This window comes from Leucoraja erinacea, chromosome 9, assembly GCF_028641065.1.
Source record: "Leucoraja erinacea ecotype New England chromosome 9, Leri_hhj_1, whole genome shotgun sequence".
NCBI classification, from domain to species: Eukaryota; Metazoa; Chordata; class Chondrichthyes; order Rajiformes; family Rajidae; genus Leucoraja; species Leucoraja erinaceus.
Window position 1 is genome coordinate 39,649,367 of NC_073385.1, and position 288,358 is coordinate 39,937,724.

Below are 288,358 nucleotides of genomic sequence, written 5' to 3' on the forward strand. Positions count from 1 at the left end.
TTGCAAATGTGTCAGAATTAATGTGGGAATGGCCTTTCGCTTTAAAATTTATACCGCGCAGGATAAAAGTATTACTTTTGTAACTTTTTAAAGAGATTTCATACAATTCTTAATCTATTTGACAATCTCTGACCTAGGAAATAATAAATGATTGGTCTGATTCACAACATTTGGGAATCTTGTGTCAGGTTAGTACCAGCATTAACTTCATTGCTGAGTTACTGGGATCTGTCATTGAAGGCAGATATTTGGCGACTGGGTCTCTGCCAGCTCCCAGAGGGAACAATCAAAATGCCCGTCTACGAACATTGGCCCATTAACCTATCAGTTTGTGTTTGGGGCGACGGTAGGAGGAACTTGTAGCATTTGGAGGAAATCGTGCAGTTATGATGCAAATATAAAGAAAGCCCATCAATGACTCTACTTCTTGATTAGAGTCAGCTGTGTCCACGGATATTCTCTTGAATTTCTACAGTATATGCTGGAGCATACTGACAGGTTGCATCATGACCTGGTTCAGTTAACTCGAAAGCCCAGGAAAGAAGGAGATTACAAAAAGTGGTGGACACCATCTGGTCCTTCATGGGTACTGACCTCACCAGCATAGAAGAGATCTATAGGCAAGAAGGCAGCCAGCATCATCAAAGACCACACCACACTGGTCACGCTCTCATTTCACTCCTGCCATCGGGAAGAATATATTGATCTGAAAACCACTAGGTTCAAGGATAGCTTCTTCCCAACAACCATCAGTTCTTGAACACTGCACAACACTAATCGATGCATAACACAGTTTGCTTAACCTTTCCTACTCAACAAACCCATACTATAATTTTTGCTATACTTCCTCTATTGCTCTATTGTACATATCCAACGTTTTGGCCGGAGACCAGACCTACAAACAATGTTTCTAAAATCAAGAGCATCCTTTATAATTGGACCAGGATATCTCTACTTTTAAGTTATTTTCAAATAAAGGTCATCTTGCTATATCAGAATGTTAATATACAAGGACACCCAGCTCCCTGTAATCATCCCTGTAAAGCTTCCTGAAAAACTATAAAACAGGCTACTGAACCGTCCTCTCAGCAGCTATAGTGTGCGATCCTGACCTCCTATCTACTTCATTAGAGACCTTTGAAGTATATTTAATTCCGTTAAAAAGAAAAACTTGAGAGAGTACAAATGGGCTTTATGATTAAACTCCAGAAGCAATTTAAAAAAAAATCCCACTGATAGAAATTTCATGATCTAAAAATGTTTCTAGTTTAGTTTAGTTTATTCTCACATGTACCGAGATACAGTGAATAGATTTTTTGTTGCATGTTAACCAGTCAGTGGAATGCCTTCGCATGTTTACAATAAAGCTGTCCACAGTGTACAGACTTGGGATAAAGGGAATAATGTTTAGTGCAAGCGTCTGAATAAAGATAGTCTGAGAGTCTCCAATGAAGTAGATTATCTGGGCAGAGTCCATAATTCTCTGCAATTTCTTGCAGCCTTGGATGGAGCTGTTTCCAAACCATGCTGTGATGCATCCCAATAAAATGCTTTCTACGGCGTATCTGTAGAAATTGGTGAGAGTTGTTTGGGATATGCCGAACTTCCTAGGGCTTCTAAGGATGTAGAGGCATTGGTGAGCTTTCTTGACTATTGCTTCGATATGACTGTTCCAGCACAAATTTCTGGTGATGTTTACTCCGAAGAACCTGAAGCTACAAAGGATGAAATTGTAAGAGCATAATACTGAATGTGTCTCTGGCTTCTTACGTAAAATATAATGTATTCATTTTAAGGAAAAAGAAGAGTTTATACACTTGCGTTTGAAAGCAAAGGGATTGGGGTTAAGAGATGAAGAAGGTGAGCAAATTATTTTAATTGAATTCTGATTTCAATTCTTTTTCTTTTTTTCTTTTTTGTATGGCTTTGTAAATATTTGATTAATGTTCAAATGTAAATAATTTGGTGTACGTATATAGTGGTACATATGGTGTACATATAGCTGCTAAATTTGTATAAGATCATTACAAGCAGTGAATAAGGGGTGGGAATTAATAAGCTTTGGCTTCTTCCTGCTCCTTTTCAGACACATATGATTTCATTTATTTATAGATATTGTTTATGACACTTTATAAATATTTTTGTTTTGTTTTTTTGTATGCTGTTTCACACTTGCTTTTTATTCTTTTATTCTGTTTGAAATAAATAATAAAATAAAATAAATAAAAATAAATAAAAGACCTAATTGTAAAATACATTTTGTAGATTAACAAGGCTGTGTAAATATCTCTTTGGAATTTCATGGATATTTTTGATAATTGATAACTTGGGAAAACATGCAGACTTCTACAGAGGCACTATGGAATTTGTGCCTCTGCCCAAGACAGCATAAATTGCAGAGTTGTAAATGTAGCCCAGTCCATCACACAGACCAGACTCCCCACCATTGACTCCATCTACGCTTCACACTAACTTGCAAAAGTAGCCAACATAATCAAAGATTTGTCAAACCACATTCATTTCTTCCCTTTGCTCCTGTCGGGCAAAAGGTACAGAAGATTAGAAACGTGCACCACCACCAGACTCGGGAAAAGCTTATTCCCCTCATTTTTCAAGCTTCTGAACAGTCCTTCCATTCCTCCACTTCGCTTTTGGAATGTTAGCATATCATATCATGAACGTCCAAATCTTATAACCCCGTGATTTATCACTTTTAAATTTGTACATGCCATTCTTTTTCTGGTGTGGTTTAAGACTTTACTGTTGAGACTACCGTTTGAATTTTCAATAATAATATGGAAAATCCATATTCAAATCTAATTTACCTTCAGAGTATAGATAGACACAAAGTTCTGGAGTAACTCAGAGGGTGAGGCAGCATCTCTGGAGAAAAAGAATGGTTGACTTTTTGAGTTGGGATGGTTCTTAAGTCCCCACCCAAAACATCACCTATCCTTTTTCTCCAGAGATTCTCCCCGACCCGCTGAGTTACTCCAGCTCTGTGTCTATCTTTGATATAAACCATTATCTTTTTTCAGCACTTAAGAGCACTTTGCTACCCGGAGCAAGAAAAACATGGTTGCATATTTCAACACAAGAACATTATCTGGTCCATCACATCTAAGGCAGTTGGCAAATAGTGCAAATGGTGCAACGTGATCCTATTTCTCCACATATCTATGTATTCTTCATAAAATGATTTAAGTTTATTCTAACAATCTTTGCAGAAATCATTCCTTTTTAATTTTTTGTGTTTACTTTTCATCGACAATCCCAGTTCTATAATATGTTCACAGTTTTCTAATAGATGTGATCTTGATGCATTTTTGAGGTATTATACTACTTTTTCCCAAGAGAGAAAATTAAACTGAGAAGAGTTAGCCAAGCCACATCACATCTAATTTGAAATAAGACATCTAAAATGTTGAGAAATTTGAAAACAATTTCTACGAACTCTATAAATTATATTTTACAAGAATCTAAATATAACTAAAACTCCTTTGTGCTATAATGAGATGCAAGCATATTATAGAATACTGTTACTTTAGGAGTAAAATCTCAATAATAGCAATGTGAAAAAAAAATGGGCTCTAAAGCATTCTGATTTGTATTCCAGTTAATGGTATGCTTTTTAATGAATTCATTCCTTAGAAAACCAGTGATATTTTGTCTTTTTGAGGTATTTCACTGTCCTAATACCTAAAATCTTACGTGCTAATTGAATGCATTTTTAAAAAATTGTACATTTTGATACCACCAGGTGGCACTCGCAATGGCCGCCTCGCCGGCAGTCTGTCTTGTCCCTTCTTTGATTTTATTATTTTAAATATGTCTTGAATGTTTGTTTTAATGCCTCTTGGGGGGGGGGGGGGGGGGGGGGGGGGGGGATTGGGGGACTTTTTTTTCCGGTCACTTACCTCGACGGAGATGCGATTTTTTTCCATGTCGCATCTCCGTCCTCCCCTGCGGCCTACAACGTTGAGTGGTGCGGCCTTTCCTGGAGACCGGCCCGGAGCTTCAAGCCACGCGTGCGGCGCGGACTTACCATCGCGGAGCCTGGGGTCTTTTGCCGAGGATCGCCAGGCCTGGACTTTTAACACCGTGAAGCAGCGGCCTCCAGTAAGAAGCGGCCGACTCGGGAGCTCCATGCTCCGATCCGTCCCAACGACGGAGTTTCGATCATCCCGATGAGCGGACCGTCGGCAACGGCCCCGTTCAATGGCCCCGAGCACGGGTGAACAAAGGAGGAAGATGACTGAACTTTATTGCCTTCTATCACAGTGAGGAATGTTGATTCCACTGTGGTGGATGATTATGTTAAACTTTATTTTATGTGCTGTGTGTATTTTTGCTTTTTTACTTAGTATGGCTGTATGGTAACTCAAATTTCACTGTACTTTAATTGGTACATGTGATAATTAAATTTAATCTTGAATCTTGATAATGTGCTTACAAAAAAAGTTTGCTTGGACCAAAATTCTGAAAGGAAGTTAGTTATGGTTTTAAGATTTACTGGGTGATCTTTTGTCGAGGCAATGTTACTTAATATCTGAAATTCAAATATGGTTTCTTACACAATACAAGCACCTTGCGTTTACGCGGGACTTATGTGCTTGAAAAACGGCGCGTAATTAAAAAACACGTAATTTAAACATATACGCGACTATGCTGTCAGCAGTAAATTTTAGTGCCTTATTCTGAAAATTCGAGTGTTTAATCAAGCTCGGGTATTAAAGGAATAGCGCATTATTTCAAAACACATAAATCGAACGCGTGTAAAACTCTACTCCTGTACTCTAATTAATTTTATCACATTACATTTACAGGGAGGAAAAACATTTTGACAGCAGAAGAAATGGCTGAATTTTATAAGAAGTTTCTTAATACAAATTATAAAAAACATGTGAACTACAACAAGTGAGTAAATCAATTTTTCAATTATTAATTTGTACAAACAATGTCTAAGAAATTTTGAAAGGAATGAAGATAAATTAACGATAACTAATGAGGTCAAATTTATTTCAGGACATAATGAACAAGGTCACAGTAATTCTTCAGTCATTATAATTGTGCATTTCAAAGGAAGTAAATAAAAGATTACCTGTATTTTTCCTTCTTCACTGCATCTCAGGCAGTCTATTGTTGAGACCTTCCTTAATTTTGCCAGTCTTCAGTAAATTATTTGGATGGCATGTTTCTGTAATATTGTGATATTTCCCCAAGTAAAGATCGGGTCAAGCCAAGTTGCGTTTATTGTCTTTGGCACAGTTACAATGAAAATCTTGCATGTAGCAGCATCACTAGCCCCTAGGCCCAGACAATGCACAAAAACAGAGCTTACGTGTAAATTACACAAATTCTTCAAGACTGAAATGAAAAAGGCTGTGCTAAACAAAAATATATTGATGCAAAAACACAATTACAAGCAAGTGATGGCCCGCAAGTGGTGGTTCCGTTGCCGAGGATGGATTAGTGTTATGCAGGTTGGTTCAAGAACCTAATGGTGTGGGACTGCAGGCTTCTGCATTTCCTGTTTGAGGGCAGCAGCGAGAAATTGGCACGGCCGAAATCGTGAGGATTTTGGAATCAATGAACAGCAGCCTGATGTGTGTGTTCCTGTTATCCAGATGTTCAGAGCAGAGTGCAGAGCATCTATTGTGTAGGAAAGAACTGCAGATGCTGGTTTAAAGTGAAGGTAGACACTAAATGCTGGAGTAACTGAGTGGCACAGGCAGCATCTCTGGAGAGAAGGAATGGGTGACATTTCGGGTCAAGAGCCTTCATCAGGCAGAGAGAATCTATCGTTAACCTGTTGTTGCCATAGACAAGTTGAAGCAGACCTAGGTCACTTCTGAGGCGGGAATTAATTTGTGCCAAAACCAACCTCTCAAAATACTTTATTACGGTGAATGTAAGTACTATCGGACAATAGTCATTGAGGCAGGTCACCAGTAGGATAGTTTAAGAAAGAACTGCACATGCTGGAAAAATCGAAGGTAGACAAAAATGCTGGAGAAATTCAGCAGGTGAGGCAGCATCTATGGAGTGAAGGAATAGGTGACGTTTCAGGTCGAGACCCTTCTTCAGACTGGTACGATAGTTGTCCTTTTGAAGCAGGTAGGAACCTCAGACAAAAGTAGCGAGAGGTTGAAGATGTCCTTGAATACTCCAGCAGTTGGTCTGCACAGAGTTAAACAAATCAAGGAATGTAATAACACCCTTGTCCTTCTGTGCAGGGGCCCCACCTAAATTCCAAATAGGTGAACAATAAGCATTTAAAAATTAATACCGATTAAGGAAAGTAGACTTAAAATTAGAACATATTCTAAATTCTTCACTTGAACCCCTGAAACTGTAACATCCAGATTCAGGAACGGCTAATTCCCAACTTCCTTCAGGCTATTGAACACTACGAACTCCAACTAAACTTCTCACTATGAACGGCATTGGGTGCACGATGGACCTCCGGCTTTGTTTTATTTAGCACTCTATTGGGTTTTTAATCTATTGAACTTCCTTTCTTGTCTGTTGAATACAGTGTTTACAAACTAGTTGTACTGCTGCAAGTAAGAATGTCATTGTTCTGTTTTGGTACATATGAAAATAAAACACTCTTGATTCTTGACTATGAGTAAAAATATTTAGAAATTGAAAAACAAGTAAATTAATCAACAACTGTAATGTTATTTTGCTCCAAAGTATGCAGCTTAAATTATGTGTAATTTAACTTTGAAATATGGTGAAGAATGTTGGATTTAAAAGAAGGTGGACAAAAATGCTGGAGAAACTAAGCGGGTGAAAAAGTCACTTTTTTTTCTGTCTTCCTTCAATTAGGGAATGGTACAGACGTAATTTTACTATTACGTGGTTAATGGGTCGTACAGTATTGCAAAATGCTTGGAGAAGACTGAGACAGAGGAAGGAAATCAAACAATGAAGATCTCATCCTGGAAGTTTAATCTTTTTATTCAGTATTCAGTATTTCTTTAATATCATTTTCACTGAGTACTCGCATACACAGAGGAAATGAAAAAACGTTGCTCGATCAGTTTTAGAATTGGAATTTAATAGTGCTGTGAAAGTATTTAAGTATTGGTGATACTCTGTCACTTTGTGAATATGCTGTTGTGTTGTGATCAAAATGTTCTGTAACTTGCATTAGATAAACACAATGCTTTGTTCAGAGTGCAATTTACGTGTTTTCTTATATTTTACCACCATACAATAGCTGATTGCATAGACGCAGCAACTGAAAACTTTTAAACTAATTAAACAGCAATTAGAAATTACTCTAATGAAAAATTGAGCAAATCTACCACAACCTACAACCAGCAAATGAAGTTGCAGAAATCCTTTGGGTTTTTGAAAATTTAACTTCCAAGTTCCCATTTTTTTGCCACATGCACCAAATAAGGTATAGTGGAATTTGACTTGCCAAGCAGCCATACAACGGACGGAGTGACACTCCGCAGCTTGGAGGTCCCGAATCAGCCGCTTCCTACCGGAGACCGGGGCTTCAAGATGTTATAGGCCGCAGGCCGGTGGTCAGAGCTCTTAAAGTCCACACCGCGCCCGCGGCTAGAAGCTCCGCAGACCGCGGCTTCAGTATTTTATAGGCCGTTGGCCGGCGGTCGGAGCACTTCTTCAAACAACCCCCGGCAAGGGCTCGCCCACTCCGCGATGGAAAGTCCACGCTTCGCCAGCGGCTAGAAGCTCCGCAGATCGCGGCTTCAAGATGTCATAGTCCACAGGCCAGCGATCGGAGCACTAAGATCAAGTAAGATCTCAGTAAAATCAAGAAGCAGGAAAGGGTATTCACAAAATCTATCATTAATCAAAGATTATATTGCATTTATGTAGTCTTTCTAACATTTCTGCATGACCCAAAACACGTAAAGCTCACAGTCGCCGAAAAGTTTTGAACATTTCAAAATCCAGCGGCGACCAGAAAAACGTTACGACTCTTTAGGCGACTTGAGGAGACTACTCACAGGCGTCATACAGGCGTCACTCCTGCGACCATGTGAAAACAGCCTAGTAGTCTGTAATCGCCGAAAAAATCGCCTGTGGGACAGTGGCTTTAGTGTTTTTGTTGTTTGAAGTATGAATGGTGACATGAATACCATGAGAACTTCCATGTTTCAATTCAATAAATGATACAGAATTTCAATAGTACAATAATTGTCACGTGCACCAAGTACAGTGAATTTGTCTTTGCATACAGTTCTGTGACAATCCGACATACTAAGTGTAAATGTGTAAGACAGTATACAAGAGTCGTCACGTTTTAGGCACTATTCTGTAGCCTTGAAATTTAAGTAATAATGTTAGAGTCTTAATTTGGGCATGAAGGCCTGTTGTCCTGCGGCAGTACTTACAGGGGCCGGCCTGGCCAGGCGCTGTGTCGATGTCCTCCACCGCCACTCCGTGTCGCTGCAGGCCATGTCCAATCTGTTCATTCGGCCACTGGAGCGCCGCCCGATGTAATGGAGGTACGTGTGACAGAGGTTTGATAAAATAGTATAATTTCAATTCTGTCCCAATGTAGAGCTTGTTGGAAGCTGGAGGTTACCTCTCTTACAATGCCTGGTAAAAAATAATTAATTGATATATCTTGCAACTCACAACATATTTTAAAAAAAATGGTTGGTTTTATAAATCAACCATTTTTATATATTAGCTACAACATGCATCAGTCTATATTTTCATTATAACAATCTCACCCAATATATTTGAATTGCATATCAAAACGATTAGTTACCTTTTAATGTAAAATCGCAACCAACATCAATATCACAAAATTGTAGATTCATTCTTCATACTGCTGGTATATTGGTTCACATTTCAGTGGTTGGAAATCTTGACTTCAATCCCAATTGCGGGGGGGGGGGGGGGGGGGGGTTGGGATCAATAACATTATTAGATGACTTAATTGTTAAATTCAAAATACATATTTAGCACCAAAAGAAAACCCCATCAGCTAAGATTGATCTTTTAAAAATTAAAATCAAGTGAAAATTGCTGTGTGAAAATGCTTGCGATATAAAGCTACACTGGTGATGAAGTGTTTAGAAAATTAATTACTGATGATGTCTTTACCAGTTACTTAGGACTCATTACTTCATATAGTTCCTCGTGTACATATTAAGACTGAACAGTTGGGCCGGGCACAGTGGGGCAGCGGTAGAGTTGCCTCAGCGCCGGAGTTCTGAGTTCCATCATGACCTCGGGTACTGTCTGTACAGAGTTTGTACGTTCTTTCAGTAACCGTGTGGGTTTCCTCCGTATGCTCCAGTGTCCTCCCACATTCCAAAGATGAGCAGATTTGTAGGTTAATTTGCTTCTGTAAATTGTCCCTAGTTTGTAGGATAAAGCAATGAATGATCGCTGGTCGGCACAGACTCAGTGGGCTGAAGGGCCTATTTCCACGCTGTATCTCTAAACTAAATTGTCTCTTGGAGACACAAGGAACTGCAGATGCTGAAGCAAAATAGTCCCGACCTGAAACGTCAGCTATCCATGTTTTCTCGGGATGTTGCCTGACCTGCTGCATTACTTCAGCACTTTGTTTTCTTTGCAGATGCTGCAATCTTGATCTTGGCTTGCCAGATAGAATACTTCCCTTGCTAATGATGAAATAGGAAGAAAAACATGGAAAATATAGAAAACATAGAAAAATAGGTGCAGAAGAGGCCATTCGGCCCTTCGAGCCAGTACTGCCTTCAATATGGTCATGGCTGATCATCCAAAATCAGTACCCTGTTCCTGCTTTTTCCCCATATCCCTTGATTCTTTTAGCCCTAAGAGCTAAATTTAACTCTCTCTTCAAAGCATTGGCCTCCACTGCCTTCTGTGGCAGAGAATTCCACAGATTCACAATTTTGGGTGAAAGGCTTTCCCCTCATCTCAGCCCTAAATGGCCTACCCCTTATTTCATAAATAACTTGAGAAATAATGCATGACATTTTTAGATAAGGCGATTTTTGACATCATGGCGTAAATCTCTATCGGAATATGTAAATATTTCACCGTTAGCGCATCGTGTTTACGAGGAGATGTGAAACGCACACGAACATCACACACACGTACACACACATCCAAGATCAGAGTTTTATGTTTAGAGTTGAACTGATTATTACATAAGTTTTAAAGGAGACTAAATGTTTAAACATGGACAAATCATGTAAACCAACAAAATGGTTCAATGTTTTTTTATTATTGCATGTGCCAAGGTACAGTGAAATTCTTTTTTTTCATACAGATCATTAAAATCTGTAACAAGAAACTGCAGATGTTGGAATCTTCAGCAAAAGACAAACTACTCAACGAACTTGGCAGGTCAGGCAGAATCTGTCGAGGAAATGGACGGATAACAATTTGGGTCACGATTGATGGAATAGGGATGAGAAAGCTCAAAAGGAGAGTTGGATATGAGGCAAAACCTAACAAGTGATGTCGAACTCGGGTTGAGCCTGAATAAAGGGTCCCAAACCTGTAATGTCGCCTGTTAATTCCCTCAACAGTTTCCCCCAGCCCCTCTCCAGCACTTTGTGTTTTGTGCAGGTGATAGATGAATATAGATTGGTGGGGAGCGTGTGGTTATTGATGGAGGTGAAAGGAGATAAAAGGGTGCACGATAAGGAATGAAGAGTCGGAAGTGTGAAATGCAAAGCTGGAGGGAGGCATATGGGTGGAATGGGACATGGGAAGGAGGACGAGGAGCTAAAAAGGAATTACAAGACTTGGATTTCAGTTTAGTTTATTGTCACGTGTACCGAGGTACCGTAAAAAGCTTTTGTTGAGTGCTGTCCGGTCAGCAGAAAAACAATATGTGATTACAATCGAGCCATTTACAGTGTAAAGATACATGTTAGGGGAATAATGTTTAGTGCAAGGTAAGAGCAGCAAAGTCTGATCAAGGGTCACCAAAGAGGTAGATAATAGTTAAGCACTGCTCTCTGGTTGTGGTAGGATTATCCAGTTGCTTGATAATAGCTGGGAAAAAACTGTCCCTGAATCTGGAGGTGTGCGTTTTCACACTTCTGTATCTTTTGCCTGATGGGAAAGGGGAGAAGAGGGAGTGGCCAGAGTGCGACTCATCCTTGATTATGCTGCTGGCCTTGCCGAGGCAGCGTGAGGTATAAATGGAGTCAATAGAAGGAAGGTTAGATTGTGCGATGGTCAAGACTGCGTCCACAATTCACAGCAATTTCTTGCAGTCTTAGATGGAGCTGTTCGTAAACCAAGTTGAGATACATCCTGATAAAATGCTTTCTGTGGTGCATCTGTACTTGGTGAGAGTTGTATGGGTCATGCCGAACTTCCTAAGCCTTCTAAGAAAGTAAAGGCGTTTGTGTGCTTTTTTTAGTTGTTGCTTCAATATGGGTGGCCCAGGAGTTGTTGATATTGAATCCTAGAAATTTGCTTTTTTCAACTATCTCCACTTCGGCACTGTCAAGGCAAATTGGGTTATATGTACCGCTTCACTTCCTGAAGTCGATCACCATCTCCTTTGTCTTACTGACATTGAGAGAATGGTTGTTGTCTCTACACCAGGACACGAGGTTCTGGATCTCCTTCATGTACTCCTTCACATCGTTATTTGATATCTGGCCGACAATGGAGGTGTCGTCTGCAAATTTGAAAATTGAACTAGATTTGTACATGCTGCACAGTTGTCAGTGTACAAGGAGTAAAGAAAGGGGCTGAGAACGCATTCTTGCAGAGCAACAGTGTTGAGAATTATCATGGATGATCCCCTATTTTCTGTTGGTCAGAAAGTTAAGATCCAATTGCAGAGATGAGACACCAAGTCCCGCGAGTTTAGTGATAAGCTGAATAATGGTATTAAAGGCAGAGCTGTGGTCTATGAATTGGTCTGACGCAGGTGTCTCTCTTAGCAGGAGTTCCAGGGATGAGTGTAGGGATAAGGTGATGGCATAGTCCGTGGACATGTTGTGGCGGTAGGTGAACTGTCAGGTTCAAGGCCACTGGGAGTTGAGCATATGGAGGAGGGAAAAAGAACAGGGAGATTAGGGTGGTGTAAGATGGTGGGAGAACCAAGGTTGGGGTGAGGGCAGTGGAAAGAGAGGTAATGGAGGGATTGGGGTGTATTATTTGAAAATTATTTGAATTCAATAGAAGCTACTCACAACCCAATGATATGAACATTGACTCTCCAAGTTCAAGTAATACCCAATCACATATTTAACCTATCACCTAATCACCCTGCTTCTTTCCCCTCTTCTGTTTGCACAACTCCCACTATCAAATTCTTATTTCCCTTATCCCCTCCCTGTCCCACTCCATCCATAACCCTCCCTCCAGCTTTACATTTCACAGCTCCTGTTGTTTCCTTATCTGACACCCTTTTGTCTCCTTTACATTTGGGTTAGGAGATCTTCCAATAATCTAGAATTTAAATTGATTTTTCTGTTTTGTCACTTGACTGGACATTATTCCCTTTGAGCAGTCTTAGCCAAATTGAAAGACAAGACAGGCCAAGCATGATTATTGATGTTGGTACTGAATCCATGACATATATTTGATGAAACTGCACGTCTCCAAGTTCTACATTAAGAACCATTGCATTTTTCACATTTTGTTTTATTAGTACAACTATATATAGTTATAGTATAAAATATCATTTACAACCAATATACATTATTTAGAAGCACAAAAGTACAACAAGGAAAGTGCTCCAACGATCGAAACACAAGGAACTGCAGGTGCTGGAATCTTGAGCAAAACATAAAGTTCTGGAGGAACTAGCGAGTCAGGCAGCATTTCTGGAGGAAAGGGACAGGCATTGTTTCAGGTTGGAACCTTTCTTCATACTTGGTTGGTGCAGGCTTTGTGTAGGATAGAAATAGTATACTGGTGATCGCTGATGAAAGTGGACTTGGTGGGCCAAAGGGTCTTTTTCATCTCTCGCTTTACCTTTATCTCTCTTTTTTTCTTTTTCGCTATCATAGAGCACTTTGAAAGTGTGGACAATGTGATTAGTGGGAGGCTCTTACCATTAGTGGTGACGTTGAGGACCAGAGGTCATAGATATAAAGAGCAAGAAAATAATGAACAACATGAAGAAAATCTTTTTATGTAGTGCTGGCTTGTCAAGAATGCACGACTTGAGGGTGTGGTGGAGATAGGTTATGTTGTGGCATTTAAAAGAGAATTATATAAATAGACTACAGAGAAAGGGTGGAGAATGCACATCTGGTTCTAAGCCAGCTCATAGTGTCATCATGTAGTCATTATATGATTCTATGAAGGTTTACACTTTCCATGACAATGAATTTCACTCAAATGTCTGCCGTCTTAAGTTAAAGTAATTGACCTGTAATAATTTGCTTTATCCCTGCTACTATTTTAAATGATGATACAGTGTTAGCACATTTCTTGATATCATTGCCATTGACAAAGAGGATTCAAAAGTTTAGGCTGAAGACTTGTTCATTTGTGAAACCTGCCAAGTTCATACTCCTGTGCTCGATAAATTTGAAATTATGGAAGAACAAGGAACTACAGAAACAAAGAATTACAGATAGACAAAAGTGCTAGAGAAACTCAGCGGGTGCAGCAGCATCTATGGAGCAAAGGAAATAGGCAATGTTTCGGGCCGAAACCCTTCTTCAGACTGATGTAGGGTGGGGAGGGAGGGGGGGGGGGGGGAGAAGAAAGGAAAAAGGAAGAGGAGGAGCCCAAGGGCTGAGGGAGAACTGAAAAGGGGAGGAGACAGCAATGACTACCAGAAATTTTATGTTTATGCCGCTAGGGTGTAGACTGCCCAAGCGGAATATGAGGTGCTGCTCCTCCAGTTTCCAGTGGTGCTCACTCTGGCCATTGAGGAGGCCCAGGACAGAGAGGTCAGATTCAGAATGGGAGGGGGAGTTCAAGTGCTGAGCCTCTGGGAGATCAGGTTGGTTAATGCGGACCGAGCGGAGGTGTTCGGCGAAACGATCGCCAAGCCTACGCTTGGTCTCAACGATGTAGATCAGCTGACATCTAGATTCAAGATACATTTAATTGTCACATGTGCCAGATGGCACAGTGAAATTAAATTCCCATACAGCCATACAATAAAAATAAAGAACACAACACACTATAGAATTTTACATAAAACATCCCCACACAGCAGAATCAAAGTTTCCCACTGTGTGGGAAGGCACCAAAGTCAGTCTCTTCCCTCCACTGTTCCCCGTGGTCAGGGCCTCCCCAAGCCCTCCGCAGTTGCAGCTGCGGGTGGCCCGATGTCCAGGACCGCTCGCCGGGGTGATACAAGTCCGACGTCGGGGCTGCGGGACGTCCTCAGCGGCGTGGACACAGAGTTGGCCCCCTCCTACCGGAGTTAGCGGCTTCCAAAGTCCGCTGGCCGCGCCGGGTGGAGACTGCTGCTGTAGGCCCTCTGCAAGGCGCCCCAGGACTCCACGATGTTGTTTAGCGCCGCCCGCGTTGGAAGGTCTCCACACCAGAGCTCCACGATGTTGGAGCAACGGCCCAGCGCTCCGGAGCTCCAAACGGCGACCCAGGTAGGCATCGCCCGCTCCGCGGTGACTCCAGCGCTGCGCCGCCGCTGTAGCAGCCCCGGTTCCCGGTCCCCGGCAGGAAAGGCCGCTCCGATCCAGCTGGTAGGCCGTGAGGTGGGGGGCGAGGACGCGACTCGGAGAAATAGTTGCGTCCCCGCCCGGAAGAGACTGGGAGACGGTTTCCCCCTTAACCTGCCCCCCTCCCCCACATAGAAAAGTAAAAGTTTTCCCCCCCCCAAAACAGACTTTGGACTAACTGAAAATTTAAAAAAAGATAGAAATGACAGACAGGCTGTAGGCTGAGGCTGCTGTCAGTGCAGCGCCCCTGGTGAGGCGCGGATGCAATAGATGAGGTTGGAGGAGATGCAGGTGAACCTCTGTCGCACCTGGAACGACTGCTTGGGTCCTTGAATGGAGTCGAGGGGGGAGGTAAAGCGACAAGTGTAGCATCTCTTGCGGTTGCAAGGGAAAGTGCCCGGGGAGGGGGTGGTGCGGAAGGGAAGAATTGACCAGGGAGTTACGGAGGGAGTGGTCTTTGCGGAAAGCAGACAGGGGGAGATGGGAAGATGTGGCGAGTGGTGGGGTCACCTTGGAGGTGGCAAAAATGACGGACTATTTGTATGTTACGGCTAGTGGGGTGAAAGGTGAGGACTAGGGGGACTCTGCCCTTGTTACGAGTGGGGGGGATGGGTAGAGAGAGCAGTGTTACGGGATATGGAAGAGACCCTGGTGAGAGCCTCGTCTATAGTAGGGGAGGGGAACCCCCGTTCCCTGAAGAATTGAAGATGCTGATTAATACATAAAAGGACACAAAGTGCTGGAATAACTCAGTGAGTCAGGTAGCATCTTTGGAGAACGTAGATAGATAGCTGCAGGAGTAGGCCATTCGGCCCTTCGAGCCAGCATCGCTATTCAAGTTCGTTCAAATTTATTGTCACATGCACCAATTAAGGTACAAGGATATTTGAGTTACCATACAGCCATACTAAGTGAAAAGCAACAATACACACAGCCACATAAAATAAAATTTAACATAAACATCCATCACAGCAGAATCCACATTCCTCAATGTGATGGAAGGTAATAAAGTTCAATCATCCTCCTCGTTTGTTCACCTGTGGTCGGGCCTGTTGAACCCTCCGCAGTCGCCACTGCCGATGGTCCCGTGTCCGAAGCCCTCGCATCGGGATAACCGAAACTACAGTGTCGGGACGGATTGGAACATGGAGTTCCCGAGTGTTAAAACCCACAGGTCCCGTGGCTGGAGTTCTTTCGCAGGCGATCCTCGGCAAAGGATCGCAGCCTCCATGATGGTAATCCGTGCGGCGCCCGGACTCAATATGATCATGGCTGATCAGCTAAAATCAGTACCCAGTTCCTGCTCTATCTATCTATCTATCTATCTATCTATCTATCTATCTATCTATCTATCTATCTTTAAAACTCTGGCCCCATCCGACCGACTGCCGACCGGCGCCCTTCCTGCCTTTCGATTCGTGCCCGATACTCGCAGATGTCCAATCGGAATGGCCGATGCTCGCAGATGTCCAATCGGAATGGATTCATTTGCATGTACGGCTGCCGGCTGCATTTCTTCCTTTGATTTATTGCCACGCCCAATCCAGACGCTCAATCTCCGAGATATTTTCCATTTCGGTAGAGATTTTGCTTTTCTTTCTAAGTATCCGCTCCTCATTTCATTTTGTCGTGTTGAAGTACACGTTTTTAATCAAATCCTTCTCCCCCACCCCCAAGTATTTCAAAAATAAACAGGCTTCTCCATTTACATGTCAGCTTCCAACACACTTCGAAACAAAGTTGCAAGACAGGAACACTAAACTTTTCACTGCTGCAGCAGGCAGGGGAGGTGCCATTGGATTTGTTTTTAAAAGAGGCAGGGCAGTGCTGGAATCTTACTTTTGAGAACGGCTTCAGTTCCATTGGAGGAGACGGGTGCATGGTGGAATATTGGGTTGGGGGATCACACCATTGGGGGAGCAGACCCAACGGGTCTGCACTTGGTCTAGTTAATATATAAAACTCAAACCCATCCGTCCGCCTGCAGTACGGATCCCTTCCTGCCTTTTGATTCGTTGACGGCTGCTCCTTCCTATCAGCTTCCAACACACTTCGAAACAAAGTTGCAAGACAGGAACACTGAACTTTTCACTGCTGCAGCAGGCAGGGGAGGTGCAATTGAGGGAGGCAGGGGAGTGCTGGAAACTTACATTTGGCAACGGCTTCAGTTCCATTGGAGGAGACGGGTGCATGGTGGAATATTGGGTTGGGGGAATCACACCATTGGGGGAGCAGACCCAACGGGTCTGCACTTGGTCTAGTCTATCTTCTATATATATTTAAAACTCTGGCCCCATCCGACCGGCGCCCTTCCTGCCTTTCCATTCGTGCCCGATACTCGCAGATTTCCATTCGTGCCCGATACTCGCAGATGTCCAATCGGAATGGCCGATGCTCGCAGATGTCCAATCGGAACGGATTCATTTGCATGTACGGCTGCTGGCTGCATTTCTTCCTTTGATTCATTGCCACGCCCAATCCAGACGCTCAATCTCCGAGATATTTTCCATTTCGGTAGAGATTTCGCTTTTCTTTCTAAGTATCTGCTCCTCATTTCATTTCGTCGTGTTGAAGTACACGTTTTTAATCAAATCCTTCTCCATTTACATGTCTGCTTCCAACACACTTCCCCAGGAACCCCCCCTGCCCAGGGGAGGTGCCATTGGATTTATTTTTTAAAGAGGCAGGGCCCTTTTGAGAACGGCTTCAGTTCATAGGAGGAGAAGGGGGTGCAGGTTTGGAATATTGGGTGCAGGGGATGTCTGCACTTGCGGTATAGTATTTGATTGGGGCTCCCATTTCGATCCAGACTGTCCAAGCCCTTCAGTATTTCATGTTGGAATATTGGGTTGGGGGAAAATAAACAGTTCCATAGGAGGTCTGGCTTCTCCATTTAAATGTCAGCTTCCAACACTTTCCTTCGCCCGAACAAAGTTGCAAGACAGGAACATTGAACTTTTCACTGCTGCAGCAGGTAGGGGAGGTGCCATTGGATTTTTTTTTAAAGAGGCAGGGCAGTGCTGGAATCTTACTTTTGAGAACGGCTTCAGTTCCATTGGAGGAGACGGGTGCATGGTGGAATATTGGGTTGGGGGATCACACCATTGGGGGAGCAGACCCAACGGGTCTGCACTTGGTACCATCTAGTATCCCTTAAATCCTTTAGCCCTAAGAGCTAAATCTAATTCTCTTGGAAACATCCAGTGAATTGGCCTCCACTGCCTTCTGTGGGACTGACTTGGACTGAAGTTGACATGGATCGCAGAACTTGGGAGGCTGGGGGGGGCTGTAGCCCCCCCCCCCCCCCCCACTTTTTTGGCTAGACATGTTTCAATGTCTCCGGCTTTGGATGAGGCGCTGCTGTACTCTGAGCAACCTGGTCGTGGGTGTTGGATTGCCAGGGCGGAGGGAGGGATTGAATCAGAGGCAGCGGCGGAGGCAGATGCGGACGGTCAGCTGGGGCCGGCGAGTGTTAGCCGGGCTGGCGAGTCGCTCGCTGCAGCTCCGGCCATGGAGCAGCCTCAGTGCAAGTCCTGGGCCGTCGGAGGCATGGGAAGCATTGCGCCGCTGCCGTGGGAGTCTCTGCACCAAATTTGCCCTGGTGAACGGCATGGACCAGGCTGTGGCTCGGTGCATCCTGGAGGACAACCAGTGGCTGGCTGCTGGAAATAGGTACCAAGCACTGGGTAGAACGGATGGAAGATAGTGGCCTTCAAATGGGGGTGGTTGGAGAAAGTATCCTGCTTGCCTGCTAGATTTTCACTTACTGTAACTGCAGGAAAAATGTTTGCGATGTTGGGGGAGTCCACAACCAGGTGTCACAGTTTAAGAATATGGGGTAGGCTATTTCGGACTGAGATGGGGACAAACTTTTTTCACCCAGAGAGTTGTGAATATGTGGTATTCTCTGCCACAGAAGGCAGTGGAGGCCAATTCACTGGATGTTTTCAAGAGAGAGTTACAGTTAGCTCTTGGGGCTAGCAAAATCAAGGGATATGGGGAAAAAACAGGAAAGGGGTACCGATTTTAGATGAACAGCCAGGATCAAATTGAATGGCAGTGCTGGCTCGAAGGGCCGAATGGCCTATTCCTGCACCTATTTTCTATGTTTCCATGCTTGAGTATATGGCAATAAAACTCGACCTCTATTTTGAAGCATTCATGCATGGTGGAGATATAATGTAGTCATAGAGTGATACAGTGTGAGGACAGGCCCTTCTGCCCAACTTACCCACACCCGCCAACATGTCCCAGTTACACTACCTGCTTTTGGTCCATATCCCTCCAAAACTGTCCTATCCATGTATCAGTCTAACTGTTTCTTAAATGTTGGGATAGTCCCTGCCTCAACTACGTCCTCTGGCAGCTTGTTCCATACACCCACCACCCTTTGTGTGGAAAAAGTTACCCCTCAGATTCCTATGAAATCTTTTCCCTTTCACCTTAAATCTATCCTCTGGTTCTCGATTCACCTACTCTTGGCAAGAGATTCAGTGTATTGAAATATATATTCCTAATGCATTTTAGATTTCTAGAAAGTCTTACTTTTAAAAAAAAGTGACGTTTCCACAAACATATACCCCCTTTATTAATGTCATGGTTTGATGATTCTAAATTCAAATCAAAATGAAATATACGTCAAAAGGAGAACGCATAACTTTCAAAATAGTCAGGTTTTTTTCCCCTAGCAAAACATAATTTGTATGACTTTGCAAAATCAGGAAATGGTATGATTATTTCTTGTCCCTTTTTCAACTACAAACCAAAAAAAAAAATACACTTGAAATTATAACACATTTAAAAGTTTTTTTGTCAAATTTTCTGTACTATGCAAGGTACTGCCGTCGATATAGGGATGGGGGGGGGTGGATGGGGAATATATTCCCCCACTTTTTGAGGTGGAGGATGGCCTGTATTATTATCCTGTTTTTGGAGGTCGAGCAATAACAAAAATAATAATCACCTGCTCCTATCTCTCATGTAGGCCCTACATTATCTTAAAAATACTTCAAACAAAAAACATTGAAATCATACTTCTACAATGCACTAAAACATGATTTTAATACATCAAAAAAATCCCTACCGTGGGAGGGGGGCACATCCAACCCTCCCCCCACTTCTGGGTACCCCCAAAAATCATCAGCCGCCCCCTTTCAAAACCACGCACGCCCCCTGGTTGAGATTGGACTCTGAAGCTTCTAAACCCCAAATGTCACCAATCCAAGGAGCTGTGGAGTGTTGGTTTACAAAAAAAGACAAAAGGTGCAGTAGTAAAACTGCAGGTCAGGCAGCATCTCTGGAGAAGATGGATAGGTGACGTTTTGGGTCAGGATCCATCTTCAGCAAGTTCAGGCATGAGCTGATGGTGAATATGAGTTGCTTAAACACTTTTGTTCTTGATTTGAAAGTATGATTTAATTGCACACCAAGTACAGGCTGTCCCCAAGTCAAGTGACTCTCTGTGTGCTGGTCCCAGCAGTGGATCTGCAATCATTCATTACCATCGCTCCACTCTTTTAAACCTCTACTCCAACAGCTGTATTTCTTACTACCCTGTATCTGTACGCTGCGGACAGCTTGATTGGAATCATGTACTTTCTGCTGACAAAAAAACTTTTCACTGTACCTTGGTACATGTGACAATAAACTAAACTAAACCAAGGTGTAAGAGGTGTGGTATGTTTGGGTTGAGCAAAGTTGAAGTATGCTGATTCCAAATATGCTATGCCAGGAAAACAAGACTGTGCATTCCGTGCCTTGACCTGTTAAAGGTCTGTGCCTGCTGGGTGAGTGGGGCTGGGCTGAGGTGAGATTAATGAGGCTGAGGTGGGTTGAGGTGAAATGGAAAAGACACAAAGTGCTGGAGTAACTCTGGGTCGCGCAACATCTCTGGAGAACATGGATAGGTGATGTTTTGGGCCAGGACCCTTCTTCAGACAGGTAAGCTGGGAGAGGGACTAGGTGGTGGGGCTGAGCTAGTGAGGGTGGGGCAGGGCTGTGCTGATGGGGGCGGGGCAGAGGTGGGGCTGATGCTGCTAGAGGACAGGGCTTGAGAGATACTGGGCCGGGCCCTGGTGGGTGTGAGCTGCCGGGCTCGGGTGGGTGTGAGCTGCCGGGACTGGGCCGGCCGGCCAGCCAGCCAGTACTCTGACGGGTGGGGCTGAGCCGGAGGGGCAGCGCTGTTGTGGGCGGGACTGATGGATGGGGCGGGTGATGTCAGCGCCGTCGGGCTGAGCACTGTGGGAAGGGAGGAGGCGCCATCTTATGCCGTGTGATTGAAGCCGCAGGAGTCGGCGCTTGTGGAGGCGGGCGGGCATTCGGGCATCGTCGGAACAATCTGGAACATTGGCTTGTACAGTTTTATATTTTTGCACGCCTGCGAAAACAACGGCATCCATCCCCGATCCAGAGTGTCGCCAACTTGGTTGCTCTCCCGGCACCGATTGCCTGTGCTGTAACCGGCTCCGGCCCGTTAGTGACAGGATTTGCTGTGGTGCGGAAAATCAAGGCGGCATCACTGCTCTTGTCTCCTCCAGTTGACAGGAAAGGACCGTGAGTGTGAAGCAAACGGTGGCCGGTTTTACAATCTGACGGGCGGACGGAGGTGAGGGGACGGGGTGCTAATCCCGAGTCAAGCGGCTGCCGGTCGCTGTCTAAACAAATCTCTGCAAAGCCCACGCCGAGGTTTTGCATTCGTTGCTTTCCTTGTTCAGTGATTTGATGAGCAACATGCGCAGCTGCAGGTTTGCTTGAGGCTGCGGCCGCTTCTAGAAACGTCCCTAGATGTTCCATCGTTTGACAGATCACTATTAATCATATTTGTGCTTTGAATCTTCTCTCCGAGTTAATTCACGTTGGTAGCGCTATGCTTTAAATGGTAGGGTTGAGCTTGTCACTATATTTTGCGGCCTGGCTGAGAGGTTGGCGGTTATGTAGCTGTGACTCATTTCCTTGTAAAATGAGAACACTTCAATGTTGTTATATCGACCAGTGACATTTGCTTTGCAGAGTGGTGGCCTTGCCTGTGTAGCATGCGGCGTGTTTAGCAAATCTCCCAGGGATGCTGCCTGACCCGATGAGTTACTCCAGCATTTTGTGTCAATCCAACAGATGGCTAGCAGATATGGTTTGAAATTGTCGTCTTGATCAGTTCGTGCTTGATATGTTTAAATTACGGCGGAATAGAGCCGAATGAGAGGAATAGATAGGATGAATGCTACAGAGAGGATGTTGTTATGCTGGAAAGAGTGCAATGAGGACTTACGAAGATGTTCCCAAGTCTCGAGAGCCTGAGCTCTAGGGGGAGGTTGAGCAGGCTAGGACTTTACTCCTTGGAGCACAGGAAGACGAGGGATAATCTTACAGAGGTGTACAAAATGATGATGGGAATAAAGTAATTGCACATAGTCTTTAAATCAGAGTAGGGTAATCAACAACCAGAGGACGTAGGTTTAAGGCGCGGGGGAAAGATTTAATAGAAATCCGAGAGGCAACTTTTTTTACAGAAAAGGGTGGTGGGTATATGGATCGAGCTGCCGGAGGAAGTGGTTTAGGTAGATACTATTACGATGTTTATACAACAATTGACAGGTACATGGGTAGGATAGGTTTAGAGGAATATGGGCCAAATGCAGATAGGTGGGACTAGCATAGATGAGGCATGTTGGTTGGCGTGAGTAAGTTGGGCCAAAGCACCTGTTTCCATGCTGTATGATTGACTATAATAGAAAGTAAACAGCTCTGAATATTTGACAAGACAGGTTCAAGTTTGATTGCTACAAGTAGCAGTATCTATGGAACAAGAAACGGGCAATATTTATAATCAGCTTTACATTGGACGTATTGTGGACGTTAGCCGTAATTATTTGCAATTTAAAAAATGAGACACGAGGATACAAATGTACCATTCATTTATTCGACTTTCAAATATTTCTGAATTCCAAAATATTTGAATATTAAACGTTTTCAAAAATCTTGTTTATTAGGGGCCACACCATATCACATTAAATTTTTAGAGCAGTAAGATCTGGTACACAAATCAATCACATTTCCAGCTTCAGATAGTGACAATGTAGAATGTCTCAAGAGCTTTGATTGCAGGCTAGTGTGCTCCTCTTGTGTGTGCACATGTATCAGCATAATGTCTTTATTTTAGCAACAGTTCATATTGAAACTGAGGGAAGGGATGAGCCGAGAAAAAACGTACAAGCTATTTTTTCGTCTTGTGAAGGTTGGTACTACAGAAGCCTATACCACTAAGGATGAATCCATAAAAAAATAGATGGAGCCTGTAAGCTGATAAGGATGAATTCCCGCTCCCAATCTACCTCGTTTTGCATCTTGCACGTTTTTATCCAGACTTTCTCATCAGCTATGACACAATATTTTGCACCAAGTTTCTATTTTCTTTTGCACTACTTGTTGCACCTGGAGGTTAGTCTATATCTGGTGAACTGCCAGAGGAAAGCTACAGAAGTAGATAACAGTTACGATTTTCAAAAGATATTTGGACAGATATGGAGAGGAATGGATTAGAGAGCAATAAGCCAATTGCAGATATGGATCTATTTCTGCACTGTTTAGCTCTGCGATTCCATGATCATTAACCTGCACATGCTTATTCTGTGGATAAACACAAAGTGCTGGAGTTATACGAGTTGCTTCATTTAACCCCTATCATTACAATCCCTCCATCTGTCGACCTCTTCTTCTGGTTCCATCCCCTGCCAAGGAGGAAACCTCACTGCAAGAATATTGGTGCACTGCAAGCCATTGACAGAACATTGGTCAATCTTTTTAGAGTTGTTTAGCATTAGTTATAACATAATGGCTGCTCTGTTGCTAGTAAAGTATCAGTAACTGTACTTAAATGATCGATCCTGTTACAAGGGGCCCATTGGTTTGTCTTAAGAATGTTTGAGATATTATAAATATAATTAGCCTTTCGCAGTGGACTGTTGTTCTGCCTAAATATGCGGAATACTACAGATTAGAAATCCCAACCCCAAATTAAAACCAACAAAAACTGGTAATCAACAGTAAATTATATTCATTGACAGGGGAAACTTGCCTTGAATAATGATGGAATTTCTGATTTCAATATGTAATTAACCTAATGTAATGAACGGTGATTATTAACTCCATTGGATCCAGAATCTGTATTTGATATGTTTTTGTGTTTTATTCTTTTTTTCCTAGAATCTGATTTAATTATGACATGGTGATAGTAGTTGTGGCTGGAGGGATTGACTTTGTTTCACCAAAATCATAGGAGCTATATTTCACCATTTACAAATTTAAAAAATAACTTTTAATTCCCAGTTTGGAATAAAAGTAGGAGATCTGTAAAAATGTAGCTGCTTTTATGGACTGCACTAAGAATCCGTGGGAAAGTTGAGTGGTAATAATTTTATGCAAAGTGGTCAATCTTATAGAAGATGGGTCTGAAGAAGGATCTCGACCCGAAACGTTGTCTATTTCCTTCACTCCATAGATACTGCCTCACCCGCTGAGTTTCTCCAACATTTTTGTCTACCTACGATTTTCCAGCATCTGTAGTTCCTTCTTAAACAAAATGTTATAGAACCTGTACTTTATGATAGCCATAAATGATACAAATAAAGATTTTAGTAAATAGAGAAGATAATTGTGAGCCTGTATACTTAATCTTTAGACATTAGAGATACAGCATAGAAACATGTCCTTCGGCCCACCGAGTCCGCGCCAGCCAGCGATCATCCCGTACACTAGCACTATCCTTTAAACTAGGGACAACTCCGGAGAAATCCCATGCAGTCACAGAGAAAATGTAGAAACTCCATACAGACGCACTCATAGGCAGGATTGAACCCGGTCTCTGGCACTCTGAGGCAGCAACTCTACCACTGTGCTGTGTATTTATGTACTTTTAGCATGAGAAAATAATCTGGCTGCCTTGGTTACATGATACACAACACTAAATTTCAATTTTTACAGCAATGAATATGTAATCTGCAAGTTTGTACCAATACAACACATGTTTGGCATTAACCTATGCAGAGCTATTGCATTTTAAACATTTACTGTGTCCAATAATTACAAATGCAGATTGTGCAGGTATATCTGAACAAAATTCAGAATTTAATCCCATGTAAATATTCACATTGCCCACGAACTGTTTTAATTTGTTTGGAGCAAATTCTAATAGTTATTTGTAATAGGCTAGGTCCTTAAATTTCATCTCTAAATGTTTGCTCACTTTTCGACAGCCCTTAAAACACACTTCGATCATGGCTGATCTATTTTTACCTCCCAACCCCATTCTCCTGCCTTCTCCCCATAACCTTTGATGCCCGTACTAATTAAGAACCTATCAATCTCCACTTTAAAAATATCCAATGTCTTGACCATCACAGCAGTCTGATTCTATGAATTAGACAGATTCATCACCCTTTGCTAAAAAATCCCATCTTCATCTCCATTCTAAAAGTACTTTATTTTGTTCTGAGGATGTGCCCTCTAGTCTAAACTCCCATTTATTATAACTTGATGATTGATCAGAACCTATGCAGTTGGTTAACTCAAACCTTGATTGCTAATCTTTCAAAAGTTTATGTTCATAAATGATAGCAGAATTAGGCCAATTGGCTCATTAAGTCGACTCCCCCATTCAATCTTGTCTCATCTATCTTTCCTTCTCAACCCCACTCTCCTGCCTTCTCCCCATAACCCCTGACACCTGTACCAATTAAGAATCTATCAATCTCTGATTTTCTTTTTAAATCCATTGACTTCAAGTTCAAGTGAGTTTATTGTCATGTGTCCTTGATAGGTCAATGAAGTTCTTGCTTTGCTTCAGCACACAGAACATAGTAGGCATTTACTACAAAACAGATCAGTGTGTCCATATACCATTATATAAATATATACACACATGAATAAATAAACTGATAAAGTGCAAATAACAGATACTGGGTTATTAATGATCAGAGTTTTGTCCGAGCCAGGTTTAATAGCCTGATGGCTGTGGGGAAGTAGCTATTCCTGAACCTGGTCATTGCAGTCTTCAAGCTCCTGTACCTTCTACCTGAAGGTAGCAGGGAGACGAGTGTGTGGCCAGGATGGTGTGGGTCTTTGATCATACTGCCAGCCTTTTTGAGGCAGCGACTGTGATAAATCCCCTCAATGGAAGGAAGGTCAGAGTCGATGATGGACTGGGCAGTGTTTACTACTTTTTGTAGTCTTTTCCTCTCCAGGGCGTTCAAGTTGCCGAACCAAGCCATGATGCAACCGGTCAGCATGCTTTCTACTGTGCACCTGTAGAAGTTAGAGAGAGTCCTCGACAAACCGACTCTCCGTAATCTTCTCAGGAAGTAGAGGCGCTGATGTGCTTTCTTGATAATTGCATTCGTTTTCTCGGACCAGGAAAGATCCTCAGAGATGTGCACGCCCAGGAATTTGAAGCTCTTGACCCTTTCAACCATCGACCCGTTGATATAAACAGGACTGTGGGTCCCCAACCTACTCCTTCCAAAGTCCACAATCAGTTCCTTCGTTTTGCTGATGTTGAGGCCCAGGTTATTGTGCTGGCACCATATGGACAGTTGCTCGATTTCTCTTCTATACTCTAACTCATCCCCATCGGTGATACGTCCCACAACAGTGGTGTCGTCAGCGAACTTGATGATGGAGTTCGCACTGTGACCGGCTACGCAGTCATGAGTATAGAGTTGAGTACAGCAGGGAGCAGAGCACGCAGCCTTGAGGTGCTCCCGTGCTGATTGTTATCAAGGCTGACACATTTCCACCAATCTGAACAGACTGTGGTCTGTGAATGAGGAAGTCGAGGATCCAATTGCAGAGGGATGCGCAGAGAACTTGTGTTAAATGCCAAGCTGTAATCAATGAATAACAGCCTGACATATGAGTTTTTGTTGACCAAGTGGTCTCCACAGCCTTCATTGGAAATGAATTCCACAGATTTACCATCCTCTGACTAAATAAATTCTTCCTCATCTCCTTCCGAAAGGTACGTTCTTTTATTCTGAGGCTACGGCCTCTGATCCTAGACTCTCCAACTAGTGAAAACATCCTCTCCATAACCACTCTATCCAGGCCTTTCACGATATTACTAATATGGTAATAACGTGATTGTTATTGCCTGTTGCTGCAGTGCAAAATCATGGTGCTTTAGTACAGTGTAATCTGAAATATACCGTTGCAAGGAATTGGGAAAATAAAATCAGTCCATCAGTGTAGCAATCGTCCATGGAGTAGTAACTACATAATAGTTAATTTTTCTATTTTATAAGTGGGAAAGGAACAAATGCTTAAAATTGGAGGTTGATTCTTAAACATTTTGAAACTAGAAGTTGTACACGTATTCCTATTTGGCCCTGCTTTTGCTTTCTCAACTCTTAGTTTTTAAGCATCCATTGATGTTTACAAGACCTGGTGAAAACACTGAGTTGGCGAAATTAAATTATTGGTGGTTTCAGTTTTCTTGTCAAGGAAAATGAAACTGAGTTGAGTAGTGGATCTGCAGTTCATTTTTATGTTGGTGTTCTTCATATTAAATAACATGATTTTGAAGTGTAAAATACTCTGAACTGTATTTATTTTCATATTTTGACCTATAAATTTTTATTAAATTAAATTAGCTATTTTGGCCAATTTTTCAAAACAACTTGGGGCACCATATGCCTCAGATCTGAATGTTCACAATGTTATAATAGGATACAGTGCTTGAAATCTATGCAACATAATTTGTTTACATTCTTGCACAAAATCAATTGGAAATCTTAAATTCAATCATGATGAAACTTATAAGGCTCTGTAAATGAACATGGGCAATAGTACTTTCCAAAAAGGTGAAATAAACCAACTTCTAATTTTGCTCATAAGGTTACAATTGTATTGAAGCCAAACCCTTTAACACTCTTAACATTATTGAGCCATTTATATCACTTCATGTAATTTTTAAAGGACTTCATGCCTATTGTGAATGAAACAATTGTCAAGATTTTCATGTGATGCTGTCTTTTGACTCAATGCATACTATGTTCTGACACAACAAAATGATGTAACCAGCACTTACAGACCTGCAGATGGAAAATAAAATGGCAAGCTCACAACTAGCACAGTGCTTACTGATTGATAATTTATGGTACCAACAATTGAGGTCATTCTTGAAAACTGCTGCTCAGTTTATATTTTTTACAATTTGTTAATCCATTTTTTCAGGATGTATGACACCATGTCTACAATGGTGTATTTAAAGGAAGATAAATTTGAAAAACTCTCCCAGGAGGAGATAATTGGAAAAACAAAGCAGGTGATTCAAGGGATTGAGGCATTAAAAAATGAACACAACTCCATTTTGCATAGCCTGCTGGAAACCCTGAAGTGCCTGAAAAAAGACGATGAGATGAATTTGGTTGAAGAAAAATCCAACATGATTCGAAAGTCCCTCGAAATGTTGGAACTTGGTCTCAGTGAGGCACAGGTAAAAAATTTCTTACTTGTTCAAGATTTTTATTTTAGATTATAGTTTTAGCATGTTCTGTGTCTAAAATTATTCAGCCTTAAAAATGTTTTACCACTCTTTGATAGTGAGGCAGGCAACAATACTTTTATGTTTGAATATTTTGTCATTTTGCTGCTTAAGTATTGGTAGAAAATTCCAGGTACACCAGGCTAATTGGGTGCCCCATATGGAGATAATTTTTTTTTTTAACATTTCAGGTCAAAGAATTGTTAGTGTTACACATGGTAATAGTTCTGAGAAATTCCTCCTTGCTGAGGCTTAAATTTTAGACTGCAGATTGGATTTATGCTGTTACTTTTGAGTGGAAAAAATAAAATGTTAATAATGTTATTTAAGTGAATTAATTTTCAGCTTTTTTCAGTGACCAAAGCACCTTATTAAGACTGTGAAAGCTGCTGCTCTCAGCTTATTGGACAAATGCAATGATGGTCATTGTTCTGATTGATGCAGATCACAAATGACTGGTTGCAAAATTAGATTATCTCTTCGTGATCCAGGGAACTTGTCAGTCATGTCATACAAGAAAAGAAATTGAGAAATATTATTAATGGAAAAATAGTATTTTTGCAGGCACCATAGCATTTAAGACATTTGGCAAGTAAATTGCATGTTTAGAACAGGGGTTCCCAACCTTTTTCGTCCTGTTTACCCCTGGCAACTTTAATAGCATTTAACAATGTTATTTCACTTATTTATGAACAACTATTGAACACAGTCAGTCAATGAAAAACAATATGTACAAATCCAGAATCAACAAATTTACCCTCCTGGGTATAAATTTACCCTGGGTTGGGAACCCTTGGTTTAGAGGGAGATGGGCCACATACCAGCAGGTGGCATTTAGTGTAGATTGGCATGGACAAGTTGGACCAATGGGCCTGTTTCCATGTTGTATGAACTCTATGACTCTATCTATGACTTTTCAGATAGTTTATCAGCAGGTTGATGTTGTAAGTGAAATGGTGGATATGGATTTTGTTTCTCTTGCTCTTTCATTCAGTGTGGTAACCTACTTATTTTGAAATAGACATACTAATTGGCTTTGTGTTGCATGCAATGTATTATGATATAGCACAAAATCGAACCTGCAAAAATTAGTAAATCAATGTCATGAAATTTTATACAAAACAAGTGGGACCCGTTGGGGCCCCGTTCCCCCACCGCGATATTCCACCGCTCACCCATAGCCCTCAACTGCGCAGGCGCGGCTGACATTTTTAAAGTTTTTAAAAATGGCAGTAACTTGTAAAACATAAGATCAATGTGAATGCATCTAACTCTCCCTCTTCAGCCCCTATTCCCCTCTTCCATTATCCTCCCTCTCCCCACCCTCCACCAACCCTCCTCTGCTTCCTCCCCTCCCTCCCCTCTTCTCTCTTCCACTCCCCTCCTTCATCCCTCTCCCTACACCTATCCTCCTCCGTTCCCCCTCATCGCCAGCACTCCCTCCCCCCCCTTCACCCTCCCTCTCCTTTTATCTCTCCTCCCTCCCTTCACCCTCCCTCTTCTTTTCTCTCTCCTCCTCCCCTCCCCCTCCCTCCCTCCCTCCCTCTCCTTTCCCCTACCATCAGTCACTCCATCCCTCCCTCACACCCCGACTCTTCACCTCACCCCTATCCCACTCCCCCCCGCCCACTTTTCCTCTACACCTCCCCCACTGCCCTTCTCTCCCTCTAACCCCCACGCCCTACCTTCCCCACTCCTCCCCCACTCTCTTCACCTGTCCCACTTCCCTCCTCACCTCCCCGGGATCTCAATGTAAACCACCGCTGGCCCCGTTTTCTCCACCACGTCGGTAATGAAGTTGTACTTGAGTTGGGGGGTGGTGGGGGAATGGGCCGAGCGGCCTGGGGAGGGAGAGGCCAAGGCTGCGGCCTAGTCCTTGCCCCGGGTCCCCTTCCTCTCCCTCCCTATGGGCCTGGAGCAGCAGCGCCGCCAGCCCCAGCGCCCAGGCTAGGTCCCGCTCCTCTCCCTCCCTGTGGGCCCAGAGCAGCAGCGCCGCCAGCCCCAGCCCCAGCACCCAGACCCCAGGTCGGAGGCGTGGCTTTTCCCGGACACACCGCAGCGTGGATAATGGGCCCACTGCGCACACGCGTTGCTGACGTGCCTCCCCCAACTGCGCAGACGGTGCCGGCAAGTGGGGGCGCTGTTTCAAGTTAATTTAAGTTTTAAATGTCAATAACTTGAAAAATATTACATCAATCGGAATAAAACGTTTCATTTACATCACAGGACAATGGTGAGTAAGGTAGGTCAAAAATTGTAGCGCTATCGTGCACCAGTTTTGCTCAAATATAGGTACAATTTACAATGGTACAAACAAAACCGATAGATAGATAGATAGATAGATAGATAGATAGATAGATAGATGACACAATAATCCGAGTCTAATAGCACATTAGTGCTGGCTGTCATTGCTGCATTTTGGAGCCTGCTTAAGGCATGGTAATAGCAGTATAATTTATTTAATAGTCATTCTTTTTATGCATTTAATTCTTCACATTTATGCTATTTAAAAAAAAAAAAAATTTGTAGTGCATATTTAGTAAAAGCTGGAGAAAATTCTAACATATCAGTGTTTTTGTAAAAAACATTTTATTGGTTCCTATTATAAAATCACTGAAACTTGAAAGACGTACTTAAAATGTTTTTTTTTACAAAATTGGTGTGTGAAACTAAATTGCAATGTTATTGTTTTTGCCTGCCTGACAAAAATATTATTTAATTCTGACAGGCTTTGTTTTAAAATTGAATTAAATTATGTAATATGTAAAACCTATATTATGCAGGATTTTTATCATTTTATGGTATTTAAGATTTGATTTTGATGTTAATTTTGATTTGTATTAAGGTTATGATGGCATTATCTAATCACTTAAGTGCAGTGGAATCGGAAAAACAGAAACTGCGGGCTCAGGTGCGTCGGTTATGCCAGGAGAACCAATGGCTACGAGATGAGCTGGCAAACACACAACAGAAATTGCAGAAAAGTGAACAGAGTGTAGCTCAACTGGAAGAGGAAAAGAAACATTTAGAATTTATGAATCAACTAAAAAAATTTGATGAAGATCTTTCACCACTGGTGAGTCAGTAACAGATGTTGTATACATAAGATAATTGCACACATCTCCATAATTTACTCATTTAAATGCCTTTTCAGAAATTAATGCTGTAAAATTATAATGCAACTTTGCAGATGCAACAGTTGTATTTTTTTTGTTCTAAATATATTGGATCTCACTACATACAGGCCGAGATTGTAGTTAGTGTGGATATGGCTGAAGGGCCTATGATTGTACTGTATGACTTGCAACTTGAAGGTGCAATGTACTCCCTTGTGAGAACCCAGTGTGTGTGTGTGTGTTACCATTAATACATTATCTCGACTGAGGGAACACGTGTCTGGCATTGCTGAAACAGAATCATCTTGGAGAATCGCCATCTTACCGATTCATGGAAAACATATTGATCTAAGGTTATTTCTAATTTACATAACATAAAATTGAAATGGCAAGGTGACACAATAAAGAACTTGAGTTTCCAGTATCCATCCAAGGAAGGCTGTGTTATAGTTGTATCAAATTGATTCTTTATGCCCTGATTTCTGAAGTTGAACTTTGTCATCCCTTGGATAAGGAAGAACTATTTTTAAATTAGGACAGGCATTAGATTTGATTTTTTACTAATAATGGGTTATGACTCCATTATTTTTACTGCCATTTTATTAAATTGGGCCCAGTTGTGAACTTTGGACTGGATGTGCTGATGTGTTGCTTGCCACTTGTTTTCTTTCCAGAAATAATTACAGTTCATGCCATTTGATGAACTCTGCTGACCTTGCCAAATAATTGAAGGAGTTTCGCGGATATTCTTGGTGCCGAATGCTGTACAATGCTGATGTCATTTACATGGGGGGGGGGAGGCACAATGACCTGTCCACAGACATTCCAGTGATGATATTCATAAAGATGGAGGAACGCTGGTCGGCACAGACCTAGTGGTCCGAAGGGCCTGTTTCGGCGCTGTATCTCTAAACTCTCTCTTCTTTCCTCCACCTCGTCTCCAATCCCTAAATTCCCACTCGCAGTTTAACTCGCTTTCTGTTGCCACCGTCTAACTTCCAGCTTGGTTCTGTTGATGGTGAATTTTATAAATAGTTCAGGTTGGAACCACAATTCAACACATGCACTATCAATTATATTTGTTAACCAGCTTTTTCCAGTAATGCATTTGCTGTCTCTAAAATATCGATAGAGGGAATGCAGCAAAGATTGACCAGGTTGAGTCCTGAAATTATGACTTTGAGGAAAGATATAGCCAAAAGGGACTCTTAAGGCTGGAAAGAAAAATGAGAAGCGATATCATTGAAATTTACAGAATTCCTACAAGACATGACGGAGGATGTAGGATTGATGTTTCTTTTGTCTGGAATGCCCTGAGCTACAGTCTCAGGATAAGGAGTCTGGATATGAGAAGAAACATTTTCACACAGAGTGGAATTCATTGCTCAAGAGGTTGTGGTGGCTCAGGCACTGGTGTATACTCACAACAGTTTGATTTTAGAGGTTAAGAAAATCAAGGCGTTAGTGTAAATTAGTGACTGATGAAGAGAATCAACTGTGATCTTAATAAATGGCAGAGCAGGCATGAGGGCCTGACTGGCTTACTGCGGGTCTTGTTTCTTATATTTATCATTGAGATTCTGAAGAGATAAAGCACTGCTATATTGTCGTCAATACTATGATGCACTGGCTTACCAATCATTTCAGATCATAAAGGGCACTTTCTGAGAAAACGATTTTTAACAATATATATTCTTATACATACTCCAAAGCACTTAAAGATAGTAATTAATAAGCGAGTTCGGTATTCCCAAAAACGCAAGGAATCATGGGGTTTGTCAAAGGTCACTCGCGATAAACATTCTCGGCAACCATGCCACCGCATGCGTACAGACCTGCGCCTCATCCGCAGCCAGGATCGAACCCGGGTCTCCGGCGCCGCAAGCACTGCCGAACCACCACAGGACCGTCCCCTCCCGAGTGTCCCACCCCTGTCCGGAGGCGGCCAGATACGTCCAGGCCGATCCCAGACCGACGGGAGCGGCGACCCAGGCCCACTGCCAGAGCGGAGAAGAAGCACCAACCCCAGCTCAACTCTGCCTATCCCGTTGGGTTAACCTACAGCCCTGGACTGACGGGAGTCAGATGGGAGTAGCGACCCAGGCTTACAGCCAGCGCGGAGAAGAAGCGTTAACTCCACTGCTCCGGGCTGGTGTCCCGTCAGTCCAGGGCTGTTGGTTTAACCCGGTGGGATAGGCAGAGTTTGGAGTTAGCGCTTCTTCTCCGTGTTGGCTGTAAGCTTGGGCCGCCACTCCTATCTGACTCCCGTCAGTCCAGGGCTGTAGGATAACCCGGCGGGACATGCAGAGTTGAGCTGGAGTTAGCCCTTCTTCTCCGCGCTGGCTATAAAGTCTGGGCCGCCACTCCCGTCAGTCTAGGTCTGTCGGTTAACCCGGTGGGATAGGCAGAGTTCAGCTGGGGTTGGCTCTTCTTCTCCGCGCTGGCTGTGGGCCTGGGCCGCTGCTCTTGTCGGTGCGGGGTCGCCCCGGAAGTCTCCGGCCGCCCCCAGATGTGGGTGGGGCACACGGGAAGGGTTGTGGGTGGTCCAGTGGCGGTTCGGCAGCTCTTGCGGCGCTGGAGACCCGGTTTCGATCCTGGCTGCGGATGAGGTGCAGGCCTGTGTGCATGCGGCAGTATGGTTGCCGAGAGTGTTTATCGCGTGTGACCTGGGCATGCGCAGTCGGAATACCAAACTCGCTTATTGCTTTGACCTAATTAGGGACAAATGGTTTCTGTTGCGGCAGTTGGAGGCAGTCACCACACTAATTCCAAGCAAGAAAAGTTGAACAGGTTGGGTTTGTATTTTTTTGAAATTCGGAAGAATTAAAAAATGATTGTATTGAAGTGTGTAAAATCCTGGGGGGCATGCCAGGGTAGACATGGAGATATTTCCAGTGGTGCAAGGTTCTGAGAAGAGTGAAAGTATGTTTCTTCATTGCGCAGATCCAGTGTGGACTCGAGAAAGGGTTTGCCATTTAAAAATAAGATGAAGAAATATGTTGGTATTAAGTTGGTATTGCTCTCAGGTAGTGTCCACATTGTATTTTATATATTTTCTGTCTGCGTTCGTTTTGAATGTGTGGGATTGTTGGTTGGGGGCTTCTGGACATCTGAATTTCCCTGATGGGATCAATAAAGTATTTATTATTATTATTATTATTAAAAAATTATTATTAAAAGTGTTCTATAACTTTTCTGTACCCAGCGAACTGTAGATGCAGTTTTTTGGGGAGTACATTCCAGTCTATGATTGATGGATATCTGGGGGAAATCTGGTGGACCCGTGCTTTGGGATTAGGCTCCAGTTTACTGATGCAGAGCGGGGTCGAAGAGCCTCAAGACCTGCTGATATTATGTTTTTAATCAGTACTTGGGCTCAATCGAATATTTGCAGAATTGCCAAATACAACTAAATACTTGCATGCTATTGCGAATACTTACAGAAGACATTCGTAATCTGTAGCTAATATGTATTTATTGTGCAGGAAGACAAGGACACAGATTCATCCAAAGAACCCCTTGATGATCTTTTCCCAAATGAAGATGATGAACCTGGGCAGGGAAGTAAGTGTTCAGAATGATCTAACATTTTATTAATAATGAATATGAATATTTTTGCCATGATATTGGATGTTTTTTTATTAAGTTGCAGATTTAACTCCTTGCAGTTACATTATAGTAATTGAATAATGCTACATCCATTTTGTTAGAATAGGTATATTTTATTTGTAGTGGGCAAAATAATTAACAGAAATAAGTTTTCAATAATTTTCTGTTTTTTGTCTATAAATGTTTTGGAATGTACTCTGTTGGGGGGGGAAGCTTCCATGGTGGATGTATTAGGAAAATTATAGATTATTTTGAATGATTCCAATGTTATCTGTGGAACATATCGCAGTCATAAAGCCCGTATTGGAATTAGCTTGACAATATTGGAATTTTTTTTTTCCAATATCTTGAAACCTATATTGACTTGCATTTTTGTTTTGTTGGTTGAATATCCAATATGCATGATTAGCCATAAGAGTCCACGTGTTGAATAATAGGCAACAAAACAGAATGCTGGAAGAATTTGGTTAGTCAAGCAGCATCTGTGGAGATTCGAGGTGTATTATAGTTTCAGGTTGAGACCTTGCATCATGTTTTCTGCAAAGTCTTCTCCTAAAATGTTAACATACACTTTTTGCTGCTTGATCTACTGAGTTAAATTGAATTGAAAGATACAGCTGAAGTACTTGATTAGTTAAATGCATTCTGGTCATAATAGGGGAGAGGGTGCGGCGGGGGATGATAGCTAGTCTCTTTGGTTTATGCTAGTTAGAGGGATAAAGACGATAATTAAATATTAAAAATGAAACAGGTTTCAGGGGAAAAAAATGTATTGTGCAATTTCTAGGGTATGATTAATATTTCTAGGATTGTTGTATGCATATTGTTATATACAGATAATGTTCTATTAATTTACAGTTCAGCAACAACATAGCAGTGCAGCTGCTGCAGCACAGCAAGGTGGTTATGAAATTCCAGCCAGACTAAGGACTCTACATAACTTAGTCATACAGTATGCTTCACAAGGCAGGTATGAAGTCGCTGTACCTCTTTGTAAACAGGCTCTTGAAGATTTGGAGAAAACATCGGGGCACGACCATCCTGATGTTGCCACGATGCTAAATATTCTTGCTTTGGTGTACAGGTTAGTGTGGTTTAAAACTTATATAAATTTGTAGAAAAGTATAAATATTTAAAAATGGCATTGTACCTAGACATTGATATTTAAGTTTTTTTGATTACGCTAACAGAATAAATTCGTAAGCAGATAGATGTGGCAAAAGTAGACATATTTAATTTATGATATCGAGGGAACAAGAATTAAGTACGTCTCAGATGGAAAATCTCTCACTGCAGTTTAGAAATCCTTATGTAATGAATTTGTTCTTTAAAAACCTCTTTTGAAGAGATTACAAAATGATTATTGGGAGAATCAGGTATATGGCGGGTATGGAGGTCACTCGAGACAATAAAATAAAGTTTGCAAATGGAAATTATCCGATTTAGGATGTAGGGAAATGCAAAACAGACAATGGAATTTGGAATGCTTGTGCATAAGAGTCGTCAAAACGGAACAATGACATTTTTACTTGCAGCAGCACAACAGATATGTAAACATAGTAGGGAGAATGTACAGACTCCCACACAGACAGCACCTGTAGTTTGAATCGAACCCGGGTCTCTGGCACTGTGAGGCAGCAGCTCTACCTGTGCTGCCAATTGTAAATTATTTTTGATAACTACAATTGCAACCCATTTTATTATGAAAGCCACTATGTTTGAGTATCTGAACACATCATTATAGGGTCTGGTATTTAATGTTGGTACAGCAAATGACTTAGTGGCACATATTTAGGATGTCTAAGAGCAAACAATCTATAAGGAGGATGTAATTGCACTGGGGAAAGAAGCAGAAGGGATTTACCAGGATGTTGCCAAGAAACATTTCCCCAAAGATGTCTGAGATGGGAGGGCATAGGTTTATGGATTAAGATGTTTAGTAGGGATCTGGAACAAAATTGTTCACTTTGGGGTGGTTGAAATCTGGAACATGCTGCCCGAGAACATTATGGACATAAGTCATACATTTAAGAAACATTTTGGCAAGCTCATGAATTGTCGTCAGGTATTGCTTCATACGATCAGTACAGACGAGCACTTGAAGGTGGGCATGGATATGGTGGACCAAAGGGCCTCTTTCTGTGCTGTATGTCTATAAATCTGCAACTGAAAGCCTTTACATTCTTGAGCTCAGTAAAATGTTGTAGTGTACCATTGATGTTTGTTTTTTAACTCTTGCTTAGGGACCAGAATAAATACAAAGAGGCTGCAAACCTGTTGCATGATGCTTTGGCTATTCGGGAGAAGACTTTGGGTAAAGACCATCCAGCGGTTCGTATTATTATTTCAGATTAACTTTGTGGTTATGCATGTTATTTGCATGGAAATGAGAATAATGTTTAAATATTTCTTGATGTTAAACCAACAGGGTGAGATTAACATCTACCATTCCTTAATGATGACCAGGTAGGGAGGTTAAATTGTGAATGCCTCTCATGGATCAGATAAAAAATCATTATGTGCACATCCTTGATCCCCTGATTAAATTAAAAACCATATTTGCCTACAAATAGAATTATCCAAAGACCTTACATGATTTTATTTTTTCTATGGCAATATGTCTGACAAATAATGAAGCTGCTTTACAAAACACAGATATGATATCCACTTTTAAAAATCTTGTTTGATATTTCTAACATTGATTTTTTGATTGCATTGTACATTTCAAATATGGCTGCCTCAATGTAAGAATTATCCTTGTAATATTCTAATCGGACTCTTTGCAGGTTGCAGCCACATTAAATAATCTTGCAGTACTTCATGGAAAAAGAGGAAAATACAGAGAGGCTGAGCCCATGTGTAAAAGGGCATTGGAGATCCGTGAGAAGGTTAGTAAGTAAAGTGATGCTGCTTTAGGTTCAGCCTATCAACTTTTTGTAGGAAATATCTTAAGTTATGGTGGAGGTGATGATCCTTTTAGTAATATATCACTGTTGAAGTTATCAACGTGGGATTTTTTTTGTTTTGATGCTCCGAGCTATCTTTTTTTTACCATGGATATCCAATCCCTCTATACCTTCATCCACACCAGGACAATTTGTGGACTCTTTTCTCCTTCCTTTGCTCCAGAGAATCGATATGGCTCTCAGCTATGTCCATCTCTTTGCATATGTGAAATATTCTAATTATCGTATTTCCCAGCGATGAAGACACTATTTTTAACCCAGAAATAAGGCAGTAACGATGTTGCTGTACTGAGGGATAGCCAAATCTATCCCTCATTGCTGGCAGCTGATGGGAAGCGGCTGTAAAAGGACAGCACCGCTGGGGGTGGAGAGTTCCTTTCACAGCGTGTGGGGAGTCTGGCCCGGATCAGCACGGGCAGGAGCGTTGAGAAGGGAGAGGGGGGGGTCGGGGATCATGTCAGCAACTCGCTCACCGCTGCCATGACACTCCTGGCGCGGAGCCACTGCATTGTGGCCGGGAAGGGAAGTAGCTCGGGTGGCTGCGAGCGGCCACCGGGACTGGACAGTGGAACAGGCTGCCACCTCAGCGCCTTCTGCCAGCCCGCTCACCTCTGGCTGTGCTCTCCGTTTGAACACCTCTCTCCTTCCGCTCTCCAGCCTCGATCATGTCAGCCGCTTCCCGCAAATCCTTAAATTCCGACTGTGGCCGGGAGCAAGACATGGCCTCACTTGCTGCGCTGAGTGACATTGCATGGCATTCACTGCCCGGTCCGTGTCTTTCAAGAGCAAAGATCATAAAGCGGATCGGGACAGTGGGCGATGGATAACAGGACAGCGGGCGGTGGAGCTTACTACTGTGTCAGTGCGAGTAACCTCAATTGGTCCCTTGACTGCGCCGACACAGGAGTAAGCTCCACCGCCCGCTGTCCTGTTATCCATCGCCCGCTGACCCGCTCCGCTCTGACCTTTGCTCTTGAAAGACACAGATCACAACTGATTCATGCACTGTGTCGCCGGCCATGCTCGGCCGAATTTTTTGCCCAGGGGCCATCTCTCCACCTGCGAGCGCCCCCCTCCACCCCCCAGTTTCAGGTCCGGTCCCGGCGGCCGCTTCAGCCTCCCTGGCCCCGCGGATCGCCGCCGATCTGTGAAGATCCCCGTCCCCTCCTTCTCAACGCTCCTGCCCGTGCTGACCCGGGCCAGACTCCCCACATGCTGTGAAAGCATTCCCCCCCCCCCCTCAATCATTCTTGGAGGAGATCTTATGTGGGCAAATTGAACTGTCACTCTCTTCTTATGTACTTATTTCTTTATTTATTTGAAAGCGAGACATTCTATGTCCCGCCAGCCTTCAAAATTTTGCGACTCAAAATGGGGGTGCGTCTTCATTGTCGGGAAATACGGTAAGTCCTCCTCAGGTTCCCTCCCTCCTTTAATTGACATTGATGGTTGCTCAATTTGAATGTGGGTATTCAGCTCCTATGGAATTTAAATCTGTCTGGTTGTTCACGTTTATTGTTACATTTTTTAGTTTTGTACTTTCATGGAGTATTTGCTAACCTGTGAATGTAATTGTGGTTACCTGAGCATTTGCTGAGTAACCCTTTTCATTGGGAAATAATATTGGTGAATGTTTCAGAAATGGTGTAGGTTTATCAGTGCCATTTCTGTTTCTTCAGGTGCTGGGCAGAGATCATCCTGATGTGGCCAAACAACTAAATAATTTAGCACTATTGTGCCAGAACCAAGGGAAGTATGAAGAAGTAGAGTATTACTATGAGCGAGCATTGGAGATTTACCAAACCAAACTTGGGCCTGACGATCCCAATGTGGCAAAGACAAAAAATAATTTGGTAAGACTGCATGCGCATCATAAACTGTTCTACTGAAAGTGGAGATGAGTTGTAATGACAACATGTCACCATGTTTTTATGTGATTGTTGATCAACTGAACTGACGTAATTTCTGGGACATTGGTCAACAATCTTTTCAACTCCTGTTTTTGTAACATCCCATCTCAGCTGCTTGTTATCGTTCTTGTTTCTGTCTTCCTCTTGAGCTCCATACACAAACAAACCCAATTCTCCTTCCCCACTGCATCTCTCAACCTCTCAACAGCTAGCATTTAAATGATGATTTTCACAATCTTGTGTTTCAGAAATTAACGGTTGTGGTCCTGACATATATGCTGTAATATACAGAATCTACAAAGTATACTACGATAAATAGTCAAATAAACTGTTGTCATAATGTGAGCTGAAGGGCAAGTGGTTAGCCAGAATGGCTGAAAAGGTTTTTCCATGAGACTTTTCCTGTGGCTCTGGTACACAGATGGTTTTCACATCTCACCTGAAAAATGCCATCTTCAACAATGCAGCATTTTCAGTACTACACTGAGATTGTGCTTCAGGCTCTATTGCTTTGTATTTGAATATGTGACCATCGGACTGACTTATTTGTGAACAAAAAAAATGGCACCAAGGTCGACAACTGGGAGGTTAGAGAGAGGATGCTATTAACAGCAGTAATCACGAGTCATGAGAGGAACTAACTAGAACAAAGAATGTGGGGAAATCTTAACAAAAACATTCATTGCAATGAAGAATCTTTTGAGATAAACTGATGAAAAACACTTTCATCATTTGCTGAATTTGACCATAAGATATTGGAGCAGAATTAGTTTGCTCCGCCATTCGATCATGGTTTATCTATATTTCCCTCTCAACCTCATTATGCTGCCTTTTCCCAGTAACCTTTGATGCCCTTACTAATCAAGAGCCTAACAATCTCTCCACAGTGCTCTGTGACAATTAATTCCACAGATTCGCCTCCCTCTGGTTAAAGAAATTCATCCTCAATTGATAATTATTAATTATATGATAATTGATAATCATGATCATTAATTCCTCCTGAATTGATATTTGTTATTATCATCAATGATAAAATGGAGAAGGTAGAATAATTTTTAATATAGATATTGAAAGGCTCTGGTTTGACCCACCTGAAAAAATTGGTCGAAGCTAAGTTCACATCTTTTGAAAGGGTAGTATGTGTATATCTGCATGGGTTGTGGTGAATTGCTATTTGTTAAGATTGGGCACATGTATAAACTAAATAGTTATATTGTCAGTATTGTCATTTTTTTATTTTTTAAGTTTGTGAATGTCTGAGATTGTAAAAGATTTCAATACTCAAAAATACTATTTTATTTAAATGATTACAAAATGTAGATGAATAAAATTATTTTATCTAAAATCATACCTAAAAAGATGAAGACATTTGAGCAAACACGAATAATTAAACAAAGATTGCTTATTCTTGCCATCCGCGTAGGCATGTAATCTTAATTCAAATGAGGATCTCTTAACAGACTACCCAAGGTAAATGCTGGGGATTTTCAGAAAGTTTGTGCTCCACTAGAATGCCATTTGGAACATAGTGACTTATTCCCCACTGTGAATCGTCAGCAAGTATGGGAAATTTAAATATTTGCACTGTCTGCAAGTTGCATGCTAATTTTACTTTCCCATCCAAAAAGGGAGATGGAAGCAGATTTTATAACTATGGAAAAGTTAATTTGATGACTGTGATAGGACATGGATCTTTAGTCAAAATCTTTAGATTATGTTGGCTGCTTTCCAAGGGAGCATGAAGCTCTAATGGAAACATCTAAAAGGCAAACGTATACTGAAAATAATCAAACTGCATTACAAACAGAAGGGTATGCTTATCCAGCCATAATTGAATTCTTTAATGGGGGAAGAAATGGACAAACAAAATGCAATGGATTCAATACATTATAGGCTTCCAAAACTCCTTCAATAGGTTCCCACGTGGTGAGCACAAGTGTTAATTTTCTCATTATTCCCGATCACTTCCTCTTGGTTTTTCTGTTCTCCAATTGCATCGGGACTAATTTAACATGCTGACCAGCCCGTTTGTGATGTGGAAGGAAAGTGGAGCTCCCATAGGAACCTCACACAATCGTAAGAAGAAAATGCAGCCGAGTGAAAATGTTATAAACTAGCAGTTTGACCTGTTGACTTTTAATCTTGGTGACCTGACCAATGAAGATGAGCGTACCATACTCCTTCTTTACTGTTCTATTTACTTGTGTTGCTGTTTTCAGTAAGCTATGGATGTGAATCCCAAGATCTATTGGTACATTGCCACTGTTAAGGGTCCTGCCGTTAAATGAATACTTTCCCCTTGCATTTGATCTCCCAAAATACAACACCTCACTTTTGCTCGGATTAAACTCCATCTGCCATTTCCTCATCCATATCATTACCTGATCTATATCCTGCTGTGTCCTTTGACAAACTTCCTCACTGTTTGCAATTCCACCAATTTTATTGTCATCTGCAAATTTACTGGCAAATCCATCAACATTTTTATCCACATCATACATATTACAAATAATAGGTCTCAGCACTGATGCCTGCGGGCCATCACTGATCATACACCTCCAGCCAAAATGATGCTCCTCCATCACTACTCTTTGTTTTCTTTGCTGTGATCTAACCTTCCAAACTAGCCTACCATGCTGGACATCATCCACATGCTAAAGCCCACATAGGCCATGTTACCACTGTGCCCATCAATTCTCTTGGTCACCCCTTCAAAAAACATAATCAAATCTGTGAGACACAACTTCCTACACACAAAGTCATGTTGCCTATTCCCAATCAGTCCTTGCCTTTCCAATTGTTGGTGAATCTTGCCCCTCAGATTCCTCGTCGATAACTTTCACACGACCGAGTTTCAACTTTGCAGCTTTCTTAAAGCACAATGTTAGCTACGTTCAGTCTTCCGTTGCTTCACCAATGGTAATGATGATGTATGTACCCTGTAATTTCTCCCCTGGGTACCCACAGTGTCCTAGAACACACTTGATCAGGCTCTGGCCAGGTATACACCTTTATATGCCTTATGACCTCCATCACCTGTTATGTAATGTTAATATATTCCAATACATCATTATTCATTTCTTTTAATCCCTTTTCCATGACCACCTTTATAGTACCCCCTGTGCATCCTTCTGCAATTGGATCCTCGACTTCCTCATACACAGACCACAGTCTGTTTGAATTGGAGGAACCACTTCATCCTCAGTAACAATTAGTACGGGAGCACCTCAAGGTTGTGTGCTTTACTCACTCTATACCATGACTGCGTAGCCGGTCATAGTGCGAACTCCATCATCAAGTTCGCCGATGACACCACTGTGGTTGGACGAATCACAAAATCACCAAGGACCCACACCATCCTGGCCATACACTTATCTCACCACTGCCATCAGGAAGAAGGTACAGGAGCCTGAAGACTAACATCCAGGTTCAGGAACAGATTCTTCCCCACAGCCATCAGGCTATTAAACACAACGAATAAGCTATGAGCTCTGAACTGCAAAAGACTATTATTATTTGTTATTTGCACTATATTTGTTATTTATTGAACTTTTTCTTTTTTTCCCCCCCATTATATACAATGTTCACATATTCAGATATTCTGGTGTGCTGCAGCAAGTAAGAATGTCATTGTCCCGTCTTGGACATATGACAATAAAGCACTCTTAACTCTTGACTAGTAAATGGACCACCTTCATGGCAAATGCAGATGATAAATATTAATGTAACACCGTGCCCATCTCATTTGGTTCCACACATAGACCACCACATTGGTCCTCAAGGGGCCAAAGCAATACCCTGTATTCTTTTTGCCCTGCTCATTTCCTTCTCACAACTTTTTCACACATAGAGTTGTAAGTGTGGAATTCTCTGCCTCACAGACTCACAACTCTATGTGTGAAAAAGTGTTTTTACGAGTAGCCATCCACGCCAGCTTGATTTGGACCATGGATTAATTTTGTGAATGGTAAATTTTAATAGATTAGCACAAAGTGATGCATTTTGACAGGAGAAACAATTGTTACAGGGATATGTGTTAAAAGGTAAAAGTTGAAATGCTGTAGCAGTAAAAAGGAACAAATTCACAAATGATTGAAAAGATGCACACAGTTTAATAAAGGTATACATTTGATGGGAATTTATTGACGTGATGTATTGCAACTTTAAATCCTACATTCCGAGCTAATAATAGGTTTCTGCTCTTCTAGGCATCTTGCTACCTAAAGCAAGGAAAGTTCAAGCAAGCAGAAACATTGTACAAGGAGATTCTCACTCGTGCTCACGAGAGGGAATTTGGCTGTGTGGATGGTGAGTGGATGGTTATGGTGATTTTTTTTTCCCCCAGTTAATTTCAATGAGCAGAATGTTACTATGTATAAATGTTGCTTGTTTATTTTCCATTGTTTTGTGCCAGTGACAAAACTAATAAGCAGGCTTTTGAGGCTCATGGGCAATAATGAACAAACAATATGCTATAAAATGGATATTGCCTTCTGCTGTCTGAATTGTTACTCTTTTTACATTGCATTGCACATCCTTTTCGTGCTGTCTCAAATCAAATTAATATTTTAATTTTGAAATATTTCTAAGGATTGTGAAAGGTTAAATTATTCAAATGTCAAAAACCACAATTTGTGATGCTTTTATATCTTAAAAAAACAAACAAATTTCTCTTCCAAGATGAAAATAAACCTATATGGATGCATGCCGAGGAAAGAGAGGAACAGTGCAAGGTAATGGTAAAACATTGTCATTGTTTTTTGGGGTTTGTATGAAATATTTAAATCTGATTCAAATTAATAAAATGTATTAAAAATTATCTTGGATATGCGTTGGACAAATACTAGAGGGCATAGTTTAAAGGAGATGTGTAGAGCAAATCTTTTTACACAGAGTTGTGGCGGTCTGAAATGTGCTACTAGAGATGGTGGTGGAAGCAGATGGAATGGTAGTGTTCAAGAGGCTTTTAGATAGGCACATGGATATGCAGGTAATGGAGGAATATGAAGCACATGCAGATAGTAGGGGTTTAGTTTAAGTAGGCAGTGATGTATTCTTGTGCTGTATTCTATATGAAAGATGTGTGTGACTAACATTTCCATATTGATAAATAATTTTAAATATTTTCCTGTCAGGAACAAAATCTGTAATTTAGAAAATGGATTTGCAAAGTACTTATTGGACTGGGTTGACAAGGGCAAGGCTGTAGATGTCGTCTACGAGGACTTCAACAAAACCCTTGATTGGGTTCCATATGATAGGCTGCTCGGGACGGTTAGTTCGTATGGCATCCAGGGAGAGCTAGCTTCATGGAAGGAAACAGAGGGTGATGGTGGAAGATTGTTTTTCAGACTGGAAGTTTGTGACTAATGGTGTGCCTCAGAGATGATACAGGGTTGATTGCTGTTTGTGGTTTATATCAACAATTAAGATGAAAATGTACAAGGCATTTTTGGTAAGTTTGTTGATAACACTAAAGTAGATGGTAGATGTAGACAGTGAAGGTGGTTTTCAAAAATTACAGCAGGATCTTGAACAGTTGGGCAAGTGGGTTGAGGAACGGTTAATGGAGATTAATGGAGATGTGTGAGGTGCTGCATTTTGGGAAGTCAAACCAAGGCCAGACCTTCAGTGTATGGTAGGGCTCTCAGGAGTGTTGTAGAGCAGGGGGATTGAGGCTTACGGGTACATAGTTCCTTGAAAGTGGTGTCAGGTAGATAGGGTGGCCAAGAAGGCTTTCGGTACATTGGCCTTCATTAGTCAGGGTATTGAGTATAGAAGTTGTTATGTTACAGTTGTACAAGTCCTTGGTGTGGCCAAATTTGGAGCATTGTATTCAGTTTTGGTCATCCTGCTCTGAAAAGATGTTGTTAAGCTGGGAAAAATGCAGAGAAGATTTACGAGAATGCTGCCAGGATTCGAGGGCCTGAGCTATAGGGAGAGATTGGACAAGCTAGGAATTTATTCCTTGGAGTGCAGGATGCTGAGAGTTTATCTTATAGAAGTATATTAGATCATTCGGGTAATTAATTGGTAAATGCACAGTGCCTTTTATCAAGATCCAGAGGTCATAGGTTTAAGGTGAGAGGGGTAAGATTTAATAGGAACATGAGGAACAACCTTTTCACAGAGTGTGGTAGGTATGTGGAAAGAGCGACCAGATTAGGTCGTTGTGGCAGGTATAATAACAATATTCAAAAGGTACTTGGACAGGTATATAGATAGGAAAGATTTAAAGGGATATGGGCCAAATGTGGGCAAATGGGACTAGCTTAAATAGGGCATCTTGGTTGGCATTGACGAGTTGGGATGAAGGGCCTGTATCCATGCTCTATGACTCTCCAAGCTTTATTCTTTTGTAGTCTGCTCTAAAGTAGTTAATGTAATCTAAATCAACCAATGTGTATTAGGTAAGATCTCGCTGTCATTCAGATTAACTATGCATTGCCCTGTACTAGTCCAGTTATAGGGGTTCTATCTTACTGAGTTTCTACGCAAGTTGGGCAGTGACCATGCCTCAGGTAGTGAAGTGCTGACTGCTATTATCTGGAACAAAAGATAATAGGTGCAGGATTAGGCCATTCGGCCCTTCGAGCCAGCACTGCCATTCACTGTGATCATCGCTGATCATCCACATTACCATATATAACCATATAACCATATAACAATTACAGCACGGAAACAGGCCATCCCGGCCCTTCTAGTCCATGCCGAACACGTATTCTCCCCTAGTCCCATCTACCTGCACTCAGACCATAACCCTCCATTCCTTTCCCGTCCATATAACTATCCAATTTATTTTTAAATGATAAAATCGAACCTGCCTCCACCACCTCCACTGGAAGCTCATTCCACACAGCTACCACTCTCTGAGTAAAGAAGTTCCCCCTCATGTTACCCCTAAACCTCTGTCCCTTAATTCTCAAGTCATGTCTTCTTGTTTGAATCTTCCCTACTCTCAGTGGGAAAAGCTTATCCACGTCAACTCTGTCTATCCCTCTCATCATTTTAAAGACCTCTATCAAGTCCCCCGTTAACCTTCTGCGCTCCAAAGAATAAAGACCTGACTTGTTCAACCTATCTCTGTAACTTAGTTGTTGAAACCCAGGCAACATTCTAGTAAATCTCCTCTGTACTCTCTCTATTTTGTTGACATCCTTCCTATAATTGGGCGACCAAAATTGTACACCATACTCCAGATTTGGCCTTGTACAATTTTAACATTACATCCCAACTTCTATACTCAATGCTCTGATGATTTATAAAGGCCAGCACACCAAAAGCTTTCTTTACCACCCTATCTACATGAGATTCTGCGGGATTGGGAACTGCGCACAGTTATTCCTAGATCCCTCTGTTCAACTGCATTCCTCAATTCCCTACCATTTACCATGTACGTCCTATTTTGATTTTTCCTGCCAAGATGTAGCACCTCACACTTATCAGCATTAAACTCCATCTGCCATCTTTCAGCCCACTCTTCCAACTGACCTAAATCTCTCTGTAGACTTTGAAAATCTGCTTCATTATCCACAACACCACCTATTTTAGTAAAATCTGCATACTTACTAATCCAATTTACCACACCATCATCCAGATCATTGATGTACATGACAAACAACAGTGGACCCAACACGGATCCCTGTGGCACCCCACTAGTCGCTGGCCTCCAACCTGACAAACAACCATCCACCGTTACTCTCTGACATCTCCCATTCAGCCACTGTTGAATCCATCTTGCTACTCCACCATTAATACCCAACAATTGAACCTTCTTAACCAACCTTCCATGAGGAACCTTGTCAAAGGCCTTACTGAAGTCCATATATACAACATCCACTGCTTTACCCTCATCAATTTCCCGAGTAACCTCTTCAAAAAATTCAAGAAGATTAGTCAAACATGACCTTCCAGGCACAAATCCATGTTGACTGTTTCTAATCAGACCCTGTTTATCCAGATGCTTATATATATTATCTCTAAGTATCCTTTCCATTAATTTGCCCACCACTGACGGCAAACTAACAGGTCTATAATTGCTAGGTTTACTGTTAGAACCCTTTTTAAACAATGGAACAACATGCGCAGTAGGCCAATCCTCCGGCACTATTCCCGTTTCTAATGACATTTGAAATATTTCTGTCATGGCCCCTGCTATTTCTACACTAACTTCCCTCAATGTCCTCGGGAATATCCTGTCCGGACCTGGAGACATCCACTTTTATATTTTTCAAAAGTGTCAGTACTTCCTCTTCTTTGAATCTCATCGTTTCCATAGCTACTCTACTTGTTTCCCTTACCTCACATAATTCAATATCCTTCTCCTTGGTGAATACCGAAGAAAAGAAATTGTTCAATATCTCCCCCATCTCTTTTGGCTCTGCAGATAGCTGTCCACTCTGACTCTCTAATGGACCAATTTTATCCCTCGTTATCCTTTTGCTATTAATATAGCTGTAGAAACCCTTTGGATTTACTTTCATCTTACTTGCCAAAGCAACCTCGTATCTTCTTTTAGCTTTTCTAATTTCTTTCTTAAGATTCTTTTTACATTCTTTATACTCCTCAAGCACCTCATTTACTCCAAGCTGCCTCTCTTTTTCCGAAACAAGTGTCCAATTTCCCTTGAAAACCATGGCTCTTTCCAATTTTTACTATTTCCTTTCAACCGAACAGGGACGTAAAGATTCTGTGCTCTTAAAATGTCACCTTTAAATGTCCTCCATGTCCTCTTCCACATCTTTCCCATAAAACAAAATGTCCCAATTCACTCCTTTTAAATCCTTTTGCATCTCCTCAAAGTTAGCCTTTCTCCAATCAAAAATCTCAACCCTAGGTCCACTTCTGACCCTCTCCATAATTATATTGAAACTAATGGTATTGTGATCACTGGACCCGAACTGTTCCCCAACACATACCTCTGCCACCTGACCTGTCTCATTTCCTAACAGGAGGTCCAGCACCGCCTCTTCTCTAGTAGGTACTTCTATGTATTGCTGCAAAAAACTATCCTGCACACATTTTACAAACTCCAAACCATCCAGCCCATTATAGAATGTGTTTCCCAGTCTATGTGTGGAAAATTGAAAGGAACATTCAGTACCCTGTTCCTGCCTTCTCGCCATATCCCCTGACTCTCTATTGAAAGCATCAGAGAATTGGCCTCCACTGCCTTCTGAGGCAGAGAATTCCACAGATTCACAACTAGCTGGGTAATAAAGTTTTTCTTCATCTCCGATCTAAATGGCCTACCTCTTATTCTTAAACTGTGACCTCTGGTTCTGGACTCCCTCAACATCGGGAAGATGTTTCCTGACTCTAGTGTGTCCAATCCTTTAATAATCTTATATGTTTCAATAAGATCCATTCTAATCCTTCTAAATTCCAGAGTATACAAGCCCAGCCACTCCATTCTATCAACATATAACAGTCCCGCCATCCCGAGAATTAACCTCGTGAACCTACGCTGCACTCCCTAAATAGCAAGAATGTCCTTCCTCAAATTTGGATACCAAAATTGCACACAGTACTCCAGGTGTGGTCTCACTAGGGCCCTGTACAACTACAGAAGGACCTCTTTGCTCCTATACTCAACTCCTTGTAATGAAGGCCAACATGCCATTCGATTTCTTCACTGCCTGCTGTACCTGTGTGCTTACTTTCAGTGAGTGATGAACAAGGACCCCCAGATCTCTTTGTACTTCCTCTTTTCCAAACTTGACACCATTCAGATAATAATCTGCCTTCTGTTTTTGCCACCAAAGTGGATAACCTCACATTTATCCACATTAAACTGCATGTGCCATGCATCCGCCCACTCACCCAACCTCATAGTATCCTCCTCACAGTTCACACTGCCTCCTAGCTTTGTGTCATCTGCAAATTTGCTGATGTTACTTTGAATCTCTTCAACTAAATCATTGATGTATATTGTAAATAGCTGCGGTCTCAGCACCGAGCCTTGCGGTACCCTACTGGTCACTTCCTGCCATTCTGAAAGGGACCTGTTAATCCCTACTCTTTGTTTCCTGTCTGCCAACCAATTTTCTAGCCATGTCAATAGCCTACCCACAATACCATGTGCTCTAATTTTGCCCACTAATCTCCTAAGTGGGACCTTATCAAATGCTTTCTGAAAGTCCAGGTACACTGCATCCACTGGCTCTCCCTTGTCCATTTTCCTGGTTACATCCTCAAAAAAATCCAGAAGATTGGTCAAGCGTGATTTCCCTTTGTAAATCCATGCTGACTCGGACCAATCCTGTTACTGCATTCCACTTGTGCCGCTATTTCATCTTTTATAATTGACTGCAGCATCTTCCCCACCACCGATGTCAGGCTAACTGGTCTATAATTCTCTGTTTTCTCTCTCCTGCCTTTCTTAAAAAGTGGGATAACATTAGCTACCCTCAAATCCACAGGAACTGATCCTGAATCTATAGATCATTGGAAAATAAGCACCAATGCGCCCACGATATCTAGAGCCACTTCCTTAAGTACCCTGGGATGCAGACCATCAGGCCCTGGGGATTTATCAGCCTTCAGTCCCATCATCAGTCTACCCAACACTATTTCCTGCCTAATGTGAATTTCCTTCGGTTCCTCCATCAACTTTGGTCTTAACTAATTTTATCCTCTTCACTTACCTAAAGAAGCTTTTACTATCCTCCTTTATATTCTTGGCTAGCTTACCTCCGTACCTCATCTTTTCTCCCCGTATTGCCTTTTTAGTTATCTTTTGTTGCTCTTTAAAAGTTACCCAATCCTCTGGCTTCCCACTCATCTTTGCCATTTTATACTTCTCTTTTATTTTTATACAGTCCTTCACTTCTTTTGTCAGCCATGGTCACCCCTTACTCCCCTTGGAATCTTTCTTCCTCTTTGGAATGAACTGATCCTACACCTTCTGTATTATTCCCGGAAATACCTGCCATTGTTGTTCTACTGTCATCCCTGTTAGCGTATCTTTCCAGTCAACATTGGCCAGCTCCTCCCTCATGGCTCCATTGTCCCCTTTGTTCAACTGTAATATTGACACTTCCGATTTTCCCCTCTACCTCTCAAATTGTAGATTAAAACTTATCATATTATGGTCACAACCGCCTCATGGCTCCTTTACTTCGAGTTTCCTCAAGTAGGTTAATTACACAACACTAAATCCAGAATTGCCTTCTCCCTGGTTGGTTCCAGTACAAGCTGCTCTAAGAATCTATCACGGAGGTACTCCAAAAAATCCCTTTCTTCCCAACCTGATTTTCCCAGTCTACCTGCATGTTGAAATCTCCCATAACAACCGTAGCATTACCTTTGTGACGTGCCAATTTTAGCTCAACTTGCATCCTATATCCAGGCTACTGTTTGGGGGCATGTAGATAACACCCATTAGGGTCTTTTTACCCGTACAATTTCTCAGTTCTATCCATACTGACTCTACATCTCCTGATTCTATGTCACCCCTTGCAAGGGACTGAAGTACATTCCTCACCAACAAAGCTACCCCACCACCTCTGCCCTCTTGTCTGCCTTTTCGATAGGACATATACCCTTGAATATTCGGTTCCCAGCTCTGGTCCTCTTGCAGCCATGTCTCTGTAATTCCCACAACATCATACTTGTCAATTTCTATCCGAGCCTCATCCACTTTATTTCTTATATTTCGTGCATTCATATATAATACTTTTAATCCATTACTCCCCTCACCCTTCACATCAATTCCTATTTCACTTGGCCATAGTCTCCTATCCCTTCCTGAGCTTTCTGCCCTGTTCATTCTGGTGTCTTTCTTACTTTTCTTATATTCTCTTTCCCTTTAACTCCATCCTTACATCTCCAGTTTGTCTCCTCCCCCCCCCCCCCCCACACACTATTTAGTTTAAACACACCCATGTAGCAGTGGCAAACCTGCTTGCCAGAATGCTGATCCCCCTCCTGTTAAGGTGCAACCCATCCTTTTTGTACAATTTACCCTTCCCCCAAAACAGATCCCAGTGGTCTAAGAATCTAAACCCCTGTCTCCCACATCAGCTCCTCAGCCACATATTCAGATTCCCTATCTTCCCTTTCCTGCCCTCAAACTAGCACGATGAACTGGAAACAAACCGGAGATAACCAGTTTTCAGCCGCCTTCCGAGTTCTCTGAAGTCACGCTGCAGAATGTCTTTCCTCTTCTTCCCAACGTCATTTGTGCCGACATGAACTACCACTTCCAGCTGCTCCCCTTCACCCTTGAGGATGCTCTGCAACCGGTCCCTGACGTCCTAGATCCTGGCACCAGGGAGGCAAACCCACCATCCTTGACTCCCGCCCTTTGCCGCAGAAACCTCTGTCTGCACCTCTCACGATGGAGTCCCAGACTACCACGGCTCTGCCTGACGTCTGTCTCTTCGGTTTTTTCCTCAGCGTCACCTTTGATTTGCAGACCTGTCCCCCATTTATAATGGCAGTATCTTCTGTCTCAACAGCTTCCAAGAGGGTGAACCTGTTTTCAAGGGATACATCCCCCGGGGTCTCCTGTACTCCAAGCTTCCTTCCCTTCCCCATCGTCACCCACTTTCTCTCTTCGGATAAACGATCTTACTGTTGGTCCTGTCCAGGAAACTCTTGTTTTCCCAGATGATCCTGAGATCATCAAGTTGCTTCTCCAGTGCTCCAACACGGTCATTCAGGAACTGAACCTGGACACACTTTCCACAGATGTAGCAGCCAGAGGCACCATCAGTGTCCCTGATCTCCTACCTACCACATCCTGCAAGCCTCGCACTGAATCAGCTTACCCGTCATATCTTCACCGTGTCCCATCCTCTCCAACTTTTGGCGTAGTCTCCTTTCTTCAGCCTCCTCGCCGAAGACTCTTGAGCCAAAGGCTCGCACTTTTCTCACAAGGCATTTCCCTCGCCAAGGCTGCTCAAGAATCAAGAACATTTTTGACAGAGGTCGGAGATTAAGCTTCTGTCAAAGCTCAGGTATTTAAAGCACCAGAACATAAGTTTGAGAAATGTCATTCGTGCCATCTCTCATAATTTGTCTTGTTTTAAATTGCTACTGTTGAGACTTAATTTTCTCTACTTTGCTTTTTTTTAAATCATTTTGTGTATGAGAGCCACGTGTTTTGCACGGACTAAACTATTGTATTCTGTTTAGGGGAAATCCAAAGATGGCACCACATTTGGCGAGTATGGAGGCTGGTACAAGGCATGCAAAGTCGACAGGTATATTTTCACATTTTTATCATAAGGAATAGGAGTAGAATTGGGTAATTCGGCCCATCAAGTCTACTCCGCCATTCAATCATAGCTGATCTATCTCTCCCTCCTAACCCCATTTCCTGCCTTATCCCCATAACGTCTGATACCCGTATTCAAGTATCAAGTAGCTATTTGCAACAGAATAGTGCAATTTCTTTACAACCGTGAAGCTGTATACTCTCCTGCTTAATCTGGAGTTCCGAATATTTAAAATAAATAAAGAACAGCAATAGCTTTAAGTTCTGTGTAAACAAAATGTACTCATTTGTACTTGGACCTTAAGACATAGGAACATACTTGGTCTGCTCTGCCATTTGATCATGGCAAATCTGTTTTTGCCTCTCAACCCCATTCACCTGCCTTCTCCCTGTAACCTGTGATGCCCTTACTAATCAAGAATCAGTCTCTGCTTTAAAAATACTCAATGACGACCTCTACAGCTGTCTGTGACAATGAATTCCACAGATTCACCACCCTCTGGCTAAATAAATTCCTCCTTGTCTCCATTCTAAAGGTGCACCTTTATATTCTGGGGCTGTGCCCTCTTATTCTGGACTCTCCCAATACAGGAAATATCCCCTCCACTTCCACTCCATCAAAGCCTTTCATTATTCAGTGCATATTAGTAGCATGATATTTTGGCAGCTGATATTCTGTCAAAAAGGGACAACATTTTAACACATTGATTTGGAGGAATTAATACTTCTGCAGTGTGAACTATACACTTCTATTCCAAGATAACACAGGTAGCTCATTTTCGGAAAACGTTAAAAAAAAATCAAAACATTATGTAAATTAGCTACTATAGTTAACCTACAATTAATATGTAGTTTGACAGTATCTACCATGACATGATAAAGATGACTCTTGTGTAATGTGCTAAGAGGGTTTTGACAGCAAATGATACAGATACACTATTGATATGCACTTTTAAGATTTAAACTTATGCAGACCCGCCAAATAATTTTGCAGTGATTTTAGTTGTAATCCAGCATGGATCCGTACTCTGCCTTTATGATCAAGAAGCAGGCTATTCGGTCAATCAATTTGGCCAATTCCCACCACTCATTTGTATGCTTATTTACCCTTAATCCATTCTCTCTCATGTATCCACCAACTAACTGTGATCCTCCCGTTACCTAAATGCACAGGGACGCTATTCAGTAACCTATCGATGCCTCCAGTGCTGACTTTTTCCAGAAATTTCTGAATTCACTGGAAGGATAAGCAAACCAATGTCCAAGTCCCCTTCTATGCCAATGAGTCCCACGCTGAGGCTCTTGGTTGGTTGGTTAGATTGGGTTGGCCTAACACCAGATTTCTGAAACACTCCATTCCATGCTCTGTTGTGCAAGCAGATTGTGGCACACAGGGAAAGATTCAAGGATGTGCTCCAAACCTATGGGAACCTACGGTGGCGCAATGGTAGAGTTGTTGCCTTGCAACACTAGATACCCTGGTTCAATCTGGGTGCTTGCTGTATGGAGTTGTACATTCTCCCTGTGACAATGTGGGCTTTCTACTGGCGCTCCGGTTTCCTCCCACACTCCAAAGAGGTTATTGGTAAAAGTGTAAATTGTCCCTAGTGTGTAGGATACTGCTAGTGTACGAAGTGACCACTGGTCGGCGCAAACTCGATGAGGCGAAGAGCCTGTGTCTGCACTGTATGTCTAAAGTCTAAACCTCTAGCCCATGTCCATCAAAGTGGAAAAGTATTCATAGTCGTATTGAGAATCCCCAGGCCATAATATCTGGAGGTAACGGGTGTAGATCTTTGCGGTACTCCCAAATTAAAGGAGTTTTGTTTCAAAAGCTTAATATGTTTTTTACTGAAGAGAGCTCAGGATGTGCACGTCCCCGTTCAAGTGAAAGGCAAAGCAGGCAAACGTAAGGAAGCTTGGCTGACGATGGAAATTGTTTTAGTCAAAAATAAGAAGAATGCATGGGACAGGTATAGGCAGCTGGAATCAAGTGCATCTCTGGAGGTGTTTCGGGAACTAAGGAGCAAATTTTAAAAAGGAGATCAGAAGGACGAAAAGGGCCCAGGAGATAGCTCTGACGGTAGCATAAAAGACAATACCAAAAGATTTTATAAATACATTAGGGGGGAAAAAGGTGACTAGAGAGAGAGTGGGACCTCTGATGAATAAAAGCAATCAACTCTGTGTGGAGCCACAGGAGATGGGCAAGGTCCTCAATGAGTATTTCTCCTCTGTATTTACCGAGGAGAAAGACAGTAGGATGGAGGAAATTGGAGCAGTCACTGGAAGTGTTGTGAGAGCTGTCAGGGTAACAGTCGAGGAAGTACTGAAGGTACTGTCCTGTTTGTAGGTAGACAAATCTCCGGGGCCTGATCAGATATATCCGAGGACTGCAGGGAAACTAGAGAGGAAATTGCGGGAGCCCTGGTTGAAATTTATGAGTCGTCCTTAAATGCAGGAGAGGTGCCAGAGGATTGGAGGGTGGCAAATCTTGTGCCTCTTTTCAAGAAAGGCTGCAGGGAAAATACTGGGAACTATAGGCCGGCGAGCTTAACATCTGTAGTTGGTAAGTTACTGGAAAGTATTCTGAGGGAAAGGATATACAGGCATTTGGATGGGCAAGAGCTGATTAGAGACAATCAGAATGGTTTTGCGCGTGGGAGGTCGTGTCTCACAAATCTGATTGATTTTTTTTGAAGATGTGAGCAAAAAGGTTGATGAAGGCAGAGCTGTAGATGGTGTGTACATGGACTTTAGTAAGGCGTTCAACAAGATGCTGCATGGTAGGTTGCTCTGGAAGGTTAGATCTCATGGGATCCAAGGAGAGATAGCTGAATGGATAGCAAATTAACTCCATGAAGCAGAGGGGGATGGTGGAAGGTTGCTTCTCAGAATGGAGGCCTGTGACCAGTGGTGTGCCACAGGGTATGGTGCTGGGCCCGTTACTTTTTGTCATCTACATCAATGATTTGGATGAGAACATGTAGGGCAAGATTAGCAAGTTTGCTGATGATACAAAAGTTAGTGGTTTTGCAGAAAGTGAAGATGGTTGTGAACGATTGCAGCAGGATCTGGATCGATTGGCCAGGTGGGCGGAGGAATGGTTGATGGAATTTAATACAGAGAAGTGTGAGGTGTTGCATTTTGGGATGTCGAAGAGAGCAGAAGGATCCATGCAGGGAGATAAGGTGGTCAAAAAGGCTTTTGGCACTTTGGCCTTCAACAGTCAGAGTATTGAGTACAGAAGTTGGGAGGTCATGTTGCAGTTGTATAAGACATTGACATTTAAAATATTGTGTTCAGTTCTGAGCACCATGTTATTGGAAAGATATTGTCAAGCTTGAAAGGGTTCAGAAAAGATTTACGAGGATGTTGCCAGGACTCGAGGGTGTGAGCTATGGAGAGAGGTTGAGTAGGCTGGGTTTCTATTCCATGGAGCATAGAAGGATACAGGGAGATCCTATAGAGGTATACAAAATCATGAGAGGAATAGATCTGGTAGATTAACAGTATTTTACCCAGAATTTGGGGAATCGGGGACCAGAGGACATAGGTTCAAGGTGAAGGGGAAAAGATTTAATCGGAATCTGAGGAATAACTTTTTCACCAGGGTGGTGGGTGTATGGAACAAGCTGCCAGAGGAGGTAGTTAAGGCTGGGACTATCCCATTGTTTAAGAAACAGTTGGACAGGTACATGGCTAGGACAGGGTTAGAGGGTTATGGACCAAGCGCAGGCAAGTGGGACTAGGGTAGCCAGGATATTGTTGGCTGGTGTGGGTGAGTTAGGCTGAAGGGCCTGTTTCCACACTATTACTCTGTTACAAAACATTAATATGTTTATTTCAAAACCTTAATGTGTTTTTCAAAACCTTAATGTGTTTTTCAAAACCTTAATGTGTTTTTCAAAACCTTAATGTGTTTGTTTCAAAACAATAATGTATTTGTTTCAAAACCTTAATGTGTTCATTTCTCTTTTTCCAAACAGCCCAACAGTGACAACAACATTGAAGAATCTTGGGGCTCTTTATAAACGTCAGGGCAAGTTTGAAGCAGCAGAAACACTGGAAGAAGCAGCTTTGAGATCTCGTAAACAAGTACGGTTTTAACCACCTATTCAACCATGTAGAGAGTGTATTTCTTGCTACAGGTGCACAACCTTTTATCCGATGGCCTTGGGACCATACACTTTTCGTAATTCAGAATTTTTCGGCTTTCGGAATGGAAGATTTTTAGCGTAGATTTTAACGGCTGGCTCAGTGGTAGAGTGCTCGGCTCATATCCGCAAGGTCGCGAGTTTGCGCCTCGATCCCGGCAGTTACTCGATCGCGAGTTTGAGTCTTCAATGTAGTTTTTTCTTGCAGAATAGGAGAGAATAGGGAGGGTTAGGCTGGGATCATTCTCTGCGAGATAATCTTAGTGCGGGAGACAAGTGTAGGAGAGGTGTACTGACTGTGTGGGCAGAACTTTGGAAGTGATTGCCCACCATTCTCAAAAGCCGCTGTGTCTCCCTGTCCCTCCAACTCCAGAGGAATCCGCTGCCCGATGCGCCGCTACGGCGACAAGTGGCAGTTCGCCCACAGCCCGAGCTGCGGCCCCTCATCCGCAACCCGGGTTCCTCTGGAGTTGGAGCGGGGCTGGGCTAGAGTTGTTGCTGGCTGTGAGTCTCTGGGATCTCCGTGCTTGCAGTGGGCCTGGGGGTCGGTGTCCCGATGAGGGGGCGCAGCTCGGGCTGTGGGCGAACTGCCACTTGTCGCTGTAGCGGCGCATCGGGGAGCGGCTTCTGGTGGTCCTGACGTCTCTCAGCTCCTGTCCAGGGGGATGGCCGGAGACGTCAGGACCAACAGGAACCCGCTCCCCGATGCGCCGCTACAGCGACAAGTGGCAGTTCGCCCACAGCCTGAGCTGCGCCCCCTCATCCGCAACCCGGGTTCCTCCGGAGTTGGAGCGGGGCTGGGCTAGAGTTGCTGCTGGCTGTGAGCCTCCTGCATCTCCGTGCTTGCCGTCGGTGTCCCGTTGGTCCTGACGTCTCCGGTCACCTCCCTGGAATGGAGCTGAGACTGGGAACTGTACCACGCTTGCCCCCTCCCTCTGCAACTGCAAACAACCCCACAGTTCCCAGTCTCAGCTCCTGTACAGGGGGTGGCCGGAGACGTCACAGCCCGAGCTGCGCCCCCTCATCCGCAACCTCAAGACCAAGACGCACCTTGCACACCATCAGCTTCTGTCCCTACGGGGAGTGTGTTCCTCTGGAGTTGGAACGGGGCTGGGCTGCTGCTGGCTGTGGGTCTCTGGGTTCTCCGTGCTTGTAGTGGGCCTGGGGGCCGGTGTCCCGTTGGTCCTGACGTCTCCGGTGATTGGCACTGGCTCCGACGTGAAGACAGTGCAAACCCCCTCGCGCCGGTGCAATGGGCGGGGAGCTGGAGAGGGGAGGGGAGGGGGTCACACACATGGCCGGGAAGCAGAGGGGTGTAGGTGGGGTGAAACTGAAGGGAGCGACAATTTGCTGCTGCCTGCCCGCTGAGTTAAAAAGTTCTCATGCAAGACTCACGATACACTGTGTATCGTGAGTCTACCGTGGGAACCTTTTAACTCAGCGGGCAGGCAGCAGCAGATTGTCAATTATTAACCCTCCCGCGCAATATACCCTCACCTTCTCTTTTATGAATGGGGATTTAGTTCCCCTTTCTTCGAGGACCGACCGGAGGTTCCGCTGTCACCTCTGCGGGCCGCCCTCGGTGAACGTTTTCAAGGACCTTTCTTCAAGGACTGAAAAAATGTCGCTATTCGGAGGTTTTCGTTATTTGGATCGTCGGATAAAAGGTTGTGCACCTGTATTTGCTTTCATTGTAGAACTGGATCAATATGTGGGGAATTTCACATGTGAATTACATGTTTGTGCATCATTTTAAGAGGAACAATGTTATTTGAATCAACGAGTCATGGAAAAAATCCCTTCAGCCCATCACATCAGTTGCCTTCTTTCATGTCTTGGCAATTTAGATGCACGTCCAGATACATAAATATCGTAAAACATGAGCCGAAGGACCTATTTTTGTGCTGTGTGATTCAGTGAATGTACTGCTTCCACCACACACTCAAGCAAATTCTTCTAACAATCACATTATGCAGTCATAATTTTGTATTCCCCTTTCAGCCTCCTCTGCTCCAAGGAAAACAAATTCAGCCCATCCGGTTTCTCCTCAAAACTGAAACGCTCCATCCAGACAATATCCTGAAGAATTTCCTCACCATTCTCTCCGGTGCAGTCGTGTTCTTCTCAAAGACACATACAGACTCCAGCTGTGCCTTAATCAGCTGGGTTCTCAAGATACAAGACTCATTTATTTGTCACATGTGCCAGTTAGCACAGTGAAATGTGATCACCATACAGCCATACAATAAAATAAAGAACACAACACTCGATGATAGAGTTGACACTTCTCAAACAAAATGCTATGAATTCAAGACATGTTGTGCCAAATGTAGGCCTATTCATATGTCCATCTTTAAAATGACTGATTTCAAATAGTCTTTAATTAGGTGCTTGTAAGGACATGTGGAACTATTTTGAACAATTGCAGGGAATTTTCACCTGAACTGTGGATGTTTTATAGTCTCCATCACTAAAACTGATTATATAGACATTGTCAGACTGGTGTCACCTGGGTTTCCTCAGACCGTATATATGCATGAAAGACACAAAGTGCTGGAGTAACTCAGTGTGTCAGGCAGTAAAGGATCTATCCTTTTCCTGCAGAGATGCTGTCTGACCAGCTGAGTTACTCCAGCACTTTGTCTACCTTTTGGTATAAACCTGCATCTGCAGATCTTGTTTCCATATTTATGCATGGACTTGTACTTTGCTCACAAAGCATTTTGAGTTTCAATTGCAGACGTAATATAAATGCAAAGGTTTATTTTTTTATAGCTACACAGCATTCAATTCTGTGTAATTCTGTAGTCTATTTACATAAAGCTTTATTCATATGGATGCTGGTTTCTTAAAAGAATGTTGGTTATTTGCAATTTAACACAATTTTGTTATAGAAACAATTCAAATAAAATTCATACCTTTGTTCACCAGGGTCTTGATAATATCCACAAACAAAAAGTAGCTGAAGTACTTAATGATCCTGAAAGTATAGAGAAAAGAAGAAGCCGTGAAAGTCTGAATGTGGATGTGGTAAAATATGAGAGTGGTCCTGATGGTGGTGAGGAAGTGAGTATGGGCGTGGAGTGGAATGGGGTAAGTACAGTACACAGTCCACAAATACAGACAGAATATTGCAACATTAGTAAACGGTGTTAATAAATGTCTTTAACACCATCGGATTTTAGGGCATTAAATTGGCAATATCCATGATTGCATTCATATTTTGTGTGAGTTTTGAGTCTTTGGAATCCGCTTCCTTAGTGGATAATGGAAGCATGAGTCGGAACGCTTGTCTACTGGTTCCTTGAAAAGTCCTCATTAAGCAAGGAGTTGAAAGGTTACTAGAGGTAGATGGGAACATAGAATTGGTTATAATAGCCTGATCTCCAGCGTTTGATTTGAATAACATAGCAGAAAAAACTGTGTTGCCAATACAGGTTCACAATCTTTTATCCGAAATTCCGAAAACCGAAAAGCTCCGAAAACCGAACATTTTTATCTGCCGGGGATCGAGGCGCAAACTCGCAATCGTGCGGCCACTACACTACATCTAGTGTAAATCTACACTAAAAATCTTCCATTCCGAAAACTGAAAAATTCCGAAATCCGAAAAGTGTCTGATCCCAAGGTTTTCGGATAAGAGATTGTGAATCTGTATATGCATATAAATTTATTTCACATAGGGTTCAGGACATGGCAGAAACTATAGTTGTAAATTAGGCCTAACCAAAGTCCTATAAAGCTGCAACATGAATTTTTGACTTAGCTCAATGCCCTGACCTCTTAAGGCCAGCATACCATTAACCACTCTATTTGCGTTGCCACTTTTAATGTTCTAACAGAACCTCCATGTTTTTGTAGTTTTGTCTCGTCCAATAAAGGCAAGTATTTATTATACTGCCTCAATCATCTTTTCTACTGTCCAACAATCTTCATCATTACTTCCTAGTATCTAACCATTAATCATCACTCTTTGGCTTGTTGAATCATTTGCAAATGCTTTCAAACTAATTTTAAAGTTTAAAAAAAGGACAATATTCTATATAAATAAGCACTCGTAATTGCAGAACCACATACAGTATATTACTAAATATTGTGCTTTGGATTTCTCTAACAATATTTTGATGAATAACTGTTCACAATTATATGTAAAATTTTGTAAGCAGGATAAGTTACTTGCAAGAAAATTAAATTAAATACTAAACTAAGGTAGTGTACACCCAAATAAATGCAGTTGATACCTGCACATATTTTGCTTGGGAAACTACTTGATTTATCATATTTCTTTCTATAAAACAGATTATAAAAAGAACCTTGCCTAACAAAATTGGTGAATGTAATTTTGTATTAGAGGAAGGAGTAAATCAATTTGAAGCATTTAAGTAGTTGATGCAGAAAATAAGTGTATTCTTTTGTGCATAACATTTATCACTTCTGTTTGTTAATTAATGTCTGATAGTTAATATATCTTAGCCTTGTGTTGACAAAGAAACGGATATCTAAGTAGCATGTGAAATGGCCAGAATATCTTTTGACTAACTTGTCTTTTTCCTTTTGAATTTCCAGAAGAAATCCAGAGACTAGAGGTTTATCTTTTGTAAATTTGTATTTTTGTTGGTACTGTGTACTGTACAATTCTTTATTTATCTTGTATTTGGCTTGCTCACTTTTTCAGTATATATTCACCTTGCTGTAAATTTTATGTAAATATGAGTTTTTAAGTATTTTTTTCCATGTGGATTTTTGTATTTTCAAGTATACATTATAGTTAACACTATTTCTGGGTCATTTCTTCCTTTCACTGCCGTTTCGGTTGTTAGAAATGCCTTTCAAATTACAAACAAATTAACTATGACATTTCTAATTGACCATTGCTGCTCATAGTACTGGCTATTTAAGTTATTTTCCCTTAAGGTCTGCTTTTCTTAAACATCTGTTAAGTTTGCATGTCTTAAATGTAAGAAAATTAAAAAATTGTCTGAAGTGTAACTGGACCAATTTATCAACTACTGATTTTCATTTTAATAGTCATTATGATAACTTTTTAAAAACAATAATCTAATCAGTCAAAATTGTTATTAGTGCAAAGGTTTTTTTTATATGAATACACATTATAGCTAATTTATTTGTTATCTTCACCTTAAGAATTAATGAAAATTATTATTTTAATTCTATGATTCTATGATTTCTTGCATATGCCACCACAAACTAAGGGATTTATTTCAAAAATACTTTTAGTGAAATTTTATAGTCAGCAGCAATCATACTTGATACTTTATTTTTAAAACAATTATGTACTAAGTTCTGGCATGAAGTTTACTCTTGCTTGCTGTCTGGTGTCCTAACACCCAGAAACAATGGTATTGACAAGATGAGTCAGCAGCCAATTTCATGCTGAAGGATTCTCGCCCAGAAATAAAGTAGGGTAATAAAAAATATATTTTTTTTATTGTCCGGCATTTTACAGAGCACAAATCAAAAGAAAGTACTAACTTGTAGTAAGGCAAATTAGAACAATAGGCAGGAACTAGGGAGTTGGGGGCAACTGTTATTGGCCAAGTCCACTTCCCACATCTGGGAGTCATTTAAAGACCAGCTGACCAGAGTTCAGGACTGGATGTTCTAGTAAGCAGGAGGAACAAGGGTGGCAAGGTAAGGGATTCTTGGATATGAGGGAGATTATAAATTTGGTCAAAAAGAAAAAGGAAGCATATGTAAGCTTGGGGATGAAATCAGATAATGCCTCTGAGGAATATAAAGAAAGCAGGAAAGAATTCAAGCAAGGAATTAGGAGGACCAGAAGGGGCCATGAAATGGCATTGCAGGTCAGATTCAAGAAAATCATTAAAAATAAAGGGGTGACTATGGAGAGGGTAGAACCACTCAAGGATAAAGGAAGGACCTGATGCTTGAGTCGGAGAATGTACCCCAAGGCAAGGTACTAAACAAGAACTTTGCATCATATTCACCAAGGAGAAGTACCTGCAGGGTAGTGAAGGTAGACAAAAATGCTGGAGAAACTCAGCGGGTGAGGCGGCATCTATGGAGCGAAGGAAATAGGCGACTTTTTGGGTCAAGACCCTTCTTCAGATTGATGTGGGGGGGGAAGAAGAAAGGAAGGCGGAGACAGTGGGCTGTGGGAGAGCTGGGGAGGGGAAAGAAGGAGAAAGCAGGGACTACCTAAAATTGGAGGTCAATGTTCATACCGCTGGGATGTAAACTGCCCAAGCGAAATATGAGGTACTGCTCCTCCAATTTATGGTGGGCCTCACTCTGGCCATGGAGGAGGCCCAGGACAGAATGGGAGTGCTGAACCACTGGGAGATCAGGTTGTTTATTGCGAACTGAGCAGAGGTGTTGGGCGAAGTGATCGCCAAGCCTTCACTTGGTCTCACCGATGTAGAGCAGCTGACACTTAGAGCGGCGAATGCAATAGATGAGGTTGGAGGAGGTGCAGGTGAACCTCTGCCACACCTGGAAAGACTGCTTGGGTCCTTGGATGGAGTCAAGGGGGAGGTAAAGCGGCGGGGTAGTGAGATCAGTGTGGGGTATAAACATTTGCCGGGGGATTTCTAGATCAAGGACGAGGTGGTGTTGGATTCTTCTGAGGTAGACAAGTCCTCGGGGTCTGATTTGATTTGTGCCAGGTTATTGAAAGAGGCAAGAAAGAAGATTGCTGGGGGCTTTACAAAGATCCTCTCAGTCACCTAGACAAAGTCTGGAGAATAGGATTTACTATTTGAAAGAGAATGGCCTAAGTAGGGTAGGTTATGTCTGTAAATTTGATTGTGTTTTTTGAAGCGGTGATGAAGATGATTGATGAGGGTAGGCAATGGATCTTCTTCTTCTTCTTGCTTATGGCGTGCATAGCCTAAAGTTGTAGGACAACTTGTTCTATTTGATCTTATTTGATTGTGCACGTCGGGTTGATTGCATTTGTCGAAACAGGGCGGACCACGTGAAGGTTGCAATCTTCCACCCCAGGCAATGGATGATATCTGTAATGGCTTTAGTAAGGACCATCATGGTAGTATAATCCAGTAGATTAATATGCACAAGATTCATGGTGCTTCCCTCCTTTTTGTCTGATAAGCATAGATGTTATTTGTGATATTAATTTGGTCCCCAACTTGAGTGGCTTAGTTTAGTTTATTTTAGTTTATAGTTTATTATTGTCACGTGTACTGAGATACAGTGAAAAGCTTTTGTTTGCGTGCTATCCAGTCAAGCCATCTAATACACAGTAAAAGGATAAAGAGTATAACATTTAGTGCAAGACAGTCTGAATAAAGACTGATTTAGTGCACAGGTCTCCAATGAGATAGATAGGAGGTCAGGGTCATACCCTAGCTGATGAGAGGACCGTTCAGTTGCCTGATAACAGCTGGGAAGAAACCGACCCTGAATCTGGAGCCATTTGGACTTTTAACAACTCCCTGCACTACTGCAAAATATAATACTGTCTAAGTTACACCTTGTTTACAAAGAATTTTTCCAAGGCTGTTGTAATTTTGCAGAGTAGCTTATTGTATTATTGTTACTATTTCCCACCTGAAATTCAGTTCATTACCACATTTGACATGGGTGCTGGAGGCAGCCCTAAAGCAGTCGTCGATGTAACGAGTTGGGGAACAGTGCCTTGGTATGTTTGGAACATATTGTTCGACATACCTAATATAAAGACAGGCATAGCTGGGGCCCATCCGAGTGCCCATAGCTAAACCACTGTACCACAGAAAGTGAGACGAGTCAAAAGAGAAGTTGTGAAGGGTGAGGACAAGTTCTGCCACGCAGAGGAAAGTTTAAATAGAGAGGAGCTTGGGTAGCTTACAGTTCAAAGGTATGAATGTTGAATTCTACAACTCCAAGTAATACTCCCCCTCCCGAGTACTCCCATTTCTCCCACCATCTGCCAACACCCCCCAATTACCATGCTCTTTTCCCCCTCTTTCTCTGTGTCACATTCACAAGTTATAGGAATGGAATTAGGCCATTTGGCCCATCGAATCGACTCTGCCATTCGATCAGGGCTGATCTCTGCCCCCAATCCCACTTTCCTGCCTTCTCCCCATAACCCTTGACACCTGTTCTAATCAAGAATTTGTCTATCTCTGCCTTAAAAATATCCTCCGACTTTCTCTCCACAGGTCTCTGTGGCAATGAGTTCCACAGATTGACTACCCTCTGACTAAAGGATTTCCTCCTCACTTCCTTTCTAAAAGAGCGCCCTTTAACTTTGAGTTTATGACCTCTGGTCATACATCCACACCTGCTCTATCTATGCCTTTCATTATTCTGTAAGTTTCGATGAGGCCCCCCCTCAACCTTCTAAACCCCAGCGAGTAGAGGCCCAGTGCTTTCAAACGCTCATCATATGCTAACCCACTCATTCCTGGAAGGAATCATTCTTGTAGACCTCTTCTGGACCCTCTTCAGAGCCAGCACATCCTTCCTCAGATATTGGGCCCAAATCTGCTCACGGTAGTCCAAATGTGGCCTGACCAACACCTCATAGAGCCTCAGCATTACATTTCGGCGTCTTTCTCTGTCTCTCGCACTCCCTCTCTCTTTCCCACCCACCCCCATGTTGGCTCCTGATTGCATCCCACCCCTCTTCCCAAGTACTATCCATTTTCTTTCCCTCTGTTTGCTTTGCTCTTTCAATGCTGCATATATAAGCAATAGGTATGTTTTGTAATTTAAGCAAAGATGCTGGATTTTCTAAGTGGTGAGCAGAAAGTGTGACCTGGAAATACTGTTCATGTATTTACCTTAAACAATTGAAACTGTTGAAGATTCTGCCACAGTTTTGACTTTTTTTCCCTCCATTTTTGTCTGACAGGCATAGATACCTTTTGTGATACTAATTCTGTTTCCGACTTGAATGGCATACACCATCTTCAGGCTTTTAACAACTCTCTGCTTACTGCAATATGTAACATTGTCTTAGCTGCACTTTGTTTACAGAGAACATTTCAAGGTTGTTGTAATTCTGCAGAGTAGCTTATTGTATTTTTGTTACTTCTTCCCCTCTGAAATTCAATTCATTACCACAATTGACTGAATCAACCATTTATACCAATGTCAGCAGTCTACCTATCATAGAGGACATAAACTCTACCATGAGAATACATGTCTAATACTAAGTTAATTAACTGCACAGTCACCTGTTTATTGGTTATCAGGCTTGTGTTGCATTCAATTGAGTCTCCATTTGGTAACTCATGTAACTACAAGACAGATTTATTGATTTGCCTTGTAAAATTACTGCTTTAGAATGAGAAAAATATTAAAATGCATGATTGTGTACAGCTAGAATTTCCCTAAAATCTAGGCATGTTCTTTATGTACTCATTTAAACTCTTGTGGTCTACTCTATGAAACTATTATTGTTGATAAGTGCTTTTTTTATTCTGGGTGAACTGTGTATTCTCTTTGGAGAATTTAACTACTTTCTAATGGATTCTTAATTGTCTGGAGGTGTGTGTAAATGTCTCCTTTCTAACTCTCAATAAACTAGCTCAGTATCTTAACTAATTTGTCTTTTGTCTCTGTGATCTGCTTTGTAATGCTTCCCTTTCTCCTGCACTCTCTAAAATGAAATTCGAGAACACCAAGGCTTGCTATATGTACATTTGCAGTCACATAATTGTAAATTACTGTAGACACAAAGTGCAGGAGTAAATCTGCAGGTTAGGCAGCATATCTGAAGAAAAAGGATGGGTGACGTTTTGGGTCGGGACCCTTCTTCAGACATAAATATGTCTAAAGAAGGGTTCTGACCTGAAACATCATCCATCCTTTTTCTCCAGAGATGCTGCCAGTCCTACTGGGTTACTCTAGAACTTTGTGTCTATCTTCGGTATAAACCAGCATCTGCAGTTCCACTCTATTAGATGTGGCCCTTGTGGCTAAGGGGATCAGGGGATATGGAGAGAAGGCAGGTACGGGATAGTAAGTTGGATGATCAGCCATGATCATATTGAATGGCGGTGCAGTCTCGAAGGGCCGAATGGCCTACTCCTGCACCTATTTTCTATGTTTCTATACGTAATTGTAAGATATGCTTCTCTATAATGTAGACTGTAACATAGGCGTCAGAATTAAGGACATGTTAGTGCAATTACTAACGATCAACATTGATTTGTTCTGGCCCATAGATTATGCATTTTAATGAAGCTCTTTAATTATGCACCTTGTAGTTTTGAAGTATCCCTGGAGGAAAGAATGCCTTCGATATTATATTTAATTTCATGTAATATATAGCTTATCTAAAATGTTGAAAATTTATCATGATTTTTAAATTGGAAAGGGAGGATTTAATCTCTCATGGAAAGTTGTATGTCTTCTTGCAAACAGTATTGGCAAATATTACATAACATCTGCAGTATCGAAACGGATATTTAGCATTTCTGCTCCACACAAGCTTCTTCCCACGTCTTAACTGTCAATATTTTCCTGCATTTTATTCTGTTTTAAAATTCATACGTTATTCACCTAAATTACTCTGTGAAAGAAGTTCCACATTCCAGTTGCTCACCAGATGAAAATATTTCTTATGAATTCATACTGTTATTTTATAGCTCATGACCTGTAATTTAGTACACTCAAGTGGAAATTTATTTGCAACGATCCTTTTGAATCCATTTTCTCCAAGAAAAGGGCCTTAGTCATTATTTTCTGATGGAACCTTGTGCATTTATTGATCAAACCTTGTGTTCTTCCTGTTCGTGCAGATGATTTTTGAGCTTTCCAGAAAGTTTCCATACTTTGGAGACCAGAAATGTACATGGCATTCAAAATAACCTTATGATGAAAGTAATTTGGCAGAGCCAAATAAAACTTCGACAATATTGTTCAAGAAATCTTGATATGTTAATAAATGTGCATTATTGCACATGATCATGTTTTTTTTTTAAAAACAACCAAATTCTGTAGTTTTTACCGTGAAGATCAGGTGCATAAAGTTTGTGCATTTTATCAACAAGGTGACCAATATGATTTATTTTAAAACATTTAACACCTGTTTAACATCTAGTTGTGTCTCTGAGCATTCCTACATTCAGCTGGAAAATATACCAATTGTGCTTAATTCTTGAACTGCAATAATATTTCTACCTCAGCCGTTGCACTCCAATAGGCTCTTTACAATTGATTCAGCCATTGAGAGCCAATTAAGTGAAACGTGTTCACGAGAAACACTAATTTGTGCTTCAGCTAAAGCCAATCTCAGTTGGAATCCGGTTTATTTTATGTAAAAGGTTGTAAGGTTGTGTTATTGTTCTGGGTGTTGGCTCATTCATTTCAATTAGAATTTATAATGTGTACTCCCAAGCATAAATGTGTTCTAATGGAGAGCACAGAACTATATTAAGAAAGTAAATTATTTCTGTAAGAAAATGCAACATGTGAATTTGATTTTTTTTGTTTATAGTTTTTTCAAATCAATGCAAAGCTATTTGATCTAAATGCGGCACCATTTTATTTATATGTGGAATGATAAATGTCAGAATTTCTATTCACAATATAAACATGCTGATAAAATGCTTTTTTTTTTAGCCTTTCATGGGAGAAAGTGCATGAAAAATGCAATATATATTGACCATTAGAACTTAGTAACGTAGAACTGCTGATCTTGTTGAAAAAGACCAGAACTGTGTACACAATGTGTAATCCAATATAGAGACCAGATTTCTAACAGCTGTTGTCAGCAGTCGTTTTTCAAATAATTGGCATCTTCTATAGACAAATGTTATTTAAATGCATAATTGATGTGTTTCTTATAAAACAGAATAATGAAGTTACAAATAAGCATTTGCATATAATAACTTGTATATTCATGCAAAAAATTAACATCAGCACTTGTAATGTTGGCAGCGATTCATCTAAAACACATCGGTAATGTTATGGAAAGATATGTTGTAGTGTTTCTCTTAACAGTTTCTTGCACAGGATCTGTTAATGTTCACACTTAAAGTTACATTGATCCTGTTAAGGTAGACTTGGCATTTACATCCTCTATTATTTGGCTTACAGGATGGAACTGGATCTCTGAAACGTAGTGGTTCCTTCAGCAAGCTTCGTGCTTCTATTAGACGCAGTAGTGAAAAGCTAGTTAGGAAACTGAAAGGTGGCAGTCCGCGAGAAAATGAGCCCAAGAATTCTGGGTAATTATTAATTTCCTGATTTCTGCTTTATTTTGAAGTTTACATTTTACACAATGTGAATAGGTTATTATGAAATATTTTGTTTAGTAACGATTGCACGCACAACTTGTCTGTCATTGAAGAGGAAACATAGAAAATAGGTGCAGGAGTAGGCCATTCGGCCCTTCGAGCCTGCACCGCCATTCAATAGGATCATGGCTGATCATCCAACTCAGTATCCCATCCCTGCCATCTCTCCATACCCCCTGATTCCTTTAGCCACAAGGGCCACATCTAACTCCCTCTTAAATATAGCCAATGAACTGGCCTCAACTACCTGTTAAGGCCAAGATGCTGGAAGATTTGCATTTATGTGGTGCCTTTGTTTCGTGACCTCCTATTTCCCAAAGCACAACTATTTATCTATTAAATATTTTTTTTGAAAATGCATTCCAGGTAAGGAAGAAAAACATGGTCTGAGAATTTGTGGCTGATTAGATAGTCCTAAATAAGTGAACAGTTGGATTCAGCTAAAAATGTCGTCGATAAGAGATGTTAGTTAATTTCTTAGAAACTTAGAAAATAGGTGCAGGAGGAGGCCACTCAGCCCTTTGAGCCGGCACCGCCATTAATTCTGATCATGGCTGATCGTCCCCTATCAATAACCCGTGCCTGCCTTCTCCCCATATCCCTTGACTCCACAAGCCCCTAGAGCTCTATCTAACTCTCTCTTAAATCCACCCAGTGATTTGGCCTCCACTGCCCTTTGTGGCAGGGAATTCCATAAATTCACAACTCTCTGGGTGAAAAAGTTTTTTCTCACCTCAGTCTTAAATGACCTCCCCTTTATTCTAAGACTATGGCCCCTAGTTCTGGACGAGCCCAAATTTGGGAACATTTTTCCTGCATCTAGCTGTCCAGTCCTTTTATAATTGTATATGTTTCTATAAGATCACCCCCTCATCCTTCTAAACTCCAGTGAATACAAGCCTAGTCTTTTCAATCTTTCCTCATATGACAGTCTTCTTGGTTTTTTGGTACTCCAAAATATTCCAAATGGAATTTAAACTGGAGGTGGTGGAGGGAGGATTTAAGCCAGAAAGGGTTATTGGGAAGAAAGAGCTACCTTAAATTTAGTTGCATCTGGTTGGGTAACTATAGTAGGGTGGAGATTATTGGATAGGCATATGGATGAGAAGGGAATGGAGGGTTATGGTATGAGTGCAGGCAGGTGGTACTAAGGGAAAAAAGTTGTTCGGCGCGGACTTGTAGGGCCGAGATGGCCTGTTTCCGTGCTGTAATTGTTATATGGTTATATGGGTATTATTCCATGCTTTAATTGTGTGGGGGAAGAACAAATTACTGTACACATCTGTCTTGGTAGCTGGAATCACAAATTGGATTGAATGCCCCGCCATCCCAGGGATCAATCTCGTGAAACAAAGCTGCACTGCCTCAATCACAAGGATGTCCTTCCTCAAATTAGGAGACCAAAACTGTACACAATACTCCAGATGTGGTCTCACCAGAGCCCTATACAACTGCAGAAGAACCTCTCTACTCCTATACTGAAATCCTCTTGTTATGAAGGCCAACATTCCATTAGCTTTCTTCACTGCCTGCTGTACCTGCACACCAACTTTCAGTGCCGGTGTACAAGGACACCCAGGTCTCGCTTTACCTCCCCCTTACCTAACCTAACCCCGTTGAGATAATAATCTGCCCCCTTGTTTTTGCCGCCAAAATGGATAGCCTCACATTTATTTATATTATACTGCATCTGCCACCCATCTGCCCACTCACTCAACCTGTCCAGTCACCCTGCAACCTCCTAACATCCTCTTCACAGTTCACACTGCCACCCAGCTTTGTGTCATCCGCAAACTTGCTAGTGTTGCTCCTAATTCCCTCTTCCAAATCATTAATATATATGGTAAACAGTTGTGGCCCCAAGACCGAGCCTTGCGACACTCCACTCTTATAATCTAAAAAATTCTCTTGGACTGTTACAAGATATTATCTAATTTCTGTAAAGCTTGCTTGATACACACATGGGCATAGCCCCCTGAAAGTTTAATTTATCTGACTAACATGGGTAGAAAAAAGTGATACAAGGCAGAGAGATTAGCGTTGAATATAGTGTTGTGGTTCACTGGAGCGTGTTAAGTGTGTGAGAGTTGGCATTTGGCTTCTGTAAGGTATAGGTCAGTTCGTCAAACTGCAACAGCAACGTCCGTGTCAGCAGGTATGAATATATTGAGTTTAGTAAACTGACTGCTGTTAGTTCAAAATGGGTGGCACAGCGATAGAGTTGCTGCCTTGCAGCGCAGAGACCAGGGTTTGATCCTGACTACAGGTGCTGTCTGTACGGAATTTGTACGTTCTCCCTGTGAGCACGCTGGTTTTCTTTGGGTGCTCCTATTTCCTCCCACGCACGAAAGACGTGCAGATCTGTACGTTAATTGGCTTTTGTAAATTGTCGCTAGTGTGTAGGATAGTGCCAGTGCCATGAGCCAGGTGGACCACGAGTAAAGGCATTGTGACGTCATCAGCTGGCCAGCGGTTAGATTTGGAAAAAAAAGTCAGAATTGTGAATGACTTAGTGAAAAACTTGGGAAATAATTAACCAAATTTACAGATAAAGGGGATTTTTGAAATCATGAGGTAAATCTCAACCGGAATTTCACTGTTTTGTCGTCGGAGGAGATGTGAATCATAGGTGAAATCTCTCACACATATATACACACACACACGCACACACACATACACACCACACATTTAATAAGCATATTTTTGCTCCCATTTTCGGAATAGCGCGCTCAAATTTCTGCCCGGCAGCGTAGTCGTATGTGCTACCTAGCATATGTTTGATTTACGCGCTTTTTGATTGATGCATTGCTTTTCAAGTCCGTAGCCCACTTGTAATTTTTAAGTCGGTCTTTCAACACTTTTAATCAATATTATCCAGATGCACCAAGGTGAAAATATTGAAATAATCAGTACTTTAAACAATATTTACTTCCCTTCCACTCCTGAAATTGATGAATGGAGGAGAATGGTTCACATTTTTAGCTGGGCTGCCCTTGCTTTACCCACGTAGCCTAATAATGTTAGTAATAATGCAGAATATTCAGCAGTTAAAGGTCACAAGACTGAGACCAATACTGTCCTTGTCTGATATCCATACACAAACCTATGAGGAAAAGTTCCTGCAAAGTGACAAGGAGCAAATTCTTTGAATTTGTCCCTCCACTTTTCCAACACTGACAAAAATCACAGAATTCTTGTTTGATTCTGTCCTTTTTTGCTTAATTACCATTTAATTTTTTTGTCGTGTAGAACAATGTTAAAAGTAAATTTCAATGAATAGAACTACAATGAAAAGAACTACAAGTAAAATCCAAAGGGATCTGAAATTTGTTATCCTAGAGCTTGTGTATTGTTAACTGAATTCATCTATGTTTCAGTGATTTAGAAGGTTTGCACTCCTGGTGTGGTAGTTTCAATATGTGCATATTGGAGGTTTCTTAAGTAAAAAAAAAAAAGAGCATGAATGTTACTATCAGTATATGGTCTTTGATTTATTTTACCAAATTGTGGAGAGAAATGGAAATATTATGACTATTCCATTGAGACTATCAGTTTAACCAGCATTTTTGCAATAAGTCAATACAATAAGTAAAAAAGAAAAGCGTTTAATTATGTTCTTCCTTGCGCTTGGATTTATACTTTGTCCTTTATTTGCGATCTAAGCCTTTTTTTTAGCTGAGCCACTTTTATCATTTTCAGCAACGTTTTGTAAATTAGATTTTTATATTTTAGATGTATTTACATAGGTATTCCTACAACAAAACTTCATTCTGTTGTAGAGTACCCTCAGCTATCCATTTCCCTTATAATGCATTCAGAAAAGAGCCTTAAGGTGAAGTTCCTTGTGCACAGCTAGATGGATAATACTGCCACTGAACTGAACAATGCTGCATTTAGCCTGCCTGCTTCTCCCTGTTTTAAAGATAATTGCATACTGGACCCAGAAAAATAATCTGGTATCTTCATCTCTTTATAATCTGTTATTTAACATTATTTGTTGTATTTGTTCTAGATTTTTAGTAAAAAGGGCTTGTACTTTTTTATGTCCAGTCTGGCTTTGCACATTAATTGTATGAGATTATTAGTAGCAATTCTAAGTTACAGAATTAGTTTGTGTTATTTACACCAATTAAAGTATATTAGTTGAAAATATATTAAGGAATTGGACATTAAGGAACCAAAATGAAAAGCAAAAAAAAACTGGAGGAAATCTGAAATAATAACTGAAGATACTGAAAAGTAAGATAATATCTGCGAAAAGAGAATCAAAGTTAACATTTCAGGTTAAAGACCTTGCGTCAGAATGAGTTTTAAGATGCAGAAAGTGGGAGAGGGAGAGGAAAGCAGGGAATATTTCTGAAATAATGGGAGCAGGATTGACATGAGTAGAGGTTCTAGATGAGGTCATCCAGAGTGGATTAATGGAGCCAGTTAGAAAGTGGGAACACGAACAAAAGCAATGAAACAAAGGCAGTTAGAGAATGAGATCACAGATGCCAAAGTTTGGAAGTGCAGAGTCAACTGTGCTAATGCAACAGGGAAAACAGAGCCAGGACCACAGATGGACACCGCACAGCAGAATTCATAATTTCAAAATCTGGCAGAGAAAGAGAATAACCTTAAGTTCAGAAGGCCGCAGTGTGCCCTGAGCAAAGATGAGGTGCTTCTCCTCTAGTATGCGTAGGGCCTTGTTGGAGCACTGCAGGAGGTCACAAACAGAAAGGTCAGAGTGAGAGAGAGAATAAAAGTAGGCAACAAGAAGCAGCTCAAAGTTGCTTCTTCAGACTGAACACGTACCATGTTGTGAGTTCTGAAAGAGGTGCACTATCTTAACAGCACCTGCCTGAACAAATTGCAGCCTTCCAGACCCTCTTCATTCTACAACCTCAGCTAACTTATTTTCTCAATCAGTATGGTCAGTTCTGCTGCTCCCCATCCATGTACAAGATGATCTCAGCTCCTCCCGTTAGCACAGTCTGACTCGTGTTCTACAGTTTCGCATTTCCCAATTTTTCTTTTCCTTTGTGTTCTCTGTCTAACTGCCCTGATTTTCAGATTTTGTTCCTAGTCCGGTTGCACAGAAACAGGCTCTTCAGCCCACCATGTCCTTGCCAACCATCAATTCTATGTTAATCCCATTTATCAGCACTTGATCTAGTGTACATTTGGATACCTCACAAATATCATGTGTAAATCTTTGTATGTGCCTGCACCACCTCAGGCAGTTTATTTCAGATTCCAATCCACAACGTCTGGGTGGAATATATTATTTATTTGATCCCCTCCAAAGCTCTTACCGTAAAACTGTGCCCTCCAGGTACCTTTTTGATACCACACTTGTAGGGAAAGATTTCCTACCCGCTGCCCTATTTTATGCACCTATTGATTTTGCGTACCTTTATTAGGTCCCCCGTCAGACGTCTCCGTTCTAAGGCTATCCAGTCTCTCCCCATAACAGAAATCAAGAATCTCTTCTGCACTCTTTAACTGCTCCCAATAACTCCTCAACTGAATGCTCTTGTTGATAGCTTATCCCCATGTCATACCTTGCCTCGCCCTATCCTTTTGTCCTATGCATCCCTCTCTTACCCTTTCCACAACTTAAAACCGCCTAGATTTTTTTCCATTCCATTTGCACAACTTTTTTTTTCCCACAGACCCTGCCTGATGTGCTAAGTGTTTCCCACAGCTTCTGTTTTATTATTAGTAAAGAAGCAAAATAGTGCCTAGTTGCATCACTGTGAAATTTGTGATATTGTGAAACAATCTCCAGTGTAAATGAAGCGAGTCATTTGAAAGTGGTCAGAGTAATAACACACTAAGCAGACTTATGACAGTGTGAAAGCAATAGAGGACGTTTTGTCAAACCTTTTTCACCGATCAACAGTCATACCTAGTGAATAAATAATCACTTCAGTATTTAATTACACATTTAAACAGCCATAATATAAAAATCTTCCTTCATATTCCATACGGTTTTATTCCCCCACTGTAATATTCTCTTAATAATTCTTGTGATGGAGCTGCAGGACCAACAAAGGAATTGGATTTTAGCATTTTACTCAAAATGTAGCAGTGCTTAGATATAGCATAGGAGTAATATCAAGGAACTCGCTAAAGACATGAACAATTAAATTTGTGCCCTAAACCTTGTTGAATTGATAGGTTTTTGTATAGTATATATTATTTAAAATACCACTGAGATGTATAAAACACTTTATATTAGTCTTTCATTAAATTAGGCAGAACCACAGATTGTAGTTTGATATCTTTCTTGTGCTGCGAATCTCATCCGATCTAATCTAATCCCCCCCCCTCACAATCTCTGTTTAATGCGCATGTGAAAAAGACATGGTCATTTCCACTTTCACCGTGGAGCATTGGATTAATTATCAGAATTGGATTGTTGGTGAAATGTCAGTGTCCTGTTTATTTTAAATGATTGATCCAATAAACAACTTCAATGCTTTAAGTAGTCTTCCCCCTATGAGAAAGATTTAATATAGAATGCCTTTTCTTGCCTTTAGGAATACTCATAACCAGGTGCCAGTTCTCTTAGCAAAGGACGATATTTTGTGCTGTATGCAATTACACACACTCGACTAATTCTCCATTGCTTTACCTCATTTTGAATATGTAGAGTGCTTATGTATGGAAACCAATGCATACGTAATCAGTCATTGGGAAGCAATGAGAATAAAATCAAGTCCAACTCTATTTTTCCTCTTCCTCCACAGTTAAGACGAATTAATAGGAAGAAAAATAGAAAATTTGTCAGTGTTCATTATGTAACAGCAGAGTGTAATTTCTGTATAATCTTCCCAAGATATTCAGAGGGGCAGCTGCAGGGGCAATTTATATTTTAATTTTCCCTCTGAAAAATGTACTTATTTTGATGTGCGTTTTTAAAACATATTTGACCCACATTACATGGTGCTCATATATTTAGTGAAAGGCTGACTGCAACTGTTTGAATAAGAGCAATTTACTTAAAATGTTGTTGACATGGAAAATGTCTTTCATCAAATTGATGTATTAAGTTGTGTGGGATGTTCACTCTGAAATGGTTAAGCCGTAATGCAACATTTATATATTTTATGGAGGTGCCTTTGTTTTAGAGAGTTGTAGTGCCACTAAATTGTTCACTACATTTTAGTTTTTAACTATTAAATACTGGTTAGCTAATTGTGAACATCAATGCTTCAGTTTTTCATTATTAAACTCAAGTTTAGTACAGATTCTATTTTTTAACAACCATTGAAGTATCTACCTATTTTGTAGTTTGAGTACTGATATTACAGTGAATGGTATTACATTGAATAACATTACAATAGCATTTAAAAAGTCATACAAAAAAGATTACAGGTTGGTTGAATGGGACCAGAATTTGCTTTTGTATTTCTGTGACGGGAAGTGACCCCTAAAACACTCTACGTGCCAGCAGTCGTGTAATTTCTGAGGCGATATGGGGGTGGGGGGGGGGGGGGGGATTCAGATCAAAGAGAAATTCTAAACAAATTTGGGGGAAAGGAAAAGAATTGGAAATACCATGACCTACTTAGTTCCAATTAAGAATGAGTTCTATAGTTTAGCTATGATCCTCTGATACATTCAACCCATATCCTACCAATCTTTTTATACCGTGATATTAGACTTCTCCAAGTACTTGTCCACTTTGAACATTTATGGCAAAAATTCTTCCTCTACATGTGTCAGTCATTGTTTGACCAATGAGGATGTTGTACGGTTTCGTCCCTTCCCCTCCACCCAAGTGTTTAAATCTGAGACTTATCATTTCTTGATTGATGGCAGAAAAATTGCATATTGTTACAATGAGCAAGGGAGAATGTTTCTGGCATCTTACGTCGTGTCCAAATGCTTTCTGTTATTGAGGTAAAACGTGTAAATTAACTCTAAATTATGTAATTTTGCTAACATTTACTGAAGGATTACTGTTCCTTTAAGTAAATAGCTGCTTTGAATACCCAAGGTATTGAATTATTGAAGAAGGAACAATTTGAATTAAGAACATTCTGGGCAAGTGTGTGCAGTATTAAAAATGAAACTGGACTAATGTATAACAAGTGAAATTGAATTAATCATTTGTCGCGCACACACATACTTCTAACATGGTTTAATTTTTGAATTTAAATTGTTAGAGTCCAGCAAAAAAACATTTGACTACGCGTGTTCATCAAATTTCCATTTGGCATTTGTGATAACTTACCTGAAGCGTTAACAATGTTTGTGTGTCCTGTGGTTGACTTTCGCAAGCTTCAAGCCCATAGTAGTCTTCCAACCAAAGTGGTTTGTCTTAGTTGGATGAGCCTGTTAAGTTGTCAGATGGCTCGGTGCATTAAGTAGAACAAAGGTGTTTGCTGGGATGCAAGGAGGAAAAATAATTATTATTTTGTTTGAAGAACCTTTCCAGTCTTCTAGATCATGGAATGTGTAATGGTCTTTGGCCCTGACTCTAATGCTGTCTCAGGGAAATCTTGAAATATTTTGAAGCGAAGAAATATTGCTGAGGTATGTACACATGCCTGATCAAGGCTTGGCATAATAAGTTTTGATGCTAAGAGAGATCACATAATTTCAAATCAGTATTTTCAATAGTACTATGACGTACAGAGGAAGAATATGCAGAATTCTTCAAATGTATTGAGGGTACTAAAAATAACATTAATTTTGAACGCTTGTCTTCTGTGAAATGTTTGGATAAAGTTTCCAGCATTGTATTTGTGCTTGATTGCCACAGCGCTGCTTGAGCACGTCTTTCTAACACTTATGAGCTTGAGCTTTTGCTTTTGCAATTTCTTTTATTGATATTGGCTGCAAAATATATTTAGATTATAGTTAAGAGACAACGGTAAATGATTTGACTAAAGTAAGAACAATATAAACTGCTCAACTATGTAATTTCAAGCAAATAATCTTTAAACAAGATGATTCTAAAAATATGATGCAAAACCAAATCATTTTGGAATAAAGTTTAAAAGTGACTTGTTCCTTATGGGAAGAAAATGTCTGAGACTTCTAATTCTGCCGGGAGAAGCATTTTATTAATTGGGGATGGAATATGATACTATGCTTTAATATATGTGTGCTTTCTCTTTGAGCTGTAGTTTGCAGTAATTCTGATTGGTTTATCCTTGCATGTCACTATCATGGTTGCAGCATGAAGCGTGCCAACTCTTTGAATGTACTTAACACAGGGGGCAAGGCTACTGAAGATCTTTTCCAAGTAAGCCTTATGTGTTTTTTCACCACTTAAGTGGCAGAGACTGAGCTAAAGAATTTTATAAAATGTTTCTCTTTTTTTAACTAGTCTTTTATTGATGCCAACTAATTGCATTTGTATCTATGCTTTTGGGAGAATTTTTGTTTTTCACCATTTTTATGGAATAATTACACGAGAATTAAATTGTCTTTATGTCGCATTTAATTTCTGCTGGCATAATATAAGACACTGCTACTCCCACCAAAGTTTTCCACTTGTTTAGTATCTTAATGCCCCTGTCCCACTTAGGAAACCTGAACGGAAACCTCTGGAGAATTTGCACTCCACCCAAGGTTTCCGTGCGGTTCCCGGAGGTTTTTGTAAGTCACCCTAATGGTCGAATGTGGTTTCCGCTTCTTCTATGTTCTATGGAAGAAGAAGAAGCGGAAACCATTTTCTACCATTAGGGAGACTGACAAAAACCTCCGGGAACCGCACGGAAACCTTGGGTGGGGCGCAAAGTCTCCAGAGGTTTCCGTTCAGGTTTCCTAAGTGGGACAGGGGCATAACTCTATTACATGTTCTATAGAATGCTGAAGTGATATAGAGCACCATGTAAACTAATGGTGCATTAGTATTAACATATCTGTAATTCTCTCCAATGAAGAAATGTTTCAAACTTTAGCGACCACTAAATTTAACAGCATGGCATGGATTTAAGCCTGAATGCTCTCAGTCTAGACCAACTTCAGCATTCTGCATTATACAACTTTTTAAACTAACAACTGATAAAGTAGCCTTGATTAAGTGTTAAAATGTATACATTTTACTAATTGCTAGTTTACCTGTGGGATAATTTTAAAAAGTAAAGCTTTTATTAGCCAGAATATTTTACCTTTGCTTGTGGTTTACTGCACGGATGCATACTGGTCCTCTCTAATCTTTGTGTATTAACATATGCATTATAATGGGCATGCATAGCAATTTCCAGCTTCCTACTAACTACTACTTGCTTTAGGGGTCTATTGCATCTCACCGGCATTACTTAAAAAGCTTACGCAACTCGAGACAAAAAAAGCACTGTATCATGTAATAATTGCTAAGGGATTTTGAGAAACACAAATTATATGCACAGTTTTGTCAACAAAGTTAAGTATCCTGGAAGTAGCCCATTTTAAAAGAAAATGGATCATTGTGGAGAATTAATTGATTGAAACAAAGGATCTAATCAATACATTGGCTAGTTCGTGCTAGTCCAAAAAAAAAGATTAGATGTAAAAACAAAAAACTGCAGATGCTGGTTTATAACAGAGATAGACACAAAGTGCTAGAGGAACTCACTGGATCAGGTAGCACCTTTGGAGAAAAACAATGGGTGACATTTTGTGTTGGGACCCTACCTCAGACTCTGAAGAAGATTCTTCAGTCTGAAGAAGGGTCCCGGCCAGAAAACCCACCCATCCTTTTTCTCCAGAGATGATGCCTGACCCGCTGAGTTACTTTGTGTCTAAAATAGATATTGGGAATTGAACAATAAGATTATAGTTAGACTTCTCCGAGTTACCCATCGCCCCAACCGCAATGGAACTTTTCAAGAATCCTAGCTTTTTAAGTGATATATAAGCAAATTAGCTGAAAGCCAGGCCTTTATTTTGAAGACCTTTTGGCTTTAAAAAAATTGTTCAAAATATGTTGCCATATTTTACATTGGCCACCTTAGGGTGTTGTTATTTTTCACTGTAGTAGCTTTGGGCAACAATTCAACTCTAGTTTAGTAGCAGGCAAAAAGTTTGCAAAGAAAAGCAGAATTGGCTATCAGTATTTTAAAAGAAATCTCTTGCAAATTGTGGTCATAACCCACATTCAGATTGCCATTTTTGAAATGGTCAGTCACAGGATGTAGGTTAATGGCCTTCCAGATTATTAAAAATAAGAGCAGATGGATGTGGGATAGTTTTGTAATTGGTGGAGAGATTGGATACAGTAAGTAGGATTAAATGATTTATACTCTAGTTGGACGTAACAAGTTGTATATCCGGCAAACATCTTTGGGAGCATTGTTTCGCCCAACCCACGTCCACTATAGACCTGATGTTTTTGAAGTAAGATACCTCAGCTGGGTATATGTGGCATTCATAATATGTGGATGCTGGGGTTCCAGTACCTATAAGGAGGGATGAGTAGAGCATGTTTGCAGGACAGCCTGGAAATCACAAGAAAAGTCTTATCATTTAATTAGGAGGAAGCTTCATAGGTTGAGGTGGTGTGATCAGATCTACTATTAGGATTGTGGAGATTGGGATAATTACACCAGTATTTGGAAAGGAAGGAAAGATCACCTGAGGATTTTGTAGTAGTGGGGACACTTTCCAGGCTCACAAGCCACACAGAACCTTTTGTTTTCTGCAGCTGCCTGCTTCCATCTCTGCTTGGATTCCCCAGTCTTAGGAAATGTGACTGACTTGTGTTAACATGAAGTAAGAATTTCAAATGCATAGGGAATCTGATTTCAATGTACATTAAAAAGATATACTGATTTATAGAGAAGTAGGCACTGCAACTTTCTACTGTAAAAAATAGTAATGTCTGTCATGGTGGGTCGGAGCACATTTTATGACTTTAAATTCTTAATATTCCTTTTGTCACACATTAGTTGTAGGCTCTGACATTAACTTTTACTTTAGAGCATGGAAACTGGCCATGAAATCTACAGCAAGCATCAATCACCCTTTCACATTAGTTCTAAGTTATCTAATTTTCTCATTCTACACACTAGGGGCAGTTTACAGAGACCAATTAACTTACAAACCCACTTGTCTTTGAAATGTGGGAGGAAACCGGAGCACCCAGAGAAAACCTGCACGCTCACGGGGAGAACATGCAAACTCCGTACAAAAAGCTCCCTTAGTCAGGATCGAACCTGGATCTCTGGCACTCCAGACGTTTGTCATAAGTTCATGTGATAGGAGCAAAACTAGGCCATTTGGCCCATCAAGTCTACTCCACCATTCAATCATAGCTGATCTATCTCTCCTTCCTAACCCCATTCTCCTGCCATCTCCCCATAACCCCTGACACCCGTACTAATCAAGAACCTTATCTATCTCTGCCTTAAAAAATATCCATCGACATGGCCTCCACAACCTTCTGTCGCCTTGAATTCTTTGAAAAGAATTGTCTATTCTAGCTGTATATCATCAAAAGTATAGAAGTGATAAAAGACCAAAAGTTGTCGCTGGGAAAAGACCAGTATAGTTGTTGCTGGGAAAAGATTACTGTCAAAAGGCCTATTCGAAAAGATGCACGTTTTATAATGATGCCCTCTACTAAATTAGGTGCTTATTTTAAGATGGATTTCTTTGAGTAGTATTCTGGAAAGAATGTTGAATGCTGGTATCAATGTGTTGAACAATTGTACAATTGAATGTGGTAATTCAGTTCCTGAATTATGATCCTGATTTTATTTTCTCTTTGCCTAAAAGCTCTCAAGTGATGGATATTTAGTATACAAATAACAACATAAATATTTCAATAACCACATTTTTTTACTCTTCCTGTGAAATTAATGCATCAGTACTGTTTCCATAGCTCTAAGGTTGGAACAAAATAGAATAAGCCAGTTCGGTATTCCGACTGCGCATGCACTGGTCATGGATCGCTCGGGATAAACACTTTTGGTGGCCGTGCCGCTGCATGGGTGCAGACCTGCGCCGCGTCCCCTAACCAGCCGCCTCTGGGCCGTCCCCTCCTGAGTGTCCCGTCCCGGGGTGGCCCCGGGCCGCCGGGAGCCGGACAGGAGCGGGGCGCCTGCTCCAGCTCAGCTCTGCCTGTCCTGCAGATGGTGTGGAAAAGAAGCACCAACTCCAGCTCAACCCCACCCATCCGGCCGGTGGGTCAGGCAGAGTTGAACTGGGACCGGCGCCTCCCCTCCTCGCTGGCAGCGGGCCTGGGCCGACCTCTGGATAGAAGACCCTCCTTTAGACTTCCCACACATTAGACTTTTGCGCCGTGGTTGGGATGGATGGGAGCGGGGATTTCCACGGGCGCAAGGAACAAATGACCTAAAGTTTGCGTTGAGTGAACTGAGTGTTCTTAACATCCTTGCCATACACTGCCGTTTTGTGAGAGTGGTTGGATCCCCCCTTCAGCTCGGCCAACGTCGGTCACATTACCCGGACACCCAGCGGGGGATCAGGAGCTGATGTGAGGCATCGGCGATGCTCTGGAATACTATTCGGCTGCCGCCGAGTAACGGGGTCGAGGAAGCAGCACCCGACACGGGGAGCAGTTCTTCCAGCAGAGAGGCACCAGCTACTGCGGGCCGCTCACCTGTCGGGCGCTGACTCCTCAATCCCGGGATCCAAACACTCTCACAAAACGCCTATTGAACCATTGGCAGAAAGTATTAGAGCCCACCCAGAAATATATGGGTATAATACTAAAAATACAGTTAATAAAATTTCTTTATGTGCAGATGATGTGTGACTATATATTACAAATCCAGAAACCAGTATTCCAAACTTGTTAAATCTTATAACTCAATTTGGCTCATTTTCGGGATATAAAATTAATTGGAATAAAAGCGAAATTATGCCAATAACGGAACTTAACATATATATTGCAACAATCTCCCTTTAAAATAGTCAATGAAAAATTTAAATATCTAGGAATTTATGTGACCAAGAAATATACTTCTTTATTTAAACTAAATTTTCCGCCTTTACTTAATAAACTGCATAAGAATATTGAATATTGGAAAACACTTCCCATCTCAATGCTCGGTAGAATTAATGCCGTAAAAATGATTTTTCTTCCGCAATTATTATACCTTTTTCAATCAATCCCGATATATCTCCCAACATTTTTTTATTTTTTTTAAGTTGATTCTATTGTCACAAGCTTTATTTGGGATTATAAGAACCATAGAATAAGTAAAAAACATTTATGTAAATCCAAGACGAATGGAGGATTAGTTTTACCAAATTTTTTATTTTACTTTTGGGCAGTTAATATTAAAAATATGAACTTTTGGTTGGAAGATATGGATCAGCAACCAGGCTGGTTAAAGATGGAAAAGGAAGATTGTTTGCCTTTTGAAATTGCCTCGATTCTGTTAGCTCCCACAAAACTGAATTAAAAAAACCTATAGTGAAAATCCTATAATATACTGTGGTTTACAAATTTGGAAACAACTAAAAAAGACATTAAAATTGGATAATTTATCACTCTCTGTCCCCGTTGTAAATAATCCTTCATTTAAACCTGTTGGATAAAGGCTTTGTACAATGGAAACATTATGGAATTAAAAAGGCGGAACATCTTTATAGAAAAGGTATTTTTCTTTCATTTCAGGAGTTACAACAGAATTATGGACTACATTCAAATAATTTATTTAGATATTTACAACTTAGAGATTATGTTAAATCACATACACAAGAATACAGAACTAGAGAGTCAGAGACTCTTGATGAATGTTTGAATAAACATCCTAATACAGATAAATTAATATCTCACATTTATGATACTCTTTTAGATAGTGAGATCCCGTCGACGAAATTATATAGACAAGCACAGGAAAATGAATTAGCTCAACCTATAACGAAAGATATTTGGGATGAAAGTCTACAACACATACTGTACATCAATGCTCGTTAAATGACAGACATTCTTTAATACAATTTAAAGTACTACATAGATTGCATTATTCTAAAACAATATTAAATAGAATTTTTCCAAATATCTCCCGTCTGTGACAAATGTCAATATTCAGCGGCTAATTTAACCCATACTTTTGTAAATTGCATAAAAATCAAAAATTTCTGGAAGGATATTTTTTTAATTATTTCCGAAGTTGTTAATATCCAACTGAATCCCAACTCTAAACTAATAATACTAGGAATATCAGGACAATGCCTAAAACTTACAACAAGCCAAAGAAATTTCCTTGATTATAGTATAATAATTGGGGAAAAAAATAATATTAAAATTTTGGAAAAACCCAATAACCCCCACAATTAACATGTGGATTATGGAGATGTCGGAGACCTTACATTTGAAAAAAATTAGACTTGTCTTAATTGACAAACCAGAAGTATTTGCTAGAAAATGGTCTCCATTTATAGATTATTTTAAGGGGTAGACTGGTCCAGCGCGGGAGCCTGACTGAAACTTGAATCCAGGATTAGATGAATAGTTACGTTTTATAACTTACGGACCTATCGCCTAAACTATATTATTGATAATTTACTCTTTTTTTAAAATTTAATTTTCTCTTCTTTTCTTATCTATAAATAAAAATAAACAATTAGAAGCAGTGTTAATACGTAATTGATAAATGAGTACCCCAGAAATTTTGATAGCTGGGATCCTGGGACCCCAGATACTAATAATATGTAATCGTTAAACAAAGTCTGTATTGGTTTTGATCATGATATGCATATGCTTCTAATAAAAAATATTATTTTAAAAAAACGCCGGTGTACGACGAGGACGGTAAGAACACTCAGTTCACTCAACGCAAACTTTAGGTCATTTGTTCCTTGCGCCCGCGGAAATCTCCAGCGCGGTCGAGACGAGGGGGTTCTGAAGTCGCATTCTCTCGATTGAGGACAGTTTCTCGACTCCTAGAAGCAATGAGCCATGGCTTTACCAGTGGTTGTCTGTCTATCTGAAACCTCTCTCCCCCACCTCTCACCATCTCCCACTCGCATCTGCCCCCCCTCTCTCTCTCGCTGTAACACCCTGCTCTCCCTCGCTACCAGGCACCCTGTTCGCTTTTTTTAATTCTCGAATGACCTTTGCCAAATCCCATGATTCCTTGTGTTTTTCGGAATACCGAACTGGCTTATTTTGCAGACACCACCTAAATTGAAACTTTGAGTATGGTCTTGATGGTTAGTTTGTTCATACCAACTTCTCTCGTTCCAGTGACACCTCATTAAAAAGAAGAAATGAACAATATTAAAGTTGATCACAATGTTTTGAAGCATTTGTTTTACAATATAAAATGTTATTCCACAGGTGACTAAGCAATTAGTATTTCTGGATTATTATTTGATTAACAAAAATATGCATACTTTTATCATTTTTTGGTGCCCTTTTAATTAAACGTTTCACAATATTACTATAACTTTTAAACATTTGTGCCTCGTCTTGACCATTGTTGCACAGGTATTTCTACTGGTGTTCAGAGAATCATTTTCACTATATTCTGCATAAACAATATTCAAAATTATGGTTACAATTGATATTAATCATTGATAATTCTATATATAAGTAATATTTTCACGCTTGAACAATTTTTTGCAGTCATGGTTGAAATGCTAAGAAATTCCATGTGATTTACAATCATTTGATATATGCAGGTTTGAATAATATTTAAGAAAATCCTTGATGCTTTTAGCATTGATGCTTTTCATGATAAAATCACTAATGCAAATATCTTTTTATGTTCCAAGCACTAATCCTTTGAGAATATTGACATAATCAAGAAATTACTCGGCATTAAATTTATTGATATTATTATGGTCTATATCTACAAATTGGTGACTTTTTTTTTCTTGCTTTTAAACTGCAGCAGCGAAATTATCGTCTAACAGAATCCAGAACTTTGAGTGTCAGCCATGATGACCTGTTACATTGTGAATCTCAAATTGGCACAAACTAGACTCTTCGGGTGAAAGAACAAGAAATCACTATTTCTACAATTATAGCTTTTTGATATTAAAACCTTGGTTTATTATGCTGTATAAATACTTCAGATATTGTTTCCAAGCATAAAGTGTATGTTACAACAATGGGGTTTCAATATTTGATACAATATGTGAATTATTACAATGCCGATAATATCAAAGAGAATTTGTTTTAAAGAACGAAATAAAATGCCACAACTGAGCTGGTTTTGGATAATGTGGGTAGAAATTACTTTTGTTAGATTTGTACAGTTAAATTTATCTTTTTAAGTAGGATCGCCTGTAAACCACTTTTACTAACAACTTCTGGTAAAGACCACCCCAATAAATGTGGCTTATTCATGCCTGATGCCTAATATTTATCTTCATTTAGTGAATAACCTGGTGTATCAGGCTGACTAATGATTGACAGATCAATAATAAACCATAAATATTGACAATATAAATATGTTGAGGCACTTGTACAATCCTCAGTACTCTGACTATACTACTAACTTGCACTATATTTCTTTCAAATTGGGAAAAAAAGATGCTGCTAATGTGTGCAGAGGTCACTTTCATTATAAAGTTTTGATAATACCTCTCAGCAATTTGACATGGGAACTTTACAAAACAAATAACAAAATATACCAAATGGTAGCATAAAAATCTATCCATTGCCTTAAATGAGTACGTGATACAGTAAGGAGTTTGGCTGTACTATGTTTCTTAAATTGGTCCCATTTAAATTAGATCTCAAAACGAAGTACATGTGCAAACTATATTTTTTTCAGTGCATGGAGGACTAATTTCTACCCTTTTGTGCCTGGCTGTGAAGTGAAATTTGAATTGCAAATTAGCTCTGAATGCTACATTGATTAAATTAAAAGTAAATAGTACAGAACTTGTTCTGTGTACTCTTCATTTTAAATGTTCTATTAAAAGAAAAAACATGATATATATTTGAAACTACAGATACTGGGTATGCAAAAAAATTAGTGACCAGTGAAACCGCAAGAGCTGTTAAGATTTTATGAATATATATTTTGAAATTAGGCCCTTTATGGTTAACTATCTTTCATTGAGTCATTATCTTGCACTTGTACGTATATTTACCACAATTCCTTTGTAAATGATTTTGTTATATTTAGGCAGTACCTGGAGTACTTCTTGTTTGCTTTTATAGTGTTATTATCATTCTTGTATTTTATATTTGTACATTAAAATAAATTGTTTGCACATTCAAAAAATGACAAAATAGAATTACAAGTGAGAATTGAAATGTTAGTTTACAAAAAAAATAGAATGGTCAAAAGGTATGTAGATTCTTAATTCCATCAAAAGGTTTACATGTGGTTCTACAAGCACTTGAGTTTTTTCATATTACAATGATTGACTGACTGCATCAGCTATTAAAAACATCGCTATAAAATCCTCACTGTTTTGGTTACCATATTCTGAGCATTATAGCAGAAAAAATGGAAGAAACATTGAACAAGGCTACTAAAATTACAACTGGCTGTAGCTGCATGAAAATACCATTTACCCCTTTATCCTTGTATTCCAACTTTTAGTCTCTAATTGAAGAAAGTGATGTAATAACATTTGTTATCCATGCAAAAATGCTGTGATACTGTGTAGTAAGATTTAGTATAAGAGGGTAATTTTGAAAAAGCTTACAATAGAGATTTTTAGTTGTATATTGCACTTTCATTGGGGCAAGTCTGTGTTGCCATGATGTTGCATTTAATGTTTTAATACATTTCACCTGCAATTGTAGTAGTTTAATGTGCTACATATCAGTGGGTGAGATTATTCAGTTACGAATATACTGTGTTGGTGTCATGGCTTTTGAGATATGTACATTGATATGTTGAATATGTTACAATATTTATGTTCAAAATATGAAATATTCTTGGTGAGAAATAAATGAATTCAATTTTAAAGAGTCCTTTAAATAAAATGCAAGTACAAATTACCACTGTAAGAAAGCAGTTTTAAGTTGATAGCAGTTTATTTGAATTTTCCATTGTGCCAAATGTTATAAAATGTAAAGAAAAATTAGGTGAGAGGTGTTATAACTTTCCATATAACTAAGGGAAAGAGGGGTGGGGGAGGAGAGGAGAGAAAGAGGGCTGTGTGTGTGTGTGTGTGGGGGGGGGGGGGGGGGTGGAGAGAGAAAGGGAGATGGGGGGAGAGGGAAAGAGTGGTGGGTGGAGGGGAAGGGAAAGAGGGGTGGGTGGAGGGAGAGGGGTGGGGGAAGTGGGGAGGGAGAGAAAGGGGGGTGTGGGGTTGGGGAGGGATAAAGTTGGGTGGGGGGGGATAGAGAGAAAGAGTTGGGTGGATAGAGAAAGATGGTGGGGACAGAGAAAGGGATGTGGGGGGAGAGAGCGTGGGGTCTGGGGGGGTTAGAGGGGAAATAGGGTTTTTGGGGGAGCGGAGAGATGAGGGGGGAAATGGGAATGAGGTGGGTGGTGGGAGGGAAAGGGGAGGAGGAAGACGGGAGGGGAGAGGAAGAGGGAAAGAAGAAGTGGGGAGGGGGAGAGAAGGGGGAGAAATAATGGTGTGTGGGGGAGAGAGAGAAAGGTGTGGGGGGGGAGATGGGGGTAGAGGAGAGGTGGGGGGGTGGGGGGGAGAGAGAGGAAGAGGGATGTGGCAGGGGGGGAGGAGGAGAGAGAGAAGAGGGGTGGGGGGGGGGGGGGGTGAGGAGAGAGGAAAAGGGGTGTGGGGGGGGGGGGTGAGGAGAGAGGAAAAGGGGTGTGGGGGGAAAGAGAAAGAAGGGTGTGGGGGGCTTAGTGAATTTCCTGCCATAAAGGAACCCATATCTTAGAATGGGTGTTTTTTTAAATTTAACTTACAAAAGCCATTTAAAATCATCTCCTTTCTTTACATGCATCAACATGAAAACTGGTATCAGTGTGGTTTGATAATGAAAGCTTATCAAAATTCACAAAAATATTGCTTGACTTTATAACTACTTGCAATAACAGGAACCTTTTAAGAAATCCTAAGTGGGGCGTGCATCTTTCTAATTAGAGATGGAAGCTTTGACCACTGGCCTATAATTTCCTGAATCACCCAGCAATCAGTTACTTTGTAGTTTGGTGCATCAGTTTACCATTTCTGTCAGGTCGGGGTACCAAGCTTTGTTGAATGAGGGTATAAAAGGGCATATAAGGAGCAGCATGGGGCACCAACTGGATGAAGCTACAATTCCAGAATGCACACATGCATGTTTTGGCAGAACTCAGCTGTATAATGCTGCCTCAGTTAATGAATGCTGGTGGACCATAACAACCAAGATGCTGATCTGTGAATTTTCCTATATTCATTGATAGAGCCCACCAGATATGGTGGAAAGCTCATGTATTTGCAATCGTGTTCAGCAGAAAGTGCTATATGCATAATCCATTTTAGCCTCTTGAAATCTAGAGGCCAGCTAGGTTAAATCAATACACGTGATCGTGTGCGGATGTGTCGTCGAGGGACGAGAAGCCGAAGCAAAGAAGTGGAAGCCGGATAATTGAACGGAAACAACGCCGAAAAGCCAAATAACCAAAAGCGTACGATGCAACGTCGAAAAGCCAAATAACCGAACGGATGCAATGCCGAAAGGCCAAATAACCGAAAGGGCGGGATGCCTAAAAGCCAACTAACCGAAAGGGCGCAATGCCGAAAAAAAGCCAACTCACCGAACGAACGCGACGCTGAAGAGCCAAAGAGCAGACATGACGTCGCCGGGGGGGCGGGACTTGTCAGCGATTGGTCCAGACCCCCCCCCCCCGCGTCCATTACATCACTGGCCGGGGGAGACGGGAGGGTAGGGGTCATTTTCCCCACACAAGACCGCCCGGGGCTGGAGGATGACTGGGCGCTCTGAACCCGAGCACCAAGGTGTAAGTGGCTGAAGGAGCGCATCCCTCGGGGCACCCCCACTCCCCCCCCCCCCCCCCCCCCGGGGTCAGCACTGTCCGGCCACGGCTGCCCTCCGCCTCGTCTCTCCCATGCAGCCGCACTGACGGGCTGTGGGTCGGCAGCACACACACACAAGGTCGGGTGGAGCAGAGTTGGGGACAGTCTGGTCCCTCCGCCCACCCAGTCACTGACCGCGATGCACCGTCACCGTATCCCGACCCCCACACCAGGGTGATTCACCCGACCCTCGGACCCCAATGGTTTCGAGTCGAGACCATTCTTCAGACCTGAAGACTGAGTCTGAAGGCAAATATGTTATTGCTGCTTTTGTGTCGGGGAAGGGGGAAAGTTGCAGTTGAATAATTTGCAATTTCCATTCCATTCTTTTCCACTCTGGCTGATCGATACTGCGTCGCTCGGCTATCTTTCACTCGTGCTCATGAAATTGATTTCAAGATGCTCAGATGATCTAATGCGGTCATTGTTCCGAGCGCCAAATCCGTTCAGCTGTACCTGCAACTGAAGCTATGGGTGGATTAGTAGACCTTGAAGAGGCATTGACATTTTGTTTTTATGTAGAGGGATAATAGAGGTAAGGTATGTGATTTGACAGTAATGTATTGTCTGCGGAGGGGGAAAAAAGTACGATTTACTCGACACCGCTGCGAAAATGTAACTGTTAAATGCGCAAAGTTAAAAAAACAAATGAACTGCAAATAAACAAAGCTTGTGCGTGGGTGCTTGTTGTGTGCGTTACACATGAAACCAGACTGTTTAAACAATTAAAAAATGTGCTTCTTGATGTGGGAGGAGATAACATTGTTCGTTGTCATGCACACTTGTCATTGGCCCAGCCAGAGAATTTGTGTGTGCCCCACCCCGGTTATTTGGCTTTTCGGCATCAATTATTTGGCTTCTACTTCTTCGCTTCGGCTTCTCGTCCTTCGACGCCACGTCCGAGTACCATACATGGTACCAAGAAGTGTCTTCAAACTGGATCCAGCAAAGGCTATGGTTCCTGGCAACTTTCAGGTGTTACTTAAGACTTGGGTGCAGAAGCACCCAACGGATTCAATTTGCCCACAACATGTTCATCCATCTGATATATTGGAAAAGTGCCCAAGTGTGACCAGCCCACAGAAAATACAACAACATTAAATCCAGCCAATTGCTGCCATTTTAGTCTCAATCATTAGCAAAGTGAAGGAAGGTGTTTTAACATTAGCATCAAGTAGCATTTAGCAAAAATCGGTGAACAAGGTATTGTTTTCTGCCTTAGTATATATTTTCAAATCTCCAATGGCCTTGGACCAGCAAGAACAATGGATCCAAACTCCACAGGTAAGAGTAAAAGTGACCATCTTTGATAGCATGGCAGTATTTGATCACGTGGCTAGAAGGAATCTCAGTGAAATTGGACAATGGGAAATGAGGAAAACTCCACTGGTAGTAGTTAGAATCAAACCAAGCATAAAAGAAGGCAAGAGCTTCCAGATACTAGAATATGTAACAAAAATAAAGAATCCGGAAGTGGCGGCGCTGCCCTGGCAGCAGCGGCTCGCCTGCAGTCCGTTGGTTTTTACTTTTTTGTATTGTTTTTTTTCGTTTTTGTCTAGTTATGTTTTTGGTTTTTAGGCTGTGTTTATGTGGGGAGGGGGGTGGGGGGTGAAACGGGGTCTGCTGTCACTCCCTTCGGGGGAATACGACCTTTTGTCGTAACCCCCTTCTTTGCCTCCGTCTACACTGAGGCCTAGCGGAGCCGGTACCTCGGGACTCTGGAGGCAGCTGACAGGACTCGTCCTGGGCTCGCTCCCGGCCCAGCCGGGATGGAACGGTGCTCCTGTGAGAGCAGCATGGTGAGGGGCTGGAGTGGCCCAGCCTGAGGGAGGAACGGCACTCCCACTGGAGTGGCCCAGCCTGAGGGAGGAACGGCACTCCCGTCGGAGTGGCCCAGCCCGAGGGAGGAACGGCACTCCCGCTGGAGTGGCCCAGCCCGAGGGTGGAACGGTACTCACGTGAGGGCGATCCGGTCCGGGGGCTGGGACGGTGCTCCGGTGGCTGGGACGACGTTCTGGCGGCGGTGTCCAGAGTCCTGGGTTCAGCCGCGGGCCGGCGGCTGCGTGTGCTGGACTGGAGGTGCGGCGGCTTCGACCACCCCGGGCCGCAGTGTTTGAACCGGCCCGTTCGCGGGGTTCGGTGAGCTGCGGGACTGTTTGTACCATCGCCCGGTGGGGAATCGCCTCAGCGCAGAGGGAGAGACTGCAACCCTAAGATTTTTGCCTCCACCACAGTGAGGAGGTGTTTGGAGGACTCACTGTGGTGGAAGTTCATTTGTGTTTATTGTTGTTATTATTGTATCATTGTATGTATGACTGCAGGCACGAAATTTCGTTCAGACCGTAAGGTCTGAATGACAATAAAGGAAATTCAAAAGCTGGAAAAACTCAGCAAATCAGCCAACATCTGTGGAGGGAAATGGGCAGTTAAGGTTTTGGTTTGAGACCCTTCATCTCAACTAAAAGATTAAAGGAAAGTAGTCAGAATAAAGAGGTGGGGGGAGAGAGAGGTGAGGCAGGATTGATTGGCAGATAACCATACAGTGGGCAAAGGAAGGGTCGAGATGGCAACGGAGGCTGGGATCAGGTAGATTCAGAAATCTGATGAAAGGAAGGTGAAAATATGAACTGAATGAGTGGTGGTGGAAGATGGGGGAAAAACAGGGAAGGGAAGAATGCGTATTGGGGGAGCGGGGGTGTTCTAGTGGGAGGAAAAGTGTGGGAAAGAAGGGAAAATAAACAAAAGAGGATGGGGGCTTGGGTTAAGGTGGGGAAAAAGGGTGTGTGTTAGGGCACCAGGGTAAAAGAGATGTTCTTTTTTCAAGAATCACGTCTCCTACATCCTGTGTCAAATCATCTGCCTATCTAAAAAAACCCATCATCTGGGACCACCTATCACATGCCAGGCTTTGTCCTGCCCCTCCTCTCTTTCAGCTTTCTCTCCCCCCACCACCACCACAATCTGAAGGGCTCTGACCCAAACGTTACCTGTCCATGTTCTCCAGAGAATCTGCCTGCCACTGAGTTACCTCAGCATAATCTATTTTATGGTGAACCAGTATCTACAGTTCCTTGTACCACCCACCAACCTACTGTTGTCCCGCCTTAAAGTTGCACACATACTTGTTCTTTTGATTCTCTTTGGAATTCTGGGGGTTCTTAATACGGTATAATAGCCACTTCACTGTTCCTTGATCATTCCCCTTTCACTTAATTGTATTTGTTAATCAAACATTCTCCGTCATCCAAGAACTTAAAATTATCATCTGCCTATCAAAATTATTTGTAAGACATATTTTATTATAAAGTCACAGTCTACACAGTAGAAATTTGTTTTGAGTGAATCAAGAGACTTGTAAATTACAAAACAGTTACAATTTTAAGTATTAGGATCATCTGAACTTACTTCCTGCAACCATCTTGCTATCCAGCAGCTATACAAGAATGATAATTATAACATTCAGCAATTAACAGGCTATGACTCCCAAACCACAGGTAAACTACAAGAATTGTTCATGGGTTTAAGAAAAGTCTTGATTTAAGTCCTCATCCCTGACATTTTGTCAAAGATGTTTCAATGAACATTGTTCTTACACTGGTATCCAACACTGTTACATTAATTAAAAAAATCTGAACAATAAAGTAGAGATCATTGATGCATAGAAACTTTGTAAACCCAATATTTTTTTTGATATTTTGATAAACATTCAAAAATCCTTTAAAATGTGCTCATTGTTTTGCTTGTTGTAAAATATTCAATTGCAGTAAGATAAAACTGATGTACGAAAGTTATAAGTTCTGACTGCCAAGGGCTGCCAAATTAATTTAAATTGTTTAAAGCTGTTAATTACTCTGTGCACATCCAGCCAGATAAGCGATTTTTGAGGGACAGCTGGTCCAGCCAGTATTCTGAAAACTGATTTTGAAAAATAAAAAGGTACTCTGTGGGTAAGAAAGCATTACAGGTCACTACAAATGATCACAAAATTATGGAATATTCAACCAATGATTTGGAATGGGGTTGGGGGTTAGAGTTAACTCTATCTGGAATTTAATTAGAGGAGGTTATCACAGGGAGAAAAAAGAGTAGTTTCAGCCCTATTTATACCTCTTTCTTTCATTCCCCTTACACCTTGTTCGTTGATTATATAGTTGCAGAATGATTGGGGAAGATGAGGGGCAAAAATAATTTCCATTCTTCGTATAACTGTCCCAGTAGTTGAGGCACAAACTTCGCCTTCAGGAAGCTTTCCTTCTATGCATATATGTGTCCGACAAACCATCAGCCTCATCAAGAGTTGATTTGACCAGGTTAATCCTAGGGCTGGCAATACTCTTCTGTCCAACAAGCTGGAAAACAACAACAGAATGTTAGATAACTGTAGAACATCTGAGACCACAAAAATGAAATACCAACACATTAAAAACATTGCTCATTCAAACAATTTAATGTAACACTTGCATATTTTTTTATGCTAGCACTGTGATAACACATGCCAGAATATTTGTTCTCCTCTAGTTCTGTCCTCCAACACACTGCTAATTTCATCATTGCATCACTGGCTTTCAGCTCTGAATTTCCTCCCCAAGCCTCTCGATAGCTCTATTCTCCTTTAATATGTTGTATAAAATGTAGCTGAGTAAGCATCTGGCCATCTGACCTAGCATCTCGAAGATTCATTTTGTTTCATGGTACTTTCATGTGGCACACTACAATGTTTAGTCAGGTTGCCAAATGAATGCAATTTGATGTCCTTTGTAAAGAAAAGAATTACAGCTAACCTCATCCCATTGCCTACATGTTCCCTAATCCTTCCTCTTACACTTTTAAAAATTTGCCGCTAAATACATGTCAATAATTTAATCATCTCCATATGGACTGTTTACACTGCTGAACTCTGGGAGGAGGTACCGCAGCATGAAGAGCGGGACAACCAGGTTCTGCAACAGCTTTATCCCCCAGGCCATAAGACTATTGAACTCACAATCAAACCGATGCTAGAACTTTCTTATACATTGCCACTTTTAAAAACTTTCCTATATATCTATTTTACAGAACTATGCACATGAAGCACTTTTTATGGGCACACTAAGCATTTTTACTGATCGCTTGATATAAATGTTATATTCTGCTGCTACTTTGTAGAGTCAATGCAACAAAATTTTGTTCAATGTGCACTGTGTTTATGTGTATACCTGAATGACAATTAAAGTTATATTCTATTCTATTCTATGACAATAAGTTCCACATTCTTATTACTGTTCGGATTTTTGCATAATGGATTTATTAGCAACACAGACCTATGATCTCTGGTTTTGTATTCCCTCTGCTCTACAATTAGTTTTTTCCATTTTATCAAATTTATAAAACTGTTGGATCACCATTGGGGCTTTTCTTTCAAAGAAACTTCTATGTTTGACCTACTTAACAGTTGTTTCCTATTCCTTCTCATATAATTGTAAAAATGTTTTGCACTTTATCCAATGCTTATCATTTTGTAGGACTTTTAGACAGACAAGGGTAGAAAGGGTTTAGAGGGTGATGGGCCAATAGAGGCAAATGGGGACTGCCCAGTATGACAAGGCAGGCCAAAGGGCCTGTGACGTCCTGTACAACACGATGATCCATGATTCATCATAACCTTAGTATAACTGACTTTATGGAAATGTAACCCGTTCTCCCATTTTGAATTTGATTTGAAATGGAATGTGATGAAGTGTCTCATTTAAATGTCTGTTTACTTTCCACAGATGCTGCCTGCCCTTCAGAAGGTTTCCAGCATTGTCTGTTGTTATTCCACTATTTTGTTACTTTGTACTGCTCCTTTTCAATTATTTGTAAATCTGTACTTACTTTTCATTTCTACTCGATTTGAACCTTTACGGTTTAGTTTTTTATGGCACAAAATAATTCATTATTTAATATACAAAGTAGGCAAAACAAATTCTACTTGCCCAAGTTCACTATGAGCCAAATGAGAATCACTGACTGCACCTGTTACCTGCAAAAGAGCAGAAAAACACTTTCTCAAAAAACTAAAACTTTGGTTTATATATTGATGTTCTGTATATTAGAGATTTGAACATAGAAATGAGAAATGAGAGACCACTTGACTCTTCAATCCTGCTCCACTATTTAATAGCTGACCTAATTGTAACTTTTGCACTACTGTCTATCTATGGTTTCACCTTTTCAGCACCTTGCTAATCAAATATCCATTCACCTCTGCTTTACAAATATTTAAAGACTCTGCTCCCTCACTCAGGGAAACAAAATCACTTCCATCTTAAATGGATAACATCTGTATAATTAAAAGTCTCATCTTGACCACTTCCTGTTTGCACTGCATATTGATTTTAGAAAAAATGCTACCACTTAAGCCTGTGATTTTTGGCCATCTTACTCAGAGCCCCCTCCGCTGCACAGGACAAGAGGATTTTTCCCATCGATGAAAACTAAAAGACTTATTAATGTTTTTAAAAATGTTGAGATTCTCTCTCCTGTCAATCACGCTATGAAGGCCATGCCCCTTCTGGTGGGAGGGAAGGAGCTATAAAACCCGGAAGTGTGGGGGGGCTCAGTCTCTGCAAGATGGGGAGGGTGAGGGTCACGATTCTCAGTCTGAGCTGGAAATCTACAGAACACTGAGAATACAGGCCTGTGAGTGCCCTTTATGTCTTTTTAAACTGCCTTTTGCAAAATGTGGCTATTAAAATGTGTGCCTTTTGCAACCGTGAAAAAAGATGAAAATGTCTAAAATTGATTGTCCACCCTCTCCCCATAGTCTCTCACCTGTTTTTAGCAGAATTTCTGGCAGTTTCCAAGTTGCCAGCCTGCCAGGCTTGAGTTACTGAACTGCCAGGCCTGAGTGACTGAGCTGCCAGCCCAAGAATCAATTCAGCCCACAATGTCCATACTAGCCCTCTGGAAAGCTGTCCCTTCGGCCCACAACACCCATGCTAGCACTCCAGAAAGTCCCCCACAATGGCCAGCAATCTTGGAATTGGTGGAGAGGTGGAATATTGTGTTGGGGGACCAGCCCTCCCATGTAACACTTAGTCTAGTGTTATTTTAGAACAATGAATTCAGGTTTTAGGTTCTCCTGGAAGAAATAGTCTTTCCACAATCCCCTCCCTCACACTCCCTCAACTTAGTCGAGACCCTTCGGAATCCTGCATGTTTCAATCATCATACACCCTTCAACTCCATCAGATACAAGTTTTGGCTGTCCAACCTTTCCTCATAAGTTTTATCACGATTCAGAAGGCCACTATTTGGCCCATAGGATCCACATCACTCCAGAGGAACATTTTCTTTCTATTTCCTCACATTTCTACAAATTAGACTCTTACATGTATTCAGTGACTCCCCTTAGATTTATTTTGCCATTAACAGGCATCAAGGAATAATTTATGATAGGCATTTAAGTTATCTGCACATCTGTGGGATGAGCTAGATGATGGTGCCAGAGTGTGGTGACTCTGGCATGCTCTTCCCAGAGATAGTGTTATCATCCAATACAACTACTCTACTTCTTTTAAATCTTTTTTCTACCTGCAAGTATAGCACAATTTCTAAATGTTTTGATATTAACTATAATCTGCACTCTGTATCCTTCCCCTCAGCCCCATCTATTCCACGAGTTTGATTTGATTGTATTTATGTATGGTATTATCTGATCTGGTTGGATAGCTTACAAAACAAAGCTTTTCACTGTACCTTGGTACATGTGACAATAATAATCCTAAATCTATGGAAAGAAACCCACATGGTCCAGAACAGAACATACAATCTCTGCCCAGATCCTATCGTAGGCCAGGATTGCATGCAGGTCTCTGGAACTGAGATGTAGAAGTACTCAATATTGTGTCGCTATTCCATGTATTAGTCTAGCAGGCCTTCTCTGAGCTGCTTCTATTTCATTAATATCTTACCTTAATAAGGTGATTATCAAAATCCTCCAGAAATGGTCTCACCAGTGCAATAAATGAAACAAAACTACCTACTTTTCAATTCCCAACATAATAAACAACAAAATAAAGTTACATAAGGGAACCAGCAGAGAAGCAGGCCATTTAGTCCAATCAGAGGTAGGCATTAAAATAGATATCATAGATAGTGAAGATGGTAATTAAGAATTACAGTGGGATTGTGGTCAGTTGGCAAGTGTAGTTTAATTAATATGGGTGATCTTGTAGAGGTGCATAAAATTATGAGGGGAATTAGACAGGGTGAATAGGAAATATTTTTTCTTCCAGAGTAAAGGAAATCAAGAACTTGAGGGCATAGGTTTAAGATGAGAGGTGACATTTTCAAACAGCAATAAACGTCAGAATAGTGTATGCTTTGGACGAGAATGTAGAAATGATGGTAAACCCAGGTATACATTGCTTTTGTCCTCGGTTGAAGACTTAAGATGCAAGTAAAAATGATAATGTATTGCTAAATGCTAAATAAGAACAATACACTGTTAATTGGAAAGCCATACCTGATTGACACAGATGATGGGGCTACAAAACCTATGGCTGAGGTGGTGAAGCATAGTTCCAAACTTCTGAAGACATTTGGCTTTCACAATAGAATCAGCGGCCCCAAATTCGCATCTGACTAAAGCTGCAATCGAATCTATCACTACCAGACGTATCAAGCCACGTGATAGTAATATTGGTATTCTTTTACTAAGACAGTGATTGAAGGATTCCTATCAAATCAAATTGACAAAACAGATGCAGTCATTTAATTATTTCCAAATCAATGTTTAAATAAGAGTATTAATATTTAATGTACATAAAAATGTAATCTTTTAGCAGATAAAATAGTACTTATTTTTAATCAAGAGACTCCCTACAAGGTACCAGTTCTTTACACTACCATCAACCTTGACTGCTCTAATACAAACTAATCAACATTTTGATAAATAAATGTTATCTAATGATAAAAAAATATTCTGAGACATCAGTTATAATCTAAGGGCCAAACTGTTCTAGCCAGTGGTCAACACCCTGCGTTTATCTCTAACTTACAAGCTGAGTAAAGATAGGGTGTCCCACAACATACAACCATTCTATGTAATACATATAAGAATAGTTCAAGTTCAAGTTTATTGTCATGTGTCCCTGATAGGACAATGAAACTCTTGCTTTGCTTCAGCACACAGAACATAATAGGCATTGACTACAAAACACATGAATAAATAAACCGATAAAGTGCAAAATGACAGATAATTGGTTATTAATGTTCAGAGTTTTGTCTGAGCCAGGTTTAATAGCCTGATGGCTGTGGGGAGTAGCTATTCCTGAACCTGGTTGTTGTAGTCTTCAGGCTCCTGTACCTTCTACCTGAAGGTAGCAGGGAGATGAGTGTGTGGCCAGGATGGTGTGGGTCTTTGATGATACTGCCAGCCTTTTTGAGGCAGCGACTGCGATAAATCCCCTCGATGGAAGGAAGGTCAGAACCCATGATGGACTGGGCAGTGTTTACTACTTTTTGTAGTCTCTTCCTCTCCAGGGCACTCAAGTTGCTGAACCAAGCCACGAGGCAACCGGTCAGCATGCTCTCTACTGTGCACCTGTACAAGTTAGAGAGAGTCCTCCTTGACAAACCGACTCTCCGTAATCTTCTCAGGAAGTAGAGGCGCTGATGTGCTTTCTTGATAATTGCAACAGTGTATCGGACCAGGAAAGATCTCCAGAGATGTGCACGCCCAGGAATTTGAAGCTCTTGACCCTTTCAACCATTGACCCGTTGATATAAACGGGACTGTGGGTCCCCATCCTACTCCTTCCAAAGTCCACAATCAGTTCCTTGGTTTTGCTGGTGTTGAGGGCCAGGTTATTGTGCTGGCACCATATGGACAGTCGCTTGATCTCTCTTCTATACTCTGATTCATCCCCATCAGTGATACGTCCCACGACAGTGGTGTCGTCAGCGAACTTGATGATGGAGTTCGCACTATGACCGGCTACGCAGTCATGAGTATAGAGGGAGTACAGCAGGGGGCTGAGCACGCAGCCTTGAGGTGCTCCCGTGCTGATTGTTATTGAGTCTGACACATTTCCACCGATACGAGCAGACTGTGGTCTGTGTATGAGGAAGTCGAGGATCCAATTGCAGAGGGATGCGCAGAGACCCAGTTCTGCGAGTTTGGTAACCAGGTTGGAGGGGATGATAGTATTAAATGCCGAGCTGTAATCAATGAATAACAGCCTGACATATGAGTTTTTGTTGAGAATAAGACCATCCTTGGGTAATGAGAGTAAAAAAAACAAGCCACATAACCTGGTTCATCCCTGTCAAAGTTGTCAAACCTCTAATGAAGCACCCAGCATAGTCAGAGATATCAGAATGTGGATGCCAAGGGGTTCAGGACTTCATGAATGTACAGATATCCTGAACTTGCTGTTACTGTATTTATGCAGACTTACCAGCACTTCTCAATAAGTCCACGTATATTTCTAGAAGATGCAAGTCAGGATAAATCTAGGCAACAAAACTAATAGACCGTGGCAAGCAATTTAATATCATTGATTTTAATAGACACACATACTTAAAATAATCTTCTAGGTAAATCCGCAATCACACTGGATAAAGCATATGTACTCGTTCTAGCAGTGATAGCTCTTGTTAAGGGAAAACCCAGGATTGTAGCAGGAGCTGGATTATTCACATGCCTATACACACACACCAAGAGTTATGGTTAAGCAACATTGAATCACATCTCTCTACAAGAATTAGCAGAGGAACAGCTCAAATATTTCAGTTGAATCATCTTGAAGACCAATATAGGTGGGTTTAAATGAAATGAAAGTTTCTTAAAGTTTATAGTGAATAAACCTATCTTGATCTTGCTTTTTATCTTTCTCACACAAATTAAGTCTAAATATTTATTTTATGACGTAATTTTTCAATGTATGTACTCTTTCCCAGTACAAAATTTTAATCAGACACCTATTAATTTCTTTAGTACCAAGTACTGGCACATTTATACTTGTCCATATATTGCTATAAAATTAGGTATCTTCAAATCTTTATTTGTATCATGTTATCTCTATGTATGGAAAATTATTTTTGTATGGAAAATATAACAGTAAAATCTATTGTGTAAGAAAGAACTGCAGATACTCGTTTAAATCGGTGGAAACAAAATGCTGGAGTAACTCAGAGGCAGCATCTCTGGAGAGAAGGAATGGGCGACGTTTCGGGTCGGGGCCCTTCTTCAGACTTACCACATCAGCAACATGTTCAATAAAGATGTTGTTACCAAACTTAATATTGTTTACAACGTCAGCAGGTACATCAGCTCTTAACATGGGCTGAAAGGCAATCAATTGCTGCAAACGTTTATTTGGAAAAGCATCCTCTGTACAAATATACACAGCTCCTAGGATAAGAGATTCAAAAATTCACAAGTGTTTGTGGGGAAATGTAATGAAATGCAAATACTGACAAAACAAACATTAGCTTTATATTTAGACATGGGAATGCAGAATATATAATGTTTAATGATATCAATCGATTTAAAAAAGTGCAGTAACACATTCATTTTGCATACCTGAACTCTATAACGCTCTCAAAACCTTTGTACAGGTGCACAACCTTTTATCCAAAAGCCTTGAGACCAGACACTTTTCGTAATTCAGAATTTTTCGGCTTTTGGAATGGAAGATTTTTAGGGTAGATTTTAACGGCTGGCGCAGTGGTAGAGTGCTCGGCTCATATCCGCAAGGTCGTGAGTTTGCGCCTCGATCCTGGCAGTTACTCGATCGCGAGTTTGAGTCTTCAATGTAGTTTTTTCTTGCAGAATAGGAGAGAATAGGGAGGGTTAGGCTGGGATCATTCTCTGTGAGATGATCTTAGTGCGGGAGACAAGTGTAGGAGAGGTGTACTGACTGTGTGGGCAGAACTTTGGAAGTGTTTGCCCACCATTCTCAAAAGCCGCTGTGTCTCCCTGTCCCTCCAACTCCAGAGGAATCCGCCCCCCGATGGGCCGCTACGGCGACAAGTGGCAGTTCGCCCACAGCCCGAGCTGCGCCCCCTCATCCGCAACCCGGGTTCCTCTGGAGTTGGAATGGGGCTCGGCTGCTGCTGGCTGTGGGTCTCTGGGATCTCCGTGCTTGCAGTGGTCCTGCGGGCCAGTGTCCCGTTGGTCCTGACGTCTCCGGTGACTGGCACTGACCTGCTGGCAACTCCGACGTGAAGACAGTGCAAAGCCCCCGCGCCGGTGCAATGGGCGGAGAGCTGGAGAGGAGAGGGAAGGGGTCACACACATGGCCGGGAAGCAGAGGGGTGTAGGTGGGGTGAAACTAAAAGGAGCGACAATCTGCTGCTGCCTGCCCGCTGAGTTAAAAAGTTCCCACGCAAGACTCACGATACACTGTGTATCGTGAGTCTACCGTGGGAACTTTTTAACTCAGCGGGCAGGCAGCAGCAGATTGTCAATTATTAACCCTCCCGCGCAATATACCCTCACCTTCTCTTTTATGAATGGGGATTTAGTTCCCCTTTCTTCGAGGACCGACCGGAGGTTCCGCTGTCACCTCTGCGGGCCGCCCTCGGTGAACGTCTTCAAGGACCTTTCTTCAAGGACCGAAAAAATGTCCGCTATTCGGAGCTTTTCGTTATTTGGAACTTCGGATAAAAGGTTGTGCACCTGTACTTGTAATTGTTTAAATGTATTCTGCACTCTAATACTGAACCCTTCAGAGTTCTACAAGATTCCATAAGTATGTCATGAGAGTTATGTCAAGAGGGTAACTAATAGGGAAAGAATAAGTCCCCTTAAGGCTTGTTGTAGTCATCTACTGTATATGCGGAGCCACAGGAAATGGGTAAGATCGTAACATTAATATTTCTTAACAGAAATTTACCGTAGAGAAGTTCATAGGAATTAAGCAACTAAGGGAAATAAGGGAAATGAACAATAATGTATTGGAACACATCTACATCACAAAAGAGATGGCCCATGTTGGCAGTGTTAAATTCCAAAGGCTTGATAAAGTCAATCCACGGGAGGCTAGGGAAAAATTTGCAGTGGAACTGGGAGAGATATTTGCTTCACAGATGATGTACCAGAAAGTCAAGAAAGTAGCTTTTTTGAGCCTTTATTTAAGAAGGGTTACAAGCCAGGGAGTTACTGGCAATAGTTCCCAGAAAGTGGTGACGCACGTAGACAGTGTGGTAAAGAAAGCATTTGGCATGCTTCCCTTCATCAGTCATTGAGTATTGGAGTTAGGATATCATTTTACAACTGTCGTTCGTGTGACCACACAAGCATTACCAGTTTTGATCACCCAGCTACAGGAAGATTGTCATTAAGTAGGAATGCATGCAAAAATGATTCAAGAGGATTTTACCAGTAGTGGAGGGTGAGAAGCTGGATAGGGTGTATATTTTTTTCCATTCAACATTGGAAGCTGAGGGATGACATAGAAGTTTATAAAATCACGAGGGGTGTAGATAAGGTGGATAGTCACAGTCTATCTGGGGCTTGAGGGTCTAGAACTAGAGGACATAGATTTAAGGCGAGAGAAAAAAGACTTAAGGGGATCTGAGGGGCAAGTTTTTCACACAGTGATGGAAGTGAGAGAGATGTAGGGACAGGTGTTGCGTCTCCTGTGGTTGCAGAGGAAAGTGCCTAGGGAGGGTGTGGGTTGAGTGGGAAAGGATGAGCAAACCAAGGATTTCCGTTGGGAATGGTCTCTCTGGAAAGTGGAAAAAGGCGAGGAACAGATGTGACTGGTAGTGGGATCACATTGAACGTGGCAGATATGTTAGGAGTAGATGCGCTGGATGCGGAGGCTAATGGGGTGAAAGGTGCGGGCCAGGGGAACTCTAGCCTTGTTTTGGCCGGAGGAAGGGGAGCGAGAGCGGAAATACAGCATAGTGGTTTAAAAGATATTTGGACAGGATGATAGAAAAAGTCTAGAGGGATAAGGGCAAAATGAAGGAAAATTGACTAGCTCAGGTAGACATGTTGGTTTGCTTGATTGAGTTGGGTGGAAGATTCTGTTTCCATACTCGTTAATTCTATGAATCCAAGGTGCCTTACACTTTACTTTGAGTGCATTCATTGAAAAATTCTGCACCAAGTTCAAGGAGCTGGAAAGACCATCTCTTCCTCACTTTGCATGGAAGACATGATTTGTTTTTAATTAGCTTGTTAATTTACGTTTTTCCTTTTAGTGTATCTGGAAACATTTTAGGTATTTATGATTAAGTTTGATGTTTGTGTTGCAACTTTAAATACGTTTTTGAAAAGTGTTTTCGCCTTGACTGTTCTGGCAAGTTTAGGGGCCTGATTTAGCAAACAAATATAAAACATTATTTTTTCATGTGATACTCTTAATGCGAAGACAATATTTGTTGCTGGTCACAAAATCTTCCCTCATCGATAATAATGCATTTTCTTTACAACAATGCCTTTGAATTAAATCTGCACTATTATTAACAGATGTATTAAGCAACTTTTTTTTTAAATCCTGGAAACATTCAGTTCAAACTCCTTTTATAACAATTATATGGAACAAATTTCTTGTATCCTGACACACATTTTCCTTTTCAATCTTTTACATTCCAGTGAAAATAAATGCATCTCCTTTTGCTATATTTAACTCGTTGTTTCAGAATGTGATATAAAGTTTACCTGATTCCTGTCCACCATATCTGCATGGGAACTGTACAGACAGACAGAGCTGCATGCAGATTTGAGTCTTCCCTGCTGAACTCTCTCCAACAATTTCTGTAATTCCCATTAATGGAATTCCACCTCTCAGTAGCAAGTCCAATATTGGGCAACCCATGCTAAGTCTTTGATTCTGGGTTGGAAAAGGACATTGTCCATTGTACATCTGGAGGGCTGAAGAATGAACAGCTGTATTATTACATACTTCCTTGTTATTTATATTTCCCTTCATTTAGTTTCTAGCCATGAGAATATCCAGAAAAGCAAATAATCCGTGTATTGGTTAGGTTTGGAAGATTGAATCAACTCATTAGGTAAGATTTCTTCACTTCTGCCTTCCAATTCCCCACTTACAGAAGAATGAACAAACTCAAGAGAAATAAATGCTTGTGGAAGATCCACATCTAAACCGCATGCATGAATGTTTCAATATGCAATGAACTTTTGGTATTAGATAAGTAATCCAGGTTACTGAACCTATTGCATACCTCCATCAGTTTGCTACTTCTGGAGTACGGGTTAAGTTCTTCTCCCTAGTCCAGAGACACTTACCAAAGTCTATCATGGTTAATGTTTAAGAAGGAACTGCACATGCTGGAAAATCAAAGGTAGACAAAAATGCTGGAGAAACTCAGCGGGTGAGGCAGCATCTATGAAGCAAAGGAAACAGGAGAGGAGGAGAACTTCTTCAAAGTAGGCATACCTTGAGGAGATTTTGCAGTGGAGTAGACAAAATGTTTAAGAAAGAACTGCAGATGCTGGAAAATCGAAGGTAGTCAAAAATGCTGGAGAAACTCAGCGGGTGAGACAGCATCTATGGAGCAAAGGAAATAGGAGAGGAGTTCTTCAAAGTAGGCATACCTTGAGGAGATTTCACAGTGGAATAGACAAAATGTTTAAGAAGGTCTATCATGGAGTACTTAATTATTCCAGTTTACATTTATTGTTACTTTGCTAACCCTCAATACTGGAAAAAGTTACTGAATGTACCTTATCCAGGGAATCTTTCACAAATTTACCACTGTTACAAAACAAATGTTAATGTTTTATTCAACATGGTTGTTCCATCCATCATTTCTTTCCATTTTCCTATCTCAGCCTTGAAGGTGGAAACTTCCAATGTATTGTAATTTGCATGTTTTCCTTGCAAATGGTTGAGTTTTCAAATTCCCTGATTTACTTCTCCATTTTATAGACATAAATCAGTAGATTATTGGCCCCTGTAAATTGACTAGTTTAAATTGGCCGCAGAATCGGGGAGGGGTGTGTGTAGAATAGGCTGCAGGGTGCTTTGTGAGCTGGCATTAACTGGATGGGCTGAATGCAGTTAAATATAAAATTAATATAATTTCCCAGTGAACATTGCAGAGGTCTACTAAACTACAAGAGAAGACATTGTTGAGCCCAACCAATTATTTCTTGACAGCCATGTGGTGGTTCATAGAAGACAATCAAAACAGTAGTTGATGAAATCACGTTTTGCTTGGGCACCAGGATTCCTTATAGCTCTCAGTTTATGCAACTGCTTACTGACATACCGAGCAGACTGGATTCAAACTTTATATGCGGTTGACAAACACCCTAAATAGTGTATTTTGGAGACAAGCCTTCCCTCATTTTTTCTTTACTTTTCATTTAACAATCTATTTCTATTTACAAATACTATTGAAGTCTCGTGACCACCGGGTGGCGCCTGCAATGGCTGCCTCGCCAACAGTCTGTCCTTTCCTTCTTTGTGTTTAATAGTAGTATGTGTTCAATGTAAGTTTTTAGTGTTCTTTAGCTTGTTTTATGTGGGGGGGGTGGGGGTTGGGGAAACTTTTTCTAATCTCTTACCACGACGGAGATGCAATCTTTTCCGTATCAAAGCTCCGTCCGCACTACGTCCTAACATTGAGGAACTAGCGGCCTTTACTGGAGACCGATTTTGAGAGCTCCACCACAGGTGCCTACGGGACTTTTAAACATCGCGGAGCCCGCAATCCCTTTGCTAGGGATCGACCTCGGAACTCCAACCATGGGTGCTTGCAGACTTAACATCACGGAGCCCGCGGTCTCTGGTCAGAGACCGACTTTGGGAACTCCACGCCGCGGAAGTTTTGATCGCAACGACGAGGGGGTTTCGATTGCCCTGACACGGGAGCTTCGACCGCCGGCTGCGGGAGCTTCAATCGCCCTCGACAGATGGTTCGACTGCTCCGACCGCGGAAGAATAAAGAGGAAGAAGATTGGACTTTTTTACCAGTGAGTGCTGTGCTGGATGTTTATGTTAATTTTTATGTAGTTGCGTGTTGTTGCTTTTTTTTCGTATGGCTGTATGGTCATTTACATATAAATGTACCTGAATTGGTACATGTGAAAAGCCCTTTGAAACCTAGTACCTTTAAAGTCTTAAATCTCCTTAAATTACATAAAGATAAACACCTCACACCAAGCTCTAGAATAGCTCTTGCCATTCCTTGTATAAGGGAACATTTATGAAATGCTATCTGAACTTTAAAACAGTGCTGTTTAGCAGTTTTAAACAAGCTACATGGTTCAAGATAAAAAAATAATGACTGAAAATGTTGATATTTTAAATGCATATCATATGTTCATCTTGAAAATGTCAGTGATATTTGATCTCAGTCCTATAAAGATTTATTACTATTTATTTTGTCACCCACCTGTTACCACTGGATCACTCTTTGTTGCCACAGCAACAGTTTTATGCAAATACTGCACATCACGATTGGACAGTTTAGTAAGTCGCTGCAGATCCGGTCCCGATAAGCTCAAGATCTCTTTCATTGATTGGATGTTTGCTGTAGGAAAAAAGATAGGTCTTTACAAAAAGCATTGCAACTCACATGACTATAATGATCTGGTTTAAAAGCAAAGGTAATCTACAGTACATCACATGAAGGGGGCATGCTCCTTGTCATCCCTACCATAATTTTCTGTAATGCCAACCCTTGATAACAATTTCTTATGTAGTTTGGTTTATTTAATTACTTTCTTTTACATTACAGCCAAAAGAGAGGGGGGAGGTATTGAACAATTTCTCTTCTTCGGTATTCACCAAGGAGAAGGATATTGAATTATGTGAGGTAAGGGAAACAAGTAGGGTAGCTATGAGAACAGAGGATCAAAGAAGAGGAAGTACTGACACTTTTGAAAAATATAAAAGTGGATAAGTCTCCAGGTCCTGACAGGATATTCCCTAGGACATTGAGGGAAGTTCGTGTAGTTAGCAGGGGCTTGACAGAAATATTTCAAATTTTTCAAATTCCCTGATTTGGCTTCTCCATGTTATTATTATTTAAAAGGGTAGACCTAGCATTGGCCCCTGTTGGTTTGACGTCAGTTTAAATTGAAAAGGATACTTAGAGATAATATATATAATCATCTGGATAAACAGGGTCTGATTAGGAACAGTCAACGTGGATTTGTGCCTGGAAGGTCATGTTTGACAAATCGTCTTGAATTTTTTGAAGAGGTTACTAGCAAAATTGATTAGGGTAAAGCAGTGGATGTTATCTATACGCACTTCAGTAAGGCCTTTGACAAGGTTCCACATGGAAGGTTGGTTAAGAAGGTTCAACTGTTGGGTATAAATGCAGGAATAGCAAGATGGATTCAACATTGTTGAGCCCAGACCAATTATAACTGTTTTGTCAGGGGGAGATATTGTGACAATTTCTCTTCTTCGGTATTCACCAAGGAGAAGGATATTGAATTATGTGAGGTAAGGGAAACAAGTAGGGTAGCTATGAGAACCAAGAGGATCTCCTTTGAAGAGGAATAGCTGACACTTTTGAAAAATAAAAAATAAATAATAAGTGTCTGGGGGGGGGTGACAGGATATTCCCCGAGGTACGTTGTTTAGTAGAGTTAGCCGGTAAGAATAGCTGCTGGTTATGCAACAGAAATACCTCAAGCGCCTCATTAGGAGGGAAACGTCCATGGGTGGGGTGAGAGGAGTCCTTGGCGTGCTGCGCGCCCTCCGCAGACAGCGCTTGCTTTGGACAAACTCAAAGGGGAGCGTGGAACCGGTGAACGTTGGGCAATTTTCATTGTCTGCAATGCCTTCCGGTTGACGTCGGTGGTTGGCATACCATACTGTGATGCAGTTGGTAAGGATGCTCTCGATGGTAATGGTAGAAGTTCACCAGGATCTGGAGACAGATGGACCTTCTTCATTAGGAACAGAGACGCTGATGTGGCCTTTTGATCTGGGAGGTCATGTTTGACTAATCGTCTTGAATTTTTTGAAGAGGTTACTAGGGAAATTGACGAGGGTAAAGCTGTGGATGTTGTCTATATGGACTTCAGTAAGGCCTTTGACAAGGTTCCTCATGGAAGGTTGGTTAAGAAGGTTCAATTGTTGGGTATTAATAGTGGAGTAGCAAGATGGATTCAACAGTGGCTGAATGGGAGAAGACCAGAGGGTAATGGTGGATGGCTGTTTATCGGGTTGGAGGCAGGTGACTAGTGGGGTGCCTCAGGGATCTGTGTTGGGTCCTTTGTTGTTTGTCATGTACATCAATGATCTGGATGAAGGTGTGGTAAATTGGATTAGCAAGTATGCAGATGATACCAAGATAGGGGGTGTTGTGGATAATTAAGTAGATTTCCAAAGTCTATAGAGAGATTTAGGCCATTTGGAAGAGTGGGCTGAAAGATGGCAGATGGAGTTTAATGCTGATAAGAGTGAGGTGCTACATCTTGGCAGGACAAATCAAAATAGGACGTACATGGTAAATGGTAGTGAATTGAGAAATGCAGTTGAACAGAGGGATCTAGGAATAACCGTGCATAGTTCCCTGAAGGTGGAATCTCATGTAGATAGGGTGATAAAGAAAGCTTTTGATGTGCTGGCCTTTATAAATCAGAGCATTGAGTATAGAAGTTGGGATGTAATGTTAAAATTGTACAAGGCATTGGTGAGACCAATTCTGGAGTATGGTGTACAATTTTGGTCGCCCAATTATAGGAAGGATGTCAACAAAATAGAGAGAGTACAGAGGAGATTTACTAGAATGTTGCCTGGGTTTCAACACCTAAGTTACAGAGATAGGTTGAATAAGTTAGGTCTTTATTCTCTGGAGCGCAGAAGGTTAAGTGGGGACATGATAGAGGTCTTTAATATGATGAGAGGGATAGACAGAGTTGACGTGGATAAGCTTTTTCTATTGAGAGTAGGGAAGATTAAAACAAGAGGACATGATTTGAGAATTAAGGGACTAAAGTTTAGGGGTAACATGAGGGGGAACTTCTTTACTCAGAGAGTGGTAGCTGTGTGGAATGAGCTTCCAGTGGAAGTGGTGGAGGCAGGTTCGATTTTATCATTTAAAAATAGATTGAATAGGTATATGGACGAGAAAGGAATGGAGGGTTATGGTCTGAGTGCAGGTAGATGGGACTAGGTGAGAGTAAGTGTTTGGCACGGACTAGAAGGGCCGAGATGGCCTGTTTCCGTGCTGTAATTGTTATGTGGTTATAATTCCACAAGAGGGAGTTTTCATTCCGTAGGTTTCCCGGAGGTTTTTGTCAGTCTCCCTACTTGCTTCCACTACCTGCAACCTCCGGCAACCACCTGCAACCTCCGGGAACCGCACGGAAACCTTGGGTGGGGCGCAAAGTCTCCAGAGGTTTCCGTTCAGGTTTCCTAAGTGGGACAGGGGCATAACATCATTAATCAAATAGGCTACAAAGGAAATACACTTATATATTAAAAAATGCATGTTTGTTGAAAATGTATATTCTGAGATGATGTGCTTTTCATAAATTCAAAACTTTAAAGGCTTGTTGAATTTCTAAATGAATTCTTATCCATGAATCCAGCACATGGCCTGTTCTTTTGAAGAGCAGTATTCAGCACCCTAATATTAAAGATAATTTTGGGCACATGATTAAAAAGATAGGTAAGTGCAGGCCATTTCTAATCCCAGCGATATAAAATAACTATTTAGACTAATCATTTCCCCAGCTCCTGACCTGTAGCCCCTGGGTTTTAGCATATGACGTGCTGATTTGTCAAGGATGAAATAGTTTGGCCCTGACAGAGACTTTTCATCTTCTTTAGTCACAGGTGAGATACAGGAGACTGGAGAAAAAAACGTATGTTGTTTCTTTATTTGAGAAGAACAGCAGAGATAAGACAGGTAATTTACAGGCCAATTACTCTTGTCAGGGGTGGGGAAATTACTGGAGAAAATCCCGAAGGATAAGATTTGTGTATATTTGTAAAGGGATAATTAGCATGGCTTTGTACTGAAGAAATCCTATTCTAATCCTAATTTGAATGACTCTTTTTGTGGAGAAACAATAAAGAAAGATAAAACGTGGCAAACATTATCTATATGGAAGGTACACAAAAAAGCTGGAGAAACTCAGCGGGTGCAGCAGCATCTATGGAGCGAAGGAAATAGGTAACGTTTCGGGCCGAAACCCTTCTTCAGATTTTTCCACTGCATTATCTATATGGACTTTAGTAAGGCATTTGACAAGATCCTAAATGTTGGCTAGCCCAGAAAGTAAAGGCACATGGGATCCAATGCAAGCTGGGTAACAGGGTCCAAATCAGGTTGGTGATAGGAGGCTGAGGGTAGTGTTATTGTGATGGAGGTTTATGATCTGTGGTGTACTGCAGAACATGGTGCTGGATCCCTTGTGTTTGTGATGATTGTTATGAACTTTGAATGCAAGAGTTCCATTAATGGAACGTTTCTCATGACAAAAAAGATGTCAGTGTTGTGGATGGTGAGGAAGTTTGTACAAGGCTACAGTAGGATATGGATCATATACATGGTTGATAATTGACATTAATGGCAGAGTGATGTAACATTGATGAAGAGAGTGTAGGTTTTAATCCATAATTCGGTAAAAATGGCAACATTGATGAAAGTGTGGTGAAGGCATTTGGCATGCTTGCCTTCATAGGTCACGGCAAACAACACAAAAGTTGCAAATTATGTTGCAACTTTACAGACCACGCTTGAAACAGTTGTGTGCAGTTCTGTAAACATTGGGAATGAGGCGGTTGCGCTAGAGAGTGTGTGCAGAAGAGATTTGCCTGGCTGTTGCCTGCATTGGAGGCCTTTAGTTCTGGAGAGAGATTGGATAGACTGGTTCAAAAGAGGCTGAGTAGTTGGGGGAAAAAAAACTTTAACAAAAAATAGACAGAGTGGTTGATATCTGAATAGAGGAGGTGGCGGCAGATACAGGCACATAAGAATATAGAAACAAAGAATTGCAGAAGATAGACATAAACATCTGGAGTAACTCAGTGGGTCAAACAGTATCTCTGGAGAAAAGGAATAGGTGACGTTTCGCATCGAGATCCTTCTTCAGACTTCCTGCAGTTCCTTCTAGCAGTCTGAAGAAAGGTCTCGACTCGAAACGTCACATATTAGAAACATAGAAAATAGGTGCAGGAGTAGGCCATTCGGCCCTTCGAGCCTGCACCGCCATTCAATATGATCATGGCTGATCATCCAACTCAGTATCCTGTACCTGCCTTCTCTCCATACCCCCTGATCCCTTTAGCCACAAGGGCCACATCTAACTCCCTCTTAAATATAGCCAAAGAACTGGCCTCAACTACCTTCTGTGGCAGAGAATTCCACAGATTCCCCACTCTCTGTGTGAAAAATGTTTTTCTCATCTCAGTCCTAAAATACTTCCCCATTATCCTTGAACTGTGACCCCTTGTTCTGGACTTCCCCAACATCGGGAACAATCTTCCCTATTCCTTTTCTGCAGAGATGCTGTCTAACCCGCTGAGTTACTCCAGCTTTTTGTGTCTTTCTTAGGTTTAAACCAGCATCTGCAGTTCCTTCCTACACAAAGAATTTCAGATACTGGTTAATAAACAATAGGGCACAAAGTGCTGGAGTAACTCAGTGGGCCAGACAGCATCTCTGGAGATGGTGGATAGGTGACATTTTGGGTCAAGACCCGAAATAATATAGATTTAATGTCAGCAAATAGGGTTAGTGTGGATGGACAAAGTGGGTCAGCACAGATGTGGTGAGCCAAATGGTCTGTTATTCGCACTTAGAGATTAATGTACAGCAAAGTACCATGGTGGTGTATGCCTCTGATTGTGCTTTTCGTGGGGCAAATTCCAGATTTTATTAAGGGAAAAAAAACAAACTCTTTTCCTTTTACCTCAAATTCTTGTACCCTAATTTTCTCAGCAAAATGCTTTTTTTCTGTTCTATTCATATGGACGTCATAACATTATATATCTTGTCTAAACTTCTCCTTCAATCTTCCTTCTTTCAAAAATCTTAATACATACCAACTTCAAATACTCAGTGGGTCAGGCAAAATCTGTGAAATCCAAAACAGTGTTTCAAATTGAAGATCCTTCAGTCTTTGAAGAATCTTTAATTCAAAACATTAACCCTGTTTCTCTTATCAATGGCACCTATTGAGTGTTGTCAATATTTTCTGTTTTTTTTTCAGATTTCCTGCATCTCCTTTGATTTACAAAATGTTTAATTGTGCGTCCTTATCATATCAATCTACTCAATGTTACAGATTGAAACACCGTTCGGTATTAGACATGGTCTACATCAGTGCTAGTTTGGGTTTGCACTTCAATTTGCTCAATTTAAGCTTCAGCAGAAGGTGCAGAAACCAGCATCTGCAGAAACCTGAAAGTGTACACCACCAGACTCAGGAACAGCTTCTTCCCCTGTTATCAGGCTTCTGAATGGTCCTTCCATAAGTTAGGGTACTGTCCAATTCAGCACAACCTCATTGTAAACATTGGACTTTTGTCTATGAAATTGATGCACTACAATACTGAGAACTATATTCTACACTCTGTATCTACCCTTTTGTTCTATCTACAGTTCTTGAGTTTGAGCTGATTGAGCTGATTGTGTCTATATATGACATATCTGTTTGGTTTGGATAGCATGCAATACAATGCTTTCATGGTACCTCAGTAAGACAATAATAAATCTAAACCTGTGAAAATACATGGTGCAATACTAGGCACAAGTGACAATACAAGGTACAATGCTCAGTACAAGGGACAATCGAGAGGCAAGAGTGTTTTATTATCATGTGTCCCGAAATGGAGCAAAGACAAAAGCAATGTCCCCAAGTCTATGTAGTTTGGAGCTTATTTGGAGGCTGTAGTGCAGGGGTAGGCAACCTGCTGGGGAAACACAGCGGGTGAGACATGAAAGGATTGCATGAGGCCATCTCACCCGCTGAGTTTCCTCAGCATTTTTGTTTACCTTCTGTGAACACGTGATTTAATGCCTGTCATCTGGGGCGGGACCCGTGTACACATGATAGATGTGGCCCGCCATCCGCTCAGACATGCGTCCCAGCACCTATGCAGAACAAGGTTGCCAACCCCTGCTGTAGTGTATAACAGCCTGATGGTTGTAGACAATAAAACCTAAACCTGTGACAATGCATGGTACAGTATTAGTACACATGACAATAATAAACGTAAACCTCTGATAATACAAAGTACAATACTGTGACGCTACCCGGTGGTTAGGCCACTTACTATACGAAAACCCTCGGCAGTCGTGGATAGGGTCACGCGACCGGGTAATGGCGGGAAAGAGTTGTCACGAGCTATAGTTTTAGAGATACAGTGGTGTGGAAGCGGGAAGATGGGTGTGCCCTAGTATATATAATAACCCTGGATTAACCTTCCTTCATTCGCATGAGTGTCCTGCCACATCAGCAGAAGCTCAGCTTGAGCCCATGAGTCAACAGACGTGCCTCGCAGCAGCAACAATTACTTTTGTGTTAGTACCAAACGTGCTTGTATAGGGTGATTTCACGAAAGGTCACTGGAGCGTAGATCCGCACCCACGTGACCGAAAATCACAACTGGAGTACATGTTATACATCGGTACATGTTAGTGAATGGGAAAACACGCACTTTCCCACCCGTTAAAAACATGGAAAATGGCCGATATTTGAGCTGCAATTTTCTGTGCTAGTCGGGGTGACCGTGAAGCACAGCGACCTAAATTTTCAGGCAAAAAAAAAGATAGAAAGTAAGGTAATTACAAGAGGGAACTGAAGGTGGAAAAACAGCGGAAGTGCTTAGCAGACATTTGTCGTGGAGATTTAAAGATCCAAAATATCTGGAATTATCGCGTTTGCTCGCTGAATTTCATCAAAAGTAAGTTAATAATGCCTTACTTTTGATGAAATTCAGCGAACAAACGCGATAATTCCCGATATTTTGGATCTTTAAATTTCCACGGCAAATGTCTGCTAAGCACTTCCGCTGTTTTTCCACCTTCAGTTCCCTCTTGTAATTACCTTACTTTCTATCTTTTTTTTTGCCTGAAAATTTAGGTCGCTGTGCTTCACGGTCACCCCGACTAGCACAGAAAATTGCAGCTCAAATATCGGCCATTTTCCATGTTTTTAACGGGTGGGAAAGTGCGTGTTTTCCCATTCACTAACATGTACCGATGTATAACATGTACTCCAGCTGAGATTTTCGGTCACGTGGGTGCGGATCTACGCTCCAGTGACCTTTCGTGAAATCACCCTATACCTGACTTATAACGCCTGAAAAAGAAACCATTTATTCACAACGTTTGGTGTCTCTACAATACTTGGTACAATTACAAGTGACAATAATAAACCAAAGCCTGTGACAATACAAGTTACGAAGATAGACACAAAAGGTTGGAGTAACTCAGCGGGGCAGACAGCATCTCTGTTTCTTGGTTCTTAGTTCTTCAAAATATTCCAATGGAATTTATACTGGAGGTGGCAGAGGGTGAAATAAGAAGGAATGAGTGACGTTTCGGGTCAAGACCCTTGAAGAAGATATCCAGAGATCCAGCCTGTCCTGCTGAGTTACTCCAGCATTTTGTGTCCATTTTTGGTGTAAATCCATCTGCAGTTCCTTCCTACACGGTACAGTACTCAGTACGTGTGACACCAATAAACCTAAACCTGATGCATTTTAGATGTTAAGACAAAAATGCTGGAGAAACTCAGCGGGTGAGGCAGCATCTATGGAGTGAAGGAAATAGGCAATGTTTTGGGTCGAAACCCTCTTCAGAATGATGTGAGGGTGGGGGCGAGAGGAAGAAAGGAAGAAGTTGAGCCAGAGGGCTGACGGAGAGCTAAGAAGGGGAGGAAAAAGTAAGGACTACCTGAAATTAGAGAAGTCAACGTTCATACCGCAGGGGTGCAAACTGTCCAAGCGAAATATGAGGTGCTGCTCATCCAATTTACGGTGGTCCTCACTCTGGCCATGGAGGAGGCTCAGGACAGAAAGGTCAGATTCGGAATGGGAGGGGGAGTTTAAGTGCTGAGCCACCAGGAGATAAGGTTGGTTATTGCGAACCGAGCGGAGGTGTTCGGCGAAGCGATCGGCAAGCCTAAGCTTGGTCTCACCGATCTAGAGCAACTGACATCCAGAGCCGTGGATGCAATAGATGAGGTTGGGGGAGGTGCAGGTGAACCTCTGCTGCACCTGGAAGGACTGCTTGGGTCCTTGAATGGAGTCAACGGGAGAGGTAAAGCGACAAGTGTAGCATTTCTTGCGGTTGCAAGGGAAAGTGCCAGGAGAGGGGGTGATTCGAGTGGGAAGGGAAGAATTGACCAGGGAGTTACGGAGGGAGCGGTCTCTGCGGAAAGACAGGGGAGGAGATGGGAAGATGTGGTATTTGGTGAGATCACGTTGGAGGTGGCGAAAATGTCGGAGGATTATTTGTTGTACGTGACGGCTGGTAGGGTGGAAGGTGAGGACAAGGGGGACTCTGCCCTTGTTACAAGTTGGGGGTGTGGGGGAGACGGGGAGCGAGAGCAGAGTCACATGGTATAGACACTGGTGAGAACCTCATCTATGGTAGAAGATGGCAAACCCCGTTCCCTGAAGAATGAGGACATCTCCGTCGGGGCGACAGATGGCGCAATGGGCTAAGTGTTTGGCTGGCGACCTGAAGGTAGCCGGTTCGAATCCCGCTTGGAGTGCATACTGTCGTTGTTTCCTTGGGGGCAAGACACTTCACCCACCTTTGCCTGTGTGTAAATGTAATGTAATTATGTGAAGCACTTTGGGGTCAATGCAAGTTGACTAAAAATGTGCTATATAAATAAGATTATTTATTTATCTCCGATGCCCTGGTGTGGAACACCTCATCCTGGGTGCAGATGCGGTGTAGACAGAGGAATTGGGAGCAGGGTGGGAAGAAGTGTGTAGTCCAGATCAAAGATTATAGAGGAGCAAGATAGACCACTCCTCGAAAAACGCGTAGTATCACGTGTGTGATTGTCGACGCCATTTTTTGAGGCATTTTATTGGGCTTCCCCCACACTGTCATGGCGTCCTTATCTAAATGTCATCTCACTGCTCTGCTATCAAGTATTCTAATCGTAAATCTAAACGACCCGACCTGTCACTCTTTAGGTTCCCCAATAAAAAAGAAAGGTGAGAAAATAGTTTTATTATTTTCAGTCGATATTCTGTCATGAAAATGTTATTTTCTGTTCTCCCATCAACGGCCATTGGGAAACTAGGTTTGTCGGTACATTAGAAAGTTATTAGACTTATTTTTAATACACCTTTACTTACCATAATAATAAAGACAATTTTAACACTTCGGTCTGTTTTTGGTTTTGTTCTTGTAAGGGATTGGTCTCCACAATATGGCCCGCGGACACATCGGGTCCAGTGACCAGGAGATTTCTCGAGCTCCGATTCAAGTCCGAGAATGGGCGGCTGTTACCCATTATATCCCTCGAATTGTCAAGACATCACAAGCAAAGATCACAAGCCCGCCATGAAGAAGGGTGCAATCAAATATTATACAACTCTGCTCTATCATCTTTGGGTGCAATGGTGGGCCGGGGGGTTCGGTGGCGGCGGTGGCCGCAATCAAAGATACTAGTGGAGCTCTGCTCTATAATCTTTGGTCGTAATGGGACGGCTGCGCGTTATAATGTGCTATCGTTCCACTCTCCCTCCCCCTCTTCCCCCCTTCTCCCTCTCCCCTTCTCCCTCTCCCCCTTCCCTTCTCCCTCTCCCCCTTCTCCCTCCCCCTTCTCCCTCTCCCCCTTCTCCCTCCCCCCTTCTCCCTCCCCCCTTCTCCCTCTCCCCCTTCTCCCTCTCCCCCTTCTCCCTCTCTCCCTTCTCGCTCTCCCCTTTCTCCCCTCCTCTCGATCTCTCGCTCCCCTCTCTTCTCTCGATCACTCTCTCCCCCTCTCTTCTCTCGATCTCCCTCCCTTCCCTCTCTCCCTCCCTTCCATCTCTCCCTCCCTTACCTCTTCGTGAGAGTTGGCAGCTCTGCTATGCCTTGGGTCCAAAAGAGGATAGAAAGAAAATACTTAATGGTCTTTGTAAGAAGATTTTAATAAGCTCTTCTACATTTAAGGTAAATTGACATATTAGAGGCGAAAAGCATCTTCAATATACAGGTCTCTCCACACAACTGAAAACAATTGCATTTAAGTGATATATCATCCATTGTTCAGGCATGTAGCACTAGGTTACAATAAACTTCCTACATATTCCAGGAATGCATCTCATACAAATGGGAGGCTTAAATGCATTGTAAAATCATAAATCCATGTTGACTTGGACTAATCCTTTTACTGCTATCCAAATGCCCCATTATTACATCTTTAATAATTGACTCCAGCATCTTTCACACCACCAAAGTCAGGCTAACTGGTCTGTAATTCCCCGTTTTCTCTCTCGCTCCTTTCTTGAAAAGTGGGATAGCATTAGCTATCCTCCAATCCACAGGAACTGATCGTAAATCTATTGATCGTTGGAAAATGATCTTATGTATAAATATATATGTATGTGTATATATGCATGTATGTGTGTGTGTATATATGTATGTATATATATGTTTATATGTGTGTATGTATGCATATAAATGTATCCATATGTATGCGCGTATTTGTATGTGTGCATATGTATGTGTATACGTATGTATGTATGTGTATATATGTATGTGTGTATATATATGTGTGTGTAGATATATATATATATACGCATATATATATTACTATATAATTATATATATAATTGCCTTTATGGTTTATGTATATCATCTTACAAGACAAATAAATTAATAGTGATTATTTAAATCAAAGTTGCTTCTGATCCATGAGAATAAACTTAATTATCTCTAACTTGCCTCACACACACACACACACACATTCATATAAATATATAAAATATGTATACGTTAAATTTAATTTTGTGCAGTGTGTGTTAAAGCAATACAAGGGAAACTGCACAATACAATGCAAGGTAAACTACACAAAGGAGGGGGCTGTTCCCGCTACAAGATACTCGAGGATCTTTGCTTTGGATCAAGGATTATAGCGGAGCTCTATAATCTTTGCTTTGGATCACAGCGGGTGGCATACCGGAAGTCGCGTGTCGCATTGAAAAATGGCGGCCGTGACGTTCCGTCACGTACTACACGTCAGTCCATTGGATTTCGGAGGCGTGGTCTATCTTGCTCCTCTAGGATCTTTGGTCCAGGTAGCCATGGCCATGGTTTGTCTACCTTCGATTTTCCAGCATCTGCAGTTCCTTCTTAAGCATTTTAGCTGCTGCCTTGTAACTATTTCCATTCCATTCCACCTCCACTATCTCGGTCTACTTTTCTCCTCAGATTTCCAGCAATCTTTTATACAAAAGAGAGCAGCACTGACCTTTTCTAACAGCAGCCACTACTTTGGGGTTGAGGTCAAGCCGCCACCAGTCCATCCCGCGCCCGACCACCCGCGCAGGTCGCTAACGGCCGCAGCGCGCGCCGGCTCACGTGCCGAGTCACGTGCGAGCTCTCCGCCAATCCGCGGGTGGCGGCCGGGCCGAGCAAAGCAAAGATCTTATAGCGGAGCAAGATAGGCTACTCCTGCTAAATGCAATGGGCTGAAGGTACACAAAATTGCTGGAGAAACTCAGCGGGTGCAGCAGCATCTATGGAGCGAAGGAAAAAGGCGACGTTTCGGGCCGAAACACTTCTGTATGGGCTGACGTGTAGTACGCTACGGAGGGGATCCTGGGCATTTTACCCCGCCCATTTTAGTAACCAGAGCCTACCCGACCCGACTCGACTCGCAGTGTAATCAATGAACAGCTTGTGTGTGTGATATAGGGTTAGATTCATCATTCTGTCAGTTCATACTTCTTGTCAAGAATAAAATTTGACTGGTAATTGTCTTTTTTAATATATTTTAAATCATTTATTTTTAAATGGCTCACAAGCAGTGTTTGAGTTGATTTTGTAGTAACCGGAACCGACCCGACTCGCAGGGTAATTGACATTGCGGTGGAAGTTTTTCTGTGATATAGGGTTAGATTCATAATTCTGTTAGTTCATAATGCTGTTAATTCTTGTTAAAGAATAAAATGTTTATAAACACACATACATGAATGTGATATAAATGTATATAATCATATAACACACACAATTATATTTCTTCTGATCCAATGATGAACTTTATTTCAGACTAGACAAGGGACATTAAATAAGAAACATTGTAAACCTCCCCGCAACTTCACACACACTAGGCCTTATCCCCGGGCCGCGCACTCCCTCTCCCCGGGCACCACACTCCCTCTCCCCAGGCCACGCACTCCTTCTCCCCGCTGCGGAAACAAAGATCCGATCTTTGACCGGAAGCAAGATGGCGGGGGCTGGTTGCTAAAATGGGTCATATAATCACCCATGAATCCGCCCATGACCCCACACGTTTGCGTGAGAGTAACCCATCTTGCTCCGCTATAAGATCTTTGGTCATTGTTGTTCATGTGTGTGTGTGTGTAAATATTTGGTTGTCAGTAAGTGTGTTAGAGTCAGAGTTTGTGTCAGGGTATACGCGTGTGTGTGTATATAAATGTTTCTGTGTATTTGTATGAATGTGCTTGTATGAGTGTGTCAGAGAGTGTCGGATAGTGTTTGTGAGTGTCTATGAGTGTGTTTGTAGGTGCTAGTATCAGTGAGCGTGTGTGTTTGTATCAGTGTGCATGTAAATATGAATATAAGTGCGTGTGAGTATCAGTGTGTGTGTGAGTGAGTGTGTTTGAATCAGAGTCTGTGTCAGTGTGTGCACGTGAGTGTGTCAGTGAATTTGGGTGAGTAGGTGTGTAACGTGATCCTGCTCACATCCAGTTCTGGCACTGGACTGACAATCCACATCCACTCCTGAGACCGCTCACCTCATACGCGTTTCACTTTAAACATAGAAATGTAGAAAATGGCCATTCGGCCCATCGAGCCAGCACCACCATTTAATATGATCATGGCCGATCATCCAAAATCAGTAGGTAGACAAAAATGCTGGAGAAACTCAGCGGGCGAGGCAGCATCTATGGAGCAAAGAGAATTGGCAACGTTTCGGGTCGAAACCCTTCTTCAGATTGAAGATTTTCCAGCATCTGCAGTTCCTTCTTAAACATCCAATAGCACCCTATGCCTGCTTTTTCCCCATTTTTACATTTTTAGTCAGGCTATGAAGGGGCAAAAACAGGAATTTAGTAGCCGTCGAGTCAGGTGTTGAGCTGGAGTTAGCCAAGAATGCACGGAATGATTACCCCTGGTTCCATGTGTTTCTCAATAGAAATTAAATCAAGGTTAAATTATAAAATCACTCCAATTTTCCCCAGCCCCTGAAATTCTATCTTGTTCTGCCATTTGGCTCCGATCACACAAAACTTGTCCCAAATGCGAAGATAGACACAAAATGCTGCAGTAACTCAGCGGGACAGGCAGCGTCTCTGGAGAGAAGGAATGGGCGACGTTTCGGGTCGAGATCCTTCTTCAGACTGATGTCACTGGAGTGGGCAGGACAAAGATAGAATGTAGTCGGAGACAGTAAGACTGGTGGGAGAACTGGGAAGGGGATGGAGAAAGAGGGAAACCAAGGGCTATCTGAAGTTAGAGAAGTCAATGTTCATACCGCTGGGGTGTAAACTACCCAAGCAAAACATGAGGTGCCGTTCCTCCAATTTGCGCTGGGCCTCATGTGGTCAGTGTGGGAATGGGACGGGGAGTTGAAGTGCTGGGCCACCAGGGGATCAGGTAGGTTAAGACAGACTGAGCGGAGGTATTCAGTGAAACGATCGCCGAGCCTGCGCTTGGTCTCGCCGATGTAGAGAAGTAGATACCTGGAACAGCGGATACAGTAGATCCGCGGCACGCGAGTCTCACTGGGAATAATGTATCAGTGGCCAATGTATCAGTGTCAGTGTGTCAATGTATCACAGTCAGTGTGTCAATGTATCACAGTCAGTGTGTCAATGTATCACAGTCAGTGTCTCAATGTATCACAAGCAAAGGCAATGTATCAGTCTCAGCCACATAGTTTACCGTTTTCATGGAGACTGCCCCCAGCAACACTTCACAGGTGGTCGCCCAGCCCAGCCCAGTCCAGCCCAGCATCCATGTGTGTGTGTGTGTGTGTGTGTGACCATTGGACTCCGCTCTGAGCTCCCCCCCTGGGCTTCTGCATCGGAAGCCGGGCGTGAGGGGACGAGGGTGAGGAAGAAGCCCCCATACCGTGGGGGGGGGGGGAAGGTTGCCCGGGTCTCCTCTCAACGGGACGAGCTGCCGGAGGAGGTAGCTGAGGCTGGAATTATCCCAACGGTTAAGAACCAATTTGACTGGTACATGGATAGGCAGGTTTGGAGGGATATGGGCCAAACGCAGGCAGGTGGGACTAGTGTAGCTGGGGCATGTTGGGCAGTGTGGGCAAGCTGGGCTGAGGGGACTGTTTCCACACTGTATCACTCTATGACTCTATTCTCTATACACCAGACTCTGTATAAATCTCTTTGCAGCTACTTGCGTTGGTTCCATCAGGTGACTATATCTTGTCACCCACCTTCTCTCACACGGACTGACTAATCTCCAGGTCGCAGATCTGCGCTGGTCCTACTTGTTGTAACAGAGACCAGTACAGTACAAGAACAGGCCCTTCGGCCCACAATGTCTGTGTTGAACATGATGCCAAGTCCATCTCTTGTCTACCTGACATGGACCCAAAATGCTGGAGTAACTCAGCAGGTCAGGCAGCAACTGAGCTGTCCTAACAATAACTTAGAGACCAGTCCTGAACTACTATCTACCTCATTAGAGAGCCTAGGACTATCTTTGATCGGACTTTACCTTGCACTAAACATTATTCACCTTATTCCCTTTATCATGTATCTGTCCACAGTAAACGGTTCGATTGTAATCATGTGTTGTCTTTCTGCTGACTGGTTAGCACACAACAAAAACTTTTCACTGTACCTCGGTACACGTGACAATAAACTAAACGCAATAAACTCAACGTATAATCTTTATGTTTACAGGAAAGGTAATGTTTTTATAAAATCCATCACGAGTAAATCAGCACCGTACAAATACCAGAACTTGAATCTTAATATATTTAGTCTGAATTAATACATTGCTGAATATTTTTACACCATATATTACCATAGGAAGCAGGACGATCGTGCACACACTGTACTGCAGATATATCACAAAAGATAGACACAAAATGCTGGAGTAACTCAGCGGGTCAGGCAGCATCTGTGGAGAGAAGGAATAGGCGACGTTTCAGGTCTGAAGATGGATCTCGACCCGAAACGTCACCCATTCCTTCTCTCCACAGATGCTGCCTGACCCGCTGAGTTACTCCAGCTTTTTCTGTCCACCTGCAGATATACTATATGTCCTTAAGGAAGGCCACAATGTTGTCTACAGCCAGTTTTCCAGATGGGAATGTCAGGTAGCCATTATCAAAGAAGCTGACGATCCCATGGAAACCATCGGGAACGTGGTGCCAGGAGACGGGAACGCCGTTATCTTCCAGTCTCTTTTTGAACAGAAGTCCATCGTCCCGAAGCACGTCGAACTGGCAGGTGAGGATGTAGGCGGGGGGCATCTTGCTGATGGCAGCATCGCTAGCCAGGAGAGGGGAGAATGTCGGCTCCAAGCTTCGTTTTAAGGAGGTCCACTGCTTCATTGTCTGGGGTCTGGGGAGGGCTGGGATGGTGACCACCAGCCTTGAACTGGTCAGGGATGAGATCGCCATTGATCCACTTCCTGTAGGCAGCTCGGACCTCCAGGGGCAGGTGCTGTCCGTCCACCACCTCCTCTTCCAGTGACACCTCGCCGTTCAGGTAGTGCAGGTAGAAGAAGGCCATGCACGTGCGGAAGAGGAGCGGCACGCACTGGTTCTGGCGGTAGGAGGGGAGCGTGAAGTCCACCATCTGCAGAGCAGGGTAGATCATCACCTGGGCTTGGAGAGGGGGCAGCTTTGGGCTCTCCTCCTCCAGCCCAGACACTCTCAGGCACACAGCCGCAGTGAGATTGCCGCCCGCACTGTCCCCGCTCACCACTATCCTGGTGTTGTCCACCCTGTAGTCGGCCGCGGTTCGGATGAAGTGTAGAGTGGCCGTCAGGCAGTCGTCCAGCTGGGCAGGGTATCTGTGCTCAGGGGCAAGGCGGTACCTGGGATAAACCAGCCAGAGCACACAGTTGTAGTCACACAGTCATACAGCATGGAAACAGGCCATTGGGCCCCATCTACATGTGTGTAGCATGCAAGACAAAGCATTTCACTGTAGCAAGGTACGGGCGACAATAAACTATCTTTGAACATGATAGGGCAGCACGGTGGCACAGTAGTAAAGCTGCTGCTTAACCGCCAGAGACCCTGGTCCGATCCCGACTACGGGTGTTAACTGTACGGAGTTTGCACGTTCTCCCAGTGACTTGGGTGGGTTTTCTCCGAGATCTTCTGCTTCCTCCCACACTCCAAAGATGTACAGGTTTGTAGGTTAATTGGCTTAACCTACAAATTGGCTTAACCTGTAAATTGTCCCTAGTGGGTGTAGGATAGTGTTAATGTGCGGGGATCGCTGGGCGGTGCGGACTCAGTGGGCCGAAGGGCCTGTTTCCATGCTGTATATCTAAACTCAACTAAACTTGCCCACACCAACCAACATGTCCCATTTACTCTAGGCCCACCTGCATGCATTAGGCCCATATCTCTCTAAACCTATCCTATCCATGAACCTGTCAAAATGTATTTTAAACGTTTATGATAGTCCCTGCCTCCTCAGGCAGCTCGTTCCATACACCCACCACCCTTCATCATTCTATACACCTATCAATTAGGGACAATTTACAATTTTACCGAAACTAATTAAACTACAAACCTGTACGTCTTTGGAGTGTGGGAGGAAACCGGAACACCCGGAGAAAACCCACGCAATCATGGGAAGAACGTGCAAACTCCATACAGACAGCACCCGTAGTCAGGGTCCAACCTGGGTCTCTGGCACTGTGAGACAGCAACTCTACCGCTGCACCACCGCACTGCTTTGAGGGAAAGTCCCTTGTGGAAACCAAATCATTCAGTGGCCGTGATAGTGGGAGCTGAGGTCAAATCTATCAAACGTCATGTCGTGGCCTGCGTAGGGTTAATAATTAGATGAGGCTATCTTTGAGATAAACTCCCCCAGCACAAAGAACACACACTGGTTTACGGACTTTGAACTTAAGTTACAAGTGTTTCACCCACCACACACAACAGAAAAGCAACAGGTAACAGCAAATGAAAAGTGTTTAAGAAGGGAACTGCAGATGCTGGAAAATCGAAGGTAGACAAAAGTGCTGGAGAAACTCAGCAGGTGAGGCAGCATCTCATTTGGTATTTTGTTTGGACCTCAACGGCATTTCGTTTGGACCTCAAGGGGTCCAAATGACAATTAAATTGAATCTTGATCTTGAATCTTGAATCTATCTATGGAGCGAAGGAAATAGGCAGCATTTCAGGTCGAAACCCTTCGTTTGACGAAGGGTCTGGGCCGAAACGTTGCCTATTTCCTTAGCTCCATAGATGCTGCCTCACCTGCTGAGTTTCTCCAGCATTTTTTGTCTACCAACAGTAAATGAAAGTTTAGTTTAGAGATACAGCGTGGAAAGAGGCCCTTCGGCCCACCGATTATTAACTGAGGTCGATTAACCTACAAACCTGCACGTCTTTGGAGTGTGGGAGGAAACCAAATCATCCGGTGAAAACCCACGCGATCACAGAGAGAACGTACAAACTCCGTACAGACAGCGCCCGTAGTCAGGGTCGAACTCGGGTCTCTGGCGCTGTGAGGCAGCAACTCTACAGCTGCGCCACCATGCCGCCCTAAAAAGATGTGCCCTGGCTACGAGGAACCCGAATTTACCTCTGGATTCCTGCTGTAAACGAGGACATTCTGTAGAAATTCAACATAACTGGGGGAGTGGACATGTCAAAGGTGAACAACACATATTGTGAATAAAATGGATCCCTGCTGGTACGTTTCAATGAGGTCCCTCCCCCCCCCCCCCCTCATCTTTCTAAACTCCAGCGAGCAGAGGCCTGGTGCCTGCAAACGCTCATCATACGTTAACCCAATCATTCCTGGGATCATTGTCATAAAAGCCTTTCCCCTGTGGACGGAAGCTGTGAATACTCACTCCACAGATACGACCACGGAGCCTGATTCTCGTGCAATGTACTGGCACAAGTGGTCGTACTCATCTGAGAAAGAAAACACATTTTAGTTTAATTTGGCCTAGAGATACAACATGGAAACAGGCCCTTCGGCCCATCGAATCAGCTCCGACCAGCGATCCCCGCACATTAACACTATCCTACACACACTAGGGACAATTTAACCAAAGCCAATTAACCTACAAACCTGTATGTCCTTGGAGTGTGGGAGGAAACCGGAGCACCCGGAGAAAACTCACAGGGGGGAACATAAAAATTCTGTACAGACTGCACACGTAGGCAGGATCAAACCTGTGTCTCTGGTGCTCTGAGGCAACAACTCTACCGCTGCGCCACCGCGCTGCCCCTTAGTTACGCAAGGGTAAGTCGGGGGACAGCATGCATTATGAATTACAAACATAGAGCCATTCAGCCCATCATACCCCTGCCAGCTCAGGAGGAACTGGCGAACCTATCCCACTCCCAGCTGTGTGGGTTGCCAGTGGCCAGTGTAGAGGGAGAAGACTGTCCACACTTACTGATGCTGCCAAACACCCAGCCCCCTCCGTGGAAGTACAGGACCCCTCGCCTCCTTCCTGCGGCTCGTGGCAGCGGTCGGTACACCCTCATGGGGACTCCATCAAACACCTCATCCTTGATCTCCAGCCCGGCTGCCTTCTTGTGCGTTGTTCCCAGCACCTTTCCACGCAGGTATCGGATAACAGCGAGCTGAGACCCAGATCCGAGCCCCAAGCTGTGCACGATGTTACCCTGTAGATTGGGGAATGTTGGTGGGGGGGGGGAGAGGACAGGGGGAGACAAGAGGCTAAGGCAATAATTCGCAGGGACAGTTTCTTCCCAGCCGTTATCAGGCAACTGAACCATCCTAACACAACCAGAGAGCAGTACACAGACACACAACACCGGAGTAACTCAGCGGGTCAGACAGCATTGCTGAAGAAAAGGAATAGGTGATGTTTTGGGTCGAGACCCTTCACCTATTCCTTTTATCCAGAGATACTGCCTGACCCGCTGAGTTACTCCAGCTTTTTGTGTCTATCTTCGGTTTAAACCGGCATCTGCAGTTCCTTCCGACTAAACTGAAGAGTGGTCCTGAACCACTATCTACCTCATTTGGTGACCCTCGGACTATCCTTGATCGGACTTTACTGGCTGTACCTTGCACTAAACGTTATTCCCTTTATCATGTATCTGTACACTGTAAATGGCCCGATTGTAATCATGTATTGTCCTTCCGCTGACTGGTTAGAACGCAATAAAAGCTTTTCACTGTACCTCGGTACACGTGACAATAAACTAAACTGAATCAAAGCCATACAACACCCTTGGGTCATTCACAGGAGTGGAGTAAGTCCATGAGCTCATAAGTCATAGGAGTAGAATTAGGCCATTCGGCCCATCAAGTCTACTCCGCCGTTCAATCACGGCCGATCTATCTCTCCCTCAAGGAGAGTCCGAGGGTCACCAATGAGGTAGATAGTTGTTCAGCATTGCTCGCTAGTTGTTGCCTTGTTACATTTTCTTGTCACTTGTTCCCTGATGGGAGAGGCGTGAAGAGGGAGTAGCCAGGGTGTAACTTGTCCTTGATGATGCTGCTGGCCTTGCCGAGGCAGCCTGAGGTGTAGATGAAGTCAATGCGTGAAAAAGTTGCCCCACATGTCTCCTTGAAGCTTTGTCCCCTCTCACCTTACAGCGAGAGCTCTGTTGACTTGCCTTATCTCAACCGTACAAAGCACTGCCTCTCGAACATGTCCTTGAAGAAACAGTTCATAATGAAATCTCACTCTGGTTTAAAGGTGCGAGTTGGCACACAGTGGGAGCCCAAATTGACCAGGAAAAACTGCAAACATTTGGCTGAATACTTAAATGACTACATTGTGGTAAAACTGACCCACAAATTGTGTTAGTGAGGACATTGAACATGTTGGAGATCCAGCACCGATTCAGCAGACGGTAGACAAAAATGCTGGAGAAACTCAGCGGGTGCAGCAGCATCTATGGAGGAAGGAAATAGGTGATGTTTCGGGCCGAAACCCAAAGGGTTTCGACCCGAAACGTTGCCTATTTCCTATAGTGGAGATTGTTCAACTCTTTGCATGGAGCGAAGAAAATAGGCAAATGTTGCCTATTTCCTTCGCTCCATAGATGCTGCTGCACCTGCTTAGTTTCTCCAGCATTTTTGTCTACCTGTGAAAAAGTTACCCTTAGGTTCCTAGTAAATCTGTCCCTCTACCTCTACCTCTCCCCCCCCCCCCCCCCCCCCCCCCCCCCCCCATCCCCCCCATCTGAAACCTATGTCCCCTGGTTCCTGAACCCGCTACTCTGGGGTAAAATACCATATCTAGTCCCCTTATGATCTTAGACACCTCTATAAGGACTAGACTCCTGGGGCAACACATGGGTCAGGATCTTGCCTTCTGCAGTGTCGACTCTGGCTGTGTGATTGAGAGATTTCACTGGGGTTTAAACAAGCCCTGCTCATTGAAGAGAAGTGAACGATGACCCACTCCGGCCAACCTCCCCCCTCCCCCCCCTCCCCCCCCTCCCCCCCCCTCCCCTCCCCCCCCCTCCTCTCCTCCCTCTCCTCTCCCCCCTCCTCCTCCCCTCTCCCTCCCCCCTCCCCTCCTCCCCCCCTCCTCCCTCCCCCCTCCCTGCTTACCGGCACGGCGATGGTCTCTTGGACCGCATAGATGAGGCGGAGTTTGCCCGGCCCCTGGATGCCCGGAGGCAGCACAGAGTCCGTGTACATGGTGCAGATCACCCCAGTGATGAGCAGCAGCAACAAGCCCAGACTCAGCGCCAGCGCCCTGCTCACTGCCCACACGGCCACGTCCATCACCACGTCCTGGCCGGCTCGGCCTCGCCCCGGAGCGGACACACACACACACCCGGCCCCTGTCCCTCTCTCTCTGCCTCTTGCCTGGTCCTGGCTCGGGCTCTGTAGCTGCTGTGGGGGAGGAAGCAGGAAGCGGTGGGTGTGATCACACTCCCCACCAAAGATCCTATAGCAGAGATCTGCTATAGGGTGATTTCACTAAAGGTCACTGGAGCGTAGACCCGCACCCACGTGACCAAAAATCTCAAGTTGAGGACATTCATTCTAGGCATTATTGACTTACTTTTGATGAAATTCAGCGAGCAAAAGCGATAATCCCTGATATTTTGGACCTTTAAATCTCCACGGCAAATGTTGGCTGTTCACTTCCGCTGGATTGGCACCTTCAGCTCCCTCTTTAACTTACCTTAGTTTCTATCTTTTTTTTTCCCTGTAAATCTAGGTAGCTGTGCCTCACGGTCACCCCGACTGGCACAATAAATTGCAGATCAAAACCTGGCCGTTTTCTATGTTTTTAACGGGTGGGAAAATGCGTGTTTTCCCATCCACTAACATGTACCGGAACTCTAGAATGTCCTCCACTTGAGATTTTTGGTCACTTGCGCTCCAGTGACCTTTAGTGAAATCACCCTATAGGATCTTTGCTCCCCACCCTGGTCTGGTCTAGCCTGTAACTGGTGTTACAGGCTAGACCAGACTGGTGTACCGAGTGTGTGTTTGTGTCAGTGGTCATTGTCAAAGATCTTATAGCAGAGCAAGAGAGACCACTCCTCGAAAAACGCGTAGTATGACGTGTGTGATTGGCGACACCATTTTTTGAGGCATTTTATTGGGCTTCCCCCACACTGTCATGGCGCCTTATCTAAACCTTCATCTCACTGCTCTGAGTGAGATGAAGATTTAGATAAGGACGCCATGACAGTGTGGGAGAAGCCCAATAAAATGCCTCAAAAAATGGCGTCGACAATAGGCAAACGTTGCCTATTTCCTTCGCTCCATAGATGCTGCTGCACCTGCTGAGTTTCTCCAGCTCTGCTATAAGATCTTTGGTCCCGGCTCTCGGGCCAAAAGGTCGCCTCCCCTGAGATGCTGCCCGACCCACGGGATTGCTGCTGCGCTCTATCTTTCTCCTTGCAAACCAGCATCTGCAGTTCATTGTGTCTAAAATCACAGGATATTGTGTTGATAGCAGAGCCACATACTCTGGTCGAAACTTGTGTGGTCGCATTCCATGGTTTGTAAGCATTACAGCCATCCTAAAACACCAGTGTTTGGACTGTTCGTTTCCCTCCACATTTTCTGCCTCAACCGCCGAGCTCCTCCAGCACAGTGTGTCTTTAAGCATTACAGCCATCCACAATATAATTGTTTAGACATTGTCCATCATTTCCATCCACATGTGCTGCCTAAACCACTGAGTGCCTTTAGCACGTTGTGTCTTTAAGCATTCTAAATATTATTGTTTTGAAACTGTACATTTGTTGCCTGAACCGCATAGTTCCACAGGCACTTTGTGTCCTTAAGCATTCTATTCATCCTAAATATCCGTGTTTTCAGAATGTCAATTTCCCTCCACATTTGCTGGCCCAAATCGATGAATTCCTCCAGCACTTTCCTTCTTCCGCACCTTCCCTTTATTGCTTATTTGAAACGGGATTGGTCTGAGTCTCTAAGTCTGAAGAAGGGTTTCGGCCCGAAACGTTGCCTATTTCCTTCGCTCCATAGATGCTGCTGCACCCGCTGAGTTTCTCCAGCTTTTTTGTGTACCTTTGGTCTGAGTCTCTGCTCTCCCTGCCCGTCATTGGCTGCGAGAGGCAGAAATATTGATATGTGATTGGTTAATATCGAGTTCTCTCAAATGATTGGCTGATATAAAACCATGCTGTGTAAGTGGGTCGCGTCTGATAGGCTAATATTATGCATCGTTATTTGATAGGCTAAGGCGAACACTTGTCAGAATGCTGGTAGTTGATTGGCTGCAGTGGAATAATGGTGGCCGGTGATTGGCCACTGGCCAGCGTGCGAGGTTCAGTCAGACAACATGGCGGCTACAAACGAAGGGAAGAAACTGGTGCGTAGTCCCAGTGGGCTTCGCATGGTACCAGAAAATGGTGCTTTTTGCAGCCCTTTCTCACTTGATGAGCCTCAGTGGGTTCCTGACAAAGAGGTAAACTGTGCTTCTGAGTGTTTGGGCTGGAGACTGAACGGATGTTTTAATTAGTGGTTGTTGTTGCTGGGGCAGGGCAGCGGCTGAGTACTCGGAGTACCCTGGACTCTCGCATCAAATCGACGTTTTATTGATGTGAGGAGAACTGAGGTGGAATGTGTGGAATGCAGAAACACCACGGAACATAATTTGTGATAGGGTTCTCAGTAAAAGGGCATCGACCTGAGATGTCAACGTTGTTGCTGTCGCAAAAGATTTGACGTGGCGTGAGTACTTCGAGCATTTTCAGTCTTTTTTACGATTGACTGTGTTTTTGCATCGATTCTGTCGTGTTGACACAGCTAAAAATATTAGGGGGTTGGTTAACCGAACCGAAATCGGGTGGATGCGGTGTTCGTCATACAGGATGGCAACTAAATCCCCGGGGGTTAAAACGACAGATGTAATGAGATCTGTTAACGTTTACTGTGATGTCGAAGCTGGTGAATTTTTTAATAAATGGAAGCACCTTGGGTCTGGTTAGTTTACAATGTTTTCTGTTTAAATTCCAATGCACTGTGATCTGGCGAATAAACACATGTGTTTACACTGGATGTTGTACAGAAAACTACAATTGATTTTCACAGTTCAAAATGTGCCCCTTCTTCTTGCGTATGGCGTGCACAGGCTGAAGTTGTAGGACAACTTGTTCTATTTGATTGTGCACGCCAGGTTCATTGCATTCGTTGAAATAGGGCGGACCACATGAAGGTTGCCCTAGCCCTATTCATCCGAGATTAACACCCCTCCCACATCATTCTATCTATCCTTCTGGATGAGTCATGCCAATTTAGTATCTATAATATATATGTATTTGTTTTACAGTTTTATCGGTTAAAAACCATAACTATAATTCAAACAGTTCCTAGTGTAATTGCAGAATAGAAGTTCCATTCCATCCCTTTGCTTTGAATTTGAGTTGAAATACAAATGACAAAAACATACTTTACTATATAATGTAGACAAAAATGCTGGAGAAACTCAGCGGGTTAGGCACCATCATCTATGAAGTGAAGGAAATGGGCAACGTTTCGGGTCAGCAGCATCTATGGAGCGAAGGAAATAGGCAAAGTTTCGGGTCGAAACCCTTCTTCAGGGGGGGGGGGGGGGGGGAGAAAGGAAGAGGTGGAGCCAGAGGGCTGAGGGAGAGCTGAGAAGGGGAGGAGAAAGTAAGGACTACTCGAAATTAGAGAAGTCAATGTTCATACCGCTGGGGTGCAAACTGCCCAAGCGAAATATGAGGTGCTGCTCCTCCAATTTACGGTGGTCCTCACTCTGGCCATGGAGGAGGCCCAGGACAGAAAGGTCGGATTTGGAATGGGAGGGAGAGTTGAAGTGCTGGGCCACACGTAGATCAGGTTGGTTATTGCGGACCGACCAGAGGTGTTCGGCTAAGTGATCGGCAAGCCTAAGCTTGGTCTCACCGATGTAGAGCAACTGACATCTAGAGCAGCGGATGCAATAGATGAGGTTGGAGGAGGTGCAGGTGATCCTCTGCCGCACCTGGAAAGAGTCTTCAAATTCCCCTCCCATTCCGAATCTGACTTTTATGTCCTGGGCCTCCTCCATTTCTCCTCCCCTTCTCAGCTCTCCCTCAACCCACTGGCTCCACCTCTTCCTTCCTTCCTTCCGCCCCCCACCCTCACATCAGTCTGATGAAGGGTTTCGACCCGAAACGTTGCCTATTTCCTTTGCTCCATAGATACTGCCTCACCCGCTGAGTTTCTCCAGCATTTTTGTCTACCTTCGATTTTTCAGTTTCTGCATTTTCTTCTTAAACACTTTACTGTATAATGCCATTCAGCCCTTCAAGCCATCACCGGCATTCAATGTGATCATGGTAGATCATCCCTAATCATCATTACCCCGTTCCTGCCTTCTTCTCATGTCTCCTGACTCCACTATCTTTAAGAGCCCTATCTAGCTCTCTCTTGAAAGTATCCAGAGAACCTGCCTCCACCGCCCTCTGAGGGGGAGAATTCCATAGACTCACAACTCGGTGTGAAAAAGTGTTTTCTCATCTCCGTTCTAAATGGCTTACCCCCTTATTCTAAAACTGTGGCCCCTGGTTCTTGACCTCCGCAACATCGGGAAACATGTCACCCCCCCCCCCCCCCCCCCCCCCCCCCCCCTTTCCCAATCGGCCCCCCTGCTTTCCTGTTTTTGCCACCAAAATGGATAACCTCACATTTATCCACATAATAATTTGTTTGCCCACAAAAATTATCTAAGTCATAGGAACAAGAATAGGCCATTCAGCTCATCATGCCATCTCACCTATTTATTGGTACACTTTCTCAAAATTACCATTAATTTTCTCAGTACCCCAAAATATATTGATTATCCTGTGCTTGCTCCCTGATTGAGCTCCTTGAGCAGAAAATCCAAAAGATTTTCTTTGAGGCAAATTCCAAAGTCTTTTCTGAGTTTTCATAGCAGTCCAATGATTTTGAGGTGCTGACTCGCGTTCTAGAGGGAAATACCAGACTTGGCTTTCCTTTTTTTTTTAAACTGGTGAATGCAGTTGGAATCTAATGAAGAGTATACCAAAATATTGCTAGAGTGATAACAGCACACAAGAAACAACCCACTTCACGTGTTGAAAAAGTGTTTTCGTGTTGCAGTAAACTCTCTTTTTCCCTAGCCCCTTACACACCCATCCCAAACAAAAAATAAAACTGACTTGTTTTTCTATTAAATACATATTATTACTTGGTACGATTATTTGGATGCATTTCCATTCACTGCTGGGTTGCAATGCTGCAACTCAGTTTTCAATTTTGATGGCAAATTGTCTATGGGATATCAGAAACGGAAGCAACAGTAAGCTAATTTGGTTACTTGTCTGTCATTTAATGAGATCATGGTTAACCTCTTGCCTCCGTACCACTTTCTTGCATTAGACCATGTCTTTTGGCTCACTTGATAACAAAAAACTTGATAACAAAAAAACTTTTTTTAACCCCATGTAAGTAATTAAGCGGTTCTATTTTCTAGTTTGCCTTTTACTGCACTTTAGTTTTTAGCAAAGTGATATTTAAAACGCGTGGCGATTTGTATGTTGATTTAAATAGGTAAATTGTAATGGTGTTTGTTCTTTCTGAGAATGTTGCTGAGTTGGATTCCTTTAATTAAAACAAATTTCCAAAATAATAGAATTATTTATTGCTGTGTGAAAGACCTATCTTTTGAATGGTGACAGATGGTCACATTGAAAGAAAAATTTGGTACAGGTACATGTGCACAAATGGTAGAAATCGACATTTGGATGAAATAAGCAGTTGAGAGGGCAAATGGTTGATGGCTTTTTGTGAGATGGATTGTGATCAGAAATAAAGTTTCTAACAGCAACCATGGAACTTCTAAAAAAAATTACATATAGCTTGATCCTCATACTTTTCTTTAATTAAAAAGGCTATACTTGTTATAAAGGGAATGCAGTAAAAAGATTTTCTGAGAATGTTCCAGTGATATTAGATTAATAACTTTCTTGATTAGTAAAGGTGTCAAAGGTTATGGGGAGAAGGCAGGAGAATAGGGCTGAGAAGGAAAAATAGATCAGCTATGATAGAATGGCAGAGCAGACTTCGTGGGCCAAATGGCCCAACTCTGCTCCTATGTTTTATGAATGTATAGATTTCTCATTTGGGGAGCGATTGAGTTGACTATACCTCCACACCGGAGTTTTAAAGAATAAATTATCTCATGGAAACTCTGAGTTGCAGAGATGGTAGATCTCACCCCTGGTTTAGAGAGGGGCCACAATGTCTGGATTAGGGATACATAAGGATTTGGTGACTGAAATTAGAAATCTCTTCAAAAGTTGCTGAATTCTTGAAATTCTCTACCTCAGAAAGGAGACTGTTTAAAACGGAATGATAGATTACTAGATAGCAAGAGAGTTGGGGGATAGAAACTTGAATCAGTTGGTAAAATGAACAGAGGAATGGCAGATGGAGTTTAATCTTGATGAGCGTGAATGATGCACAAAATGAAAGGTGGCATTTTGAGTATTAAAGAACAGGGACGGGGGACCTCTGTGCACATCCCCCCTGAAGGTGGCTGCACCAGGAAATCAGATGATGAAGAAGGCATATGGGATTCTTGCCTTCATTGGCTATAGCATAGCACATAGGTGCAGACATTTTGTTACTCTAATTAGGTTAAAGTTAAAGTTCTGTGTACAGTTCGGTTGTTGCAGTATAGGAAGAATATGATTGTAGGGAGGTGCCACAGAAATTAGTCTGGATTAGCAGGTTGGAGTGTGTCACCTTGTAAGGAGGGACTAGATAAGGCTGGATTTGTTGCCATCGAGCAGAAGAGATTGAAGCAATAAAATATTGACATAAGTCTTGTTTCTGACATCATCTATTTCTATCCATAGTGTCCCAGATGTATGCAGTGCGATGCAAAATTTGACTTTCTTACCAGGAAAGTAAGAGATTTTATTTATTATCAGTTTATTGCCTTTTTTGGTCTTATTTGGTGGTTTCCACTGGCAAAAAAAAAGAAAGAATCTAAGAAAACTGTAAATTTGCTTCAATGGGATAAATATTCAGTTGGCACAATATCTTTTATATGGTTCTAGTACTTGGCAATGTGATATTTTTACACCATTTCCACATGTTTGTATCCTGTCAGCATTCTGGTATGCAAATGGACATATAAAATCAACACCCAACAATTTGTTTGGGGTACATAAAGGATGAAATGATCATTACTGGTCTATTCAATTGTACCTGACTTAATTAATTTCACAAAGTGCTGGAGTAACTCAGTGGGTCAGATAGTATCTCTGGAGAAAAATGATGGGTGATGTTTCGGGTCAGGCCCCTACCTTAGACCCGAAGAGGCACCCATCCTCTTTCTCCCAAGATGCTGCCTAACTCACTGAGTTACTTTGTGTCTATTTTTGGTATCAGCTTTGCTCGTTGTTTCTTCATTAATATCACAATTGCTACATGTTATTTGCCCATACCTGATGTTAGGAAACCAGATAACGGGGACAATTGAGAAGGAGGGAATAGAATGTGTGGTCTCCAATCACAATATTCACAATCCACATTATCTTAGACTTAAGAAATTACAAAATGAATCTCAAATTTCTGGCTTATTTTTTTTGCATGTTGACAGGATTCCATATTTGTAAATAAATGCCTAAATATTGTTTGAAACTTGGCAATGTCTATAGATGACCTTTAAAAAATATATCAGGAAGATAAAATAGCATATTCAAATATTAATCTATTCATACCTGTACTTTAAATTCTGATATCCTGTGGAATTCTGACTAGAGATCGTTTTTTAATGGTATTTTTACACCGAGCTTGGTGTTTCTATTTTTAATTGAAACATAGAAACATAGAAAATATGTGCAGGAGTAGGCCATTTGGCCCTTCGAGCCAGCACCGCCATTCATTGTGATCATGGCTGATCATCCACAATCAGTAACCTGTGCATGATCTCCCCATATCCCTTGATTCTGCTAGCCCCTAGAGCTCTAGCCAACTCTTTTAAATTCATCCAATGAATTGGCCTCTACTGCCTTCTGTGGCAGAGAATTCCACAAATTAACAACTCTCTGGGTGAAAAAGTTTTTACTCATCTCAGTTTTAAATGGCCTTTATTCTTAGACGGTCTCTCCCATCTTTCCTTGTATGACAGTCCCGCCACCCTGGGGATTAACCTCGTGAACCTATGCTGCACTGCCTCAATAGCAAGGGTGTCCTTCCTGTAATAAAACCAAACTGCACACAATACACCAGTTGCGGTCTCACCAGGGCCCTGTACAACAGCAGAAGGACCTTGTTACTCCAATACTCAAATCCTCTCATTATGAAGGCCAAATCCTCTCATTTCTTCACTGCCTGTTGTACCTGCCAGTTTACTTACAGTGACTGCTGTACAAGGATCCCCAGGTCTCGTTGCACTTCCCTTTTTCCGAATCTGACACCATTGAGATAATAATCTGCCTCCTTGTTCTTGCCACCAAAGTGGATAACCTCACATTTAGCTACATTATACTGCATCTGCCATACATCTGCCCACTCACTCTACCTGTCCAAGTCACCCTGCAACCTCCTAGCATCCTCTTCGCAGTTCACACTGCCAATCAGCTTTGTGTCATCTGCAAATTTGCTAGTGTTACTTTTAATTCCATCTAAATCATTAAGATGTATCGTAAATAGTTGCGGCCCCAGCACCGAGCCTTGCGGCACTCCACTTGCCACTGCCTGCCATTCTGACAGGTTCCCATTTATTCCTACTCTTTGTTTCCTGTCTGCCAACCAATTCTCTATCTATGTTAATACCCTACCCCCAATACCATGGGCTCTAATTTTGCCCACCAATCTCCTGTGTGGGACCTTATCAAAGGTTTTCTGAAAGTCCAGATACACTACAACTACTGGCTCTCCTTCATCCATTTTACTTGTCACATCCTCAAAAAATTCCAAATTAGTCAAGTAGGATTTCCCCTTCATAAATCCATGCTGACTTGGACCAATCCTTTTACTGCTATCCAAATGTGCCATTATTACTTCTTTAATAATTGACTCTAGCATTTTCTCCACCACTGATGTCAGGCTAACTGCTCTATAATTCCTGTTTTCTCTCTCGTTCCTTTCTTGAAAAGTGGAATAACATTAACTACAGGAATCCACAGCAACTGATCCTGAATCTATAGAACATTGGAAAATGATCACCAATACGTCCACGATTTCTAGAGCCACCTCCTTGAGTACCCTGGGATGCAGACCATCGGGCCCTGATATTGTGTTGAGTACTGTAATACTCAGTCAGCAACCCTTATTGTATTCTGTTGAATAAAAGCACTGACAATTCCAATTCGAGTTTAAAAAGTATTGCTTTAAACTTGTGTATCGTGTGCAGGAATGTATTTCTATTTTTAAATCGCCAGTGTTTGTGAGTTCTAACAACATCTTTGATTTTTTTTTTTTGTGGGACTATCTTGAAATTGGCAGCATCACTGCAGGAGATGTGGCAAATGCTTTTGTGACAAATGTTGCAGTAAAAAAGTACCTCTTCCACGGATGTACTTCATAGACCCGGTGCGGCAATGTGCTGAATGTGCTTTGATCTCACAGAAGGAATCGGAGTTCTTTGACAAACAGATTAAGGTGCTTGTAAATGGTAAGTACAGCTACCTCAAATATGTTTAGAAGACTATTTATGACCTAAAATGTGACTAAAATGTTTTCTATGTACTTCTGTCATTTATATATGGAACTAATATGACTTCATAAACTCTGAGCTTTTCGAATGAAATTTAGAATTGAACCTGTAACTTTGCATTTTGCCATGAACTTTTTTTCCTAATGATCTGTTGCCTTAGTTTTCTTTCTTTTTACTGTCTTGCTGAATGTGTAATTTATTTTTAAATGAAAAAAAAATTGCTTAGTATTTCCTGAGTTTGCCAGTGATGCTGCAGCAAGCAAGGTTTTCATTGTACCTGTACTCGTGCTTGTGACAATAAACTTGACCCGGCTTTCAAATATTTCAAATAATTTGACAGCTCCCTCTTGAGTATTTCATGTAATGTTTTACGCTAGCACTAATCAGTCTCTGTGTACCCCATGGAGACATTTTGTTACTCTGAAATTCGGACCATTTAGGTGCAACATACCCTAACCTGACATCACAATGTGCGTAAAAAAGTCACCGATAGACGTCAGAAGTGAAAGGAAAGTTTCACTTTTAACCCAGGATTATAAGAGCACTTTTTACCGCAGCTGCATTAAGCTTACCTATTGACTCGATGAGTGGTGCAACTATTCCTGAATAATGTTGTATCTAAAAGGATGCTATTAATATTTTTGTGGTGTGTTCAATATTTATCACCAATTAAGATTCAAGAATATTGTCATATGACTTGGTAATGGGACAATGAAATACTCAACTTGCTTCAGCTTTACAGTCACATTAAACACATCCTATAACATACAACAAACTATTAGATATTCTGGGTAAGCCAGATCATGATGGTACAAGCCAAAATATGTAGGGCAATCTTCGTAGTCTATTGTGGTGTGTCGTGATTAGGATTGTGCAAGGGGTGGTTCAAGATGCTGGTTGTTTATGAAGAAGCTGTTCCTTAACCTCAGATTTAGTCATAGAGTGATACAGTGTGGAAAATGGGCCCTTCGGCCCAACTAGCTCACACCAGCCAACAATGTCCCAGCTACACTAGTGCCACTTGCCTGAGCTTGGTCCATATCCCTCCAAACCTGTCCTATCCCCATGTACCTGTCTAATTGTTTCTTAAACGATGGGATAGTCCCAGCCCAGCACCTATTGTGTGAAAAGGTTACCCCTCGGATTCCTATTAAATCTGGTGCCCTCTGGTCCTCGATTCTGGGCAAAAAACTCTGCATCTACCTGATCAATTCCTCTCATGATTTTGTATACCTCTATAAGATCTCCCCTCATCCTCCTGCACTCCATGGAATAGAGACCCAGCCTACTCAACCTCTCCCTATAGCTCACACCCTCTAGTATGACAACATTCTTGTTTCTGAACCGTTTCAATCTTGACAATATCTTTCCTACAACATGGTGCCCAGAACTGAACACAATATTCTCACCAACGTCTTATACAACTGCAACATGACCTCCCAACTTCTATACTCAATACTCTGACTGATGAAGACCAAAGTGCTAAAAGCCTTTTTGACCAACTTATTTACCTGCGACTTGACCTTCAAACCTAACCATGCACTTGTACTCCTAGTTCCCTCTGTTCTACAACACTACCCAGAGGCCTACCATTTACTGTGTATGTCCTGCCCTTGTTTGACATCCCAAAATCCAACACCTCACACTTTTCTGTATTAAATTCCATCAACCATTCCTCTGCCCACCTGGCCAATCGATCCAGATCCTGCTGCAATCTTTCACAACCATCTCCACTATCTGCAAAACCATTAACTTTTGTATCATCAGGAAACTTGCTAATCTTGCCCTGTATGTTCTCATCCAAATAATTGATGTAGATTATTTGTAACGGGTCTAGCACCGAACCCTGAGGCACACCACTAGTCACAGGCCTCCAGTCCGAAAAGCAACCTTCCATCATCACCCTCTGCTTCCTTCCTTGGAGCCAATTTGTTATCCATTCTGCTGTCTCTCCTTGGATCCCATGCGATCTAACCTTCTGTAGCTGCCTACAATGTGGAACCTTGTCGAATGCCTTTCTGAAGTCTATGTACACATCTTCAGCTCTGCCTTCGTCAACCTTTTTGGTCACGTCTTCAAAAAAAAATCAATCGGATTTGTGAGACACGACCCCACGTACAAAACCATGCTGACTATCCTTAATCAGCCCTTGCCCATCCAAATGCCTGTACAACCTATGCCTCGGAATACTCTCCAGTAACTTACCAACTACAGATGTTCAGCTCACTGGCCTATAGTTCCCAATATTTTCCCTACAGCCCTTTTTGAAAAGAGGCACAACATTTGCCACCGGGCTCCCGCAATTTCCTCTCTAGTTTCCCGCATTGTCCTCGGATATATCTGATCAGGCCCTGGAGTTTTCTCTACCTTCAAACACGACTGTACCTTCAGTACTTCTTCGACGGTAATACTGACTGCTCTCATGACACTTCCAGTGTCTGTTCCAATTTCTTCCATCGTACTGTCTTTATCCTCGGTAAATACAGAGGAGAAATACTCATTTAGGACCTTGCCCATCTCCTGTGGCTCCACACAGAGGTGACTGCTTGGATTCCTGAGAGGTCCCACTCTCTCTTTAGTTACCCATTTCCCCCTTATGTATTTATAACATGTTGTTGGTAGCAGTGAGATGAAAATGTGGCCAGTATGTGGGTCTTTGGTGATATTAACTGCCTTTTTGAGGCAACAATTCCAACAGATCGTTCTGGGGGGAAACAAATTGTAAAAATCTTCCAACTACATTTAAAAAAATGAATTTGAAGGAATGGGACTTTGGGCTTCTAAAATAAACCTTCAATTTTCAGTTTTTGGAGAGCTTGCTTTGGTAGCAATCATGCTGTCAAAAATCAGCTGTGACCTTTTGAGATGGGCACAAAAAGCTGGAGTAACCGATTCGGATCGAGACCTATTCGGAACGTTCCTATTCCTTTTCTCCAGGGAGGGTCTTGACCCAAAACATCACCTATTCCGTTTCTCCAGAGATGCTGCCAAACAACCCACTGAGTTACTCCAGCTTTTTGTGTCTATGTAAACCAGCATCTGCAGTTCCTTCCTACACATTCAGACATTTTTAGGACTGGTTATTGGGTGTCTCTGGTAATGTACCCCAATTGACACACTTTACTATTTGTTGCCAAGGGGGTGTATTCCTTGTAACTTCAAGTTCCTCAGAAAAAGGTGAGACTGTGAGTTGCCGGCTGTCAAACAACCACAGGTAAGTACAATTGATTTTGAATGCTGCAATAAGTTATCATGTATTAAAATGGTTTGCACCATGCATGTTAGAAGGCTCATTGCCCCCCCCCTCCCCTCACCATCCCTTGCTTTCAGTCTGAAGAAGAGTCCTGACCTGAAACGTCACCTATCCTTTTCCTCCAGAAATGCTGCCTGACCCGCTGAATTACTCCAGCACCAGTCTATCTACACACACACACACACACACACACACACACACACATACACACACACACACACACACACACACACACACACACACACACACACACACACACACACACACACACACACACACACACACAAATATACACCGTTTTGTTTTCTCGTTTATAACATTGTTTACAGAATACTACGTTTACATATTCTGTTGTGCTGTTGCAAGTAAGGATTTCATTGTTCTAACTGGTACGTGAGAGAATAAAACACTCTTGACCCACGTCACTAATGTGTGGGGTAGCACTAGTGTACTGGTGGTCGGCGTGGACTCGGTGGGCCGAAGGGTCTGTTTCCACGCTGTATCTTTAAATTAAACTAAAAACACTAAAACCAGAGGGAGTCTAAAGAAGGGTCTCTACCCGAAATGTCACCCAATTTCTTCAATCCAGAGATGCTGGCTGCTCCATGGAGTTCCCCCGCACAATTAAAGCATGGAATAGTCTTCACCCTACCATCGTTACCCAGCCAGTCACAACTAAATATAAGGTAGCTCTTTTTTCCCCAAGAACCCGTTTTTGCTTAAGTTTTATTATCAAGAGAGTTTTATTATCATGTGTCCCAGATAGGACAATGAAATTCTTGCTTGCTGCAGCACAACAAAATATGTAACAGATAAAGTTCAATAGACTGTTATTGTTCAGAGTTTGGTGATGGACTCTCCACCACCTCCAGTTTAAATTCCATTTAGAATATTTTTGGAGGACCAGGAAACCAAGAAGCAAGAGTTACTCCAGCTCCACCAGACAGCAATGCAATATCCTACAATGCAAAGTGAGAGAGAAAGTGCCCGGCTCCGACCATTTGCCGTGATAGTGCGCATGTGCAGGGCGGCCGATGGTGTGCTGGCTGTGGTTGTGCGCATGTTCAGGAGGAGGATGTGCTGGTGCCGGCGGATGAGGAGCGGAGAACTGGCAGCCCGGACACGGATGGCGGGCAGAGACGGAGAGTGACAGAGAGAGAGAGAGATAGAGGGGGAGCCGCTCGGAGTTGAACGGCAGGTTTCCAGGATGCTTGCCAAGCCGGGCAAAATTACACGACTTTTAGGTTGCCAGGCAGGACGTTAGATGGCCATTGGTACCCGGGCAACCGTTAATTTCAAACCCTACTAATCCTATTATCCTATATTAGGACCATACCTCCCATGCTTTGAGCTCTTCCAAGAAGGTTTTAACTGTGCATAGATTTTTGCCATTACTGTAAATGCCTGTTCCTGCATATTTCCTCTTATTTTAAAACCCTCCTTAAAATCTACTGTTATCATCTCATCTGCCACAGAGTCCATATTTTATCCTTTGGTGGCACAATGATGCAAGTAGAACTGTTATCTGATGGCTACAGAGACTGATTCAGTTGAAATCTTGGGCAACATATAGAGTTAAAATGTCTTTCTGTGACTCTGGGTTTTCCCCAGGTGCCCTGTTTTTTTTTGGGTTTTTTTAATTGGCTACTATGAATGGGAAAGTTGGTGGAATGTGAGGAGAATGTGAAAAAGATTAGTGTAAGATTGGTTAAATGGGTGCTTGAAATGCACGATCAGCCATGATCACAATGAATGGCGGTGCTGGCTCGAAGGGTCAAATGGCCTCCTCCTGCACCTATGTTTCTATGATCGGCACACACTTTGTAGGCTGAGAGGTCCGTTTCAACACCATCTGTTACTCGGGCTGAGATTGCAAATGGTCCCTTTGTCACTCATGAGGTTCGTCAGAAATGAAAAACTAATTTGGGAATGGGGAGGCGAGACCCTTACTTTGGAAAAAGCATGAATCTGTTATTTTGTTGGTAAACCTGTATCAATGTTGGCAGCAGCCATCGATTATATTTACTGAAATTGTGTGTATCCTCACTAATATGTGCCTTTGGCATTTTGGGGTCCAGTATACACCAAATAGAGGCAGAATTGCTGCTTCTCAACTGTGAATACCAAGTTACGGAGATTCTCCTTTATAGAATTCACAATTATTTGTGATATGGAATAAAATCTACCCACTGAATCTGAGCATGTGGGGAGAGAAAGCAAATAAATCAAAACAAATTGTTATTTTTTTCCAACTCGTGTTTGCATTATGGAAAATGGCGATATGGATCTTTTCGTGAGGGTTGGCTGCAAACATTTTTTGCATTTTATTTTTTAGAAGAAAGACAAACCACTGAAAACTTTTTGGTTCAAATGTAAATGCGAATATGATCCATTTTCTGATGGTAAATACTAGCTGAAATACAATTGTGAGCTTTGAAATTCAGCAGGAACCACAAATTCAATATAGACCTGAAGACCTAATTTTTAGAAACCCATGAGTAGCCGTGTTTGCTTCTGCTTTAATAATTCAGACGGCTTTTTTTCTGGTCTATTAAGTTTTCTAGTTGTTACTGCTAGGAAAAATCATATCAATTAGATGAGCAGTAACATCATATGGTGTGTGTAAACTGACTGGTTTTCCCAGGTATCTCATTTGTGGTTTGAAGTGTGAAATATTTTTTCTCTATTTCTCTTTTTCTTCTTGAGCCCTAACTACCAACAAGCATTTTGACCTGCCAAGTGGTTAGGCTGCAAAAGTTGGTATCAATATTTCTTTAAATCTGAAGAAAATATTGGCTTGTATCATGCACTATTTAAGATCAGCATGCATATATTCACCAGGATGCATTTTGAATGTCTAAGATGCTTCATACAATGAAATCAATTATAGCAGCAGTCTTCAGAGATGGTTAATTGATATTTTTCATTAAAATATTAATTTCCAATTTTTGTTAGGTATCTGTATCTGGATGGAGAAAATCACTTTGAAATTGAAGTTGCTCGAATTATAAATGTTCAGGTGCTGACTGAAGGCTTTACTCCTGGAGGTAATTTGAAGTACTTACTAATTATACAAGTAACCAAAGTTCGGCATTAACCATCCTTACAACTAATTTCGGAAAAATTACTGCTTTAAAGTTATTGATTCATAAAGTTTAATAGATTTCTCTGCTGGAACAGAATGGGATTCGTCCAGACTTGATGAGGCAAACTAAGTGCCAGGTTGATTCTTACATATAAATAACAGAGTGCTGTTCACCATGGAAATTGTTGTTGGATCAAGTTCCATTGTTAAGATGTATAGGTCAGAGCTTTGGTATAAAGACCAGTTGAAATATCAAAAGAATAGTTGATATGCTGTCAATGTGTCAATTGTAGATTATATTAACAACTTTGGAACTTAGCTTTGTTTTCTAAAACGTGCAAGTGGAATTGGAAGTTTTTAAAATTAAATTTGGTTTGATGCTGTAAAATAATGATCATGTAGTTAGTGGTTTTGTGCATTGAATTAGATGGAGGACATATTTACCTGATTTAGAATGGCCTGAAACTAATCCTTCTTTTCAATGCCTGCTGCTGCTGCCTATCGTCTTGAAAAAGAGAAAGATATTCACACTTACACCAGCCTACTGGAGAATCCGTACATTACTGAAGGTTAGAAGTATGATTGTCAAATTAACCAAGTGTGCTCATTTTTCTAACTGTCTCCCACAGCTTGACCTTAAATTTATTTTTTGCTAGTTGCTTTGTGAGTGATGCTTCTCCTGTGAAGAATAACCTATGTAGCTTCAGTTGAACTAAATCAGTTGTTGGTGCTGAAGTTAGTGATGCATTGTAAATTACAAGGCAAACTCCTCCCAAACTAAGCATTGTGCCTTTTCCCTCCTTGCTTGCTTTTAGTTTGCATGAGCTCTTTTTTGCAGTCAGAAATAGTAGCATTGTGTTTCCAAGAATACTATGCTAGTGACTTGTATTCATCAAATGCATTCCCACATCATTCCTTAGTAGTGTTGCCAATGACATGAATATTTTTGCAGTTATTTTGGTCTATCTACCTGAAATGATTCTGGATTTATACCTCATGTTAGCTCCACACACGTGTTAGTGCGGTGCTGAAATTGTGTAGGCTCAAATATATGCAATCACCTCCTACAAGGCAAAATCAAGAGGCAGCTCAAATGTCAGCGAAGCATCACTCCCTGAAGAGCTCAATGCGTTTTACGCACGCTTTGATAGGGAGAACACTGATGTGCCTTCCCGAGCCCCCATTCGCCGTGATGGTATTTCGGTCACTGTCACAGAGGCCGACGTCAGAAGATTCTTCAGAGAGGTGAACCCTCGGACAGCATCTGGACCTGATGGTATACCCGGTCTTGTTTTTAAAAACCTGTGTGGACCAACTGGCTGGAGTCTTTACGGACATTTTCAACCTCTCACTTCTGAGGTCTGAGGTTCCCACCTGCTTTAAAAGAGCATCAATAATACTTTGCCCAAGAAGAGCAAAGTGATGTGCCTCAATGACTATCAATCAGTGGCACTAACGTCTGTGGTGATGAAGTACTTTGAGAGGTTGATCATGACGCATATCAAATCCTACCTCGACAAGAAGCTGGACCCACTGCAGTTCGCTTACCGCCACAACAGATCAACGGTGGATGCGATCTCACTGGCTCTCCACTCCGCTCTGGACCACTTGGACAACAAAAACTCATGTCAGGCTGTTATTCATTGACTACAGCTCGGCATTTAATACAATCATCCCCTCCAAGCTGGTCACCAAGCTCTCAGATCTGGGTCTGCGCATCCGTCTCCAATTGGACTTCCTCATCCACAGACCAGTCTGTTCATATTGGTGGAAATGTGTCATCCTCGATAACAATCAGTACGAGAGCACCTCAAGGCTGCGTGCTCAGCCCCCTGCTTTACTCTCTCTATACTCATGATTATGTAGCTGGACATAGTGCAAACTCCATCATCAAGTTCGCCGACAGACACCACTGTTGTGGGATGTATCACTGATGGAGACGAGTCAGAATATAGAAGTGATATCGACCAATTGGTGCCAGCACAATAATCTGGCTCTCAACACCAGCAAAACCAAGAAACTGATTGTGGACTTTGGAAGGGGTAGGATGGGGACCCACAATCCCGTTTATATCAATAGGTCGATGGTGGAAAGGGTCAAGAACTTCAAATTCCTGGGCGTGCATATTTCCGAAGATCTCTCCTGGTCCCAGCACACTGATGCAATTATAATGAAAGCACATCAGCGCCTCTACTTCCTGAGAAGATTACGGAGAGTCGGTATGTCAAGGAGGACTCTCTCGAACCTCTACAGGTGCACAGTAGAGAGCATGTTACCCGGTTGCATCGTGGCTTGGTTCGGCAACTTGAGCATCGGAAACGGCTGCAAAAAGTTGTAAACACTGCCCAGGCCATCACTGCTTCTGACCTCCCTACCATCGAGGGGATCTATCGCAGTCGCTGCCTCAAAAAGGCTGCCAATATCATCGAGGACCCACACCATCCTGGCCACACACTCATCTCTCCGCTGCCATCAGGTAGAAGGTACAGGAGCCTGAAATCTGCAACATCCAGGTTCAGGAACAGTTTCTTCCCCGCAGCCATCAGACTATTAACCTCAACTTCAAAATAACTCTGAACTATAACAGCCTATTGCACTTTATCTGTTTAATTGTGTGTACATATATGACGGTGTATAGACACACTGAACTGTTCTGTATTTATGCCTATCTATGCTGCAGCAAGCAAGAATTTCATTGTCCTATCTAGGTCACATGACAATAAACTCTCTTGACTTGATATTTTTTGGCCTAGCTCCACACCAGCCACATTTCTGGTGAGGATTAAAGATTTCTTGGTGGGGTGTGGGAAAAGCCACAGTTCCTACAACCAGTGAATTTCTTCCCAACTTTCACTGATGGCAAGATGAGAGGTTGAAGCACAAAGACCATTTACTTAATTTCCACAACTGCCCACCTCTTTGAATTTTAAAAGGTGGCCATTTATATTGAACATTATTAATTTGGAAAAATTACTCAAAAACTGTGGAAATGGTTATTTTTGCAACCTTGTTCTTTGGTACCTAATTCTGTAAAATTAGAGTTTATTGATTGGATACAGATGGTTTTAGTTGATCTGAGCAAATTATTTGTATTAATTTGCTAGTTAAATCACATTTTATGCTAGATTATGTTGGATTAAATTCAAATTTCTGATTTGTCTCTGAAAACGCATTGGATCACTTTTGCAGGGGTATGTAAAACGGATACGAATTGTATCACAGGAAGCATTAGACGCAATGTCGAGGAAACAGTTGTGTGGGTTTCCTGTCTGCGATTGTTGTTTCTCCCCCTCTCGTCTTTGTGTCATTGTATTCTGGGGGATGTTGACCAGGGCGGTTACTACAACAAGCAAAGCAAATGTTTATGCAAGTTTTTTTTGTTTTTTTTAATGCAACCAAAGAAAGTTTTAGTGGTGTTGGAATGTTCTCGAGTGAAATGAGTATTTTGGAGAAGTTGGAATGTTGCATAACATGATTGAGCGAGCTTATTTAGCAGCTTTCAACAGAACTTTAATGCAAACTGCTCTGTACATTTCAGGCGGCAACACACGTGCCACAGGGATGCTGGTCCAATACAAAACTTTGGGGTCCCAGGAGCCAAAACAGCTGAAGCTAAGTGTATCAGATGACTTCAACAGTAACAAGAAGATGTCTGTTGGTTGGCTGGCTGCCATGCATAAGGTGAAGTCTAATAATGTTTTTCACTTTCTTTATTACTATTTGAAAGAGTCTCTTCAATTTGAAGCAAATTATTTGTTTTGCTGAGAGTGATACAGTGTAGAAACAGGCACTTCGGCCCAACTTGCCCACACCGTCCAACATGTCCCACTTGCCTGCATTTTGTCCCTATCCCTCCAAACCTGCCCAATCCATGTACCTGTCTAACAGTTTCTTAAACGTTGGGATAGTCCCTGCCTCAACTACCTCCTCTGGCAGCTTGTTCCAAACACCCACCACCCTTTGCGTGGAAAAAGTTACCCCTCAGATTCCTATTAAATCTTTTCCCCTTCACCTTAAACCTATGTTCTCTGGTCCTTGATTCACCTACTCTGGGCAAGAGACTGTGCATCTACCCGATCTATTCCTCTCATGATTTTATACACCTCTACAAGATCACCCCTCATCCTCCTGTGCTCCAGGGAATAGAGTCCCAGCCTACTCAACCTCTCCCTGTAACTCAGACCCTCTAGTCCTGCCAACATCCTCGTAAATCTTCTCTACCCATTCCAGCTTGACAACATCTTTCCTATAATATGGTGTCCAGAACTGAACACAATACTCTAAATGCAGTCTCTCGAATGTCTGATACAACTCCAACATGGCCTCCCAACTTCTATACCCAAACTCTGACTGACGAAGGCCAATGTACCAAAAGCCTTTGACCGCCTTATCTACCTGCGACTCAACTTTCAATGAACCATGCACATGCACTCCTAGATCCCTTGGCTCTACAACACTTCCCTGTAGGTCCTGCCCATGTTAGACTACCCAAAATGCTGCACCTTAAGATAATGTTACAATTGTAATGACAGGAATGAGAACTTTGTTTCAAGAATTGGAAAAAGTTAATAAGGCAAGGGGAATAAAGTTTTGGAGTGAAAATGCCCAATGGTTATCAGAAAGGTTAACATTCTTGGAGATGAAAACAGAATAGCAGGTGGAAAAGTAAAGGTATGCTTATTTGTATTTGTGATATGTTGCATTGTGAACACATCAGCTGCCAAGGGGTGTTCAGGGAGGGTAACTTTGTTATATATAAAAAACAAAATGGAGGGAAATGTAATGCATTACATCAGCTGTTTTGTATCTTTCTTTCAATAAAAATATTTAATTAAAAAAAAAGAAGTTAACATTCTTGGAGAAGAAAACAGAATAGCAGGTGGAAAGGTAAAGGTGTGATTAGCCAATTTTAGAATGGTAATGGGTGAAAATGATAAACGAACATTTAATAATTTTGACATGGTTAAGTGTCGTAAAGAGCTACTGAAGACTTGGCAAACAAGCCACATAATAGCAGAACGGATTATTTCGCCTGGCAAGAAGTAGCCTTTTAGTATATTTGGGATACCAGAAGTTGGAATCTTGGCTGACAGCATTAGCATGGTTCAAGAGGTCAGAAATGCATACTACAGCCATCAAAAAGGGTAGACAGGAAGTTCCCTTTGGGTCAAATATGAAACAGTTGTAATGGGTCAGATTTAGTCTTGAACATTTGTCTTGTCTTGTGGAAGGACTGAAGACTGGCTTTGGTTTTTCCTATATTTATTTGGAGGGAGGTTTTCATCTGATAGTATGTCAGAATGAAAAAGCTGACATTTTAAATTTCAATTGTTGGGGACACATCTGGTCTGAATCAGCAATGCTTCTGCTATTATAGAGTGATGCAGCACAGAACTGAGGGACAGTGAAAAGCCTTTTGTTGCATGCAATTCAATCAACATAAAGACTATATATGATTACAATCAAACCATCCACAGTGTACAGATACATGATAGCATAGAGTAAGAAATGCTGCTTTTGGAGTAGAGTTTTAAGAGTGGAGCGATTGTAATGAGTGATTGCAGATTCACTTCTGGGACCAGCACGCAGTGTCGCTTGGTGCCATCGTGCTTATCGAGTTTAGACTCCCTCTATCCAGAGGAAAAAAGACTGACACTAACATACTGTATAGACCCATAGGGTCACCCCCGAACCAGCGTTGCTGCAGGGAAAACAGTCACAGTAACATATTTCAATCTTTTCTGCACCTTCTCTTATTTAATATTATCCTTCCTGTGGTGACCAGAACTGTGCACACTATTCCAGGTGTGGTCTCAAAGTCTTGTACAGCTGGAACATGACGTTCTAATGCGTGTGTGTACTCGGTGCCCTGTCTTGTAAAGGCAAATGTGTTATGACACCGGGTATGTGATGTGAGTAATTACTCAGGGTAGGCACTGGGCAGTCAGTCGACCTTAAAATCATTAAAAAAAACGCGCATGCGCCGATCAGTCATGTAGGCAGTCAGTCGAATCTTTAAAACACACATGCACAGATTGGTCTCCTCTCCGGTGGGCATGCACAGCACCTTGCGTGCACTCCACGGTGCAAAGGCAGGATTTCAGCTGTCTTTATTGCCCGTTGTAAGTGAACGCTTGAAGCAGCGTCCACGGCACGCGAGTTGAACAGTTACACGTACCAAGATCGATTATTAATAATAAATGAATTTAGTACATTTTAAATGTTTACTATTTATATTTAATAATTACCTTTTTATAATTTTAGTCGGGGTAGGTATCGCCTACCTTGCCTACCCTGACGGCACGTGTCTGTATGATACACCTCCCTCACCACCTTTTCTACTTAATTTCTCCTTTCAGGAAACGTTGTACTTGTAGCCCTAGTTATCTGTTGTGCATCACTTCCCAGGGCCCAGTCATTCACTATGTCCCGGGGTTAACTTCCACCTGCCATTCCATGCCCACCTTCCCAGATGATTATCAGGTTACTAATGTATGAGATTAGTACAGCTTGGAGGTCCTGTTTCCTACATACATACCTTTTCAGATATTCAGTTGAACTTGTATTGTAACAGTCAATATTACCACCATAATCTCACTCAAGTTACACATGGACAAGGTTGTATGAAATTGATTGTTAATACTTGTTGACAGCCTCGGCTTATGTATGGACATTGTCCAGTTATTTCATAGTATATTCTACATGGCAGAATGGAGACTTGTCTCACCAGCTTTGACTGGATTTAGGTACAGTACTAGTACCAAAGGTATGGAACAAAGTTTATTTTTATATCTTCATTGCTGAAGATTGCTGGTGTACTATCTACTGCATGAGCGAGAATTAAATTGTACTAATTGTTATCCCATTTCCATTCTTTTTTCCCCCCCCCATCCCACCAAACACAATCCCCTCTATCCCAATCCACAGGCCGCCAAGCTTTTATACGAATCAAGAGACCAATAACCATTTCAGAGTTCCTGAAACGTATGCAGCTGTCAGCCAGAAGAGGAATGGAAAAAATAACATTTGTTTTTCTGCTCTGATATATAGTCAGTTTTTAGTACTTTTGTATTAGTGAATTTTCTGAAAACACTTAAATGCAACAAATATCAGGACTTTTTGGTGCATTTAAATATTAAGTATAGTGCAATATAAAATTTACAATGTTTTAAATGTAATCTTTCACATTTAAATTAAACTTTTGCTAAATATTAATCTATTTTTTAATTACTAACTGAAAACTGCACTGCAAAATTTTGCAGATTTTATTTTACTGTTGAAGTATAAAAGTTCTAATTGTATAGCAAAAGTGGAAAATAGTCTGTTAAGACTTCTGTTGTGCATTCAGGTGGTTTTTGACCTAAATGATTGAATTAAAAATGTTTACATTTAATTTTTAATAGCAGGAAATGTTAGTCCAAAGTGCCATCAATTTGCTTGGATTTTAAATTGATGTCCCCTCCCCTCCCCCCTAGAAATTTCATTCTGATTAAACCAAAGGAAATACTCCCATAGTGGATGCTTTGCAGAGCCCTGCCTCTTCCTGCAATTATGTACTGAGTCTAAGAAAGTTATTGGGGAACTATTACAACTGTTTTAATCAGTTAAATATGTGGTTGTGTGAAAATCTGCAGCACCTGTGCATGAAACCAAAACTGGATGATAAAACACAACTGTGGATCATGGACAGAGATACATACAGATGGGTTATTAAGATGCTAGCTTGTTGAGAGAAATGGTCTGAAAACTGACCCTTGGTGTATCAACCCAACTTTCTTTTGAATTATAAATTCCAGAATAATCTCCTTGAATTTAGAAATATGTATTTGATACACACATGGTGGGGGAAGGGGAGGAAGAGGGAAATGCACACCAACTTCTCAGTTTTCTGGACCAAATGAATATCACTGAAGTTATGGTTATATGGAGGACTGATCTTGAAAGTGCATTTTTTAGTTTATGTATTCATACTAGATATATACATCTTGGATCAATTGCAAGCACCTTCTGTATAAAAGAAATAAAATGCGATTGCAAATTTCTGTGAGGATCAATTGTGTGATTCAAGGGTTTTGTTTAGAGAGAGCATGGAAACACACTTTGTCCCGTCGAGTCCACATTGACTATGGATCATCCATTCATACTAGTTTAATGTTATCCCACTTTTGCATCTATTCCCTACACACCAGAGACAATTTACAGAGGCCAATTAACCTACAAACCTGCATGTCTTTGGGATGTGGGAGGAAACCAGAGCACCATGTGATCGTGCAAACACAGGTTCAAACCTGGGCACTGGCACTATGAAGCAGCGGCTCTACCAGCTGTGCCATATGCCCCCCCCCCAAGGATTATACACCTACATCCAAGGTTGCATTAGGTAGACAAAAATGCTGGAGAAACTCAGCAGGTGAGGCAGCATAGATGGGGAGAAGGAATAGGTGACATTTTGGGTTGAGACCCTTCTTCAGACTAAAGAAGATTGCATTGTACAGTTTCTTTCAAAACAGATCTGATGATTTGCAAGGAAAGCAGATAATTATGATGAAACAAGAGTCCTCAAGCTAAATTCCTGATCAGTGATTGTATTAAAGTTAAGACCCTGGTCATTTGTTTTCGGCGCAGAACAAATAAAAACCGTTCCATCCAATTTACCAAGTACTGTGATGGGTAATGAGCATTTCTCATGATTTTAACTAGATTTGGCATGGTATGCTTTTCTGATAGAGGAATTAGAGCTGTTTAATTAGTTTTGCGGTAGACGGGAGAGCGCACAATTTCAAATACTTTTAATTCCTGATTGTTGGCCAATTGTTAAATCTAAAATAGTCAGAGCAAGCTGATTACAAATAAAACTTATAATGAATAATTACCTTTCATGCGATTGTATTTTATTGTGCAAGTTTACATAACTTGTTAAGCAGTGCATTACTATCAACTATGAAAAAAATTAGTCACATACATTAGAGCCCACTTAATTAAAATCTTACACAACACAATATTTACATTCAATACTAGTGCTCAGTTAACAGAACTTAAATGATGAAATGTGAAACTTGGCGAATCAAAGATTGTTAAGCTTATTGCAACTAAAATTCAAAAAAGAAATATTATTTGGGGAAAAAAATAAGGCTCTTTAATATAGAAATATTTGAATACTTATTACAAGGAAGTGCTGTAGTGTTCTGCAACAAAATGTCGGGAAAGTTATTGCATCATTTCCATTGACGCCACAGGTTAAAGGATTTCAACATTCACGTGCTTTTCTCACATCCATCGTTCCATTAATCACATACACTTCCTTTATCTCAACAATTCTGGCAGTGTATCTCATCTCAATTGTAGTATTAACTAATTTTTCCTTCATGTTCATACATACATTCCAAACTCCTTGCTTATCATCAAAAAACCAAATTAAATTTGAGTCTAACCACAGCCATTCTATAAATTAACTTCTCAGAAACCAAACTTGTATGAAATAATTCCCTTTACGCCATTTCTTTCCATCTGAGATCACCTCACCACTGCGGGGCCATGAGTTTCAGCACATGGACCATGGGCAAGCACATGCCAGCTTGTGTATGGTGCAAACATGCACACGCCAGCATGTATATGTAGGTGTTTTTTTTGGAAGTAGCAATGTGACTTAGTTCAAAGAAAAAGCACCATAAAGGAAACTACTGCATATCCAAATCACAGCACATAAATATCTACTTTCTCTTCTGGGTGGAGGATACTTCCATTATGAAGAGTATTGTGTTGGCTCCAGGTTTTGATGAGTAGGGCTAATACTAATCTTAAGCCAGAGTTCTCTGTCGAGGCTTTATTCTTGGATACAACTGTAAAACAAAAAAAAATTGTTTTTACTACTTATTTCATTTACCACTTCAAGCTGCTTTGTGCCTACTGATGCTGCTCTGGATCAGATTATTATGGCACGACAAAAAAATCCACGGTAAGAAAAGTTAGAAATAATTTGACAGTTAGTCAGTAGTCAGGAGAAATATCATGTCTGGAGTTGAATGAATTGTATTCTTAAAGGGATTTAGGGCAGTATTGAGTCACATGTGGAGTGAGACTAAAATCAATTCAAACAAGGATGAGAATTTTAAAATTGGGGTGCCAGATCACCACGGTAGATCGATTAACAGAGCATGATGTGTGGGCGGGACACGATTTGGTTCAGAATCTAAGCACAAGTCTTGAATGTTACCGTGGTGAAGGACAGAAAATGCAAATCCAACAGGAAAGCAAAGGAATGGGTGAAGAAACATTTTCCAATTAATTTTCTTCCATCCTCAGCCAAAAATATTAAATTATCAGATTAGGCCTGCAGCAATATGAAAGATTACCTCAATTAAATTTGATATAGGATAATCCTAAAGTTAGTGCTTAAATGGTGTCGATAATCTATTTTTTCATTGTTATAATAAATAACTAATTGATTTTACGGTTCCTAAATCGAAAAATTCACTGCAACATAATAAGGAATCTTTTCGATTTCTGTTATGTCCATCAAATTAATTCTAAAAACAAATGATTAAAATTGTTGGTTTAAAATACAGAAGATTACAAATGGCAATTTCATCAGATGGACCCTCTGATTCAACAATCATCCACATTTTAACATATCAATTGATTACATTGACAAGGCCTCTTTACAGTTGTAAAAAAAAGAAACTATTAGAGAGCCCTGCACTCTTTCCCCGAGCTACAGAATCTAGAACAGGCTCCTAATTCAAGGGTTAGGCCATTTAGGACAACGGATTAAACATTTCTACGTGAAAAGATGGTGAATCTAAAGTTCTTTTCCCTCGGAAGATTGGTCATTGATCATTTTCAAAAGAGAGATAGAATTTGTACTCTGTACTAAACCTCACAGTACTAAAATCCTGGGAAAATAGTTGGATTTTTGTATTTTAACGGTGCACCAACCTGTTTTATGAATGAGCAATATTTGGTTAGTTTTTGTTACAATGGCAATACATTATTGAAAAAGCATAAATAAAATTATAAAGTCACAGGTTAGTTCATATTTACCCCAAGCAGATTACGTGGAACATAGCCTTCTTTATCATTCAATCGAGCCCACCACCAGTCTGTTTCAACTTCATCCTTGTGCCTCACAATTGTCAGAGGTTCTCCTTCTTGGAATGATAATTCATCATTGTTCTTGGCTTCATAATCCCACAAAGTATAAACAACACCTTTGTTCATCACACCCATTTTTTCTTGCACTCCTAGTGTGGGTTGAAAATAATTCTCAATGATTTCAGATATTATCAAACTTGAACAGGTCATTGTAGAGAACATCTGTTATATGGATTTGCCTAGAGGCAAAGCACATTCTTCCCCCCCCCACTTTTTCGGAAACATATATGTTTTTAAAACCCTGGGCATATGCTACTCTAGAAAAGAGATGCATGGAAACCCCCCCCACCTTTTTCGGAAACATATATGTTTTTTAAAACCCTCAATAGGGCATCAAATGCTACTCTATTCTAACAAGAGATGCATGGAAACAAGTCTGGAGTACTAGTTCCTGGAACAAAATCTCTGAAGCAAGATGCTGTATTCTCTCATCAAGCACAGTCGATATACAATACAATAGTAGCCTGAGATCAAACTGGCAATCAAGCAGAGAACTGAACATCCTTTAAATACAAGAAAAAGGAATTACTTATTAGTGTTATTTCAAGCAACAATAGTGGCCTCAATAGAGACCTTCACCCTGAGTAATTATCAAACTGTGCCACATATAATTCTAACAATGATTAATTATTATTAGCTGTTTCTAAGATTATTGAAAAAAATGACACCAATTTACTTTAGTAATTCAGTTACATGGGTGTTCTATCACAAACGATACATATATAAAATAATAATAAATGGCAGAGATATCTTGGGAGTACTAGTTCCTGGAACAAAATCTCTGAAGCTGCTGTATCCCAAATGATGAATTCTGAACACAAACATGAATCATCAAAGCAGGGGGGATCTTATAGACTAACATGAAGATTGTAATAGTAAAGTATCCTTTTGAGATGAATCTTTTTCAAGGCACTGCCACAGTAGTAGACAGTTCATTGGCTATATTTAAGAGGGAGTTAGATGTGGCCCTTGTGGCCAAGGGGATCAGAGGGTATGGAGAGAAGGCAGGTGCGGGATACTGAGTTGGATGATCAGCCATGATCATATTAAATGGCGGTGCAGGCTCGAAGGGCCGAATGGCCTACTCCTGCACCTAATTTCTATGTTTCTAAGGGGATGCATTTCAGGTCTGACCTGTCATTGTAACTAATGCATAAATAAATACTGCCTGACCTGCTGAGTATTTCCAACATTTTCTGTATCTAAAGAGATTGCCTTGACTCAGTGCACAGTGGAGCAAGAAGATTGGTCATATGGGGGAGAAATCTATTGCAATACAACAGATTATTTAGTCAAAGTTTAAAAAGAGTTAGACTGTGATGCACATTTAGGAGACAACAGCAGACACTTACCATAAAGGAACTGTGAACACTGTACAAAACCTTCTTCCATTTCCTCACATTTATCTGCTGCTGTTTCAACATCACTGATTGTAGTGGCAAAAATAGCAGCACCGGATTCCACAAGCAATTTGCAGAGTTGGACACTGTTGCATGAAGCAGCACAATGCAGTGGTGTCCTAGAAAGAAAGCATCCCGTTTTGAAGTAAATCTACAAAATAGGCGCCACTCATAATCCAAACTAGTTTATCAATCACAATAATACATTATTAGCCAAAGTAATTATGCAACATACGAGGAATTTCATTTGCCAAGTCAGTCATACAATAAAAAAAACAACGGAACACACAAAATACATTTTAACATAAACATCCACCACAGTGACTCCACATTCCTCACTGTGGGAAGGTGAAAAAAATGTTCAAATCTCTTCTATGCTCTGTGTTGGGGGCTTTGAGCCCTCCGTTGACGGGACGAGCTTCCAAAAAGATTACAAGAATAGCTATAAAATCAAATTTTGGGACAATGCCAATCAGCTTGGTGAACGAAACACAAAATTACAGAAGTATTCAACCAGTATGACACAATCTCTGAAGAATAAACAATAAACTTCAATTTCCATGCATCTTACCATCCATCACTGTCTGCTGCGTTTGTATTCACACCAAAATCAACAAGGAATTTGACAATGTGATGGTGCCCAGCACAGACTGCGTTATGTAATGGTGTAATCCCTTCATCATTGGGTCTGCTGGGATCATTAACCTGGCCAAAAGAAAGTTTGAATGCTAATCATATCAAATTACATTACATTCTGAACTAGAAAATTCACGCACCAAATGCAACTAACAATGCAATGAATGGAGATAGACTACCTCATAAATGATGCGTTGCACAAGATCAAATTCTCCTTCGAGAGAAGCATCCAGTAGTAGAGCAAGGGGATCAAATTTTACCCTCATTCCACATCCTGTTCTCTCAGAATCAGGCTTTTTTAAATTTGTACGTTTAATCTAAGGAAAGATAGAAGAAAATTAAATTCAGGAAAGATGTTGGTAACTCGATTTCTAATAACCATCTACCTGCAAACCTTCCTTCCAAGGCCTTACAAATTGAAAACTATTCCCCCCCCCCCCCAAATCTTCCAAACATGCTTTTAATTCTCCTAACTTATTTCTGCTGTGCCAATTTGGAAACTACTTGGATAGCAATCCAGTTTACTAAATTTGTGGTTCTATTTTTGAAATGTAGATCTTAGCATCCCGTATGCTTTCAGCCGAACTTCTTCCATTGTCCTACATCATCAGTTCTGACACGATCCCTCATTTTGCAGTCTCAAACGACTATGTTCTAATTTGTAAAATCACTCAGAATTGTAGCCTGAAAAACATTACCCACATGTTCAGACTGATAGTGTCGCAAAACTTACAGGAGAGGGTGGTGGGACGGGGGATGGTGGAGGAACATCATCTGGTGACAAGGTCTCCGGTTCAGGGCTTGGAAGTTGCTCCGTCTGAACAACAGCAGGATTATTGTTGTTGTCCTCCACTGTAGAGGGGATGTCGTTATCTGTCTGAATTAGTTCCGAATGTAGTGGAGAAGGAAGCTGATTATCATTGGCATCTGATGATGGTTGGTTTTCAAGCTGAGTAATTGGTTCGGGTTGTACAGAACCAGACTCCGCTAGGCTGGTGTTACCATTATCAACATCTGCTAAAGCACCTCCAAAGTCTTGAGAGTTACTTGGGAGGTAAAATGGGGTGTTGTCCATTCCCCCTGCTAGCGTATTAAAGCGTTGATACAACAGCTTCTGAATATTTGGTCCACTGGGGCCTTCTGGCTCAGTTATAGAACTGCGTTTCTTTAGAGGTCTTGGCGCATGAGCCAGTTTTTTCCTCAGGACTTCCAGATCAGCATCGCTCTGATAACGTAGTGGTGAGTGCACAATGGGCAGTAACTTTGTAGGGCTGAGTGGACGTGGGATGTTCTCAACATTCGAGTTGGTACTTGGCGAGCTCTCATGTTCTGGTTCTTTCCCATTTGTTTGGATCTCATCAGTGGCCTGATGAAGGGAACCATGGAAAGGCTGGGGATGAGCGAAAGGTAATGGAGATGGTGAAGCAGAACCAGAACCAGAACCAGATGGCAATACTGGCTTCCCATACACTAGAGAGAGAAAAAAAAAATGTTAACCAAATGCACTTATAATTCGCAGCTGCATATTAGCTAATAGTTTTGATCAAACAACAAATAAATTACTTACTTGCTTTAATGGTATGTGATTTGTTTAGAGTATTATATGCAGCCTGCTGATAGTTCTTTGGCGGTGCAGCTTGTTGAAGGTACATTGAATAAATTGAACTAGAATTCACAGTTTGAGGCCCTTTTCGTGGGGACTGAGGTCTAGAGCCTCTATCAGCCAAGAATGGTCTCACAGCCACTGCTAGTGGTTGATCAGATCTGTTGTCTCCAGAAGGGAACATTGGTGAACCGACAGGCTGGTATGTTGGACTCGGAGGTACAGTAATTCTCTGCTGAATTTGTTGCGAGGCACCAGCCTGAAATGTGTTTGCAGGTGTTGGGGGCTGGGTAGGTCTTTGCCAGGTTTCTGCAGTTGTGTTAGAAACAGAACCCATACTGGGCCGAGGCAGACTGCTTTCTTTCATTCTTTCCAGTGAATTTGTAGAGCCAATAGCCAAGAAAGATTTTGTGTGAGGTCCATAAGATTGAGGCAGTTGCTTTATTGCATTCGGTGCTGTTGCAGGTACTCTTCCTGTTTCAATACCCTAAGTTAAAGAAGAAATGGTTAAAACTGTTTGTAACCATCTTATACAATCAAAACAAACCTATGCATAATTTAACCAACTTATAATTAATGGCTATTCGTGAAGATATGTGGTCAATCGAAAGCATAAAAATAACTAGTGTGATCATATGATTCAAGCAACATGGGCACTGCCGAATGTTCAAATAAAACTCTGAACTCTTAAAGGAAACAAGTTTCGTTTTGTGCCCTGGAGAAGTAACAGGATATTACAACCCATAGTTAAACTTGAAATGATTTTTTTGCATATAGGTCAATGTTAAAAAAGTAAATGGATCAGAAGACAGTGAAGTTCATGCAAAACCTACCATCATTTTATCACTGCTTGGGACTGCTATAGTGGTGGGCAAGGGCTGATTTTGCACGGTTCCAGGCTTCAAAACTGTATCCATGTTGGATTCCTTCCAGTCATTTTTTGCTGTTGGAGGTAGTTTCCCTGTGGTAACAGATCCCGCAGGGAGTGTTGGCCAGTTTCCATCATTAGCTGATTAGGATACGAAAAATTGTAATGCATTAATTTAAAAGATGATTTTAAGTTACTTTAATTTAATTTAACTTACAAACCTATTTTAACAAATACTCTAGCCTTCCTATTCTACCTTTGTCAGTGGAAGGAAATGTACCAAGTATTGTTCAATCACCTGAGGCCATTTTGGGATCATCAAAAAAGTTCCCCAATGTCACTCACATATGTGTCACATGAAAGCAGTTGAGAATGTCATTACTAAACAATACTGATTTTCCCAGAAAGCATACTGTGCCAAGCAATATTAGTTGCCACATGATACAAATTACAAAAGGAAAATATTTACTTTGAAGAACTTGCATAAATCTACTGAATCAGCATTTTAACAATGCCACACATTTTGTATGGTTAGCTACCGGTACTCAAATAAATACAAGTAACATATCTTAATTGACCCATAGAAATAGACAGTAGATTAAATCACACCCATTTCTATGATTCTGTTGTGGTGACAACAACAAGGAGGGATAGAAGATCATATAATGACAGCTATAAAATAATAGAATGCAACCAAATTAAAATGTTGTTGTTCTATTCAAGTTAAATTTCAAGTGGAAAATGTTTCTATAAATGTTGGACTACACAAATTTTATGATGAATGCAATCAAGATATTGTCATAATTGTATTATACATTTCCCAAAAAGCATAGGACATATTTTATGTGTCTATAATATTCTCAACAAGCATCAGAACAAGAAAATCTGGCAATTAAAAAAAGGACCCAGAGAATAAACATTGATAAAGAAGAAATAAATTGCAGACAACATGTCTTCATGTTTTGAATGGTCTTCAGTTGTAGAGCAAACTACTAGTGCCTATTATTCATTGCAGGGAATTTAGAATGCAATTTTAAATTTTGTAAAAATAGATATTAATGTTTATTGGGATAAGCAGACAAGGTGATGCTGAATTAGATGCATAATGTTCAGGGTGATTTTCTGCAACAGTGTGTATGTCTTACTGTTTTACTAGAGTCAACCACAGGCCCAGCTATTTTAAATTTAATAAAGAACAATTAGCCATGAGCATTTATCAAACAACAACCATTTTATGATGGTTCAGCATTGTTTGAAGGGAGTAAGGCAAGACAAAGTTGAAAATGGAGAACAGTAGAAAGATAATAAATATTATATATTACACTAGTTGCTGTTCAAAGGCAGAATTCAGAAGCCTTGGAATACACATCTTGTCTACAAATCATCTTTATGATACATTCCAGAATAAATGAAGGATGACAGAACTGAGATGAGTGGGGTTATTTAACATAAATGCTGCCATGAATTCGTATTGACTGGGCATCAACATTATTTTGTCCAGGAATACAAATGTTTATATATTTTTTAATTGCTTAAGTGATTGATTTAATGCATCAATTTGAAACATGGATTAAGTCCTGCCTCAAACTTCAGCTCAATCATGTTATTCTTTAAAATTTGCACAATTATTTTAAAGTAGTCATTTCACAGCTTACCAGATTTTCCTCTAGGTAGAGTATGACCAGCATTGCTAGTTACAGTCAAAGTCTGAGGTTTCAATATCTCTGCAGGCGATGACTGATTAGATTCTGGTCTAGTTCCAGTGGATATTTGGATGTAGGGTCCCACAGCTGCGACACGCCCAGAGGTATTAGAGTGGGTCTGGGATGACTGTGTGCCATTAATCTGACTCATCTGCTGGAAGGAAAACAACCATCTGTTAGGCAAGTAATGCTAAATATCCTGGTCAACTGTTCTAACACAGTAACTTTACATTATTATAGGTCCTATATTGAAAACTTTGTTGATTAAGGTTATTACAATAGCAAGTTTTTCATCCTCCGATTACAATGGATGACACCGTGCTAATGTAGAGGGATGGGATGGAACAGTTTCTTCCCAGCTGTCATCAGGCAACTGAATCATCCCATCAATAACTAGAGTGCTGTCCCGAGCTACTATCTACCCGATTGGAAACCCTCGGACTATCTTTAATCAGACTTTACCTTGCACTAAGCATTATTCCCTTTATCATGTATCTGTACACTGTGGATGGCTCGATTGTAATCATGTATTGACTTTCCGCTGACTGGTTAGCACGTAAAAAAAGCTTTTCACTGTACGTGACAATAAACTAAACTGAAGGAAGGAAATAGCAGAAAAAGTTGGACATCCGGTTAAACTAGAAATTAAAAAAAAAAATCAAAAAAATCACAGGGCTTGGATCAAAAAGTAGTTTAAGACTGGTAAACGCTCGAGCAGTTAGACGAGAATGGCAACAAATGCAAGAAACTAGCACTTGGATGGTCTGCGCTACTAAAATGGGAATTTCTCCCGTCTATTTGTATCTTAACTATCTGTTTAGGATTGCAATTATTTTTTAAAATGTGGGTACTATCACAACATTTAAGAAACATTTAGGGACATGGATGGGATAGGTTGAGAGGGAACTGGGCCAAACGCAGGCAGGTGGGTCTAATGTAGATGGGGCATTTTGGTCAGTGTGGGCCAGTTGGACTTATTTCCACACTGTATGACTATGATTATGCATATTTATACAGCTCTCTTGGTGCTAGTTTGATTGCTTAAATGTCGATCAATTTAATTAAAGAATAATTGTGAATAAAATTATTATTAGCAGTTGTCGATTGATAACTTTTCCTATTCACATAGTGAGTAAAAATAACCTTGGATGGACTTAGATGTTGTTTGGTTAAATGCAAATCCTTTCAGCACAGAAAACTTGTTCCAATGCCACATTTTTTTTGCAGAGTATCTTGGAGAAATTTAAAGTACAACAACTTGGCATGGTATTATCATTTACGTGGTAAAGGAGTAAAATTAGTTAAACAATCACCGTTGAAAATTATTATTCTGAAAAATGTTAGCAAAAAAATTGCTAGGAAAGGGTTCTGGTGACATATCACACTGCATTTTAAAACTGGTGTACTTTCATCATTGCACTGTACATTTTGCTTAATTTCAAACAAGGAAAAGACTGCATTGTTCAGAATATCAAAAAGGTAAAATAAAAATGAAAGCCATACAGGGATGTTTTCCTTTTGACGGGCTTCGCTCTTCTTCTTCCACAAGCGTTCACGAAGTTCATTAATCCTTTTGTCCATCATCGTCACTTCCATGTTGCGTTTGTTAAGCAGCTCCTTTTGATGGTGAAGTTTGGTATTTTGTTCTTGATTAAGTTTATTACGAATCTAGAGAGGCCAGCAAATCCATAAAATGTTAAAATGTCTGGGTTCATAATCTTTTAAAAAAACCTTTACTTCAACTCGACCTTGTTTTGTTGCAGAGAGAAAACTTCTCAGTTACTGCTTTTCGGTTATGCAAGACATGAGCTAATAGTGCAAGCACCCAGCAACAATTCTTTTGTGTAGTCAGCACCAACTCCAAACTGTAGGTGCCAGATTGGTAAGGCAGGATGCCAGGTTGACATTTAAAAAAACGTTTTTTTCAAATTGGCTGGTTTTCGTGAGTCAGTTGTTTGGTTGTCCGATTTCTCTTGCCTGGCTTCTTAATCACTAACATAAATATACAAAAGTAATATGAAGCATTAAGAAATTCTAAAATAAACTCCTATAAAGAAGCTCATGTTTAGTTTAGTGATACAGAACAGAAACAGGCCCTTCGGCCCACAGAGTCCATGCCAACCAGCAATCCCTGTACATTAGCACTATCCAACAGACACGGGACAATTTACAATTTTTCCAAAGTCAAAAAACCTACAAACCTGTATGTCTTTGGAGTGTGGGAGGAAACCGAAGCACCCAGAGAAAACAGACGTGGTCACAGGGAGTACGTACAAACTCAGTATAGACAGCACATGTAGTCAGGATTGAACCCAGGTCTCTGGCGCTGTAAGGCAGTAACTCTACCTCCGCCCCCCTCGTGCTGCCCGACTGAAGGTGTTTATCTTAGTTCGAGACAAGATCGGTGTTTTTTTTCCCAGTTAAGACAGCCTTGCCATGATGGTAAATCAAAACTAAGATTCATGGATTGAAACAAAGTGCTGCAAATGCTGGAAACTTTAAATATCAGGGTACTCTGCAGGCCATTCAGCACATGAAGAGAGAAACAGAGTTAATGCTGCAGATCAATGACCCTTAATCTGATGGGGGTCTAATGACATTAACACCAACTGTTTCTCTCCACAGATGCTGTCCTGCTTGCTGAGTAACTGCCAACAATTTCAATTAAGAATCTTGACTTCCTTGCAGACAGATTACAGTTTTTGCTTTGACTGTAAATATAGCATTAGAAGTTTTAGTTCATTTTATGCATCATAAAGAAGCTATATTGATTCACCTGCAGCTCCTGATATAGCTTCTTTAATTCAAGCGCAGCAGGACCTGGCACTTGTCCATTGTAAGAATGCAACCCATTTGTTTTCCCTTTCCTCAGGTCATCGAGTTGCTGTGTCAGTTGATCAACTTTCACCACAGCCGACTGTAACTCCCGTTGCTTCTCATGAAACATCGTGTTAATGTGCTCAATCTCAGATGCTGAAAATTAAGTAAAAAAAATACTTGAGCTGTGTGAATATGCCAGCTGTTAAAATCTACTGCAATTATTTCGATTTCACTTCAGCAGTTATCAGTACGGGAAGTAACATATTTTAATACAAGGCAGAGGCGAAAGAAAGTAGACAGTGGATTGTGTTATTTTAAGTGTCCTTGCATTGAAAGCAATACCAGATGACTAATCATAACTGAATCCGACAATATAGGTAGTCATCATTGCCCAACGTGCTTTTGTTAGTTCTCTGAAAGAGCTGTTTAATTTAGACCTACATTTAGGCAGTTTCCATAATCCTGTAAATTAGTTCTCTTCATTCGAATGTAAAACAGCCTCTCTTGTTTCAGTGGAATCTGTTACCGATATGATTCATCTGCATGGAATGAATTCTCAGCTTGCTTCGACAATTATTTAATACCTGCCCTCTGATTACAGGCTCCCTTTCTGGAGGAAACAATTTTTCGACATGTTCCATCTGTCTTAATTTATGAACATTTTTTTTGTTTTAAACTGCTAAATTCCCTTAAATGTCTCCTTTTGAATAGCAACCTCAGATATCCAATTCACATAACCAGGTCATAAGGGACAGGAGCGGAATTAGGCCATTCGGCCCATCAAGTCTACTCCACCATTCAATCAAGGCTGATCTATCTCTCCCTCCTGACCCCATTCTCCTGCCTTCTCCCCATAACCCCCTCCCCCGACACCTGTACTAATCAAGAATCGATCTGCATTAAAAAATATCCATTGACTTGGCCTCCACAGATTCACCATCCTCTGACTAAAGATATTCCTTCTCATCTCCTTCCTAAAGGAACGTCCTTTAATTCTGAGGCTATGACCTCCAGTCCTAGACTCTCCCGCTAGTGGAAATATCCTCCCCACATCCACTCTACCCAAGCATTTCACTATTCGGTAAGTTTCAATGAGGTCCCTCCTCATTCGTGTAAACTCCAGTGAGTACAGGCCCAGTGCCGTCAAACGCTCATCATAAGTTAACCCGCTCATTCCTGGGATCATTCTTGTAAACCTCCTCTGGACCCTCACCAGGGCCAGCACATCTTTCCTCAGATATGGTGCCCAAAATTGCTCACAATACTTCAAATGCAGCCTGACCAGCACCTTATAGCGCCTCAGCCACTTGTGCCTTCTCCATAGCTTTAAACCCTATCCAGAAATTCACAAAATATTTCAGCCCAGAACAAATAGATTGGCAGAAAGTTAAGGATTACTCAGTTGACCTTTGCTTTCATCATTTCCATTTACAAATTAAATATGCCTAGTACAGTTTTAATTGGTATTAAATTACCCTATCAACTTCAAAGATGAATATTAATTCCCAATTCTCGTGATTCTTCCACCCAAAAGTTTCTGGCCGCATAGATTGACACCCACGAGGAGAAGGCAGGGGAATTGGGTTGAGAGGAAAAAATAGATCAGCCATAATTAAATGGCAGAGTAGACTTGATGGGCCAAATTTTGCTTCTATGTCTTGTGGTCTAACCACAATGAACATATCCAGAACAGGGCCTCAATTACTCTAATGGAGTCACCAACTTTGAATAAAATATGGAAGCTTTAAAAAAATTTAAATTTAATTTACAGAAGTTGAATAAGATTTTAATTTTATTTTAAATAACGTAAGGAAATTAATAACATGTTTTCAAAGAGATTCAAAATGTCTCTAATCAGTGACAGTCTACTGCTAACGGCCTAGTCATTGGTTGTGGACCACTCTACCTTGTGAGCCGGCAGCGAAGCCAGCATTACATTTGGAGGATCATGACTGCAAAAGGGAAGTGCGAATGTGGGCACAAGGTGCACAAGGCAAAGATGATCCGGCCCAATGTAGATGCAAATGTGGATATGGAAAAATTAAAACATAAACAAAAGTTATTTGAAGAGGGTAGAGAAAGGACTTGGATATGGAGCTACTTTAGATTGATGTGACACCAACGAGATCAGCCCAGGATCCTGATCCTGAACTATTACAATTTGCCACTTTCTACTAATGCACTAATTAATTCATTATTAGGGGGAAAAAAATTGAAAATTTTAATACGCACAAAGATTTCCGTTTATAATTTTACTGTAGTCCACCTGTCCTCGCATGGCTCGTATTTTCTTCAGCTTTGCTTCCTGGCTCTCCATTCGTTCTTTTAACTTTTGTAATTTGTCACTTTCTGAAATGGACTGCTGCTGGCGTCGTTCTTGTTGTTTGAGATAACGTAAGCGTTGCTCCTGTTGAGGGAAGGTAATAAAATCATTACTCATTTTTGTTCAAAGTACCCAGGTAACAATTATGATATCACATCAATTGGTTGCTTAACATCAGAGAACTTGCATCCAAAATGGAACGTTGAAAGTTCAAACTTTACTCTTAGGAATTTACAGATACAGCGCAGAAACAGGCCCTTCGGCCCACTGAGCCCGCGCCGACTAACGATCACCCTGCACACTAACACGATCTAAAATTACAATTTTATCAAAGCCAATTAAGCCTGTAAGTCTTGGGCGTGTGGGTGAAAACCTGAGAACCCAGAGAAAAACCCACGTGGTCACAGGCAGAATGTACAAACTCTGTCGAGACAGCACCTGTGCACATGATTGAACCCGGGTCTCTGGTTCGCCACTACCGCTGCGCCACTTTGCTGCCCTGGTAACTAAAATTCCAGTTGTCTAGTTTTATTTGACATTACAAATAATTATTCAAACCACAAGGCACATGTCATATATTCCCGAAATAAGCCACTATATCGTGCCATACATCAGATTATGACAATGTATCATTGGCAATCAAGAAGAAAGCTCTCCATCTCAGACTTCATTTTTCGATCACCAAAATGCTTCTTATCTCATTGTTTTTTTCCTTTTGGCGCTCCTTAATTCTCCAAACCATAAAGCACATGTCCCCAATGCCCAAAGCCCCTGCGAATCAAAGGTAGAATCAATCTGTATATAGCAATTTGGATGGTGGTGGTGTGTGGGAAGGGATTAGAGGAAGGGATGGAGAATAGGGTAGGAGGGAGGGAGAGATAAAAGGAAAAGGGAAAAGCAAATTGCAATCTACAGTCATTATGAACTTCATATGACGGAGACATTTGTCAGTTAAATGTTTAAACATTTATGCATTAAGCCATTATAAGCAGCTTGTCTAGATTAGGTATGCTTATGGGTAAAACAATCACAAACAGGTCATTGCATTGTTTTAGCAAAGGGCATTGGAAAATATATCAGTTAAACATTATTTTAAAAAGGGTAATAATGAAATAACGTGAATGTTGCCAAGAGAAACAGCATTAAGATATAATTTATTTAGTAACTTAAAAAGGATATGGATAATCAACCATTAATCATTGCATTCAATTGGATCTAAATTACAATCATCTTATGACAAGTTGTTTCATTTAAATTTGGCCAAATTAATTTCCTTTTCTATTTGCATAAAAATATGACTAACTGCAGGTAATAGATACCTGCATTTATATTTTACATTCAATTGCCCTTAGACAGTTTTAACATAATTTTTCAATTCACCAGCAACCCCCCTGGAATATCCAAACCATTTTAAAACGTCTCCTCGTAGATGTATCAGTTTCCCACAATACACATATCCTGTATGGAAATCTGTGCTTTGCAGATAAGAATTTCTATACCAGCATTCTATACCAAAAACTATCAACTTCCCTAATTTTTTTTCCTCAACAAGAGAACTTTTCTTTTAAACCAACATGGAATACAGATTTAATAGTGTATATGCTTATAATGCAGAACATTAACTGCTATCCAAGGCTCGGTTTAAAAAAAAATATAATGTTCAATAATTCAATATTTGCTTAAACATTTTAAATACTATCTCATCAAAGAAAGGCCAAAATTTAAAGTCACCGTAGTCTGTTGCAAAGCTTAAGAAAATCAAAATGCTGTTCTTTTAAGTGTGAATATTCAAGTCCTAGTTTCCTTCTATTTAGCAGAGATCAATCGTCATGACATTTTAGCTGAATGAGTACCAGGTCAAACATCAAATTGGACCTTTTTGTGGTAAGGGGAGGAGGCGAGGTGTATTAGTCTAGCATGTCTCTACCTTGAGTTTCGGGAGGTTACATTCTGTTCACAGAATTCTAATATTCAATTCTATTACCCGATTTGTTCTCATCATTTGGGTAAGAAGGAACTGCAGACGCTGGTTTAAACCAAAGATAAACACAAAAAGCTGGAGTAACTAAAGGGGACAGGCAGCATCTCAGGAGAGACGGAATGGATAACGTTTCAGGTCTGAAGAATGATCTCGACCCGAAACGTCACCCATTCCTTCTCTCCAGAGATGCTGCCTTTCCCACTGATTTACTCCAGCATTTTGTTCTCATCATTATTGAGGATGTACATAATTTAGGCATATTTGACTTTAGTACAATAAGAAACTCCTTTGGCATCCACATAAAAGCTTGGAAGAAAGGCAATCTGTTACTTGATTATTGTTAAAATGAATGAAACTAGACACTGAAAGGAGTTCGACAATTCCCTTAGGATATTGTCCAATAACCTCTCTACCACTGATGTAAAACTCACCAGCCTTGAGATACCAGTCTTATCCCTGCTGACCTTCTTAAAGTTATAATATTAGCTATCCTCCATTCGAAGACTACAATGGCTAATATGTTTCGACCAAATTGCTGAATTGTCAAAAAGTAATGAACTGAAGGAGTTATAACAGCACCTGAAGCACAAGAATGGGTACACCTCATTTTAATATCATAATTTATGGCATCAAATCTAATTGGAGTGTCACCAAGGAACTTTGGGAAAAGTTAACTCTTGTAAAAGTTGAAATTTTAGATGATAAAATAATATTTTCATAATCTTATGCAGTTTCTTTGTTAAAATGTCAGAGAAAATAATTTTATAACTTAATATCAACAGAATAATTTACGATAAATTCCAAATATTTTCTATTAAAATTATTTATTTGAGATATATTCAGTTAGATTTGAATTTCTACCTTGGCGACCAACATCTGCTGCTGCGCCTCAATCTGATGCTGTTGTCTTGAAGCCATTTCTTGCAGCTCTGAAAGGGTCATCTCTACCCTTGGATTACCACTCTAGGGCGTTAAAAGGAAATTGTTAGCTCTTACAGGTATTCTGAAATTTAAAACTATAGCGTTATTTATCTCTGGTTACGAAAGATAATTTTAAGTATGACTTCGTAGTATAAGATCAGTTCGATTTTATTTAGGTTTCAGAGATACAGCATGGAAACAGGTCAACCCACCGAGATCACGCCGACCATTGATTACCTGTTCACTCTAGTTCTATATTATTTCACTTTCTCATCCTCCACATTAGAGGCAATTTTATAGGGGTGATTAAGCTATAAACCCGCATGTCTATGGGATGTGGGAGGAAACTAGAGTCTCTGGAAGAAACACACACGATTACAGAGAATGTGCAAACTCCACACAGACAGCACCAGAGGTCAGGATTGAACCCGGGTCTCTGGTGCTGTGAGGCAGCGGCTCCACCAGCCGCATCACTCTGCCACCCTGTGCCCTTGCATTATGACTTACTGCGACTCAATTACCCAATATTTAATTCCAAATATTATATGTTCATCAAAAGGTTGAAACTCTTCTGCTTTCAGTGAGTTGTTCTGATGTGGCTTCCCATTTGTCAACATGAGAGAAAATTAAATCATCCATACTTGGACTCTGATAGAACAATTTTTTTTTTTAACTCTAAAAATATGCACCTTAATTAAAAGCTATTCAGATTAACATTACTGCAAGATGATACTCGTTAAATTTGAACTCTTAACTAATGACCTAATTTTGTGCATTGTATATCTAAAGGAAAGTTCCCCATATTGATAACTTTGGGCCATTAACTTGTCTTGTTGAATTGTCTGGTTTCAAAACAAGAAACAGGAGTGATCCCATAATCAGATACTTTCTAGAGCACAGAGAAAAGTTTTAGAAAAGCACAGAGAAAAGGATCGACCAGCATCACTGCATCAATAAATGGCAAAGATGACGTCTACTGATGTGTGCCCACATGATTGTCATGCAAATACAAGTTTGGCATCAAGAATGTTGTTCTTCACAGGTAACTTTACTTTCACATTCATAATGTAATAGTTAGAGGTATGATGTTAAATGATAGAACCTGTTAAAATTAACCACTGCCTTAGAATAGAGGCACAAGTTTTTCCGGAGCTCCTGTGGCAACAGCTTTGTCCGCTGGACTGGAGGGCGGTAGCTTCGAACGCCCCGGGCCTCGGAGTTTGAACCGGCCTGTTCGTGGAGCACGGTTGAGCCTCGTGACTTACCATCACCTGGTGGGGTCACAACATTGGAGGCCTGGATCGCCTCAGCGCAGAGGGAGAACAAGGAGGGAAGAGCCAAGGACTTTAAGATTTTTGCTTTCCATGATAGTGAGGAGGTGCCTGGTAAACTCACTGTGGTGGATGTTAAATTTGTGTTTATCGTGTGATTTGTTACTTTATTATATGTATGGCTGCAAGGCAACAAAGTTTCGTTCAGACCGAAAGGTCTGAAGGACAATAAAGGATACTTTGACTTTGACTTTGAAAACACGAGAGGTGGTTTAGTGAAACTAAATCAAAGTATAAATGACAAATGTTATTGACTGTCATGAAGTTAAAAAAAGATTGAACTCAATTGTACAAAAAATGCTTTTTAAAAAAAAGAGCATCAGAAGGGAATTTTAATATGGCATATCATTCCAAAAACAATGTACAATTAAATACAGCTGCCAGTGTTTGAAGGTGTCCTTGAAACGATGTAGTATTGAAGGGACATTTTTGAGATTCACGTTTTGTCAGGACAGAATGTTCTGGAATCACAATGCCAGTTTAACAAGCATTGTTCACATTGTATAGAAGGAGATAAAGCACCAGGAATGTACCAGCTGATAACACAAAGTGTCCAAGGGAAATAGTTCTACATTTACTATCAAGCTATTCAAAAGTTAGCAATAACAAAATTCAATGACGTTATTCCAGGACGTGGCTCAGTGTTATCATCCTGTAAATGGATAGCGAATGTCAGCCAGTTAACAGTACATTTCTGTGCTGTTCAGTAGCCCGACAATTAAAATCTAAGATAGGACACAAAATGTGGGATAAAGTCAGCAGGTCAGGCAGCATCCCTGAAAAAAAGTTACATTTTGGGTTAAGACCCTCTTTGACCCGAAACATCACCCATTCATCTTCTCCAGAGATGCTGCCTGACCTGCTGAGTTACTCCAGCATTTTGTGTCTATCTTCAGTGTAAACCAGCATCTGCAGTTCCTTCCTACACAATTAAAATCTAATTTCTGTTATAAATATTAATAGCTCTCTTGTAACACTGGACAAGGCAAGTCAGTTTTTACACCCATTTTCCTAGCCATCGTTGTACAAAGTGGAGCAGAAATCCAGAAAGCCCCTTGGACACACACTGCAAAAAGAGCCTCCTGATGGAAAACAGCAACTACAATCCTAATTCTCCAATCAACTGTTCTGTTCCTTACCATCTATTTGTCACTGACCAGTAGTTAGATGGACACCATGCAAAAATATTTTAGTTGCCAAATCTTTCTCACTTAAATTATATCAATTTTAATTTGTAGCCTCAATGTGTTGGAGTAACTCAGCAGACCAGGCAGCATCTTCAGAGACCATGGATAGATGACATTTCGGGTCAGGACCTTTCCTCAGACGGATAATAATAATAATAAATTTTATTTATGGGCGCCTTTCAAGAGTCTCAAGGACACCTTACAAAAATTTAGCAGGTAGAGGAAAAACATGTAAGGGGAAATTAAATAAATAGTAGTGACACAAAGTAAAGACAGAATTCAATACAAAACACAATACGAGGCAATTAATGCACAGATGAAAAGGGAGGGGGACGTGGGGCTAAGGATAGGCAGAGGTGAAGAGATGGGTCTTGAGGCAGGACTGGAAGATGGTGAGGGACACAGAATTGCGGATCAGTTGGGGGAGGGAGTTCCAGAGCCTGGGAGCTGCCCTGGAGAAGGCTCTGTCCCCAAAACTGTGGAGGTTGAACTTGTGGATGGAGAGGAGACCGGCTGATGTGGATCCGAGGGACCGTGAGGGTTGGTAGGGGGAGAGGAGGTCAGTGAGATATGGGGGGGCCAGATGGTGGAGGGCTCTGTAGGTGAGGATCAAGATTTTGTAGTTGATCCGGTGGGAGATGGGAAGCCAGTGTAGTTGTTTGAGGACTGGAGTGATGTGATGCCAAGATTTGGTGTGTGTAATGAGTCGGGCGGCTGTGTTCTGGACCAGTTGGAGTCGGTTGATGTAGGTGGAGCTGATGCCAAGGAGAAGCGAGTTGCAGTAGTCCAGTCAGATGAAGGCATGGATGAGTCTTTCAGCAGCGGGAGGTGAGAGAGAGGGATAGGGGAGAGGAAGCTGGAAGAGAGATGTGGGTGAGACAAAGCCTGGCAAGTCATAGGTGGATACAGGTGAGGGGGTTCCGATTGGCAGATGGGTAGACAAAAATATGACAGATAGGGAGAGAAGAGGTGCAAAATGTGGTTGGAGGAAGGTTGCTGTTAGTTGGTTACTTGTAATTAGAGAATTCAATGTTCGGACCATTGGTTTGTAAGCTACAAAAACAGGAAAGTAGACTTATCTGAATGGTGGCCGATTAGGAAAAGGGGAGATGCAACGAGACCTGGGTGTCATGGTACACCAGTCATTAAAAGTAGGCATGCACGTGCAGCAGGCAGTGAAGAAAGCGAATGGTATGTTAGCATTCATAGCAAAAGGATTTGAGTATAGGAGCAGGCAGGTTCTACTGCAGTTGTACAGGGTCTTGGTGAGACCACATCTGGAGTATTGCGTACAGTTTTGGTCTCCTAATCTGAGGAAAGACATTCTTGCCATAGAGGGAGTACAGAGAAGGTTCATCAGACCGATTCCTGGGATGTCAGGACTTTCATATGAAGAAAGATTGGATAGTACTCGCTAGAATTTAGAAGATTGAGGGGGGATCTTATAGAAACTTACAAAATTCTTAAGGGGTTGGACAGGCTAGATGCAGGAAGATTGTTCCCGATGTTGGGGAAGTCCAGAACAAGGGGTCACAGTTTAAGGATAAGGGGGAAATCTTTTAGGACCGAGATGAGGAAAACATTTTTTCACACAGAGAGTGGTGAATCTGTGGAATTCTCTGCCACAGATGGTAGTTGAGGCCAGTTCATTAGCTATATTTAAGAGATAGTTAGATGTGGCCCTTGTGGCTAAAGGGATCAGGGGGTATGGAGAGAAGGCAGGTACAGGATACTGAGTGGGATGATCAGCCATGATCATATTGAATAGCGGTGCAGGCTCGAAGGGCCGAATGGCCTACTCCTGCACCTATTTTCTACGTTTCTACCCAAGTGGAATATGACGTGTTGTTCCTCCAGTTTGCATGTGGTCACACTATAGTAATGGAGGAGGCCCAGAGCATAGTGGTCAGTATGGAAATAGGAAGGAGAAGTTGGAATGGTTAGCAACCAGTCCAAGGACAGAAAAATCATCAGTATCCAAATGGAAAGTCGAATGAAAATGGTTAAGCCCTTGTCCCATTTAGGAAACTGGACGGAAAGCTCTGGAGACCTTGCACTCCACCCAAGGTTTCCGTGAGGTTCCCGGAGGTTTTTGTCACTCTCCCTAATGGTCAAAAGTCGAGCTTTTTCTATGTTCCGGCGATTATTTTAAAAAATTCAAATCGCCAGAACATAGAAGTTCAACTACGCGGAAACCACTTTCGACCATTAGGGAGAGTGACAAAAACCTCTGGGAACCTCACGGAAATCTTGGGTGGGGCGCAAGGTCTCCAGAGGTTTCCTTTCAGGTTTCCTAAGTGGGACAGGGGCATTAACAACTGGGCCCCATGACAGAAAGGTTGGTATGGGAAGGTTAATAAAAATAGTTAGCAAACAGTCGGTATGAAAAGGGGAGTGAAAATGGTTAGTAACTGGTCAACACATCTCTTCCAGCTTTCACTGCCCCTCCCCCTATTATCATCAGTCTGAAAAAGAGCCCCGATCAAAAACATCGCCTATTCATGTTCTGCAGAGATTCTGCCTGACTTGCTGAGTTACTAGAGAACTTTGTGTCTTTTTTCGTAAACCAGCATCTGTCTGGTTTAGAAAACCAGTTCATGGTTTATTTTTTAGCCTCTTTATATCTTCACAACTTTCCTAAATGTTTGATAACAGGAAATTTAGCAATCGTACCTATTGATTGTAAAAAAAAAAAAGTGCATGCATCAATCCCATAGCCATCTACTCGTTACATTTTTAACAAGAAAAACACCCTTTTTTGTCTAATGTATTTTGTTACCCAGCCAACATTTTATCCATACAATGTGTTGCCTCCTACATTATGAACTTTTATTTTCACGCAATTAAGTAACGTACAGTGGACAAGCTCAATAAACTGAATGCCAAAACCATTAGCTTCGCTAATCACTTTTAGCTTTAAGTGTCTTGCTACAATGTCTTTAATAATAGCTAACAACTTTCCTATGACAGCTGTGAAGTCAATTAGCCCAGTTTCCTGAGCGGTCATGTCAGCAGATATTTTAGAAGATGACTTAAGCAGACCTAAAGGATATGATTGTTGAATGCAATATCTCACACTGAACTGACCACATGGCAACAAAGGTCACTGGCAGAATTGCAGATGTGGAAGGAGTGATGCTACATTCCTGAGAGTAAGACAGGCATATGGCCAATGCAGCAATTGTCACTCATCTGAACATTCAATAACGGAGGGAGGTGGAAAACATGAAACTGTCTGACGCTGGGTTAAAAGGTCCATAGTGGTAAGATAATTGATAGAAACTTGTTTTTTTTTTTTTAAAAGCAACAGCGTAGTAGGTACATGGGCTCAGATGAACACACAAAAACAAATGATACATAGATTGTATATGCGATTCTAAAAGAAAGACAGGAAAAAAAGATTAGAGCAGAAATAATTAGAAATAAAAACGTGTGTTTCAGTGGAGAATAATAAAAACAATGGAAAAGCAAGGACCAATTAGGACAATCAGCTAGGCTGGCAGGACGAGGACAGATTATGGATAGTCAGTATGGCTTTGTGCATGGGAAAAAGTGTCTCACGAGTATGATTTAATGTTCTGAATATCGACGAGGGCAGTGCAGGAGACGTTGAAAACATGCACTTCAGCAAAGCCTTTGGCAAGCTGCCACATGGTAGGCTGGTATGGAATGGTAGGTTGTATGGGATCCAGGGAAAGCTAGTCAATTAGATACAGAATTGGCTTGAAGGTAGGAGAAAAAATGGTGGTAAAGGTATTGTTATTTTACCTCCAGATTGGAGACCTGTAACAAGTGGGATGCCACAGGGATTGGTGCTGGATTGACTGTTGTTTGTCATATATATTACTGATTTGGATGTGAATGGTGGTGACACGAGGAGAAAGATTTGATAGGGAACTTAGGGGCAACTTTGGTGCTATATAACTGTATGACTGACTAAAAATACATTCTTCTGAGTAATTATTAAATGCCAGAAGCCAGGGGAATTTGTGTACCCTTGTACATTGAACAATATTAATATGCAGACATGACATGCAATTCAGAAGGTAAATGCTATTTGTCGCTTTAATGCAGAGTGGCATCTCTTAGATTCCTCTTAGATTCCTCTATCTAGTCTCTGGAATTTCCTCGCAGCCCAGTACCCTAACATGAGGAACTAGTCTTGTGGCTCTTACTTTCAAAGCTCACCACACTTAAAACAGTGATATAATTGGAACATGGAAGATGATACATCCACAGCATAAGAGTTAGATACTCAGGTATTTGGTAAAATAATTTAAACATTTTAGCTGTTATCTGTTCTACATTGTTTTACAGAATCTTAAACCTTAAATATTTTTCAACTTCCCATTTAGATAATAATCAGATTTTTTTAAACATCTTATTTGCTCATACATTTCATTTCACAATTTTGAGCTGTCACCCAAGTTTAATGTTAATTTACGTGTGAAAATTCGGCAAATTCAAGGCATTGTTGTATTTCAGTGCCGAGCTGCCTCCATCGCCAGCCTAATGCTATCTCTTTAAAAAGGTTTCCATTATTTATCAACCAGCACTCAATTAACTTAGACATGTAAGTAATGATTTGGCTTGAAGATTCATGCCTTGGAGTCTAACATTTATTTGTAAGGAACACTGGCAAGTGTTTAATAGTCATTTGTTTTAAAAAGCCTAAATGAATGCCGATATTTTGTTTATTTTTTTGTAAACTCTGATCATAACGAATCTGGTCAATTATTTAACCGATAAATTAAAGGCTTTGTTTAAAAAAAATGGATGTTTCTGTATATTTCTTGAAGCATGGTGAACAGAGTTGTTTGCACTTGCAGTACACTGACTGTGACCCTGATTATTGTTAGGATACCCCCCTGTGCTTATTTGCAATGCCTCCACTATTCAAGGAAAACATTCCATGTTTATTTTTAACTCTCTAATTGACCTGCTCTGTTACCTTTAATCATATGTGGGCATACACATCATTTATTTTTTTCCCCCATTCATTGGATCTTTCCCCAAATGCATCCCTTTTGGATTAATTTCAATTTTCTGAGCAACAGGCAAAACCGTCTACATCTCCCATAGTCTAAAGCATTGCTTCAACTTCCATTGGCCAATATTTGTTTCAACTGCATAACCACCACTCCACATTTACAGTGCCCTCCATAATGTTTGGGACAATGGCTGTTTATTTATTTATTTACCTCTGTGCTCCACAATTTGAGATTTGTAATAGAAAGAAAAAAGATGTGCCAATGAAAGTCAAAGAAGCCATTATGAGACTGAGAAACAAAAATAAAACTGTTAGAGACATCAGCCAAACCTTAGGCTTACCAAAATCAACTGTTTAGAACATCATTAAGAAGAAAGAGAATTGCAAAGGGACTGGCAGGCCAAGGAAGACCTCCACAGCTGATGACAGATTAATTCTCTCTATAATAAAGAAAAATCCCCAAACACCTGTCCGACAGACCAGGAACACTCTTCAGGAGTCAGGTGTGGATTTGTCAATGACCACTGTCCGCAGAAAACTTCATGAACAGAAATACAGTGGTTACACTGCAAGATGCAAACCACTGGTTAGCCGCAAAAATAGGATAGCCAGGATACAGTTTGCCAAGAAATACTTAAAAGAGCAACCACAGTTCTGTGCCCTGTGGACAGACGAGATGAAGAATAACATATCAGAGTAATGGCAAGAGCAAAGTATGGAGGAGAGAAGGAACTGCCCAAGATCCAAAGCATACCATCTCATCTGTGAAACGGTGGAGGGGGTGTTATGTCCTGGGCATGGATGGCTGCTAAAGATATTGGCTCACTTATCTTCATTGATGATACAACTGCTGATGGTAGTAGCATAATGAATTCTGAAGTGTATAGACACATCCTATCTGCTCAAGTTCAAACAAATGCCTCAAAACTCATTGGCCAGCGGTTCATTCTACAGCAAGACAATGATCCCAAACATACTGCTACAAATGAGTTTTTCAAAGCTAAAAAAGGGTCAATTCTTGAGTGGCCAAGTCAATCACCCAATCTGAACCCAATTGAGCATGCCTTTTATATGCTGACGAGAAAACTGAAGGGGACTAGCCCCCAAAACAAGCATAAGCTAAAGATGGCTGCAATATAGGCCTGGCAGAGCATCACCAGAGAAGACACCCAGCAACTGGTGATGTCCATGAATCACAGACTTCAAGCAGTCATTGCATGCAAAGGATATGCAACAAAAAACTAAACATGACTAGTTTCATTTACATGACATTGCTGTGTCCCAAACATTATGGTGCCCTGAAATGGAGGGATTATGTATAAACACTGTTGTAATTTCTACATGGTGAAACCAAAATGTATAAAAATAGCCTTCATTAAAATCTGACAGTGTGCACTTGAACCACATGCGATTTTTTCCTATTACAAATCTCAAATTGTGGAGTACAGAGGCAAATAAATAAATGGTGGGTCTTTGTCCCACACATTATGGAGGGCACTGTGAGTATGACCGATCAAAATACATTACAGGAGTGTAGGAACTAAGTCATGTGGAAACAGAATTCCAGTTACAAAAAAAGTTTTTTTGTTCTTGCCTTCAATTGAATCCAATTTCCCACTGCCCCCTTGATCCCATAGCATTTTACTTTTGACTACTTTGTCAAAACCCTTGCTGTATGTAATGTGATGCAGGTTACATCAAACATACAGCCTTCTGACTTCTATATATCTCCCCCAGCAAATAATAGTTTACATATTACAAAGTATTGACTACTTTGGCAGCTGCTTTGTTAAATCATTCATCTACAAATAAATAAGTTACCTTATTCTGTTCCAAAAATATATCAATTAGATACGATTGTTCAAAAGGAAAAAAATCAAAAAAAGCAAGCCGTCAAATGTCACCCGAGCACCAAGAATATTCAAGAATTATATCTGATCAACTCATACACCAACGTTTTAACTGCACAGCTTAGTCCCCCTGCTGTGAGACCAGTTGTTCTTCAAATTGAAATATTCCTGCAAAAATTTATTGAGCAAAAATTTTCGACTGATGGACCGACAGTAAATGGAATGCTAAAATCATGTAGATACAAGACAAGCTGAGGCTTACAGATTCTGATTCTGCAAAACTGGAACGTTATAGGTAGCAGATAGAATGCTCACCCATGCTGCTATGCGAGGGGAGGAGAACAATAATGAATCCGAGCCATACACCATGTGAATGCATTTTAGGATTACGGAAGCACTGCTTGAGCACATAACGGATTTAGAAAGATGTTATCAGAACCATCAAGAAAGAACAGACTGGGACATTTTCCTAGAACAGACAAGGCTGACAGGATACCAATGGGAATGGATACAAAATAGAAGATATTGTTCCCACTTGTAAGACAGTAGTGGGACAGTTGACAGCTAGGGGTCAAGGCACACAATTAATTCAATGAAGAATTCATTTGCAAGAAGTGCCTTTACTCAAACAACTGCGGAATACCGTACCACCATGACAGATTCTGCACATAACCAAGATGTACTTTTTAAAAGCCTCCTTTAAATGCTTGAAGGAGAAAAAGGTTCTGTCGTGAAAATTCAATTTAAATTTCAGAGAAATTCTCAGGATATTATAGAAAACTAATTCCCCATTTGCACCACGTAAAGTCCAGCATATTATGCTTGAGCATTCAATTATGCAACAATCCTCATGTATGGTACAAAGAGAGCCTGGCAAGACACCACCTGCTTTACTCAAAAAGGCAAGAATTTTGTCAAATGAGCCAGAGTAAAATCATGTAGTTTGATTTTGGAAATAAAGCTTTGAGAATATCTGCAGTGGAATGGCAATTAAGGTTTTACCTCACACCTACAAGGACCAGAATTCAGTCTCTCAGGTGCAGTCTGTGCACCGTGACATGTACTGATGTACTGACAGTGGTAGTAGGTTGCCTCCACAAGCTCTGTTTCCTTCCCACACTCTCATGTTGTACTGACTGGTAGGGTTAATTGTCTACTATAAATTACACTATTGGGTACATTAATGGCAGGAATAATAAAAGGGGACATAAAATGTGCAGGAGAGAAAAAGTTACTAGGGCATGTTGAAACAATGAAAAGGATTGGTGCCAATGGGAATGTTCCCCTGGGAACAGAGGATCCAAAAACAGATTGGCTGCCTTCAGAGATCATTACAAGATCCACACAAATTTACCACTATAAATTTCCAAAACTGAAATGGACTATAAGCATCTCCACATTATGATCAAGCTATTACACTACAATTAAATCATGCACTAGAGTTTTAAAGCAGAACTTTTCCTGTTTCCTGGGCAATTAAGTTACACAAAATAATGCTGGAGATCAGAAAAAAGAAACACATTTTGTCAACAATATTTAACAGGTCTTGGGGATTAGGGGAGAACACAAATAGACCAATATGCTTCCAACCCTAAATTCACATCATGTGTACATTTGGAAGTAAATGGAATGCTAAAATCATGTAGATACAAGACAAGCTGAGGCTTACAGATTCTGATTCTGCAAAACTGGAACGTTATAGGTAGCAGATAGAATGCTCACCCATGATGCTATGCGAGGGGAGGAGAACAATAATGAATCCGAGCCATACACCATGTGAATGCATTTTAGGATTACGGAAGCACTGCATAAAGCAAGTCACCACACAGCAACTGATGTTGGACAGTACTCAGTTCGGAAGTCAGCAGCTCAATGGGCACCATCCAAAAATTAATATTTTGCACTTGACTAAAATAGACATGGAATCAATTCCATAAATTACTGCTAAATTATCTGTATTGGGTAAATAAAAAATCTTACTAGATTGTTTTGCCATCAAACAGTCATTACTGCCGACCCATCGTGGAGGCCAGAACCAAATCCTGGCTCCTGCTCTCCAAGTTCGGCTTTCAAGCTGCTCATCATTACCTCGGGTTTCAGGACCTGTTGACAGATCTTTGAACAAAAAGACGAGGGCTAGGAACTACATACCCCATTTTCTAACCGTTCTGCAGATAGGTTTATTCCATTCCATCGGTTTAACTGATCTTGAGATTGACGCTCACCTACAAAGACAAAAGATAAACTTTAAAATAAGCCGACTTGTATATTCATGCTAAACCAAAGTGTGATCAAATATTTTTTAATTTTTATTTTAGCCACTAAGTACCAGAAGCTGAACGTATGAACGTTTTCCTTTTAATGATGTTACATTCATGTCATAGGCATATGGATGAGAAGGGAATGGAGGGTTACGGTATGAGTGCAGGCAGGTGGGACTAAGTGAAAAAAAGTTGTTCGGCACGGACTTGTAGGGCCGAGATGGCCTGTTTCCGTGCTGTAATTGTTATATGGTTATAAGTGAGCCCAGGTCCAGTGAGGGCAGCAGAGTGGTGCAGTGGTAGAGTTACAGTGCCTGAGACCCAGTATTGATCCTGACTATGGGTGCTGTCTGTATAGAGTTTGCACATTATCCCTGTAATCACGTGGGTTTTCTCCCACAGTCCAAAGTGGTAGTGGTGTGGAATGAGCTTCCAGTGGAAGTGGTGGAGGCAGGTTCATTGGTATAATTTAAAAATAAATTGGATAGGCATATGGATGAGAAGGGAATGGAGGGTTATGGTACGAGTGCAGGCAGGTGGGACTAAGGGAAAAAAAGTTGTTCGGCACGGACTTGTAGGGCCGAGATGGTCTGTTTCCGTGCTGTAATTATTATATGGTCATGGGTACAAGATCATCAAATGTTTAAAATGTAAATAGGAGCAAGAATAGGCCTGAAGTCTGCTCCAACAGTGAATATGATCATAGCTCATCAGAGCATTACTTCTGTACCATCTTCTTGTCCTGCTCCCCAAAAATCTCAATGCTGGCTGTCCAATCAACCTTAAATATATTCGATAAAGCGATCTCCATAGCTCAATGCTAAAAAACCCATACGAGGGGAAAAAAGGTCTACCTTGTCTGCTCTTAAATTGACAACCCATTATTCTGAAACATGCCCATAGTTCTAGATGTTCTCTCCAAAAGGGGAACATTTCCTCAGAATCTTTGCTATACCAATGAGATTGCGTCATTCTAAGCTCCTGGTAAATATAGGCCCAATCTTCACTGTCAAGACATTCCTAGCAGAGATCCAAAGTGAATCTTGCCCGAAATGCAATTCACTTTTATGCTTCATCATTTTTGTAATACCATTGTCGCTTTGGTCTTGCAAAATCACCATACTAACTTTGTGGTTCACAAATGAGGATACCCAAGTGCTTTTGCAATGCAACATTCAAGAGCCTCCATCCATTCAAATATCTATTTTCATAACCAGCTTTATACTCCATCTGTGAAATTTCCATCCACTCACTTAACTATTAACAGACTGTCCTCAGTCTTTCACCCACCCCATGCCTCATCTTTGTCAGAATTAACTACTCAATATGATTGGTTCCTTTATCAACGCTCCTTGTAGCACCCATTCTACTATCGTGACTCTTGGTCTATATATCTACTCTTTTGCCTTAAGTAGGCTTGAACACGAGACATATGTATCAGCGTTGGCTCCACCCGAGTAAACACCTTAGTGTGGAATGGAGCACCAACAAAATTGCTGGAGGAACAATCCTCTGGTCCAGTTCTTCAGATCTATAGTTAAGTGACATTGCATAATAGTACGAGTTGGGAAAAATAAAAAAATAAATGAAAAATCTATGTTTTATTTAAATTGAAGTCGCAGTGTGATGAGACAAGTTCAAATATGAAACCCAAAATAGTATATTCCATCTCCTATATTCTGTGAAGATACGCAAAATGTTAGAGTAACTAAGCAGGTCAGACAGCAGCTCTGCAGAAAAAGAAATTGTTTTGGGTCAGAACCCTTCCAGATCAGAAACGTATTTTGTATCTATGTTTACATAATGTAGGAGATGCAATATACAAGTGTACCAACTCAAAATGATCAATAATTGAAACAATTACACAGATACAAGTTTAGAAAAGATTTAAAGGGGTAGGGGCAAATGAGATGAGCTCAGATAGGAATCTTGGTGGGCATCATCAAGTTAGCCAAAGGACCTATTTCTGTGCTATATTACAGAATGATCATCCAAATAAAGAGGTAAAAATCTGGATACTGTTAGAAACACAAAGATGCAAAAATCCCAACAAAAGTGGAAATGAAGCTTTCAGAATGGCTGTATAAGGTCTAAGTTATTTCCTTCAACTTTGTTTTATTCTGATATCTGATACAGCAAGGGGATGACATAGATGTCAGGCAGCATTTCTGGAGAAAAGGAATAGGCATTTGAGGTCTGTTCTATATCCCATCAGGCTTTCGCTTCAATCAACTTCAAGAAAAATATGAACGGGCATGGCATTTCACATTAATATTTGATCTATTTTACACCAATAGGTCAAAATATCTTGTAATAGAAAGTGTTTCTCTTGCTGCAATCACCAAAATCCCATGATACTCAGGCACTCCATTCAAAATGTACATGCTAAAAAGTAACCAAAGTCAGATTAAAACACCATTGTGAAAAGCCAGGGAGATGAACTGAATGTAGACACAAAATGCTGGAGATTTAGATTAAAAACCAGAGTAAGCAATAGACCAAATGAAAGGACAGAAGGCTGTGGGGTAACTCAGCAGGTGAGGTAGCATCTATGGAGAACAAGGATCGGTAATGTTTCATGTCAGGACCCTTCCACAATAGACCAAATGATCTCTTGCCTGCTTCTATAAAAGCAAAACATTCTCACAGGTGACTTGCATCTTTAAACTTCTCTGTAACAGAGCCTTGAAACTTAAAAGGTTCAGCTCCCATTGTTCACCTCATATTCGCAGTTTTAAAAGTGTTCTGTTTTCACTTACTTTGTTCACTACTCTCATTGGGTGAATCCTCATGTCGTAGAAAGAATTTCACTTCCTCTCTGCGAGGTCCCCATTTCTGCAGATGTTCATACATCATATAATCAGAAGGAATAGCACGCTCTGTCACAGGAAAAAGAGAGCATTAGTCCCAAAGTACTGCAAAAACAAACTTGAGAATTGTTTTTGGCCACAGAATGCATCCTTACCCTTTCCAATACAATACAATACAACGTTTATTTGTCACATTGCACAAAAAGTGCAAGTGAAATGATACGTCAGCAGCGATACAATGATAAAGGGCACACACAAAAACACAATAAATTTTTAACATAAACATCCACCACAGCATTCATCACTGTGGTGGAAGGCACATAATTTGGCCAGTCCTCCTCCATTTCCCCCCGTGGTCGGGACCTCAACCCTCCGCAGCCGTTGCTGCGGGCGTCCAGATGGTAAAAGGACAAGGTACAAGTCCAGGTAAGTCCAGAGTCGGCTCCTCCCCACCGGAGACCGCGGCTTTTAGTTGGTGTAGGCCGCAGGCCGGCGGCCGAAGATTTAAAGTTCCCTCCACGTCGCAGCCGTAAGCACCGCAGTCTGCAGGGCCGGTGGTCGAAGCTCCCCTCCAGGGGTGATGTTAAGTCCATACCGGACCCGCGGTAGAAGTTGGCCACGGGCCGGCGGTGGAAGCTTCTTCTTCCCCCTGGGTCCCCCACGAGGGATCCCGGGCTGTAGACGCCGCGCCAGCTGGAGCTGTGCAGACCGCGGCTTCAGGCTGCCGTCTGCTGCGGACCAACGGAACGGAGCGCTCCCCTCCAGCGAGCCCCAGCTCCGTGCTGACAGTCCACGCTGCACCCGCCGCCGGAGTCCTGAGCCCCGGGCGCGTCTCCGGGAAAGGCCGCGCCGATCCTCGCTGTTAGGCCACGGGGGAGGCGACCTGGAAAAAGTCGCCTCTCCATGGAGGAGGCGGCCAAAACGGTTACCCCCTTACCCCCCCACACCACCCCCCACACAAAACACACTAAGAAACACTAAAAACAGACTTTAAGACATACTAAAAAAATAAAAAAAGTTGAAAAGACTAACACGCTGCTGACAGGGCAGCGCCCCCACACACACACTGGTACAATACAAGAGAAGTAAATTACAGCCCAATAATTCAAGTGGTTCTGATGGCATCAATTGCCTGGAATTTTCTGAACCACCACCATTTAACCTGCAAACAGAAGTTTGGGATGCATCTGCAAAGCAGGAATTTGAGAATTTGCTGGTCAAACATCACAACTATTTGTATGCTGGACTCCTCCAGTGCTGAAGTTCAACTTTTATTTTGCTGGGGAACATATTGGAACAGACCTGGCACATGAACAGCAAGCCTTTTCACTTCAATGAAGAAGAAAGGATGCAATGGGGGAAAAAAAAAAAACAAGATTTGGTCAATTTAGTTTTTGAACTTGATAAACAAAATATTGCAGATGCTAGTCTTCCCAGGAAATAAGCAATATTTAGAAATAATTTATTAACTTTCAACCAAGTACTTTCATCACTGACTATGGTTCTTTGCTTTAATAAATGCAAAATAATTAAGCAGATTCTATAACTAAACAAAATGCTTAGTGCTGCTATGGAAAATAGCTTTTCACTATAGGTATTCTAAATTCAAATTATACTGTAGATACATGCAAATAGACTTCTACCAAGAATCTATTTATTCAAAGCATCCAGCACCAAAGAGTTAGTTCCGAAAAGTATTTTAACACCAACAATGAGGAGATCCACCAAAATGTCTTTTGGCATGGAATCAATTAACATAACTCCAAGCAAAAAGACTGGATTGTCTAATGCAAGCTATTCATTAGAATGGCAAATCAGATTAAAGTACTGGATGATTACCTCTCTCCAATCACACTGAATCATATCCCAAGCATGGTTCATTATCATTACAAATGCTGCAACATAAAGGTCATTTTGAAGCTAACTAGTTTAAACAATCTCTTGCTCACTCAAACCTTTAAGCCATTACATTTTCAAGCAGTGTTTTAAATATATGAATATAGATATTCTAACAGATACAGGTAGTTCTCTTATAACGAGTTTCCATAATACAAATAGGATGAAACACAATCGATGAATTAGGAACACCATTTGGATCACACAGGACTAACTAGTTATAATGTGATTGAATTGAACTGAATACATTTTATTTGCCAAGTATGTATACATACAAGGAATTTGCCTTGGTGCAAGCAATAACACAATATACAGTAAACAGTTAAGAATAAAACATAATAATTTAAATATGTGAAGAATGAAATAAAATACCAGAGCAAAAGAAAGCTACAGACTTTTGGTTGTTGAGTAGAGCTACTGCTTGTGGAAAATAAGCTGTTTTTATATCTGGCTGTGGTGGCTTTGACTGGGAACTAGAAAACCACCAAAGTTACTTAGGAAGTTATCAAGCAATAAAATAAAATTCAGTGGTTGTGGGGGGGGGGGGGGGGGGGGGGGGGGGGGGGGAGGGGGAGTTTCCACATGATTTTCCTGCAGTGATCAGACACTTGTCCCTTCAGAACACAGTCGCTACTTTCACCCGAGGCTATCTGAAATTGTCACGCCATTGTTTCTATTGTATCTTGTGTAGTGGTACTCTATTAAATGATATGTATTTACATTAAATTTAGTAAGTTGCAGTAACAAATAAATTAGCTATTAAAAAAACATCAACTTTGAAAATCTTGCAGGGAAAAATTATTTTGTTATTACGAGCCTGAAGCTCTCTTGTACTTAATTCTCTTTTCCCCCACTGACAATTATTCTTAGGAATGGAACTGTTGTGTTTAGGCACATTAGCATTTTATAAACAAAAGTCAACATCCCTTCAATATACTTGCATCAAATGCACTGCAATAGATTTTTACATCACATAGGACTATTAATATTTTTTATAGTCCATTTAAAAGTTCATTTTTGAAGACTGCAATATAAAAATGTTACTCCACTAATGGTTTGGGCCATTAGTGTTGAATACCACCTTGTTTAGTGCTTCACAGACCAAGTATCTCTTCTTAGCAGATGGTTGTCTTAGTACAACAGAGCAGGAGAACAGAAGCTATACAAGTTTAACATACAGAGTGAAGCAACGCATACAATCCCAAATTAGTGGCCAGAGAACTTGAAGCATGATGGGCATGTAGAGATTTCAGACAGTCAGCCTGCTCCAAGAGAGTCTGTTCTTTTTCCAGCCTGGATGTGATGGAGGGGAAAATCAAACTGGGTAAAGTGCTATTTTTTCACTGTCTGGATCCTGCTGAATAATGACTTACTTTTGAGGAAGCAGCTGGTTCCCAGTCAGAGCTACACGTTGCTACCATTATTAGTAGATTTTTTTTTACAAAAGTATTATGCAGTTTAAGCCGACTTCCACTCATGATAAATTAGTACGCCTACTGAATTCTGCAAATAAGTCCGATTACAGGTGCACAACCTTTTATCCGAAAGCCTTGGGACCAGACACTTGTCGGATTTCGGACATTTTCGGATTTCCGAATGGAAGATTTTTAGCGTAGATTAGGTAGGTAGCGCGGGCGGCTTGAAAAGTCTGGAGCGACTGCCTTCTCCCCGGAGACCGGGGAATCATTGTAAATCATTGCATAAATGTTAGTCAGTTAGTTTGGAGGGATTTTATGTGGTGGGTGGGTGAAGGGGGAAACTTTAATTCTTAGTCCCCTACCTGATCGGCGACTCCCAACATCGCGGAGCTGGGGGCTCTGTCCGGCCGCGGGCGGCGCCGGTTGGAGCTCCGACCCCGGCAACTCTACCCCTGGCTGCGAGGCGCTCTAAATCCAGCGCCGCCCGCGGTCGGACGCCCCCCACCCCAGCTCCGCGAATGTTGGGAGAAGGCGGCCTCCGAGCCCTGGAGCTTACCGCACAGCGACCCAGTAAGACATTGCCCGCTTCCCGCTGGTATCCCAGCGCTGCGACGCCGCCGACTCCCAACATTTGCGGAGCTGGGGTGGGGGGCGTCCGACCGCGGGCGGCGCTGGATTTGGTGCGCCTCGCAGCCAGGGGTAGAGTTGCCGGGGTCAGAGCTACAACCGGCGCCGCCCGCAGCCCCACCGGCCACAGCGCTGCGGAGCTTACTGCACGGCGACCCAGTAAGGCATTGACCGCTCCCCATCTCTCCGACCAGGTAGGGGACTAAGAATTAAAGTTTACCCCTTCAACCCCCCCTTCACATAAAAGCCCTCCAAACTAACTGACTAACATTTTAAGCAATGATTTACAGATGTTTAAGTGTCTCCCCGGTCTCCGGGGAGGAGGCAGCCGCTACAGTAGTACAGACCTGGGTTGACCGTGGGTCGTTTCGGGTCAAGTTTGGCGCCAAACGCGAGCTTTGGTGTGCAGACGACATCCTGGAAAAAATGGCCGGTTTGCGGAGTTTTTCGGTTTCCGGAACACCGGATAAAAGGTTGTGCACCTGTAAAACTAATATTTTCCATCTCTTGTCTGAATAAAAGTAATTTTTTGGTACATATTGCCACATGGCTAATGCATTATTCATTTTCATTGAACTCATCCAGTCAGATGGTACCATTTCCATGACAATCCAGACTGTCTTTTGGGAAAGGACGAACAATACCATTTGCTAAATAATAACCTAACCTAACTGTATGATACCACTTAGTTCTTCTTTCGCCAAATAATATTTAATGGGAAGTGGGATAAATGACCAATTAATTCACCTAATAACAAGATCCACATTCTAACAACTCAGAGTAAATATGTACCCAAGGTATTCCCCAAAATCAACCGTAGCTTTGGAACATCCACCTAGAAACATCATCCGTCAACCGTAGCAAAACCGTCCATAATTGCAAATATTCCTTTCAAGGGTTAATTGCTACCCAAATGTACCACCCAACAGCCAGTAATTACATGGTTCACAGAGTTCTACTATTTTCCGTGTTAACCTTTGGTCTCCTGCTCCAGAAAGTTTACAGTCCAAAGATTTAAGACACTCTGGAGCTTATTGATCAGTCCAGTTCTAAAAGGATTGAACATGTGAATTGATTAAAGCCTCTGTCTGTCAGTTGGTGACAAAGGTCTGATAATTTACGATAGACTCAAAATGCTGGAGTAAGTCAGCGGGACAGGCAGCATCTCTGGAGAGAAGGAATGGGTGATGTTTCGGGTCGAGACCCTTCTTCAGACTGATGTCAGGGGAGTGGGGAGTACAGAGATAAAATGTAGTAGGTGACAGTAAAACTGGTAGGAGAAGTAGGAAGGGAGAGAGAGAGTGCGAGAGAGGGAGCGAGAGAGGGAGCGAGGGCTACTTGAAGTTAGAGAAGTCAATGTTCATACCACCGGGGTGTAAACTACCCAAGCGAAATATGAGGTGCCGTTCCTCCAATTTGCGCGGGCCTCGCTCTGACAATGGAGGCCCAGGACTGAAAGGTCAGTGTGGAAATGGGAGGGGGGGGGGGGGAAAGTAAAGTGTTGAGCAACTGGGAGATCAGGCAAGTTTAGGCGGACTGAGCAGCAGTGTTCAGCAAAACGATTGCCGAGCCTGCGCTTGGTCTCGCCGATATACAGGAGTCCACACTCAGAATAGCGGATACAGTAGATGAGGTTGGAGGAGGTGCAAGTGAACCTCTGCCTCACCTGAAAAGACTGTTGGGGTCCTTGGACTGAGTCGAGGGGGGAGGTATAGGAACAGGTGTTGCATCTCCTGCGGTTGCTGGGGAAAGTTGACCAGGGAGTTGCAGAGGGATCGGTCTCTGTGGAAAGCAGAAAGGGGTGGGGATGGGAACATGTAGCCAGTGGTGGGATCCCGTTGAGGTGGCGAAAATGTCGGAGGAGTGTGCGCTTTTTTTAAACGTTTTTTTACAAGTTGTAAGATAATTTACATATCTACAGTGAATCGCCAATGAAAAGGAGGGGATGGGGAAGGAAGAGGGGCAAACATACAATAAAAAGGTATTGTTATACAGATGATATAATGGCATACAAGTGCAAAACATACCATTCCCTCGCCACACTTCAGCCAAGTGGCAACCAATCTCGCCAGGTTCTTTGCAAAATTCAACAACATCACGGCATGTTGTTTCCGGAGTTATTGGAACTTCCGTGAAACCCTGCTCATTGTTGCTCAAGTAAACAGTTAATATCATCTGCAAAACAAAAAAGGATAATTTTAAATATAAATATAAGATCAGTATTTACCTTTTCTGGTAACGTTTTCTGAAAAGCTACCATACATTGAAAAAGTCAGAACATATCAAAACACATATATTTTATCACATAAATAGGGCGTACCGCTATCAAATGTAGAGAAATACATTCAGTGTGCACCCATATACATGTCAAAAAAGTTGACAAACCAGTTTATATTGACACAATGCATTCCCTCCGACAGCATTGTATTCCCTCAAATAGAGCTGTGCTAATTTCAACTGGATGCACCTGGAAGAATAATGTCAAAAGTGTACGGCAAAAGACATTTCAGTATAATGGGAATGTCTCTGTAGGATAGCCATCTCAGCAAGACCAGCAAATGCCATAAATGCTTACAAAATGTTTATACGGATATAACAAGGTCCACCAAAGGATTCCGCACATCAGCAAAGCAACTAAAACGTTAACAATTACACATTATTTTATGTGCTCTGGAATGTTAATATTAGCAGCGACTTACAAGAACAATGCTCTTCTCTATTATACACACCAATCAACAAAAAATCAATTTAAATAAAAATACTGGCATAGGCTGGTTCTAGTCGAGTAGTTTGTAAAATATATTTCTTAAAATCCAAACATCTAATCCCAGTAACATTAGAGAGCAGTATCAGTAAGTTTGGATTGTCTTAATTTTCAATTTATACAAACTGCGTTAAAAAAAAATCAGTTTGAATGAATTTGATTCAATAAATGCCTATACTGTAATTCCAACTCTCCCTCTTCTCTTTGTAATAAACCAAATTAAAAAGGAGTTAATAGAAGCCAATAGAAATTAACACTTAAGTTGGACTGATTCTATAATGGGTAGCTGAAGCCTAAAGTCAGTTTTACCCCTATGTGGCAAGCTGGCAACCTTCAAACTCTAATGTAGGGGAATAGAAAGTTGAAAAAAATGCTTTTGCCACTTCAGGTGTAATGTTGAAAATTGATGTTTACAAAAATATATTATTTATGACACTTTGGCTTTCAAGTGTGAGGGACAAAAATACTGCACATACCAGCATAACTTAAGACGGCATACTAATCAGGGGAAAACTCAACCAAATTGTACTGACATTATTAACATGCACCACACACTTCAAAGACTGCACAAAATGAAGGATTCACTAGCAAACAATAACAGGACCACACACTGTTTAAAACTGTGCTATGCCAAACCACTAAGACTGCCAATAGTTGACAATGGCGATTAAAAAAAATGTAAACTTCTGTTTGAAGGCATTTCAACGAGACAAAGCAAGCATTCATAAACTTCTAGGTAAAATTATAGTTGCTCAAAGAATTACTCAATACTTACACTTTATCTTGCCATGGCTAAAATTTCCCTTACTCTCGAAAGAATTTATGTCCAATTTTCTTGTTCAGCCAAAATTTCTCTCAACTTATTTGATTCAACTATTGCACTATTGCAACAAAACAAGTCATGTGGTTTGCAGTAACAACTCAAAAGGAAAAACTATAAAGGGGGGGAATGATAGAAGTGGATTGGAGGCGTGTTCCAAGGATAAAGCTCATACCTCTTTACCAAACTCAGATTTAATCAGTTTAACAGCCGATCAAATATTTGCCATACAAGAATCAACAAGCATGCTTTTGCATTCAGTACCGATAAGATGACCTAAATCTAAAGGCTTATCAAGTTCACCCTATTCTGACATCCATTATTATTTTTGTTTAAATTTTATTTTTTTTAAATAAAGAGAAAGTCCCACATTTTGACTCGTAGCAAGTTCTCTCATGTTGGGGTTTAACAAAAATGCCCGGTTTTGGAAAGTGGGGAAAAAAAATATAGCCGAGCCAAAAACTGGTAGATATAGATATGCCATTTATTGTCACTATACATGTACAGTGAAACTGAAAGCTGCTCGTACTCAGTGCATACATACAATACAACAAAAAACAGAAGAAGGGAGATGGGGGGGGGGGGGGGGGGGGGGGGGAAAATAGGTGCACAAATTCTGCGGCGCTACATACATATATACATATATACAGATGGAAGTCCGTGTTGGGCGGTGTAGTCAGTGCATGTGTGAATTTGAATTTATAGTAGATATAATTCTCGGAAAGCAACTATTCCTGAGTCTGTTTGTCCTGGATTTGATGCACCTATAGCACCTTCCAGAGGGCGGCAGGTCGAACAGTCCAAACGCAGGATGGGAGCTGTCTTTGATGATCTTCTTTGCCCTGCTAAGGCAGCGGGAGGTGTAGATGTCCATCAGGGAGGGGAGAGGGCAGCCAATGATCCTCTGCGCTGTCCTGGTTACCCTCTGAAGCCTCTCCCTGTCTGCCATGGTGCAGCTGCCATACCATGCTGTAATGCAGTATGCCAGCAGGCTCTCGATGGACGAGCGGTAGAAGGTCAGCAGCAGGTTAGAGTCCAGGTTGTGCTTCCTGAGGACCCTCAGGAAGTGCAGCCGCTGCTGAGCCTTCTTGATGACCGCTGTCGTGTTGTCCGTCCAGGAGATGTCAGCAGCGATATGGATGCCGAGAAACCGGAAGGTGTTGACCCTCTCCACACACTCGCCGTTGGGGGGCTAAGTCGGTGCTGTGCCTCCTGAAGTCGACAATGAGCTCTTTTGTTTTCCTGGTGTTCAGAGCCAGATTGTTTTCTGAGCACCAGGTTGTCAACTTCAGGACTTCCTCTCTGTAGGCTGCCTCGTCTCCCTTCGAAATAAGTCCGACCACAGTAGTGTCGTCAGCAAATTTGACGATGCGGTTGTTGTTGTGGGCCGGACTACAGTCGTAGGTGTAGAGACAGTATAAGAGGGGGCTTAGCACACAGCCCTGTGGGGAACCGGTGCTCAACCTGCGAGTGGAGGAGAGGTGGGGGCCGAGTCTCACAGTCTGGGGCCGGTTGGTGAGGAAATCCTTTATCCAGGCACATGTGACAGTGGGGAGGCCGAGAGTGACCAGTTTACCAATGAGAATGTCCGGAATGATTGTATTAAAGGCTGAACTAAAATCCACAAAGAGCATCCGGACGTAGCTCTGCCCCTGCTCCAGATGGCTCAGCACAGAGTGGAGAGCTACGGTAATGGCGTCTTCTGTGGATCTGTTTTGGCGATAGGCGAATTGGTGGGGGTCGAGGTCTGGTGGTAGATAGTCCTTGATGTAGAGGTAGTTTGGCAACATGCACTCCAGAACACCTAATGCCGGATGTTGATCCTCCATTCCCAACCCAGAGGTATATAATCAAAATACCAAGAACATAAACATGTCCCACATTGTGTGCCAAGCTCCAATTCTACAATTTACATTAGGACTGGGAATTCCAAACACAAATTTTAAAAAAGAGATGCATTTTGACCTACCATAGAAGTTTTACTTTGGCTTTCATGTTGAAAAAAAAATGCAATGTTTTGCTTGTCAACTGCATTTATAGAACACCGAAGGCGGTTAAATATCCCAAAACATTTCTAAATTATACTATCAAATAAAATGAGGTGCATATGGGCAGATGATAAAACTTGGTCAAAGAAAATGAAAGAGCTAAAGGGAAAAGGAGGGGTATCGAGTTTTAGAAAATATTGTGTTCTGTTGTCGAGATTAATTAATTTGATAACTAACAAAATCTGGGCAGCACGTTAGTACAGCCAGCCTATGAGCTAGAGCCTCTGGCTCAATCCCAACCTCTAATGCTGGCTGTGGCATTTGAGCTGTTGGTGATGAGAGGAAAATGTAAAAAATTGGATTAACGTCGGACGCGCAAAAAAAGAATAAAAATGGGTGGTTGATAGTCAGCGCAGACTCAGCTTGCCATGTTGTACGACTAAAATACGATGAATACAACTGACCAGATATCCTGGAAAGCCTCAAGAAATTATAGCTATGAACAGGTCAATAACCAAGAACAAGTTGTTACTCATGTTGGCAGACACAGAGGTAGCAAGCACAGTGAATAGGGCATGGGCAGAATTGGGATATGTTTAAATTAGAGTGCTGAAGATGGGAGGCTAGTCATGAATGTGGAATGTTACATTGCCTTTTTTGAAATTTTGTACACTTTAAAAACGTTCCAAAACCATCATGTTCGTGACAGGTAAAAAGGCACTATTTGCAAAATGCTTCTCCCCCACCCCATGTGTGGAGTGTTCTGGTGGCATTACAACAGTTGCAAAAATTATCATCTGTTTATACACTAGGTATACGTAATGAAATAAAATTCTTTAAGTAAAATCTGCCTTGACTAAAACTTATTCACAAAAGGAATATTTCCATAAGCTGGAATCCTATATTGCAGCCAGTAGTAATCAGTAACTTCAAATGAATGCAGTTTATTGTTCAACTGGCAAGATTCCGTTTATTGTTCAACTCAGCACACAAATTACATACAAGTTACAGCACAAACGAGAAGATTCAAGAGTTTATTGTCATGTGTCCTAGATAGGACAATGAAATTCTTGCTTTGCTTCAGCACAACAGAATATTGTAGGCATAAATACAGAACAGATCAGTGTGTCCATATACCATTGAACACAGACAGACAGACAGACACACGCGCGCACGCACACGCGCAGAAAAAGTGCACCCGGTCAACATATTCTCTACTGTGGACCTGTAGAAGTTCGAGAGAGCCGACTCCGTAATCTTCTCAGGAAGTAGAGGCGCTGATGTGTTTTCTTTATAATTGCATCAGTGTTCTGGGACCAAGAAAGATATTCAGAGATATGCATGCCCAGGAATTTGAAGCTCTTGAGCCTTTCCACCAATGACCCATTGATATAAACGGGACTGTGGTCCCCATCCTATCCCTTCCAAAGTTCACAATCAGTTCCTTGGTTTTGCTGATGTTGAGAGCCAGGTTATTGTGCTGGCACCATTTGGTCAATCGGTCGATCTCACTTCTATATTCTGACTCGTCTCCATCAGTGATACGTCCCACAACAGTGGTGTCGTCGGCCAACTTGAAGATGGAGTTCGCACTATGACCAGCTACGCAGTCATGAGTATAGAGCGAGTACAGCAGGGGGCTGAGTGCGCAGCCTCGAGGTGCTCCCGTGCTGATTGTTATCGAGGCCGACACATTTCCACCAATACGAACAGACTGATCTGTGAATGACGAAGTCGAAGATCCAATTGCAGAGGGATGCGCAGAGACCCAGTTCTGCGAGTTTGGTAACCAGCTTGGAGGGGATGATTGTATTAAATGCCGAGCTGTAGTCAATGAATAACAGCCTGACATATGTGTTTTTGTTGCCAAGTGGTCCACAGCGGAGTGGAGAGCCAGCGATATCGCATCCACCGTTGATCTGTTGTGGCGGTAAACGAACTGCAGTGGGACCAAGTTTTTGTCGAGATACGAGTTGATTTGAGCCAGGATCAGCCTTTCAAAGCACTTCATCCCACAGACGTTAGTGCCACTGGTCGAGGCACATCACCTTGCTCTTCTTGGAGCACCGGTATTATTGATGCTCTTTTAAAGCAGGTGGGAACCTCAGACCTCAGAAGTGAGAGGTTGAAAATGTACATAAAAACTCCAGCCAGTTGATCCGCACAGGTTTTTAAGAACACGACCGGGTATACCATCAGGTCCAGGTGCTTTCCGCGGGTTCACACCTATGAAGGATTTTCTGATGTCGACCTCTGTGACTGTGACCGAAATACTATCACGGCGAATGGGGGCTCGACAAGGCACATCAGTGTTCTCCCTGTCAAAGCGTGCGCAAAACACATCGAGCTCGTCAGGGAGTGATGCTTCGCTGACATTTGAGCTGCCTCCTGATTTCGCCTTGTAGGAAACCTACTTTCCCCCAATACATTTTGCATTTGGCTTTGAGAAGTAGGAGCACTTCAACAGTAATTTCCTATTTTCCTAATTTAACTGACATGTCGGGTCAATGTAGTGGAGAATTATTTTAATACAAGCTTGACTTAATTTTCCTGCAGAATATGTGGATTTCTAAAATGCAAATCTCTTCCCATCCAATGAGAGAATGAGAGCAAACTAATAAGAAAAATAAATGCTATTAAAAGCTGGTGTAAAAGGAAATGACTAGCAGGGGAAAATGTGGTCCTTTACAGCAACAGATAATTTATTATAGGGAGGTTGCACGGCAGTCGGGTCACGACCCATGACCCGTACTGTTACTACGCTACGCCAACTGGAGTACACGCGATGAACCGCAGGTAACCACTGACCAAAGCACAGACCAGCGTAGCGGGCCCGTTAAAACCTGCCGAAAAGTGCTTGGCGAACATTGGCCGTTTGCTCACTGCATTTCATCAACTAAGGCATTATTTGTGTTTTTTTCTTGATTCCTTTGGCATCTAAAAAGTTTCAAAAGTGATAAAGCTGGCTGATTTTAAAATCGCCCATGGTTCTCAAGTGGATTTTTATATACAAAAAGAAAATGCCTCTGAAGCAAAATCTTTCATTAAAAAAAAATTAAATAAATAATAAACGCAAACTATACGTCGGTTTTGAATGATATTTTACTCAGATGCAAGCCAAGGAATGGCATAATTGTTAGCTGTTAATTGGACATAATCAACCTCAGCAAATTTACACTATCCTATCGAAAGGGTGTGGGTGTTTAAGCTGTCAGGACATTTAATTATTTGCCTAAATATACATCTCAATAGGATAATGATGGAAGACTTACTTTTCCACGCACCACTCCTAAGTCTGGAGATTTTTTTACTGATAAATTTAGTTTCAGAAGCGTTTTCTTTTTGCATGGAAAAACCCACTTCAGAACCATGGGCGATTCACCATTTTGGCGGTTTTTAACAGGTAGGAAAGGACGCGTTTTGTGTATTAACAACATATACCGGAAGCTGCGATGTCCTCCAGATGGATTGAGCGGCTCTGTGCTTCAAGCCCTATGACCCGGTGACCTTACATGCAACCCCCCTATAGGGAATAAGGAAATTGAAGAAAAGTTGTTGATGTCTTCTAAAAATCTCTCAGAAGGACAAATTATCTAATGAAAGAAAGGAAGTAAAATAAATTATTGGCTCAAAATAAACTGGGTAATGAGCCTCAAAAGGGATGAATCCCAAAGACTGGATGATCTACATCTGTTTTGAGAGGCACCTACAGAAATATTATATACTTTGGTTTTCTTCCTCCAAAATTCTATGGATTCTCTAACCATATTTGCAAATTGGAGGGTAGAAAATATAATCCCACTATTTGAGAGGAAGAGAAAAGCCGAGAGCTACTGACCAGTTAGCCTGGGATCAGAAGTCGATAACATCATGGAATCTTCCAAAGTAAAATATATATTGAGAAGATTAATAATACGATCCAGGGTAGAAATTTAGTTTCCTAAATTTATTAGAGTCCTTTGAAGATTTGTCTATTAGAGTACATAAAGTAGAACCAATGGTTGTGGTGTAAAGATTTTCACAATGATTCCCGATAGATGCTACAAAAAGGAACATCCAGGAGCGGAAAAGATTGCAAAAAGATCAGCATGTCGAAGAGGATTCTCCTAAACTTCTCCAGGTGCACGGTAGAGAGCAAATGGTTGCATCGTGACCTGGTTCGGCAACTTGAATGTCCAGGAGCGAAAAAGTTTACAAAAATTTTTGTGACCTCTGCCCAGTCCATCACAGGCTCTGACCTCCCCACCATCGAAGGGATCTATCGAAGTCAGCTAACATCAAAGATCCACACCATCCTGGCCACACACTAATTTCACCGTTGCCATCAGGAAGAAGGTACAGGAGCCTGAAAACTGTAACGTCCAGGTTCGGGAACAGCTTCTTCCCTACAGCCATCAGGCTATTAAACACAACAACAAATAAACTCTGAACTACAACAGACTATTATTATACTATATTTTATTTATTGAGTATGTGTGCATATATACACACTGAACTTTTTTCCCCCCGTTATGTACTACGTTTACATATTCTCTTGTGCTGCAGCAAGTAAGAATTTCATTGTCCCATCTGGGACATATGACAATAAAACACTCTTGAGATTCCAATACATGGAATTGCATGGTGAACAGACTTATTTTTTTAAATGTAGGCACAAATGTTCCATTTTACTCACTGGCTCCCTCCCCTTTCCCATGTGGTTCTGCTTCCACCCGTCATTCACCTCTCCCCGAGGAGTTAATGTTATCACATTCCTTGCTTATCAGATTCCAGCACCAATAGCCTTTGTTGTCCTGCTCATCACTACCACCACACCCCACCCCTCCACGCTATCTCCACCAACATCGGCTCTTTTTTGCCTCGATTTATCGTCCACGCCAGTTTCTCTCAACTCCACACCTCCCCCTATCTGACATTATCCTTCATTTATTGCCCCGTCTCATCATCCTCCCTACAGCAGGATTTCAACCAAAAATGTCAACAATTCCTTCCCCCACCGACGCTGCTTGTCTTGCTAATTTCCTCCAGCTGGACACAAAATGCTGGAGTAACTCAGCAGGACAGGCAGCATCTCTGGAGAGAAGGAATGGGTGAAGTTTCGGGTCGAGACCCTTCTTCAGACTGAGGAATTCTTCAGACGAGTTCCTCCATCTGATTGTTTGTTACAATGCCTTGTGCTATGTTGTCATTGTCCTTTCAATTCCAAATGACCAGTCCTCAGAGCTTCATTCCCCAAATCCTCATGTCAATTAGTTCCAAGCTCCACACAATGACACCTTTTCTTCCTTAGCCAGATGTTTTGACTCCAGACTGTGGAAACTTTCTCCCATCCCCCAAATTCTCAAGTTTACTGATGCCTCCCTCTAGTCTCTTACTCTCTCTGCAACCATTCATTGTTTACTCAAAGATATTGACAATTCTCAAGTTAATCACTCACCTCTACCTTATCCCCCTCAAACATCACAGAAAACCAGCCTCAACGTGGCCAGATAAAGACAGTATAGTTGTTGTTCTTAAACTGATTTCTATCTTGCAAAGACTGATTAACTCTGACACTTCCTCATACATCTCTCTGGACTATTGGCTCACCACTGAACATCAGGCCACTGACCTCCTTTCCTCCAACATGTTCTCTCCACCAACTAAACATTAGCCACTTCCTTCTTCTCAATATCCACAATCAGGTTATCCACCCTGATAACTTTACTGTTTTAGCCTTTACTCGTTCCATTTATTCTACCCTCTTAGCTAATTTATATCCTTGACATTCAATAGAAAATTCTATTAATTCCATTTTCTCCCTTCATACATTCATGCTGACTGTCATTGGCTTCCTATGACATTACAATGAAAGATCAACATAAACTTGAGAAACGGCATCTTATTTTTCTACCTTGGCACAATAATGTAATATTAAATTTTTGAAATCTGTAAACAATTTCTGAGACAAATTAGAAGCTGAATGAGTTAGCTCTGAGGGAAGGTCATCCACCTGAAACATTAATTATTTCTCTCTCCAACAATTCTGTTTGATCAGATTTATATTTCATTTCCCAGTAATAGCTATTTTCTGTTAGGTAACAGATATGTGCCAATGGATTACCTCCACTAGAATGAGTCCCTATCGTTTATAGTCCAAATCTTCCCCAGGGTATGGCAGGGTTCTGTCCCGTGACCTCTTCGTATTCCGGACAGTTTGCAAGTCAGTAAGATAGCTACAAGCAGAGTTCCACGTGGCAGAGGATTCCCATAGCCTTGCAGTCGCAGGCATTCCACCAGCCCACCAAAACACCTGTTCACATGTACATAAGTCTGTCCATAACCTTGAGGCGACCTATATCCTTTTATGGCACCTCAAATGAATGAATTGTAGAAATGTAAATACAGTTCACTCACTGGTTCTTCTTTAACTACCCGGCTAGATCCATTTCCAAGGTCTAATAAATTGGTCAAACCTTTTCCAAAAAAACAAGCAACTTTGCTTAAATTGTATTACTAGTTTCTAAAACTCTTACTTCCTTAATAGCATTCCAAATATTTAACCAGTGACGCACAGCAGACTGTAAGGTTAGATCTGGCATGGTATAGTAGACAAGCTCCCCAGCGTAACCGAAGAAAAAACTTGATGCAAGTCCATGCTAGGCCGCTGGACTCCTATGTGTTGGTGCATAGCCAAAATTGCCAGTGGAACTCAAGACTACTTATATAGGATTTCTGCATTGTGCCAGAGTCCCAAGCTTTCTGATTTGCGAGTAAAAGCCGGCAAATTTCCCCCATTTCCTATAACTTCCATCCCAAAGAATTAGATAATTTTTGAGCACACTCATTGATCCGTCTTTGCTAAATCATGCAAGACATAACGATGCAATTATTAAACCATGTCCTTCAAAACTAGTAATAAATATCAAAACAATTTTCCCGGTTTTATATCTACATCACCTCTATATCAGAAATAGAAACACATTATATTCATAACCAAGTAATTTGGCTTAGATTTATATATACATTTGACGATGGCTCAATTGGAGTTGAAGGAGATCCACATTTTAAACCTTAGAAAACTTGTCACGTGTACTGGGATACATAGGAAAGCTTTGTTTTGTATGTTATCCAAAGAAATCAGACGTACCATACATAAATACAATCAAGTCAAACTGAAGTAGGATAGGTAGAGCAAAGGGAAAGTCTGGAATATACTTCTTAGCATTGTAGCGCATGTTACACTTCGACGCCCTGCCCATTAAATTGTCTGTCTAAATGTCTCTTAAATGCAGTGATAGGATCTGACTCCACCACTGCCTGTAAAATTTTATCTTCTCAAATCCCCTTTAAACCTCTTTTCTCTCACCTTGAACGTATGCCCTGTTGTTTTGATATCCTCATCACTCACAAAAATAGGCAAGAAATTCCTCATCACTGACCAGCGAGGAGAAATACTTTAGTCTGTAGAATTGGTCAGAACGCGAGTGAACATTGGGTATTACTAATATTCTAGCTGCCAACAAAATCCCCATCACAAATAAAAGACCGTCCATCTTTCTCAGACTACACATCTCTTATCCATCCCCTTCACTTTAGGTATAGGTTTATTGAAGTCACATGTACTGAAATACAGTGAAAAGCTTTGTTTAGCCTGCTATCCAAACAGATCAGATATACTAAACAAACATACAATCAATTCAAGCTCAGGTACAATATATAAAGCACCAAATAATTCTCAGCATTGTAGCACATCAGCTCTATAGACAAAGTCCAATGTCAACAATGTGGTAGAGGTAAATTGGACTGTACCCTAGCTTATGGAAGGACTGTTCAGAAGCCGGATACAAGAGGGGAAGAAGCTGTTCCCAAGTCTAGTGGTGTACAAGTTTCTGCCAGATGGCTGCTTTTCCGAGGCAGAGTGGCGTAGGCGCAGTCAAAGGTGGGAAGTCCAGTCTGTGAGATTGGGTGGGCTACATTGACAACTCTATGCAATTTCTCAGTCTTGGTCAGAGCTGTTCCAAAAACCAAGCTACGATGCAACCACATAAACCTGCTTTCTAGGATACTTCTGTAATGCGCTTTCATAGGTTATCATTTTTTTCACATAAACTATAGATTTCTGGAAGAATTGGACAAACTATTTTTGTTTATAGATACCTTTGAAAGACAGATTGGATCACAGACAAAAATCTTCTAGAGAAACTCAGCAGGAGAGGCAAGCATCAATGGAAGTCAATCTTTGAGATGACAACATTGTATCAAGTCTGTACTAGCAGTTTATATATCTTTTGCTCTCAGGAACAAAAAACGTCAGCAATACGCAAACTATGTATCTTATCAGTCCCAAATAATAGTATCAATAAACCACATATTTCTACAAACAGAAAATCAATGAGAAAAAGGGACACAATGAAGCAACATTAAAGTACACAAATAATAGAATCTCTTCACTACTTTTCCCAAATATAATGGAATAGTTCAGCTTGTCCTCTGCCTACATTTTCTGTTGAAGTGATGGTACAGCAGTTTTAAATAGATTGAAGAAAAGAGAAAGAAATTAAATAAACAGGATCGTCAAAAAAGGCATTTTGTATACTTGTTTTTGCGCCACTTACTAAAAGCACAAATTAAAATAACTGTATATAAAAAGCTACTTTCTAATCAGTTACTACCAAATAATCAGTTACTATCTGCTCCACAAACAGTCCATGATTTTTTTTTAAAGTATAGATGAAGGGAGGTATAAATAAAAAACAGAAAATGCTACAAAAAACTTAGCAGCTGAGGCAGCTTATGGGAAAAGAGTGAGTTAACGTTTCAGGTTTAAGACCCTATGCAGGAATGAAATTACTGAATTTCACAACGTTAATAAATATAGGCTACAAATATATTATGCAATTTTATACAACCTGCCTCATCAAAGAGAATTATAACGAAGGAATCTTACAATACTGTTCATATATTTCCACATTTCTGATAGTAATATAATGTACCATAGAAATAGTACCTGGTGAACCTACGCTACACTCCCTCAATGGTAATAATGTCCTTCCTCAAATTAGAGGACCAAAATTGCAAACAATACTCCAGGTGCGGTCTCACCAGGGCCCTGGTGATAAATAATGATATAATGCTGACAATCCTCCCATTCTACTTTTAATCAGAACCAGTCATTTTAGTTTTATTTGCTCGCATATCAAGAACATAACACAAAATGTTTTGTAAATCCAGAATAAATCGAATTTACAATCCTTGCAATCAATAATTTCTACTTTTCCCACTCCTAAAGTTTTAACTATCTGTAATAACCTTATATCAATTTCACAGTTCTTATTTTGAGTTGCTCAGTATTTTGTCCAACGTTTAAAATGTTCAATATTAATCAAAGTTACGCAGAAACAGTTTAGAAAATAAATTACAAGCACATTAATCATGGTTTCACTGAGAGCAGGCGATTGTGAATTTCTTTTAAATGTTTTTGAAATTAAAATTCAGGCAGTCATTTAACGATATCCAAATAACATACAACAATCGGGTGAAAATTAGTTGTCTATACTATTTCTCTTAGTATTTGTGTTAGACACCGTGGCTTTGATCTCACCTCCGTGGGTGAGAGAATATTTTGGAAAAGGATTGTGAAGCTGCAATCATGTCTGCTCACGTTAGTAAACCCAAGCCGTCAAATACTCACCGGCATCATTTTTGGAGGTCTCAGTGAAATCCCACGATACAAATAAAAAAACAATTTGTCGTGTTCCCTGGTCGACCTCAGCGGCCGCCAGCAGGTAGGCAGCTGGGTGTTGAGGGGTTGATCTGCCTGGGACACGAGTCCAACTCCAGGCCGCTGCTGGCTTCACTCCAAGTGGAGGGGAAGTAGGGCGGCGATTTAAAGAAGGAAAATGAAGGGTACGTGCTCCAATCGACGAAAGTGGGATAGCAGCCGTCGTTCGGACGAGAGGAAGCGCCTCTCACAGTCACAGGCTCCGACTTCACGCCCTCGATCGACGGCCACCGGGTTGCGCGCAGGCGCCCACACTCGCGAGCGATGCCCCTCAACACTCCGCGGCGCCAGGCCCGCGCCCGGTCAGCTGACCTCCCCGGCTCGTCGCGTCATCGCTAATTGGGCGGGCGGGGTGCAAGCAAAGATTATAGAGGAGCGCTCCTCTAGGATCTTTGGTGCAAGTGGGAGAGGGAGCGATGCTCGCCGCTCCGATTTCACACCGTCTCCCAGCCAGCACAAAGCGCTATCGGCTCAATGTAGGTACTTGGTGATACCCAATATATTTGTACACAAAATGCTGGAGTAACTCAGTGGGTCAGGCAGCATCCCGTGAGAAAAGAAAGAAATGCCATTTCGGATCGAGACCCTTCTTCAGACTCGGGCTGTAGTATCTTTGCTCGGAATCTGATAATTGCCGCACCCCGTCTTCTTCGCTGAAACCAATTGCTGTGCGCTGGCGATCAAAGATCCTGCTGGCGATGGTTTCGGTTTTTTTTTAAAGACCATACGCAGCCACGAGTTGCGCACCCGTGTGCCTGGAATGTGAAGCAATTGTCTCCCTGAGGGTTTGGAGCAAAGATTATAGAGGAGCTAGTATCTTTGGTTTGGAGGGCTGTGCAATGTTGAGGGACAATTGCAATGCAGTATCTCGTCGTCGCCGACTCCTTGACACGCAGCTCGCCATCTGCCGTCTGGAGCCACAAGGATCCTATTGGGTCATACAGCACGCAAAAGGCTATTCATCTCATCTTGCCCATGCTGACCAAGATGTCCCGATCGACACGCGTCCCAGTTTGGCCCATACCCCTCTAAATCTACCCTATTCATGTCGAGCACAATGACATGGAGTAACTCAGCGGGCCAGACAGCATCTGGGTAAGGGTAGTGGATATGGAACGAGGAGGACGTTGAGGCAGGCACTATAACGACATTTAAAATACATTTGGACACGTACAAGAAAAGGTTTCGGGGAATATGGGCCAAACACGGCCCTGGGGGATTCGTGTAGATGAGGCATCTTGTTTGGCAGCGGCAAGTTGGACTGATGTGCCTGTTTCTGGGCCAGGACATAGGTGACGTTTTGTTAACATTCACACCTCTTTTATTGGAATGTTATTTATGTTCGAGGAATTTTAGGTTTGGTTTGGCAACAGCTTTGGTTTGTGCGGCACAGTGGTGCAGCGGTAGAGTTACTGCCTTACAGCACCAGAGACCCATTTTCGATCCTGATTACATAGAAACATAGAAATTAGGTGCAGGAGTAGGCCATTCGGCCCTTCGAGCCTGCACCGCTATTCAATATGATCATGGCTGATCATCCAACTCAGTATCCCGTACCTGCCTTCTCTCCATACACCCTGATCCCCTTAGCCACAAGGGCCACATCTAACTCCCTCTTAAATATAGCCAATGAACTGGCCTCAACTACCCTCTGTGGCAGAGAGTTCCAGAGATTCACCACTCTCTGTGTGAAAAAAGTTCTTCTCATCTCGGTTTTAAAGGATTTCCCCCTTATCCTTAAGCTGTGACCCCTTGTCCTGGACTTCCCTAACATCGGGAACAATCTTCCTGCATCTAGCCTGTCCAACCCCTTAAGATTTTTGTAAGTTTCTATAAGATCCCCTCTCAATCTCCTAAATTCTAGAGAGTATAAACCAAGTCTATCCAGTCTTTCTTCATAAGACAGTCCTGACATCCCTGGAATCAGTCTGGTGAACCTTCTCTGCACTCCCTCTATGGCAATAATGTCCTTCCTCAGATTTGGAGACCAAAACTGTACGCAATACTCCAGGTGTGGTCTCACCAAGACCCTGTACAACTGCAGTAGAACCTCCCTGCTCCTATACTCAAATCCTTTTGCAATGAAAGCTAACATACCATTCGCTTTCTTTACTGCCTGCTGCACCAGCATGCCTACCTTCAATGACTGGTGTACCATGACACCATCTTTCCCGTTTTTGCCACCAAAATGGATAACCTCACATTTATCCACATTATACTGCATCTGCCAAACATTTGCCCACTCACCCAGCCTATCCAAGTCACCTTGCAGTCTCCTAGCATCCTCCTCACAGCTAACACTGCCCCCCAGCTTAGTGTCATCCGCAAACTTGGAGATATTGCCTTCAATTCCCTCATCCAGATCATTAATATATATTGTAAATAGCTGGGGTCCCAGCACTGAGCCTTGCGGTACCCCACTAGTCACTGCCTGCCATTGTGAAAAGGACCCGTTTACTCCTACTCTTTGCTTCCTGTTTGCCAGCCAGTTCTCTATCCACATCAATACTGAACCCCCAATGCCTTGTGCTTTAAGTTTGTATACTAATCTCTTATGTGGGACCTTGTCGAAAGCCTTCTGGAAGTCCAGATACACCACATCCACTGGTTCCCCCCTATCCACGCTACTAGTTACATCCTCAAAAAATTCTATAAGATTCGTCAGACATGATTTACCTTTCGTAAATCCATGCTGACTTTGTCCAATGATTTCACCACTTTCCAAATGTGCTGCTATCCCATCTTTAATAACTGACTCTAGCAGTTTCCCCACTACCGATGTTAGATTAACTGGTCTGTAATTCCCCATTTTCTCTCTCCCGCCCTTCTTAAAAAGTGGGGTTACGTTTGCTACCCGCCAATCTTCAGGAACTACTCCAGAATTACGGGTGCTGTTTGTACGGTGTTTGCACATTCCCCCTGTGACCACGTGGGTTTTCCCCGGGTGCCCTGGTTTCCACTCCAACGACCTACATGTTTGAAAATTAATTGGCTTGCGTAAATTATCCCCAATATGTAGGATAGTGCTAATGTGCAGGATGAATACTGGTCGGCACAGACTCAATAAGCCGAAAGGATTGTTTCCACACTGTATTTCTAAGTAAAGAACTGCTCATAATTGTGCTTAGCCCATCAAACAATCCACACCATCCCCAGCACACTCCATGCTACCTTGGGAATGCAGCCAATATAATCAAGGACTACCTGCACCCCAGTCATTCCCTCTTCACCCCTTTCCTATCAGGCAGGAGATATAAAAGCTTGAAAGCATCTCCCACCAAATTCTGGAAGTTTATTTCCTGCTATTATCAAAATACTGAATAGTCCTCTCGCACCCCAAGGATGTTATTCCGATCTACCTAACTTAACTAATTGCAGATAGACACAGAATGCGTCACCTATTCTTTTTCTACAGAGATGCTGCTAGGCCCAATATGTTACTCCAACATTTTGTATCTTATCTTCGATATAAACTAGCATCATAGTTCCTTCCTACATATTAACTCATTGCAGTCCTTGCATTCTTTTTATCTGCATTTTCTCAAACTGTAACACTATATTCTGCACTCTGGTATTTTTCTGTTGCACTCATACAATACTCATACTACATCATCGGGTGGCCCGTGCGTGGCAGCCTCGCCAGCAGCTTGTCCGTCCTTTCACCCTTTTTGTTATTTTTAGTCTCTTAAAGTATGTTTTTGGAGTTTCTTTTTTATGTTTTTGGTGGGGGGGGGGGGGGGGGGGGGGGAGAGGGAAAACCGTTTCCCAGTCATTACGTGGTCGAGGATGCGTCTTTTCTCCGAGTCGCATCTTCGCCGGGGAGTCCTGGAATCCTTTGCCGAGGGTCGCCAGTGTTGGAGCTCTGTCCAGCTCGGCCTCTGGACTTTGGGAGCTGCGGTAAGAAGTGGCCGATTCTGAAACTCCAAGCCGCTGAGTATTCTTCTGTTCCGATGCCGGTGCTCTGATCATCCCGGCAAGAGGGCCTGAACATCGGGCCGTCTGTAGTGGCGACTGCAGAGGGCTCAAAGACCCCGACCATGGGTGAACAAAGAGGAAGTTGACTGAACTTTATTGCCTTTCCTCAGTGGGAACATTGATTCCGCCGTGGGGGGATGTTTATGTTAAACATTCGTGTATTTTGTACTTTTTTATTCATATGGCTGTATGGTAACTCAAATCTCACTGTACCAATTGGTGCATGTGACAATAAATGTAACTTGAACTTGATGGCACTCATTTATGTATGATTTGGCTGGATAGCACCCAATGACAATAAAAATAAGATTGTAGAATTCTTCAGTAGCTGGTGATCTTGCTCTTTCTTGTTCATTAAAATGCAGAACAAACACAAACTCCACTTGTCCCAATTACAAATTATAAATGTAAAGAAAATGGATTTCAGTTGCCTTTGCAACCAAGGCACAATTCTTTGCTCAATTCTATGCAACTACACTTTATCTCACAATGAATAAAGATGGGACACCTTCAGTAATTAAAACAGATTGTAAGTAATCTGAAATTACAAATTTAACACAATTGTTTTAAGAATCAAAGATAAAATTGTCATGAATTGGAAAGCTCTTACTGAAACGTACAAGTATTCTTTGTGTTTAAATAGTATGTGTTAAATGTATGTTTTTAGTATTCCTAAGCTTGTTTTATATGGAGGAAGTTGGGGGAATCTTTTTTCTAATTATTTACCTCGACATAGATGCAATTTATTTCCGTATCGTATCTCCGTCCACACTGTGGCCTAATAGCGAGGAGTTGGCGGCCTTTGCTGGAGTTCGACCGGGAGCTCCACTGTGGGAGCCCGTGGACTTACCACTACGGAGCTCGCTATTGCCAGGGATCGACCTCGGAGCTCCAACCGTGGGTGCCTGTGGACTTTAGCATCGTGGAGCTCCCGGTCCCGATTTTGGGGAACTTCAAGCTGCAGGAGCTTTGACCGCCCCGAAGCAGGAGCTTCGATTGCCATGACGCGGGGGCTTCGACTGCTGGCTGCAGGAGCTTCGATCGCCCCGACTGCGGATGGTTCGACTGCCCCGATCGTGGGAGAATAAAGAGTAAGAAGATTGGACTTTTTTGCCATCCATCAAAGTGAGGAATGTGGGGAATTCACTCTGGTGGATGTTTATGTTGACTTTCATGTAGTTGCGTGTCTTGTGGCTTTTTTTCCCTATAGCTGAATGGTAATTTGCATATCACTACCTTAATTGGTACACATGTCAATAAAAAATAAAAGAATGTTGAAACCTTTGAAGTAGATTGAATTTAAAAAGGGGAAATAGATAAATATTTGAAGGAGAAAGGGGCAAATCCTTATCTAAAGAAGGGCCATGTTCTCCAGAGATGCTGCCTAACCCGCTGAGTTACTCCCGCACTTTGTGCCCTTCACAGATTAGGTCAAATTGGTTTATTTGTAAGGACTAGGTAAAGCATACGTAACCAAACTCCTCCGTCGTGCCTTCAAAATAACGTGTCTGTAAAAAAATGTTAGATTTTTATTTACCACAATAGCCATGTGCAGCTTTGGCTGTACTGACATTTCTTAATCTTTTGCTAAAATTAGGATTAGGTGGAGGATAAACATTTCTTAAATAGCTGAACAATGTGAATAGCTGCATGAAATGAGAACACCCAAGTATTCCCACCCAAGATCTTGAAAACCAAAACCAAATTTCTACGACTTGCCTCTACTTACTCCTGCAATTATGTGAGGAAATTAAAAATTATTGTCTAAGGAAAGCAGAAGTGAAGAAAGGAAATCTATGATGGCAGCAGAGTTCATGATTTAAAACCTGAAAGGAGCAGGAGACTCAAAACTAAAGAGGAACATAAATTATTTAAGATGCAACAATAAGGATGGGAATTTTGATTTGGTATTTTACTAGCGAGATGGGACCAATAACCACAGGATAAATAATGGCATGAGTATATTACAAACATTTAATTACATGTGTGCATTTTAAAACAATCTAGGAAAGGTCTAAGATAATTACAAATTCCTGACAGAAGCTAGAGGACTAGCAGATTGCTCTATTTAAGGGAGAAGAAAGATAACTTGTCCAAGAAATTTGATAAGATCCCACATAGATTAGTGGGCAAAATTTATGGCACATGGTATTGGGGGTAGAGTGCTGACATGGATAGAGAAGTGGTTGGCAGACAGGAAACAAAGAGTAGGGATTAACGGGTCCCTTTCAGAATGGCACGCAGTGACTAGTGCGGTACCGCAACTATTTACAATATACATCAATGATTTGGATGAAGGGATTCAAAGTAACATTAGCAAATTTGCAGATGACACAAAGCTGGGTGGCAGTGTGAACTGTGAGGAGGATGCTATGAGAATGCAGAGTGACTTGGGACAGGTTGGGGGAGTGGGCAGATGCATGGCAGATGAAGATGAAAGTAAGCATGCAGGTACAGCAGGCAGTGAAGAAAGCAAATGGCATGTTGGCCTTTATAACAAGAGGAATCGAATATAGGAGCAAAGAGACCCTTCTGCAGTTGTACAGAGCCCTAGTGAGACCATACCTGGAGTATTGTGTGCAGTTTTCGTCCCCTAATTATAGGAAGGACATTCTTGCTATTGAGGGAGTGCAGTGTAGGTTTACAAGGTTAATTCCCGGGTTGGCGGGACTGTCATAAGCAGAGAGAATGGAGCAGCTGGGCTTGTACACTCTGGAGTTTAGAAGGATGACAGGGTATCTCATTGAATCATATGATTGTTAAGAGCTTGGACACGCTGGAGGCAGGAAACATGTTCCCGATGTTGGGGGAGTCCAGAACCAGGGGCCACAGTTTAAGAATAAGGAGAAAGCCATTTAGAACGGAGACAAGGAGACACTTTATCTCACAGAGAGTGGTGAGTCTGTGGAATTCTCTGCCTCAGAGGACGGTGGAGGCAGGTTCTCTGGATGCTTTCAAGAGAGAGCTAGATAGGGCTCTTAAAAATAGTGGAGTTAAGGGGTATGGGGAGAAGGCAGGAACGGGGTACTGATTGGGGATGATCAGCCATGATCACATTGATGATGGCTCCAATGGCCTACGCCTGCACCTAATTGTCTATAAATTATAAACCTAGTAGCCTCAATGGCAAAAAAGAAAGTTAAGGTAGACAGGATGTTTCATCTCATATTTAGATCTTGGCAGCCATGTTTCAGAATAAAGAGTTGTCCATCTGAGGTAAGGAATTTTTGCCAGAATAAATTCCAGGGTACGATAAACAAATTTATGGTCTTGGGGATTTGTGATTAGAGGAAAAAGATAGGAAAATGGAGCTGAGCCCAACAGTAGATTAGCCATGATAATGAATGATAGAGCTGTTGGGGCCATATAGAAAATTCCTTTTGATGTGATTATTGATAGTGATCATTATGAATTACACGTTCTGCCATATTTTAAAATGGATGGTAGGATTGGAGAGGTAGCAGAGAAGATTTACAGAGGATAATATCAGAAAAGCAAGACAAGACAAAGATGAGAAAAAGTTATACTCCTAGATTTAAAAGAAAAGGAGTGTAACATAAGTGTTGGTACAGCTTGTTTCGTGCCATGTATTCAATGTAATCTGATGTAGATGTGCATTTAAAAACAAATTGTATCTCTGAAGCAACATTTTATTACTTTCATTGCATAAACATGCATGGGGACATCACATTTGTACAAAACATGCAGTATTCTTCCAGATGATATTCCTTCTTCTGGAACTATTTCAATCAGTGATGGGCTTACAGGATTTCCCAGCCTCTGGTTGTATCAATGTCCTTGACTGGAAGATTCTAAATGTGGCAAAGAAATATCAATACAACTTCTGTTACCATTTTATCTCAACAAAAATGAAGTTGTTTCGCCATATTGAAAATGGGGCAGGAAGAATTGAAAACAAAAATATTTATGACATGTTGAATCTTCTGTCATTGGTGGACATTTAATTAACGTGCCAATCTCTCACCAGCAAGGAAATAAAATATTTCTTCATTTAATTCTAGTTTCTAATTTATATGCACAGTTCAATATTAAGTCACAAAGGAATTATTTAGGAACGAGCAACATTAATAAAGGGGAGGAATAACCCCAAAACGATTAAAGCACTTTGGTGCAGAAATGAGAAAATTCACTCCTCCCCCACACTAATGTTGACTCATATTTGGTACAGACAAAGAGAACATTAAATATTTTTTAGAATACTTCGTAATGCTCTATGCAAAACTACACTGGACATCCACTGTTATTAATTTGCCTCTTGGTTCCTGGTTACTAACACCATTAATAATTTGCTTTGATAAAACAGTCCCCCTCTCCCTCGAAAACAAGTACTATTTCACTGGTAAACAAAAGTGCTGGAGAACTCAGCAGGTGCAGCAGCATTTATGGTGCGAAGGAAATAGGCAACGTTTCGGGCTGAAACCCTTCTTCAGACTGATGTGGGGGGGGAAGAAGAAGAAATGAGAAAGGAAGAGGAGGCGCCCGAGGGCTGAGGGAGAGCTGAGAAGGGGAGGAGACAGCAAGGGCTACCGGAAATTGGAGGTCAATGTTTATGCCGCTAGGGTGCAAATTTAACTGGTTTGTGATGCTGTTACGCATGATCCAGGCAGCTTCTCCAACTGCCAAACTACTTTGCAAAGCTATGAATTATTTCTACACGTTTCCATTTTTTAACATTAATTCCATTTTTGCACTCTAACAAATCTAATGTTTCTTGATAGATAAATGCAAGCTGGTGCCTCTGCAAATTAAATGAATTCAGAAATATAAATCGTTGTGTAAAAAAAATACTGATTTCATAACTTATCCGGGAAGATCCATAAAGTCATTGTTCAATTATTAATTTCATAGGATTAAAGATATTTCCACATAATCTTCAAATTCTCAATGTCCCAAGGGGTTTCAAAGCTAATTTTACTTCGGAGTCACGTGAGTGACTACGTGAAGAACCCACCCAGTGCGCAGGCGCGGCATTACGCCAGCAGCGCAACAGCGGCGGCAGCTGGAGCCAGGCTCTCCAGCTGCAGGATAAAGACAAGACCTCAGGTAAGTGAGTCTTTTGTATTGCAGAGAAGTCGCTAGCATGGCTACCCGCAAGCGACCAACTAAACGGACTGCCTGCCCAACTCCCCCCGAGGAAGGGTCGACATCTGGGCGGCAGCCACTGGCGGCGGAGGAGCAAATTGAGCGCTCCCGTACACCCGACCCCGAGCCGCTCCCTGTGCTGCCGACTTCAACACCTCGCACAGGGAGGAAATCCACCCGTAAAACGGACCGGCCGGTGGTCTCCGACTCGTCGGAGGAACGGGAATATTCTCCACCGGCTAAACGGGGAGACAGCCGCTTAAGCTGCATGAGGCAGCTCCTCGAGCAAATGCTCGAGCAGGAGATGCAGGCAAGGCATCACCAGGGAGGACGGGCTGAGGCCTCCTCCAAACCGTCACCTCACCCCTCTGCTCCCTCCTTGTTTGAGGTCAGCAAGGGAGGCCAGGACTGGGCTGGCTTATCGCAGGGGCAGGCGGACGACTGCACAAGTATGCCAGGAGAACAGGAGGAAGAAGAGCTGCTGGGTGTGGTCAACAGATATGCGGCGCCCCCGAGGGCCGGGAGAATGCTGAACCTAAAAATGGCGGCAAGCATAAACCGGCTCTCCAACAAGCCTCTCCAGGAGAAAGTACTCCAGGAGGCTCTCGACACGTATACGGCACCCGAGAACTGTGAGGCGCTGCGGGTCAAGACCGTCAATGGCCAGATATGGAGCCAGCTAGGCCAACACATAAGGAGCCAAGAGCTGAAGATGCAGCGCATCCTGAAGCTCCATACCGCAGCCATCACCGCCTTTGCTCGGTCCGCAGAGAATACGGACCTCACTACACCCCAACAGGATGTCCTTGCTCTGATGTGCAACACCCACTTTGAGATGAATAACTTGAGGCGGGAAAACATTAGGCCTGCCCTCAACCCCAAATATGCGGGGCTTTGCAAAGCTCCTGCGCCAGAGAAAGAGGCACTGCTATTTGGGGCTGACCTGGGAAAAAGGCTGAAAGAACTTGAAGAGGCTGCCAAACCTGTAGGCCTCATGAGGGCAGGACCAGCGCCGAGCAGGGCGAAGACACCCAGTTGGCAGCACCCCTCGGCATCCACCAGCAGATACCGGACTGGTGAAAGCCTGGCGACCGCTCCTCACTACCCCCACAGCTCTTTTTTAGAGAGGGGCCCAGAGCGGAGCCGTGGGAAGATACGCCGCCCCGTGACAGCACCAACAAGAACGCCCTCGAGCCAAACCCACCAACGGAGACGCTCCCAAAAATGAACATGGAGGTAGGTGGGTCTGGTTCCTGTCAACATACACAGACTAAGGGTGTTTTACTAACAGGAGGGCGTTTACGTTTGTTTAAACATGTTTGGTGTACTATCACTAACAACAAATACATACTCAACAGTATTAGTGGATACAAAATTGAATTTAAAACAGGCATAATACCGCCGGTTCAGCATATACCCCAAAGGGTATTCCTTCCCACTGAACAAGAGAAGGAGGAAGGACAGGCTGAACTAGAAAGGCTCATGTCTAAAGGAGTCATTGAAAGGACCAGACATGAGCCATTGGAATTTGTATCAAATATATTTATTAAAACCAAAAAAGATGGTGGATGTCGCATCATCATTGACCTAACATCACTAAATCAATCTGTTGAGTATCAACATTTCAAAATGGAGACATTTGTCACTGCCAGACAACTGATCTCCAAGGGATACTTCATGGCAAGCATAGACATCAAAGATGCTTACTATTTAGTACCCATTCACAAGGATCATTTCAGATACCTGAAATTTATCTGGATGGGGCAACTATGGCAGTATAGAGCACTGCCCAATGGTTTAACGACAGCTCCCAGATTATTTACCAAAATTCTTAAAGTAGCCATGAAAATATTAAGAGAACAAAAATACCTAGTCATAGCTTATCTGGACGATATTCTCATAATGGGGAGAACCAAGGAATTAGCTGTCGCAGCAGTTTCAGCTACTAAACAACTCCTTGAAACATTGGGATTTGTTCTACACCCAGATAAATCAATATTGAAGCCGTCAACTAACATGGACTATCTAGGCTTCACCATCGATTCTATCCATATGACTGTTACTCTGCCAAGGGATAAAAAGGTTGCATTAGCGCAAGCATGCAATAATTTAATCGCAAATACACAACCAAGGATCCGGCATGTTGCCAGAGTAATTGGGAGTATTGTAGCAGCATTTCCAGCTACACAATATGGACCCTTGCATTACCAAAATTTGCAAAGAGCAAGGACACATGCACTACATCAAAGTAGGGGGCATTATGACCGAACAATGTATTTACCCACTGAGGCCATGTCAGAACTTCAGTGGTGGTCAGAAAATATTTGGCACAGTTACAGTCCCATTGTCGTCACTAATCCTAACATAGTCATCACGACGGATGCCAGTGCTTTAGGCTGGGGAGCTACTAACTCTATATCCAGCACAGGTGGCAGATGGACTAATTCAGAGACATCGCTACTACACTCACTAGGCATAAATTATTTGGAAATGCTGGCCGCCTTTTATGGGCTAAAAGCATATTCATCCAATATGCAGCACGTGCATGTTAGGTTAATGATTGACAATACAACGGTGGTGGCTTACATCAAGCACATGGGTGGCATAAAATCAGTATCATGCGACAAATTGGCTAATATAATCTGGCAATGGTGTGTCGAGAGACATATTTGGTTATCAGCTGCCTATCTACCAGGTAAGCTAAACACAGTGGCAGACACCAGGTCACGAAAATTCAATGATAACATCGAATGGATGTTAGATCCAAAAATGTTTGCAAAAATTATTAAGCAATATGGAACGCCAGATATAGATTTGTTTGCGTCTAGATTGAATCACCAGTTACCCATGTATGTGGCTTGGGAACCAGACCCAGAGGCAGCAGCGGTAGATGCCTTCACGCTGGATTGGGGAAATTTATTCTTCTATGCTTTCCCTCCCTTCTGCCTCATCAGCCGGGTACTCCAGAAAATACAGTCAGACTCTGCTTCAGGAATTTTGGTCGTACCCGACTGGCCTACCCAACCATGGTTCCCAGTCTTTCACGACATGGTGGTTGAGTCACCTATGGTCTTTCACAGTCACCCACAACTATTGACTCACCCAGTATCCGGCATAAGTCATCCATGCCATCAAAATTTAAAACTCCTGGTTTGTAGGTTTTAACCAGGCCTTACCAGGGACTGGGGTTATCAGAACGAACAATCACCACCATGTCGGCATCCCTGCGAGACTCAACCAAGAAGCAGTACCTGACATATATCAAGAAATGGGAGCAGTACTGCTTGGATGCAGGGACGTCATATAAGACAGCCTCGATCACGGACGTGTTGGAGTTCCTGGCCCACTTACACCATGACCAGAAGATGAGCTACAGTGCCGTCAATGCAGCACGAAGTGCCCTGTCTGCTTATCTCATGCCAACAGGACACCATAGCATCGGGTCCCACCCGCTAGTCATAAAACTCCTCAAGGGGATTTACAATAACAAACCCCCTACACCCAGGTATACCCATGTATGGGATATAAGTGTTGTGTTATCACACCTCAGAGGATGGCCACCGGTGGGATCCCTCAGTCTAGAGCAATCCACACTCAAGACCCTCATGCTAATGGCGCTCGTCTCTGCACAAAGGGTCCAGTCGCTACATCAACTACGACTGGACAACATGGTAACTACCCCAGACTGCATCACATTCACTATGCCGGGGTTAGTTAAACAAAGTAGGCCAGGTATGTCCAACTCGCCATTAATCTTCCGGGCCTACCCTCCAGAACCTAGGCTGTGTGTAGTGACCCATTTATACAACTATGTAGACACAACCCATACACTTAGAGGGAGTGAAAAAGCCTTATGGGTCAGCCACAAGAAGCCTTTTGGACGGGTAACCAGCCAAACTATATCTAGGTGGTTAAAACAGGTCCTGAAAGCTGCAGGGATTAACACTGATGTTTTTAAATCCCATTCTATTAGGGCAGCATCTACGTCAGCGGCGGAACGGATGGATGTTCCCATAGACCACATCCTAAGTACAGCAGGATGGTCAAGGGAATCGACGTTCCGGATATTCTATCATAAACCGCTGATGCAGAAAGATTTGTTTGCAGAGAAAATTTTAGAAACTGCAAATTTATAATTTAAGCCCAAGGGAGCTATTTTTGTTATTGTTTAATAAACATTTTTGTTTTCAAAAAACAAACAGATTCGTTGGTCTTTAGATACTACTTCCTCCCTCGATAACTTCGGCAGCGAGTGATATAGCTGTTACACGGTTTGAAATCACAGACCTTTGAAGTCTTCACGTAGTCACTCACATGACTCCGAAGTAAAATAGTGAGATTAAACGAGTACTTACCAGTGCGAAGTTTGATCCGTATTTTATGAGGAGTTACGATGAGGGATTACGTGCCCTCCGCTCCCACCCTCAGTATATGGATCAAACTAGAACTGATGTCTCTTTAATCTTTACTATCTTTACTTCAAATATTGTGTCTACCTGTGATTCCACACCGCCGCTTGGAAGTATGCCGCGCCTGCGCACTGGGTGGGTTCTTCACGTAATCCCTCATCGTAACTCCTCATAAAATACAGATCAAACTTCGCACTGGTAAGTACTCGTTTAATCTCACTATTAATTATGCTAGAAATGACATGACATGTGGAAAAATGTGACAGTCAGAGTAGCAATTATTGTTGGTTGTTTCTATTCACCCTCCAATGTGGGGAATGTTTATTAATCCATTAACAATCCATTATGATAGGGGGCAAAAAAGACAGGAAAATGCAAGTTAGTGTATTAAACAGCATCTTCAGAGGCAAAAGTATGTATTGACCTCTGTTTAGTCTCTGCATTAGGAGGGAAGAGGAAATATTGTCAAATGCAAGAGGCAGAGGTGGGAAGGTGATAGATTAATTCAGATTATTTTGGGGAAGGGGGTGTGGAGGGAAATGAAAAAGGTGAATAAAGGGAGAAGAAATCTAGGTGGAAAAGGTGAGTGCATGTGGGATATGTACATACCATCTTGTAGAATGGCTGCTAATCAGCAGCCGTCCGTTTAACTCACTTTTTTTTGGAGTTTTAGTAAGTCCTGTCCTTTGTTGGAGAATGGACTTTTTAATGTGGGGGGAAGGAGGTAATTATACTTCTAGGTCCCTACCTGGTTGGTGAGGCAGCTTTTTTTCCGGGCTGCCCCATCGACCCGTCCTCGTGGCCTACAAGCGGGCGTGGAGCGCCGTTTCCTGGCGGGGACCGCCCAGCACTTCGGCTTCGGTGGCGGCACAGCATTGGGGCGCTATCGCGGAGTGGGCGATGCCTTGCCTGGGTCGCCGCGCTGGATCGACACACTGGAGCTCCGGTGAGCTGTGACCGCCGAGATCAACACCTCCGGGCTGCGGATCTGCGGAGCCGACTCTAACATCGAGAGCCTGGGATCTCCAAACCGACGTGGCCTTGTCGGCTTCAGAAGCCGCGGTCCCCAGTCAGGAAGCGGCCTTTCCAGGTGGCCCAGCCGCTGAGAGGATTCTCCCGACGCCGGGGCAACACCACCCGGTGAGAACGGCCAGGAACATCGGGCCTCCGTAGAGGCAATAGCGGTGGCCTCAATAGGCCTGACTATGGGTGAACTGGGGATGGGGACTGGACATTGTGCCTTCCCCCACAGTGGTAACCATTGTGGGGGGATGATTTTTTTTTTGTGTGTAAGTAAACATGTTAGTCTGTGTCCAAGATGGCTGTCGGAAGGGAGAGTGGACGCTGGCGCGCTTTAGCTGCCGCTGCTCTCTCTTCACATTGTGTTTTTGATTTTTTGTCTTTGGATTGAATTCTGTTTTTAATTTGTGTTTTGGTGATGTCTTTATTATTTATTTTATTCCGATTATATGTTTTATTATTCTTGTTAATCTCTGTAAGGTGTCCTTGAGATTTTTGAAAGGAGCCCAAAAATAAATTTATTATTATTATTACCATCAAAATGTAAGCTGTCCAAGTGGCAGAACATCATCTCGTCTAATTTGTGATAGGCCTCACCTTAGTATTGGTAGAGGCATTGAGAACCATCAAATAAGTGTGAATCTGGAGTCATATGGTGACTCCAGATGGGAAGGAGATTGATGCAAAACAAAATATTACACATGCTTGTAATCTGAAGCATACAGAAAATGCTGGAGTAAGAGAACGAGCAGTATCTCTAAAGTCCAAAGAATATTTTAACCATACAATGAAGTGCTGTCACTGGAGCAAGTGAGCTACCAAATATTTCTAACAGCAATTAAGGATCTTATATAACATCTTCAGAATCTCAGTTTAAATTGTCGTTTAAAGGATGCGTCTAAAATATTAGCCTAATTTGCATGCTCAAATTCCACAAGGGATTTCTTCAGATTTACTATCCTGCCACAAGCACTAATGCACAGGGCAAACATGCTGAAGGGTGCAAAGACAGATAATGATTAAAATTGAATGAAACAGAATTGTAGTGCACCCATTTTTATATTTGGGTAAAAATATCCAACTACACACTAATCACTACCAAGGTTCATAAGTTCATGCCCCCACACAACATAGGTGAAGACAAAAAACTCATTGAAGTTCTGATGACAAATCCTCATGCGCTACCAGGGGACAATGAGCTTCAGCCCACATGGTTCCACATCTGCAAAGGCCAAAAAAAACAAAAGGGCTGCCCTGATTCATGCTAAATTGGTGCCCTGTAATTATTCCTCTCATCTCCTCCCCTGCCCCCCCCCCCCCCCCCCCCCCCCCCCCCTATCCTTGGGTTCCTATTAAATCTTTCCCTTCTCACCTTAAGCCTCGGGTTCTTTAATTTCCTTTACTTGGAAAAAGACAATAGACAACAGGTGCAGGAGTAGGCCATTTGGCCCTTCGAACCAGCACCGCCATTCAATGTGATCATGGCTGATCATCCCCAATGAGTACCCCGTTCCTGCCTTCTCCCCATATCCCCTGACTCCGCTATTTTTAAGAGGCCTATCTAGACCTCTCTTGAAAGCATCCAAAGAACCTGCCTCCACCACCCTCTGAGGCAGAGAATTCCACAGGCTCACCACTATCTCTGAGAAAAAGTGTTTCCTCATCTCTGTTCTAAATGGCTTACTCCTTATTCTTAAACTGTGGCCCCTGGTTCTGGACTCCCCAACATCGGGAATATGTTTCCTGCCTCTACCGTGTCCAAGCCCTTAATAATCTTATATGTTTCAATGAGATACCCTCTCATCCTTCTAAACTCCAGAATATACAAGCCCAGCTGCTCCATTCTCACAGCATATGACAGTCCCGCCATCCCGGGAATTAACCATGTAAACCTACGCTGCACTCCATCAATAGCAAGAATGTCCGTCCTCAAATTAGGGGACCAAAACTGCACACAATACTCCAGGTGTGTCTCACTAGGGCTCTACAACTGCAGAAGGACCTCTTTGCTCCTATATTCGATTCCTCTTGTTATAAAGGCCAACGTGCCATTTGCTTTCTTCACTGCCTGCTGTACCTGCAAGCTTACTTTCATAGACTGATGTACAAGGACCCCCAGATCCCGTTGTACTTCCCCTCTTCCCAACTTGACACCATTTAGATAGTAATCTGCCTTCCTGTTTTTGTTACCAAAGTGGATAACCTCACATTTATCCACATTAAACTTCATCTGCCGTGCATCTGCCTACTTCCCCAACCTGTCCAAGTTACCCTGCATTCTCATAGTCAAAAAGACTATGCATTTACCCTATTTGTGCCCCTCATGACATTTACACATCTGCAAGATCACCCCCAGTCTCCTATGTTTCAAGGAATAGAATGCTAGCCTGCCCAACATCTCCCTATAACTCAGTCCCCCATCCTGGCAACATCCTCAAATCTTCTCTGCAATCATTCCAGTTCAATGCCATATTTTTTAATAGAATTACCAAAAGGAACACAATACTCCAAGTGTCGTCTCACAAACATCTTGTATAACTGCAACATTATGTCCCAACTTCTGAACGCTATTCCCTGACTGATGAAAGCAGTATGCCAAAAGTCTCCTTCACCACCTTGTCTACCTGTGATGCCACTTACAAGGAACTATTTAATTATACTCCTTGGTCCTTCTATTCTGTAATAATTCCCTGCTGTTCACTGTGAAAGTCCATCCTATTTTGTCTTCTCAAAATGCAACACCACACACTTAGGTGAATCTGTGGAATTCATTGTTACAGATGGCTGTGTGCCAATGTCAGATTGATAGGCACTTGTTTACCAAAGGTGTCAAATATTAGGGAGAGAAAGCAGGCAACTGGGGTTGAGAGGGAAAGATAGAACAGCCATGATTGGATGGCAAAGTAAAGTAAACTCGATGGGCCGAATGTCCTAATTCTGCTTCTATGACTTGTGAATTTATCCAGATTAAAGTGCATTTGCCATGCCTCAACTCACTTGCCCAGCTGATCAGCACACTGTTGTAACTCTTGATAACTTTCTTCACTGTCAACGATACCATTTATTGTCATGTCATCTATAAACTTACTCATCATGCCTTGTACATGCTGATTCAAATTATTGACAGAGGACAAACAATGCGCCCAGCACCAATCCGAGGTACACCTCTGTGTAGTGGCCATTTGGTTGTTTTGCATGTCACTGATGATGGCATGTGCCTTTAAAGTTTAGACTGCCCGTTATATTGTGGGTGGGATTTATGACGTGTTTTTGGGCGTATTTGGAGCTTAGATGCTTGCGCAGAAGTCTAGTTTTCAGATTAGTTTGAAGAGACGATGGAGAAGGTCAATACTTCGACCATGTCAATGTTACGGAGACACGAGGAGTTTTGTAATGTTTAAAGTTGCAAGTTTGAATTCAAGGAAGATTGCAGTAACGAGTCGGAAGAAACTTGGATGTATCTTGCTGTTTACCATCAACAATAAAGCATTTATTCAACAAAAGACTGTGTTTGAAGCTTTATGAGTGAAGAAGCTCTGAAGGTCTCTGAGGAAGCTTGCACGCGTATTGAAGATATTCCCCTTATCCATTCTCATCCAAATAGCGGCTAGAGAATTAGTTTCTCAAAAGATAAGAAAAATCTGCTGCTATACACTGTTCAACACAAAGCTTAAAGGTTTGTTTGTCCCTCTCTTTCCATAATTTCCACTTCCAAAAAAAAACGCTGACTTTTTTGGCGACTAGTTTTTTTCCCTTCCACAAATGTAGGGCACTAGTGCTACTACAGGACCAGTGACAAGGTCAAGGAAGTAGTACTCACAATAACACTAAATAATTACACATACTCAATCTCTAAATTGTAAACATTAATGGAGTCAATTGTATAGAACTACATGTTTGATTTAGGATAGGCAAGGTTTAAAATAGATTATGAATACTTACTGTCTTTTACTGCCTTTTTACCTGCAAAACATAAATAACCATTTAGCATTATGCAAGTGAAGCACTTCTAAAATTAAACTGGAAATCATGGCTAATTCTATGTTAAACTGGAAAACAGTCTATAGTCTACCTTCAATTAAAAAAGCACCTTAATGATTCCCAAACCAATATAGTCAAGAAAGTGAAACAAAACAGAAAATGCTGGAGATACTAGGCAAGCCAGGCCACGTAGATGCATAGAGAGTAAGATTACATAGAAAGTAGATTTGTTTCAGGTTGAAGAGCCTGCATTAGAATTTTTTGGTTTACATTTTATGTCTGTAAGTACTTTCTTGCTGTGCAGAACGGATAGGAACATCATATGAGGGGGCACAAGAGCGGCAAGGGTGTGGTATAAAGGTGCTAATACTATTGAGTAGGACACTGGCAATATTGAATGTATAGACAGTAACAATGTATTAAAGAGATTTTGCACAATTTTTGTTTTGTTTTGATAGAAAGAATGGATATTGGTTGCAATTAACCTTGTTCAAACATTTCATGTAATAAATAGTGCAATTTCAAACCATTTGTGTGTGCAAACGAACTCCAATTCTACATGATGGCCCAATTAAATAGAAGGCATTATTTTACAATTATTTTATCCAGCTATCACCTTAATCAATAAGTATTACACTGGGATTTGACCTCCATTGCAAGCAATGGCAAACCCTGAACAGAATTCGCACCCTCCATGCAAGAACAGCCCATCACCTACATAAGGTGGGGGATGACAGACAGCCCTGCTTGTGACTGTGGACATCCAGACCGTACCACACATCGTGAATGACTGCTCACTGAGGCTTTTCCCTGGTGGCATCAAAGCCATCCATCCAGTAACTGATGCTGTCCTGGCCTGGATGTCTACCCATGATCCACAACTTTAGGTTGTGCACGCCATACGCAAGAAGAAGAAGAAGAAGCTCTCTACCATCTCTATGGTTACAGGATCAACTAAATTTTTTTTTTAAAGCTCCCCAATATGTCTTCAAGGATTTTTAAAATATCTCTCAGGCCACTTACCTCCATATGATATCTTGTAAAATAAGATAGAGGTGATAGCTAAACTAGGCCATAATTCCCTGTAAGCTATGGCATAAGGTTTCATTTTAAACCACCACTCTGCAACAGCTCGACCGGCCATTATCTGCGGGTTGAAACAGAGAATTAATATGGATGGGGCAAGGATGGACGGCAAAAGGATACAAAGTGCCAGAGTAACAGCGAGTCAGGCAGTATCTCTGGAGAACATGGATAGATGCCATTTCGGGACAGGACCCTTCTTCAGGAATCCCCAATGCCTCACCTTTACCAAGGATGTCCACTCCCTTTATGCCTCCATCTCGCACCAGTAAATACCCTTGACCATGACCCCACAAACACCAGGCTATCAGTTCCCATATTGTTTCTGATCTCATAGCCCCTGGTGATCTCCCTAAAACAGCTTCCAAACATATAGTCCCCAGCCCCGCACTGCCTGCTTCAGCAGTTCAAGGATGGCAAATGTCCTCATGAGATTGGGGCAGAGCAATTAGTTTAGTTTAGAGATGTAGCATGGAAACAGGCCCTTCGGCCCACCGTGCCCATGCTGACCAACAATCATCTGTTCACATTATTTCTATGTTACCCCACTTTCACATCCACTCCCTACACATTCAAGGAAATTTACAGAGGGGAATTAACCTATAAACCCAATGTAATAAAAAGGAACAATAGACGCAACGATCAGCCGAGAAGGTTGTTGGCTGCAACCTTGCCCCCCCATCGACGAATTGTACACTGCAAGGGCCAGGAGGAGAGCAGCTAATATCATCTCTGACCCCTCTCACCCTGGCCACAAACTCTTTGAAGCACTTCCCCCTGGAAGGCGACCGGACTATCAAAGCCGTCACAGCCAGACATAAACACTGCTTTTTTCCACGAGCAGTAGCTCAACTCAACAGCCAAAAGTGTACAGCCTCCTTTTGCTCTGATATTTTATTTCATTCTTCACATGTTTAAATTATGTTTTATTTTTAATTGTCTACTGTATATCGTGTTGTTACTTGCGAGCAAAGCACCAAAGCAAATTCATTGTATGCATACATATTAGGTGAATAAAATGTATTCAATTCAATTAAAAATGCTGGAGTAACTCTGCTGGTTAGGCAGCTTCCTCAGAAAGAATAGATAGATAAACTACTCCTTAAACAGTAGGTAAAATTTACTGAAGCCAGTTAACTAACAAAACACATGTCATTGGAAAGTGGGAAGACACCACTGGCGCAAATCTGCCAGCTGTGCCGGCGTGATTTGTTCCATGAACTAGTTAAAAATCGACAAAATCTTCTCAATCAGGCTTTTGAAATACCTGCCTTACTGCAATTCAAACATAAGGTATAAAAACTAATTAATGGAAGTTTACAAGTCTCATATGGAAAGGACTCTGCCCGCTGAGCCACTACTCCGTGGCATACCAACATTAAATGAAAGCCACTCGTAAAATTTGGCTTTACTGCAAGTAGAAAGACCCAATACAGCACCAATGCAACATCCGCCTACAGTTGACGTCTGGGGCACACGGCGCCCAATGTAGATCAGGACGGGGATCACAACTCCAATACAGCGCCAGCCTGCAGTAGTTAGCTACCCTCGGGGCTGGGGTCACAGCACTAGGCCCAAGTGCCCGGACCGGGAGCAGTCGGCTCCACAACTCGCTCGCAAAGGACAGGCAAACTACTCGCCATCCAAAGGCCAGCGCGCTAGTCGCAAGCGGGTCCATTCCCCGGTCGATTACACGTATCAAACCACGACCGACATCAGACTCCTGAGCTTTACCTTGTCGCGGCTTCGCTTCACGTCGCTTTCACTCCAAGGAAGGTCACCGGTGAAGGCCGGCCGAAGATCCCAGCTCGCCACCGCCTGCGACAGCGCCTCTGGCCGGCGGGAGGTTGGGGAGAAATGTGATTTCTTAAAGCAGAAATAAGCAAAGATCCTATAGCTCTGCTATAAGATCTTTGGAAATAAGCAACTGCAGATGCTCGCTAATACATAAAAAGACACATAGCGCTCGAGTTACTGCCGGTCAGGCAGCATCTCTGGAAAACATGGATAGATGATCAATCCTGATTCAGTTTATTGTCCTCCTCACATGCAGAGGTACAGTGTGTGCTATCCAGTCAAAGAACAGACTGGAGGGAGCAAAGATTATCCAGTATCTTTGGTAGGGAGGTTGCACGGCAGTCGAGGTCACGACCCGCGACCCGTACTGTTGCCACACAACGCCGTCTGGAGTACACGAGGTGAACATCAGGTAAACACATACTATGGCTGCCAGTACAGCTGGCCCTTCTTCTGTCCCAGCATCCGGCCACCACACTCTGGTTCCACATTCGTGGACCCCGGGTCGTCTATCCCTCTACGGTCGGGGTGGGTGGGGGGGTGGGTTCGGGGAGGTTAAAGTGGGGGAGGGGGGGGGGGGAGGGTCAGGGGTCAGGGGGGGTGCCGGTGGTGCAGCACGGTCAGTGACTCTGGATGGGCGGAGGGTCCAGACTGCCCAACTCTGCTGCAGCTGACGGGGGGGACGTTGCCAGGTTTTCGTCCCCGTGTGTCCGCTGCCGACCCACAGCGTGGCCGCACAGAGGGAGACGGGGCGGAAGGCGGCCGTGGCTGGACAGCACTGATTCCAGAGGATACGCTCTTTCGGCTGATTACACCTTGCTCGTGTTCAGAGCAAAGATATTAGAGCATTTGGTACAGAGAGCTCAGTCACCATCCACAATTATTTACAGCGCAAAAATGGATAATTTCGGCGGTTTTTAAACAGGTAAAAAAGTACACGTTTCGTGTGTTAACAGTGTATGCGAGAGGCTGCCATGTCCTCCAGACGGATTGAGCTGCTCCGTGCGTCACGCCCTTTTGATCCGATGACCTTACGTGCAACCCCCCTATACACGAATACATTCAAGCCATCCACATATTTAAAGGAGAAAGTGTACAACATTTAGTGCAAGATATAACATTGAAGTCTGATAAAGTCCAATTAAAGATATACAGGTCTCCTTGATGGGAGGTCACTGTGGCGGATGTGAGGACCGTTCAATTGTCTCCGTATCCACTTTCTGCCTCATGTCCGACTGATCAAGTCTGTTCATGCACAGTAATAGTTCTTCCTCAGCTTAAAGACATGGATGTCAGTTAAGAACACGTTAGGAGTCAGGGTCCTGGAAAGATCTTAATATTTACAAAATGCCAACAGTGGCTGTGATGTTTGGTGGACTGTGTGGGTTGGGAGGACCCGTTGCTCCTCCCGTGCAGCAGGTGGCGAAGCACAGGACAAAGGGAGATGTTGTGGATATAGTTTATCCTGTCTGTAGACAGTCTGTGTGTGCAGTCAGATTCTGTGTGAGCAGCCATTTTGTGTTGTCTTGCTGCCAGCATTGAGTAATGTAACAAAGACTTCTGTTGTACCTTGAAAACTCTCAAGTTTTATGTAGAACGAGAAAACGAACACGAAAGTGGTGTCAGGAGTGGGATTCTTCGGATTGCGTCCAAAGATCCAGATAAGAGCCTATTTTTCGAGACGGGACTCCGGCCCGGACCAGCAGCAGCTCCAGGCCCACGGCCAGCTCGGAGAAGAAGCACCAACCTTATTTCAACTCCGCCTGCCCCGCTGGGCCAATTGGCAGCCCCGGACCAACAGGACACCGGCCCGGAGCAGCGGCGGCCCCAGGCCCACTGCCAGCATGGAGAAGAAGCGCCAATTCCAGCCCAACCCAGCATCAACTCCCGAGGAACCCGCTCCCCGACGGGCCGGGAACCGCCAGCCGCACCCTCCGCCTGGCCAAACCCCCAGCACCGGCAAAAGCCAAGCACCAACCATCAACGGGGACACACATAAAATGCTGCAGCAACTCAGTGGGACAGGCAGCAGCCTCGGAGAAAAGGCATGGGTGACGTTTTAGGTCGAGGCTCTTCTCCAGAGATGTTGCCTAACCCGCCAAGCACCCTGTGTGCATCCCCGCTGATGAGGGGGACAACCGACAGCCACTGGACAAGGCAAGAGGCGCAGCTGATGGTCTCCGGCCTGCCGGGGAACAGGCCCACCAAGAGCCAGAGCAGAGCCGGCTGCAAGCCCAGGGCCGCGACCACTCCGGGCCGGCGCCCCGCCAGTCCAGGGCCGCCAGTCAATCCGACGGAACAGGCAGAGCCGAGCTGGCGCTAGCGCCTCCCACCCCCCCCGCGCTGTCCCTCAGCCAGCCTATTAGGGCATGGGGCACCCAAGAGGGGACTGGGCACCCGGGAGGGAACGGGGCACCCGGGAGGGAACGGAGCACCCGGGAGGGAACGGAGCACCCGGGAGGGGAAAGGGACTGCCCAGCAGCTGCTCAACAGTGCCTGAGATCCGAGCCCGATCAAGGACGAATCGCAGACCTGCGCGAACACGCACACACAGCTGCCGAGAATGTTTATAGCGAGTGACCTCACCATACGCAGTCGGAATACCGAACTCGCTTACTCGTTTCCTTTAGAAACGCATAAGGGACTTGCCAACGGCGGAGCGCACACGCAGCAGCACGTTATTTTCTCGATCTCGTGGCGGTAACGCGCATGCGCGGGGCTTTCAGCTGCGCCGACCGTTGCCGCGCATTTTGGGCGCGGTGACCGAGTGCGCGATGGCGCAGCAGACTAAAGACAGCTCTACCCCGGGCGCCGAACTTGTAGACGCAAAGGACCCCTCATTGGCGGCCGACTTGATGGATCTACGTGGTGCCGAGCCCGAAGCTTGTGGACCGAAGTGGTGAGCCTAGAGCCTAAAGTCCATCTGGGACCTTTCATGTCTCATGGGCAGGCGGCCTTTGCAAGGTTACACGCCCATCACCTCCACAGGAGACACGAAAGATTCCCGTTTCATTGCACGCCCTTTGCTCCGCCTCTGGGCCTGTAACCATTGTTGCAAAGGCTGCTTCCCAGCACCTACACGAGAGACATAAACGGTCCCCGTCTCATGGCACGCCCTTTGCTCCGTCTCTAGGGGGCAACATCTGCATCAAAGCCTGCCCCCATCTCAGTTACAAGCACCAGCCCATCCTAACGTGGTTGGATTTCCACAGCTGCCAAATTAAACTTAGAATTAATATTATAGAGGAACCGAACTTTCTAGCTGTTCATTTGTTGCCCATCTCTAAACATCACAACGCAAGAGGTGACCACGTATCCTTGGAGCGTAGGAGGTCGAGGGGATGATCTTACAGAGACGTATAAGATCATTTGCGGAATGCGCAGGATAATTTATCCAGAGTAGGGGAATCAAAAACCGGGGGTTTAAGGCGAGGTGGGGAAAGATTTATTAGGAATCTGAGGAGCAACTTTTTCCACACAGAAGGGTGGTGGGTAAATGAAATGATCTGCCAGGGGAGGTAGTTAAGGCATGTACTATAACAAAATTTAAGTGACATTTAGACAAGTACATAGAAAGAAAAGATTTAGAGGATTATGGGCTAAACTCAGACAGGTGGAACTAGTGTAGAAGGAAATTTTGGTCGGCATGGGCGAATAAGTGAGTTTGGTATTCTGACTGCGCATGCCCAGGTCATAGGTCATTCGCGATAAACATTCTCGGCAGCTCAGCTGCTGTGTGTATACAGACCTGCGTTTCATCCATAGTCAGTATTGAACCCGGATCTATGGTGCTGCAAGCGCTGTTGAATTGCTACTGGATCGTCCCCTCCTGAGTGTCCCATCCCTGTCCGGGGTGACCCTGAACTGACGGGATACCGGCCTGGAGCAGTGGCGGCCCCAGGCTTCCAGCCAGCGCAGAACGTCAGTCCAGTGCTGTCGGTTAACCCGGGGGTCAGGCAGAGTTGAGCTGGAGTTAGCGCTTCTTCTCCGTGGTGGCTGTAAGCCTGGTGAAGCCACTGCTCCGGGCCGGTGTCTCGTCAGTCCAGCGTCACCCTGAACATCTCTGGCCGCCCCCAGACAGGGATGGGACACTCGGGATGGGAGGGGGGACAATCCAGTAGCAAATCAACAGCGCTTGCAGCGCCAGAGACCGGGTTCGATCCTGACTACGGATGAAACGCAGGTCTGTACACACACAGCAGTTCAGCTGCCAAGAATGTCTCACCATCGGTCCAGTCTCTCCTCCTGTCTCCCACTCGCATCTGCACCCTCTAGCTGTTACACCCCGCTCTCCCGCTGCCTGGCACCCCTGTTCCTCAGATTAAATATATTTTTACACATAAATTATGAATAAATATAAGAATTTATACACCGTTTATGCAGCCAGCGCTTCGTTTGGTTTTTCATTATCACAAATGACTTTTGACAAGTCCCATAATTCCTTGCATTTTTCAGAATACCGAAATTGCTTAATAGGCTGATGGGTCTGATCCTGTGCTGCATGAGCTCTGTAGTCTAACATAATTGATTAAATGATTCATGTGATGAATATTTATCAGATATATAAAAGATTTTGTATAGATATATAAAGGCATTTGTTCAGCAGCTTTATGGCTCTGGCTTTGCAATCTATTTAATGTTATTGATTGCTACTTTAATAACTTTTGCTATTTCTTCTTGGTGAAGTTTTGGTAAAAATCAGTTCTCGACCCTTGTTTGGTTGTGGTTTGCAGTGATGCTGAACGTTTTCAGGTGTGAAACTGTTAAGGTCACAGTTTTGAGATATGCAATTTACATATATGAAACAAGTATAATTGATAGTGTAAGAATGAGCAGAAGGAAATGTTTCTGTCCTCAAATTAAAGTTTAGTATTGCAAAGTTAATTGTTGGAAAAAATGTTTAGCAATTGGTTCCATTTTTTTTGTTCCAGCATTGAATTAAAAGAAGCAATGATAAAAGCTGAATTCGGGGATGGTTCAGAATATCAAAATGAACAATTGGTCTCCCATTGTGCCGTTGTTCCTGAGGGAGGTATGATGGTTTGTGTAAATTACCAAAGTTCTGACAAATTAGATATGGTATCACACTGTCATGTTATCAAGGGAAATCTACAAAATCTTATCAAAATAGTAAATGATATAGAGGATTCATTCTATGCTGGGTGACTATTGCAGCTAAGATATTTTAATTTGGAATACTTAGCTAAAGAAATCGTCAAAATCGGTCTAATTATTTTTAATGTAATATATAAATTTAATTAGTGATCACTAATTACATTGAAAGCAGCATAATGAAAGTTTATTTTATCCCATAATCTCCCTTTGTATACAAACACAAATGCGTATCTTGCCCTTTTGAATACAGCTGGTTATAATGTTATAATGCATGCTTCCATAGAGCAACAGGTGACGTTTCAGGTCAGTACCCTTCTTCAGACTTCAGCCAGAAGAAGGGTTTCTGACCGGAAATATCATCAATCCATTTTCTTCAGGGAAGCTGCCAGACCAGCTGAGTTACTCCAGCATTTTGTGTCTATCTTTGAGATAAATCGGCATCTGCAGTTCATTTATATTATGTTTCTATAAAACAATTTGGATCTAATGTGATTGAATTAGGGAACATGATTTGTATTAGGTGGACTGAATTGGTCATAAGGTGATTTCAATCGGGAAATGAAAATTCAAAATTAGCTTGGCAATTAATAAGCAGAAATAAATCTATCATGGGGAGTGGGAAAAACAGCTTGTATGTAACCATCCCACAGTAATCAGATACTGCAGACCCCCATTTTTCAATGCACATAGCCATTGAAACTGACAGGTAAACACTTCTATTGACACCTGGCAATGTCACCTTGCTAAACAATGTAACATAGTACTTTTAACTTACATTAGCAATAACAGAAATGAACTTCTAACTGTTAAAAATACCTTTATTTTGACAAATCCTACAGAATAACTAACAGTTATTGCAATAATGAAACTCTCTATCCCAAACCCGCTTTTCCCCAGTGACACAATGGTTTTTATAACATAATTTTCTGCAACATAATGGTATGTTAGGAACACAACTATTGAGACTACTACCTGTACAATACTGCAACTTACAAAACTATAGGTGGTAAAAATTTTAATAGTGCAAAATTAACTTGAAATCCTTTGCTATTAAATATGCATCTGTGGACATGTCTTTTTTCATGAAGGCCTTGGGCACATTCTTATATATCTTGTATAGGAAAGAACTGCAGATGCTGGTTTAAATCGAAGATAGACTCCAAATGCTGGAGTAACTGAGCGGGGCAGGCAGCATCTCTGGAGAGACGGAATGGGTGACGTTTCGGGTAGAGACCCTTCAAACTGATGTCAGGGGAGTGTGTGGTACAGAGACAAAATGTAGTCAGAGACAGTAAGACTGGTAGGAGAACAGGGCAGGGGGAGGGATGGAGAGAGAGGGAAAGCAAGGGCTACTTGAAGTTAGAGAAGTCATTGTTCATATCACTGGGGTGTGATATGAGGTACTGTTCCTCCAATTTGCGCAGGGCCTCACTCTGACAATGGAGGAGGCCCAGTACAGAAAGGTCAGTGTGGGAATGGGAGGGGGAGTTAAAGTGTTGAGCAACCGGGAGATCAGGTAGGTTTTGGCGGACTGAGTGAAGGTGTTCAGGTGTTCCCCAGGCACTTTCCCCTGCATCCGCAGGAGATGCAATGCCTGTCCCTATTTCTGCCCGCTCGACTCCGTCCAAGGACCCCAACAGTCTTTTCAGGTGAGGCAGAGGTTCACTTGCACCTCCTCCAACCTCATCTACTGTATCTGCTGCTCCACGTGTGGACTCCTGTATATTGGCGAGACCAAGCGCAGACTCGGCAATCGTTTCGCTCGACTCAATCCGTCACCATTCCTTCTCTCCAGAGATGCTGCCTGTTCCACTCAGTTACTCCAGCATTTTGTGTCTACTTGTATATCTTCCTCTGTACACCTTTTATTCCCTTTAGACTGAGCTTAGAGTTGAGTAAATTTGGGACTTTGGTGTTGAAAAATGTTAATTATAATTTTCACAATATCTTATTCAGAATTCATGCCAAACTTTGTATTTATTGAAATGTTAGGGTTTTATTTCCATGCAAACATGTTTTATTAAAATTGAGATCTTTAGTTAAACATCCCTTGTCGTTCAGATGTAGACAACAATAAGACGCAAAAGGTTAATGCTGAGGACCTTCTCAAGATTTCTTATGTAAACGCAAGAAATGTTCTTTCGGCTGTGAGGCCAGCAAGTAGCCTCAAAATGGCAGACTACGTGTACCCTGATTTGCCGATTACTAAACATAGAGAACAGGTAGGAATAACCTTCATGTTGTACTATTTATTCTAATTACTATATCATCATGAAATACTGAATGCTGATGAGTAGTCATCATTGTAAACAAGGCTTCTCATCTGGTAAAATATAAAACTCCCAACCTTTTTGTTGCACTTGTGCTTAAAATATGTTGTTTTGCAATTGCAGTTAGTTAATCTCGTTGAAAATAATTCGATTGTCATCATCTGCGGTGCTACTGGCAGTGGCAAGAGTACACAACTACCACAATATATTCTTGAACACTACTTAAAAAAACATGCATTCTGCAATATTGTAGTGACTCAGCCACGAAAAATTGGAGCAATCAGTATTGCCCGGTGGATCTGCAAAGAACGTTGTCTGACAATTGGAGGCCTGGTTGGCTATCAGGTATATTGGTGTTTTTGTTTTTTATTTTTAAACTTCGTAGTTTCATTTAAGTTGTTTAGGAAATGATTTTCTGGAATGTTGTATCATGACTGATTAAAGCTAACTAGTATTGTATAAAATGCTGAATTAGCTTTTCATAATATTTGCGATAAATTTCTCAAACATGTGAATATTTGAAATTGACTGGTCTATAATTTGTTTTGTTTTTTAAAGTATGTATACTTAGCATGTTTAATGGTTCTTTCTGAAGAGGGACAGTTTTGATCCGTCTCTCGGAAAGATGACATTAAACAGGAAAGAATGCAGAGATGATTTGCGTGATGGTGCCAGGATTTGATGGACTGAGCTATAGGATGGGCAAGCTATGACGTTATTGCTTGGAGTGCAACAGGCTGAGGGGTAATCTTACAGCGATGTATGAAATCATGAAGGAAATAGATAGGGTAAATGCACTCAGTTGATTACCCAGAGTAGGAGAATCGAGAACCAGAGGACATAAGTGAGAGATATAAGATTTACTCGTTCTGCATTCCTGTCAGCTTCCTTCAGAATCTACAGTTTGCTTGCTACTTGGGGTTAATTTACAGCGGCCAATTAATTTACCAAACTGAATGTATTTTGGATGTGGAAGGAAACCTAAGGCTAAAAGGAATCCATGTAGTCACAGGCAGAACGTACAAACTTTACACAGCACCAGAAGTCAGGAATGAACATGGATCACAAGATGTTGGACAACATTTCTACTGGTGATGCAACTGTATCATAGCTAGTTAAGTTCCCTCAAAAAAATTCAAGCAACTTGGTAACAGAAAATGAAAATGAGAAAATTGATTTCAGAAACTTTTCTTATGAAAATAACTTTTTGTGGAGTGATACTTGGAAGTATAACTTTATTTGTGCAACTGGAGCATTGTTAGAAGTACAGGCATCCAGGCAATGAGGGAATATATCACATTACAGACGTGCCTTATGGTGTGGAAAATCAATGTAAAAAAAATTGGAAAATCAATAAGTAAATTTATCACTAAATACTCTGCATTTGAGTTGTTTTTGTTGACACATGTAGCTTGTTTTCACTAATTGCCAGGATGTACATAGTACAATATTCCTTTAAGGTGAGGGGGCAAAGATTTAATAGAACCTACGGGGCAACGTGTAACACAGAGGGTAATGGGTATATAACACAAGCTGCCGGAGGAGGTAGTTGAGGCAAGTATTATCAAAACATTTAAGAGATGTTTGACAGGTACATGGATAGGATAAGTTTAGAGGGATATGGGCCGTGAGGGCAGGTGGGACTAGTATAGATGGGCATGTTGGTCGGAAGAACCTGTTTCCAGCTGTGTGACTCTTAAGATTAACAGATGAAAAAAAATGTTGAACTTCAGGGGTATGGGTTAGATCAACAGAAAACATACATGGGATGAAGTGCCTAAACATTTTTTAGGAAATGAAGCTTTAAAGGCATTATCTCATGGAGGTAGGCACAATAGGGTGGAGTAACTCAGCGGGACAGGCAGCATCTCTGACAGGCAGCATCTCTGGAGAGAAAGAAAGGGTGACGTTTCGGGTCGAGACCCTTCTTCTTCGGACTGATTGACACATGGAGGTCTCTCAGTAGACAGATTGCTTAATAACTATGCACCATTACTGTTAGATTTATAGTAGTATTAGTACTGAAATAAGACATCTTTCTTGACTATTCTGACCACGCAAGAGATTTTATCCCCCATAAGTCTTTTTCCCAGGGACTGGGCGCCTATATATATATATATATATATATATATATATATATTAAGGCTAATTAAATTTTATCTTTTGTGTCTCAAGGAAAAGGAAATAAGATAGAAATGATGCTTGAACTATACAACATCCCAGTTAAATTAGTAATAGAAGTGCAATGATCTCTGCATTGGGCAGTGGTCGTGTTCCTATAAATAGTCTGTAATACAAAGCTACGTCAACTGTGCATGTGCAATTTGAAGAGGAAATAATGTTTTCATTTACTTTTTTAAACAAAAGCATCACAAGAGCGAATTTTATTCCATGTTTCAATGATTTTGTGAATTCTTTTTTTTGTTGTTTTTTTTTTGTTTATTTTATTAGAAGTTAATACAGCACAAAACAGTACAGTGGAACCTAATTTTAGGTGCCAACTATGTAATACCGTAATCCATTCTATGTACAACCTCTAGTTTTATGTTATAAGAAGGAAGTAAGCAGGACAAGAAAAAGAAAACAATAGAAAGGGGAAAAAGTGGAAAAATAGATGGTAGAGAGTAGAAAAACGTGAAGTGTGTATATAAAAAATAAAAAAAGGAAGAGAGAAAGTGGAAAGTAGAAATAGAAGAGAAGGCCCCTTAAAAGAGAATTTTTCAAATCTGTATTCGGAGATGTAGCTCTATCCGCGTCATGAACTGAAATCAGCAATCCTTACGGTACTGCTGCATTACATGATTCCAAAAAGTCGATGAAAGGAGACCAACTCCTTAAGAATTGGTCATATTTATCTATTAGTCGGAGTCTCATTTCTTCAAGGCGTGCTATGTCCATCATATTCCTAATCCACATTTTAACGGTTGGTGTGGTTGTATTTTCCCAAAATTTAAGTATCAATTTCTTTCCAATTATTAACCCATAATTAAAAAAAACATTTTGATGATTTTGTGAATTCTAAGGGCAAATTACCATCAGCATTACCTGAACGGCTGTAATGCAATGGTTACCAGTGCCTGTAATAATTTTCCTACCAAATTTGCAATGGGTTTATTGACCTTGGAGAAAGTCCCTTTAGCTTTACCAGAATGATTCCTCCACTCCAAAGATTAAATTAATTACTTCAGCATTTTGTGTGTGTCTAATTGTAGCAAAGACCATTTTAAAATGACCGTGGGGAATAGAAATGGGGTGGTATTGGACAATTGGTGTTAAATTTGCAGCAATTATGTATAAATGTACACCTTGCTGGCTTAGACTTAACTGTGCTACCATGCAATAAAATAATACCATGTTGGTTCTTATAAAGTAATTATTTTGTTGCTGAAGTCTTTTTTCATAAATTGATTATTTCTGTTTTTATTCTCAAAATAAGGTTGGATTAGAAAAAGAAGTGGGTTTGGACACACAACTTACATATGTGACAACAGGCGTTCTACTTCAAAAAATTGTAAACGCAAAAAGTTTGATTCAATTTACACACATCTTCATTGATGAAGTATGGAATATTTAATCAACTTTCTCATCCCTTTATGTCAGAGCATGATTTTAAGTTGTACTGTGCGTATCTTATTAAACGTGTACCTTTTATCAATTAATAACTATATTTACTGAAAGAAAGGATAATGTAATCCCTTACATGAATTAATGAATACGTTTATTGGCCAAGTATGTACACATATAAGGAATTTGCCTTGGTGCTCGCAAGTAACAACATGACATAAAATTAAACTCTACCGTGACTGCCCGCTTCCTTGGGTGGAGTTGAGGGAGGAGGTATAGGGACAGGTGTTGCATCTCCTGCGGTTGCAGGGAAAAGTACCTGGCGAGGAGGTGGTTTGTGTGTGAAGGGATGAGAAGCAGGCAGTTGTGGAGGGAATTGGCTCAGCGGAAAGGGGTGGAGATGGAAAGATGTGACTAGTGATGAGATCCCGTTGGATACGGAGAAAATATCAGAGGATTATGTGCTATATGCGACGGCTGATGTAGTGAAAGGTGAGGACTATGGGGACTCTTGTCCCTGTTGCGACTGGGGGGAGAGGGAGCAAGAGCGGAGCTGCGGGATACCGAAGAGACTGGTGTGAGGGCCTTGTCTATGATGGAAGAGGGGAATCCCTGTTCCCTAAAGAATGAGGACATATCGGATTTCCTGATTTAGAACATCTCATCTTGGGTGCAGATGTGGAGTACATGGAGGAATTAGATGGATTTGCTATTGAAAAAGATTGGGCCAAATCTAATTTGCGCCGTAGCTACAATTTCTGCCTTCTGCCCAGTACTTCTGATTCATCTCTGGTGTAAAATGTATCTTGGTCTTAAAAGTATTTCATGATTCGGGCTTTGCAGCGTTCTCCTTGTAAGAGGACTGAAAATACATATTCCTGATGATTTATCTTCGAGTTTTTGGTACTAATATTAAAAGTGTGCCTACTACTGGATTAAGGCTGGAATTGATCTTTTAAGTTCAAATAATGTTAATGAGTAAATAGAGGTGGTTTTACATAGCTGAAAGAGATCACTGCAATGAAAAAATGTCTTATCAAATTTTAAGGAAAGTTTGATAGTATGCAAAAATGAACCTCTGATTAATTAGTGTTATCACATCTAGGTGCATGAGCGTACTGAAGACATGGATTTATTGTTGTTGATTGTTCGTAAACTGCTACGTACTAATTCGCGGTCTATTAAGGTGAGCTGATACAATATAACTCCCTCAAGGATAGAAATATATCTGTTGCATACAAGTCATTGCAAATAGGTTATCTGGAGGAGCATAATCAAAGGAACATACATAATCCATAAGGCTCTGTCTTCCACCATCCCTGTTCTCCAGTTTAAGTTTGCCAATCTTTATTATTTTTACTAGATAATAGAATTCATATGTTTGATATGGTAACTCCTAAACATACAGAAATGTTCACAGAAGCATAACACGGTTACAATGTCGAAAGAGGCTTGGAAAGTCCAAATAGTCTATGGAAAGCATTCCAGCCTCATTTCCTCTCATAACCCTGCCGATTCATTTCCTCCACAGGCTTGCCCAGCTCCCTTTATGCAGACCGTCACTAATCACCTTCATTCCGAGTCCTCTCGTTGTGCCAGTACCCCTCTCTGGTCTGCGGCACTACCGTATGCTGTGTAAATCCTGTCCTGGTTTAACTTGGCAAAATGCAACACCTCTCACCTGCCAAAATTAAATTCCACCTGCCCTTCCTTTACCCACTTCCGCAGATCATCAAGATCCCTTTATAATCTTAGCTAAACTCTCTTCATAGCACTATAACATCAATTTTGGTGTAATCTGAAAACTCCCTAACCGTGTTAACAAAATTGTCATCCAGATTGTTAATATACTTGGCAAACAACAGTTGAGCCAGTTCTGGTCCCAGTGGCACACAACTGGCCACAGGCCTCCAATCTGAATAACAGCCAATCACTACTACCCTCTGACTCCTCCCAAGTTAATTTTATATCCAGTTGGCCAGCTCGCCCTAAATCCTAATGAGAAAAATTTCCAGGACGTGCTTAACAAATTCCGCCTATCAAAGGCAATCCTAGTCCATACGGGGGATGTTGGAATCACCTACTATTACCACCTTATTGCTCTTCTGATATATTTGTTCCTCTAATTCCTGTTAACTTTTGGGGGGGCCCTGTGATATAATCTAATGAAGGTGATTACCCCCTTATTTCTAAATTCCGCACCTATAGTCTAATTGGTAGAATTATCCTTGGTCGCAGACAGCAAATGTATTGTGCATGCATGTGTTGTATTCCACTTGTGAAATTTGGTTCCATTGACTAAAATGGCAACCAAAATTTGGAAAATTAAGTAAGATTTGTGTTTTGCATAAATTTTATACCATTTGTATGAAAGCATTGCTTTGGCACCCAAACAAATACTCCATTTATAATTCTGAAACTTACAAAAGAGATACAAAGATAAGGAGGAATTTCTTTAATCGGACGGAGGGAGATGATTCTGTGGAGTTTGGTTGGTTGTCAAAGGCAAGACATTGGATAGTTTTAAAACCGAGATAAATACGTTTTTGATGAGTGAAGACCAAAGATTACAGGGAGAAGGCAGGAGAATGGTGGAATAGATTCAATGGGTCAAATCTTTTTTACTATACTTTGTATCTTTTCCTTTATCTATTGAATTTGACTCGATTGTATTGATGTATAGTATATCTGATGTGATTGGATAGCATGGAAAAACAAACCTTTTTACTGTATCACAGCACATGTGACAATAATAAATATAAACCAAAGTTTTCAATGTTCTTTCTGTACACAACATTACAAGTTGGCATGTGGAATGTTTTTTTAGTTGTGGTCTTGTAAAACATTCTGGATTTAATCTATTATGTATTTCATGGAAACTTGGCTCCGACTCGAAATCAATGTTTCTTCATTGCAGGTGATTTTAATGTCTGCGACCATTAATTGCATGGAGTTTGCAGACTATTTTGCAGTGCCGTTCCATAATAGCCTGACCCCAGCATATGTATTCCAGGTGGAGGGAACCCCGCACATCATTGATGAATATTATCTCGATGATCTCCAACATCTCATTCACTACCCGGTGAGACTATTTTGAAAGAAAATCTTGAATATAGTTTATTTCGACAAAGTAACATTCCTTTCTTTGATTTTCTGAAAATGATCACACAGGACTACATAATTTAACTTCAATGTTTTAAATTTGATTTAACAACTAATGTGTGACTAGTCATCTTATGACATTTTGGCTGAGGCCTCAATTTAACAAAATGGTTCGAGTTGAGAATATGTGTAAACATATGTAAATTGGCCGCCTTTAAATAGCTTATCAGCTAATTTTTAGCGGTTCACAGGTTATAGGAGTAGAATAGGTCATTCGGCCCATCGAATCTACTCTGCCATGCAATCATGGCTGATCTCTGCCTCCTAATCCCGTTTTCCTGCCTTCTCCCCATAACCCTTGACACGCGTTCTGATCAAATATTTGTCTATTTCTGCCTTAAAAATACTGACTTGGTCTCCACAGCCCTCCGTGGCAATGCGTTCCACAGATGAACTACCCTCTTACTAAAGAAGTTCCTCCTCGCCTCTTTTCTAAAAGAGCGCCCTTTAATTCTGAGGCTATGACCTTTGGTCCTAGACTCTCCCACCAGTGGAAGCATCCTTTCCATATCCACTCCATCTATGCCTTTCATTATTCTGTAAGTTTCAATGAGGTCCCCACTCAACCTTCCAAACTCCAGTGAGTAGAGGCCCAGTGTTGTCAAACGCTCATCATATACTAACCTACTAATTCCTGGAATGATTCTTGTAAACCTCTGCTGGACCCTCTCCAGAACCAGCACATCCTTCTTCAGATATGGGGCCCCAAATTTGCAAGGGCTTTCCCCTATATGTTTTAGTACTTTGCTGACCAAGCAAATTTTGTTGTGTAATAAATGTCGTGAAAAATTACTAATGCTGCAAATATTGATGATAACAACTTAACACAAGGGCCTCTTAATAGCCTGAGCAAGAAGGAAGAGGAAGGCAGTCAGAGGAATCAGGAGTGCTGACTGTCAGAGAGGTGTCAGAAGAGAGGATTTTGAAACTGAATCTTAATTGATGTATTTTCCAATAAAACACCAGTATTATTGACTCATTTAAATAACAAGTAAACCTTTTGGCTGAATATGACTGTATTCCCTACTACCTTTCCAAGAAAAAGTTTGCATCACGGCCTGGTTCACTATATAGACTTGCGTACATTATTTTTTTCATTGCACTACTATTATCTATTTGTCTGTTTTTATGTGTGTGTATACTGAACTTATTTTGTTTATTATGGGTTTTAAGGAGTAATATGGTTGCATAAATGTTGTATTGATGCAAGTAAGAATTTCAGGACATATGGCAATAAAACATTTTTGATTCTTGAAACATGGAATAGCAATTCTAAATTTAATTATTTTAGTTTTTAAGTTACCTCACATTATAGGAATATGAATACTTTATTGTCACATGTGACTAGACGCAGTGAAATTATTTGCTTGCATACACAATGTATACAAATAGCAGCCACCTACGGCACTGACAAAGTTGCAAAGCATGCCGGCTCCCCCTTTTGTCCATCCCCCCCCCCCCCCCCCCCCCCCCCCAACAGTTCACCCACGCCGGGTACCCAATTGTCCATTGTTCTCCCTCACAGCAGTTCCACCCACGCCAGGTCCTCCATTGTCCTTCCACTACCCCCTCATGGTGGTGCTCCACGCTCTCATCGACTGCGGGTAGCCCCGTGAGGCATCGCCGCCGCGAGGCTTCACCACCACCGAGGCCCCATCGTCACAAGTCTTCACCGCTGTCGACACCCTACTTCACTCCTCCATGGTGCTGACCCGGGCCCCAGCCGCAGGCTCCGTCGGCCAATACGTCGACTCGGACTCCTACCTGCAAGGCCCCGGCCGGGCCCCCGACCCGGGCTTCTATGCAGCGATCCGGGAGGCATCAAGATCGCGGCGCCTCGATAAAGACCTCTGGCTGCATTCCGTCGGGAAGCCTTCTGACTGCGCAGCCCATCAGGAAGATGTATGTATGATCTTTGTCACTTAAATCCTAGGTTGCACCTTCATTTACCAATGATCCAAAAATTGCCCCTGAAGTCTACAATATAGCTGAAACTCTGATCCACTATTTTGATGAATTTGAAAGTGAACAAAGTGGGTAAGCGACAATTCAGGAATTTTATTTTATTTGGTTGCTGCAGTACTTTTGTCTACTGCCTCTTTATCAGTGAGTTGTTGTACATTATTATGTACTTAATAATAATAATAATAATATATCTTTATTGTGATTGCACAGAGGTACAACGAGATTTGGAATGCAACTTTCATCTGATGTAATAAGTTAATTAGCGAAAAACTTAGACATCCAGAGAAGCAAGATTAAAAAAACAGTTAAAGCAGTATAAAGTGCAAATAGGTTTGTGCCGGGTCGATGTGCGACATGACCATCCGAGGGAGACAGTTCATGGGGGGGGGCGGGCAGGCACTCAGCAGGACCAGTTCAGAGCAGCTATAGCTCTGGGGATGAAGCTTAATGTCTGAAGCAAATATTAATGAGTGTATTAACGTATCATTTAATTTTAATAGATCGACAGGAATGAACTTGAACCGTGGCAGTGTATTAGTATTTTTGCCAGGTACTTTTTAAACATTGTCTCAAGAAATGATCTGCCCAATCCCAACTAATGAGAGTTCCAAGCATATTTAGAGGGCAAATGTAGAATTCCTAAAGTATTGATTTTAAACTACAGAGTCAGATAGATATTTATGTGAGTAGGAGCTGTTCGTGTTTCAAAAGGCCTTGGGAAGCTGTAGAATTAATCTATATTTCGGTTCTGAAACCAGTGAAACTCAAAACAGACCAAGGATGATTTATGGTAGATGGAAATGCTGGAGAAACTCAGCGGGTGAGGCAGCATCTATGAAGCAAAGGAAATAGGCAACAAAACCCTTCTTCAGAGATGTGAGGGTGGGGGGGGGGGGAAGAAGAAAGGAAGAGGTGGAGAGCAGGTGGGCTGCGGGAGAGCTGAGAAGGGGAGGAGAAAGAAAGGACTATCTGAAGTCAATGTTCATACCGCTGGGGTGCAAACTGCCCAAGTGAAATATGAGGTGCTGCTCCTCCAACTGGTCCTCACTCTGGCCATGGAGGGGGCCAAGGACAGAAAGGTCGGATTCAGAATGGGAGGGGGAGTTGAAGTGGTGAGCCACCGGGAGATCAGCTTGGTTATTGCGAACCGAGCGCAGGTGTTCGGCGAAGCGATCGCCAAGCCTACGCTTGGTCTCACCGATGTAGAGCAGCTGACATCTAGAGCAGCGGATGCAACAGATGAGGTTGGAGGAGGTGCAGGTGAACCTCTGCCGCACCTGGAAAGACTGCTTGGGTCCTTGAATGGAGTCGAGGGGAGAGATAAAGCGACAAGTGTAGCATTTTTTACGGTTGCAAGGGAAAGTGCCCGAAGATGGGGTGGTTCGGGTGGGAAGGGACGAATTGACCAGGCAGTTACGGAGGAAAGCAGACGTGAGGAGATGGGAAGATGTGGCAAGTGGTGGGGTCACGTTGGAGGTGGCGAAAATAATGGAGGATTATTTGTTGTACGTGCCGGCTGGCAGGGTGGAAGGTGAGGGCAAGGGGGACTCTGCCCTTGTTACGAGTGGGGGGATGGGGAGTGAGCATAGAGTCAAGGGGTATAGAAGAGACCTTGGTGAGAGCCTCGTCTATGGTAGAAGAGGGGAACCCCCGTTCCCTGAATAATGAGGAAATCTCCGATGCCCTGGTGTGGAACACCTCATCCTGGGTGCAGATGCGGCGTAGATGGAGGAATTGGGAGTAGGGGATGGAGTCCTTACAGGAAACAGGGTGGGAAGAAGTGTGGTCCAGATAGCCATGAGAGTCAGTGGGTTTATAGTGGATGTCGGTTAGGAGTCTATCACCTGCGATGGAGATAGTGAGGTCAGGAAATGGTAGGTAAATGTCGGAAATGGTCCAGGTGTATTTGAGTGCCGGATGGAAGTTAGTGGTGAAATGGATGAAGTTAGTGAGTTGTGTGTGGATGCAGGAAGTAGCACCAATGCAGTCGTTGATGTAGCGGAGGTAGAGTTTGGGGATAGGGTCACGGTACGCCTTGAGCAAGAATTGTTCGACGTACCCTACAAAGAGGCAGGCATAGCTAGGGCCCATTTGCATGCCCATAGCTACGCCTTGTATTTGGAAAGGATAATTTATGCTAGAATCTGCTTTCTAACATATTGGAAATGTGATTTGGCTGCTATTCTTATTATCTGAACATATCAAGTTAGTAATTTGCTTGTCATTGCCAATGTAACTTCACTTTAACATATTTTATTAACTTTATGTGTTGCGATTTTTATTTTTATTTTTCCGACGTGGTTGTTGTCAGGTAAAATTATTTTAAATGAATCGTTGTCCTTGCTTTTATACTAGGACAGCTGTAGTATTCAAATTGCAGATGTCTATGACTTGCTTGACGACCTTTTCGTTTTAATGTCGTTAATCACAAATTTGGTCTTGTTGCTTGATATTATTGAACACCTCTAATCATTCAAAAATTCTAAAGTTGGATTACTTTGCATATTACCATTGTTTTTGTTATCTTACACAGTAAAATAAAATTTGAAAAAAAGTATTCTGGTGGGTAATTTTTGTCTCAATGTTCATTCTCTCTTACACTGCCACTTGACATCTTCCTTTTCTTTTCTATCATAACATTTCTTAAGGTTTGGCAGAAATAAATTACATGTACGAGGTCCTCACATCAATGGTTCAGAAGAGGTAAGGGTTTTTTTTGGTAATTTTTACCATAACATGTATCGAAAACCCCCCCAAAGTTTTTAGTCTACTTGCTTAAAGAATTAAAGTTTTTAATCTACTTGCTTAGTTACTCAACAACTGTTTTCTATAAATTTAAAGGTATCTTGAGAGATGTATCTGCCTTAAAGGCTGTATAGGGCCATTCTTAGTCACATGTGTGACCAAACATGAAAAATTGTGGAATACATCTGAAAGCATTACAGGTATATTGTTTTCTGCTGTGTATATGACTTTTTTTTTGAAGTTTATCAAATTGAATTTTTATGTTATGCTGACAATGTTTGTTTAGGGTCAGAGGTCAAATATGAATGGTCACGTGTGTGGCCTCACATGGAAGCATTTCTTTCATAACTAAGTTTAAAGAAAAAATTAAAGATATAGTTCTGTAGGTAGGAAAATAGCAATGAATAAGATTAATCTCTTACAAGAATCTTTTAATGGATTACTTTATGTGATGACATCTGGTCATGTGTGTGACATTTTGGTTCACTTTCCAAAGAATGGCCCTATAGAATCTTCTTATCGAGTCCACACACAAGATTAGAAGTTGTTCAGCTAGAACTGAACACACTCTCGGCATCTGCATACAATGGTGTCTGACTTGTCGCTTCTTGTGCGTGGTGGTGGAAAGATTGGTGGAATCAGGGCTGCGACGTGAACGCTCTTTCCTTGACCCCACCCTATAGAATGCAAGCCTTTGTAAACCGCAAGTGCTGCTGACACAATGTATTGATATTTGAAACCAGTACAACTCTCTCAATGTATTTCAGTATCCATTTCTTCATTGTAGGCAATAAAAATGATCCATTATTGTGAAACTGCAACATATTTAATATTTTACATTTATTTATATGCATTGCTTTTGGGCTTACTTCAATGTTTTCCTGCTATATTGATTTTCTGGAATGTTTTTACACCAATCAAATTGGGAAAGAGAGTGATGAAAACTTTATAACAAAGAAGGAGCTTTATACATGAAAACAAATAACTACAGATGCTGGTTAATCCTTAAAATGGCACAAAGTGTAGGAGTAATTTGGTGGGCCAGGCAGCATCTCTCGAGAACATGAACAGGTGATTTTTTTGGTTGAAACCCTTCTGAATCTCATCTTGACCTGAAACGTCACCTTCCCATGCTCTCTAGAGATGTTGTCCGTCCTGCTGAGTTACTCCTGCACTTTATATCCTTTTGGGCTTGACGTGTCTTTGCTGTGTCTTTAAGCAAGTATCAAATTATTCTCAATTGCCAGCTATTTCTTCAGAGATGTAGATTTACTTAAGAAATGTCTTTGTTTTTTTAACTACTGAAGGAGTGTTTTGAATTAAAAAAGTGATTAAATTATTTGTTTTTATTGTCTCCTCAGGAATTATCATTGTATTATAATTTAGCATTATCTGCAATTGTATAGTATGTCTGCAGGTGGCACTGATATAAATTTTGAATAACTGCAATGTCACTTTATATCAGTAGCCATGGTGCATCTTTTTTTAAACACAAAGTGTACACGGACTGTAATAGAATAGCTAGAATTTGTAAGAAGCCCAATTTACTCCCATGTATGGAAAATAAACTTTTTTCAATCCAACCTTCAACTTGGTAAGAATTTCCTTGGCCCATCTTAGCCTTGCTGCTTCACAAGAGTCAAGTACTTCAATACATCAGTTACTCTTTGACATTAGGTCTTTACTATGTCACAGACTGCAGTTTAAATATTGTGGCACTTTTCAAAAAATAAAATAAAATTGACAATGATTCAAGCATTAAAAATCTAGGCAAGCTTGCACTTCATAGTAAATTACAGTCCTGGTATCTGCTTCAATCTGAAAATATTTAAACTCTTACAGAAAAATTTGCATTAGCTACATGAAACGGAAAATTAATTAATTAAAGAATGACTTAAAATTGAGTAATTCAGCAAGCCAGGCAACATCCACGGAGAACATGTATTGGTGACATTTCTGGTCGGGACCCAAAACGTCAGCTATCCGTGTCGTACTGGGATACTGCCTCACTTACTGAGTTACTCCAGCACTGTCTTTAAAAAAAAATGTAAACTAGCATCTGCAATTCCTTGTTTCTATAAGCTTGTAAGAATACTACTTTTCCTTCAAATTAGTCGTGTCATTGAAACAATAAAGGCTGTACAATTTTCTTAAGGTGCATTCTTACTATACAACTCAAAGTTCATTCTTCTGATTATAGGCTGCATGTATATCCACTGCACTCAAGTGTGACCTTGGAAGAACAAAGTCATGTATTCCAAACCCCTGTACCAGGCTATAGAAAGGTGAGAGTAAAAGCTATTGGTGCAAAAGAATGGTTGGCGTTTTGGGTTTGGAAAGCATTGGAATTTCCTTGCTAGTTGCAGTTGATCGGTTATTGATTTTATTCTAGGGTATTATTGATCGATGTTTAAATATTGAGGGGATTGGGCAGGAGAACGCCACAGTAGGCTTTAAGGCATCTATAGCTGTCACTTGCCTTTTGAAGTTGTGCCTTTGTTTAATTTAGTTTAATATATTGTCATGTGTACAGAGGTACAGTGAAAAGCTTTTGTCGCATACTAACCAGTCAGTGGAAAGACTATACATGATTACAATCAAGCCATCCACAGTGTGCAGATCTGCTGTTGGAGTAGTGGTTTAAAAGATTAGAGTGATTCTAATGCGTTATTGCAGATCCATTTCTGGGACCAGCATGCAGAGAGTCGCCTGGCTTTTGCACCATTTTAGATTAGATCTTGTGCCCTATCACTATTTAGATTTATTATGCTATAAGCTTGTTGTAGATATGAAATTTTAAAGTGCATATTTTTCATTTACAAAATAGATTATTTTGTCAACAAGTATTGCTGAAAGCTCTGTCACAGTTGCCGATGTTAAATATGGTAAGACCTCATCAGTATGTCTTTTTGAGAAATGTTGTTAGGTATGACTAAATTTTGAATTATTTGTAAATGAGAGGATTCCCATTTAAGATGAAGGTAATAGGTATGTTGTAAAACGTACCTGAAGCGTCGCTGAAAATCTGTCCTAGCCTGTGTGCGCAATTTTGGCGCCGTTTAGAGGGGGGCGGGTTTAAAACGCGATTTTCCCTAGGCTGTTCAAATCGAGGATGTTCAGCCTAGTTAATTATTAACGAAAAATTCCATCGCAAGCTATTTTTAGTTTTAAGGGGTTTATTTACTTGTTATAGTAGGTTAAAAATTAACCTCTAAACCCGCGACCGCCGACAACGGGCCAGATCTCATACAGGAGACAACGAAGGTAGGTTGTTTATTTTTACGTTAAAAAGGGCTTCTTAAGATCCCTTTATACAAAATTTTATGTTGCGAGTAGCTAATTTGGGGCCCATTATATCTCGCAGTATTTTTCTGGGCATTTGGGGCACAAATCTTCCGCAATGTGAACGTTCTACACCAGCGCGTTCCACAGGGAAAGCTGATTTAAATGCCATTAATTTACAGCAATTGAACACTATATTCCTTCCATTTGGCCTATAAATTAATGTAAATGTGATTTAAAAATCATGTTTTATTGTGAATTCTTTGTGAATATTATTTGGACACTTGGGCTATTTAAAAATGTTAATCTTTTCTTAAGAAATGGATAGATGTTTAGATCTAGTAATTGAAGTTTGGAATTAGCTACAATTGGGTAACTAACTAACTAAATGCTTTAATTTCAGGTCATCCAAGTAAGATTATTTTATATTTGTTTCAGAATGCTTCAATCTATGATAACTGAAAATTTCATTCAGTTCTCTTAATTTTTAAGAAAGTTATGGGCTTTTGACAGCTTTTTTGTTATGTCCATAGAAAATCAATAGCTAATTTCCGAGTATGAAAATGGCCATAACCTTTTTTTAATACTTGAGATATGAAAGTGAATTAGGTGTCAAATTAAACTTCTTTTTATGCTTTATCTGATGGGATAAATTGCAGACTTGATTTTTAAAATCTCAAAATTTTGTAACATTGCTAAAGGTAAGGCAACATTTTTAGCATCTTAGCATCTTGAGTCAATGGAACTTCTCAGAGTGATGGAAGCAATTCTTCACATTTTTATTACGGTAGAAGTTGATAAATTCTTGATAGGCAAGGGAATGAAAGATTACTATGAATAAAAAAGAATGCAGAGTTGATTTTTGAAGGGGATCAGCAGAGATCTCATTAACTGGCAGAGCAGTCTAGGGCTGAATGGTTTATTCCTGCTCATAATTGTGCAAGCATGACTCAAAATTTGGGAGGGACATGTACTTAGATTAGTCTTTGTAGGCTGAATGACTGCATTAAACCAATTGTGCCCATGCTAGCCAGAAATAGACTGGGAGGCCGCCAGCTCCACGATGTTAGGCCCCAGCGGAACGGAGACACCACAAGGAAAAGGTCGCATCCCTGTTCAAGGAAGAGATTTAAAAGTTTGCCCCACAACCCCCCCCCCCCCCCACATATACACAACTAAAAATAAACCAAAAACATACCCTTAACAAGACAAAAAATGAAGGCGAACCGCAGCCACAAGGCGCCGCCACCAGAAAACAAGATACCTATAGTGAAAACAAAACATTACAATATGTCCGTTGGCACAGTTTTGAATAGGATTTTATTAAAATATTTGTATTATTTTTGCATTTTGCATTAACCCTGCATTTCTTCTATCTAGCAATCAGTTTGATAAAAGTGATACATATTTTTCTTGTTCTAACATTATTAGTGATAGACTTCTGTTTAACCCGCATTCTGATTTGTGATGAAGACACAAACTACCAGAGCCTTTGTTTGAGCTGGGCCTCAAAGATGAGTTGTAATCAGAGGAAAGGTAAGAAATAATGCAATGCAGTTATGCACATTTTGAATGTTGACAAAAACTGCCGTAGCTTGTGCAAGTCAGAGGCTAGTTTCTTGCAGGAAATTATTTGCATCTTGACTCTTAAAACCTTTGCGCCATCTGCAGGGCTTATTTAGAAATAGTCTCTTAGGTTGCATGAGTGCAGAACCACCAAAACTGGAAAGTGATACTATTCAATACAAAGCAGTCCACTTGATTGGTATCAAATCCACATCTCTAAATGTCACCTTTCACCGACAAGCCAGTAGTGCTATATACAGTGCATTCAGAAAGTATTCAGACCCCATCACTTTTTCGACATTTTGTTACGTTACAGCCTTATTTTAAAATGGATTAAATTCTTTTTTTTATCATCAATTTACACACTGCCCCAGAATGAAGAAGCGAAAACAGGTGTTTCGAAATGGTTGCAAAGTAATTTAAAATAAATAACTGAAATATCACATTTACATAAGTATTCAGACCCTTTGACACTCAAAATTGAGCTTGGGTTCATCCTGTTTACATTGATTATCCTTGAGATGTTTCTACAACTTGATTAGAGTCCACCAGTGGTAAATTAAATTGATTGGATATGATTTGGAAAGGCACACAGCCCTACATATAAGGTCCTACAGTTGACTGTGCATGTCAGAGCAAACACCAAGCCATGAAGACAAAGTAATGGTCCGTAGACCTTCGAGTCAGGATTGTGTCGAGACACAGATCTGGGAAAGGGTATAAAACAATTTCTGCAGCATTGCAGGTCCTGAAAAGCACAGAGTCTGCGGTCATTCTTAAATGGAAGAACTTTGCAACCACATGGACTCTTCATAGAGCTGGCCGCCCAGCCAAACTGAAGGGCCTTGGTCAGGGAGGTGACCAAGAACCCGATGGTCACTCTGACAGGGCTCCAGAATTCCTCTGAGTAGATGGGAGAACCTTCCAGAAGGACAATTATATCTGTAGCACTTCACTAATCAGGCCTTTATGGTAGAGTTGCCAGACGGAAACCACTCCTCAGTAAAAGGCACATGACAGCCCGCTTGGAGTATGCCAAAAGGCATGAGAAACAAGATTCTCTGGTCTGATGAAACTAAAATTAAACTCTTTGGCCTGAATGCCAAGCGTCACGTCTGGAGGAAACCAGGCACCGCTCATCACCTGGCCGATACCATACCTACGGTGGAGGCAGCATCGTGCTGTGGGGATGTTTTTCAGCGGCAGGAACTGGGAGACTAGTCGGGATCGAGGGAAAGATGAACAACGCAAAGTACAGAGAGGGATCCCTGTTGAAAACCTGCTCCAGAGCGTTCTGGACCTCAGACTGGGGTGGAGGGTCACCTTTCAACAGGACAACGACCCTAAGCAGACAGCCAAGACAATGCAGGAATGGCTTCGTGACAAGTCTGTGAATGTCCTAGAGTGGCCCAGCCATAGCCCGGACTTGAACCCGATCGAACATCTCTGGAGGGACCTGAAAATAGCTCTGCATCGACGCTCCCCATCCAACCTAACAGAGCTTGAGAGGATCTGCAGAGAAGAATGGGAGAAGTTACCCAAATACAGGTGTTCCAAGCTTGTAGCGTCATACCCAAGAAGACTTGAGGCTGTAATTGCTGTCGAAGGTGCCTCAACAAAGTACTGTCTAAAGGGCCTGAATCCTTATGTAAATGTGATATTTCAGTTATTTATTTTTAATTACTTTGCAAAAATTTCTAAATGCCTGTTTTTACTTTTTTATTATGGGGTATTGTGTGTAGATTGATGATATTAAAAAATTATATAATCCATTTTAGAATAAGGCTGTAATGTAACAAAATGTGGAAAAAGTGAAAGGGTCTGAATACTTTCTGAATGCACTGTATATCCTCTACTAAAATGTATTGCGGTATGTCTGAGACTCTTTAAACAGCACCTTCCCAAATCCTCCACCGAGACGTGCAATGGCAGTGTCCATGAAACAGTGCCATCTGCAAATTCTTGAAATTTCACATCTTCACTTGGAAATATATTTTTATTGTGTCAGAATTCCTTTTACAGCAATACTGTGGCAGTACTAGTACCAAATTAACTGTTCAAAAGACATCAAATAAATGGCAACTAATCATGTGCAATAAATGCAAGCTTCAATGATATCCTCATATTATACACAAATGTAAAAGGCATACATGGTTGGGTGGGTTTAGACTTTTCAAATATTTCCAATCATATTTGTCATATTTTTTCAACGAACAAGCAGTTGAATTTGCTGCATAATCCTTTTACTTTCTCAGCCAATTTTATTTATACATCAAATAGGCCGCGCCGGACGTGTTTCAAAAGGGTACTGCTATCGGTTAGTGACAAGCGATTTCTGGACAGACTGTATTCCTGATCATGCAATACCAGAGATGCAGGTACAAATCCCTTTTACCTAGGGGAGGAAAAAATTAGTACTAAATAAGTAGAAACAAGGAATTGCAAATGCTAGTTTATAAAAACGACACAGCGAGTCAGGCAGCATCCCTGGAAAACATGGATACTAAGTAATCTGCTCTCGCTTAGAAATAAGACTATTTTTTGCTTTATTATCTAATTGAATACTGGATTATGTTGACAGATCAAGCACACTCTTGTTATAATTGTAAATTAAAATTTTAGATTGGTAATATTGTTGTGTGAAAGACATTTCATGGCTCTCAGGTTTATTTATGTATGTTTCCATTACACATTTATTTCTAAATATAAAGAAATGTATTGATGCTGCTGATATTGATAAATACAAAACTATAAATGTTTGTGTTTCTTTATAAATTTCACAGCGTTGCCCATTGGGCAGTACTGTACTGAAAGTAAAATTACTGGATATGGGGGAACCAAGAGCATTGTTGGCTTCTGCTCTATCTCCACCTAATCTGAAGGATATTGAACGCACTATCCTGCTACTAAAAGAGGTAAGTAGTTGATCAGTCTCAAACAATTGTTCTCTTCACTAAATGTCAGTGCTTCATTTAAATGAAATGTGAAGGATTAACTTTAATAACGTGCGATCATCCAATATAGAAAATAATTGCCATTTGCTTGTGATGTTTCTTCAAATGGCAAAAAATTAATTGACATGTTTTAACTTTTTCTTCACCAAGGTGGGAGCACTCACTGTTGAAATAAAAGGAATAGAAAACCCCTACGATGGAGATCTAACTTTCTTAGGAAGAGTGTTGGCATATTTGCCTGTGGATCTCCTATTAGGAAAACTTGTAGTTTTAGGACATGTTTTTGGTTGTTTGGAAGAATGCCTTATTATTGGTAAGTATACAGAAACCTAGATGGAGTGCAGATGCTGAAGAAATTAAAAACAAATTGCAAATCCTTTTACAGGAACTCATTCAAAATAACCTTTTTCCTTTTCAGCTGCTGCCCTTTCGTTAAAAAACTTCTTTGCAATTCCTTATAAGCAGCATCTTGAAGGATACAGGTACAGTTGATTTTTTTTCCAGATGCTCTAATGAGAAGCGAAATGAGTGATAGAAAAAATGCCAAGCTACTATAATGCTCATCCTCCATTTTCATTATAAAAACTAAATATTTGCTACATTTTCAGTACAAGAAACAATGTTTTTCAACTGAGAATATTTATTCAGCTGCCTATGCAACCTTCAACAATTTTAATATTCCAACTAGACTAAGTGGGAACCGTTGGGTCCCAGTCACACGGAAGGCCTGGTCGCCCCACGCAACCCACGCAACCCAACGCAATATTCCACCACTCATCCGTTCCCCCGAAGCAACCGGATCCCCCAAAGCAACCCGATCCCCCCAAAGCAACCCGATCCCCCAGGGCAACCCGATCCCCCAGGGCAACCCGGGCAACCCGATCCCCCAGGGCAACCCGATCCCCCAGGGCAACCCGATCCCCCAAAGCAACCCGTTCCCCCAATGCAACCCGTTCCCGCAACGCAGTGTTCCACCACTCACCCATAGCCCCTAACTGCGCAGGCGCGGCTCATTTCCCCTCATCCCCGAGCACTCCCTCCCCCTCCTCTTCATGTGGGGGAGTCGTGGGAAGGAAGTGGGGTGTCTGGCAGGGGGGGTATGGGAGGGGAGGAGGGGTGTGTGTGGTGGACGGAGAGGTGTAGGAGGGGAGAGGATGGTATGGGGTGTGGCGGGGGAAGGTGTGTGTGTGGGCGAGGGGTATGTGGGCGGGGAGGGGTTGTGTGTGGGCGGAGGGGTTGTGTGTGGGCGGGGAGGGTGTGCAGGCAGGCGGGGGGTGTTGTGGGGGACGGTGGGATGTGGGGGCAGGGGGTGTGTGTGTGGGGGGGGGGGGGGGGGGTTGTGTGGGGAGTGGTGGGGGGAGTTTTGGGGGGGAGGTGTGGGCGGGGGTAGAGTGAGCTCAAAGAAAAAACGGGGGAAGAGCCATGGGGAAGAGGGGGGACATCGCGGGGGAGCGAGGGGGACCAGAGTGGTAGTGGCTGGTATTGGCGGTGTGATGGGGACTCACAATGGTCGATGGTCGTTCTCCGCTGGGATCAGAGTCTCCGCTTTTCGTTTGGCGACATCTCTGACTCCGAGCTAGGCTGGGCTGGGTCTCCAATGCTGGGCTGCTGCTTGGGGCTGGGTTGGGCTGCTTCAGGTCCCTTCATAAAGTCCGGTTGGAAACCTCCACTGGCCACCCTCATCTCCAGTAAAGACTCGATGGCGCAGGAAGGGGCGGACCGTCCCGGGGAGTGACAGGGGGAAGAGATTAATCCAAGCGGTGCCGACAGGCAGGAGAAGAAATCAATCTGCGGGCAGGCGCGTTTTTAAAGATTTTTAAACCTTGGTAACTTTTACGAAATTCAACCAATTGGAAAGAAACTTGGCGCACTCGCAGCACAGGAGAACAGTAAGTAAACTGCGCTATCCCGGACCTTTTTTGCGCAAATAGAAAGACCGCCAAACCGGAGGATAACAAGATCTGAGTTTTAGTTATGTACTAGACCAAGCGAGACCCCCGTTCGCTCAACACACGGTTGCGGGAGCGGCCTGCGGCGTCACACTCACACACTAATCCCTCTCCCTCGATATTATATTAATATTATTAGCCACTTCTTTTCCCCATCCCCCGTCCTATCCACTCACTCATAGCCCCCAACTGCGCAGGTGTGGCGAGAGAGGGAAGCGGGTAGTGGGGGAGGAGGTAGAGAGGGAAAGGGAGGGGGTAGAGAGTAAGGTGGTGGGGGGGGGGGGGGGACGCGGCGTCACAGGGGAGGGCTGGTTCCCGAAAGCAATACTCCACCACTCACCCATAGGTCCCAATACTCACCACTCCCTAGAGAGGGAGATGGGGGTAGAGAGGGAGTGGTGGTAGGGGGGGGGGGGGGGGGGGGAGGGTACTGAGGGGGGGGGGAATGGGGATAGAGAGAGTAGAGGGGGAGGGGGTAAAGAGGAGGTATGGGTAGAGGGGGAGGGGAGTAAAGAGGGAGAGGAGCAGAGAGGGAGGGAGGTAGAGACCCCACCCCATCTCCCTCCTCATACTCCTCCCCTCACTCCCATTCCCTGCCACAGCACCTACCCTGGTCGTAGAGCAGCGCCAGGAACCCAGCCTGGTTCTCATACTCAGCCCGGCCCTGGCTGTAGACTGCAGCCATCAGCTTGGCCGCCGCAGTCTCCAGTCCAGTCCCCGACTTCATCTACAGGTTCATTCCTGAAACCGGTTCGTCCTATGTTCTACCGGCGGCTTCTTTTTCGGCGCTGGTCACGGCCCCATCCCAAGTCCCAGGCTCGGCCTCTCCAGCTCCAGGCCCAGTCGCTGGGCTTGGCCTGCGGCCGCAGCCTTCCCTCCGGGCACCAGGCCGGCGTCGACCCGTAACCCCGAGTGAGGCCGCGGGCGGACGTGGACCCAAGGACCCCAAGCGAGCATCAACCCAAGGACCCCAAGCGAGCGTCAACCCAAGGACCTCAAGCGAGCGTCAACCCAAGGACCTGAGCGATGCCGCGCGGACGTGGACCCGAGGACCCCGAGCGAGGTGGCGAGCGTCGTGCTGAGGACCCGAGCGAGGCCGTGGGCGGGCGTCGACCCGAGGACCCCGAGCGAGACTGCGGGCAGGTGTTGACTTGTGGACCCAAGCAAGGCCGCGAGCGGGCGTGTGTGAAACGGGCGCCCACCTGAGCCATGGTGCCCGCCCACCTCGTGACATTAGAATGAAGCATGAAGGAGTGCATCAAGCAGTGAGAATGAAGCAGGTTGACCGTTCGGTAGGTGGTGAAGCATTTGAGGAATGTTCTGGAAATGCGGCCCTCCCCCTAACGTCACCCGAAGCTCGTAGAATATTCTGTGTGTGAAACGGGCTCCGAGTTGACCTATCGTGCCCGCCCACCTCATTGTGACGTTATCAAAGGAAGCTGGTCGTTTTAAAATTGAGTTTTTTTATTATTTTAAACTTTAATCAACAATAAGTCGTGAAATAAAGCATAAAATCTTAAGCGAAACTTATCACTGCTTAGAGGGGGAAATGCGAGTCAGAATATGTAAAAATCTCATTGTTACCGCGAAGTGGTTTTGCGAAAATATAAAGACACACACATAAGCACATACAAGATGAGAGTTTTAAAGTTATATTAGACCAAGTGCAGACTCCAATGCACCCGTTCCCTACCCGTAGCCCCCACGGGAGGCGTGGTCCACCAACTCATGCCATTCCTGAACGTAAGATTCCAACACTCCCCAGCCGCCCACAGCAGTGGGCTTTAAAAAAAAGCAGGAGGTGGGAGAGGAGAAGAGAGAGTGGAGGGGAAGGGGGGGAGAGAGAGGAGGGTAGGAGGGGGAGAGAGGAGGAGGGGGGAGAGAGAGAGGAGGAGGTAGAGGTAGAGAGGAGGTGCGGAGGGGGTAGTGGGGAGGAGGAGGAGAGGGAGAGTAGAGTAGAAAGGGAGAGGAGGTAGCGGAGGAGGGGTAGTGGGGGAGGGGAGAGGGACACAGAGAGGGAGGAGGGGTAGAAAGGTAGAGGAGGGGGGTGAGGGGGAGGGGGTAGGGAGGGGGGGGGGGTAGAGAGGGGGGGGGGGGTAGTAGAGAGGGAGGGGGGGGGTAGAGAGGGAGGGGTAGGGGATGGATGGGTAGAGAGGGAGGGGATGGGTAGAGAGGGAGGGGGATGAGGTAGAGAGGGAGGGGTTAAAGGCAGCACGTACCAGGTCGTAGAGCAGTAGCCTCCCCACCAGGCGCAGGACCCAAGCGAGGCCAAGGGCGTTTTTAACTTGACTTGACTCTCTGCACAACCGCACAAGAGTTCCTATGTGTGTAAGCACAAATGGCAAATAAAGTTTTTGACCTTTGACCTTGATGACTGCGAACAGTTGACAGACACTGATCATTTTCTTTTATGTTTCCTCTATCATCAGTCTAGCATCCTTCATACTTCACTAATGTCAGTGTTGCCGATATCCTAGTGGAAGAATAATTTGAGGCATACAAGTAGAATTTGGGCATGAGAAGGGCGGTCAGTTCACTGGGGTTATGTTTGGCTTGCAACAGGAGAGGAAATGGGATGGAGTCCAAAGTGTGTCCAATGTGAGTTTTTTTGTGACTAACTATTTGTACTTGAGGTAAGGCGGTACTTTTCCTTACGAAATTAAAGTTGTCAAGTGGTGGAAGTATCAATGGGGGTCACTCCGTGACCATAAATTTATAAGTTTCAAGGTAGTTATAGAAAGGGATGTGATTTTGAATTTGGGAAAGGCTGATTTCAATAGCACAAGAGCGAACCTGACGCAAGTAGATCGAGAATAGATTCTTGCAAGTAAAACGACCGCTGACAAATGAGAGTCTTTTAAACGGAGTTAGTAACAGTTCAGGTCCAGCATGTTCTGACAAAGGTAAACTTAAGAAATAAAGTAGGAGGGCATAAAGGGGCCATGAAATGTCCATTGAAGGTAAGATTGAGACATTTTACAAGTAGTAAGAGGTACAATGAAAAGAATCGATCCCCTCTGGAATCCATGTGTGGAGTCTGGGGATGTGTGTAAGTACCTCTCCGAATACTTCTCATCTTCACCAAGTATAAGAGTATGGAAGATGCTGAGTTTGGGGAGGTCCCACTCATCTTTAAACTTTGCCCTGTTCCCTGTCCGCTATGCCCTCCAATCTTTGACATTTACACCCTGGGGAGAAAGGTTCTGACTGTCTAACCTATCTATGCCTCCTCATAATCAATATACTTATAAAACTCTGATCTTGGATGTGGATGTATTTGTGTGTGTGTCTTTGCGTATTTTTCTGTGATTCTCATCTCGAAAACACGACGCGCTAACGGTGACTTTTACATATTCTTACAGATTTACCTCATGATCTCGAAAAGCGCAACTGAAAATTTGATTAATTATTTCTTGAGTTTTTTAATTAAAATTGTTCACAAATCTGAGATCTTTTTTGAAGCTGATGACGTCACAATGGCTCTGCTCCTCGCGACCAGCTGTGCAGAGTTTTCAATGCGCAGCCTGCTGGGCACTGTTTTTGCACGAGCTATGAGTTACGTTAACCCCCCCCCCCCCCCCCCCCCACCCGCAATCATTTTGTCGCCCCCCCCCCCCCGTCGCTGACCCCCCCCCCATCGCGTCCACCCCGCGCCCCCCCGCCGCCCGCAGCCCAGCCAACCCCCCTCCCCCCCCACCCCACCCCCCCCCAGGGCTCAGGATTGAAGCCGCTAAACACGCAGTAATTTGGTTGGGCTTCAGAAGTCCCACAAGGACGAGAGGTCCCGAGAGCTGCCGCCCCCCCTCCGCCCCGCTTGCAGTCTCCCCGTCCACGCTGCCCCCGCTTGCCGAGTTCAAGTCCCCCTCTCTCTCTCTCCCCTCCTTTCCTCCCCTCCTCCCTCCTCCTCTCCCCCACTCCCCCGTCCCTCTCCTCCTCCCCCCCCCCTTCCCCCCCCCTCACCCGCCCTCTCTCTTCCCTTTCTCCCCCCGTCATCCCTCTCACGGCCCAAACGCTCCCCCCCCCCCTCCCCCCCTCCCTCCTCTCCCCCTCCCCCCTCTGCCCTCTCTCTGCCCCCCTGCTCTTCCTCTCCTCCCCCCCCCCCCCCCCCCTCCCCCTCTCTCTCCTCCCCCCCACTCCAGCTCCCTCCCCCTCTCCCCCCCTCATCTCTCCCCCTTCCCCCCTCCTCTCCCCCCCCACTCCATCCGCCCTCCCCCCCATCCCCCCCTCTCTCTCTGCCCCACTCTCTCTGCTCCTCGAGATAGGGCAGGGAAGGGGTAAAAGGAGCCAATGAATAATATTAATATAACATCAAGGGGGGTGGTTAGTGTGAGTGATGCCGCAGGCCTCCCACCCCCAGCAACGCGCGTTGAGGGGACGGGACCCAACGGGTCCCCTTTGATCTAGTTTTATATAATTCTATCGTCTCTGACATTCCAGATAAATTTATAGATGTACAACTAGGAAATTTGCAACAGTAAATAAAGTGAATTCAGTACATAGTGGTTTAATTTTGGGGCGGCACGGTGGCGTCGCTGTAGAGCGACTGCCTTACAGTGCCAGAGACCGGGTTCAATCCTGACTACAAATGCTTGGTTGCTTGTTCTCCCCATGACATGCGTGGGTTTTCTCTGAGATCTTCGGTTACCTCCCACACTATAAAGATGTACAGGTTTATAGGTTAATTGGCTTGGTGTAAATGTAAAATTGTCCATAGTATGTGTAGGGTAGTGTTAATGTGTGGCGATCACTGGTCGGTGCAGACAGGGTGGGCCAAAGTGCCTGATTCTGCGCTGTATCTATACTAAAACTAAACTAAACATGACAAAAAGTACAACAAATAACAGCATTGTCCACTGATTGTTCTAAGATGCAAGGTTTTTAATGTGCTTAAGTATGAATTATAAATGCCATCCACTCATGAATTTTAGTGGTTTAATTTTGGGGCAGCACGGTGGCGCAGCGATAGAGTTGCTACCTTATAGCACCAGAGCCCTGGTTTGATCCTGACTCTGAGTGCAGTCTATTTAGATTTTGTACGTTCTCCCTGTTACTATGGGTTTTCTCCGGGTACTTCGGTTTTCTTCTACACTTCTACACAAAAGACGTACAGATTTGTAGGTTAATTGGCATTGATAAGGATTATAAATTGTTCCTCGTGTGTGGGATAGTGTTAATGTACTGGATGATCGCTGGTCGGCGCAGACTCGATGGGCCAAAGGGCCTGTTTACATTCTGTATCTCTCAACTAAACTAAATTATAATTTGTGTTTCTGCAGGAATAAAATGGAGTATTCAGATGGAACATTAAGTGATTCCATTGCACTTGTGAATGCATTCAAGGTAATAAAGCAACCACTCAAATGTTGCTCCACATTACATTAAATCATGTAATAATTAATAGAGGGTTTATTGCTAATATGGCATCAGGCAATGAATTGACGCATCAAACTTCTACAGATTAACAAAAGAAGCTGGTGAACTTATTTTAAAGAGCAGAGGAAATTAAAATGATAGAATCTTCCCACAAATCTCCACGAAAACACCAGAGTATTTTTTCTTAAAGTGCAGTAGATGGAGGATAGTTCTTTATAAACGATGTGCATAAATCAATATTATTTTCTACAATATAGTTTCATTAGGAGATCAGCCAATCCAAAAGTGAAATACTGTAGATGGAGGATATGTGAAATAAAAACAAACACTGGAATTACAAAGCAGGTCAGGCAGTAATTGGTGGAAAGAGAGAGTTTTCAATTTGCAGAGAAACAACGTTGAGCATGTAGGTTGAGGGAGAGGTGATGGTGAGAGAACAGAAGGGTAATGTTTATGATTGTCTGAATATCAGGAGGTGGTGAATGAAGAAGGGATGGTTGTGCTGAGGGAAAGGATGGTATCGGTCACAAAATGTCTGGGAGTGGTATAAATAGGACAAAGAAAAATGATTAAATGATACTTTGATTCAATGATACTTTATTGTCACATTTACCTCGGTGCAGTGAAAATCTTTGTTTTGCATACAATCCTATTATAGATAAGCAAAATCATGTTATAGATAAGCACAATCATAGATAAGCACGAAAGTGCAATGATTGGAGTGGGAGAAGAATAGACTTCACTGAGGCAGTACACAAAGTTTCACCACCTTTCTGGGACCAACTAGTGCCCTTCAAATGTTGACGTTCTTATTAGTGCAGTCTTATCTGGGTCTTAAAGGCCTGTTGCCTTATTGGCTCCTGGATTTACGCATACTGGAAATTAAAAATATTTTGTGGGATAATGCAAAATTTGAGGTGAAGTGAACAGCAAAGAGGATATGGAACAAACTAGAATTTTTTTCTCAGTGCGTCAATTTATCTCAATCTCTACTATACATCTCATTGTCAAGAGTGTTTTATTGTCATGTGTCCTGGACAGGACAATGAAATTCTGACTTGCTGCAGCACAACAGAATATGTGAATATGTAAACCTTGTACGTAACGGGGGAAAAAAAGAAAAAGTTCAATAAATAACAAATATAGTGCAAATAATAATAGTCTTTTGCAGCTCAGAGCTTATTCGATGTTGTGTTTAATAGCCTGATGGCTGTGGGGAAGAAGCTGTTCCTGAACCTGGATGTTACAGTTTTCAGGCTCCTGTACCTTCTTCCTGATGGCAATGGTGAGATAAGTGTGTGGCCAGGATGGTGTGGGACCTTGATGATTTTGGCTGCCTTTTTGAGGCAGCGACTACGATAGAATCCTTCGATGGTGGGGAGGTCAAAGCCGGTGATGGACTGGGCAGTGGTCACAACTTTTTGTAGTCTTTTTCGCTCCTGGACGTTCAAGTTGCCGAACCAGGTCACGATACAACCAGTCAGAATGCTCTCTACCGTGCACCTGTAGAAGTTTAGGAGAATCCTCTTCGACACGCCGAATCTCCGTAACCTTCTCAGGAAGTAGAGTCACTGATGTGCCTTCTTTACAGTTGCATCGGTGTGCTGGGTCCAGGAAAGATGTTCTGATATATGCATGCCTAAGAATTTGAAGTTATTGACCCTTTCTACCATCATCCCATGCCAAAGTCCACAATCAGTTCCTTGGTCTTACTGACGTTGAGAGCCAGGTTGTTGTGCTGCCACCATTTGGTCAGTCAGTCGATCTCACTTCTATACTCTGACTTGTCCTCATCTGACTTCTATACTCTGACTCTTCCCCCCCGTACTCTGACTCTTCCCCCTATACTCTGACTCGTTCCTCATCCAACCACAGTGGTGTCGGCGAACATGATGATGGAGTTTGCATCATGGGTATAGAGTGAGTAAAGCAGCCTTGAGGTGTTCCTGTACTAATTGTTACTGAGGATGAAATGGTTCCTCCAATTCAAACAGACTGGTCTGTGGATGAGGAAGTCGAGGATCCAATTGCAGAGGGATGCGCAGAGGCCCAGTTCTGTGAGCTTGGTAACCAGCTTGGAAGGGATGATGGTATTAAACGCCGAGCTGTAGACTATAAACAACAGCCTGACGTAGGTGTTTTTGTTGTCCAAGTGGTGCGGAGTGGAGAGCCAGTGAAATTACATCCTCCGTTGACCTGTTGTGGCGGTATACAAACTATAGTTGGTCGAGGTTCTTGTCGTGGTAGGAGTTAATGTGCACCATAACCAACCTCTCAAAGCACTTCATCACCACAGACGTTACTCTTCTTGGGCACCGGTATTTATTGATGCCCTCTTAAAGCAGGTGGGAACCTCAGACCTCAGAAGTGAGAGGTTGAAAATGTCTGCAAAAACTCCCGCCAGTTGGACTGCACAGGTCTTGAGAACTCGACCGGGTATACCATCAGGTCCAGGCGCTTTCCGAAGGTTAACCCCCCTGAAGGATCTTCTGACGTCGGCCTCTGTGACAGTGATTGCAACACCGTCAGGGCGAATAGGGGATCGGGAAGACACATCAGTGTTCTCCCTATCAAACCATGCGTAGAACGCAATAGGCTTGTCAGGGAGTGAGGCTTCGCTGTCGTTTGAGCTGCCTCCTGATTTTCCCTTGTGGGAGGTGATGGCATTCAAGCCCTGCCACAGTTGCCGAACATCCGTCTCATCCTCCAGCTTGGAGCAGATGTCCCTTTTGGCCTTTTTGATGGCCTTACTAAAGTCGTATCTGAACTTATAGACCTCTGCATCGCCCGGGATCTGGTCTTCAGAAGAATGCGGATCTCATGGTTTATCCAAGGCTCCTGGTTAGGAAACACTCGGAATAATAATACATTTTATTTATGGGCGCCTTTCAAGAGTCTCAAGGACACCGTACAAAAATCTAGCAAGTAGAGGAAAAACATGTAAGCGGAATGAAATAAATAGTAGAGACATGACTAGTACACAAATTAAAGACAGAATTCAATTCAAAACACAATATGAGGCAATTCAAGCACAGATGAAAAGGGAGGGGGACGTGGGGCTAAGGATAGGCAGAGGTGAAGAGATGGGTCTTGAGGCGAGACTGGAAGATGGTGAGGGACACGGAATTGCGGATCAGTTGGGGGAGGGAGTTCCAGAGCCTGGGAGCTACCCTGGAGAAGGCTCTGTCCCCAAAACTGCGGAGGTTGGACTTGTGGATGGAGAGGAGACCGGCTGATGTGGATCTGAGGGACCGTGAGGGTTGGTAGGGGCAGAGGAGGTCAGTGAGATATGTGGGAGCCAGATGGTGGAAGGCTTTGTAGGTGAGGACCAGGATTTGGTGCCGAGGTAGATCTGGGTGTCATCGGCGTAACAGTGGAAGTCCAGGTTGAAGTGGCGGAGTATCTGACCAAGGGGGAGGATGTAGATGATGAAGAGGAGGGGGCCGAGTACGGAGCCTTGAGGAACGCAAGGAGGTGGGAATGAAGTTGTGACGCAACAATACGCTCCAGGGTTTTGTTGGTCCTCCACACATTTCCTTATGAAGTCTGACGACTGTGGCGTATTCATTCAGGTCCATTGCCAAGTCTACAGACTCCAAGCAATCCTGGAGTTGTTCCTCTGCCCCCTCCGACCAGCTCTGTACAGTCCTCTGGGGGTGCATTCTTCAGTTGCTGCCTGTAGGCAATAAGAAGCAGCACCGTTGAATGGTTGGATTTTCCGAAGTGAGGGCGAGGGATAGAGCGATAGGCATCTTTGATGGTCGTCAAGTCAAGTCAAGTCAAGTCAAGTTTATTTGTCACATACACATACGAGATGTGCAGTGAAATGAAAGTGGCAATGCTCGCGGAACAACAAAACATCCAAACAAATTATAAACACAATCATAACACACATATTATTTTACATAATAAATAATAGAAGGAAAAACGTTCTGTACAGTTAGTCCCTGGTGAGAAAGGCGTTTACAGTCCGAATTGCCTCTGGGAAGAAACTGCTTCTCAACCTCTCCGTTCTCACCGCATGGCAACGGAGGCGTTTGCCTGACCGTAGCGGCTGGAACAGTCCGTTGCAGGGGTGGAAGAGGTCTCTCATGATTTTGTTTGCTCTGGAGTTGCACCTCCTGTTGTATAGTTCCTGCAGGGGGGTGAGTGAAGTTCCCATAGTGCGTTCGGCCGAACGCACTACTCTCTGCAGAGCCTTCTTGTCCTTGGCAGAGCAATTCCCGAACCAGATGGTAATGTTCCCGGACAAGATGCTTTCCACCGCCGCTGCGTAGAAGCACTGGAGGATCCTCGGAGACACTCTGAATTTCCTCAATTGCCTGAGGTGGTAAAGGCGCTGCCTTGCCTTACTCACCAGTGCTGAGGCGTGTGATGACCATGTCATATCCTCAGAGATGTGGACTCCCAGATATTTAAAACAGTTCACCCTATCCACAGGATCCCCATTTATACTCAATGGAGTGTACGTCCTCGGATGATGTGCCCTCCTAAAGTCCATGATCAGCTCCTTCGTTTTTTTGATGTTCAAGAGGAGGCTGTTCTCCTGGCACCAGAGTGCTAGATCAGCCACCTCCTCCCGGTAGGCCCTCTCATCATTGTCTGAGATCAGGCCCACCACCACAGTGTCATCAGCAAACTTAATTATTGAATTGGAGCTGAACCTAGCCACACAGTCATGTGTGTACAATAGGGGGCTGAGGACGCAACCCTGGGGTGATCCTGTGCTCAGGGTGAGGGACTTCGATGTATTCCCTCCCATCTTGACTACCTGGGGCCTGGCGGTGAGAAAGTCCAGGACCCAGGCACACAGGGAGGTGTTGAGCCCCAATTCCAGTAGCTTCCCGGCCAGTCTGGTGGGGACTATTGTGTTGAAGGCTGAACTGTAGTCTATGAACAGCATCCTCACGTAGCCCCCCTTCTGGCTGTCCAGATGGGAGAGAGCGGTGTGCAAGACCTGGGAGACCGCATCGTCCGTGGACCTGTTCGGACGGTATGCAAACTGCAACGGGTCCAAGTTCCGAGGGAGGAAGGCGCAGATGTGATTCTTCACCAGCCTCTCAAAGCATTTCATGACTACCGAGGTAAGGGCCACCGGACGGTAGTCATTCAGGCAGGCTGGGGAGGCATTTTTTGGTACCGGTACAATGATGGATTTTTTGAAGCAGGCAGGGACCACGGACTTGTCCAGGGAGAGGTTGAATAATGTGGTGAGCACTGGAGCTAGCTGCGTAGCACAGGACTTGAGTACGCGCCCCGAGATGCCATCAGGGCCTGCAGCTTTTCTTGTGTTCACCCGTGTCAGTGCCCTCCTCACGTCGTGCTCGGACAGCGAGAATGTGTGCATATTCCTCCCTTCAGCTTCGGTATTGTCGATAGTCGACAGACCTGGAGTGGTGTTGCCCCTCTCGAAACGAGCGTAGAAGGAGTTCAGGTCGTCAGCTAGGGAGGTGCCGGCACATGCGGATGAGGGAGCGGTGCTTAGGTAGTTGGTTACAATCCGTAGCCCCTGCCACAGGCTTCTAATGTCCTGCTGCTCCATCTGTAACTCCATCTTGTCCCTGTACCTTCTCTTTGCGTCCTTCACCGCCCTTCGCATTCGGTAGGACTCTGCCTTGTAGACGTCCATGTTTCCTGATGCCAAGCCCGAGTTGTAGGCAGCGGTACGAGCATTCAAGGCCACACGAACAGATCTGTCTACCCAGGGTTTTTGGTTCGGGAAGGTGCTTACCCTTACCGTGGGGACGATGTTGTCGGTTATTGTTGCGATGAAGTCCATGACTGCTTCCGCGAACTCATTGACGTCACTGGAACTTGCTTCGAACATATTCCAGTCGACATCACTCAGTGCATCTTGCAGCATGGCCTCTGACTGGATCGTGTATCAGTGGTCAAGGGTGTTTGATCCTCTGGTGCTGCAGGTGACGTGTTGGTGGAAGTTAGGGAGCTATTTCTTCAGGTTGGCTTTGTTGAAGTCCCCGGCTATGGTGGTAAATGCCTCGGGGTAAGCTGTCTGGTGCTTGTTGACCACGGCGTGCAGCTCTTCCAGTGCCAGATGGACGTCTGCCTGGGGTGGGATGTAGACCGCGGTCAGGATGATGGAGGTGTATTCCCTCGGTAGTTTGTAAGGGCGTCACTTCGCCTGGGTGTTCCAGGTGTGGAGAGCAGGAGTTTGATAGGACTGCCACGTCTGATCACCACGAAGAGTTGACCATGAGGCAGACGCCCCCCTCCTCTCCCTTTCCCAGATGCCTGCGTACGGTCCAAACGGTGGATGGAGAACCCTTCAGGCTGGTCCGCTGAGTCTGGGGATGCAAATAGTTATTTACTTTAGACTTGGTGTCAAGCTTACTCATCATTGCTACTTCTATGAAGCAGTCACTTATCCATTTTTCCCCATGGTGTATTTATTCAGATTCAGATTCAGATTCAATTTTAATTGTCATTGTCAGTGTACAGTACAGAGACAACGAAATGCATTTTGCATCTCCCTTGAAGAGCGACATAGCAAACGATTTGATAAAAAAAATAATAAGTGTCCGGGGGGGGCGGGGGGGGGGGGGGGGGGGGGGGGGGGGGTGGTGGGTGGTGATTGGCAGTCACCGAGGTATTTCTACTGTCTTGGTCAGTGAGAGGTCAACTTCAATCATTATTTCTGAATGTATCCATATTAGGATTAGTAAATAATTTGTTAACCTTTATCATACATTTTTGTCATAGGCATGGCGTACTTGCAGAGAACAAGGGCAGCTGAGATTCCCTAGGGTTTGTGTAATTATTTTTCTTCAATTGGTGTTTCTTTTCAAACCAAGCTATATTAATAGATTACATTCAATCTCGCATGAATTATAAAACTGATTACATTGATGCTTCAAAGCATTTACTTACCAATAATTAGAGTATTTAAAACCCCAAATTATATTTAATCAAGAAGACAAAATAAGTTAGAACTAAGTTGGAACTAGTTTCTTCCACTATCTTCATTCGTGTTATCTAATTGAGCACGAACGGATGTAACAATGTGACATTCGATTCCCAGAAATGCAAGCAGGACTGTCTCCAATAATTAGGGTAACTTGCTCTTCACCTTCCACAGCTCCCTTTCAATAGAATTAAATTAAGAATATAAGTACCAGGGACTCTCAGCAAAGGTGGCAAGCAACAACAGATGCTGGAATCTTGTTTGAAGCATAAAGTGCTGGAGCTGTGACTTTCAACAGGTCAAGCAACATCTGTGGAGGGAATGGATAAGGAACGTTTTATGTCAGGACCTTTTTTCAGACATTGAGCTAAGGATTTGTCACAAATATCCCACAAAATCATTCTCCTGATATTAAAGGTGAAGTCCCAATATCCTTTTAAACCTTTACTAACCATGTACCTGTCCAAACGTCTTTTGAATGTTGCTATAGTACCTGCCTCAACTCCCACCTCTGGCAGTTTGTTCCACCTTCCTCCGAGTGAAAAGGTTACATAGAAACATAGAAAATAGGTGCAGGAGTAGGCCATTCGGCCCTTCGAGCCTGCACCGCCATTCAATATGATCATGGCTGATCATCCAACTCAGTATCCTGTACCTGCCTTCTCTCCATACCCACTGATCCCTTTAGCCACAAGGGCCACATCTAACTCCCTCTTAAATATAGCTAATGAACTGGCCTCAACTACCTTCTGTGGCAGAGAATTCCAGAGATTCACCACTCTCTGTGTGAAAAATGTTTTCCTCATCTCGGTCCTAAAAGATTTCCCCCTTATCCTTAAACTGTGACCCCTTGTTCTGGACTTCCCCAACATCGGGAACAATCTTCCTGCATCTAGCCTGTCCAATCCCTTAAGAATTTTGTAAGTTTCTATAAGATCCCCCCTCAATCTTCTAAATTCTAGCGAGTACAAGTCGAGTCTATCCAGTCTTTCTTCATATGAAAGTCCTGACACCCCAGGAATCAGTCTGGTGAACCTTCTCTGTACTCACTCTTGCCCAAGGGGCCACGCACAACAAGACTGCTAACTAACCCTTCCCCATTACTCAATACCCAGTCTAGAATAGCCTGCTCTCTTGTTGGTTCCTCTACATGTTGGTTTAGAAAACTATCCCGCATACATTCCAAGAAATCCTCTTGCTCAGCACCCTTGCCAATTTGATTCACCCAATATATATGTAGATTGAAGTCACCCATTATATCTGTTTTACCTTTGTGGCATGCATTTCTAATTTCCTGTTTGATGCCATCCCCAACTCCACTACTACTGTTAGGTGGCCTATACACAACTCCCACTTGCGTTTTCTGCCCCTTAGTGTTTCGCAGCTCTACCCATATTAATTCCACATCCTCCAAGCTAATGTCCTTCCTTTATATTGCGTTAATCTCCTCTCTAACCAGCAACGCTACCCCACCTTTTCCTTTCTGTCTATCCCTCCTGAATATTGAATACTTGAATATTCAATATACTTGAATATTGAATATTACCCCCTTAGGTTCCTATTAAATCTTTTCTCTCTGACCTTAAACCTGTGTCCTCTGGTTATTGATTTCCCCTACCCTGAGTAAAATACTGCATTTACCCTGTATGTCCCCTCATGATTTTATGCAGTTCTATAAGATAACCCTCATCCTCCTCAGCTCCCAGACATAATGTTCTAGCCTCCAATTTACTCCCAATAGCTCAGGGTCTCGAGTTACTGGGAACATTCTCGTAAATATTCTTTGCACTCTTTCCAGTTTAATGACATCCTTCCTAGAGCAGGGTGACCAAAACTGTACTCCAAAGGAAAGGGTGACGTATTGGGTCGAGACCTTCAGACACCCATTGCTTCTCTCCAGTGATGCTGCCTGTCCCGCTGAGTTACTCGAGCATTTTGTGTCTATCTTCGGTTTAAACCAGCATCTGCAGTTCTTTCCTACAGTACTCCAAATGCGGTCTAACCAATGTGTTGTACAACTGTAATGCAGAGTCCCAACTTCCATATTCATGACGCTGACTGATGAAGGCCAGCGTACTAAAACACTCTTTACCGCCCTATCTACCTGTGATGCCAAAATATACTCTGTATATAGTGCATACTATATACAAGATGTACCTCTGCATAATATCATGTATCAAGAGTACCATGGTCTCTGCCATTGGAGCTGATGAGCTGTGCAATTATTGGACTGCACACAAATCCACATTTCTTTGAGTTAAGCCATTGGGTTTCTTTAATTGCTAGTCAACTAAAATGCTAGAATTTTCACTCCAGCATGACCTCCTGCATTTGAAGGATAAAGCCCACCTGCAGCATTTCCATTTCTGCAAAACTTAAAAATGCATCCCAAAATGGAGGTGATCTATTTGCAGTCTTTGTCATTAATTCAGTTCACAAAGACTGAAGAAGATAGAAATAGAATTTTTAAAACATGTAGTTGAAAACACACTAAATGAAAAAACAACTTTGATTTACACAGATTTTTTGTTCCATTGTAATGTACCTTTCTGATATTTTTGTTTCAAAAATCTTAACAGTCTAATTTTCGAATTCTTACTTCATTAATCTTGACAGAGCTTGTTAAAAAAATTCTGTACAGTTAACTATTAAGATATTATTTTGTAGGTGATATCTATAGTTCATAATTTTTTTTGCTCTGTTAGATTCATTTCAGCTTTGCAATTTTAATTCTTATCCATAATTCAATATCTGATATCACATATGAAATCTTTATAAACTTGTGTATCATGCCAGCATATTTTATCTTAATGTAACACAGGCTGAGTTGGAGTGGGGAAAATCCAATTACATCCAAATAAAAAGAATAAAAGAGGTGAGATTATTATGTACCATTAGATTCCATCTTTTTGTGTATATCTTTTGTTTAAACCAGCATCAGCAGATTTTTCCTACACAGATTGTATAACATGTTGTTTAATGTGAAATAGTTCATCATATAAGCTCTGTTCTTCCACTAAGAAATATGGCTGCATTCTCATTCATACTCCCTGTCATCTATTGTAAGTTTCCTTAACTTAGCAAAATGTTTTATAGGATTTCACAGTAACAACATATTCCTTTTGGGGAAGAAGTAGCAGAATGAACACTTGAATATTGTTTTCTACTTCTGTGTGACAATATTATGTACTTCTGATATTAAGATGGAACAATACACAGGAACAATGTGTATTATACTGCATGTGATTATGTCCAAAATAAAAACACAATGCTATAAATACTCAGGTTCGTCACCAATACCCAGTGGCATAGTGGTAGAGCTGTAGCTTTACAGTGCCAGAGCCCCAGGTTTGATCCTGACTATGGGTGCTGTCTTTACGGAGTTGGTACGTGCTCCCTGTGACTGCATGGGTTTTCTCCGGGTGCTCTTGGTTCCTCCCACATTTCAAAGCCATATAGGTTTGTAGGTTAATTGGCTTTAGTGAAATTGTAAATTGTCCCTAGTATGTAGGATAATAGTAAGATTAAACGAGAACTTACCAGTTTGAAGTTTGATCTGTATTTTATGAGGAGTTACGATGAGGGATTTCGTGAAGAACCCCGCTTCCACGCATGCGTGCCATACTTCAAAGCAGCGGTGTGAGGTCACAGGAACCTATAATGATCTAACATAGTAAGATTATCAAAGAGATACCAGTTTTTGATATGATCATACGAGGGTGGGAGCGGAGGGCACGAAATCCCTCATCGTAACTCCTCATAAAATACAGATCAAACTTCAAACTGGTAAGTTCTCGTTTAATCTTACTATTTTACTTCGGAGTCACGTGAGTGACTTCGTGAAGATTTCAAAGCTCTGTGACCTCATGCCGTGGAACGAGTCCATGCTTCACAACTGCCTTGGGTATTGGGAGAGAGCATCATTAGTAGTTTTAAAACACAATTATACAAAGAGTTGTGTGGTATAACGAAAAAATATAACACTTTTTAAAATTTTGAGAATCATAACCCTGTAACCTATCGGGCAAATTATTTTGTTGAACCTAAAATGTTTTCTTAATACAATGATGGCTCCAAATAAACTGGTTTATTATACAACCTGTGGAAAAACCCTTTTTTTTTAAAATGACCCTCCTGCCATTCTGGGGATTTGGTCTGTGGGTACCTGTACAATATTGCTGCGGATGTTGCTGCAGTCCTGGTGGAATGAGAGTTGGAACATCAGTGTCTATTCCTGCCATTTTGAGCCACCTTGATATAGTTTGAGTCGTGACCCTATCATGCAGTTTCTTGTAAGAGATAAACAACTCCATACTCTGACCTCGAATGTTCCGAGTATATGCTATGTATTGTTAGATGTGTCTTGTTATACACAGTCGTTTGCCATATGGGTGTACCATAAAATCAAACCCTAGACCCGAGGAACCCGATGTGTTTTCTTTTATTAAATCCTGTATGACAACACCAGTTTCTCGGTGAGATGATCAGGGAGTCCAGGCTCTGTTTGCTTAATGGCTGGACTTGTTGTGCGGTAAATAACACCATGAGCATAACCATCTTCCTGGTCTGTTACTGAGGTGACAACGCTGTTATGAGCTACAAGCTCCTCAGCATGTTGAGAAAACGACACCCACGTCCCAGATTTCGGAGTACCTGGTTTGCTTACCAGGGGTGCGCTCCCACCGCGTGCCGTTCCGATCCTTGTGATAGGTAATTGGAGAGTGCACTTGTGGCACTATTAATGGCACTGTAGCTCCATCGATTATCCTAATGGAGGCTTGTTAAAATCCCAATACGGCCAGAATGTTTTTGGCCGAGATTGTTGTCCAAGCAGTATATGCCCCATTTCTTGATGTGTCCAAGGTACTGCTTCCGTGTTGACAGTCTTAGTGCAGATGAGATGAGATTCATCGTCCTGTCTGACAGTATAGTGGGTCTGTTAGACTCTACAAATCAATAAATCCATAGTGTTATGGCATGGAGTCTCCAGTCACTGGATAAATCAACAATTTTTTGGCAATGTTCATAGGGAACATGGTTCTAACACCATCCCCTGTAAGACTGAAAACCATGATTGAGAAGGTCAGTCGGGTACTCTGAAAATTCCAAATGCCGAGTGTGGTTGAATTTACCCTAGTACCCCATTGATGGGTCCGAACGGGGGAAAACCTCACCCTATGGCTTATTTACATAACAATGCCAAGCTGGTTTACGAATTTTAGTACATAATATTGGGGCTAATGATTGCCCCTTTTGTAAGCTCTATATCGCCAAAGTTCCTCTATTGAGTCAATGCCTGCCATATAGAAACCCGCAACTGACACCAAGTCTTTATCAATAATAAGAGCATCCATCTTAAAATGAATATCTAGAACAAATGTGTTTAGGGTTAAATCAATGATAATCCTGCAACCCTACTCTATTTTATTTTAATAAATATGTTCAATCCAATCTTTCGTGTACAAATCTTGTAGCACCATGTGGGTTTTAGATTGTTTGGTTTATGTAAGGACAAAATGCCCTTCTGGTGTATGATGTACTGTGGTTATTGGGATGAGAAAACCCTATCAGATAACCCTGAATACTGCTGAGATTATATGAATCTGTAGTGATTATATACCATACATAACTGTAGTGTTGCAACCTCCCCTACCCTCGTAGGTCCCTATTTTAACAGAAGAAAATAAGGTTCTGGTTTAATATTTCTTGTTCGGGGTTGTGTGGGAGGTTTAGGCTTCCGCATCTTCCAGGGTGGCCGCCCTGGCCATACCCTAAAACGGATCCTGCAGGTTATATTGATTTCTGACACTGCTACTGGTATGAGCCACATTTTTTATGGCCTTGCCGGTGGCTGGTATCATGCTCCAAAATAGGCCCTTGCGCTGGCCTTAATGAGCCCCAGTGTCTTGGCTTAGTCCACACACGGTTCTTTGTTTGCAAATGGTAGCATTTTTGGGGTCCTAGTGCTGGCTGAATGGCCGCCTTCCACTTGTAGTTCAGGTCATATTGCATATTATTAAACAGATCTAGTGCGTCTTGATGGTCTTTGGTTACCTACGTTTAGTCCAGGGTGCGGGTGTATGCTATGATGCCTTCCGTCAATCCCTTGAAGGTTCTCTGGATCTTGAGGTCCTGGTTTCTGATGTTCGTCCATATGCTGCCAAATGCATTGGTTTACACTGGGCACCTGTAATGCCTCACCGTTGCCAGGTGGCAGATGTCTGGCCAGTGTTTGTAAATTTTTCTTGTTGGCGTATGTGGTCAGACATATAGTAATACTATTGCCATCCTGGATCCAAGTCTACCCATGTTTGACTTGGCTAAAGTAATCAGCCACCATGTCCAGCAGAGTCCCTGCTGTGTAGGATCATGGGACGCTGTATTACCAGGCTCTGGCCCATCAGGGTCCTGCCTACTCTTTTTTATAGAGTTAGAGATCTCTAGGGTCCCGCACGGGGTACCCCTGTGGGGCTTAACTGCTGCCCACTTGTCTTTTGTTCTGCGGACCCCTCTTGCAAGTCAACCCAGAACTGACCCACAGTGCTCCCCTCTGATGGGGTAGAAGCATTGTGCAGCCCTCAAAGAGGTACTGCTGTGGTTTTATCACGTTGGAGCAAGGCTCCATACACCGCTTCTTCCCGCTCCAGCCCTCTCGGGCGCTGGTTGCCGGTGGTTTTATGCAAAGTCGGACCCTTCTGAGTCCACTACCTTGTTTAATTTGTGTCTAGCCTACCGCTCGGTCACATGGATCTGGCCGGTGCGGGGCCGACATCGGGCACCGCTGATCCCACTACGGTTGATCCAAGTGCCGCTGGCTGCTGCTGGCTGCCCGCTGTTCCATGGTCCTCCTTCTCCAGTTTTGTCCTTCCTTCCGTGAAGTGGATATGGCCGGTGAGGGGGATAACTGGCACAGCTGCTTCCATCTATTCCTTTAACCTGGCTTCAACGCTCTCAGCACTCCTGGCTGCTCCTTTATCTTAGACCCCTGGGACCGACCCCCGTACTGACGGTACTGGTCCCTAGTGGTCGTTGCAGCCGGCCAACCTCACTCTAATGCCCTCAATTCTGGGCACTCCTACTTATATGGTCCTTAGCTAAGGGACATATAAGACATTAAAACTGATGATAACAGCTACTATAGTTTTTATTTAATATATATGGTCCGTAGATAAGGGGTGTATCAGATATTAAACTGATAAGAACAGATACTACACTTGATCTTAGCCAAAAAGCCGAGAAGCGATTATTGTAACTAAAACCCCGATGGGACTGACCCTGGTACTCACATACTGGTCCCTTGTAGTAGATTGCAGCCAGTCAACTGCAAAGTCCTTTGCTGTCGAGAAATGAACTTTCTCACCATGCTGGAGCGAAGTTGGGCACAGGTGTTTTTCCCTCTCCGGGAATCGATGTGCCCATGCTGCTCCTGCCGTTGCCAGCTCCTCACGAAGTGCCAGCTGCCACTGCCTGTGCTGCTGCCGCTGCCTGTGCTGCTGCCGCTGTCTGTGCTCCTGCAGCTGTCAGTGCTGCTGCAGCTGTTAGTGCTGCTGCAGCTGCCGGCTCCCACTGCTGCTGCCGCTGCCGCTGCCGCTGCCGCTCCTCCTCCGTGGTTCTCCCGCCGGCCTTACATGGACCTGGTCCATGTCTGCACCTAGAAGGTAAGTTGAAGGAAACGCAGGGTCTCTTACCTGCTGTTCCCGACTTTCCTTCTCCCGCTGGTGACCGTCGTTCCCTGTGTCGGGTTCGAGCCGCTTGGACCGACCCCGGTGTTCACGGGCCTGGTCCTTCGCGGCAGTTCCGCAGCCGGTAACCCCGGCTGTACCTATGGATCCCCTGGACCCTGGGCCTTACCTTTTGAAGAAGGTTTTCAGCCCGAACGTCCCGTTCCGACTCCATCAGTGCCGCTGCACTCGCTGAGTGTTCCGAGCCCCTCGCTGGTCCGAGCTGTCTGTCCCGCAGCCTCTGCGCTGGCTGCTACCGACTGCTCCCAAGCCAGTCTCGTTTGAGACTGGCATAGGGACCTTTTTTACTTTGCTTCCCGCCCGGCCGAGAGGTGAATTTTGCCGGTGCGGGAGCAAAGTCGGGCTCAGGTTGTTCCCCTCCCCCAGGGAAACTCGTGCTGTTGCTGCTGCTGGCTGCTCGCCCTCCACGGGTCTCCCCGCCGGCTTTCCGCAGCCACCTAAAAGTAAGTAGTAAAAAAGGAACGCAGAGTCTCTTACCTGCTGTTCCCGACTTTCAAATTCTCCCGCTTGGGGAACGCCGTTCCCCCCTGTGTGACTCGTTGCAATGCGTGTAGCGATATGGCACGCATGCGTGGAAGCGGGGTTCTTCACGAAGTCACTCACGTGACTCCGAAGTAAAATATTAGTGTACGGGGTGATCGCTGGTCGGCACGGACTCGGTCGGCTGAAGGGCCTCTTTCCGTGCCGTATCTCAAGTCTATAGGAAATCTTTTCTAATCTTCCAACTTGATTATGCAAGTGGTCGGTTCCATTGTGGTGAACCATATATTTGTCCAAGATGAAATGTCAAGGTGGTAGAAAACTTCTGATCTTCCGAAGGTCTTTCAGGTATTTATATCCCTAGGGGTAAAATAGTTCAATGGATAACTAGCTTCTATTCCACCCTTCTTATCTATTCACAAATTATTTGTAAAAAGTTTTTAGCATCAGGAAAATATGTACTTTGCCATTAATTTTAAATTATCTGGAGTAAAAGGTAATGGAGTTAAGAAATGCAATTGTAAAAAATATTGAAAGGAGTGACTTGCTGTGTTGATGCACATTTCTCCATTGTTTTGCCAAGTAGTTCACCTTCAAACATTGTGGGATGGAATAAAAACCAAGGTGAATCATATGCTCAGTCCAAATCTATGTGATTACCATTTCCCTTGATATTCAGAATACATAATCCAATATTGATAGGGTAGACATTTTACATTTTAGCTAACACTAAATATGAAAATATTGCCTGACAGGTGGACCAACCTCTCTTCATCTGTTTTGGAAACAAATATGTAAAAGTGCCTTAACCCGTTCTTGAAACTCTTGGGGGTTTAGTGCTTATGACCAGAGTAGAGTATCTCCCAATGTTTTGGGGCAACTCCAATCAACTTTGTTCTATAGCATGGATTCTTGTAACTGTTTTCTCTTAAATTGTTCATGCATTTTAGGTGGCGCAGTTGTATGAGGAGTTGAAAGAACGGGTGCAACGTTTTAATATGTATGTTGATCAAACCCATTTGTGTACTAATGAAGAGGATGTACACAAGCAGAGGTTTATTTTGCAGGTATGATTTATGCTGAGAATGTGCCTATGAATAAAATATTTTTCAGTTTAGCAAATAAGTAAATGTAGATCACAGTTTATATCACTAATATGTGTGACTTTGCATTATTGGGCATGAGGAACATGATACATTCTGTTTCTTCAAGGTTTTGCAGATGTTTTGGTGCTCTCCAAGACCTGGCACAATGCAAGTAGTGAAGGAAGTTTTAACCTCAGTCCTCTATTTCATACATCATTATACAGAGTTTTATGCAACTCTTTTTACGCGCTTCACATTTTTATTTCTGTCTGTACAACGATGCTGATCATCTTTCATGAAATCAACCGCAAGCTGTATTTATTTTGGCAATGTTATTCTCTTTGCAGATGGTGCTGGCTGGTGCTTTTTACCCCAATTATTTCACATTTGGTCCAATCACTGAAGAAGTTGCAGTGAAAGACTTAGCTGGAAAAGATTCAAAAACTACAGTAGTGGTATGCAGTCATTAATTTAGAAGAATGTCCCTGTATTCTAACACAAACATATTTTGTACACAAAAAGCTGGAGTAACTCAGTGGGTCAGGCAGCATCTCTGGAGAAAAGTAAGTAAGTTTATTGGCCAAGTTTTCACATACAAGGAATTTGCCTTGGTGCTCTGCCCACAAGTAACAACATGACATACAGTGACAGTTACGAATGACTCAGAAAACACTAAACATTAATAATAATAATAAACATTAATGATAAAACAGGAATAGGTGATGTTTCGGGTCGAGACCCATCAGTACAAAGATGATCTAGATTAGGATATTAGAATTGCTATTTTTGGCAACTGCACAGAATGGAGAGCATAAAACTGGGATAAAGGGGCAGTAATAATCATAAATGGCCAATGAGTCTCGCTGCATGAGCTCATCTGTTGTGGGTCCTGATTTGTCCGAGTCTTATCTTTCTTCCAGGTCTCCCCCGCTCTCCTTCCACACAATCAGTCTGAAGGAGGGTCCTGATCCGAAACGTCACCTATCCATTTACTACAGATATGTTACGTGACCCGCTGAGTTACTCCAGAATTTTATGTCTACCTTTGGTATAAACAAGTATCTGCAGTCCCTTTTATTATAGTAAAAACCATTAAAGGAAAAGCAAAAACTACATGCTAAAAATCTGAAAAAGAAACACAAATTGCTGGAAATAATCATCAGGGGAGAGGAAAACTGAGTTAACAATTTGATGAGCATTCATCAAAACCAATAGCAATATTGACTTGAAATGTTACTCTTTTTCTCCTACAAATGCTGACCTGAGTATTTATAGCATTTTCAGTTTTTATTTTGGACATAACCACATCCAGTATTATACACACACCTGTTACAGTAATTGACATTTAATGTATTGTTAACGAGTTAAACAATTATTTTGGTGAAAGGTTGAAATTATGACCTAAAAATAGGGTAGACAATCAGACCCCTTGTCCCAGGATGGAAACATCAAATACTGGAAGACATATCTTTTAAGTGGGAGGGGGGGCAAAGTTTAAAGGAGATGTGTGGGACAAATTTTTAAACATAGGGAGGTAAGTGCATTGAGCGAACTGCCAGAGGTGGTTGCGGAGGCATTTAAGAGACTCTTAGATAGGCATATGGATATGCAGGGAATGGAGGGTTGTGAATTCTGTGCAGGCAGATAAGAGCTGGAATTAGCATTGTGTTCCGCATGGTGGGCCAAAATTTGGATTCATTTAAAAGGCCGCACTTAATGGCCTTGAAGGCCGCAGGTTCCCCACCCCTGACCTAAACTATTGACTAATGTTGTCTTTCTGCAGATAGAACATTCCTTGCTTATAAGTCGCACTTTGCTAACCCTGGTTTGACTTTTAACGAAGGCTGTGATGAGTTGTATTTCATCTCGCTCTTCCAGAGTTAGGGAAATGTTAGCTGCCTGGATTTTCCATTCCTTATCTTACAAACTGTTACAAATAAGTAACGTGTACTAAAGCATTCCAAGTCTGTTTTTCATAATTAACTGAAATACGTTCTGAATTGTGTACCTGAGCTACCATGCTTGTGGAACTGAGTTTTAATTTCCATTTGTTACAGGTGAGGAATGTGCCACCTTATGGATTCCTGTACTATAAACAGATACAGTCTCTGTTCAGGCAGTGTGGACAAGTCAAATCTATTTCATTTGATGGATTGAAGTAAGTTGTTTTTGATCTGCTGAATCATCAACACATCCATACAAACTTTCCCTCAATAATTTTGAAGTTTCATTTCAATTATCCCAATACACTGAATGTTTTGTTGCCTAAAATCTTGGTGTTTAACAAAATACTTGTCATCAAAAATAGGGGCTTTGTTGAATTTGTACAAAATCCAATAAAGAGAACTGAGATTCATCCCGCAGTATATATGGCATTAAAGATGGCCCAACACCGTATTCCCCTACAATTAAATATTCATCCTGTGGAAGAAATTGAACAATTGACTCAAGGACAACATAGTACAAACTTACGCAATCCAAGGTAATGTTTTTTTTTGTGTATGATGCTTTTAACTAAATTTCACTCTTACCAGAAATTTCTTTAAGATATTTAACAATGAGAACAAGGTTGGGAAGTTGGGAGGTTGTAGAAGAAGGATTAAAGCGAGGGGGAAACTGAAATGAAGGGATTTCAGTGGAGTGCGGACATAGGACGAATGGAATTTAATTTGGTGGAAGCAGGGAAGCTTCGAGTCGGGAGGTACAGGATGTAGAAGTGGGTGAGAAAGCACATCAACCAATACCTCATGAATACCACATGTCAGGTTCGTCAATAGGAGTTTACTATAAGTGGGACCCGTTGGGTCCCATGTTCACACGGGAGGGCTGGCCCCCTGACGCAATATTCCACCTCTCCACCAATTCCAATATTGGTGGCCAGTGGGGGGGCTTTCTGGAGCGCTGGTATAGGTTGGGGTGGCAGCTCATTCCCTCAAGCCTGATCTGCTGGCAGCTCACTCACGGCTGGTGGGCTGGCAGTTGGCTATTCCTTGAAATTCCATTTCAAGCAGGTGCAAGGCCACCAAAGACAAGTGCAGTTTCCTACCACTTCAAGCCGGGTGCAAGGCCACCGAATTCAAGTGCAGTTTCCAACCACTTCAAGCAGGGTGCAAGGCCACCAAATTCAAGTGTAGTTTCATACCACTTCAAGCTGGATCCATGGCCACCAAATTCAAGTGCAGTTTCATACCACTTTCAGCAGGGTGCAAAGCCACCAAATTCAGTGCAGTTTCATACCACTTCAAGCAGGATGCAAGGCTGCCAAATTCAAGTGCAGTTTCATTCCACTTCAAGCAGGGTGCAAGGCCACCAAATTCAAGTGCAGTTTAATTCCATTTCAAGCAGGGTGCAAGGCCACCAAATTCAAATGCAGCTTCATACCATTTCATGCAGGGTGAAACCACCATAAAAACACACAAAACACCAAACTCACAGTTCAGTAGACATTCAGTGTGTTCAGTTGATTCATAGCTCAAGGTAGTCGTGACTTCTCCCATCCCCATTATGCAGAGACTGAGCCACACCCACACTTCCGTGTTTTATAACCCCACCCCCTCCCACCAGAAAAGGTGTGGCCTTCATGGCGTGATTGACAGGAGAGAGATTCTCAACATTTTTTAAACACTAATAACACTTTTATTTTTCATTGATGGGAAGGATTCTCTGCACCTGCTCAGTGGAGGGGGACTGAGTAAGATGGCCAAAAATCACAGCCGCAAGTGGCAGCGTTTTATCTAAAATCAATATACAGTGCAAACAGGAAGTAAGTGCATTTGCAGTAGTGCCTTTTAACTTCAAGCCAAAGCACCCAAGCCACCATTTGTAGTAAGTAGTGCCTTTCAACTTCAAGCCAAAGCACCCACCGCCATTTGCAGTAAGTAGTGCCTTTCAACTTCAAGCCAAAGCACCCAAGCCGCAATTTGCAGTTAGTGCCTTTCAACTTCAAGCCAAAGCACCCAAGCCACCATTTGCAGTAAGTAGTGCCTTTTAACTTCAAGCCAAAGCACCCAAACAACCATTTGCAGATAGTGCCTTTTTACTTCAAACAAACCATATTTTCATTTTCAACTCACATTATGGGGACTCACAGTTGAGTAGACATTTGTTCAGTGTTATTCAGAGCTCAGAGAGACGTGACCCTTTGGCTTCATCCATCTTGCAGAGACTGAATGAGGCACACTACTTCCTAGTTTTATAGTCCCTCCCCCTCCCTCCAGCAGGGGCAGCAGAGAGAAAGGTGCATTTTTTTTAAACATTAATATCTCTGATTTGTCATCGATGGAAAAAATCCTCCAGTCCCGGAAGGCGAAGGGGGGCTGTGAGCGAGGTGGCCAAAAATGACGGCCGTAGCTTGCGGCGTTCTCTCGGAAATCGCAGCACAGCAAGCCAAAAGCGGTCAAGATCAGACTTTTAGTAATATAGATTGTAGGTGAACCACACAGTGCTAGGTTATTGGTACAATTCCAGAGTAAAGCAAGTTCTAGGCAACTATCTTAACTCTTAAGGTAATGGACCATTTTGACTTAACTCTTACGATTTGGACTTAAAAATGTGAGCAGCATTAGTATCTGAGTATTGTCCATCTGAATTATTATTAAGACATTGAGTCGGTCACAATGCAGCTGGTTATCTCCCTAATGCAGATTGTGTGCAGACTATCAAAATTGGAGAGTTCAGCTAATGCCTGAGGAGAAGTCAAGAAGTTCTTTGGAATTGTCAAGTGATCCTGTTCCACAATTTTTCACCATGAATATCACTGAGGTAATGGAAACATTTGGACATGAAAGGAATTGTTGACAATTGGTTACTGTAAGGGAAAATTGAAGGATAAATAATTGAAGCAGATAAGATGCAAAGTTATTTAATGTTTAAGAGGGAACTGCAGATGCTGGAGAATCGAAGGTTACACAAAAAAAACTGGAGAAACTCAGCGGGTGCAGCAGCATCTATGGAGCGAAGGAAATAGGCAACGTTTCGGGCCGAAACCCTTCTTCAGACTGATCGAGGGCGGGGGTGGGTGGGGACAATAAAGGGAAAAGGAGGAGTAGCCAGAAGGCTGGGGGATGGGAGGAGACAGCAGGGGGGCTGAGGAAGGGGAGGAGACAGCAAGGACTAACAAAATTGGGAGAATTCGATGTTCATGCCCCCGGGGTGTAGACTCCCCAAACGGAATATGAGGTGCTGTTCCTCCAATTTCCGGTGCTGCTCGCTGTGGCCATGGAGGAGACCCAGGACAGAGAGGTCGGAGGCGGAGTGGGAGGGGGAGTTGAAGTGCTGAGCCACCGGGAGGTCAGCTTGGTTATTGCGGACCGAGCGGAGGTGTTCGGCGAAACGATCGCCCAACCTCCGCTTGGTCTCACCGATATAGATCTGCTGACATCTAGAGCAGCGGACGCAATAGATGAGGTTGGAAGAGATGCAGGTAAACCTCTGTCGCACCTGGAACGATTGCTTGGGTCCTTGAACGGAGTCGAGGGGGGAGGTAAAGGGACAAGTGTTGCATCTCTTGCGGTTGCAAGGGAAAGTGCCCGGGGAGGGGGTGGACCGAGAGGGAAGGGAAGAATTGACAAGGGAGTTATGGAGGGGGCGGTCTTTGCGGAAGGCAGATATGGGGGGGAGATGGGAAGATGTGGCGAGTAGTGGGGTCACGTTGGAGGTGGCGAAACTGACGGAGGATTACTTTTTGTATGTGACGGCTGGTGGGGTGAAAGGTGAGGACTAGGGGGACTCGGCCCTTGTTGCGAGTGCGGGGATGGGGAGAGAGAGCAGTGTTGCGGGGTATGGAAGAGACCCTGGTGCGAGCCTCATTTATGGTGGAGGAGGGGAACCCCCGTTCCCTGAATGGTGAGGACATTTCAGATGTCCTGGTGTGGAACGCCTCATCCGTGGAGCAGATGCGGCGTAGACGGAGGAATTGGGAGTAGGGGATGGAGTCCTTACAGGAAGCAGGGTGGGAAGAAGTGTAGTCCAGATAGCCATGGGAGTCAGTGGGTTTATAGTGTATGTCGGTTAGAAGTATATCACCTGCAATGGAGATAGTGAGGTCAAGGAATGGTAGGGAAGTGTCGGAAATGGTCCAGGTGTATTTGAGTGCCGGATGGAAGTTAGTGGTGAAGTGGATGAAGTCAGTCAGTTGTGTGCGGGTGCAGGAGGTGGCACCAAAGCAGTCGTCGATGTAGCGGAGGTAGAGGTCGGGGATGGGGCCCTGGTATGTATTGAACAAGGATTGCTCGACGTAACCTACAAATAGGCAGGCATAGCTGGGGCCCATGCGTGTGCCCATAGCTACGCCTTGTATTTGGAGGAAGTGGGAGGAGTCGAACGTGAAGTTATTGAGGGTAAGGACCAGCTCCGCTAGGCGGAGGAGAGTGTCAGTGGCTGGGTATGGGTTGCTTCTCTGGTCGAGGAAGAACCGGAGGGCTGTGAGACCATCGTGGTGGGGGATGGAGGTGTATAGTGATTGGACGTCCATGGTGAAGATGAGGGGGTGAGGGCCTAGAGAATTGAATGCGCGGAGACGACGGAGAGTGTCTGAGGTGTCTTGGACATAGGTAGGGAGGGATTTAACCAAGGGTGATAGGATGGAGTCAAGGTATTTGGAAATGAGTTCGGTGGGGCACGAACAGGCGGAGACAATGGGTCTTCCGGGACAATCAGGTTTGTGGATTTTGGGGAGAAGGTAAAATCGGGCTGTGTGGATTTAAGTTATAAGAGTACAGGTGCACAACCTTTTATCCGGTGTTCCAGAAACCGAAAAGCTCCGAAAACCGGCCATTTTTTCCAGATGTCGTCTGCGCACCAAAGCTCGCGTTTGGCGCCAAACTTGACCCAAAACGACCCACGGTCAACCCAGGTCTGTACTACTGTAGCGGCTGCCTCCTCCCTGGAGACCGGGAGACGCTTAAACATCTGTAAATCATTGCTTAAATGTTAGTCAGTTAGTTTGGAGGGCTTTTATGTGAAGGGGGGTGAAGGGGTAAACTTTAATTCTTAGTCCCCTACCTGGTCGGAGAGGCGGGGAGCGGTCAATGCCTTACCGGGTCGCCGTGCAGTAAGCTCCGCAGCGCTGTGGCCGTTGGGGCTGCGGGCGGCGCCAGTTGTAGCTCCGACCCCGGCAACTCTACCCCTGGCTGCGAGGCGCTCCAAATCCAGCGCGGCCCGCGGCTGGACGCCCCAGCTCCGCGAATGTCGGGAGTCGGCAGCGTCGCAGCGCTGGGAAACCAGCGGGGAGCGGGCAATGCCTTACCGGGTCGCCGTGCGGCAAGCTCCGGAGCGCTGTGGCCGCCGACACACAACATCGCGGAGCGTCGCTGGATTTGGAGCCGCGCAGCCAGGGGTAGAGTTGCCGGGGTTGGAGCTCCAACCGGCGCCGCCCGCGGCCGGACGGAGCCCCCAACTCCGCGGCTCCAAATCCAGCGACGCTCCGCGATGTTGTGTGTCGGCGGCCACAGCGTTCCGGAGCTTGCCGCACGGCGACCCGGTAAGGCATTGCCCGCTCCCCGCTGGTATCCCAGCGCTGCGACGCTGCCGACTCCCGACATTCCCGGAGCTGGGACGTCCGACCGCGGGCGGCGCTGGATTTGGAGCGCCTCGCAGCCAGGGGTAGAGTTGCCGGGGTCGGAGCTCCAACCGGCGCCGCCCGCGGCCGGACGGAGCCCCCAGCTCCGCGAGGTTGGGAGTCGCCGACCAGGTAGGGGACTAAGAATTAAAGTTTCCCCCTTCACCCCGACTCCACCACCACCACATAAAATCCCTCCAAACTAACTGACTAACATTTATGCAATGAGTCTCCCGGTCACCCGGGAGGAGGCAGCAGCTCCAGACTTTTCAAGCCGCCCGCGCTACCTACCTAATCTACGCTAAAAATCTTCCATTCTGAAATCCGAAAATGTCCGAAATCCGACAAGTGTCTGGTCCCAAGGCTTTCGGATAAAAGGTTGTGCACCTGTAGTGGGAGAGGCATAAAGATCCGTTTTGGACTGACAAAGTGTTAGCACAAAACTCTTGACTATGCTGTAAATATGTATGGTTAAAGATACAAGTGCTGCAGTAATTCAGAGGCAACATCTCTGGAGGACATAGATAGACAACATTTAGTATCAGGACCCTTCTTTCAGACCTGAAACGTCACCTATCCATGATCTCCCGAGATGCTGCCTGACCCGCTGAATTTTCTGATAAACCAGCAATTCTTGGTCCTTTTGTCAACATTCATGGTTCCAGCTTGTAGTCACATGACATTATTAGAATAGGTTGATGTATATTTATTTTGCATTTACAAAAGCTCAGATATTTAGAAGTTGTTGATGAAAAATGATCCTTTGATGTTGAGACCGACATCTCACTTGCCTTCCTGATTACTTGCTGTACAAACAAGCTACGTAAGGTTCAGGGTCTTATATTTGAGCAAGATCATACTGTTCCTACGTGTTCTGCAATCTCCCTCCATTGAACAATAGCCTGGTTTCAAACACTTCCTACTGAAAACGACCACACCCCCCCATTTACCCACAGTGCCACTCTGCCAATTTTGTCCACCTTTTTCCGTCTCTCTGTCTTCCTCACAACTTCCTTTCCCCCCTATCTTTGCATCATCAGTAAATTTGGTTGCAATTGGTTCCTTCATCTATGACTAATATAGATTTGGAACAGCTGAGGCCTTGCGACACACACTCATTACAGCTTTCCTAACCGAAAATGGCCATTTATCTCAACTTTTATGCGAGTCAGCCTGTTACATTCCATGCTGGTATGTTCACCCCAATGTCATATGCTCCCAGCTTGTCCCGAATGTTGCACCCGTTCAGTGCCTTTTGGAATTCCTAATACACTACACCTGCTTGGTTTAATGATGTATAGTCTTTTATTTGGATAGTACAAAATAAAGGCTTTTCACTGTACCTTGATACACATGACAAGAGTAAACAAAAATAAATTATTTTTTACTACTTTCAGGTTGTCGAAGTTGGACATTTCTGGGGTTACAGAACAGATGGCGAGAGCTTGCTTACACTGAGCAAACTGATGGCTGAAATTAAGCAGCTGACCTTAACATCACTGATTGTGGAACCATGCCCTGATTTTTGTCTTGCACCATTCACAGACTATGGTGAAATCCATTATTATAGAGCTAAAGTCTTACAAGTCTCGGGTGATTCAGCTGAGGTAAGAGTTTAATTTGGGAAGAGGTGTTTTCTCAACAAGAGTCAAGAGTGTTTTATTGTTATGTGTGCCAGATAGGACAATTAAATTCTTACTTGCTGCAGCACGACAGAATATGTAAACATAATACAAAAGGGAAGATAAAGGTTCAGAGTGTCTATAGACCATAGACCATATATACACAATAAATAAATAGATATAGTGCAATAATAATAGACTGTTATTGTTCAGAGCTTATTTGATGTTGTGTTTAATAGCCTGATGGCTGTGGGGAAGAAGCTGCTCCTGAACCTGGATATTACAGATTTTAGGCTCCTGTACCTTCTTCCCAATGGCAAATTGTGAAATATTAACATCTGTGGATTTTTAGATATTGGTTTGCTTTGTAGAAATTTCACTTGCAGTTGAGACATCTTTGGTTTCAGCCTTACTTAACCGACTTAGCATCACACAGCTAGGGCTATCTTTTGGTGGAAATAGGACCATAGGACACAGGAGTAGAATTAAGCCGTTCAGCCCATTGGGTCTACTCAACCTTTCAATCATGGCTGATCTATTTTTCCTTCTTAATCTCATTCTCCTGCCTATCAGCATAGTCTTTGACGTCTTTACTAATCAAGAACCAATCAATTTTTGCTTTAAAAATACCCAATGAGTTCGTCTCCACAGCTGTCTGTGGCAATGAATTCTACAGCTGCTGCCCTCTGACTAAATAAATTCCTCATCTCCATCCTAAACGTTTGTTCTTTTATTCTGAGGCCGTGCCCTATGATAATTGTTCGTTTCTAAGCTTTCAGTCTAGTTTCAGTAAAAACACTGAATCAAGCACTTGAACCAACTACATTTTATTTTACCAAAAGCGCGTTACAGATCAACTACTGTACCTATCCCACCACGGGTTCGATGCTTGTGTCTGCCTATTCAAGCCCTCTAGGCCTCACTCAGACAGAGACACTCCAGAAGTTCACGCAGTCCCAAGCATTCTTCCAGAAGATCGACACTGAGCCTCGTGATCGCGGACTTTTATATGTCCCGGGACCTTGAGGGTCCGAACCACATGGTGGTGGTCTCTCAATAACCTAATTACAGATATCGATTAACCCCATACATAACAGGCATTCTCCTAACCCAATGATACAACAGCTCAATACATTGTATTCCAAACAGACTTTGAGAGGAAGCCAACTTAGAAACATTTACTCTGTTTTACAGAAAACCCAGACAAGGCTCAACACCTCATCCAATTAACACTTGGCAAACTATTTACAAGGTGTATGTCTGGTTTTCAGCCATCCAATCCATTCTATGCATTTTGCACCAAATTGACAGGGTTTTCAGATCTTCCCATTCTTTGCTTGCAAATTGTATCTAAGCTCCAGACACTCTGGCACCTCTCCGCAGCTTGTCCCAGCTCTGCAGAGAGCAATTCTAATTTGACCAAATCTCCCAGCAACCCTGAATTTTAACCCCATTTTGAAGTCCTAGCTGCTCCAATTGAGCCTTCCTTTTATCATAATGATAACCCATCATTAATGATAACCAAAGTGGCTCAATAATCAGCTAACCAGATATACATAAGTGTGCTTTACATTTCCCATCTATCAATAACACAAGATGATGATATTTCTTCTTAGAATCTTGTCAAGCGTCCTGAGGTTTCATGGGCATAACTTCACAATTTCTGTCTGAGGAGTCTTCACCTCCCAAGTATTTGTGGGCACGAATTCCCTCCATCTGTGTTCCTGCCCAGTCTTCCATCACCTTCCACAGTCAATCCTAAACCCTAGAATACCCTAAGAAGCTTGGGACAAAGCAAGTTACCATCATGCACTCATGCTTTCCCACACATTTGCTATAATTCCATTTCACTCTAATATATTCCTATCCTTTTATCTATTGAACCTATTATATTGTGCTCTTTTACCGTTCCCTATTCCTATTCTGTTCCCTAATATATTCTTTATTATTCTAGGATCTACACTAATTAGCCTTCTCATACCCACACAAAGTTATAATACGTATATCTGATGACAGTTAATCATAATTTTCAGCTGGGTTCAGTCCAGATTCCCCTGCAGGCGTGAATTTAATTTAAAACAAACCATGATAAATGTTCTAATTTAACCAAATTCAGTCTCAGCCTTCAATTTACAATTTCAAATTTCAATGCGCATTTCCTCTTTCTCATTCTACAGCATTGTAGCCAATAATACAATTACATTCCAATTCCTGTGGAATTCCTAGCTGTTCAAATTTAAACAATCAATTTCCTTTGCTATTAATTTTATCCTAAGTCCAATCAAAAAGTTGGTGGGGACGCTGACAGACGGCTGCCCTGCCAGCGGCGTGTTAGCCATTTTTTACTTTATTTGTTTTTTTAGTATGTCCAATGTGTGTTTTTAACGTTCCCTGGTGTGTCTTGTGTGGGGGGTGGTGAGGGGGGGTAAGGGGTAAACCGCTTTTGGTTGCCTCCTCCACGGAGAGGCAACTTTTTCCACGTCGCTTCCCTCGCGGCCTAACGCCAAGTATCGGTGCGGCCTTTCACGGAAACGGGCCCAGAATTTCAGCAGCGGGCACGGTCAAATCCATCAGTCGAATATACATCGGCTCTGCTTTTCCCAATACAATTCAAGTTTCCTCCTACAGTTAACCAAGTCTTTCCTCCTGTATCTCCTCTTATTTATGTATGCACCCCTCACTATGGTAACTCGTTACTATGCTGACTCTCCACTATGTTTTTACATGTAGCTCCACTACGCTTTTACAGTTCTCAACTACTGAATAATGTCCTAATCTGGTCTCTCAAAGGGAAGTCCTGCTGCTCACAGTTCCTCTTTTGACCATTTCCAAGTATAACCATATAATAACCATATAACAATTACAGCATGGAAACAGGCCATCTCGACCCTTCTAGTCCATGCCAAGCACTTATCCTCCCCTAGTCCCATCTACCGGCACTCAGACCATAACCCTCCATTCCTTTCCTGTCCATATACCTATCCAATTTATTTCGAAATGATTAAATCGAACCTGCCTCCACCACTTCCACTGGAAGCTCATTCCACACAGCGACCACTCTCTGAGTAAAGAAGTTCCCCCTCATGTTACCCCTAAACTTCTGTCCCTTAATTCTCAAATCATGTCCTCTTGTTTGAATCTTCCCAACTCTCAATGGAAAAAGCTTATCCACATCAACTCTGTCTATCCCTATCATTTTAAAGACCTCTATCAAGTCCCCCCGTAATCTTCTGTGCTCCAAAGAATAAAGACCTAACTTGTTCAACCTTTCTCTGTAACTTAGTTGCTGAAACCCAGGCAACATTCTAGTAAATCTCCTCTGTACTCTCTCTATTTTGTTGACATCTTTCCTATAATTTGGCGACCAAAATTGTACACCATACTCCAGAATTGCCTCACCAATGCCTTGTACAATTTTAACATTACATCCCAACTTCTATACTTAATGCTCTGATTTATAAAGGCCAGTACGCCAAAAGCTTTCTTTACCACTCTATCTGCATGAGATTCCACCTTCAGGGAACTATGCACAGTTATTCCTAGATCCCTCTGTTC

General features: G+C 42.3%; 7 protein-coding genes, 2 long non-coding RNA genes and 1 pseudogene across 19 annotated transcripts in view; 5 read left to right on the top strand and 5 right to left on the bottom strand.

Moving 5' to 3' along the window:
- LOC129700271 (cytochrome c oxidase assembly factor 8) overlaps positions 1–7,187 on the top strand; it is a 9,821-nt gene extending 2,634 nt beyond the window's left edge. Inside the window, exons 3-5 of the mRNA XM_055640616.1 lie at positions 1,797–1,860; positions 4,827–4,917; positions 6,835–7,187. Coding sequence (XP_055496591.1) covers positions 1,797–1,860; positions 4,827–4,917; positions 6,835–6,937 — 258 coding nt within the window. The 3' untranslated portion in view covers positions 6,938–7,187. The remainder of the gene's footprint in view (positions 1–1,796; positions 1,861–4,826; positions 4,918–6,834) is intronic.
- A 13,659-nt stretch (positions 7,188–20,846) lies between these two features.
- On the top strand, positions 20,847–88,182 carry klc1a (kinesin light chain 1a). Of its 5 annotated transcripts, XM_055640600.1 has the most exons (17): positions 20,847–21,210; positions 26,010–26,613; positions 27,828–28,089; positions 30,983–31,213; positions 34,739–34,817; positions 35,721–35,946; positions 37,106–37,193; positions 37,649–37,750; positions 39,508–39,681; positions 43,947–44,046; positions 44,419–44,471; positions 52,879–52,946; positions 56,950–57,058; positions 60,049–60,210; positions 69,154–69,284; positions 78,531–78,597; positions 86,150–88,182. In XM_055640600.1, exons 3-17 carry the CDS (start codon positions 27,829–27,831, stop codon positions 86,237–86,239), a joined length of 1,941 nt encoding a protein of 646 aa, XP_055496575.1. In that variant the 5' UTR covers positions 20,847–21,210; positions 26,010–26,613; position 27,828; the 3' UTR covers positions 86,240–88,182. The 5 variants fall into 5 exon arrangements, with proteins under 5 accessions (XP_055496575.1, XP_055496577.1, XP_055496574.1 ...); XM_055640602.1 differs by lacking the exon at positions 26,010–26,613 and having other exon boundaries at positions 60,049–60,183; XM_055640599.1 differs by lacking the exon at positions 26,010–26,613 and having other exon boundaries at positions 20,848–21,210.
- On the bottom strand, positions 84,125–119,854 carry xrcc3 (X-ray repair complementing defective repair in Chinese hamster cells 3). Of its 4 annotated transcripts, none has more exons than XM_055640614.1 (8): positions 107,562–107,697; positions 105,599–105,709; positions 104,857–105,069; positions 101,441–101,595; positions 98,704–98,916; positions 96,170–96,216; positions 94,323–94,564; positions 84,128–85,506 (listed from the first exon to the last, which is right to left on the bottom strand). In XM_055640614.1, exons 3-8 carry the CDS (start codon positions 105,059–105,061, stop codon positions 85,436–85,438), a joined length of 933 nt encoding a protein of 310 aa, XP_055496589.1. In that variant the 5' UTR covers positions 105,062–105,069; positions 105,599–105,709; positions 107,562–107,697; the 3' UTR covers positions 84,128–85,435. The 4 variants fall into 4 exon arrangements, with proteins under 4 accessions (XP_055496590.1, XP_055496589.1, XP_055496587.1 ...); XM_055640612.1 differs by lacking the exon at positions 105,599–105,709 and adding an exon at positions 119,563–119,850 and having other exon boundaries at positions 84,130–85,506; positions 107,562–107,699; XM_055640613.1 differs by lacking the exon at positions 105,599–105,709 and adding an exon at positions 119,272–119,613 and having other exon boundaries at positions 84,130–85,506; positions 107,562–107,699.
- LOC129700272 (uncharacterized) lies at positions 119,306–120,275 on the top strand. Its single transcript, XR_008724025.1, has 2 exons — positions 119,306–119,389; positions 119,523–120,275. It is a non-coding gene; the product is annotated as an uncharacterized LOC129700272 (long non-coding RNA).
- A 2,362-nt stretch (positions 120,276–122,637) lies between these two features.
- LOC129700273 (arylacetamide deacetylase-like 4) lies at positions 122,638–129,504 on the bottom strand. Its single transcript, XM_055640617.1, is given in 5 exon segments — positions 122,638–123,849; positions 123,851–124,352; positions 126,360–126,423; positions 126,915–127,146; positions 129,056–129,504. Coding segments are annotated over 5 exon segments (1,260 nt in total). The 5' UTR covers positions 129,233–129,504; the 3' UTR covers positions 122,638–123,564.
- Positions 129,505–131,231: 1,727 nt separating this feature from the next.
- On the top strand, positions 131,232–153,839 carry zfyve21 (zinc finger, FYVE domain containing 21). Of its 3 annotated transcripts, none has more exons than XM_055640620.1 (8): positions 131,232–131,399; positions 135,823–135,873; positions 138,422–138,590; positions 141,771–141,846; positions 144,841–144,932; positions 145,486–145,539; positions 148,509–148,651; positions 151,898–153,839. In XM_055640620.1, exons 1-8 carry the CDS (start codon positions 131,274–131,276, stop codon positions 151,931–151,933), a joined length of 747 nt encoding a protein of 248 aa, XP_055496595.1. In that variant the 5' UTR covers positions 131,232–131,273; the 3' UTR covers positions 151,934–153,839. The 3 variants fall into 3 exon arrangements, with proteins under 3 accessions (XP_055496595.1, XP_055496596.1, XP_055496597.1); XM_055640622.1 differs by lacking the exon at positions 131,232–131,399 and adding an exon at positions 131,431–131,665; XM_055640621.1 differs by lacking the exon at positions 145,486–145,539 and having other exon boundaries at positions 131,234–131,399.
- On the bottom strand, positions 153,840–204,347 carry ppp1r13bb (protein phosphatase 1, regulatory subunit 13Bb). 2 transcript variants are annotated; one of them, XM_055640618.1, is made up of 17 exons: positions 203,992–204,347; positions 190,774–190,921; positions 184,755–184,874; positions 181,886–181,959; positions 170,317–170,418; positions 167,384–167,558; positions 165,108–165,304; positions 163,835–163,999; positions 162,284–162,485; positions 160,594–160,769; positions 159,725–160,247; positions 158,891–159,627; positions 158,337–158,474; positions 158,093–158,226; positions 157,474–157,640; positions 156,011–156,210; positions 153,840–154,809 (listed from the first exon to the last, which is right to left on the bottom strand). In XM_055640618.1, exons 1-17 carry the CDS (start codon positions 203,998–204,000, stop codon positions 154,768–154,770), a joined length of 3,309 nt encoding a protein of 1,102 aa, XP_055496593.1. In that variant the 5' UTR covers positions 204,001–204,347; the 3' UTR covers positions 153,840–154,767. The 2 variants fall into 2 exon arrangements, with proteins under 2 accessions (XP_055496593.1, XP_055496594.1); XM_055640619.1 differs by having other exon boundaries at positions 162,284–162,482; positions 203,992–204,345.
- Positions 204,348–223,597: 19,250 nt separating this feature from the next.
- On the bottom strand, positions 223,598–228,152 carry LOC129700278 (uncharacterized). The gene is made up of 2 exons (XR_008724026.1): positions 228,036–228,152; positions 223,598–223,716 (listed from the first exon to the last, which is right to left on the bottom strand). It is a non-coding gene; the product is annotated as an uncharacterized LOC129700278 (long non-coding RNA).
- Positions 228,153–228,172: 20 nt separating this feature from the next.
- Positions 228,173–288,358, top strand: part of tdrd9 (tudor domain containing 9) — a 99,061-nt gene continuing 38,875 nt past the window's right edge. Inside the window, exons 1-26 of the mRNA XM_055640623.1 lie at positions 228,173–228,348; positions 230,381–230,481; positions 232,626–232,786; positions 232,958–233,179; positions 236,271–236,393; positions 237,504–237,584; positions 239,316–239,480; positions 241,494–241,597; positions 242,026–242,075; positions 244,174–244,228; positions 246,471–246,555; positions 247,098–247,155; positions 248,984–249,088; positions 251,399–251,496; positions 251,902–252,033; positions 252,223–252,385; positions 252,491–252,554; positions 259,298–259,361; positions 266,115–266,159; positions 269,138–269,191; positions 275,489–275,605; positions 275,971–276,078; positions 277,681–277,781; positions 277,932–278,105; positions 280,267–280,384; positions 284,579–284,788. Of these exons, the coding sequence (XP_055496598.1) occupies positions 228,224–228,348; positions 230,381–230,481; positions 232,626–232,786; positions 232,958–233,179; positions 236,271–236,393; positions 237,504–237,584; positions 239,316–239,480; positions 241,494–241,597; positions 242,026–242,075; positions 244,174–244,228; positions 246,471–246,555; positions 247,098–247,155; positions 248,984–249,088; positions 251,399–251,496; positions 251,902–252,033; positions 252,223–252,385; positions 252,491–252,554; positions 259,298–259,361; positions 266,115–266,159; positions 269,138–269,191; positions 275,489–275,605; positions 275,971–276,078; positions 277,681–277,781; positions 277,932–278,105; positions 280,267–280,384; positions 284,579–284,788 (2,883 nt within the window). The 5' untranslated portion in view covers positions 228,173–228,223. The remainder of the gene's footprint in view (positions 228,349–230,380; positions 230,482–232,625; positions 232,787–232,957; positions 233,180–236,270; positions 236,394–237,503; positions 237,585–239,315; positions 239,481–241,493; positions 241,598–242,025; positions 242,076–244,173; positions 244,229–246,470; positions 246,556–247,097; positions 247,156–248,983; positions 249,089–251,398; positions 251,497–251,901; positions 252,034–252,222; positions 252,386–252,490; positions 252,555–259,297; positions 259,362–266,114; positions 266,160–269,137; positions 269,192–275,488; positions 275,606–275,970; positions 276,079–277,680; positions 277,782–277,931; positions 278,106–280,266; positions 280,385–284,578; positions 284,789–288,358) is intronic.
- Positions 273,453–273,560, bottom strand: LOC129700625 (U2 spliceosomal RNA; annotated as a pseudogene).

Excerpts from the sequence above, each read along its gene's own strand:
- klc1a (XM_055640600.1), top strand. The coding sequence starts at position 27,829 with ATGTATGACACCATGTCTACAATGGTGTATTTAAAGGAAGATAAATTT. Across the intron at positions 37,194-37,648 it reads TGGGTAAAGACCATCCAGCG|GTTGCAGCCACATTAAATAA; the intron begins GTTCGTATTATT and ends GACTCTTTGCAG. Across the intron at positions 37,751-39,507 it reads CATTGGAGATCCGTGAGAAG|GTGCTGGGCAGAGATCATCC; the intron begins GTTAGTAAGTAA and ends CTGTTTCTTCAG.
- xrcc3 (XM_055640612.1), bottom strand. The coding sequence starts at position 119,617 with ATGGACTGGTGGCGGCTTGACCTCAACCCCAAAGTAGTGGCTGCTGTT. Across the intron at positions 96,217-98,703 it reads CCATCATCTGTGTCAATCAG|GTAACAGGTGCAGTCAGTGA; the intron begins GTATGGCTTTCC and ends GCTCTTTTGCAG. Across the intron at positions 94,565-96,169 it reads TTGGCTCATAGTGAACTTGG|CTTGTTGGACAGAAGAGTAT; the intron begins GCAAGTAGAATT and ends GTTGTTTTCCAG.
- zfyve21 (XM_055640620.1), top strand. The coding sequence starts at position 131,274 with ATGGCGGCTACAAACGAAGGGAAGAAACTGGTGCGTAGTCCCAGTGGG. Across the intron at positions 135,874-138,421 it reads TTGACTTTCTTACCAGGAAA|CATCACTGCAGGAGATGTGG; the intron begins GTAAGAGATTTT and ends TGAAATTGGCAG. Across the intron at positions 138,591-141,770 it reads GATTAAGGTGCTTGTAAATG|GGGGTGTATTCCTTGTAACT; the intron begins GTAAGTACAGCT and ends TTTGTTGCCAAG.
- ppp1r13bb (XM_055640618.1), bottom strand. Across the intron at positions 164,000-165,107 it reads AGCTATATCAGGAGCTGCAG|ATTCGTAATAAACTTAATCA; the intron begins GTGAATCAATAT and ends TGGCCTCTCTAG. Across the intron at positions 160,770-162,283 it reads TCTACCTAGAGGAAAATCTG|CTAATGATGGAAACTGGCCA; the intron begins GTAAGCTGTGAA and ends TATCCTAATCAG.